Source organism: Martes martes (genome assembly GCF_963455335.1).
Source record: "Martes martes genome assembly, chromosome: 4".
In the NCBI taxonomy this organism is placed as follows: Eukaryota; Metazoa; Chordata; class Mammalia; order Carnivora; family Mustelidae; genus Martes; species Martes martes.
In genome coordinates this window covers 150,913,907-151,202,264 of record NC_137891.1, presented here as the reverse complement: position 1 = coordinate 151,202,264, position 288,358 = coordinate 150,913,907, and the positions used below count along the sequence as shown (strand labels likewise).

General features: G+C 39.7%; 4 protein-coding genes and 2 pseudogenes across 9 annotated transcripts in view; 1 reads left to right on the top strand and 5 right to left on the bottom strand.

The window, feature by feature from the left end:
* The window catches only part of RNF11 (ring finger protein 11), a 40,479-nt gene extending 1,664 nt beyond the window's left edge, over positions 1 to 38,815 (top strand). The window contains exons 2-3 of the mRNA XM_080801516.1: positions 35,450 to 35,619; positions 36,915 to 38,815. Coding sequence (XP_080657642.1) covers positions 35,450 to 35,619; positions 36,915 to 37,086 — 342 coding nt within the window. The 3' untranslated portion in view covers positions 37,087 to 38,815. The remainder of the gene's footprint in view (positions 1 to 35,449; positions 35,620 to 36,914) is intronic.
* A 2,145-nt stretch (positions 38,816 to 40,960) lies between these two features.
* On the bottom strand, positions 40,961 to 95,070 carry TTC39A (tetratricopeptide repeat domain 39A; the record flags this gene model as incomplete). Of its 3 annotated transcripts, none has more annotated exons than XM_080801513.1 (18): positions 40,961 to 46,590; positions 47,148 to 47,264; positions 48,363 to 48,477; positions 48,868 to 48,979; positions 50,890 to 51,010; positions 52,978 to 53,069; positions 57,724 to 57,885; positions 58,741 to 58,800; positions 58,891 to 58,958; positions 59,493 to 59,601; positions 61,495 to 61,560; positions 62,847 to 62,946; positions 64,905 to 64,969; positions 66,713 to 66,780; positions 68,056 to 68,132; positions 69,010 to 69,141; positions 75,913 to 76,017; positions 95,018 to 95,070. In XM_080801513.1, the coding sequence occupies 18 exons, from the start codon at positions 95,068 to 95,070 to the stop codon at positions 46,467 to 46,469; spliced, it is 1,746 nt and encodes a 581-aa protein (XP_080657639.1). In that variant the 3' UTR covers positions 40,961 to 46,466. The 3 variants fall into 3 exon arrangements, with proteins under 3 accessions (XP_080657639.1, XP_080657640.1, XP_080657641.1); XM_080801514.1 differs by lacking the exon at positions 95,018 to 95,070 and adding an exon at positions 76,304 to 76,347; XM_080801515.1 differs by lacking the exon at positions 95,018 to 95,070 and having other exon boundaries at positions 48,868 to 49,021; positions 75,913 to 75,992.
* Positions 95,071 to 103,442: 8,372 nt separating this feature from the next.
* Positions 103,443 to 103,999, bottom strand: LOC308341461 (10 kDa heat shock protein, mitochondrial-like; annotated as a pseudogene). The gene is made up of 2 exons: positions 103,954 to 103,999; positions 103,443 to 103,732 (listed from the first exon to the last, which is right to left on the bottom strand). The product of its transcript is annotated as a 10 kDa heat shock protein, mitochondrial-like (transcript).
* Positions 104,000 to 104,544: 545 nt separating this feature from the next.
* EPS15 (epidermal growth factor receptor pathway substrate 15) lies at positions 104,545 to 245,530 on the bottom strand. 2 transcript variants are annotated; one of them, XM_080801409.1, is made up of 25 exons: positions 245,341 to 245,530; positions 213,554 to 213,595; positions 209,321 to 209,410; positions 208,417 to 208,464; positions 205,181 to 205,276; positions 202,574 to 202,639; positions 200,645 to 200,770; positions 198,554 to 198,613; positions 189,007 to 189,207; positions 187,995 to 188,140; positions 186,023 to 186,179; positions 181,632 to 181,717; positions 163,555 to 163,627; positions 147,993 to 148,154; positions 147,368 to 147,565; positions 140,303 to 140,506; positions 138,399 to 138,515; positions 138,096 to 138,186; positions 135,075 to 135,110; positions 134,072 to 134,208; positions 129,017 to 129,086; positions 114,562 to 114,638; positions 113,056 to 113,218; positions 109,024 to 109,217; positions 104,545 to 107,022 (listed from the first exon to the last, which is right to left on the bottom strand). In XM_080801409.1, exons 1-25 carry the CDS (start codon positions 245,371 to 245,373, stop codon positions 106,876 to 106,878), a joined length of 2,820 nt encoding a protein of 939 aa, XP_080657535.1. In that variant the 5' UTR covers positions 245,374 to 245,530; the 3' UTR covers positions 104,545 to 106,875. The 2 variants fall into 2 exon arrangements, with proteins under 2 accessions (XP_080657535.1, XP_080657536.1); XM_080801410.1 differs by having other exon boundaries at positions 189,118 to 189,207; positions 245,341 to 245,516.
* LOC308340729 (calmodulin-alpha-like) lies at positions 176,804 to 177,185 on the bottom strand (the record flags this gene model as incomplete). Its single annotated transcript, XM_080800061.1, is given in 3 exon segments — positions 176,804 to 176,997; positions 177,000 to 177,024; positions 177,030 to 177,185. Coding segments are annotated over 3 exon segments (375 nt in total).
* A 31,004-nt stretch (positions 245,531 to 276,534) lies between the features above and the next one.
* The window catches only part of LOC308341705 (calreticulin-like), a 19,407-nt pseudogene continuing 7,583 nt past the window's right edge, over positions 276,535 to 288,358 (bottom strand). The window contains exons 5-8 of the transcript in view: positions 286,843 to 286,956; positions 285,869 to 286,012; positions 281,220 to 281,288; positions 276,535 to 276,783 (exon numbers count right to left, since the gene is read on the bottom strand). The product of the transcript in view is annotated as a calreticulin-like (transcript). The remainder of the gene's footprint in view (positions 276,784 to 281,219; positions 281,289 to 285,868; positions 286,013 to 286,842; positions 286,957 to 288,358) is intronic.

Below are 288,358 nucleotides of genomic sequence, written 5' to 3'. Positions count from 1 at the left end.
GTTATTCTTTTCTCATTTCTTTGTAAACCAGTGTCTCATCGCACCAGAAAAACCTGATCACATATGTTGGTTTTCTGAATAAAACCCTCAGGGTCCTTTCATACATACCAATAAAGTTCAGTCTTAATTGTGGCCTACAGAAGGCTCCATGATTTATCTTTCATATTCTGTATTCCAGGCCTACCAGATACACGAATGTGCTCATTTCTCTTTGCCTTTGCTCCAGCTGCTCCCTCTGCTAGGATCCCTTCCCCCAAGGTCGGCCAGGTGAACATCTAATCCTCTTTAAGGACCCGGCTTTCCTATCACCTCTCTCCCAAATCTCTATATTCTTCTCCCTCCCTATGTAAATCCATCATTCAGTTGTTTGTGCACCCCCCCCCCCAACTTCCATAAGCCGCGCACATAGAACACTTGGGTGTTATGTATGTTTCATCATTAAGGCATTTCCTTCTTCCTCCAGTGTAAGCTGCTTGCAGGGATGGACCTGTGTCACCTGTTATGCTGTCATGTTCCCAGTATCCAGCTCATAGTAAATACTTGGTAACTTCTAGGATAAATGAAGACTATAAGACCTTGAGAACAAGGACTGTGTCCTCAATGCTTCATGAAATTATTGGCACTGAAATGTTGAATGAATTAATGAATTTGAATTCAGTACCATGTGTTTTAAGTTTACACACCTGTTTCTTCCAAAAATTGTCACAGGGGAAGTCTTTTCATCTTTCTGAATCTTTGAAGCAAGCAAATTGTTTATATTTCACTCTTCATTTCCCTCAAATACTATAGGACAATATGCTTATTTCAGTTTCATGAGCAAATTTTTTTAGAGGTATGATTTTTATTTCAAAACCTCCTTCCATGCTCCCTAATCCCTTTCCAGGCAAATTGAATATTTTAACTGCCCTTTTTTCTGTTACCCTTATGATAATACAGTGTAAGGATAACTAGAATTTTTGGGAATTGTATTTGCTTTTTTCAGGAGGACTAGATGATAACGAGAATTTTTTTGGTATCATGAAGGAACATTTTTTTGAAACATGTTTATTTGTGACAGTGGGAGTTTTTGTGGTTGCTCTTTCCTGAAGTGGATGACCCAGATACTGATAAGCAAATTTGGTATCAATTGAAAGAAAATTTTAAAAATGGGAGCATTAAATGAAAAAGCTTCATCTCCTCCCAAAGGAAATAAGATTTATTGAAATGATTAATTTAAATGATCTGAGAAACACCAGTCCAGGGGAATAATTTATATTTTCAGTGGACAGAAGTTAGCATTTTTTTATTCAAAGAAGTATATAATTAAAAGGTCTATAGGAATAATAGCTTATTTCTTTAAAGAATAGTCTCAGTTGCGGTAGGATTTTTAAAAATTTCATAAAGGGAATAGCTGATTATAAAGGAACACACTTAGTATTTTTCTGTAGTGGGTAGTAAAAGACGTCCTTCGTTTTTGTGTTGCATGATGTACATATATGCCAAGAGCTCTATATAGTAAACTTCTAAGTTCTAGTTATTTCCTATTAGCAGGATCTGACAGATTTGTTTTAACTTATGCTTAAAAAGTGAAACGCTGAGGGGCACCTGGGTGGCTCAGTGGGTTAAAGCCTCTGCCCTCGGCTCAGGTCATGATCCGAGGGTCCTGGGATCAAGCCCCATATCGGGCTCTCTGCTCAACAGGGAGCCTGCATCCTCTTCTCTCTCTGCCTGCTTCTCTGCCTACTTGTGATCTCCGTCTGTTAAATAAATAAATAAAATCTTAAAAAAAAATAAAATAAAACGCTGAGCCATTATGGTTAAAGTTTATAGGAAGTACCTGTTTCTTTCCTGTGTTTCGTCAGTATCCTCCTAACTGGTCTCAGTGTGTTCACCCTTGCCTTCCTTATAGTCTGTTCTTAACCCAGCAGTCATTCTGGTAAAAGAGATCATGTCACTTAGCTCAGCCTTCTGTGGATCCTCATTTCATTCACAGTAAAAGCCAAATTCCTTAGTGTCCCATAAACCCTACGTAATATATATACCCCTACACATACCTTTCTTGACCCATCTCTTACTCCTCTTCCCCTGCTGGCAACCCTTTTAGCCTCTCTGGCCTACTTGTTCCTAGAATACTCCAGGACCTTTGCTCTGGTTGTTTTTATGCCTGGAGTAGTCTTCCCCAGGTATTACCATGGCTGACTCCCTTACCTCCTTCGAGTCTACTCAAATGACACCTTCATAAACCCTTTCTGAACACCCTATTTAAAATTACAACCTGCCCTAACACCCTGGAATTCTCCCTTACCCTGTACTATTTTTTCCCCATAGCATTTATCACTTTCTAACAGTCTTTGCTTATTATGTTTATTGCTTATTATCTGTCTTCTCCCACCAGGGCTCAGCTCCTTGAGGAAAGGAGTTTTTTTTAAATTGTTGAGCAGTACCTGGCACGCATTAGACACTCAGTTATTGGTTGAATGAATGGATTTCTTTTAAATGAATTAATATATTTGAGGCCAATGCAATTTAATGTTTTGTAAGAACTATGCATATTCCTAGTGCCTTCTTTCCTTTAGTATGGATCATTTTTAAGGAATCAATCCTAGAAATCAAATTTCAGTAACATTAATATAGGAATTGGTTTAAAATAATTACAAAATAATTTAGGTTTTTTTTAAACTGTGTGTGTATAGTCTATAACAAAATGTTTATTTTATGAGAAAGTATTTGAATCTTTGTCCTTAAAGAAATGAGAGAGAAGAGGTAGAGCTTTTTTTGAATTATAAGGTAAAAACAAAGAAATTGGGCACACCCTCTACTCTGTCCTTCCTGAATGTTTGAAAAGAATACAAAGGAAATCTGCCCATCAGGGGTAGTCTTAGAGGGAAGATAAACCATGAAAGAGGATGAAGGTCCATAAGAGGAAAGGCCAGTTGGTTGCCCAGTGCTGAAAGAAATGTGTGAACAGGTTGAAGGACCTGAGTGGGGTACTGACACTCTAAGTCCCACCCCTCCCATTTGTCATAGGCTATTTCAAGAATAGCACTTTGTTAAAAAGAGCTTAATAGTCATTGAACAGCAACAAAAGCCACTTTATAGTATTTCTGTGTACTGTATCTGTTTATATAAATACAAAGATTGGAATCTCAAGTTTTGTAGTAACTGTGTAGTTTGAGATTTACTGATCTCTTCCTCCTGTCCTATACTTTGTGATTAATTCATTTGGGATTTTAAAATCAAAAGAAGATAGTGGGACGCCTGGGTGGCTCAGTTGGTTAAAATCAAAAGAAGATAAATTAATACAGCAGTGAGTGCAGGTGCAGCTCTGGTTTTGGAGTCAGATGGATCTGAGTTCAAATTCTGGTTGTCACTTACATGAAAAATACAAAGAGTTTATCAGATTATGTTGTGTGTTCAGGAATTTCTTTCATGAATAACAAAACATTTTGGGTATTTCAAATTGTGACTGAATAAAGGTTCAAGGTTTCCTATAGAACCCATTAAAAGTAACCTTCCTTGAAGTCTAGAATGTAATAAAATACTTATTTTTAACTATTTAAAGCTGTAATAATAATAATTCCTTGTTTTTTTTTAATAATTATGAAAAATTCGAGTATATGAGGATTTTTTTATGTATTACATTTTCTCTACCTTTTTGGTGGAAATTACTTCAATCCTTATTTTGCATATCTCCATCTTATTAAATTATTTAACTTAAAATTCCCTTTGTGTGAAATTTTATCCCTCCCCTCTTAATGTTCTCTTTTCATAAAGGTGCAGATCAGGTCCAGCCTCTTTAATAAAGCCTCCCCTGGACATTTTTGTTATATTTTTGTTTGTAGTATTTATCTGGAAATCATATTGCATGATTAATTAGCTCTTAGTGCTTTAACAGTGATTATTTTTCCAGATTACAGTTTCTTTAAAAATGAGAATGATGTGGGGGCCCTTGGGTGGCTCAGTCACCTGAGCATCCAGCTCTTCATTTCTGCTCAGGTCATGATCTCAGAATTGTGAGAGTGAGCCCCACTACGGGCTATGTGCTTGGTAGGGAGTTTGCCTGAGAGTCCCTCCCTTTGCCCCTCCCCCCCACTCTTGTGTGTGCACTTCCTCATAAATAAATGAGTCTTTTTAAAAAATGAGAATAAGATTGCATGGAGCACTGGGTGTGGTGCAAAAACAATGAATACTGTTACGCTGAAAAGAAATAAAAAATTTTTTAAAAATGAGAATAATATCTTAAAAAGATATTTTAAAAATCTGTCAGTTGAATATAATGGCATCCTACACATACATTGTAGATCCTAGTGCCTAACTTAGAACTGTGCCTTCTCCCTCTTACACTGTTAGCACCATGATTGAGGTCCTTATTACTTCTCATGGTAACCTAATTGATGTCTCCTTTCTTCCCCATTCATTTCATTCCTCAGCGCTTGATAAATCTCTCCAGATCAGATCCCTTTCCTCTTAATCCTTACTACTGAAGGTCTCTATATTAGCAATCAGAATCATGATCTGGCTACTTACATACTTTTATAGCTTTTTGTAGTCTTGTATACAACTTATACTCTAGTCAAATTAAATATAGTTTGCTATATTCTATATATGCCTTCTGCTCCAGCCTCCGCCTTTGTTCTTCATTCACATTGCCCAGAATTCTTTTCCCATAATTGTTCCCAGTATAGGTTCAGAGTTTCAAGGTCCAGCTTCTATGCCATGACTCCATTTCTGATTTCCCCCAATTTGAATAACATAGTAATCTGAACTCCTTTAGCACTTTGTTTACCATTCTTAGGACACTTTACCCTTCCTGTTTGATTTTATTTATAACAATGTCATATCTCCTCTGCTAGGCTCCAACTATGATGATTCAGCTTTGCATTGCTAGAATTATGCTTTTCACATAGCAGGCACTCAAATAGAATAAATGTGAAAATCAGATAATTGCATTTTTCTGTAAGAGTGTGAAATTCTGTGGTTCTTCTTGCTTCTATATAAATTGTCCCAGAATCGTGGGGGTTTTTTTGTTTTGTTTTTTTGTTCTTTTTTGTTCTCTTCCTTCTCATTTATAAAGTACATGAGTTTTTTCATTTGAGTTTGGTTTGTGTTCTGTAGTTCAGCTTGCCTCGTTTTTTGTTTTTTCTTATTTGTCACCATTGTTGCAGGGCTTTTATTTATACCTGAAACCCACTCTGGATGTCCTTTAATTAAGGCTGATTCTGTGCCATTAAGAATGTATGTACCATTAAGAGTAGGACAGTTTGTGTGTCAGTGTTTAATTCTAGAGCTAATTATAGGGTAACTTAAGAAGATAGGGGTAATGAGTTACTTGGTGCATAAGATCTGAGAAATTGACTTCCTTAAAATATTTTTTAGCTAATACTTTCTAGAAATCTCCATATTTTATTGTAAAATTTTGGTCTATTAAAATCTTAATACAATACTTTGGGTAGAATGAAATTTTTTTTTTTAAGATCTTATCTGGCTTCTAAATAGAAAAACTGTCACAAAATGACTAGTATAGGTTCTCTCTGACATTTTTCTTCAGCTTGTGCCACTTTTTCTCTTTTGTCTTCTGTCTTTTCTGTGTCTTAGCCAAATTAAATTCTGTAAATGAGGAGGGGAATGAAAGATAATTGTAAATAAAAGTTACAGGTTATATTTGTCATCTTGCCTGGAGCCATTTTTGAATATAATTATCTTCTATGTATAACCTTCCTTCAAGCAAAGAGCTAGGGATGATGTCTTTCTGTCCTGTATTCAAATAGATTATTAAAAAATAGGCTGTAACAAGTAATTTATAGAAGTTGATTCCTTACCAGTAATAAATATTTATGATAATATTATGCTCAGAATTCAGAATTTTTGCAATTGTGATATAAATGAAGTGGTGGAGATACTAAGGACTTAAAGTGGAAATGTGAATGAAAGATATAAGGAAAAACTGGCTAATAGACAGCCAGACTCTGTGTTTTTGATGGCAAAAGAGATTGCTGCATGGAATTGAAAAGTAAAGTGATAAGGGAGAATTAAATATATTCGACTCTTGGATAATTTGCCTCACCTTTTGATTTTGATATTCAGTTTGGCTTTATGATATGTTGCTTTTGAAGTCTTAGAGTTCCTTATTTTAATGGATCAAGAATACTTTTTTTTAAGATTTTATTTATTTATTTGACAGACAGAGATCACAAGTAGGCAGAGAAGCAGGCAGAGAGAGGAGGAAGTAGGCTCCCTGCTGAGCAGAGAGCCAGATGCGGGGCTTGATCCCAGGACCCTGGGATCATGAACCTGAGCCAAAGGCAGAGGCTTTAACCCACTGAGCCACCCAGGTGCTCACCCCCCCCCTTTTTTTTTTTAAAGATTTTATTTATTTATTTGACAGAGAGCACAAGTAGGCAGAGAGCCAGGCAGAGAGAGAGAGAGGGAGAAGCAGGCTCCCTGCTGAGCAGAGAGCCTGATGCAGGCCTTGATCCCAGGACCCTGAGGACATGACCTGAGCCGAAGGCAGAGGCTTAACCCACTGAGCCACCCAGGTACCCAAGAATATTTTTGAGTTCAGTTGGATATGAATGCACATATACCGATCTTTTAATTATATAGCCAACCTGGAGTGTGCTCCCAGAGGCCAGTTGAGTAATTATCTTGTAACTTAATCCAGAGAGCATACAGTAAATTAACTAAGGTACATGAAAGTGTGGGAATGAAGAAGGCAATTCTCCAGATATATTTGTTACTTAATTTATTGAAAATTTTCTGAATTCTTATGAAACTGAATGGCTTTAAGAAGAGTGAAGCTTTTATAACTGACACAGTAACTTAAAATGACATGTAATTTTTTATGACTTTAATTATTATTTGTCGGGGGGGGAGCAGTTTATCATAAACTGAGTAAATAAGGCTTTAGGATAGAAACCAGGATCCTCCATAACCATTTTCTTCTATCAGTCAGCAAGTTTATACTAGGCACCAAGGGGAAAGGAAAACAAGTCCTTTACCCCTAACGAGCTACCATTTTAGTTAAGGGGATGAGATTAATGTATATGCATGAACTGTTTATTAGTTTGGTATGAAACGGTATATAATTAAGTATTAAATTGCTGTAGACTTTTGAAGTTGGGATCAATTTGTGACAGGGCAGTGAATCATAGATTTACTTTTTGGCTTCTGAAGACTAAGTGAAGTCGTACATGAACATCAGTATAAAAAAGGAATAAAAGCAAAAGAGCTGCCCTGATTAAACTATGAGTGGGGGAGCTTAGAGCCAAAATAGTAATCAGTAGGTGAACATGAATTTTGAGTTTTATAATCCTGTACATTGAAGTGTAGTAATATATGTGTGTGTGTAAATAAACCTTACTGATTATGTACAATGAGGAGTATATCTTTAACACTATAACTAGAAGTAGCTTAACTATATAGCCCAGTGAACTTTTCTATATTATAATTACCATCAAGATATAGCCTATTTCCAACCCCCAAAGTCTTCCTCATATGTCCTTCAACAGTCAGTACCCTGTCCCCAAAAATAACCACTGTTCTGACCTTATCACCATATTTGTTTTGCCTTGTTTTGAACTTCAATAGTTCAACATTTTGTGAAATTCATTTATATTTATGTAGCAGTAGTTTGTTTTTCATTGCTGTACAGTATTCAATTGTATAGATACACATTTTTTTTAAAGATTTTTGTTTATTTATTTGACAGACAGAAATCACAAGTAGGCAGAGAGAGAGGAAGGGAAGCAGGCTCCCCGCTGAGCAGAGAGCCCGGGGCTGGATCCCAGGACCCTGGGATTATGACCTGAGCTGAAGGCAGAGGCTTTAACCCACTGAGCCACCCAGGCACCCTGTATAGATACACATTTTAATATATTTTTTTTTCTAATTTTTCTGATGCAGTCTACTATTGATGTATGCTGGCTTCTTTTATCTTTTGGCTGTATAAATCTGCTTTGACCATTCTTTTTATGTACATATCATACACACTACTTATTTTGGGTACATGGTTTTTCCCACAACATTTTATTACAGAAATTCTCAAAAATAAAGAGAAATTGACATAATTTTTTGAACATCCATATTTCTGTGGCTTAGATTCTATACATTTTGCTGTATTTGGTTTAACACCTTATCAGTCCATCTTATTTGTTGATGTATTTCAAAATAAATTGACAGTTTTCCAAAGTGGTTCCATCAGCTTATACTCCTATCAGCTATGTAGTTCTATTTGCTCTGCATCCATACTAACACCTAGTATTTCTACATCTATACTAACACTTGGCATTACCAGTCTATTTTATGTTAGACATTTTGATAAATGTTTAGAAGTCTTTCATTATGGGTTTTTTTTTTTTAAGATTTTATTTGAGAGAGAGAGAGCACGAGTAGGGAGGAAGGGTAAAGGGAGAGGGAGAGGCAGGCTCCCTGCTAAGCAGGGAACCTGATGTGGAACCCGATCTCAGGACCCTGGGATCACAGCCTGAGCCTAAGGCAGACACTTTACCGACTGAGCCACCCAGGCGCCCTCATTGTGGTTTTAACTTGCATTTCCCTCATGGGAATGCATACCAATGTACATACTAGTGTATGGTCTTTTGTGACTGGCCTCTTTCACTTAACAATGTTTTCAGAATTCATCTGTGTTGTAGCATGTATTAGGACTTCATTCCTTTTTATTGTGAAATAGTCCAATAGTCTAATCTACCACATTTTGTTTAGCCATTGTTCAGTTAATGAACATTTGGGTTTCTGCTTTTTGGCTGTTAGAATGCTGCTATGAACATTTGCATACAAGTTTTTATGTGGATGTGTTTTCATTTCTCTTTGGTATACACCTACTAGTGGAATTGCCATGTCATGTAATTCCATGTTTAACCTTTTGAGGAACTACCAAACCATTTCCAAAGCACTTTCACCATTTTACACTCCCATCCCCAGTGCATAGGAGTTGCAATTTCTGTACATTGGTTGCCAAATCTTATTATCTTTTTTATTCTTAGTGGCTACAAAGTGGTATCTCATTGTGGTTTTGATTGCATTTACCTAAAGACTAATAATGTTGAGCATCTTTTCATGTGCTTGTTGGCCATTTGTGTATCTTCTCTGGAGAGGTATCTATTCAAATCCTTTACCTATTTTTAATTGAGCTGTCTTTATTATTGAGTTGCAAGAGTTCTTTATATATTCTAGTCCCATGTAAGGTTTGACTTGCAAGGTATGACTTTCTCCCCTTTTGTGTTTTTTGTTTGTTTTTTTACTTTTTCGGTGGTGTTATTTGAAGCACAGAAGTTATCTTATGAAGTCCAATTTATTCTTCTGTTGTTTTAAGTTTTTGATGTTGTGTCTAAAAAAAAGTTTTGCCTGACCCATAGTCACAAAGATTTACTCTTGTGTTTTATTTCTGGTTCTCACATTTTAGGTACAGATCCATTTTGAGTTAATTTTTTTTTAAAGATTTTATTTATTTATCTGACAGATCACAAGTAGACAGAGGCAGGCAGAGAGAGGGGGAAAGCAGGCTCCCTGCTGAGCAGAGAGCCCAATGCCATGTGGGGCTTGATCCCAGGACCCCAGAATCATGACCTGAGCCAAAGACAGAGGCTTAACCTACTGAGCCACCCAGGTGCCCCCATTTTGAGTTAATTTTTATGTAAGGCCCAAATTTATTTTTTTGCAAGTGACTATCCTATTGTTATAGCACCATTTGTTGAAAAGAGCATTCTTTCCCCATTGTCTTGGCATTCCTGCCTGAAATCATCATCCATTAATGCAAGGGTTTATTTCTGGACTCTTCAGTTATGTTCCATTGATTTTTATGTCTATCCTTAATGCTAGTACTACACTAATTCTGTAATAAGTTTTGAAATCAGAAGTGTGAATTTTCCAACTTTGTTCTTATTCAACATTGTTTTGACTATTCGTGGTCCCTTTTAATTCCATATGAATTTTAGAATCAGCTGTCATTTTCTGTAAATAAGCTAGCTGGGATTTTGATGTGACCACTTGAGCTTTTTTTTTGTTTTATTTTATTTTATTTTATTTACTTAACAGAGATCACAAGTAGGCAGAGAGGCAGGCAGAGAGAGAGAGGAAGGGAAGCAGGCTCCCTGCTGAGCAGAGAGCCCGATGCGGGGCTCGATCCCAGGACCCTGAGATCAAGACCTGAGCCAAAGGCAGAGGCTTTAACCCACTGAGCCACCCAGGCGCCCCTTTTTTTGTTTTTGTTTTTTTTAAATAAACTTACATTGAAACATCTTTATCTTCCAAAGTCCATAGTTTGTATTAGGGTTTGCTCTTTGTGTACACTCCGAGTTTGAATAAAGGTATAATGAGATAGATCCACCATTATAGCATCATTCAGAAAAGTTTCCCTGACCTAAAAATCCTCTGTGCTTTACCTGTTCATTCCTCCCTCCTCCTAACCCCCGGAAACTACTGGTCATTTTAATGTCATCATAGATTTGACTTTTCCAGAATGTCATATAATTGGAATCCTACAGCATGGGGCCTTTACAGATTGTCACCTTTCATTTAGTAATATGCAATTAAGGTTCCTCTGTGTCTACCCATGGTGTGATAGCTCATTTCTTTTTGGCACTGAATAGTATTCTGTGGTCTTGATATACCATAGTTTATCCTTTCACCCACTAAAGGATATCTTGGTTGCTTTCAAATTTGGGCACTTATGAATAAAGCTGCCCTGAACATCCACTTGTAGGTTTTTGGGTGGGCAGAAGTTTTCACCTCCTTTAGGTAAATACCGTGGAATGCAGTTGCTAGATCGGATGTGGTAAGAGTTTGTTTAGTTTTGTAGGAAACTGCCAAATTGTCTTAGAGTGACTGTGCCACATTATATTCCCACCAGTGATGAGTAAGATTTCTTGTTGCTCCACATTTGATATTGTCAGTGTTTTGGATTTTCCCATTCTAATAGGTGTATAGGGGTATGTTTTGTTGGTTTTAATTTGCAGTTCACAGTGCCTCTTGGTGTCATCCTCCTCCACTTTAGATGGGACAGGATGGCAAGAGGGAGATGAGGTTGCATATTTCCCTTCCTCCATGTAATAGGGTAAAGCATTTGGATTTGAGTATTTCCATTTGTTCATATAGGTTAGGCTCTGGTAAAACCTCTGCAGGTTGGCTCTGGCAAAAGTTTCTCCTGAGTGCAGGCCTCCTTTTCCATCATCCCCTGTTAGAAGCATGAGGGGATTTTTCTCCTGATGTTTACTGTGAAGACCTGGTAGAGCTCTTGAAGATAGAGGTGGTGCTAGATAGAGGTGAAGATAGAGGTGGTGGTAGAGCTCTTGAAGATAGAGGTAGTGGCACTCAGTCTTAACTTAGTCTTGTCCACATTGAGCCTCCAGCTGTCTGTCAGTTACAGTGCAGGTTTTCCCACCCCAGCACTGGTTCTGCTCATGGGTTTCTGCTCTGGTAAATTTTGATTTTCTGTATCCACTTGTCTGTTTCTCCCAATTTTGGGGTCAGCAGTTTGCCCTGTGACCTCACTTCTGTGACAGATAAAGAGTTGTTTATTTTTCAATTTGTTCAAATTTGTTGTTGTTGTTGTTGTTGTTAGAGTGATGTGGCAGTGGCAGTTTGTAAGCTCCTTACATGCCAGACCAGAAACTAGACATTCTTAATTTTCATAATCTATGAAAGTGAATATTATTCCATCTTCTAGATAAGAAACAGCCCTAGCAACAGAGCCAGTCACCAGTGAGATTTGAGCTTTAGACAGTAGAGGTATTTGTACAGCATGGCAGAGGAACAGTGGAAGAATGAAAATGTAATTAACACCAGATTTGGCTCAAAGGCAATTGGAACATGGGAGTCCATTTCTATTAAAGTTAACCTGTCTGGAGAATGGGATATTGGAATGAAGTGGCTTTAACAGTGATAGTTGAGGTAATGAGACTCCTTTATAATGAAGTGAGTCTTCTAAAAATATTTTGTAAATCCTATAAAGGTAGGTTTCATATAGCACAACAGTATTCTGCTAAATTGACAAAAATACCCCTGTGCTTAACATCTATTTTATCATTTGAGGATAAGCACCCCTGCCAACTCAGTGCAGTATTGAAGGTAGCAAAGTGTGTTTTGGTCTTTACATGTCTTTTCTATCAATTGGTGATTCCCCTTCTTGTCTAACCTTTCTCAACCAAATCATTGTAAGAAATGGCATATTCATTATCAATTGGCGTTAAGGTACTAGCTCCTGTCTATTAATTAAGGCTAATTGCAGTATAGTGTGGATGTATTTCATATAGTGTGGATGTATTTCATTTAATGTTACCTCCACTAGTCATTTGTATCCTGTTTTTTATTGTATTTTTTTATAAATCTTTTTTTTAAAGATTTTATTTATTATTTGACAGACAGCAAGAGAGGGACCACAAGCAGGGGCAGTGAGAGAGGGAGAAGCAGGCTTCCTGCTAAGCAGGGAGCCTGATGCCAGGCTCGATCCCAGGATCCTGAGATCATGACCTGAGCCAAAAGCAAACCATTAACAGCTGAGCCACCCAGGTGCCCCTGTTGTGGTATTTTTTAAACGTGGAAGTAATAGAAGTAGATTTGGAGCAAAGTGGCCTCTGATGCTGTAGGAACGAAGTAGTTTATTCAGGGTAATGGAAGAGCAGGTAGGTTCAGAAAACAGGTCTCTCAAAAGTAAAATAAGAGATGGGGTAGTAAAATCACACAGGGGAATGTAATGGATCCAATTGTAGGAAGTATAATTGCAGTTAGATTTGTGATATTTACTAGTTTAAACAGGGATTTATTTTGGATAAGTTGGGGGTAGAAAACCTTCTAAAATAAATACATTATACAGTTTTGGCATTTTCATCAACATATTTTTGTTCTAGTATACTTACCAAAGGTAGTAAAGTGTCTTAATGAGACTAATTCTCAACTGGGTCCTTTTTCAAACTTCACAACTCTCCCTTTTCATTGTCACTCCTTCCCCATAAATCACTGAAATACTGACTTCTGAGCAGACTTTCATCTCATTTTATTGATTCAAAATAATTAGAAAGATTAGTTTATTATACTCTGGAAATAATAGAGGAGTGTCTCCAGAGTCGAATTATGTAGAACATTTGTTACTGGGTGAAGCCTATTCTAATTTTAATTCTTGCACCTGTTTTTTATCATTTTTTCCCCTCATTTTCTTTTCCCACTGTCAGATTGTTCTTCATCTGCTATTAATGCATCTGCCCTTGCTGTGCCTCTCATTCTGCTTATTGAAAAACCGGATAATCAAGCTTGTCATAATATTTCCTAGCAGCTGCCAATAGAAAGATCCCAAATGCAGTACCTATGACTAAAACAGCATTTTTATTTGTGAATAAAGTGTTTTGGGATTTGGATACATGGTACCATTTTTAAAATTTATTTTTAAGATTTCCTTGGCTCAATTTGCTGAAATAAATCAGTGTTAGCATGAATTTCACATGCATATGAGAGTAGAAAAACTGAAACAAGGAAGAAATCTTAAATATTGAGGTACTTATCAGTGTTTCATTTTTCACATATGCCCCTCCCTCTCTCTTCTTTCCACCTGTCTTTCATTATCTAGAATTTTCTCTCCCTAGATTGTATTTCTTAAAATGCTTTTTATTTATCCCTTAAAACATGCTTTAATTAGCTATGCCTTTTTATAAGCTCTAAATTCTAAAGCTCATTGTAATCTTTAAACGATGAATACTTACCCTTAGGTTCCACAGAGCCCTATAAGGTCCTGGGTAGAACTGCATTTTAAGATAACTGATTTTCTTGGTAATCTTATGTACTTATTCAAAAACACTATCTGAGAAGTGGTCCATAACTTTCACCAGACTGTCAGAGTTTTCTGTGCCACAAAGATGGTTAAGAATCCCTGAGAGGCAGTCTCTAGTTGCAGGTCATGAGCTCGTATCACTGCTGCCAGAAACCACAAAGCCTTTGGGGTTTGAGCCACAGAGTTCTGATATGTGTGTGGTACAGGAATTCGGTTAAATTTTGTTGTTGCAACACTGTCAGGTAAATTGTCAGACCTCATTTATGAAATGAGTCCATTTTAAAATAGCTGAAATTCTGAAATCTATTGGAAATTAACTTGAAGTATAATATTTTAAGTCATGGATGAAAATTTTTAATATCACAAGGAAAATGGCAGCATCATAGTTTCAAAACAATTGCCAAGATTATGGGCTTTAAACATTTCTTGGCACCTCAATAAAAAGTACATTTTATATCGTGCTTCTGTTAATAAAAACAGAAACAAGGTTCATAGAACAGTGTTGACCCTTCGATATATTCTGTATACTTTATTTCATCTTCTAAAAAGTCCTTTGATCTCTACTCACAGTAGATTATGACTGTTTAGAAAACATTCCAAGATGTAAAGCCAAAAAGATAAGATTGTGAAATACATTAAAATATTTTGTATGTCTAGCATCTCAAACAAGATCTCTTAGGAATTCAAACATGGTCTGTCTGTAAAGCAGTATTTTAGAGAAGTGGGTACACATTTGCACCCTGGATGTAGTCATTAAGCTCCTTGGTGCTTGATCCTTTACATTTATTATCATTGTTAAGGATTTTGGACTTTATCCTAAAGCAGTAGAAACCTAGCCACTAAAGGATTTTAAATGGAGTTATGGGTCAGATGATTATGTAAATTAGATTTGTATTTGAAAGATCTCTGAAAACAAATAGGAAGAGGATAGTAGACAAAGAAGACTAGTTAGGAAGCCCCTGTATTAGCTGATAATTATTGGGTAGGGTGTTGGCAATAGAGATGAAGAGTTATGAATGAATAGTGTTGATAGTTAAGAAAAAGCAATTTAGTAATGGATTATATGGAAAGAATGTAGCCAGGATATTAGGATATAGGAAGAGCAAGAACAGGATGTATTGGGAGAAGACTGGTTATGAAGGGGTATAGGAATAGGGCAATAATGGAATGTGGAATTGAAGGTGATAAGTTTGTTTTAATGAGAAGGAATTGATCATATTTATAACCTGATGGGAAGGATCTAGTGAAAAAAGGTTGATAGGGAAAGCAGCAAAAACCTACAGTGTAAGTTTTCAGAGAAGGTGGAAGCACATAGAATCCACATAAAGATAGAAGAATTGGCCAACACAAAAGAAAACAATTATGTTTTTATGATTTAAATTTATAATTATAATTAAAATTATATTTTAATAATTAAATGATCCATTCATTTAGTCAAATTCTGTTAGAGTACAGATGAAACATCTTATTTCTGTTTTGTAGCTGCTCAGTTCCATATCCCATAGGCGGCTAATGTTTTTTGTGGATCCAAGAGATTTTATACACATGTAAGCAAATACAGGAAGGGCTCCTTCCTGACCTCCCTTTACACAGAAAGCCTACTACATACACAATTCTGCCCCTTGCTTTTTTCCATCCTTGTCAGTATATGAAAAGCTTTATTCTTCTTTAGGGCTGAATTAATTGTATGTAATGTATTTAACCAGTTCCCTATTTGGACATTTAGGTTGTTACTGTATTTTGATAGTACTTCTATTTTAACAAGATGGAAAGACTAACTGAAGGTAAGTACACACGTAGGCATGGGTGTAAGTTTGACTCTGGGACATCTAAGGGACCTGAGTGATTTGAGTGCAGAATGAGGTGGTCTATTTTGGGACCAGCAAATAGAAATGGAATATTTAGGGTTAAAGAGCTGATGTGTGGAGATTTATATTTGGTCAAATGAGCAGGAATTCATTTAGGGAAACGTGATCCAGTCATGGATGTGAGGAGTCACTGGACTAGAGTTGGAGACAACAGCCAGGAAAATTCCTGAAAGTACATGTTTTGTCAATTGAAAGTCACTTTCAGAAGTTAGCTTTAATAGAGAATTAGGACTACTGTGGGTAGCTTCAAATGGGAACTCTGCATTCACTGTTAAATGGATCTAGCCCATCTAGAGGGTAAGAACTGTTTTGGGTTCTTAAAACTAAAAGCCGTTACTGCCTAATTTGCAAAGCATTTCAGTTTTCTACTGTTTTTCAGTTCTGGACTTGTAATTTTAATCTAGAATAGAAACATTGATTAAGCCTAAGTTATTATTTGTTTGCAAAGTGACTGAAGACACCTTCAAAGTGGTTATAATTTTTTCAGCAACTTCAGGATATCTGTGATGTAACTCATACTGGTGGGTACCAAGTACAAGATAAAAACATGAAACGGTACAAAGTCATAGGTATGGTGCTAGAGGAGGATTGAAGTAGGAGAGGGAACTTGGTTAGTTGTTTCAGAGGGCTTCCTGAGTGTTCAGTTCTCAAATCAAGACTTCCCTTACTCCATTTTTTGAATTTTTCCCTCATATTACTTCAGATGGTTTTTCTCTTTCTATGGCAACCATCTTAAGTCCATGTGTTTCTTAACCCTTGCAGTGCCTGAAATCCAAATATTTAAGAACATTTGATGTCCCCTACTTTTGTAAATTTGAATGGATACGACAAGGTCACACAGAGCTCTTTTGTAACACCAGACTGAACCAAATTTTCCTCACTTATGGTACACAGCATATGTATGTACCTATCTCCAGTTAGTCTTTCTTGTTAAAATAGTGGTGCTATCAAAAGTACAAGTCATTGGGAAACCAGAGAGGGAGGTAAGCTGTAAGAGACTCTTAATCTCAGGAAATAAACAGAGTTGCTGGAGTGGAGGGGGGTGTGGGAGGGATGGGGTGGCTGGGTGATGGATGTTGGGGAGGGTATGTGCTGTGACTTGTGTAGGACTGAAGAATCACAGACCTATACCCTTGAAACAAATAACACATTATATGTTAATTTTAAAAAAGGAAAAAAATACAAGTCATTGGATTTCATTACATTCTAAACCAAGAGTGGTTTGTGAACTGAAAATATTTTGAAGTTTGTTAAACAATGCTTTTTCTTTTGTAGTTTTATACTTTAAGTGTAAAAAACAAAGTTAATTTCCACTGATTCGTATACCTTTGCATCCTAAGATGCATTGTTGAAACAAAATATTGTTTAGGTGATATTCATACCATACGTGCAAGGAACTCTCAAATATATATTTGACGGATTCACTACTTATATTTTAATAAAATGGGATTAATACATGCTACAGTGCAGATGAACCTTGAATACATTATTCTAAGTGAAAGAAGCCAGACCCAAAAAGGTCACATATTCTGTGATTCCATCTATGCTATATATAGAATAGTCAAGTCCATAGAAGCAGATGGTGGCCCTGTGGCAGGGGAGAAGGGGGAATGGGTGGTACTACCTAATGGGTATAGAGTTTTATTTGGGGGTGATTACAGTATTTTTGAAGTAGGTAAAGGTAGTGAATGCACAACAGTGTTAATGTACTAAAGGTTACAGAATTGTTCTCTTTAAATTAATGGTTAATTTTATGTTATGTGAGTTCACCTCCATTTTTAAAAAGTAGAATTAGACAACATTATACAAGTCATATTCTTAGCAGAATTAGCTATACCTTGTGAACTGTCTCTGTTTTGCTTTCACTTTCTTTTCAGCTTAAAAATTGGATTTAAAAAAAATTTTTTTTAAATTTATTTAATCCCTACACCCAATATGGGTCTTGAACTCATGACCTCAAGATAAAGAGTTGCATACTCCCCTGACTGAACCAGCCAAGCACCCCTGTATTTTTTTATTTACTTTTTAAAACATCATTTTATTTAAATTTAAATTCAGTTAATTAACATAACGTATTGGTTTCAGAGGTAGAGGTCAGTGATTCATCAGTCTTATATAAAACGAAGTGTTCATTACATGGCATGCCCTCCTTAATGTCTATCACCCAGTTACCGCATCCCCTCACCTCCCTCCCCTTCAGCAACCCTCAGTTTGTTCCCTGTGATTAAGAGTCTCTTATAGTTTGTGTCCCTCTCTAGTTTCGGCTTGATTTATTTTTCCTTCTCTTCCCCTTTGATCCTGTTTTGTTTCTTAAATTCCACATATGAGTGAGATCATAAGGTAATTGTCTTTCTCTGACTTCACTTAGCCTAGTACCCTCTAGTTCCATCCATGTTGCAAATGGCAAGATTTCACTTTGTGTGATGGCTGAGTAGTATTCCATTGTATATATATAAAACGCACCTTTTTTAAAAAAAATTTTAAGATTTTATTCATTTGAGAGAGAGCAAGATCATGAGCAGGGGAATGGGTAGAGGGAGAAGCAGACTCCTCCCCACTGAGCAGGGAGCCTGATGCAAGACTCAGTCCCAGGACCCCGGGATCATGACCTGAGCCAAAGGCAAACACTTAACCTACTCACCCACCCAGGCACCCATGTACCACATCTTTATCCACACTCATCTGTCGATAGATATCTGGGCTCTTTCCATAAGTTTGTCTGTTGTGGACATTGCTGCTATAAACATTGGGGTGCATGTGCTCCTTCAGATCACTACATTCGTATCTTCGTAAATACCCAGTAGTGCGATTGCAGGGTCATAGGTAGCTCTGTTTTCAACTTTTTGAGGAACCTCCACACTGTTTTCCAGAGTGGCTGCACCAGCGTGTATTCCCACCAACAGTGTAGGAGGGTTCCCCTTTCTCTGCATCCTCACCAATAACCGTCTTTTCCTGATTTGTTAATTTTAGCCATTCTGACTGGTGTCAGGTGGTATCTCATTGTGGTTTTGATTTGTATTTCCCTGATGCCAAGGGATGTTGAGCATTTTTTCATGTGTTGGCGATTTGGATGTCTTCTTTGGAAAAATGTCTGTTCATGTCTTCTGCTCATTTCTTAACTGGATTTGTTTTTTTGGATGTTGAGTTTGATAAGTTCTTTATAGATCCTAGATACTAAACCTTTATCTGATAAGATAGTTGCATATATCTTCTCCAGATCCATAGATTGTCTTTTGGTTTTGTTGACTTTCTTTCCTTTGCTGTGCAAAAGCTTTTTATCTTGATGGAATCCCAACAGCTCATTTTTGCCTTTGTTTCCCTTGTCTTTGGAGATGTGTCTAGCCAGGAGTTGCTGCAGCTACTACAGAGAGATTGTTGCCTGTGTTCTTTTCTAGGATTTTGATGGATTCCCGTCTCACATTTAGGTCTTTCATCCATTTTGAGTCTATTTTTGTGTATGTTGTAAGGAAACAGTCCAGTTTCATTCTTCCGCATGTGGCTGTTCAATTTTCCCAACATCATTTGTTGAAGAGACTGTTTTTTTTTCCCCATTGGACATTCTTTCCTGCTTTGTTGAAGATTAGTTGACCGTAGAGTTGAGGGTCCATTTCTGGGTTCTCTATTCTGTTCCATTGATCTATGTGTCTGTTTTTGTGCCAGTACCATACTGTCTTGATGACGACAGCTTTGTAATAGAGCTTGAAGTCTGGAATTGTGATGGCACCAGCTTTGGTTTTCTTTTTCAACATTCCTTTGGCTATTCAGGGTATTTTCTGGTTCCATACAAGTTTTAGGATTATTCCAGCTTTGTGAAAAAAGTTGATGGTATTTTGATAAGGATTGCATTGAATTTGTAGATTGCTCTAGGTGGTATAGACATTTTAACAATACTTGTTCTTCTAATCCATGAGCACGGAACGTTTTTCCATTTCTTTGGGTCTTCCTCAATTTCTTTCATGAGTATTCTATAGTTTTCTAAGTACAAATCCTTTGCCTCTTTGGTTAGGTTTATTCCTAGGTATGTTACGGTTTTGGGTACAGTTGTAAATGGTATCAACTCCTTAATGTCTTCTGTCTCATTGTTAGTGTATAGAAATGCAGTTGATTTCTGTGCATTGATTTTATATCCTGTCAGGCTTCCCTATAAATTGGATGTTTTAGTGATAACTTAAAATTAGCTATTTACTTAGTGATAACAAATTTATAAAGTTTTCTTTTTATAATTGCAAATTAAATATGATTACATAGAAATAAAAATTAACTCATATTTTCAGTACTCTAATGCAACCATAATTAACATTTCAATGTGTATATATGAGTTTTTCAAATGCAGATTTTTTAATGTATTCATAATAGCACTCTAATATTTTTGCATCCTTTTACTTTTTAATACCACTTTATAAGCATTTTCTCACGTTGCCGCAGTCTTTAGAGCTCTAGTTTTTGGTTTTTTCTGTTTGTTTTTTTTTTTTTTAAGATTTTATTTATTTGAGAGGAAGAGCACATGTGAATGGGGAGGTCCAGAGGGAGAAGTAGAGCAGGGAGCCCGATTCGCTACTTGATCCTGGGAGATCATGACCTGAGCGAAGGCAGTCGCTTAACCAGCTGAGCCACCCAGGTGCCCTAGAGCTCTAGTTTTTTAAAGCCATTACATATTAAGTTTATATTATTCACCTGTATATTTGGGTTATTGATTTTACAAGGTAAATTTCTTGATTCCTGGTAGTGGTAAAGGTAGAGGAAATGGTTGAATGTGTTTCTCATGTAGAAATTATGGGAAAGGAGTCAATTGTCAGTTCAGTTTGAAAATATCTTACAAATAGCTGGCCACCTCTGTTTACATCGCTGGATAACCTTGCTTAGAACAACTTCACATTTGGGTTCTAAGATTAATCTGTAATCTCCAGTAATTCTAACTTGTTTTATTTATATTCTACTGTTGAGATTAGGTTAGGAATCTTTTTTTTTTTTTTAGGAATCTTTTTTTTTTTTGAGGTGCATAATCAAGAGAACTTAAGTACCCTGTATTCCGTGTTCTGCTAATCTCCATTTCTCTTACTGGTTAAAACAGTTTCTTGATGATTTGATTGTGGAATTGAACTTGAGGAAGAATCCAAAAATTAAACCTGATTTTCCACTTTCAGACATTTAGGTGCTGATGCTGACACTTGGTATTTCATCTAGTCTCAGCATTGAGATCCACGGCATTCTCTGTATTTGTGTCTAAAGAGGATCATTATAAGACAGCTTTAATTTTTCTTTTTTCCTGTGTTAGGATATATTTCATGAAACACATATGAACAACTAGAAGGCAGGTGTTAGGGATATGGTATTGAATAATGCATTAGAAAGTAGGAACCACCTATGTAGAAGCTGTAGCAACTGATAGGACTAGAGGAGGTAGAAAATCTTTTTGGTCAGACTAATTTTAGGCATCCTTGAGACACCCTGATTCCTTCAGATAAGCAGTCTTGTAAGAGTCTTACTCCTTTCACCTGTACCCCAAAATATTTCACTAGGCTTCTAGGGAAAAAATCTCACATTAAAATGCAGGCCTTTTCAGAAAAATTTTGAAAAAATGGTGCTGGGACACCTGCATGTCCACGTAGAATGTAGATAGACCCCTTTCTCACATCATATATAAATATTAACTCAATTGTTCATGTACCTAAACATAAGAGCTAAATCTGCACAGCTTTTAGAAAATATTGGAGTAAGTCTTCATGACCTTGATTTAAGTAAAGCCTTCTTAGATGTGGTACCAAGAAGCAACAGTGACCCAAAAATAGGTAAGATGAACATCATCAGAATTTAAAACTTGTGCTTCAGAGGATACCATCAGGAAATTGAAAAGACAACCCATAGAATGCCAGAAAATATTTACAAATCTTTTATCTGATAAGGGACTAATGTCCAGGATCTATAAACATCTCAAAAACAAAACCCAATTTCAAAAAGGGTAAGGGATCTGAACAGACATTTCTCCTAAGAAGAAATAAAAATGACCAGTCAGCACATGAAAAGATGCTTACTATTATTTGCTGTCAGGGAAATACAAATCAAAACCACTAGGGTGGCTATAATAATAATTTTAAAAATGAACAAGATTTGGTAATGATGTGGGAGAATTGGAACTCATACTCTGCTGCTGGTAATGTAAAATGGTACAAGTACTTTTTGTTGTTGTTTTTAAGTTTTTTAATTTGAATTTCAGTATAAGTACAAGTACTTTGGAAAAGAATTTGGCAGTTCCTCAAAACATTGAACATAGTTGTCATGTGACCCACACTACTCCTAGGTGTATACCCAAAAAACCATGAAAATATATCCACATAAAAAGTTACACACAGGGGCACCTGGGTGGCTCAGTGGGTTGAGCCTCTGCCTTTGGCTCGGGTCGTGATCCTGGGGTCCTGGGATCGAGTCCCACGTCAGGCTCTCTGCTCCGCGGGGAGCCTGCTTCCCCCTCTCTCTCTGCCTGCCTCTCTGCCTGCTTGTGATCTCTGTCTGTCAAATAAATAAATAAAATCTTTAAAAAAAAAAAAGTTACACACAAATGCTCATAGCAGTGTATTCATAATAGCTAAAAAGTGGAAACAACCCAGATGCCAATAAATGACTAAACACATACAACTGGTGGTTGTATTACTCAACCATAAAAAGGGATGAAGTTCTGATACGTAGTACTACATGGGTAAATTTTGAAAACATACTATGTTTTAGGCCTCCAAAGACCACATTAATATGATTTCATTTATATGAAATGCCCAGAGTAGGCAAATCTGTATAGATAGAAAACAGATTAATGGTTGTCTAGGGCTGGGGAATTTGGGGAAAAATGATGAATGACTGCTGATAGATAGGGTTTCATTTGGCGATGATGAAAATGTTCCGAAACTGTGATAATGGTCACATAACTCTGTGAACATACTAAAACCACTGAATTGTATACTTTAAATGAGTTAATTCTGTCATGTGAATTATAGTTCAGTAAGTGTTACATTAAATGTAGACCTTTACCTTATAGTGGTACTGTACTTCCTCAATGCTGGGATGTGTACTTTTTAAAACTTTTTTATATTTTTTGGGGTGCCTCCCAGGTTTAATTAGAGGAGTGTGTTGCTCTTGATCTTGGGATTGTAGTTTAAGCCCCACGTTGGGTGTAGAGATTACTTAAACTTAAAAAAAAAAATAAAACTTTTCAATGCTTTTTGAAATCAGAATGTGTATTTTAATTGATGTGTACATTTAATGGACTGGTCTTCCATATAGCCTCAAACTTTGAATCCAAGAAATACACCTTTTAAAGAATCTTGCAACATTCTTAAAAGTGAAGTTTCACAATTTTTGGAGGAAATTAATTTTTATTGGTGATGTTAGCCTTAGTCCTTCAAAAAATAACCTTTAAAGAGAAGGGTGAGGGTATCTGTTAGAGAACTTAGTGTAGTAAATGCAATACCAGACTTCCTGAGCTCCAAAGCCAACTTTGGCTGCTACAGACTTATTCTTTTTGGAATTAATACTATTTTTTTAAGCTCTCATTTTTTAACTCCTTAAAGGCTATGCATATTCTGCCTCTGGTTGGTTTTGCAAAGAATTCTTGGGCCTATTACTCTTAGCTTTCAAATAGGCTTATATTTGCATCTGCCATTTAAGAAAAACAGTTACTGAAAACTATTCATTGAACTGATAAAATTCAAAGATGGAATGCTTACATGAGAAATTCTAGTATTTTTTTTGGTTGTAGCAAAGCAGTGGTTCCAACAATAACTCACACATTAAGTCAGAAGAATAGCTCTTGGCCCACAACTATGCTGGAGATCTGCCCTACTGGTAAAAAATTCTTTGTCAATAATTGGGTGCCATTTCCCCTCTGGAAACCAGTTTGCTTGATGAGAAGAAAAAGGTAGCCCTAATTTAGGAATGAAAATGGTGGTGGTGCTTAGGAGACTCTTATTTTAAACAAAAGTAACTTGGAGGAAAGATGCTGTCGTTTAATAACACACATGGATTAGAAGCAGAAAGCTGTCAAGGAACCAAGACAGCCACTCTTAGGGTTTATTTGTGGGCTCTACTAATGTCTGCTTCACTGAACATTTCTAATCTATCTTTAATACATATGCCTCCTCATAACCCCAGTTTTTACCTGCCTCTTATTTGCTGCTTGATGACCTTTCAGATCAGTTGATTGAGTTTTCCAATTCTAAGAGAATAAAGAATCTGATTGGTTCACCCTCTTTTCAGCAGTCAGGTCTAAGTCATCAAATGTTGGGTAGTCTGTGGCGCCTTCAGAATGTATGCCTGTCCCAGAAGTTGCCAAGTCATGGGCAGTTGAGAGATAGTATGGAGCTGTGGGTGAGGTAGCTATCTTCACATATTTACTATCTCTGGATTCCCCTACTATAAGGGATTTAGGTTTCAGAAGGATGGAGACCTTACCCAGTTACTGTATTCCTCTACCTAAACAGCATCGGAAGTATGGTTGGGTGTTCAAGAAATACTTAATTGATGCTTGGGCTCAGTGTGACCTTGATTTCAGTTCTCTTGATCTTTAGATGAATGAATAAGCTTATCTAATGACTTGCTAATGCAGAGTGCCTGTGGTGATAATGCCTTTCAACCCTCCCCCAATTAAGTTATTGTAAATAACCCTGTATAGTAAGTGCCCAGTGAGTATTTATGTAGTGAAAAGAAGTCAAACTTTTCATTAAAAAAAATAATAAGCAAACATGGTGCGCCTGGGTGGCTCAGTCAATTGAATGTCCAATTCTTGACTTTGGCTCAGGTCGTGATCTCAGGGTTGTGGGATTGAGTCCTGCTTCAGGCTCCGTGTTCAGCAGGGAGTCTACTTGAGATTTTTCTCCCTCTCTCAGATAAGGGGCACCTGGGTGGCTCAGTGGGTTAAATAAGCCTCTGACTTCAGCTCTGGTCATGATCTCAGGTCCTGGCATCAAGCCTCAAGTGGGGCTCTGTGCTCAGGGGGGAGTCTGCTTCTCCCTCTCTGTTACCCTCTCAAATATATAAAATTGTTTTTAAAAAATTGAATCTTTTTTAAAAAAATAAGCAAATGCCAAACCACCTCCATGGAAGCAGTGTTTTTCTTCCATGCAGATCACTCTAGTTTGTATACTTTCTCAACAAATATGACATATCATTTGTCATATCATAGATGGAATGCTGTCTCTTTTCCCCATATATGTATAATTGTTATCTTTTTTGATTCAGGAATTGCATTAATGCTAATCTTTGAGGATTATTTTTGTTTGGCTGGTTGGTTGTTTGGTTTGGGGGTTTTGGGGTCATGACTCACTGAATATCAGAGTTAGAATATGCATTGAGACTGTCCATTCCAAATCCTCCATTTTATGGTCTTAAATTTCAGTCTGGCAAATTCAGAGAAAACATTCCCAGTAGGAGACTGCAGCTGGGGAGGGGGTGGTGCCAGCAGCAGTTTGTGAGGCAGTAAGGAGAAAATCAGAAGAGCTGACTCTTACTTCCTACTGGAGGAAAGGATACAGCTTTTGGTGACAAGCTGCATTCTTTAGCAGTGACTTTATTTTTCCTTTACCACAAACCAGACTTGTACTATTTCCAGCCTCAGCACATTATTTAGGCACTTACCCACTGCATTGTTTTAGTTTCTGAAAATTGTATCGTATTCCCTAAATTGGGTCCAACTTTTAATGCACTGCCTTTCAAATAGACATGTTTACACTTTGATATGTTTGTCTTTCTTGGCTTCTACACTCCCTAAGGTTAGGGCCCATTATACTTTCACAGCATTCATCATTTTATAGATGCTTTATTATGTATTAGCAAACAACATTATATATTAACAAATAATTAACAGACATTATCTATTAACAAACAACTGCTTCAGAGTTTTCACATCAGAAGGTCAGACCTTGCTTTTTATGTGACTGACCCTGTCTTTTCTCTATGCTGTCTCAGTGTATTTTGTAATCCTTTGTTCCCTTTCTGTTCTACCCCCTCCCGTGATGCTCCATTTCTTTTCCTAACACACTTTAATTTTAATTCTTTTCCTTTATTATGAATGCTTTTTTTTTGCATGAAGATGTGAAGAATTAAAGCATTAAGGAGATAAATAATGTTTAAATTTATTTAATTATATTTGCTTCTCTTTTATGAATTTCCCCTATCTCAAAATTTAAATTTTGAGAAAGTACATGTGTCTCCTACAACATTGAGGAAATGGTAGTTAAGATTATAAGACATTAGGGACATCTGGGTGGTTCAGTGGGTTAAACCTCTGCCTTTGGCTCAGGTCATGATCTCAGGGTCCTGGGATCAAGCCCCACATCGGGCCCTCTGCTCATTGGGGAGCCTCCTTCCCCCTCTCTCTCTGCCTGCTGCTCTGCCTACTTGTGATCTCTCTCTGTCAAATAAATAAAATCTTTTTAAAAAGATTATAAGACATTAAAGTAAATGATGGAGATAAAGGGAAGGAGGGCAAGTCAGAGGAATCAGGAAGGATGGTGATGTCGTTATAGGAAGGCTGAAATAGTGAGTCCCTGTGTTAGTAGGTACTTCACATACATTTTTTTGGTTATTCCTTACAACACTCTTAAGACAGGTATTCATGTTTTTCTGAGGCGGTACTTTAGGCCTAGAGTTACTGAGTAACTTGCCTAGGGTTGCATACCTGTTACGTGCCAGAGCTGAGATTACATGAAATGTCCATGTTCTTTCCACTGTACTTCTCTGTCATTAACCTTTGGTAGGCATATAAATTCTGAGTTTGAGAAGGATTGTGGAAGTAAAAAAAGTAGTTTGGTTTTGAATGTATTGAAGTTCCTATGAGATAGGTAGGTAGAAATTTAAAAGAGGCAACAAACCAGGTATTGTCACTTGGAGAAGGAGTGTGGATTATAATTTACATTGAGTTTTCTTTTTGGTTTTGTTTAATCCAAATCATTAGCAATTTTTTTCGTAGCATGTTTACAAAATCCTGGTATGAATATATGACATGGATTATAGGAACATGAGTGCTTTGATATAAATCATTTGATTATCCAGTAATGTTTATCAAATCCCTATGATGTAGCAGATACTGTGAGTAAATATTATATATTGGTAAGCAAAACAGACACAGTCCCTGCCCTTATCAAGCTTATAGTCTAGTGATGAGGAAATATAATAATCAAATAATTATGCAGATAATCACACACCTTTTTAGCATAAGCACAAAATACCTCATGAATTATATCATAGACAGTGCGGGCAGCCAAGTGAACCACACTTGAAGGCCCCAGCATTTATGTTAATTAGCAGTTTAGTGATTTAGATGTTCATGAACCGATTCATAGTATTTTTCTAGTCAGTGTCCTTGTACATTGGAAATGATTAATTTGTAAACATTTTCAGTAAGTATTCAAAATCTTATTTAGAATTCACATTTGGGGGAGTGATGAAAGTAGATACTATTATTAATCATGTAGAATATACTTAGCAAGAAAGAAAAACTGTATAATCCCAATATTATGGCATGTACATTAACTTTATTAAGTATTTAACAATTGACTAGGCATTCCAGGAAATGTTAAGAAACAGGAATGAAAAAAAAAAACATTGGAGTAAATTAATGGGTGATTGTTTTTAGCTATTAGTAGGTAAGATTTTTAATTGACCTTTTATTCATGTGCTGGTTCAGTGAGAAGCAAAACGAATTCTTATTGTGGATCTTACAGTCTGGTGGGGAAGACAAACATGCAAATTATAACTAAATGTAAAATTATAACTATGACAGATGCTGTGAAGAAAAGTTACTTGATGTATAAAATCCCGTTAGAGAGGAGAATGGTTAGTTACGAAGGGTTCTGAGATGGTAGAAGTTTAACTGAGCTCTGAAGGAAGAAAAGGCATTATTTAAGCAGAGTGGTAATGGAGGAGAGTGTTTCATGCAGAGTACGGCAGGCACTGTGACTTCCTGTAGGAGAGATCCTTGCTCTCAAAAAGGAGTTGAAGGAAAACCATGGGGCTAGAAAGCAGCAAGTTGTTAGATGAGGAAGGAGGGCAGGTGGGTAACCAGACTATTCAGGGCTTTAGAAGTCTTATTAAAGACTTTGGCCTCCATCCTAAGAGCAGTGGGAAGCTATTGAATGAAGAAGGTCTTCTAGATATGTGTGAGGACGGCATAGAATAGAGTCAAATCTGTTTTGAAAGGACTGCTTTAACTTCTGGACAGAGAACAAATTGAGATTTTGCTGGCTAATATTTTACACCAGGGAGATATGAAAAGAAATAAACAGATTCTGTCAGTTTTTCAGTAGAAAATTTAACTCACGAGAATTTGGAAGACTAAGGGGGAGGGAGGTGTCAAGATGTCTTCCTTACAGAACTAGAAAGATGGTCCTGTCATTCAGTGAGATAGAGAAGCCTAAATGAGGGACCAGGTTCATTTTTGGACATGTTGAGTGTGAGGCACTTTGAGGGACATCTGAGTTGGAACTGTCAAGTAGAGCCTATAATTTAAAAAGGATATTTAGGGGTGCCTGGGTGGCTCAGTTGGTTAAGTGTCTGCCTTTTGCTCAGGTCATGATCTCTGGGTCCTGGGATTGAGCCTCATGTTGGGCTCTCTGCTCAGCAGGGAGCCTGCTTCCCCTTTCTGCCTGCCTGCCTCTCTGCCTATTTGTGATCTCTCTGTCAGGTAAATAAAATCTTTTTAAAAATTTTTAAAGAGATTTAGACTGGAATATAAACTTGTGAATCATTTATATTGAAGTGGTAATTTTCTTTGTCTCCATGGACATAGTTATTAAGTGAAGGATGTAGGACAGGAAGAGAAGCCAAGACAAAATCAGTCACATTAGTGATTCCAAATGCAGTCATATTCTGAGATACTGGGGATTAGGACTTCAACATAAGAATTTTAGGGGACACAGTTCAGCACAAAACAACATCTCTATCTTAAAAGTGTTTTTCTGTATGCTAAGTAATGTTCAAAATAATAGTTCCTTCAGGGATCTTTTAAAATTTACTTTGAGAAAAGGAATAAATCATAAGTACTGTGTAACCACCATTGTCAGAACATACCATTTTCACATAGGAGAATTTTTTTCCACAAAGAAGAATTTCTTCTTTTTTTTAAAAAAGATTTTATTTATTTATTTGACAGAGAGAGAGCCAGAGATCACAAGTAGGCAGAGAGGCAGGCAGAGAGAGATGGAGAAGCAGGCTCCCTGCTAAGCAGAGAACCTGATGCGGGGCTCGATCCCAGGACCCAGAGATCATGACCTGAGCTGAAGGCAGAGGCTTAACCAACAACTACCCAGGAACCCCACCACAAAGGAGAATTTCTAATGAACGTGGCCAAATAAACTGAAAACAAAGGAGTCAGTGTGGGAACTATGCATCACTCTGAACGTTACGTAGATTACTCTTCGATTTCATAGGAAGATTCACAGCACTTAGCATATAGTTGTAATCATAGCTCTGATTTACTATGGCAAAAGAATACAAATCAAAATCAGCAAAGGAAAAAGGAGCATGAGTCCATAGGAGCATGAGTCCATGGCACAAGTTTCCAAGAATCCTCTCATAGTGGAGTCATACAGATACACTTAATTTCCCCAGCATTGAGTTGTGCCAGTATGTGTCAAGGATTGTCTTACCAGGGAACCAGAAAATACTGAGTAGGCACCCATTGCCTAGGACATACTAAAATTCCAGACTCCCAGGAGGGAAGCAGGTGTTCAGCATAAATCATATTATTTACACAGTATTTAGGTAGTGAGCCATCAATTAGGAAATGGTGAGAACTGTCCCAGAATCCAAATCTCTTAAAAATTGGCTTTTTTTATATCCATGTCTTATCTTCCATTCACTGTCTTCCAGCTGACATTAGAAGTAAGATTCCAGGGACGCCTGGGTGGCTCAGTTGGTTAAGCGGCTGCCTTCGGCTCAGGTCACGATCCCAGAGTCCTGGGATCGAGTCCCACATCGGGCTCCTTGCTCCACAGGGAGCCTGCTTCTTCCTCTGCCACTCTGTCTGCCTGTGCTCGCTTGCCGTCTCTCTCTCTCTCTCTCTCTCTGACAAATAAATAAATAAAATCTTTAAAAAAAAAAAAAAAAGAAGTAAGATTCCATTTTGCTACCTAGAAAATACCGTTGCATCTCTAGTCTGTAAATAGTAACTCACACAACAAGCCATTTTAACAAGTATGATGGAAATTAAAGTAAGGTGTACGTGTTAAACAGAACAGTGAGGTCATATCCATCTTTAAAATATCAGCAATTCAGGGACACCTGGGTGGCTCAGTTGGTTAAGCTGCTGCCTTCGGCTCAGGTCATGATCCCGGGGTCCTGGGATCGAGTCCCGCATCGGGTTCCTTGCTTGGCAGGGAGACTGCTTCTCTCGCTGCCTCTGCCTGCCTCTCTGCCTGCTTGTGTGTTCTCTTTCTCTCTTTCTCTCTCTCTCTGGCAAATAAAATCTTAAAAAAAAATTTTTTTTAAATATCAGCAATTCTTAAGTCATTTCATTCCCTCTATAGCTTTCTGAAAAGGTATATAAATTGAAATTAGTATGTTGAATCATTTTAAATATCTCGGTAGTGCTTAGAGGGTTCCTTTGGTTTAACAAAAAATACCAAAGAAAATACATCCATGATATATATAATTAAAAGATAGGGGTTTTATTTTTTATATCTATTAATATGTTTCTTCATTAAGTAGAGCTTTCCTTTTCTATTCTTTCTTCTCTGTATACATATGAACCATAAGACCAAGGAAATATAGCCTCTTAAAGTCCAGTCTTAAAGTACATGCTTAGAGATTATTACCTCTAAAACAAATTCTCTGTTAGTAGTAGGTATGTTCAAGGATTTTGGAGACCCTTATTACCCATAGTCTTGTGCCAGTTTTTCCAGTGTGACTTCATATGTGTCATCTTGTGCCACACTAGTCAGGTGGACTGGGACTGAGAATCAGGAGGGTAGCCTCACCTGGAAGTTGTAACCCAAGGGTTGAAACACTCCAGCCTGGCAGGAGTCATAACAGAGGTCAAAGAATTTGTGTTCAGGGACAAGCCAGAGAGCCAGGGACAATAGCTGTTAGCTTAAAGTCTGCAAACCAGAGTCACTGGTGGTGGGGAGAAAACAAATGGTTAGAATAACTTGGAAATGTTGACATTTATAAAGCTCTTTGTTATCTTATGATTGTATCATCACCCTCTAAAGTGGTGCTATTATCTTTATTCAAAGATAGAGACTGCTAAAGATATTAACAGTGACCATAGTAAGTAACAGACTCTAGTCTTATAATTTAATTTTTTACGTTAAAAATCCCATATTCTTGGATAGCAGTGTTTTTAAAACCGTGTTCCATTGATTTCTGTGGTTCTGCAAACGTGCCCCAGGTAAGGGGGTGGAATAGGGATCCTCATCCTCATCCTTCCCACATTCCATTCCAGCCCCATTCCACTACTGTAGCTCAGTTTTAAATATTGTAATTATGAATAAGATTACTCTGAACAAGATAGTTCTGTTGCTCAAAAACCTGTTGGATTAGTAGGCCATGTTACCTCTTTAGACCAGGTAGTTTAAGAAAGTGATACCAGAGAACAGAAATCCCATAGTGAAAATGAGGAGAAACTGCCCTCTAGTAGCAGAATTTGACCTCTGAACCTTAGTAACCTTACTGAAGTAGCCCTCAGTAGTTTGAATCAAAGGACAGATGGGAAGTTATGATTAGACTTCGGAGTTTATTTTTCTGTCAGTTATAGCATCTGTTTTACAGGGGCAATTTAGGATGGATTTGATATTCTTTGAAATTCTTAAATTCTAGAAGTCACTGAAATTAAACCTTTATCACAGATGATAAACCTTTGTAGAACCATTTAAGAAATATGCTGTGTTTTGTGGTTTTCTTAAAATGTCATTTCAGTGTACTATTCTTCAAAGTAATATAAATGCACACAAGCCAAATCATTTAACTTGCAGAGTCTCCTTGTATCTGGCAACCAGGAATGCTATAGTAGAAATTACTGACTTAAAAGGGAGACCAAAATTCTGATTGTATATTGTCAGTAATTACATGACTGTAGGCAAGTTTAGGCCTATCAAATGAGAAAGTTGGTCTTAGATGAATTCTAAGATTCATTTTTGAACTTTTACCTACCCCTCTCTGCATAGTCCAGTCCATTTCTTAAATATTGGGATATTATTCCATAGTCATATAATAGAGCTGCAATAATAACTAACGTTTATTTAATGAATTTTTTTTTAAGATTTTTATTTGAGAAAGAGAGTATGATAAGGGATGGGCAAGCAGAGGAAGAGGGACAGGCGGACTCCCATGACCCTGAGATCATGACCTGAGCCAAAATCAAGAGTCGGACACTTAACTGACTGAGCCATCCAGGCACCTCTTAATGAGCTTTCTCATGTGTGTCTCGTACTGTACTAGGGACAACACTTGGACTTCCCAGTTTATTCTTACAGTGCTTCTAGTACTTTACACATGAAGAAACTGAGGTTCAGAGAGGTTAAAAAAAACATGGGGAGAGTCTTAATATTTATTTAGAGTAGGTTCAACATGGAGCTTGAATTTCTCACCCCAAGATCGAGAGCCACATGCTCTACCAACTGAGCAGCCATGTGCCATGTGTACAGGGTCTTATAGCTAGTTAGTTGCGGAGTTTTTTGACTTAACCATAAAACTTTTCTACATTGGGGGCACCTGGGTGGCTCAGTGGGCTAAGCCTCTGCCTTTGGCTCAAGTCATGGTCTCGGAGTCCTGGGATCGAGCCCCGCATTGGGCTTAGCAGGGAGCATGCTTCCCTCTCTGTCTCTGTCTGCCTCTCTGCCTGCTTGTGATCTCTCTCTCTCTCTCTGTCAAATAAATAAATAAAATCTTAAAAAAAAAAAAAAAAACTTTTCTACATTGAAAGTTTGCCTACTAGGTTTAAAAACCTTGAAGAGGTATATAAACCAAAGATACAGCAGTCATATATATGATCATTAATGACCAAAGGGTCATATAAGTTTTATATGCACTATAAAACCTGCTCAACAGTTATTTTTCTAGTGTATAAACTAGGGTTTTAATGTACAGGTTGCATGTAACAGATTCTGAATTTGAGCTACAAACTGAAAATTTTTGTAGGTACAAAACTATTTTAAAAGGAAGTATGCATTTTAAAAAATGTTTATAAAGCAAAAATTGCCTGTGCTCATAGTGCTACAGATACACAGGGCTGAAAGCTTTCAAGTCATAATAGAGAAATACAGTCAGTTTGGTACTTAACTTTCCTGGAAAAGCTAGAAGAATTTACAGTCTTTTTTTCATATGACTGCACAGGTTAACTGAAGTTTCACTGTAGTCTGTATAATATTCCTATTTCTCGTATAGGTACACAACACTTAAGTAATTAAGCTGAGGCTAGAGACTGTCAGTATTGGGTGGTAGGGAGGAGGATTGGGAAGGCTTCATTTCGAATCAACAACCTGCTGGACAAGGTATAATTTGGACCAGTGAACTTCAGAGTAAGGTAGGAGGGATAGCAAGAGCAAAGGCAGTAAGATGGAAAGGCGTGGAACTTAGAGGAAACAGCTTAGTTTCCTGCAACAATAGATAATAGCTCTTTGAATGCAATATTAGTAGTTGTAATACCTTATACTCATTTAACTTCCTGCCACTTCAAGGTTGACTATTCCTCATTTAAGCCTTATAGCAACCCTAATAGGTAGAATCTAATCTAGCTGGGTTAAACAGCTTAAATGAGGTTTCTCTGTTAAGTAGAGGTAAGCGACTTAAGCTAAGGTTATCTGGATCAAAGAGCCATACTTTTAATAATATGGTATCATCTTTCTGTGTAATATGCATTAAATGAATATTTAGATATAGCATATAGTTCTGATAAGCATTCACATGATGAGGTAGAAGTATGAAAGTACTTAAGTAACATAAATGATTTGATGTTGGAAATTCAGAACACATGAGACTTTTAACTACTGGCATTTATTTGCACCAGAGGATATACTCTTGATTATTTGATAAAGGATTTACTGGGTTTTGAGATCTTTAATTAAACATTTGTTCTAAATCTCAGAAAAGGAATATTTAAAGTCCTTTTTGGAGGGTATTTATTTAAATTCAGTTAATTAACATATAGTGTGTTATTAGTTTCAGAGGTAGAGTTCAGTGATTCATCAGTCTTTTTTTTTTTTTGATTCATCAGTCTTATATAATACAAGGGCTCATTACATCTCATGCCCTCCTTAATGTCCGTCTAGTTACTCCATTCTCTTACCCTCTCCCCACCAGCAGCCCTCAGTTTGTTTCTGATGATTGAGTCTCTTTCCGATGATTAAGAGGATCTGTCTCCCTCTCCGATTTTGTCTTGTTTTTTCCCCTCCCTTCCCCTATGATCCTGTTTTATTTCAGAATTTATTATGTTCAATTAACCAACATATAGCACATCATTAGTTTTTGACGTAGTGTTCAGCAATTCAGTAGTTGCATATAACACCCAGAGCTCATCACTCTGTTTTCTTTAAATCCACATGAGCGAGATCATATGATAATTGTCTTTCTCTGATTTTCTTATTTCACTTAGCATAGTATCCTCTAGTTCCATCCACATCGTTGCAAATGGCAAGATTTCATTTTTTTGATAGCTGAGTAGTATTCCATTGTATATATATATACAATGGAATATATAGAGAGAAATACTTAAAGTCTAATGCTGTTCTGCCTTTGATAAACTCTACTGTCAAAAAAGGAGTATTTATAAATAAGACTGGTTTAAAGGGACATAGTGGTATGTTAGGAGACTCTGGAAAAGTCTCATTTTCCTTGAATTAAATATTCAGTATCTGAGCCTAACTTATATGTATCTGAGACTTCCCCTAAAATTTCTCTTTGGAAAGGATATTTATATTTGAGCCCTTATAAAGTTTCTCATTATGGGTGCTCTCAGTTATTTTCCATACAAAAGCCATTAATTCGAAGCAGCTTCAGTTGATGTTCTGGATTATTATGGAGGTTATTTACATCGCCTAAAAATTTACATTTTCCATTTGGGAGGAAGGGTGGCCTCATTTGGCTCACTTGTCATATCCATATATGTATCCAAAAGCTTAAAAGGAATTTTACAAAAAGGTTATTGTGATAATATCCAGCCTTTCCAAATAAATTTAAGGTTGTCTATATGGGGGAAAATGTTTACAAATAGGAGTCTATAATGACCACTTTTAACATAAATAATGGTATACAGGGACTACAGAGCTCTGTTGAATACAGCATACAGCCTACAAAAAATATTGAATACAGTCCATTTTATTTATGTATTGTTCCTGATAGACCGATAGATAAATTACTGTATTTGTGTATCAGGAACAGTATATTGGGGATGTGTGGCTTTCATGTGGAAATACTTCACACAGCATTCCATGTGAGTTTTTCAGTGAACATTGTGTTTTTATCCTTTTTTTAAAGATTTTAGTTACTTGAGAGAGAGCAAGCATGAGTGGGGGGGCAGAGGGAAAGGAAGAAGTAATCTCCCCACTGAGCAGGGAACCTGATGTGGAGCTTGATCTCAGGATCCTAGGATCATGACCTGAGCTGTAGACAGATCCTTAACCAACCGAGCCACCCAGGACCCCTGTTTTTATCCTTTATATCTTGGTTAGGTATGCTAAAGTTAAGGCAGAGTAAAACAATCTCACAGTACTGCACACTAGCCCAACCAACCTCTCCGAGGTCCCCTCTCACCCACTAAGCCAAAAAAAGAAGAAACAAGGAAAACGTTACCCCCAGAAAACAGATGTTTAAAAAATAATTATTTTCTCTGTTTTTTAAAATTTAGGAACAAGTTCCAGTTCCGGTCTATCATCCAACACCTAGCCAGACTCGCCTAGCAACTCAGCTGACTGAAGAGGAACAAATTAGGATAGCTCAAAGAATAGGCCTTATACAACATCTGCCTAAAGGAGTTTATGACCCTGGAAGGGATGGATCAGAAAAAAAGATCCGGGAGTAAGTTTTAATAAATTTATACATGTTTCAAAGGTCTATCTCCAGAGATTTGCTTTTGAAAATATTCTGCATATTAGAAGTTGGATATTTAATATAATCAGTTTATGCAAAAGAATTTTGGGATACAACAATTAAGAATTTTCAATAAAAAATAGCTAAGAAATGGTGTGATTTTCTGACCATTTTGTATATTGTTTGTGTCCATTTGGATGACAGTTGGTGTCAGTTAAAAATGATTCACCTGCATGAGTGTGCTGGTGGCCTTAGGAAAGCAATTTGGCAACATGTCAAGGACCTTCTGAGGTCTGTACCCTTTGAGACAGAGATCTATCCTACAATGTGTATCTCACTCCAACTCCTGGAGCTTTATACACAAGATATTCACCATGGTTTTATTTAGAGTAGAACTATAGTTAAGTAGATTGTGGCATAGGAGTACTCTGGTAGATTATGCAGCTATTAAAATTAAGGCGTTTTAGTGATGAGGAAAATCTTATATCTATTTTTAATTTGAGGAATAATTTAATTAAGACAGGTGAGTTGGATATGAATTTTTACTTCTGGGAAGTTTTTGTCCTAAGTGCTCATTGTCTGAAAATTCCTAATGAGGACATTCTCCTTTTAGGTTGAGAATGGTCTTGCCAACAAAGACATAATCTAATTTACTATGTTGATGCTTGGCTATTTGAGCCATAGCACCATTTAGTGCTAGTACGTAAGATAATAACTTGTCCTGAATACTGACTTCTGAAATACTATGTCATTGGGTTGCTTCTTAAATTAAATTCCGTGAACTTGAAACTAGGGTTAATAAAGAGATCTTTAGCTACAGCAGCCCAGTAAGTAGACTGAAATTAGCGGTGGTTTTTACATATAGTTATTAAAATGAAAACTATCTTACTCCTGGGCTTACACCAAAAACTGAGTTCACATGAAGTTAATCTGATGGCTTCCCACCTGAAGCATCACATTCTTCTTCAGGTGTCTTCTATAATATGTCGCTGTTTTGTAAGCACAGTTCTAGGAATGGATTTGATCCCCAGGTGGTTGGTCCATTTCTCTTTGCTCCGTTGGTAGCTGTCAAACTTGTGCAGATTTCCAGGGGATCAAAATAAGAGACTGTTGGATTAATGCTCATTAGAAAACAATCAGTTTGCATGCTTTGGTAGGATGACAGGCAAGCCATTTTCATCTGTTCAGATGAACACAGTCTTTGTAATGGGATTTTAAAGAGTATTCTAGATAGATCACTTCTCTAAAAATATTTTCTGATTTCTCTCCCTCACCCCCAACAGGTGTGTTATCTGTATGATGGACTTTGTTTATGGGGACCCGATTCGATTTCTGCCGTGCATGCACATCTATCACCTGGACTGTATAGATGACTGGTTGATGAGATCCTTCACGTGCCCCTCTTGCATGGAGCCGGTTGATGCAGCACTGCTTTCGTCCTACGAGACTAATTGAGCCAGGGTCTCTGGTCTGACTTCAAGTGAACCATCATATTTGGTGGTTTTGATCTTTTGTCACTGAGCCCAAAGAGCCAGGGATTAGGAATTAAGATCATGCACAAAAGTTTCCTAAAAATTCCTGAATGGCTGCAGATGTTGGGGAAAAAAATACGTGATATTTTAGAAATTTAGGGGGAAAAGTAGGATGGTATTTTTATGTAAAGCCTTGACCCAGTGTTTAAAAATATAATTGTATTTAGATCTTGTTATGCTCCAGTACATAGGAATTGTGTAAAGTGTTACAGCAGCTGTATATGTTTAAATTGTGTGTGTTGAAGATTAGGAAAAAGATAGTGGTTGTTTTTCCTAAATGAAATAACTCTCTTTTTCCCCCCACCCAAATTCTTTTCTGAAGTTGCTGGCATTTGGGTCAAGGTTTTATTAAAAGCTACATTTTATAACACTGGCACAAAAAAAGTAGTTTTAAGCTTGTTTGCACAGTTCTTTTTTTCCATTGGAAATGGAATTCATTGCCTTAGGTCTTTTTAAATAGTGTATTATCGTTGGGGCTGGCTCTATGCTTGAAAACCAGTTTATTTATAACCTGTTGTAAGTGCTATATCTGTTTGCAGTTAGGAAATGCAGAATTCAAAGTGATCTCCTAGCTTGTAAGCAAACTGAGATGCACTATCCCTTTTCTATAAAAACTGAGTTAATGTCAAGAAACCAACTCTAGTAAAGTGGGGTTTAATATTACCCTTTCCTATGTGTTTTATCTAATTATTTTGATTGTTAATATGGTAATTAAAAGTCAAGGTAAATTTTAAATATTAAGATTTCTGATTTATTGAGCTTGAATTATGCCACCATGCTTATGTAAAATGAAAGTGGCACCATGGTGAAACTGAGAAAAGTTGCTCAGTTGTAATAGTTTTGATTTATTCTTGTGACCTCCTTCCCTTACTGTCTTGAACCATAGCAAAAGGATACTGCATCTCTTATTGTAGTGCTGAGGTTATTGAAGTTATATAAAACACATCTCAGTTTCTGTTTCTTGGAAAGGAAAGTCCTGCTGGCTGACTGACAAGTCTAAGCAGGGAGAATTAAGATAAATGTATTTCATGTTTTGCACACAAATGCAGAATTTGTATAACCATATGACTTCATAGTTGTGATCTCGAAGAGGGAATTTCTCCTTTTTCTTGCAGTTAATGTAAGAGCACTCTAAATCTCTAAGCTTCTGAAGTGTTAGAGGTAGAGATGGTCTAGTAAAGATGTAGTTTGTAATGTTTTATTCATTTAGCATGTGTTTATTTTTCCTTATGTACTCAAAGGTGACTTATTTGTTCAGCTCAGTGATATTACAGCTAAGAATCATTCATTAGCAAAAGGAGAAGCAATCTCAATCTAACAAATCAGAAATGTTTCTTATTTTATATTGAGTTGAATATTTGACTCTAACACTTTTCTACATACAAAACGGAGTATCTTGAGGGTTCTTCATAATTGCATTTTAGAGGAATTAAGTATGCCATAAATACTTCTTAAAGATTTGACATTAGAATGTAGTATCCATATGTTGGTTAATTTTCTTATGAGCCCCATGACGGAAAGACTTAAAGATGAATTTGAGAAAACTGAAAATTAGATTATCAGGTTCTGTTAAATTGTTACATGTATCTTGCTTAAGTTTTTGTTCATTAATTTATATCCACCCAATTACATAAAGCAAATTTGGAGGAAAACCTGAAGTTGTGCAATATTTTCAGTGATAATTTTTTTAATCCTTATGTTTTCTACTTATACATGATGTCTGTGTCATCAAGTATTATAATCAGACTTTCCTTTTTTCTGGATTGTTAAAATTGGTAAGTGAACTTTTAAAAAAAATCATCTTATGTTGCTGTTAGTCTTTATTGCAAGCTTTTTTTGCAGAAGTTTGGCAGTAATATTGAAGGAACTAGTATTGAGCTGAAAAAAAATTTTAAGGTACTTTGTATTCTTTAATTTTGATTTCCATACACCATGTTAAGAACTATCAATTTTGGCTTTTACTAAGTTAAATAAAGTTATAATACAGTTATAAAGGGCTACAGTTAGAGTTGATTACATAAGAATATTCCCCAAATTATCTAATCCTTTCTTGAAAATGGTGTGTAAATTTTAAACAATGTATAAATTTAATCTCTAGTTCTGTAAACTTTTTGGGAAGATTTTTTTATGGCGTGGTATTTAATACCATCTAATCATAAATTTAGAAGCTTGATAGCTTCAAATTTTCTGAAGCTAAATTATAGGTGCAACTTTTAGATTTGGGCAAGATGTGTTCAAGGTTGGCTGTAGGATTTGAAATACATGAAAAGGCTGACCAGGAAATAGTAAAAGAATCTTTCAAGTGTAAACCCAACAAGTTGAAATACTTTGGTTCACAAAAACCTTTTCCATTCTCTGAGTGTTCTTTATAGGGAATTTCTTTTTTTTTTTTTTTTTTTTTTTTTTTTAAAGATTTTTATTCATGTATTTGACACAGAGAGAGATCACAAGTAGGCAGTGAGGCAGGCAGAGAGAGAGGAAGGGAAGCAGGCCCCCGGCTGAGCAGAGAGCCCGATGTGGGGCTCGATCCCAGGACCCTGAGATCATGACCTGAGCTGAAGGCAGAGGCTTTAACCCACTGAGCCACCCAGGCGCCCCTATAGGGAATTTCTTAAACCAGGAGAACATTCCCCCTACTACTGGTGTCCCCTGTGTAATATAAGCCAGTATGATTTTATAGAATACAGTGAGCATTGTGTTAACATTCTTTTCATACAAAGCTTCATCATAAGGAAGCATGCATTTTAAAAAAGGCGTGACCGTAGTCAAAAGCAGACCTGCCTATACTTCTTGAGACTAAAATGGTAAACAATAAAGAAGGTGAATTTCTTCGACAGGATTCCAAAATGTAGGCAGTTGGGTGGTTACCCCTGCTTAAAGGCATTGCCTAGCAGTTTCTAAGAGCCAACTGATTATACTTGCAGCCACTGTAGTAACCTCAACTAATTTTGTAAGACTTGAATTTTGAAATTAGTGGACATCAGAGAAGTTGGATTGGTTAGTATCTCAAGTACTTTTAAATTTACTTACTGAATGTAAAAATCATCTACTCTTCCTGGATGGGAGAAAGTCAGAAAAGATAGTTTAAAATCCCTCCTTCTGTACCCTCTTTTTTTTTTTTTTAAGATTTTATTTATTTGACAGAGCGATCACAAGTAGGCAGAGAGGCAGGCAGAGAGGGGGAAGCAGGCTCCCCGCTGAGCAGATCGCCCAATGCGGGGCTCGATCCCAGGACCCTGAGATCATGACCCAAGCCAAAGGCAGAGGTTTAGCCCACTGAGCCACCCAGGTGCCCCCTTCTGTACCCTCTTTACAGCTCCCCTGCCCTAATCTTACACTCAACTACACTTCCCCTAAGACACAGGCTGTTCAGAATGTCTCCATCATGGGAAGTATGCCATCCTGAGCTGTTCTTCTTGACTGTGTTATATTAACCCTTTGGGGACTTAGTTGAATTCCTTTTGATTTCTTCCCTCTTAGTCTCAGTTCCTAAATATTTGGCCACTGAGATCTCATTTCCATAAACTTCATGCCTTTTCTAATCATGAAGGCTGTGTTCCTGCTCCCTTCAGAAATGAATCCATAAGTACTAAGCTAGCCTGCCTGTTTAAAGACTGGATTTACCCATTCATGTATTTAAATACATTTTTCCCTTAAAGATGTACACAAAACCTAGGTGCTTATTAATAAATGCTTATTAAATAAAGTATAGAGTAAAAATGTCCAACTATTAAATTTTCATTGTTGCATTGAATGTAATTACTGATTGACCTACTACTATTAAATGAGAATTTCCTGAGAGCCATTAAAAATGGTCTCTGAAAAATTTTTTTTCTCAGTTCTGTAGGTGAAAACATGTATTTGGCCTATGGTTAGGCAGTGGTTTAATGCTCACAATTCAGATTTATGGCTTTCATGTGGTAATTCAAGTAAAATATAAGGATTTAATGGAGTAACTGGAAATGTTTGAATAATATAAACATCTTAAAATAGTACTTTTTCTGAGTGGTTTGAAAGATATAGCAAGTTAATTTTAGGTACTGAAGGAACATTAAGTGGGGTATTTATTTAGCTCTCTATATTAAGAATTATTTTTACTAGAGAAAAAGAACCTCTTTTTTAAGCTCCTAGGAGTTACATTACAACACATTAAGTTTTATATTAAAATGACATACAGATGTTAATAAATTGTGTGAGGCACATGTATTTTGGCAGTATTAACTTAAATATACTTTGTAATTTGTTTTCTGAGAGCCTGTGGGTCTAAAAACATCCCACAAAAAATGATTAGCCCACTTAATTCTACCCAATCCTTCTATAAATCATATAGTGGTAGTTTAAAAAAATAACTGCATGACTGAGTGCTCGCTGATTATTCAGAGGTTGATTGTCCAGATACAAATATCCAGACTTCGCTTTTCCATTTTACCTTTTGCTATTTCCTTACTCTTTAGCTTGGAAACAGAAAATCCACAAGTCCCTCTTCAACCCATTTCCTGATCCATAAAATTTTTGTTAGGGGCTTCAGCAAAACTGTACAAAAAGGATTTGGATTTATCTGCATGTTTTAATTATCCACATTGTTCTTGTTTGCTTTATCACTCAGCAACAGGCATTAGCTCAGGACAACAGCTGGATCCATCTGATTTATGTTGCTGACAGACTAAAACCATTTACTGTTTTCATGAAGTTTTCAAGGCAACTTTAGGAGAGATACTAACTGTCCTTCACATTTTTTTTCCTTGAGAAAAGTTACTGTCCACTGGAAGATTTAGTCATCTTTGGATGCCTCCTTAGAAAGTTTGCTTTTCTCTGCCTATGAATGAAGCAGCATTATCAATAAGGTATAGACTTTAAGCATCTAAAACCGATTGGGATCAAAGGAGGAGTAGCACCTGTATGGTTCGGACCCCTTCTATAACATCAGTGTTTGTAGGCTCCAGATTTCTTGTCCGTGAGAAAAAGAAGTTGAGAAAGGTAACGGAGGGTTTGCCTCAAGAGTCTGGTCCTATCGGTGAACTCTGAATGCTTGTAAGATTTGTTGGCTTTGCAAAAATAATGAGCCCAGCTTTTCTCAGGGAGGCCTCATAATAGTTCACCTTGTCATTTAGGATCCAGAACCAAGTCTTAAACATTGTGTGAATTGACAAGACTGGATTATGCTATCAAAGACATTGAGATTCGCCTCCAGCACTGGTCCATTCTAGAGGTATGGAAATAGGCTACATTCTGCCAATTCCAGAACCATGCCACACAGATAGAATGCTCCATGTGTTCAAAGCAAAGGATTTCTGGTGTTTGAGCTATTAGCCAGTACCTTTTCCATCCTTAATAGTGGCCCAGAGGTCAATATAAGTCAGATTCAACATTAAACTGATAATTTTACAGTTTGAAAAGTAGTTCAGCAAAGCATGGGGTTTAGAATTCAGCTGCCTGGCTTAAAAACTTTCTGCTGCATATCTTTGTGATCTTAGGCAAGTTATTTAACCTGTCTCAGTTTTCTCATCTGTAATAGTCCCTACTTCATGTAGTTATAAGAATTACATACATGTAAAGTGCTTAGACTAGCAAGAGGTAAATAGTGAGCACTTAGTATTAGCTGTTTTCCCACCCAAAGCATATAGTATCTGGTGTTCTGAATGATTTGCTAATGATGTGAGGAAAAATAAAACCCAGTCCATTTATATGTGAGGTGTTAGCTGTGATGTATCTGATTAAACTCTAATGTCAGCTTTTAGAAGTCCAGAGCAATCTTCAGTAGTTGTCTTCCCAAAGGAAGGGCTCTGTTATATTTTGTCACTTTACAGTTGGCTTTATATACTAGAAGCAATTCATACATACCTCATTTAGAAATGGATTTTTCAAGCCCCAAAATGAGGTTCCTTGTTTGCGGACTTAATCTGTTGGGCCATGATGAACTTTGCACTAGATTTCAAAAGAGCTCATGCTAACCAAAGCAAAAAAAAAAAAAAAAGTCATTTTCCAACCTTAGAAAGCTGCATCTGAGGATCTGTGTGTGAGAAGTTCCCATTTTTCTTGGTTTTCAGAATCTAAGCACCTCTCATTTATTAGTGAATTCGTTTGATGGTGCTAAAGACGTAAGGAAACAGTTGTTGAAAGGCTCACTGTTAGGCTTTAAATTTGAAGCAAAGGAAAAGACGGCCTAGTCCTCGTCATCTTAGAAGAAATAAACTTGGGAGTAGCTCCAGAGAAAAGACCCTCTGGGTTTCTTTTTCTCCATGATTCAAGCACTCAGCAGGCTGGGGCTTTCTGAAAACCTCCTGGTGCTGTTCTTCAGTTGCTGGAACTCTTCCACCTGGGCCTCAGCCAAGTCTTATGTTGGCATTGGCCTTTGAGGGTCTTGGCTTTGGTGTCAGGTTATGACTTTTTGCTGTGAATGACGAAAGCTGTCTTGGAAACACTCCCATTCTGACTTGAGAGATAAGGAGTAGGGAATCCTGCCAACACATGGGAGAGCTGATAGGGACCAGCACACTGCCGGCAGCCACCCTGTGAGTGTAAGGGCCTGTGACTAGTGAGAGGCAGAGGTAGACCTTCCTTTGTTGAGGTCCTGTTTAGATCATGTTACACAGTTGCTGCTTCCTAATGGTGGAGTTCCTCTGTGTAATGGGGTTTTAGACTTTCCCCAAATGAAGATTATTTGCTCTCCAAGTGTGCTGGGCTACTATAGAGGCCTTTGATTGAGAAAGCCTATAATTTCTGGTTGAGTTGCTTAGGTATATAAGGCTTTGGCAAAATGTAGGGAGGTGTCTATCTCTTGTCTTACTTTGGATATGAAAATCCAAAAATATAGTTGACCAGAGTCAGAATCAGAACCATTGACAGCAGGAAAGAACCTTAATCTAATGCAAATTACTAATTTTTTGAGTGGGTCCATAACTTTCCCAAGGTTACTGTGAAAATTAGTAATAAAGCAGGGGCTAGAAATTCAGGTCTCCTCACTTCTAGGCCAGAATTCTCCACCTGATTGTTGCCTCTCCAGGGCATATGTGCTGGAAAGCTCTGTACTATTAAGAGAATTAACAACCAGAAATGGCTAAAAGAAGATAGAACAAGAAGCCCAGGACAGAATTTTCACCTTCAAAGCTTCCAAACAAGGATATGATGTTAGACACCTGACATTTTCACCCAATTTCACAAACATGTTTTTAATAGACTATCTCAAGAGGCAAGTGGGATAAAGGAGACAAAACCCACTGATTGCTCTTACCACCCAGACTGTAGCCGTGACAGAAGACAGAGGTAAGGTGACATCGGCTAATTAATGAAGCCCAGCAGGAAAACAGTAATAACATTGACAAGGAAACCATCCTGGCATAAATTTTTTAAAAATAAAAGTGCCTAAAATGAATGTTTAAAGAAAAGTTTTTTGCTAACTGCAATTTTGTAAGCTGTGCTTGGTATATCCTGTGTGCTGTTTTTTTGTTTGTTTGTTTTTTAAATACAGCAGTAGGTATTAGCCTTCTAATATGTGAAGGAACCACAGAAGGCCACCCTTATTCAGCAGCCTGGTTCTAGTCATTCCTCTCACCCTGCCCTGCCCAACAACCTAGAAAGAGGCTGGTCTCCCAGAATCCAGGCTTTGGAGAGCAAGCTTACAGAGGGCTTGCTGTCGGTAAAGAGCATTCTTGGGTGTAGTCTAATAAAATGAGAAAAATTTTTAATAGCATTTATGCCCTAAGTGCAAAAGAGGATCTTGATTGAGGGTTTCCTGCTTTGTTTTCCTAATGAGAATTTGCTTTACTTAAAACCTGTGACTTCACAGACAGCTAGTTGAAAATGTTAATAGATTAATCTACCCAGCCCCTGGCAAATTCAGAAGTTTGCTAAAAATCCAGCAATGCTGGAAGATTGGAAAAGTTGTTTGTGGTTCTTTCCTTACAGAAATTGCATTCATGTATTTGAGGAGTCACATTTCACAGATGCATATTTACTATGTACATGATTTTTTTCCTCCAGGGAAATAGTATGCTGTCATTAGGTTGTGAATGGTAAGCGTGGTGTCTGGCCACTGAACTTGAGTTTTCACTGTAACAGTCCCACAGTTTGGAAATTCAGATGCTTTTAGGGACGGAAGGGTAATATAAGTGTTTAGAGTAGCCTCTACCCAGCTCCAACTGATTGTTGCCTTATTGTCTTATAGGGATGAGCCCAGTGTTGCCAGATTAGATTTTCTTCTTAAATAAGAGTCCAGAAACCAGATTTATTTGTGAAATCTACCCATTTTTAAATGTTAGCTTATTTTAAGAACATTTAAGGCATCATGTTGTCTAAATAAAACATACCTGGGCCATATGGCTTCTGATCAGACTTTCTGCCTTGCCCAAGAATTCAAGCAACACATTTTACTGAAATAGATGTTGCATGATCTCTTAAGTATATGTTTTATTACTTAAATATCTCCTTTCTCTTAAATGAAAAATCTAAAACATACACAGGCCAGGAATAACCATTCTAAGAAAAATGCTGTCAGTAAATAAAACGTACCTCATAGTGAAGTACAAAAGATTCTTGTTTCGTAAATTATTCCTAGTTTCAGTGTGGCATACAGTGAGGATATGGACTGGTGTCTGAGAACCTTCCCCCACAAACTTGGCTTTGGCACAGAAAGGACCACACAGCCCCCCTTCTGTGAGGCCTCAGCAACTCCCATTCCTTACTGGTAAAGATTGACTTTTTTCTCTTTTTCCTACAGAAGAACTCACGTGTCTTTTTAGTGAAGTAATTTCCATTCAATTTTGTTTTAAATTGGATAGTGACTAAGGGAGTGGAAATGAAGGGTAAGAAGTAAGGTAGTGGGCGTCAGTGTGCAACCTCTACACCCAACCCTCAGAAGCCCTGATGGCCCTTCTGGCCCTGGAAGCAGAGACATTGCTGAATTTTGAAAAGTATCATAAATAGGTTTACCTCCAGATCAGTGTGGGTTAAAACAAAGATTTACAGGTGGTGGTGTCTGTTTTTTTAGCCAACTGTGATCCCATTAATATATTTCTAAGGAAAATGTAAACTGTTCATACATTCTCTTAAACATCACAGTGAAAAACAAGTACCCGTATGTGTAATAGGACAGGCAGAGGGTTCTACCTGCTCTGTCCTTGGTAAAGGCCCTTGGCCACACTGGTGAAAATGCCGGCTTCCCTTCTGCATGGATACCTATGTCATGCCATCCCTGGAGCACCGGTGGACCCCAAAGGTAGGGCAGGGGGAGGGGATCTTTTTGAAATGTTTCCAGGAGCTCTGTCCAGCTGTCTCTGTCTTCCAGCCTGGGAGTGCTGCATAAAACTACAAGGACACTGATGAGACCATGGATCTGTTGCCATTTTCTAGAGAAGACTTGGCTTGGAGTATGGCTGCCTGGATTCTAAAATGTGTCCTTGACTCCATGGAGTAATTCTTGTAGTTTTGCCTGGAAAAGACCAGAGAATCAGGCATAAAAAGCTGCTCTAAGGAGTGCTTTTCCTTCAGTCTGAACTCTAAGAAACTACCAGGCCAAGGAAGATTTTCAGATGCTTAAAACTCTGTCCAAAGAAAGAGTTGGGCCTTGTCCAGTAGAGAGAAACAGAAAGGATGTGTAGCCCCTCACCTTGGTACTGTACCCCGTGGAATGAATCTTATTCCTGTTGAGTCACCAAGCTTTCGGGAATGATTTTAAATAAATAAATAAATCCATGGGGCTAGAAGGCAGGAGACCCAGGTCTTCCTACCAGGCCAGTAGTTAGCTTGTGGTATGACCCTGGGTAATTCACTCCCTGTTTCTGGGATTCTAGTCCTTACTGGCAAATTGAAGAAGCCTCCCTATGCCAGGGGAGAATTGGGTTCCCAGGGACACAGGCCCAGCCTCTGGATTGCCCTATGTCCTTACCAGCACGCTCCCTCCCCGCTGCCTGTGTTCCTTCCCCCCAGCCAAGGTGATCTTCTGAGCTCAGGGGGAACAAAGGACGGGCCACGCTAACCACGCCTTACTTGGCAGTTTCCAAGAGTTTGACAGCCTCTTCGTTTCTGTCTTGCTCCATAAACAGTAGGGCCAGCTCCAGCAGGGCGTTTGGGATCAAGTAGTGGTCATATTTAATCTTCTTTTCACTATGGGACAGAGAAGGACATGGCTTACAGGCTCTGCCCTTGATATATTCTTCAGAGTCTTCCCAAGCCTTCCCTTGAGTGGGAGGATCTAATCCTTGCCTTCACATGGGGTTTCCAGATAATGAATCCTAGTTGGCGAAGGCTCCCACTACATAGCCATAGAAAGGCTTCTGATCCACAGGAGAGCCTTCCAGTCCTCTGCACCTAGGGCCCCAGTTCCCTGACAATTTATGGTTCATCCCATGTCCTTACCCCATGCCCACCTCTGTCCCCAACCCCATTTGTCCAGGTTAAATGTTTTACTAAATTAGGAAGTCTACTGTCCCTAGACTGGCCCTTCTGACCTACCCTCCATGCTGCCCCAGAGATACTCTTTTAAAACCTAAATCTGCCCTGCTCAATATCCTTCCTGATCTTTTCCGTCTACAAGATAAAGTTCAGCCTTGTAAGCAAAACATCCAGGCCCTTTTCAGTCTAACCCTCCTTATTTCATCTGTAACCTTTCCCTCTATAACTTCATCCAGGGAGGGAAAGACCTAATCACTGTAACCCCAACCTTAGGTCTTTTTCCTGTGTCTAGCCATTTGCACATGCTCTACCTACTCCACTTAAAACTCCTGCTTTCCTTTCTCTGCCTGATAAACTTCCCAGTTAAAATGGCAACCCTGGAAAGCCTTTCTCGGTATCCTGCATTATGTTCAAGTCCTTCCTCAGAGTACCTGCTGTCCTCCCTACTTTTCCTGTAACACAGCCCTGATCATACCAGATTGTGTTGCCTATAGCTGTCTGTAACAGTTGTGCTCCTCAAGGGTGGAACTGAATTACAAACTCGAGGAGGCACCATTCACCTGAAACTTCAGTGTGGATGGACTCCTACAGTTGGCAATCTAATGGCCCCAGGGAATGAGGTCTGAATGATCCGTGCCCAGCAAGGATCCTGGCACAGAATAGACACTGGTACAAGTGTAGTGAATGCGGGCAGGCTAGGGTCAAGCTATGGAGTGCATGTGAGAAAGGAGAGAACCTGCCAATTCCGCCCAGGAGACATGGGTCCAGCAGAAGGCCACCTGGAGTGAGAGCAGCTGCAGAGGCACTTACTTGGAAGAGATGCTCCTGAAATTCTCCTCAGCTTCCTGGACACGGCCCAGGTATTTCAGACAGAGGCCTTTCAGCAGCTTCACCAAGCACTCATCATCCACTGAGTACTCATTCTCTAAGAATAAGGGAAGAAGACAGGCTTATTTCTGTAACAGTTACTCATGGAGTCCCTACTCTGCTGGACCCTGGGGATAGAGAGGTAACTCACACACGGTCACTGTCTTCAGGAAGCTCACATCTGGGAAGGAAAGACAGATACCGAGACAGTGACAATGTAGTGAGATCAGGATTGACTTGAAGGGAGAGCCCAGAGGAGACTTTGACCCGAACTGGGGACAAGGGACAGCTTGGAGAAGCTGCCACTGAAGCTCAGTCTTAGAAAGCCAAAGGACGGTTAACCGTGGTAGAGAAGGAAGGAAGGACATTTTTAGTAGCAGGAACCTTTAACTAATAAAGACCTATGATCTGACTCAGCCTGGCAGGTTCAAGGGCCGGGATTAGTCACCTGGACCCTTTTCCAGCATCTCTTCAGCCTTGGTGATAATCCCAAGTATCCCGTCTGTGAGTTCCGGCTGCTTCCCAATCACAGCGTAGCCATTCCAAATGTACATCATTTCCTGAAGGCAGGGGAGCAAGTCAGTCCAAAGGTTTTCTCCCCAGTGGGGCCTCAGTTTCCCCAGGTGTAAAGTGGGCAGCTCAGATCCAGAGGATCACTAAAGGCCCTTCTATCTCTAATCTTTTATGACAAATTTCAGCCCAGCCTATGAAGTTATGGGCTCGAAGGGGGTCATGGCAGGGAGCTGCACATAGTTTTTAACTACTCCTCTGCTCAAGGCCTCCTTGGGTGGTTATCATGCTCTCTCCCAACCTCTCTGTGTCCAAACTCTTCCCCCAAACTTTGAGGACCAGGCTGTGATCCACAGGACTTTCTCCAGAAAGTCCTCCTCCCTGCCAGTCTGACAGGACCTCCCATATTGGAAGAGCTATATTTATTTAAGCACTTCAGGATTACCAGTAGCTCTTAAGACTGTCACCCTGTTTCTCTTCCCCCAAGGCACTGGGCTTGAGTTACCATCATGAAAACTATGCAACACAAACTGATTGCTTTCTTTGTTTCAACTGCCAGGAATCTCAGAATACTAAATTAAATGTTCATTTATAGTCATTCCATTAGCATTTCCTAAACTATGAAACCAGGCAATAGATGTGAAGGTGATTTGCATACAAAAAGTTCTAAAAAGATGTTATTGTTTTGGTTCTTGTTACTTTGTTATAGGGAGGGAATTTAAGATTAGAACCAGTATTCCTCAAATGGTGTATATGGTCCCAAGTTAGAAAATGTTCCTTCAAAAAAAAGAAGTCTGTGGCCAAATAAGTTAGGGGGAAAATCATCTTCAAGCTTATTCTTGGAAACTTACCTATATGTATTATTATATAAAGGCTCCAAAATGTCCACAGTGTATAAACCTTGTTTAGGCCAGTCTTTCCCAAATATATTTAATCACAGAAACTATTTTAGGCATAAATAGCATTTTGTAGATTATTATAGTTTGGGAAATATGATTTTGATTCATAAAATATTTAACACAGTTAATCAGCTAGTTCCCATTACTGCTATATGAAATGGACAATTATCATTCCTGATGTTCCATTAAGGGAAGAGGAACCCTATCCAAGGGCAAGCACATTGTTAGTGAATAGTGGAGCCAGGACCAGAAAAAAGCAGTTCCCTTTCCACTTTTCTGGCTACCTTAGTATCTGAATATCAAAGACTCTTAATAAGCTGGAAACTTCTCAGGTTGATGCCTGTCAAAATCATGCGTGGAATTAGCATAACAGTGGTTCAGAATCTGGGATCTAGAACCATTTTAGGTTTAAATTCTAACTCTTCAACTCACTAGCTGTGTGACCTAGATAAGTTATTTTATCTTTCTACTTATATCTTACCTATGTATTAGAAATTTTATCTTTCTACTTATCTCTTAGGCCTTTCCCCTTCTGTAAAATGGGGATACCACCAGCATCTGATACTCAGGGTTGTAAGGATCAAATGAGGCGATGGGTGTAAAGAACAGTCGGCACCCAGTAACATTGTCAGCTATTGTTTACTACAGAGTTGACTATAACATGGTCCCAGGCCTGAGACTTGGTCCAGTGAGGGGGACAGTGTAAACAATTACAATCCTGTGATAAAACTGAAACAGACGGGTGGGAGCACAAACAGCTGAGTGATGCCCTAGCCTGGGCACAGGGGTGTGGGCCTACTCTTTCACCCTACTCTTTCACCCTACTCTTCATCTGAAGCCTGCTTACCTGTCTCCCTGCCCCTTCCAGACCAGTACTGCCTCAAGCCTATTTGGATGCTTCCCTCACAGTCCCAGGTAAACTGCGAAATCCTTTCCAGGCCCTGAGGCACAAAGGTCTTTCTCCCCCAACCACTTCCCCTGGCCTTAGCAGTATCTCTGGCTTTCAGCTAATCCCCACAAGCCCAAACAAGTACTGGGACAGTGTAGACCCTCCTACCCACCAGAGCAGGGATTGGCAACGAGATGGGTTTGGGAGAGAGGTAGCGTCTGGACTTCCGGATAGCAAACTTCTCTGTAGGTAGAGATTTCCCAGCAATCTTGAGCTTTAGGCCAGGCACTGCTCTGTGAAAGAGATGAGGGGAAGAAAAAGCTAGAGAGGACTGAAATTTCCAGCCTGCCCAGCCTCTGCTTGGTTCCTCTCTGGGCCTCAGTTTCCCCAGTTTATATGAGGGACTGTGTTGGACTCACAGCCCGTGGCTGTGGCCTTCTATCACAGGGCCTGCCCACAAACCTGACCACTTCCTGAGGCTAGGTAAGAGGGCTCCGCACCAGCTGGCAGAGGTGAGAATGTCAGCAAACGCCCCAGGCCTGCTTTGCTAGTTGTCTTGCTTCCACTCTCGGGCCTCATTTCCAGAAGGCCCAGCAGAAGTCTGACCCCAGTTTCACAGGGGAGATTAACACCCAGAGAAGGGAAAGACCTGCCCACAACCACACAGCTCAAACCTTTAATGAACTTGCCACGTGAGTTGTGGCCTCCTTAGCTGTTTCCAAGGGCAGAATAACATGTGTGTATCTAGGCAAGCCTCCACATCTGGGGCCTCACCCATCCAGCTCCATTCCCACCTTCCCAATTTCTGCCACAGTTGTTGGGTGTGGCTGACCCTCAGCCTGAGCCATCCAGCTGGATCAAGTTGTGCACTCCCTGCTGAACACCTCCCCTGCTTATTCACTGTGGAACCTCTCTGGGCCCCAGTTTTCTTATTTCTGAATTTGAGATAGTGATATGAAGGGGAGCAGAATTTCTCACCCCAAAATATGGCTCTTTGGCATAAGGATTATTTTAGGCTGACTAAGAAACAGCAGATACAGGAAAAGCTCTGAAAACCTAGTAGCAGCTGCCCTTTCATAAGAGACAATTATATTTATAAGCGAGATTTTCCATTTATAAGGGCTTCTCTTCTACCAGGAAGAGGATAATGACAAGCCCTAGAAACTCTTAAAGGAGAAAGCGGACTTAAATCTGCAGGACTACGGTATCCTCCTTTACTGTGCTTTGCCTGAAAACCTCCCAACATCTGCTGTTATCTTTAGCTGGGGATGGTGTTGAAGATGATGGCTTGGGCCATTTCAGTAACTCTTTTCCTGGGTCTCTCCCATGTAAACAGGAGATACATGTTATTAAACTCTGGTTTATTTTTCTCCTGTTAATCTTTTATTCTTAGGAGTAGGGGGAGTATCTCAGCTAGTTTCTAACCAAGAACCTAAAAATATGGAGGGAAAATGATCCTTCCTCCCCCACGGACACTTACCTTCCCAGACTTTCTGGAAGAGCTATGAGATGGAGAAGTGGAGGCACTTGGTAAATATAAACACCCTACCATTGTGACAGCAGTTAGCAGGAAGCTCAGGTTACCACCACTCCCAGGTCTCCAAGTTGGGGTCAGCCCTCACCCATGACTGGAAGAAGGCCTGAGCCTCCATCCTCAGCCTGCTGAGGCTGAGCCTTGTTCTAGACCCTTTGCAGAAGGCAAACAGCAGCAGAGATAACAAGAAAAACAGCTGCAATTTAGTGGTTCCAAGCCCCACACCAGGCTCTTCAACATAGTTTCTATTTGATTCACAAAACAACCCTGCAAAGCAGAAGTGGTTATTCTCATTTTATAGCTGCTGAAATTGTTCACAGTGCTATAGCTAAGAAACAGCAGAGGCTGGATCTGATCCTGTTTGATTCCCACATTTTGGTCCTCTACTGAGCTTGAATATAGCAGGCTAACTCAGCAGAAGGGGCCTCTCTGAACCTCAGTGTCCACATCTATCCTACTGACCAGAAGAAGGAGGCTCAGTGGAAAGGATGTTGACAAAACCACTTTCTTGGGGGGGGGGGCGGTTCTGAACAGATTCAAAGGGCTGGAACAAGCAGCAGCAGGAGGTGGTGGTGGTGCAAGGGAAGGAGGCACATGGGGTGATCCTGGGGGAGCATCAGGGAGCTCAGAGCCAGGGGAGGGGAGTTAAGAAGCCCGCCACCTCCCTCCCTGGTGCCCACAGCTCAGGGTGGCTGTGGGCAGATGTGGCTGAGACCTAGGACCCACCTAAACAACTCCACTTCATCATCCCCGAATGGCTTGTAATCCTCCTTTCCAAACATGCTGAGGTAGGCGGCCTTCATGTAGATGTAGGTAGCCTGTGCAAGGCAGAGCAAGAGTGAGAGGTAAGTAGCCGCCCTCCATAGACCTCCATTGCCAAGCCCCAGGGGAGAAACTAAGGGTGAGGAAGCTGAAGCGCCTTGAGGACTTGAGCTGGGAGCAAAGTCCAGGAGACGCCCACATCAAAGCCGCTTCCCTCCCTTCCCTGATGCCGCGGAGGGAAGCACTCCAGCAACGGTGGGTGTGCGGGACAGTGCTGAGGCGAGGATGGACACACAGAGGGCAGTAAGGGCTTCTGAGAAGTAATTCCTTCAGACTGGACCCTTGAGAGCCAATGGGAAGATTCACAGAGACCTGAGAAAGAACTTTCCAGACAAGGCAAACAGCCTTAGCAAAGTCAGGGAGGGACCGAGATGTGTGGTAAGAAGGCGACTAATAGGTAGCATAAAGTATGGAGTGCATAGACAGGTGGGAGGCCAGAAGAGTGAGTCAGGGTCCCTGTGTATAACTGCCTGCCTGTGTGTCAGGCACTGTACATACCTCACCTCAACTGATCCCAAAGACAATGCCAGAAAGGAATCTGTACCTGGCCTCTGCTTCCTGGGACTGCAGAGTTTGGGGGCAGAGCTGGAAGCGTCCCCAGGTTTGTGCGCTTCCAGGGCCTTGCCCAGTGGATCCACAGCCAGCCCTGACAGGGAAGGTGCAGCTGTGCAGAGACCCCCATGTCCACCCCAAAGGTACATCCCTGAAATCTGCTCCCCTTCCCCAGGAGTCCAACACTCGAGAAACCTGGCTCTATCCTGCCCCCCAGTGGCCAAGCCTTGAACCTCAGCTCCTGCCACCGGGGGCTGTGGAAAAGTACCTGCCTGTGGCTCCCAAAAAAGTACAGGGGGTGGAGAAGGAAAGACAGCAAAACGTGGTGGATTCTCAGGAAAAGGCAGAAAGCAGCCTCCACCTGGGGCCCCTCTCAGGCTGAAGCTCAGGGTTACTCCCAGTTCCACTCTGCCCTCCACACTTCGATCTGCCCTTCACAAAATGAGGAAGCAGGGGTGGTGAGAATATCCCCACTCTTTAACCTCCTGGTGTCATCCTTACCTTCTCCCTCTACCTGGCACTGAGTCAGCAAGTCAGCATGATCTTACCACCTCTATAGCTCTGGAATCCCAGTGGCCTCGCCCTCATTCTCTGCACCAGCATCCACCCCATATTGCCCTCACTCCAGGACATCAGGGATGTCTTTCTCCTGCCCTTGCCCATATGGTCTCCTAACCCATCTCCTTGCTCTCATCCCTGTGCCATTTCCACACTACTGTCAGTCTGTTTTTGATTTAATTATTTTATTTAACAGAGAGCATGAGTGGGGAAGGGGCAGAGGGAGGACAAGCAGACTCCATACTGAGAGTGGAGCCTGACATGTGGCTCAATCCCATGACCCTGAGATGGTTACCTGAGCTAAAATCAAGAGTCAGATGTTTGACCAAAAGAGCCACCCAGGTGCCCCACTCTGATCTTTTTTAAGTCAGGTCATATCAGTTCCTCTTTGAAATCTTGATATCCCATCATGCTTAGGATAAAATCCAGACTCCCTGTAATGGACTGTAAGCCCCTACACCCTGTTTCCTCCCCGTTTCCTCTCCAACTTCATGTTGTTCCCCCTCACTCTAGCTACACTGGTCTCTGGGATGTTCCCTGAATACAGGAGATGCACTCAGCTTCCCCCTCCTCAACCCTTGTATCTCCAGTGTCCTTTGCCTGGAACACTCGTCACTAAGAAATCCATATGGCTTGCTCCCAGACTTCATTCTGGTATCTTCTCGGACAGGCCTTGCCTGATTTTTCTTTACTGCATATACCAGCCTGACATTATATTATACTGTTCACCTATTTGTGTGTTTCTTATCCCTCTTCCCACTAAAATATGGAAGGGTCTTTGTGTACTGCTGGATGTCCTCAGGACCTGGCACATGGGGTGCCCAACAACTGCAGGAGGGACTTCTTAGAACACAGATCTGAGCCACAAACATGAGGCGCTCTCCCACTGTCAGGCTGAAGCCCAAACACCCCCTCAAGGCACTCTGTGAACTGCTTTTCTGATTCCTCTTCTGCCATTTCTCCCCCATTAGTCCTTAAACTCCCAGGCCTTCACCTGTGCTGTCCCTTTGCCTGGGATGCCATTGTCCCTCCTCATCAGGCTCATCTGTGGGCCTCCTGTAAGAGCCTTCTGGTATCCCTCAGCCACCCCCAAACAACTTACCCTTATTGAGTCACCAGAAGTTAGGATGGATGCAGTGACCTAGAGTTCTGAGACCCACAGACATTCAAGTTATAAGGGATGCTATGGGGCCACACGGACGGAAAACAGCCACCTCCCTGGGTGGGAGTCCTGTCTCCCCAGGCTTGTCTGATTGCCCAATGATTTCACACATTTATTTTGCTGGATAACTCTACCAGGCTCTGTGTAGACAGAGAGTCCTTTGTCCTCAAGAAGCTTACAGAGTGACTTAGGGGGAAGGACCCTCCACAGTACCCCTGCTACCTACAAAGCCCTTCACCAGTGACACAGAACACAGCACCCTGAGCCTCTGTCCTTGCTGCTCTCCTCACTTGGAGTATCCTTCCACTTCCTCCACTCTGCCACCCTAAATCCTCCTCTGTCTTCCTGGCTGGGCTGCTGAGGGCTGCCTCTGAGCTCCCCTTAGATTCCCCCACTATGATGCTCAGCACAGCACTGTCCCCACTATGTGTGTGGCCATCTCAAGCAGCAAGCACTGGAAGAAATGCAAAGGCTTCACATGGATGACTTGGCACAGTCCAGGCAAAGAGGGATGCTGAGCAGAGGGGATGATCCATATGGCAGTGGCCATACCCTAAATCCCTAGAGCTGGAAGTTGGTGGATTCTGGTGGCCAAGTGCTACAATTAGGAATGAATGAAGCCCCAGAATTCGAGGTGCTACAACCCCCACTTTCAGAGGAAGCACTTCTGAGGAAAGCACTACAGAGAGAGGGGGGCTGACCACCTCAAAGTCAGTGAGCTGGCAATGGAGCTGACTCACAGCCAGACTTCCTGACACCTGGGAGGCCAGGCCCTCCCTCAGCTCCTCCCAGCAGCTGTGAGGCCACCCCAGGCCTCTTCTTCCCTGCGTATGTAAACCCAGCTGCCTGTCTCCCTCCACAGGAACACTTCTAGGTCACTTTAGTTCAACAAGGTTCCCTGAGGTTGTGTTCCTGTTAGTGGTGGGAGGTGATACAGAATGAATGCCAGGCCCACAGGGACTGGGTCTGAGGGAGCACCTTCAACAGCAAGGTGGTCTCAGGGCAAGAGGGACCTCCTCGGTGGGACTTAGGGAACAAGGGAAAAGCAAAGGCCTTTGAGTCACAGAACTGTCTTCAAATCCAGTGTCTGTCACCGGCAGCTGTGTGGGCCAGGGAAGTCACATACCTTCTCTTGGCCTCCATGTCCCTGCGCACCCAGTGGAGGTAACTCCTACCTCATCGGGTGTGCTGTAGAGAAACAGCAAGTGCTGGGCACACAGCCAAGAGTTCAGTGAAAGCCTGCCCCCTCCTCCAGCCCCGCCTGCCCCAAACCCAAAGAATTTCCTTTCAGCTTTGTCTTGGCAGAGGGACTGAAAAGGTAGGGGAGGGATGAGAAATCGGGATCTCAGGTCATTGAGACACATGGTCTGTATATTTGCCAATACCAAATTGGATGCTCTCTGATGATCTCTGTGATTCTAAGAGTCTTAGTTCAGCATTCTCTGCTATCGTTACTATGATGATAATGGCTAATACTTGTTTTACCACTTACCATAATGTCATAAGTTTTCACTCACTGTGGGCACCTGCTGTGCCTTATTTTGCCTTTATAGCATCTCTTTAATGCCTCCTCCCACTAACCAACACTTTTTCTGGGGACATTACCTTATTTTTTTCTGGAGAACCACCCCTCTCCTATTCTTGATCCATGAGGAGTCTTCCCACTCCTGTTTCCAAGCACTGACTTGTGATCTATGCCAGACCAGTGCCTCGACTGTGGGACTTTGGTTGAAACCAAACGAAAGATGTGAGTTAGGGTCAGGCAGTCCATAGCCACCCTGTCACAAGGAGAAAACCCTCCTGCACAGCAAACATGTCAAAGGGCAGAATACAGCCACAGATGGAAAAATGTCAAGCCCAGGTGAATTCCTGGATCCAGCCCTACCTGAACTCATTTATGCCTAGAATTTTCAGTTCTATGAACCAAAGAGCCTTTGTGTTTTCAACCTGCATAGTCCACATATAGTGGCCACTAACCCCAATTGACTTTTTAAGTTTAAATTTGAATTAAAATTAAATAAAATTGAAAGCACCCAGTTTGCACTAACACACTGCAGGTGCTCAATGTGCCTATGTAGCTGGGGGCCACCTCTACCATAACAGAATGTTCTCTTAGACAGCGCTCACCTAGACAGTTGAGCCATGCTTCTGTCCCTTGTGACTAAACAATCTTGACTGACAGTGTAGTTCTAAACTTTATCTGCTCCTTATGGTCTTTAGTTCCTACCAACCCTCAGTCCTCTTAGAACTTATGGTTCTGTTTAAATTCCAGCTGAGACAGGCTTTCAGTCAAGGATTTGGCCCTGGGTCTGGGGGCCTCATGGTCAGATGGGGTTGGCCTGGTCCCCCAAGAGCCCCAGCACCTGGTGTCAGCCCACCTTGGACCAGGAGTTCTCCTTGCTGAGCAGGTCGGCATAGAAGTAGGCCATCTTCCACTGGCCCTTGTAGGTGAAACACCACATCAGTTCCCAGTAGCACATGTGGTGGAACTGCTTCCAGTGCTGCTGGGCCTCACAGCACTCCTCGAACCGCTGGATGGCCTGTGGGCACCTGCTGGTCAGCCTCGTGGTCCCACCACCCTGCCCCATTCCATAGCAAGCCCAGCCTCCTCCAGTGCACAGTGGTCCAGCCCTGTGCCAGGCTCAGGGAGGGAGGGCAGGCAGCAGTGCTGGGGAGACAGGAGTTCTGGGCTCCAGGCCTGGTTCTACTGACTAAGTCTTATAGGACGAGCTTGGGCCCAGTTACTGCCCCTCCCTGGGACTCTAGTCTTTCTGCACAAAATGAAAGGATGGGATGGAGCTGTAATGGAAGGACAGGAGGCAGTGGAAAGTATTAATATGAAAGCGATACATTGTCTGTGCCTCAGAGGAAACTCCAAAGTTTCCAGAAGCTCTCACGAAAGGACCTGGACCCAGGGCATCTGTCTTGCTGCTTGAGGAATCACAGCCAAGGCCAGATGGAGACCCCAGAAATCTACATTGTACAGTCCTTCCTGGGGATTCAGCCAGATCCATGTCCTTCCCCCCTCGATGGCTCCCTCCCATCTACGGAGACCCCCCCAGCCAGGTCATCAAGGTGCCCACCTCACACCCTGGCACTGCTGCCCCACTCACAGTGCCTGTCACCATGCCCTGAATAAGCGGGGCTTCCCACCCCGGCTCGCCAAAGGACCTCTGGATGCAGGAATGCTGCAGTCCTGCGTCTCCCCGTCAGGTCTTCCTCACCAGGAATGCCACCTCCTCCCTCATCTTCCCAGGCTGTCCCATTTCAAATTGCTTCTCCCACCCCTGATCTCTTGTTGGTTCTCTCTTGGAGCCCTCCTCCCAGAGTCTACCCACTGGTCTGGGAGACCACAAGGGGTCACCAGCACTGGCTCAGTCCCCTCCCTTACTCACTGTGTCAACATTGCCTTTTATGGCTTCAATCCGCCCCGCGAAGAACAGGAAGATGGCACCCTGCAATGACACGCACACAGATCTGTGTAGGCACGCAGGGCACACATGGGCAGGGGGTGGTGTCAGCGGGCGGGGCAGGGGGGTGCCCACCTTAGGGTATCGCTTCAGGTAGGGCTTCAAGAGCTTCTCTGCTTCCTCGATGTTGACATTCCCGGTACCTGAAGGAGGCGAGGGGACAGTACATATCACCATCACCAGCTCTTGGAATCCCCCCAGCAATCTACCAGAGGCTTCTTGGGGCCTCCTCTTCCCTCTCTGTGAAATGGGGGTAATTCTTCTACCTCCCGGGTGATGTGAGGATTAAATAAGATGGTGCTGATATCGCCCCGGCACACCAGCCAGGCTCAATAACCAAGAGCCCATGCCTGCCTCAGTGATACCCACAACCCCCAGGGCCTGCCTACAGAGTCCTCACACCCTCTACAGGGTGGGCATGACCACCTCATTTCACAGATGAGAAAACTGAGGCTGGAACCTGGTCACACTGTGAGGAAGTGAACGGTTGGCAGGCCAGGCCACAACACTGCTTACGCAGCTCTGTTGGTTCTGGCTTTAGAGAACCACCCCCAGTCTTAGGGCCCGGAGCAGGGTCTGCAGCTCCTTGCCCTCTAGTCCCCTGCCCTGAGAGCCAACCACACCCTAGATGCCCCCTTCTGGCTGTCTCTCCCCCACCCCCACGAGGGCACTCCTACCGAGCACAAAGGTGAGGAAGGTGTGGTAGCAGAGCAGCAGCATGACACAGAGCACAGCGCGGAAGCTGTGCCCTGATGCGCCCTCCTCCAGCTGCAGCAGCCCGTAGTCCTAGGGGAGAGAGAGTGGTGGGCTAAGGCCAGACCCAGGCTGTGGGCGGGGCCGGGAAGTCACCAGACAGCTGGGAGGGCTGTGCTGCTGGAGCAGGGAAAGAGAGGGCTCAACTCTGCATCTGGATCCCTGCTGGCCAGGTCAGCCGCACTCAGGCAGGACCACTCCAAGCCAGGCTCCCCTCTCGGTACCCTGGCCACCTTTCTGGGGGCAGGGGACATTGCCGCCAAGGCCAGGGCAGAGGCTTGGGTCCAGGTGTCCCGCACTTCCTCCATAGCTCCTTCCTCATTCCTGCCTTTATTTACCTGCCTTTATTTACCTTACCTGCTGGCCCCCAGGGGGAGCAATGAGGCCCTGAGCAGCCCCGGGTCTGGTCAGAGAAGCCAGACTGCACTTCAGGCAGATAATCCTAACCATACACTCAGAGCACAGACGGGACCACGAGGAATGCGGTCTGGGAAGGCTTCCCGGAGAAAAAGGCTCTAGAGCTTGGCTGGGGAGGAGAGGCCAGACTCCCCTAGTGTCCCTGTCTGCAGTCTGCCCCCATCTATTCTTCAGGGTATTCTCGTTCTTTCTATTATACAAATCTGACCTACCTCACCCCTGGCCTCAAACCTGCCACAGCTTCCTTGCCTTCAGGATAAAGATGAAGCCAGAGCTGGTGTCTGAGGGCTCTCCCACTTTGGCCTCACCACCCTCTCCTCCTACCCAGGCAAGCCACACTGTCCCACATCTTGGCCTTTCTCATGCTCCTCCCTCCTGTCATCATCCTGAAATCCTTCTCAGGACTCAAGGGCCCTCTTAAGAAAACAAAACTGAAAGGGACCTTTGGAGCCTCTAACCAGTGTTCCCCCGGACCTGGTCCATGGACAGGTCTCCAGACAGACATGAGGCTCAGAATCCCAAGATCCCAACTGATCTCAGTTCTCTGTTCTCTGTCTGTCCTGATGGTGTCCAGGAGAAAGGCCCAGTCCTGTGCTGGTGTGTGTTCAACACCACTGTCACTCTAAACACCTCTTACCGTAGGAAAACAGCCTTGGTAAATCGTACACCCTGCTTTCGCAAGACCGCTTGGTGCTCGTAGGATTTATGGTTATGATTATGTTCTTATCGTGCCAAATAACATGCGTTTTCTATGTAGTAGTGTTTCCTTTAGATAAACCTAAGTTAAAAATATGAGCCATTTGGGGGGAAAATAATACATAAATAATAATATAGAGGTCTGTAGACCTGGCAAAAATCAGGAAAGGCCAGAGGAAGTTCAAGTTTGAGAAACACTGATCAGTCTAAAACAAAAAAGCCCCTTGTTTTACCCAAAAAAGGCACAGAGGAGGAGATGAGGCTGGACTGATCCAGGGCTCCTGACTCTCAGGCCACTGTTCCTTCTACCATGATGGGCCTTCTCCACCAGAGAGCTTTCCCTGATTTGCTACCTAGTACTCAGATTCCTGCCTTTAGGAAAGTCTCTGGGTGCTTGAGTCCTCTGGTTTCTGTCCTCAAGGCCTAATGCACAGTAGTGCTTCTCTTAGGTGACTCCCAGACAAAAAAAAAAATGGTTCCAAGGGAAAGAATTTGCTCAAGGTCTTCCAAAGGAAGGAGAACCAGGTTGCTGACACCTGTAAGGCTCAGAGAACATGATTCCAGGCCACTGCACAAAGCTGCCCTTCACACCATCCTTACCCTACAGCCTCTTCACCCTGTGTGGGACTGGGCAGGGATCACTGGCCCCATTTGATTGGAGAGCAGACTGAGGCTCAGAGAGACCTGGGCCTTGTGCAGGGCCACACACTGAGGGGGGCTGTGCCAGGACGGGCACGCAGGGCCTACGGCCCCACAGCCCCACCCTGTCCAGCTGAGGCAGTCAAGAGTCCCAGAAGGCAGGTGGTTGGTTACCTTGTTTCCTGAAAATCCCACAAACTCCAGAAGCCGCAGGATCCTGGTAGGAAGCATAGACAGCGTCTGCAGGAACAGAGGTAGGTGGTCATGAGGAGGGGTGGGAGCTGTCCCTCCTACTTCCCAAACCCCCAGAGTCCTACAGGAAATCCTGAAGGAGCAGGACCTCTCTCCAGAATGTCCACAAGGAGGCCTGAGGTTTCTCAGAAAGCCAACTTCCCCGGAGAGAAAAGCACCTCAGTGCGACAACTAGGAGCAAACTGTCTAACTCCCAATCTCACCGTGCCCACTGGGTCACCCTGGACCAGCTACACAGCCTTTCTATGCCTCAGTTTCCTCATCTGGGAACCATAATAGCCCCTTCCTCCTAGGGGTACTGTGAAGGATCAGACAGCAGCTGGTGATGTCACACTGAACCCCTGCTCTGCACCAGGGGCTCTGGCTTTGCATCTGATCCTCAACAGTCCTGCCAAGAAAGATCACTGCCCCATCTGACAGATGGAAAAACAGAGGCAGGGATAAGTGACAGGACAGGTCTAAGGCCCCACAGCTCATCAGAGGGCGAGCCAGTTCTCAAACCCAGGACAGCCTGGCTATAACCTGCTAAAGCATCTGATGAACTCTGCAGTTTGAACTTCTCAGCACTAAGGCCAGGATCCCTGTTCCCACTTTACATACAAGGAAACTGGAACCCAGAGTGGGGCAGGGACTCCTGCCGCAAGGCCTGCTCTTGGAACAGCCTTGCCTAGAGGGGAGAGAGTCATACCCTGCCACACACGTACTTTTCGACAGGTCTCTGGACACCCAGCGCCAAGAGTATAAATTGTTGATGAGCAGCTCCTCCTCCCAAGAATAGGCTTCAGAGCCTCCCCGCCTAGCTTAGCTCACACTGTTCCTTCTGCCTTGAATGCCCTTCCCGCCTACAGATCCTTCAAGACCCAACCCAAATATTCCCCACTCCATGAAACCTTCCCTAACCTCTCCCAGGAAGGGGTCTCGGCTTTCTGTTCCTGTGGGTTGCCCACTGCTTCCAGGCCTTTCTCCCTCCCTGCTACTGGTCAATATTTAACCACCAGGTCTCCAGAGTAGAAAAAGGCCCTGATTTATTGTGTTTGTCTTTTCCTGGTCCTATAAACACCACCACCATGGTGCATTTCAAGCTTTCAACTTGACCTGGAGAGAAATGCATGGAGAGACTTCCGAAGCCAGCGCCAGCACCCACTCCCACCCCACGCCGGCTCTGAGCATCCGAGGCTGGCAACAGGTCTGCCTTACTGCTAGGTCCCCAGGCCGACATGCAGCCCAGCACCGTAGGCCAGCAGAAAGCAGGTGTACGGGCACTCCCAACTCACCAGGTTGAAGGCTCCCACACCGAGCTTCACACCTCCTTCAAAGTGTCTGTGGTTTTCTCCCTTGCAGTATTGTGAGGACTGCACAAGGCTGTCCAACTCCCTGTGGAGAGGCAAAGTCTTGTTCAGCCACATAGTGGGGGCAAGGTCCCCATTCCAGATGGGACTAAGGTTGTCCCCCACACCCAGCTGTTCCCAGAACTCGCTGGTGGTAGATTGGTAAGAGTTCTGGCAATGCAGAGAGCTGACATTCGAGGAATTTCTAACCCCATCTCCATAATAAGATACTCCTTGCCCCTGAATGTCAGCCTTGTCAGCCTTATCAGCCCTAGCACACCCGCCTTGTCCAAAGTTTGCACATGCTCTGCATTCTCTCTAGAACAGTTTCTCTACTCTGACACTACTGACATTTTAGGCTGGATAAATTCTTCATTCGGGGGGAGGCGGGGGGCTGTCTGTATTATCCCAGGATGTTTACTGGTATCCCTGGCCGCCTCCCACTAGATGCCAGAAGCAACCTCCCCCAAGGCTGTCACAACCAAAATGTCTCCAAATATTGCCAAATGTCCCAGTGAAGAGCCACTGGGCTAACTCCAACACCCCCTCCTTCAAGAAGTCTACCTGGAGCCTCTTGTTTGAAATCCAGCCCTCTTCGTCCTGGTCATCAGTCACACAGAATTCAGATCCCAGCCCGCCTTGGGCAGGTCAAAGGGTTTAAAGATGCGCCGGCCTCCTTCCCAGGCCATGAGCATCTTGAGGGCTTTCAGTCGGCAAACACTGACTGTGGCCTCTCTGTGCCAGGCACTGGAGGACAGCTAGAAGCAAAGCCACCAAGCTCCTGCCCTCACAACTCTCCTGTTCTGGGGGACAGACCCCCACCAAGTCACTGTGAGGATGAGGAGGGCCTCAAAGGAGAGGACTCCTGGGGCCTGACCTAGTCTGGGCTTCAGGGAAGGTCTCCCTGAGAAGCTGACATTTGAGCTGAAACCTAGGGATGGGGAGGGTTATCCTGGCACAGAAAGAGTGCTCCTAGCAGACAGACAGCATGTTCAAAAGCCCCCAGAGTAGGAATGAGCTTGGGAAGGCCCAAATGTCTGAGGCAGAGTGTGATGGAAGACACTGCTCGGAGGGCAGGAGGAGCTCGCAGGAATGACCCAGCAATGACCTGGGACTTTATTTCAAGAGCAAGAGGGAGTTGGTAGAGGGTGACCTGACAGGATCTGTGCTTTGGAAACATCACTCTGGCAGCTAGGGAGGAAACTAGAGGGGGCAGAGCCCACTTCCAGCACAGACCCACAAGGTAATGAGGTGCCCAGATACTACATGGTGTCTTACATCCCAGCAGTACCTTGAAATCAAACTCACATTATCTCTGCAGGGAAACAGTCACGTTAGATGGGGAAAATAAGATGATACATAGTCTCAAGTCAATTCAAGTCAACTTTTAATGGAAAATGAGTTTTAATGCCAAACTTGAGGGGAGAAACTGGGCTTTTGAAGCTTTTTTGATTTTAGAATTGTAGGTAAGGACTGTGGTGCCATATCAAGTAGAAGTGTTTGGACTGAGTCTTATTTCTTTTATCCATTAAACTAGGCCTATGGCTGGCCCAGAGCTGAGAAGGCATGGAAATGATCTGGCCCTCAGGAGGGTGAGAGTGTGTACTGGAGGGTCCATAGCAGGCTTCATGCGAAAGCGGCATTTGGATTGAGTCTTAACAGATAGGTAAGGGTTCTGTTGCTGTTCTCAAAGAGACAGTCCCTGTGCCTGCCCCCGAGCCTCTACCACACCAAGCTGTTTGTCCAGAATCTGTCTGATTTTCCCATGCTCATGGTCAGGCATAGACTCAGGGGAACCAAATGAACAGATATAACCGAAAACCAGGGGGATAATATTCTGGAAAACTGAGGTCCTGAGGGTACAGAAATCTGCCTGAGGTCACATGGCATTCTAGGCTTCCTGCCACTACCGCCTTCCTGCTCTCTACCTCCCACAAAGAGGCCTGAGGGGCACAGGGTCGCAGATGCTGTGGACCCAGTCACCCCCAGACCAGCCCCACTCACTTGTAGGTCTGGTAGCTGTTTCGAACTTTGATGCCGCCCTTGATGAAGCTCACCATGTTCTCATCCTGCAGGAGGGAGAGATGCTAAGAGCCAGGCCTGGGTGGGGAGCCACAGGCTTGAGAAGGATCATACAGGGCTCTGGGCCCAGCCTGCCCCACCTCGGGCCCAGCCCTAAAAGGAGTCCTGGAGGGATGGGGTCAAGCGTTGAGGTCAGGCCTCCTGAACCCCCGGGACCTGAGATAAGGATTTCCTTGCCAAACAAGCCCTCCAGAATGTCCAGGGCTCACCCACAGCCTCACAGTTACACATGCTAAGTGCCTGGAGAAGGGCCTGGAGGAGGGACTCCCAGTGGTTAACAGTGCCTCCTCTAGGTGGATGAACTGTGGGAAAGCGAGAGGGAAGCTCATATGGGGGGGGGGGGGATTTTTCTGTTTTTTTACAACAAGCAGCTATTTACCACATCTGTAATTTAAAGCACCACTACCTACAGCCCACCTGTAGTTCCATTCCTGGGGGTATGCCCAAGAGAAATGGAAGAACATGGGCTGCAGAAGTCACCTTCCAGAACATTCACGGCACCAGTGTTTATAGCCGCCAGTAACTACAAACAACCCAAATGGCCTTCAGCAGGAGAATGGATAAACAGACTGCTATATCCATAGAAGGGAATATTATACAACCACATATGGTTGAGTAGTAAAGAAAGCAAGTCCCACACAGCCTGAGGGCTTAAGAAGCTTGAAGCCAACTAAAACACAACAATATGCTGCTAAGACATGAATAGGAAGCTGAGAAAACTATTTTTTAAAAAATAAGGTGGGGGATGATCAACAAAACTCTAGGCAGTGATTTCCCCATGAAGGGAGGCAGGGGACAGGGTGGGGAGAAGCCCAGAGGGCCAGGGGACTCGCTAGCTGTGTTCTGTCCTCTGGTTGGGTGGGGGAAACCATGGGCATTTATTTATTATGTGTAATAGAATACACAAATAAATAGAAGTCCACTCACAATGCAATTATTAACAGTAATCCTAATGAGAACTTAGGATTAATCTAATTCTAATTACCTGAGGTACAAAAAGAACAAAAGCTAACAAAAATAAATAGCATCCTAATTATAAAATCCATATATTTATATCCCATACCCCAATACCCACATTCACATGATGATTATATGTTCTAACCCAGGCTTTCTGGTGAGATCATTAGGTGACGGCACTCCTAATCACCACTGTGTGGTGAGGACCACAGGCTCTGAGTCCAGCCCTGAATTCAAACCCCAGCTCTGGCTGTTGCTAGTCAGGTGACCCTGTGAAAGTGGTTCCTCCCCTCTAACCCTCCCCTTTGCAGGCCGGTGAGGTGAAGATTTATTAATATAAGTACATTTACACAACCACCACCATGCATCCGGTGAAAGGTATATAAAACCACATAGTAAAATGGACACACAAAGCCTGGTATATCGTAGAATCAAGTTTGATCCATTCAAACTTGCTTGTTGAATGAATTAACTGTAAAGCAGGCTTTGTGGGAATGCCTGTCACCCCACAGGGCCCTTAGGAAGAAAACAGCAGTCCTGAGGTGGGAACACATCCTAGTAATGGGTGGGAACACGTGTGCTCAGTGTGGAGGGGTAAAGCCCATCACCGCTGCCCATGAGCCTGGCCAGGGCTGGCAGGGCTGGGGTGACCAAGCCTCAGTCCTCTCCTAAACCACAAGGAGGCTGGCTGTGGCTGCTGTTGCCACTTCCGGCTTGGAGATGGTGACTGATCTGAAATCCCCAGGCCGTTTGTACAAGGAGAGGGTTCCTACCTGCAGGAAGGTCAGCGCTGCTCTCTGCAGCAGGCACTCTGCATAGCAGACCTCAGCATGGATTTCCTCTGCAAGGAGAAAACCAAAGCCCTGAGGCCTCCTGGGACTGTGGGCAGGCAGCATGGGCCAAATCCTCCCCACCCTACTTCCCAGAAGGCAAAGGGAGCCTAAGTCAGGCCCTCCACCTCCACCCATGGAAATTGTGGGGGGCGGGTCCGGCTCCTCCAGAGCTTTTACCAATGTCCAGAATTAGCTCACACTCTCCCTACCTTCCACCTGGTTCCCCAGCCTACCACCCAGGGTGTCAGTGCAGGGCCCTTAGCTTCCTTCTCTTGTTCTCCAAGCACCACTGCAGGTGCTATGCGCCAGCCCCCTGTGGGGCCAGGCAGGACAAAGTGCTGGGATGAATGGATAAACCAAGAAGATCCTGATCCATGGAAGCCCACAGGCTGTAGGAGGAGGGAAAGAGAAGCCCAGGGAGACAGGGGAGACTTCCAGAAGAAAGGACATTCTAATCAGGCCCTCTGAGTTGAAAAGGAATGGAAGCATGAGGCAGGAAGAGCTTTCAAGGCAGAGGCCTGGGAGAAGCAAAAAACTCTAATGTTTGGGGACAGCCAAGCACAGAAGGTTGAAATGGGGTGAGTACGGAGAGACTTAGGAGACAGATAAAGATGAGAGGCAGCAGTCTGGTTGCAAAGGGCATGGACGCTGGTGGAGTACTGCAGATTTGGCCTATGGGCATCAGGGAGCTCTGGAAGGCATGAAGAAGGGAATGGCATTGTCATATTCATTGTTTTGGGCTGGAAACTTCAAGGACTCTTGACGGTGGTAAAGGCCATTTGCTCCCGCACGGAAGAGCCCCCCACTGCTCACCGCTGGCCGCTACTACCGCCAGGTCTGCCACAGGGGTCACGGCACACAGGCCCTGGCGGCCCAGACCATCCTTTCCACTGCTTTCAGCTGTCTCATCTCAGTGGGCCAGCCTCCAAAACCACACTCCCCTCTGGGGCATCACTGTGATCACTAGGCCAGTAAACCTAAGTGCACACACAATTCTAAGCCCACTCTGGCCTGAAGGGCAAAAGCGCATGGACCTTGTGACAGCGTTTTCTTTCCCCAACTTCTGGGTCCTCAGCAGGTAATGCCATCAGGTAAGTGAGTCCCCTCCCCTCCTCACCTGAGAGCAACTTCTCCAAAGGCTCCAGGTCTGACCCATGGGTGTCCCAGCACCAAAGCCAGGGCCTGGCCCCTTCGGTGAAACTGGGAGGTTAAGTGCCCCTTCCCACCCCTCCCTGGGCCTGGAACAGGGTGAGCGTGGGTGAGAGGACACTCAGATGCCACACCTTCTGTGAACTGGTCCATCGTGGGGCGATGCACCAGGTTGCTAAAGGAGTCTGTTACAGAGGACTTCTTCCGGTGCCTGAAGAGGAAAGAGGGGCCTCAAGTCATTCAGTGAGGGTGAGCAAGGGGCCAGCGTGGGCTCAGATGCATCCGCCACCATTCCCATGGGACTCCATACACACTGAACCGAGTCCAGGCTTTCTCACACACTTTCTCACACACTTTCTTCTGCTGTTACCCTTCCCCTCCTTCCTCAGCCCCAGCCAGTTCCTCATCACCCCTTAGGACCAAGCTCCAGCATCGCCTCTTTCAGGAAACCTTTCCTACTCCTCTGGCAAGACCCCCACAGCCCCTGGAGTTTCCCTGCATCAGGCTAGGAGGTCACTGTTGGCACCTTCTCCCAGACCAGCCAGCTCCCCCAAGGGGCCACGTCTGATGCTTTTCGGGGTGGCCTGTGCCCAGCACAGCAGCTGGCCAGGGGCAAGCATGAGTGTGTGCCCAGTGAAAGACGATACTACCTGCACACGAACACTGAGGGTCCATTCAGTCATTCATTCATTCAAGCAGTTTCTGTGTAATGAACACCCATCATGCACCAGGTCCTGTGACCAGTGACTTCATTCGGTCCCCACAAAGGCCCTATCTTTATACCTATTTTTACATATAAAGAAAGTTGAATCCAGATAGACTTGCCCAAGATCAAAGAGCTATTACCTGACAGAGCCAGAATTTGTCTCCATGAAATCAGGCCTGGCCCCCAGAAGCTGCTTAGAGACTGGCTCAGACAACAGGGATTCTGAGGCAGAACTGAGGGGACAGCTCCTAGCACTTGGGGACACATCTTCTTAGCCAGAAGGAGCATCATTAATAGTGGCATTTGAGGCATTGGGATAGGCCAAGGTAACAAAAGTACTGCCCTCACAACACCTCATCCCTGCCCGCCCCACGGCCCTGACCTCTGACACAGCGTCTGTGCCTCCTTCATCATGTTGCCAGCCAGCACGATGTCCTGAGGGTCAAAAGTCATCATGGCCTGCATCTCCAGGATGGTGGCATATGTCAGCGAGTGGTACATGCTCTCCTTGGTTCTGCCAGAGAGAAGGGACATGAGAGCACCAACTCCCAGAACTCCAGAGGTAGCCAGCCTGTGTTGGTCACCACCACTACCTCCTGACCAGGCACGGTGGGGAAACAGGGATCCGAGGACGAAAGAGACTCTCCCAAGGTCTGACCCTTCCATCCCTCTCAAAAGGCCTCAGACACCACTTCCTCTCCTTCTTGCTGAATGGCATCAAGTGACTTTCCAACTCTGAGCCTTAGTTTCTCATCTGTTCTACAGGGATAGCAGCAGCAAGGCTGTGGTGAGGACCCAAGAAGGGCTTTAGCAGCAGGGTGGCCTGAGGGTGTGCTCCCAGTGCCCAGGGCCTGCATCTCACCTTCAGCCGCACCTCCCAGAGCACAGCCCAAATCCCTTCTCTCCTCAAGCTCTCCTTCCCTGCCCTGCCCTCGTTCCTTGTTCCCTGGGCCCCACAGGCCGCACCCCCTCCTGCCTCTCCCTATCCCATCATCTGACCACACCACTGACTGCCTAACTCGTCCCATGGCTTTCAAGTCCCATGGGGTAATGCTCCGGCCCAAGGCTCCACACAGTACAGGTCCTGCCCACCTTTCCAACCCAGCCCTCTTGTCACTTCTGCCCCAAAGCCTGGTCAACAATCCAGACTGTTCCCCTTGCCACACTGAGACACACGTGCTCTCAAGAAATTCCTACCCTTTCCCTCCTCTTGGCCTTATGTGCGTGCTGTTCCCGCAACCTGAAATGCCCTTTCCTCGCCCCCACACCCCAACTCATCTGTCAAGGCCCTCAACTGCCTCCAGGGCCAGTGGGCATTGGGTCTCCCTCCTCAGGGAGCATGTATCTATAATGAGGCATAGATCATACTGAGTTTATATCAGCAGAGGCTCAGCTCTCCCCTCAGACTGAACTGCGGGTGCCTCAAGGACAGAGCTTGTATGGAAGGCATCTCTGTCCTCAGCACCAGTGCGACAGGGCCTAGTGAACCGGCCTTGGGAAGCCTTTTGCTCCTGCCATCCTGCTTCTCCACAGCCCAGACCTCTCAACTGAAAAGTATATGGTAGAAGATGAGGGGTGGGGAGTGGCACTTAGTCTAACAAATAGAAAGAGAACCAGGCAAGGAGGGACAAGAAAAATGCAGGCCCCCGTCTGCACTTGGGGAAGTCACAATATGTCTGGGTCTTGATTTATACTTCTGGAAAATGGGGCAAGAACACTGGCCTGCCCAGGTTCCTATGGGACTGGCTGGGGATTACTCCTGCTTGTTGCACAGTAGGTGCCACAGCAATTTTCTCTCCCTTCACTACACCCCCTCGTTAATTATTTATAAAACTCCTCAGTACAGGGCCTATGCTGGGAACTTCAGGGGAAAGAGATGACTAAGGTTTATAGACTGTTTTATTGTAAAATCATGCGACTTTATCTATTTTCATGACTTTCTCATTCATAAAGCTCTGTAAAATTAAAACCCTCTGTAAATTAAGTGCTTTTTAACTTCTGGGTGACCGACCCCCTCCCAGGTGATATTATCCTGGGGAGTCAAAGGTTTTTAAAGGAAACCAAAGGCTGGTCCACCCCTTACCAGTCCTGGCAGCTGTCAGAATGCCTCCCAGATCTTTGGTAGAAATGCTAACCTGAAGGCAGTGGCTTGTGGAAAGGAGGCCACAGCCTGAAGTGGGGATAGAACTCAGGCTACAGAGTCCCTGAAATACAGGTTGAATCTTGGTTTTGCCAGTGACCAGCTGTGTCATCCTGGTGAATCTTAAACCTATCTGAGCCTCAAGTTTCTCCTCTGTAAAATGGATACAATAAGGGCCACATCACTGATACTCAATAAATGTGAGTTTTTCTGTATCTGCTGGGGTCAAGGTCACTGCCCTGGACAGAAACTCTCTCCTTCAGGAGATGTTTCCCTGGCCTTACTCAGATCCACTCCCACCCCCCAGATAATCCCTTCCTATTCCAGGCCTCCCCAGTTCTCAAGCCCCTCCCCAACTTCTCCCCACCCCACCTCAGTCTGGTGCTGGGTCCAGGAGGGACAGCCCCACCTGGGGAGCTGGCGGACAAAGTGGAATTTCTCGTTTGAGGCCTGATGTCAAAACATGCAACTGCGGCTGGGAATCTTGGCTCCTCCCCAGCCCACCCCTGAAAGCCCCTCAGCTGCGCCCTGGACTGAGATTTGTGGTACAGGCATACATGCGGGATTCTGCAGGTTTCGTTCCAGACCACTGCAATAAAGCCAATACTGCAGTGAAGCAAGTGAAATGAATTTTTGGTTTCCCTGTGCACACAGAAGTTTAATTAAGCTTGCAATAGCATTATGTCCAGAGTGTGTAACAGCATGATGTCTAAAAAAAATATACCTTAATCAAAAAATACTTTATTGCTATAAAACGCCAACCAGCCTCTGACATTTCAGTGAGCTGTAATATTTTTGCTAGTGAAGGATCTTGCCTTCTGACTGATGAGGGTGGTGGTTGTAGAAGGATGGGTTAGCTGTGGCAATTTCTTTCTTTTTCTTTTTTTTTTTCAAAGATTATTTATTGATTTGTCCGAGAAAGAGAGAGAGAGCGAGCACAAGCAGGGAGAGCAGAAGGCAGAGGGAGAAGCAGCTCCCTGCTGAGCAAGGAGCCCAATGCAGGATTCGATCCTAGGACCCCGGGATCATGACCTGAGCTGAAGGCAGTGGCTTAACTGACTGAGCCACCCAGGCATCCCGGTTCACTGAATTTTTTAAGCCCACTGTTGAGACCCACTGATCAGAAAAAAAGATTCCTTTCAATTACTACTGGTCACTGACAGTGCCCCTGGTCACCCACGAGCTCTCCTGGAGATGGGCAATGAGGTGAATGTTGTTTTCATGCCTGCTAACACCACGTTCATTCTGTGCCCCACGATTCAACAAGTCATTTCAACTTTGAAGTCATATCACTTAAGAAATCTATTTCATAAGGCTATAGCTGCCACAGAGAGTGATTCCTCTGATGGAAAGTAAATTGAAAAACCCTAGAAAGTATTCACCAAACTAGATGCCAATAAGAACTTTGTGATTCATGGGAAGAGGTCAAAGTATCAACATGAGCAGGAGTTCGGAAAAAAACTGATTCCAGCCCTCATGGATGACTTGGAGGGATTCAAGACTTCAGGAGAGGAAAGGCTTGCAGATGGGGTGGAAGGAGCAAGAGAACTGGAAGTGGAGCCTGAAGGTGGGACTGCGTGGCTGTCCTCTCAGGATAAAACTTGAGAGGGTGAGGAGTTGCATCTAATGGATGAGCAAAGAAGGTGGTTCCTTTTCTTTTTTTAAAGACTTTATTTATTTATTAGAGAGAGAGAGCACACGAGAGGAAGAGCATGAGAGAGAGAGAGAGAGAGCGCACAAGCAGGGAGAGCAGCAGGCAGAGGGAGAGGGAGAAGCAGACTTTCGGCTGAGCAGGGAGCCCGATGCGGGATTTGATTCCAGGACCCTGGAGATCATGACCTGAGCCACCCAGTGCCCCAAAGAAGATGGTTTCTTGAGATGGAATCCACTCCTCGTGAAGATGTTGAAATGACAACAAAGGATTAGCAATATTACATAAACTTAGTTGATAAAGCAGCAACGGCATGTGAGAAGATTGACTCCAGGGGTGCATGGGTGGCTCAGTCGATTAAGCTGCTGCCTTCGGCTCAGGTCATGATCCTGGGGTCCTGGGATCGAGTCCCACATTGGGCTCCTTGCTCAGTGGGGAGCCTGCTTCTCCCTTTGCCTTCTGCTCTCCCTGCTTGTGCATGCGCTCTCTGTCTGACAAATAAATAAAACCTTAAAAAAATATTCAGTAAACCACATTGTAAACTGACATGCTTTGTTGTTCAACTTAAAGAGCACAGGAAGAATAGATTTAGCGTAATTCTTAAGAGCCCCAGAATTTTCAGGATGCTGAAGAAGCACAGGCTTCACCTTGAAGTCAACAGCTGCATTAGCTCCTAACATGAGTCAGCCCGCCCTTTGAGGCCTTGAGGCCAGGCATTGACTTCTCTGCAGCTGTGGACGTCTCACACGGCATCTTCTCCCGACAGAAGGCTGCTCCGTCTACACTGAACATCTGTTGTTTAATGTATCCACCTTTACAAATGTTCCTAGCTGGAGCTTCCGGATCACCTGCTGCGGCGTCTACACCGGCGCTGGCTGCTTCACCTTGTCCTTCTACGTTATGGAGGCGGCTTCTTTCCCTAAACCTCACGAACCCACCTCTGCTGCTTCCAACTTCCCTTCTGCAGCTTCGTCACCTCCCTCAGCCTTCAAAGAATGCAGGAGAGCTCGGGCCTCACTCGGGGTCGGGCTTTGGCTGACGAGGATGTGGTGGCCGGTTTGCTCTTCTATCCAGGCCGCTCACACACTCTCCACGTCGGCAGTAAGGCTGTTCCACCTTCTTATCCTCCGTGTGTCCCCCGGAGCAGCGCTCTCAGTTTCCTGCAGGAACTCGTCCTTCGCTTTTGCAACTTGGCTGTTTGGTGCAAGAGGCCTCGCTTTCAGTCTATCTTGGCTTTCGACATCCTTCCTCACTAAGCTTAGTCGTCTCTAGCTTTTGATTTAAAGGGAGAGATGAGCAGTTCTTCTTCTCACCTCAACGCTCAGGGGCCACAGTAGGGTTATTAATTGGCCTAATTTCAATATTGTTGTCTCTCAGGGAATAGGGAGGCCCAAGGAGAAAGCAGGGGGGGGGGGGCGGCTGGTCAGTGGACCAGTCAGAACGCACACAACATTTATCGATTAAGTTCATTGTCTTATATGGTGGTGGCCCAAAACAATTACGATAGTCACACCAAAGGTCAGTGATCACAGATCACCATAATAAATACAATAATAATGGGAAAGTTTGAAATATTGCAAGGATTACCAGAATGTGACACAGACACAAAGTGAGTAAATGCTGTTGGAAAAACGGTGCCAAAAGACTTGCTTGATGCAGAGTTGCCGCAAACCTTACATTTGTAACAAATGCAGTATCTGTGAAGTGCAATGTGGTATTCCCAAACCTCAGACACCCCAAGTTTAGTTTACAATCCATAAGTTCTTGTTGGCATATAGAATCCTGACCCCTGAGAGTAAGAGGCCCCTCACCTCTGAGGGAAATCCAGCTCCAGGAGATGATGTCCACTGGGGTCCCAACTTCTAGGTCCAGGCCAGCTGTCAAATTGGGGAGCCAGCAGAAGAGCAGGATGTTGGGACCTGGGATTCCTTGGCCATGAGGAGGTCAGCTAAGCCTAGTGGCCTCCAGTCCTTCCCTCCTCTACCCACAGCAAAGTAAAATGAACTGGAAGCTACTCAAAGAAGTGACAAACACAGAAAACAAACGCCCAGGCATTTGGGGTGATGAGGGGTGGAACTTGATGAGCCCATTACTTCCTGAGGACAAAGTATGGGGAACAATTAAATGAGACACTGCATGTACAATGCAGAACAATGAATGAAACTGGACCCCAACATCTTTTGACGCTTCAGTGGCTATAAATGGGGAGGGGAGGCCATTTTTTTTAGCAAGAATTATTTCTCCTAGACCAGTGGTTCTTAATAAAGATGGGGAGATATTTTTCCTCCCCCCAACCCAACCCCCAGTATCTGGCAATTTCTTGAAACATTTTTTGCTTGTCAAAATGGGGATGTGGGTGGGGAATGTGTTAACATCTACTGTTTGTGGAGAGAACTCTCTTAAACTGAAAAAGAAAGGAAAACTTCTTTTCTGGAATGGAGCAGGGGCTTAGATAAGGGGCAGCTTCACTGCCTTAGGTATGACATTAAAAGGTAGCCTCATGGAAAGACTGGTCTCTCCCTAGTGCCTCTTTTCATTCAGAGCAAGCATTTCCTCTTTGGGGCCTGAATTGTCTGGCCCGAGTTGTGGAACTTCTGGTAGAGTGTCCTCTTGAGATGAAGGAGGGTAAGGCAGCCCTTCAACACAAGAGGGCTGTGGGGAGAGGATGAGGAAGGTGTGAGGGGAGGTGGCAGGGAGGAACCTGCATAGGGACAGGTAACGACCAGAAGGGAAGTGGAGCTGGGGAGTCTTCGAAAAATATTGGGAGGGAGGAGTGCCTGGGTGGCTCAGGTCATGATCCCAAGGTCCTGGGATTGAGTCCCGTGGGGGAGCCTGCTTCTCCCTCTGCCTGTTGCTCCCCCTGCTTGTGCACTCACATGCACTTACTCTCTCTGACAAATAAATAAAATCTTAAAAAAAAAAACTGAAAAGAGTGATAAAAGAAGAGTAGTATAACCATATTGTTTAGAAAGAAGGCAGTAAACACTGGAAGAAATGGATAAATGATTAACCAACATTATTACCCTGAAGGGCTTGAGTAAAGGCAACTCAAATCTTTAGTGCTGTGGGGAAAAATGAGGAAAAGCAGCTGTTTTTAGAGCTGACAGGGGAGAAACCCCGAGTGGATTCAGTGGATCCCACCCCGAGTGGGAACAAGAAACCAAAGTGGAAGAGGCCACAAGAACCTAAAAGGAAGGAAGTCACAATGACCTTGAGGAAGGCCTGGCTGCTCAGGGTTATAGAATGGGGAGCCTGAGCCCCTACTTTTATGGGTCTCTTGGAGGGTCATAGTGACCCAGAAGGCTGAAGGCAGTCAGTTACACGGGGTTCCTCTTATATAAGACCTCTGGTTCTCCATGACCAGACACCGCCCCACCCTCCTCCCTCCACTATATGTGGGCTCTAAAGTGTGCTCATGCACATGCACAGATACAAACGCACACACACACACACACACCCCGGACCCCCACCCACAACCTAGGCGTAAGCCTCACCTGGGCTTGAGGTAGCTGAGTGCTTCTGAGAACTGGTTAGTGAGGAAGAGGTCCAGGGCGATCATGCACTGGTCCAGGGCCTCATGGAGGCTGCTCACAGAAGTCCTGCTGGGAGAGACAGCAAGTGACCAGAAGACCTCAAACCCCCTCCAGGCTGGAACCAAGTCCCACAGGGCCCATGCGACCTCCCTGTGGGCCTTGGGTGCCTGTCACAAGCTCTTCCAGGCTGCCCACTCTGTACTGGGACACAAAGACAATTTGGACCCACTTCTAAGTGTTCCCAAAGGTGGGAGGACAGCAGAATGAGGGCGTCATCTGAGATCTGGTTGAGGGAGTTGGGGAGGAACAGAGGATGGAGGGCAAGGAAGCCTGAGGAACAAATTTATCTTACCCCTCACAAGGGTAAAGGGAGTCTTTATGGCCCTTCTGACCCATCGGGATTTTCTGCTCCCACAGTGGGGCACAGCCCACCCACTAAATCCCGCTTCAGTCCTTTTTCTCCTCCTCCTTCTTCAGGACTTCTCCTGCCCACCTTGGGCCTGCACTCTAGAACCCCAGAAACACTGTCACAATGGGCTGTAGTGTACAGCAGACTGTACGGCCTGTGCAGGGCCCTTTATCCTCAAGGATCACCTTCCCAATGGCATTTCAGTGGACCCTACCATCTTCTAGTCCTTACCCTTCTCTATAGCTTTTATCACTCACATACACACACACACACTCTTTTATTTGTATGTATGTATGTATGTATGTACGTATGTATGTATGTATGTATTTTTACTTATGTTGTGCTTATTATCTTATTTCCTCCACTAAAAGTAAGCTTCCTGAGGGCAGGGATCCTTGTTTTGTTCACTGCTATATCCCCAGCATCCAGTATCTGGTACAAAGTGGGCTTTTGATAAGTATCCGTTAAGTGAATGAAAAAAAAAAAAAAAAAGAACGAGGAGTCTCAGATTAAGAAAACAAATCCTTGGCCTTTCTGGGTCTCGGCTTCCCCATCCGAAAAATGAGAAACTAAAGTAGGATATCCCAAAAATCCTCTCTCAAGGATGGTCTCGAGGATGTCTCTTCTCAAGGAGTTTCTTTTGAGAAAAGGTTCCAAAAGACGCCTTCATGACCTGACTGAAGGGAGATCCTTTCCCCCAAAAGCTAGTTGAGAGAGAGTCCCTTTCCACCAGGTAAATGTCTACACATACCTTGGGGCCCAGCTTTAATGTCTCTTCCTCCATGCAGATGCAGAAGCAGATCATCCCGGCAAATCAAAACACGAGTCTTGTTCAAAACTGAACTCTTGTTCACTTTCCCAAAGCTGTTCTCCCCCAGTGTTTGCCATCTTAATAAATGACACCCCTCTACCCAGTTTCTCAAGCCAGAAATCTGATAGTCAGCCCTGATACATCCCTTTCCCGGGCTGCTCTGCTAGCCCCTCCCTGAGCTCTATTAGTTCTGCCTCCCAAACATCACTTAACCCACCCCCTTCTGAGCCCAGTTTGCTCCAGTGCGCCGACCTCCACCCAGGTCTGATGGAAGACCAGCCTTTCCACCCTCACCCCTCCTACCCCTTCTCTCTTCTTCTCTGTTGGACCATTTGCTCAGTATTTCAAGTCTCTTAATGCTCTTCTTTGCCATCTCTTTGACTCTGTGAAATTCTGAGCAATTTTTTCAGAACTTCCATTTCACTAATTCTCTTGAGGTGTGTCTGATCTGCTACTTTTCCTGAGTTTTTAATTTCAATGATTATCTTTCACATTTCCAAAAATTCCACTTGCTTCCTCTTCAGATACGTTTGGTTGTTTGGGCCAGTATTTAGTTCCCTGCTTATTGTTTCAAGTCCATCTTTGATTTCTTTACATGTTTATAAAATAGTTCTATTCTAGACCTCATAATTCCAGCATCTTAGATGCTCAGGGAAACAAATTCCGTTGTTTCTTGATTTGGGTGTCTATTGTTCACAGTGACTTGTTTCCTTGTGTGTTCTGTAATTTTACCAGGAGCTCCTATTTAGCTGATCCCAAAGGGATCTTAGGAGAAGAACCTATTCCTCCAGAGAGGATTTTCACTTACTTTGGCCAAATTCCCTGGGGTGCTACCATCCAATGATACTTAAGTTACTTTTTTGGGTATTTCCAGGACCACAAAGGGAGTACGTCTTCAAACCCACAATTTGTGTGAGGGCAGATTCGTATTTATAATTTTCTCCACCAGACCTGTCATCCCCCTTTTTGGGGAAGGGTGGCTATTTCTTTCCAGCCAGCAACTCTATTTGCTGAGCAGGTAGCCCTTTGAAGGTCCCAGATGGTGGTGGTGGTAGGGGGACTAGGTTTCAACTTCTCACACAGTCACTGGGTAGGCCTAAGTCCTTACTTATCATCCCTTGAGTGGTCGTTAAAACTCAAGGTTCTGGATTTCTGGAATTTGTCAATACTTTCATCTCATTTATCGGCTTGATTTCAGCTTCCTTTTTATTCTTGGCTTGAGAGGATTTCTCTTACTTCTGTGGGAGTTCAGGAATGTATTTTAAAGGATGTTTGGAATAACCCATACAGCCTCTTGGTAGTTTTTATAAAGGAGAATGCTGGGAGCATTATTCCCTTTAACCCATCCTTCTCACAACAGCCAAAGTTATCTGTTTAAAACCCAAATCTGACCATGTCACTTCTGAACTTGAAATCTTCACTGGCTTCCTATTACTCTTAGGATAAAGACCAAGTTTCTTTCTATGGCCAAAAAGGCCCCACAGAAGCAGCCCCTGTCCCTCTCTTCATGAGACAGGCAGTGTCTTCCTTTGTGCCCAGGGCTTAGCCTAGTGACTGGCGTTCAGTCTGCCCATTCTGTTGGATGAATGGGTAAGGAGGCAGTGAGCACCTACCTCTCTGGGCCTTCTCTCCTTGCACCCTCACAAAGCCCATGAGGTAGAATTATTATCCCCACTACAGATGAGGCACAAAGGAGAGGTGACCAGGCCAAGATCACATGGCCAAGCATGGGTTCTAACCAAGTTTCTGCCTGAGCCAGTGCCCATCCACCAGCTCAGCCCTCAGAAGTCAAGTTCATCATCCTGGCTTATGACCATCTCCAAACAACTCCAGAGCCAAGAGCCTACCTCCCATTTCTGCATAAACCCTACCACCACCACCATCTCTGCCTCCCATCAAGAAAGACGTTCTGCCTGCTTGTTCTATGTGGAGAGAAAGACAGATGGACAAATAGCACAGAGGTGCATTCCCTCCCTTGACTGCCCCAGTACCTCTTCTGCTCAAGTGCTGTGACGTGGGCCTGAGGTGACGTCTCCAGACCGGCGCTGCTTTCAGGTGGCTCTGGGGCTGATTTCCTCCTTCATTTCCTCCTACAAACACTCACTAATCTCTGGTTCTGACCCAAACCTGGCCCTGTCCTTGAAGAGTTCACAGTCTACAGAAATGACAGATGCTGGCACAGGCAATGACAACCAGACCCATCAGGGCTGCAATCATGGGGATCAATGAAGGCTAAGGAGGCCCAGAAGTGGAGATGGGGCACTTGAGAAAGCTTTCTGGAAAAGATGGCACTGAACTAAGGACAAGATGGAGAAAGAAGTCCAAGAAGAGGAAAAAGGCTGAGCAAGGAGCTAGAGTCATGATACCATAGTGACAAAGAGGCACAAGCCGTAGGGGCGAGGTGGCAAGAAAGGCTCTGGAAGGCCTGCTAAGTGGAGAGGTGAGGCGCGGGTGTCCTGCTGGCTGGGGACATTGGCCCCATTTGACTTAATGATGGCATTAATAACCATCCCTTCATCACCATGAGACTATCACTTCAAGTTCTAAACCGATGACTGCCTTATTTCATTCAATCTTCCCACCAGCCCAGAGGCAGGCAATGCTTATCTGCAACTAACAGATAAGGAAATAAAGATAATACAGAAAGGAACCTAGTGAGAAGGCAGAAAAGTTTCCACAAAAAAGCAAGTTTGCCAAACCTTTCTCCTCCCCTGGCTGTGACTGCAGTCTCCACTTCTCTGCAGGCTGTCTTGTGCCTTCAAGGCCCTTCTGCTCCAAGCCACCTTGACAGCTCAGGTTAATACATTATTGAGCTCCTGAGGGGTTGATGGTGGCCTTTCCACTGTTCCTTGAAGAACCCGAGGCCCCGGGGTGCCGCTGAGCTGGATGGAGCGTGGGGCAGGGCTGGTGACCAATGCCAGGAGCTTTGGCATCATAGGGGAGGGAGGCTTGAAGCTGGAGTGAGAAGGGAGCTGGAGGGGGTGAGGGGGTGTCAGGCAGACTGGAGTCATTCCACTCTCCCTTTCCCTCCCCCTTCCCTGCTTCAGTCTTTCTGGAAGGCACCTGATGCAGAGAGCTGGATAAAGCAGGGGGACCTCTCCGTTCCCACTGGGGCAGTCAAGGAAGCAGTGCAAAGAGGTCACTCAGGGAGCAGACTGGAGCCAGAGCTGGCTTTTCCCCCCTGCTCTTCAGGAAGAACTCTGTCTGGGGTGTGGGGAGGGGATCTGTCCATGGGGACCTATCCCAAAGTGACCTCTCTAAATTGCACATATGATTGTGACTCTCCTTCCAGAGAAGCCCCCCTTAGCTGTGAATAAAGTGAGTATGATGTGGCTTGGACTGATGTGACATGCCTTGGGCAATGTGACCTTAAGAGTTTTGAAAGCAGATAACCCTGGTCCCAAACTGCAGCTCAGCAACCACTTGTTAGAGACACTTGGGAAGGTTCTTTAGCCTCTATGAGCCTCAGTGTCCTCGTCAGTGAAATGAGAATGGCAGTTCCTACCTCCTTGGTTGTTGAGAAGAATGACTGAGACGATGCAAAGCACAGTAAGAAGTACTCAGGAAATGTTAGCCAGTGTCACTTTTTTTCCTACAAGAATGTGTTTCCATTCTCTACGAGTATGTGTTTCCATCATGTCTGGAGCAACACTGCTTTTATAAGAAAATTAAATAACTTTAAAACATTGAGTGTACATACTCTATGACCCAGCAATTCCACTCCTGTGGGGCATCTGAGAAGAAAACTCACATATGCACAAAGGACAACCTTATGAGAATATCTACTATTCAAATCGCAAGACTCTGGGAACCACTTCAATGTCCATCAAGAAGGCCAATAAATAAATGGGGGACCCTACATCAGGTGGTACATCGTACATCAGGGAAAATGGGGACCAAAGCTGCAAGGATTAAGAAGGCTACCTCTCAGAAACCTGAAGCTCAGTGAGAAAAAGCAAGTTGTGGAATGACTCATACTGGGTGACTCCATTTATGTAAAATTTTTAAAGCCAGAACAAGCTACATTTTCTTAGACTTATACACACTCAGCGAAAGAATAAAAACATAGAATGGCAAAACCAATGATACTGTAATAGTGTTGTAGGATAACAGATGGTAGCTACATGTGGGGAGCACAGCATAATATAGAGAAGTTGAATCACTATGCTATACACCTGAAACTAATGTAACATTGTGTGTCAACTATACTCAAATAAAATTTAAAAACTAAAAATGCAAATGCCAAAATCAAAATTCGGGATGGCAATTATCTCTGGAGAAGGAAGTGGGGAGGGTCCACAGAGGCTTCAAAAGTCTCTGCTATAATTTATTTCTTAACAAGAAGAATATGAAATAAGTGGGCACAATGTTAACATCTGAAAAAGCTGGGTGGCAAGGGCATGGGGTTCATTTTATTACCTGCTACATTTTTCTGAAGGCTTAAAATATTTCATAATTTTTTAAGTGGTGGAGATTTAAAGTTTGGTTTGTTTACCACTGATCCACAAATACTGGGCTGGGCCCAAAGCAGGCCTTGGGAGTGTTTGCTGAGTGACTGAGTACCTATTGTGAAGGCGGAACTGCTTTGCCTCTGCTCTGCTCAGACCCCACCAGGGTGGCACTGACCAGGGACAGGAGAAGATGGACCCGTGTGCCCTTAAAGAAGAGGGGGACCTGGAGGGCATGCAGTGGGGCGGGTATGGTTCAGTATGAGGACGTGTGAGGAAGATCCACCAGTGCTGGAAGACTGAGCTTGCTACCCTAGAGGTCCATGGAGGGGCCAGAGGAGCCAGCAGAGGAGCCTGGACTCAGGCAGATATATGAGTGTGCAAGGAAGAGGGATGGATGTGGCTTCTAGCTTGGGAGTCCAGGATTCTCTGATAGGTGCCCTGCTCCATGCCTGCCTTCTCTCCTGGAAGCTTCTTTCCTAGGCACACTAGGGTGGTGCTTAGTCAGGGCTGGGCAGAAGGGACCTAACAGGCTAGAGATTTACGGACTTCAGCTCAGAGCAGGAAGGGAGCAGCCATGCCTGGCCTCCCTGTATTTTCCAAAGGAGGGACCAGAAGTCCAGGGAGGATAAAGGATATGGCCCAAATCATATAACAAACGTGGTCAGGGAAAAACTCACCAGGCAACCGTCCCCCAGGCCGGAGTGTCCCTCAGTGACCCAACTTCTAAGCTTTTACCCAGGATGCACACACAGGTGCTATGGAGGCCTCCAGCTGAGGCTGGCACCCGCCCCCGTCACCTCCCTGTTCACATGTTAGCCCTGAGGCCCTTGGCAAATATTGTCCCTGGTGGTGAGGCTCCAGGTAGGGCAGGCACACCTCCCAGCTCACCTGAGCCAGATCTCCACCCAGCAGCTTCCCAGCATGGCCCTCAGGAGTAGCCCCCTACTCACCTGCGCCCAGGAAAGGGCCAGCTGCTCCAGGTCTCCCAGGTGCTAGCAGCTATCACTGCTACAGGGGCAGTGTAGGGATTTTACAGGGTTCCTCAGTGGGGTGGGGAAGAGCAGGAGAGCCATATTGGAAGTGACAACACCCACCTTTACTACCCCAGTTCCTGCTGCGCCCAATGGGCACAGCTGATTCATATCTTAGCCTTTAACTCCTTCAGACATCCCCGAAGATGGGGCAGTATGGCATGCAGGTGGGGGCTCCAGCATCAGCGAGGGCTGAGTTCAAATCCCAGGCCCACCGCTCACCTCCTGGATAACGGAAGGCAAGTCACTTAAGAGCTATGCCTCAGTTTCCTCAACTGTAAACGGTGGTGAAAAGAATAGAGCCCACCACAGGTGTAAACGCCACGAGGAGAGGAAGGCTGCTCTGACGTGGCCGTTACTACAGCTCCATGAGAAAGTTGGGACCCAGAAGGGAGTGACAGCCCCAGGATCCCCGGCACCTCTACTTCCCTCGCGCTGGCGTCCACAACCCCCTCCCGGCTCACCGGCGGCGGCGGCTCCCGGAGGCCGGGCGGAGCGCCGGGCGGGGCGTGGGGGGCGGCTGGGAGCCGCAGTGCGGGCCGCCAGCCGGAGGCGCGGGGGAGACCGGGCCCCGCGCCCGCCCCCACCCCCCCCCCACCCGGGCCCAGGGCCGCTCCAGCCGCGCACTTACCCCGCGGCCAGGGAGTCCGCGGCGCCCGCCGAGCTCATCGCGGAGAGGGGCGGGCAGCGTGCCCCCGCAGGACGCCAGCCGCGGCCCAGGTGCTGCCGCCGGAACCCCGAGCCGGGCGCTGTGCGGCCGAGCCGCAGACGCGGCGGCCGGGGAGGGGCGCGCCGGGGGCGGGGAAGGCGGCGGGGCCGGGCCGGGCCTCGGTCTGCTTGCCCGCGCAGTGGGGCCGCGGCCGCCGCCCGTCTGCGGCGGACTGGAGGAGGCTGGGGCTGGGCGGGGGGCGGCCGCGGGATGCGCCCCCACCCTCAGCTCTCAGACGTGAGAGGCCCTGGCGCCCACGGTCCGCCGGGCCCATGCCGAGTGTCCTCGCTGCGCAGCCCCCAGGGGTCGGAGCTCGCTCCTTCCTCACACAGCCCCACGTATCTGTGGCCAGAAAGTTCTCTTAGACCTGAGGTCCATCTCCCAGTCATCTCTCCCCTCCCCCACCGAGATCCCGCCTCGCAGCGGCCCCCACCTGAGCCCTTCGTCATCCTACTGCATTGGCTGGGGGCATTCATGCTGAGAAAGACACAGCCTCCAGAGTCAGGCTTGGGTTTTAATACTCCCCTTTGCCCACTGCCGCACTGTGCGTGCAGCACACGAGAAAGCGGAAAATAACGTGGTTTAGCACCCGCTGCTAGCCCGGGGTTCACAACGGCCTTCTCAAATCATCCCCAGAGCTGCCATTTTACAGAGATGAGGCACAGAGTTTATGTGACTTGCTCAAGTTAACTCACCTTATAAATGGCAAGTCCTGATTGGAACTGGCCCTCCTGACTTCAGGGTGGACATTCTTGTCTCTCTTCCCCCCTTGGTCCCATTCTCTCTGAGTCCCCAACCCCTATACGGAGTCATCCCTAACACTCCTCAAATGCTCACTGTGTGCATAGCCCTAAGGTACATGTCTAGGGCCAGGGCTGAAGCCCACCTGGTGTTCTGGCACAAAGAGTCACTGGTCCGTGAGGAGTTAACCAGCCACCACTTCCAGGCCCCAGATGCTCTTAATCATGACTCATCAGAGCACGTGGCTGCCATTAGAACTGTCCCTTTACAAAGGCAGAGGATAGAAGGAGGAGGGACTCCAGCGCCCCTGGAGCAACCCTTAGCTCCAGGATGTCAGAAGAGGAAGCAGGAGGAGCCTGGTAGAGGCAGGCCTCTTAGGAAGAGGGCTGCAGACTGGGTCCTGGGAGAGCCAGGTAGACTGAGCCTGGTGGCAGAGGGGAGAGGTTTAGAAGATTCCTGTTTAAATCCAGACAGGCTGTCTGGAAAGGTAGTGAGTTCTTATCCTGTCCATATGTGAACAGAGGCTAGATGTTCACTGGCAAGGATCATCCTATGTCTGGGATTCTCAGACATAAGCACAGAAAAGGTAATTAACTACAAGGAGTGGGCTATGATGAGATCTACTGTCATCTCGAGGACTCCAGATAAGAAAGAATGCAATATAGGGGCACCTGGGTGGTTCAGTGGTTTAAAGCCTCTGCCTTCAGCTCAGGTCATGATCTCAGGGTCCTGGGATCAAGCCCCGCATCGGGCTCTCTGCTCAGCGGGGAGCCTGCTTCCCCCTCTCTCTCTCTGCCTACTTGTGATCTCTGTCTGTCAAATAAATAAATAAATAAATCTTTAAAAAAAAAAAAAAAAGAAAGAAAGAATGCAATATAGACTGGAGGGGTGGGGAGAGGGCTTCCTGAAGAAGGTGGGCACAGAGTTGAGCCTCGAAGTTTATATTGTTTATACACAATAAAGTTGTGGAAAGGGTATACCAGATGGGAGAACAGCATGGGTGAAAGCAGCATGGGGTGGGCAGAGGCACACACATGTCAGCTGGTGTTTGTGAGGCTGGTGAGAAGACCAGCAATGTGTATGAAGAGGAGCCTCGGTAATGAGGCTGGGACACCCTATTGCAACCCCTGCCCATCTCTGGGCATTTGTACTAGCCCATCCCTCTGCCTGGGACACACCTTCCTCCCTTATCACTTATTATTCATTCGTTTAATCAGGGTTCAATCCAGAAGCTTACAATTGGAAGCCTTTTTTTTTTAAAGAATACAAATCTACCAATAGAAAACTGCCAGAGTCCTCCCAGAGCCTTGGAAAAGGCCAGGTGAGTGAGAGCTTCTGAAGCTTTATGCTATGTTAGATACAGGTAAATCTTCATTGCATTTGACCAACATGTATTAAGAGCCTGATATATGCCCAAACTCCTACTCGCCCTGCAGGTTTCAGTTCAGGCAGCACCTCTTCCAGAAAGCCCTCCCTCCCTGGCTGGGTTAGGGGCTTCCTGTGCACACACTGCCCTAACCCCCTCTGACCTCCCCTCATCACCGTGGCTGACACCGTCTGGGGGTGATGGGAGTGGAGTGAGGTGTGTATGTGATTGTCTCTGCTATCAGACTGGGAGCTTCTGGAGGATCGGGTCTGGTCAGAGATCTCTGTTTCTGATGAATCACCAAATACCAACACTTGGCCTAGCACTTTACCATTTCCCTCTGAGGTAATGATTATGATGACTGATGTCCTCCAAAGGCTTACTACATGCGACACAGGTTAAGTGTAGAACATAGACTATCTCACTTAATGCTCGCTTTTAACCCCCTCTCTGAGCCTCAGTTTCCTCATCAGTAAGATGGAAATACTGCCTGCTTCAAAGGGTGATTGTGAGGATTAAGAATTCCTGTATCTAAAATGCCCCTGTAGTTCCTGGCAGGTGACACAGTGCTGAGCGGTGTTCTGGTGGTGGTGGCAGCAAGGCAGAGGCTAGCATTCTCCCGTTGTAGATGAAACTGAAGCTCAACACCATAAGCAGCCAAACTGCCTTTGGAGCTGGAGTGGTCCCCACACGGCAGTGGCAATGATGCTGGAGTCACTCACCTGATGAGTCAGAGCCCCAGAGTGGTCCACCCTACAGGAGGGCTCCACCCAGGCAGCTCCCAGCCCCCAGGAGCTCCGGCTCAGCCCCAACCCTGGGGAGCCTGGGAGTCACCATTATTTCTGCCTCCCAACCCCGGTGACTCTGCTCACGTCACCTGCCCATTTCCACCTCAGGCTGATAGCCAAGCTTCGGGAACTTGGATAGTATGCTGAGTCCTGGGTTCCTTCCTCCCCTGCTGGGGGAGTTTCCTGGTGCTTTGTGCCTGGAAGTTGCCAAGCCTGCTTCCTCTCTCATTTTCTCCCCTACCTGCAAGAACAAACCACTGGGCTCACCACACCTGATGGCCCTGAGAACCTCCATGGACTGCTTTTACCTGTACCATCTCTCAGCTTAAGAAGGCCCTCAGTAAGCATCTGTTTAGTGAAACCTCCTCAGGACGCTCCAAAAAGCTCCACAGAGGCTTTATCTCTCATCCCACAGTGGCTTTGACCAAGTGTGACTTGGACTCAGGTCTTGACTCCTTATCCTATGGGAAAAGTGTGTGGAAAAGGGGGTGGGTCACGGAAATGGGAGTGTGAGCATGTGAAAAGCGATACCATTGCTGTAGAAACAGCTTAAGTTGTGAAGCCTCCTCTGCCTCGACCTCTCTGACCCTGTCTACCCATTTGTAAGTCTGGGATAACAGTGCCCACCTCTCAGGGATGCTGTAAGGCTTTACTGGGCATTACTGAGGTGATGCCTCAGCCCCTTTCCTCTTCTCCCTCTTCCCTCTTCTCAGTCCCTTCCTCCAGGCCTTTCCCTGACATGAAGCAGCCCCCAACTAGCTCTCTCCTCCAGCCCAGAACTAGCTGGTTGGACTCCAGAGACCCTCCCCATCCTGCCCCCCTGCCCCTAACCCAGCGGGGCTGGTGACTATACAGCAGGTTTTCTTAAATCGAGTGAGCCCCACCCAGCAGATTGCCGGCTTGGGCGGGTTAATAATTCACAGTCAACAGGCCCATCAACAAAGGGCCCTTAAACAGGGCTGTGACAATCACAGTTCTAAAATATTCCTTGGCAGGGGCTCCTAAGGAAGACCTAGGCCTATGTGTTGGGCCAGCCTCCTCCCTCCTCATGAACTCTGACCCCCACTAGCTGTGTAACATTGGACAAGTTACTGCCCCACTCTGGCCCCTAGTTAGGTTCCTTTTCTCCCCATATAGAGGGGAGAGAAGGGTGGGCCTGGAGCCCAAGGCCCTTCCTTGCTCTGATGTTCTTGGTTCTGGGGTCTGAGCTCTTCTACCAAAGTCTGGTCTCCCAGAGTGGCTGAAAGTGGATCTGAGGAAGGAACCCCCGTCAGGCACAAAGGACCAGGAACATTTTTGATTGAAAAAAAGAGGCAGAACTCTAATGAGATGTTTCAGGCACTGAGTGGCAACTTGTCAGGGGTTAGAATTTGGGCTGCAGAGCCAGGAAGATCTGGCTGGACTCCTGGCCCCACCACATCCTAGCTGTGCATTCCCAAGCAAATCACTCTATGAGCTTGAGGCAGGGCAGGGAGTGGTTTAGAGAGCAGGTTGGCACCCCAGCTCTGACACCCTGGATCGGTGACTTCAACTCTGAGATGGGGATGATGATGGCACTGAGCTCATCAGGCTGTTGCAAGGATTAAATGAGGTTTATTTTAACATACATAAAGCACTTGGAACAGGGCCTTACCATTAATTTTTGAGCTTTAGTTTCCTCACCTATAATGAAGGGATAACAGGATTGTTGTGAACGTTAAACATGATCATTAAATGAGCAAATGGACCCCAAAGAGCTCTAGAACTGTGCAAGGCTGTCCAGAGAGGAGGGGTGTCCAGAGAAGATGTGCATGCAGACCTGGCCAGGGCCGCAAAGACATCCACTGGACACCTACCATGTACATTTATGGCAAATGTGCTACCTCCCACACTGCCACAGGGAGCAGAAAGCAGTGCCTTCTTTCAGAAAGGCAACTGGAATTTTGGACTGAAAACCTTAGAAAGGTGACCTAATAACACCCAGGCAACAAATGTATCTGAAGAAATAGTCACAGACATAAAGATTTCTTATACAAAGATGTTCAACACAGTGTTTTCTATAATAAGGACACAGCTGATAATAACCTAAATGCCCATGAATGAAGAATTATTTCAATGAGTTATAGTGAATTTATAGGGTCAAATATTCTGCAGATATTTAAATTATATTTATAGAGAATTTCTTTGCCCAGACTACAACATTATTTCCCAAGTAGTTTCTCTGCTCCAGCCCCTGTCTCCTTATTGTCTTCATACAGAACCAGACCCATTTGATCTGATCATGTCACTCGTCTGTTCAAAACCCCACATTGGCTCCACATATTGTTCAGTACAAAACTAAAGTCTCCACATGGCCTTGAGGCCCTGAATGACATGCACCTCCATCTCTCTCTCTCTCTGACATCATCTCCTTTTCTCTCTCTCTTGCATATTCAGCTACTCTGGCCTCCTTGCTTTTTTCCAAATATGTCAGGCACACTCCCACCTCAGGGCCTTTGCACTTGCTATTCATTCTTCCTGGAATGCTCTTCCTGCAGATAATCACATGATTACCCCTCCACCAAAAGGCTTCAAATCTCAGCTCAAATGTCACCTTCTCCGTGAGGACTTCCCTGACCATTCTGTTTAAAATGGAGCTTTTGCCTTCATCCTCCCTATTCTTTCATCCCGCAATATTTTTTACACAGCATGTGTTATTTTACCTCCTGAATATTTTGCTTATTCACTTATTTTCTGTCTCTACCTATTAAATTCTACACTCCACAGGAGAGGGATTTTTTTTTTTTTCAGTTTTGATCTCCAATATATTTGCAGTGCCCCGAGCAGTGCCTGGCACCCAGTAGGCGCTCAGTAATTGTTGCATGAATGAGTTTTCTGGAAGGTGGGAAAATATTTAAAAAGCAGAATACAAAAGTAGTACTAGAGAGAAAACCCCAGTGTGTATGCATTTGAGAAAGCACAGGGAGGCTCCATCTCCTCATCTATCAGAATCGGAGACAACAAGACCTCCCGGTCAGAGTTGAGGTGGTTGGAAGGTGATGATGCGTGTCACACGAGGGCTTGGCCAAGGGCAGATCTCGCTGTTATGGGGTCACTGAGGCAGCAGGGTGGCAGGGGGTAGGAATGTTGTAGAGGCTGGGGCCTAGTTCAGAAGGTCCAGGGGAGAGAAGCCAGGGCTGAAGGGAGCGGTGGCAAGCGAAGGAGATGGGGGATGAGTTGAGTGCAGTGCTGTGCACTGAGCCTGTGGAGAGGTCATCTCTCTCTGACTGGCCTGTCCTGTGCTCAGGGACGGCACTTGGGTGTGCCCTTCAGTCACACAGGTGTAGACGAAGTACCCACCCACTTTCTTGGAAGGACAGCAAAGTTACCTTCAATCTGAGACTTAGGTGCTCTGTCTGGGAGAGGGTGTTTCTTAGCTGGGGATGAATTCTTGCAGGGGGAAGGTCTTCCCAGGGCCAACTCTGTGAGGGAGGGAGAGGGACACCTGAGGCTGTGGTGGGAACAAGCAGGAACAAACTTCATTCCATAGGGAAAAAAGGGACTCAAAGAGTATGTAGCATCTGGCTCAGGGTTACTGGATAGGGCATCTGATGTCCCACTCACTGTCACAAGTCCTAATATAATTGTCCTCCTGGGGTACATGGGATGAATCCAGCCACTAAGTAGGAAGAATTTTACCTAAATACAATAGATTTCTGAACTGCAGTTTCCATCTGAAGCAGGAAGGAAGGAAAAATATGGGAAAACACCCACGGGGCCCTCCCAGATGTGGAAGTTTTGCAGTCAGCCTCTTTCCAGGATGGCTGAGGGGCTTGGCAAGGGGCCATAGAATCCTACAAATCTTCTGTTACTCATTCCCCGCTTCCTAAGGTGTTTTAAAACATTACAGACTGGTTTTAGGTCAAGCTAGCGAGGAATTAGGAGAAAGGTTTGTCCCAGCCTTGGGATGGGGTGATAAAGTGACAAGCTTCAGGGACATTGTCCTATAAGCCCCCGACCCCCAGGCCAGTGTGGCAGTGGTAGTGAGGCTGAGAATGGGGCTGGGGCCAATAGTCACAATTGCAGGAGAGTGCACAAGGGACTGGTTCCCAGCTCCCAGGGTGTCAACAACAACTGTTGGACTCTCAGAGGGAGGCGCAGGGGTACTCCAAGCAAATCCTATTTTGGGGACTTCATGAAGCTATGATTTTACTTTAAGGTCTGCTTATTGGCCACAGTTACCTTACAATATCACGCCCCACCCCCGCAACTTGATTTTAGGCGTACTGCTTCTTTCCTCCTCTCCAGCCCCACTGGCTGAATGGTAAGTGCCTCTCATTTGACTCCACCTCTCAGGGCACAGTGACTGGTTGAAGGAAGGGTCAGCTGGAATTTTTCCCTGAACTTTTTCAAATGAGACTGGAGATGGAGAAACCCCTTCCTCTTCTGGCCTGGGGGTACTAATGACAATAATCAGTAACACTCCTTGGTTACACTGACTATGTGTTAGGCACTGCTCTCAGTGCTTGCCACAAACTGATTCACATAATCCTCACAACAACCCTGTGAGGCAAGTCCTAACATCACCCTCATTTTACAGATGAGGAGAGTGAAATTTGGAAAAGTTAAATAACCTGTCCAAAGTCATACTGCCAGAAAGTCCCAGAGTCAGGATCCCAAAATCAGCCTGTGTGGCTCCAGGATACTTTTCACTGCTTTGTCTTACTGTCCCAGGACTTGAGCTTGGAAGCCGCTGGCAGCCCTGCCTCACACAGGATGGAGAAGTAGGTGAGCATTAGGAGAGAATGGAGCCGACCGCAGAGAGAAACTGAATTGAGCAGCAGAAATATTCAGGGGAAGGACAAGCAACTCAAATCGCAGATTTGAAGATAAATCAGGAACTTGCACGCTGGCAGAGCTAACACAGCAGCCTACATCACCTATTTCCAACTGACCTCAAGACAGGACCAAAAACGTCCCAAGTCGGAATCCCTCCATAACTAAAAAAAAGGGACGAAGGTTACCTGAGGGTTTCCCATGGCATCCTTCCAAGAGATCAAGGATTTGGGGGCTGCAGTGTGCCTCCCACACCAGAACCCTCTCATACCCCATGCAGCTGCTCTGGACAGCAGAACGGAGATCAGAACCCTGGGATCATAAACCTTAATATCGTAGAACATGGTAATTTAAACCCTGAGTCTCATAATTCACCAATGCCTTAATTCACAGAATCTGAGAATCACAGAGGTGACCACTCAGCACTGGCCTCCAGTCCAGATCCTGTCCCAAGGAAGGAACCCCAAAGCCACTCCAGGATTCTAGTCACCAGATTTGAAACCACCTACCTAGAGGCATCTGAGAGTTCCTGGAGCTCAGGCTCAAACCGAGGGCAGGAAACTGGGCAACTGACAGCAGCCCTAGGACCTGAGCCTCTTTGGCTGGGCCCCTCCGTTCTCAGAGAGCTCCCTGCCGCCACCCCCCGCCCTGCCCCCGCAGCTCTGCCCCTTAGTTACTCTCCCAAAAGCCATCTGCCCATCTACACTTCCTCTTTGCTCCTGGTGCTGCCTTCTACAGGAGGAGCAGCCATGAGTGGGGGCGACGGGTATGGCTTGGAAGGGGCCTTGTTTATAGCACGAGTAGGTGGCATTCCCCATTGTAAGATGTGTGGGCACCAGTTCTTTTTTTTTTTTTAAAGATTTTATTTATTTATTTGACAGACAGAGATCACAAGTAGACAGAGAGGCAGGCAGAGAGAAAGGAGAAAGCAGGGTCTCCACGGAGCAGAGAGCCCAATGCGGGGCTCGATCCCAGGACCCCGGGATCATGACCTGAGCCGAAGGCAGAGGCTTTAACCCACTGAGCCACCCAGGCGCCCCGTGTGGGCACCATTTCTATCTCATAACCTTCCTGGCTATCCATGCTGTTGCCAGGAATCCCACCCTTGATTCCCTAACCTTTCAGAATTCCTTCTGTTCAATGGGAATACCTTAGTTACCTCATACCACTGCCAAGAAGAAAGTGAACTGACATTTACTGAACACCAAATATGCCCCAGTGGCTGTCTGTGAGGTCCTTTCCAGTGGGACTTCACTAGGGCTTCCCACCACTCAGTGAGTAGCTTATTTTATAGCTGAGTAAACTTGAGTTCACACAGACCAAGTAATTGAATTTAGGCCACAGAGCCAGTATGTAAGTGGCAGAACAGGGGCCGGGCAAGCTCTTCACCTTTGGGCCAGGCTGTGGGAGACCAGGCAGTGTGGTGGGTGAGGGGTGAAGGTAAAGTCACAGGTCCTGAGCTGGGAGAAAGGAGATCTGGGTTTGTGCCTCAGATATGAGACTTTGTGGGCGCAACTGGGGGTATTTGTGTCCAGCAAGTTCCACCTGAAGTATAAAGGCAATGTGTTCAGGCCCTCCCATATTCTCCCTCAAACAGGCCCACGGAGGATACAGAGGCCTCTACTTGGCTAGAGTCTCCTTTCTCCCCCTCCTCTTCACTGTCTCTCACTTCTCTTCCCTCACTGGTGATTCTGGGTCTCATCTCTCAGCCTCTCTATTCACCATTTAGCAGTTCTTTCTTCTTAACTTCTCTAATCCGTACCCCCCACCCTCCTTCATTCTCCTCATCCACACCCCAGCATCCCTCCTGGATCATCATGCCAGTCTCCCCTCTGGTCTCCCTACCTCCCTCCACACTGTGACATCATTAACATACACACATTTGAAACTCAGAAGAAGGTTCATGGTGCCTACAGGACAGAACACAACCAGGTTCTCATAGGCAGGGAAGACCTCAGGCAAGAAATTCTTCTGGACATAGCCATTCTTCTCTATCCCAACTAGGGGATCTCACCTTCCTCGGAATTATTCCTTCATGTCTTCATCAAAACTGAAGCCCTGCCCCCTCTGAACATGTAGTGGGGAGACAGAAAAAGGTAACCCAGAAACAGTGTCGAAATGGTTTGTCCCTCTGCAAAATCCTTTCTTCCTGAGGTAGCAGGGTCATCTTTAAATATGTAAATCCGCTCCCTGACGCCCTCTAGTGGCTTTCCAACACCAGTGAAATCCAAACTCAATGCCCTGTTCTGGGTAGCCTGCTTTCTGGATCCCATCAGACACTGGATTCACCTCAAAGACCCCTTTCTGCTCCTCAGACACAAACCACACTGTGACTTCTGAGGATGCTCTAGGAATGGTCTATTTTATTGTCCATCACACGGCCCTCTTTAAGGCTTTACACAGCATTGTTTATTTGCCTATTTGTGTGGCTTTTTTTTTCCTCTCGAACACGGTCTCCTGAGAGCAGGGAGTTGTGCCTCTGAAGTAATACCATATCCGCAGCACCTAGTACAGTGCCTGGAGCATGTAATATGCTCAACAATGTTTGTTAAAAGACTGAATGAGAATCACGAGAAAGAAGCAAAGATGCTGAAAGCCCCTGAGTCTGACTCAAGGGTGGGGTCAGAAGGGCTCTCGAAAAGAGGTCACCTCAAGTTGAGTCTTAACTGATGTGAATGTCAGAAGCAGAAGATGGCATTCCAGGCAAAGGCAACGCTGAGCTGCCTGGCACAGTTGGGGAGTTACAGGAAACGGGCCAAGGCGGGTCACAACCTCTCTCCTCAAGAACCTTGAACTTTAACCTTTACATGATAGAGAACTATGGAAGTTTTAAAACAGAAGAATGACATGGTTTGGCTCGTGCTTTAGAAAAAATCCGTCTGAAGGATGCACAGAGAGGAGAAGACTGAAGGAACTGGGAAAGTTAGGGGCTATTGCAATAGTCCAAAGGAGAATGAACAGCTTTGAGAGACACCAGAGAGAAAATCAGCAGGACTCAGAGACTGGGGTGGAGGTAAGGGAGGGAGGCGAAAGGGATGACTCCCAGATTCTGGGCTTGAGCAACAGGGTGGATGACAATGCCATTCACTGAGATGGGAACACAGGGAGAGGAACAGGTTTAGGGGTGAAGATGTGAAGTGTGATTTGGGGCTTGCAGAATTTGAGGTGCTCACAGGAAAGTCAGATGGAAGTGCCGGGAGGGCAGTTGGATTGCTCTTCTCTAGGGAGTAAGGAGGGTAAACTTTAAGTTATGTAAAGGAAAGGAATTGGGAGTCTAAGCTCAGAAGAGAGGTCAGGATTGTTCCCTCTCCTCTTTCTCAAGGGAACACATCTGGAGACACCAACTCATCCAGGATGTGGGGAGAGCTGGGGAGGTGGAGGCAACACACAGGAGACAATGACATCCCTGATGGGTTGAGCTTGGAGGAGCTGTGGGGCTCCCGCCCTGGACCAGCACTGATACCCAAGATTTCCCCCACAGTGCTGCCCCCAGATGTGGACAACCGTGTTGGGGCGCGGATGGTGTGCTTGCTCTCACCTGTCCCGGCACAGAGGGCGCGGAGGACCAGGTGCGTGTGAGCAGCACCCCAGAGGGCTGACTCTGCAGCTCAAACCTGACTCCCAGCCCGCCCAAGGGCCAGCTCACCTGCGTACCCTCGCAGAGAGCGCGCAGATGACGGCACCGGAAGCGGGGCTCCGGTGAGACCGCGGAGGGGTGGGGTCCGCATCCCTCGTCCCCAGGCCCAGCCCCGCCGGGGGCCGGAACACGTGAGCAGCGGGGCACGTGGGGGTGCGAGAAGCGCCGGGCTGACCCCGCCCCGGCCCTCCGGCCGTTACCCCGCGCCCAGCAGCCCGCGCACTGCGGTCGCCCGCTGTACTCCTATAGCTGTCCCTCCCGTCGGCCGCCGGCAGCCGCCCCTCCGTCCCGTGCGCGCCTCCAGTCGAGGCCCCGTTCCCGCCCCGTACCTGCGGTCGCTCTTCCCGGAGGCCGCCCCCTTCCAGGCGGTCAGAAACGCCATGGACGCGGGCCGGACTCGGACGGGGGCGCGGGCGGCCCCTCGTGGCGGCGTGGGCTGTAGCGGCGGCTCCCGCGGCAGCACCTGGACCGGCGGGCGGGTGGGCGGGACGGGACCGGCGGCTCCTCCCCGCCGCGGCCGGGCACCTCCCTGCCTGCCCGGGACGTCGGTGTCCCCGGAGCGGGCCCGGGGTCCCAGGGCAAGCCCATTCCCCTCCAGAGCCGTCGAGACCCATCATTAGTCACAAGGAGAAGCTGAGGCCCAGGACGTCCAGGGATTTGTCCCAAGACCACACAGAAGGCCGGTGGCAGCACCGGAACCTATTCCAGGCTCTCCAGTCCCAGTGTAAAGCCGGTCCTCTGAATCGAGGGGCTACTGTGTCACGAACGCCTTTCTCTTCTGCTTAAGTACAGAACACTGCCTTACCAGGGCCGCACATGGATGGAGTCAGGTGCTTGGGACTGCAGAAGAGGTTGGGGGGCAGGCAGAGGAACAGGGAGGTAAGGAAAGAGCTGTCTGGCTTGAGAGTAGAGGTTGCTGACCGGCAAGGCACTGGGACAGGAGGCGTCCATGGCAGGCTCAACTAAGGACTAAGGAGCGCCTTGAGAAGGATCAATCCAGGTCCAGTGTGAAGGATGGATTCAGGGGTCCCTGGAGATTTTTCTCAATGAGAGGGGCACGGTGAAAACGGGCGGGACAGGATGGCTAAGGGACCATTTCTGTCTCCTTTTGGGCTGGGTCTGTATTGTAGGCACTTGTGCAACACAAATCCTGTGTCGACTATGTGGTGACTGATTCTGACAAGTCTGAGCCATTCTCTAATGTGCCAAGCCCTAACCCAGGTGTTTGACACAAATTCTCATTTAATTTCATTCCATTAAGTATTCACTCCCATTTTACAGTTGATGAAACTGGAGCTCCAAGGGAAAAACTGACTCTCTGAGACTAAGCTGTGAAGCTAAGTCTCAGACCCAAGTCTGTCTGCCCCATCTGGCGCTTCCCCCCCCCAATCCCGCCTGAGGTCTGCAGGTGGGCTGGGCATGGAGTGGCAGGCCTGGAAAAGCAGGGGACAGAAGCCTCAAGGATTATCTGGGTATTTTCTCTCAATTTTCCTTGGTAGGGAGCAGAGAAAATACGACCTTTCCCCCTTTCTCTGAGAGCTCATGTCATGGTCTTGGCAGATCAACAAGGCCCGAGAATGTTGCCTATCTGACCACAATGCTAGAGCCTCCAGATCTGGAAATTCCAGTTACATGCACCTAGGGGCCCAAATCCCTCAGCCCACAGAGCTTTATCCAGCTTGGCAGCATTGAGCATTGCAGATAGCCAACTTCCTCCTGGGCTCACAGGTATGAATACCACAGGGCCTCAGAAGCTTGGCCTGCTGTAGGCCCAGAGCCCAGTCAAATCCCATTTGGAATTAAAGCCCCACCCAGCCTCTGAGCCCACAGCTAATACTATTTCCTCCAGGAAGCCCTCCTGTATCTCCCCAGTGGTGGAATCTCTCCTTTTTGTGTCTTTTTCACAGCATTTAACACTCCATACTTTCTAAACCTAAATTATCAATGACCAGTTTCATCTTCAGATTTCTATCTGAAAATACAGAGAATGTCTCACATTTTTGTCTTCCATGGAGCCTGGCACCCTGCTACACTAGTAGGTGCTCAGAGCAGAGTAAATGAACAAGGAACACATATTTATATAATTTCCACTTTGTGGCAGGCACTTTACTTACTTATCTTTACATACACTATTTCTAACCGGGACAACAACTCTTGTGAGATTATTTGAGTCTGAAGTTAAGAAATGTTCCTAAGATCAAGTCAGGAGCTGGGATTCAATCCTAGGTTTCTTAAACTTCAAGGCTTGTTTCCTGTTCTTCATCTTCACCTTTTCCTTCGTCATCTTCATTGTCATCACCATGTTTGTCTAGAGCTGTTAGGCATTATTCTAAACTTTTCAGATATACCAGCTCATTTCGTCCTCAGAACAATCTTACTAGGTATTTCCTTTTAAAATTCCAATTTTTATAGTTGAGAAAATAAGGCAGAGGATTAAGTAATTTGCTCAAAATCACAGAGGCCAATTAAGTGGCACAGTAAAGACTTAACCCAAGCAGTCATCCTCAAATTTCTATCTTAACCCCAGCCCCAGTCCGCCTGCCAGACAAGCTCTTAGAATGCACATGGCATTTATGAATCACTTTCCCAAAGCTTATCTTATTTTGAATCTCATAACAACCCCAAGCTAGAGCGGGTTTTATTCCTTCCCTTGCTCTGGAGCCAGACCGCCTGAGTTAGAGTCTGGGCTTCACCATTTGATAGCTGCACGTGACTTCAGGCAAGTCATTTAACCTCTCTCGGCTTCAATGTTCTTATCTGAAATGGGAATTATGTAAAATGCAGAAAAGAGAAGCACCCAGCACAAGGATTGTTGTGAGGGCTACATGAGTGAATTCAAACAAAACACTATAGTGCTAAACGTGTGTGTGTGTGAAGTGCACCTCATACTATGTGAGTTTTACTCAGAATCAATGAGGAATGAAGTGTTCCACGGCAATAAACTTTTAAGATGACGGACATTTATTCTCTTTAACCATGCTTACACACTTTCCTAAAATGTAGTATTACCTTTTCTGTCTTCTTAAACACAGACACGACAGCCCTGACATAGTGTGTATCTGCCATGTCACAGAAATGAAGACTTTATATCTGTCGCCATTAATCCTCACAACAACCCTATGAAGTTACTGATATCTGAGAGATTAAGAGACGTACCCACAGTCAGAGAGCAGGTGGGAAGGCCAGAATTTAGATGCAACTTCATAAGACTCTGAGGTCTAGGTTCTTTCTACAAGGCTAGGAACCTTCTCAGGAAGCTGAGATGAATCAGGGTTTTCTTTGAGAACATCAGTTCTTGCTTAGGGTCTAGGTTTACAGTGTTTGATCACTGTTACCATGTAGGCCCAAAGGGCTGCCTTTAAGACCAGGCATACAAGAGGTGCCTGGGTGGTTCAGTCATTAAGTTCTGCCTTCGGCTCAGGTCATGATCCCAGGGTCTTGGGATCAAGCCCTGCATCAGGCTCCCTGCTCAGGGGGAAGACTGCTTCTCCCTCTCCCGTTCCCTCTCTCACTGTCCTGTTCCCTCTCTCACTGTCAAATAAATAAATAAAAATCTTTTAAAAAACAAAACAAAACAAAAAACCAGGCATGCAAGAGGCAGGCTAGTAGTGGAAGAGCCGATCTCAGAGCCGAGGCACCTGGGCTGGAACCTGGCTTGGTCTCTACTAGGTGCAGGTTGGGGGGGTGAGGGTGTCTTTCTCTATATAAACTTAAGTTTTCTTTCTGTTAAAAGTGTTGTGAGGATTAGGGACGCCTGGGTGGTTCAGTTGGTTAAACAGCTGCCTTCGGCTCAGGTCATGGTCCCAGCATCCTGGGATTGAGTCCCACATCGGCCTCCTTGCTCAGCGGGGAGCCTGCTTCTCCCTCAGCCTCTGCCTGCCACTCTGCCCGTGCTCCGCGCTCGCTCTCTCTCTCTCTGACAAATAAATAAAATCTTAAAAAAATATTTTTAAAAAAGTGTTGTGAGGATTAAATAGGAGAATGTATATTAAAAGCCTTAGTGCCAGGCTCAGAGAAGCTCCTCAGTAAGTATCAGTTACTTTTCCTTATCCCTTTTCCTGAAAATAATTCAGTCCTCTCAATTTGGGATTCCAGAGGAAACAGGAGAGGCTGAACCTAAGCCCTTAGGTCTTGGGCAGCTGAACACATTCTATATATACTTCGGGGTGGGGAAGAAAAATAGGTGGGGTCTTTCTGCAAAGACACTCCTTCCCCTCCATAAGATTATATTATTAACCTGGATACATAATGTTAGGACCTACCTACATTTCTTATTTGAAAAGAGATGTTGAAAAAATCAGTTGCTTTCAAACATTTTATCTCATGACCCAGTACATACATCTTCAGTAACAAATTCTATTTCATGATTTTTTAAATGCTGACCTTTAACATGCTGAAATATTTACAAATGAAGTATAAGGTAAGATTTGAGAGGAAAGTGGGCAAGAATATGGATAAACTCAGATTGGATATGAAATGGCAATTACTGAAGGTGATTATTGGGATATGGGAGTTCATCCTGCTACTACTATGTTCATTCTACATTCTACTACTCTGCATTTTTTCCATGCTGCTTGATTCACTAAACTGATTTCCCAACCCCACTAATGTAATGTATTACCTGTTTGAAAAACACCAAGTTAGAAAGAATAAAATTACGCATATTTCAAAAGGCTTCCCTTACTCTATAATCAAATTGGAGGTACCTTTATTTCCTTCAAGTAGCATTTTCTCAAGACTTAAGGCAGGGGAAAACCCAGGTTACATGTTCAAGCCATTACTGATTAAGTACCAATCAGAAATTAAGGTTATGGGGGTGCCTGGGTGGCTCAGTGGATTAAGCCGCTGCCTTCGGCTCAGGTCATGATCTCAGGGTCCTGGGATCGAGCCCCGCATCGGGCTCTCTGCTCGGCAGGGAGCCTGCCTTCCCCCTCTCTCTCTGCCTGCCTCTCTGCCTACTTGTGATCTCTGTCTGTCAAATAAATAAATAAAATCTTTAAAAAAAAAAAAAAAAAGAAATTAAGGTTATGAAGGAAAAGCCTTTTAAGGGTTTAGGATTTTAACCTGAGTGTGATGGCAGGCAGTCAGTGTCTGTTTTATTGTAGGAGTGATGGGGCAGATTTTGATTCTAGATGAATCTGACTGCGACATGGAGGATGGTTTGGAAGCAGAGAAAAAAACAGAGACTGGTGACAAGGAGATTAGGAGGCTTTGGCAAAGTCTATAAGACAGATGATGAAGACCTGAACTGGGGCAGTGGCACTGGAGATGGAGAGGATAGATTTGAGAGAGATTTAAAAGGCAGAATTGTTAGGGCAAGTCAGGGAGTAGGCTTGGCATATATACACTCAATAAACAGTATGACCAATGAAAGGGTGGAATCGAAGTGGGGAGGTGGGGGCTGAGATACTTCACTAAGAACTCAAACTGGGCAAGTCAGCCTCAGGAGGAGTTAAACTATAGAGTTCACAATGGATGAAACCAAAGATATGCAAAATCACCCCAGAGAGACACTAGCTACAGCTACCCAACCAGCCAAACCAGACTGCAACCAGATTAAACGTATCTGAAAACGTGTCATCAGAGGGCCAGGCAGCCCTGGCTGCAGAGGAAGAGGAGCGTCAGAGGCAGGAAGCATCCAGACACCACTGGCAAGGGAGGAGTCTTGTTCAACCAATTGTAGGTGCTCTAAGTCCTGTGGCAACTTTTGCTGGATACTTACGTTCTGGTCTCCAAATCTGTCCATTGTAATGGAAGCCCTCTCTCTGTTTTACTGATGAAAGTCAGTTTTCTAAACTTGAAGGGCAGACCTGGGCCAGGCTGAATTCACCAAGTAATAAATGCTGCTCACATGAGGCCTCCTGGAAGACTTTTGCCAGCCTTTCCCAGTGAACAGAGCCCTGACATTAAACGCTGTGACCTTGTAAGAGCTATGTTTTAAAAAAAATTTTTGAGTCACCGGGGTGCCTGAATGACTCAGTCGTTAAGCGGTAAGCGTCTGCCTTCAGCTCAGGTCATGATCCCAGGGTCCTGGGATGGAGTTCTCCATCAGGCTCCCTGCTCTGAGGGAAGCCTGCTTCTCCCTCCCCCACTCCCCCTGCTGTGTTCCCTGTCTCACTCTGTCAAATAAATAAAATCTTTAAAAAAATTTTTTTTAAGTCACCATCTATGTTTTTTTACTAATGCTAGAAGTAGCATACTGTGTTCTGGGGGCACCTCTTCTGGGAAGCCCTCCCCAATCCTCTGGGCTAGAAATATTCTCTCCTTCCTCTGGGTATCCCAGCATTCCTATCTTAATCCTCAGTATGCAATGTGTGGAATTAGTTGAGAGTAGATGTATATCCCTCCTACTATATGACCACTGATGGCAAGGCCTTCATAAGAATCTTCTCCGTCCCTAGCCTGGCACAGTACCTAGAACACAATACTCCTTAGCAAAGGGTGAATGGAATGACAATGATTTTCTCACTATACATTTCCAACACGCAGACTTATGGGGAGGCACCCTATAGATCTATGCATCAAGTATCTTAAAGTAAGTTTTTTCAGTACAGAAGAGTGATTGAGCATGGATTCTGGAGTCCAACTCCTGAGTACTGAATCCTACCTTTGGTACTTTTTAGTTCTGGATCTTGGGCAAGTTATTTAACCTTTCGCCTCTCATCTTTAAACTGGAAATAACAAACAACAAAATGGAAATAACAGCACCTAACTTAAAGGATTGTTATGGGGGTACCTGGGTGGCTCAGTCAGTTAAATGGCTGCTTTCGGCTCAGGTCATGATCCCAGGGTCCTAAGACTGAACCCCGCATTGGGCTCCCTGCTCCGTGGGGAGCCTGTTTCCCCCCCTCCCTGCTTCTCTGCCTACTTGTGTTCTGTCAAATAAATAAAATCTTAAAAAAAAAAAAGACCGTTATGGAGAATAAAATGAATCATTTTATGTAAGTATTTCACATAGTACTGGCACAGTGTCATTAGCTTCCAATTATTATTTTTAAAAAACTCTATCCACAAGAAAGATTGGAAGTGCTTTACATTGTGAGACAGAATCCAGAGGTCAAGCATAGAATGACAAGGTGCGACAGCATGGCAAACTAAGGGAGTAGATTTAATAAAACTTGCAAAATGGAGACTTGGAAGTTAGCCTCCACTCTAGTGGTTCTCCAGTTAGGTTCCCCTGGGCCAGCAACTTTAGCATCATCTGGGAACTTGTTAGAATTTCAAATTCTTGGGTCCCACTCTAGACCTATTAAAATGAGAAACTCTGGGGATGGGGTCACAATCTGTATTTTAACAAACCCTCCAGGTGATCCTGATGCTCTCTGAAGTTTGTGAACCATGCCTTTCCGCTGAACATCTACTCCTAATCAGATTAGACTTGAAGACATGCTAATTCTTCTAAATTGGTCCCCATCTCTCAGGCCTCAGCCACAGCCACATTTTTAGCTCCTTACCATCTCACCTGAATGACTCTAGTACCCTTCACCTGCTCTTCTTCCTTGCCTGGTTTCCCCTAAAGCAATTCTCCGTATCACATTAAGATCTTTCTTATAACACAAATACTTCACTCTTTTGCCCGCAGACCTAAACTCCAGTCACAGTGAATTACTTCAATACTTGCTGTTGGCTAGTACACTATACTGTGTCCTACCCCTTTGTCTTTTATACATAGCCATGGCCTCTGCCCAGACGGCCCTGTCCCTTCATCTGTGCTGCAACCTCTTCAAAAACTACTCTTTGCCTACTTTTTAATGTATTTTCCAGAGCTTTGCTAGCACTGATATATTTTTCATTTTTGCGACCTTTGTGATCTAAAATTTTGTATTTCTTTAATAAATGTGATATTGGCCATCTCCCCATGTACTTATCACTTAATGGTAACACTAATAACAATGGTTGAATGCTTTCATGTGTTAGAAACAATTCTAAATCCTTTTAAGGATTACATAGGAGAAAGAATTAGAAAATGTTTTGTAAGATGCCATGTGCTACACAGTAGGCCTATTTCATTAATCAAGAGCAGAGATCACATGGATTATTCTATTTATATTTCTCCTATGGCTTCACACCTTTAACAGAAATAGCAAGTAGTGGTTAAAACTCTGGAGTCAGCTCCCTAAATTCAAAAGTGGCTGGCTCTGCCACTTACTACTTGCATAATTATGGCTTAGGGTACCTCTTCTGTAAAATGGAGACAATGATGATTATCGTTATTACACACACACACACACGTTACTGCTGTTGTGAGGATTAAATGAACTAATGTATGTAAAGAAGTAAGGATCCTGCCTGGTTCTTACCATGTTATTTGTTGTTATTATTTACCATATCCTATTCCTAGCATTTCCTAGGAGCAAACTTTTTCACACAAAATGAGACAATGCATGGTAAACTGGAAAGAGTATCATGTTTTAGAATCAGAGAGAACAGAGTTCAATTCCTGGTGCATCTACTTATTAGCCATGATCTGAAGCACATTATTTTAGTTTTTTTGAGCCTCAGCTTACCCATTTCAAAATAGAGCTATTCAGCACTGTTGTAAAGATTAAACAGAAAAACAACATGAAGTACTTAGTTTAGTGCTTCACACATAACATGTATCCAATAACCAATAGCTTTTCTCTTTTTTTTTTGTAAATATCATTAGTTTATTATAAAAGAGAAATGGAAATTATTTACAAGGTGAAAGATTTCAGAACCTCAGTGGAATGGGCAGCTTCCTTCACATGAAAATCATTTCAATAATGACTTATTTCAGTCTACATACTTTCCAATGCCACCATCTCTAATTAAGAGATAATTCCCTGTCACCTAGAATTGCTCTGGTGCCTCCACATTCTGGGAGAACTTTATCCCCAACTTTCACATTAACTGGTTGAATCTCTCCACCTTTCCTTTAAAGCCTGATCCAGCGGGCTTTAATGCTACTACTGCCTGATCCAATGCTACTACTGTTGCTTGCAATAGTTTTCCTTGAGATTTTTCTGGAAGCATGATGTCTCCTCTTTTGGTTACAGTTTAAGGCACACTCCTTTCAATTAAAACTTGGTCACAGAAGGAAAGATAGGGCAGCTGGGTGGCTCAGTGGGTTAAGCCTCTGCCTTCGGCTCAGGTAGTGATCTCAGAGTCCTGGGATTGAGCTTCGCATCCGGCTCTCTGCATAGCAGGGAGCCTGCTTCCTCCTCTCTGCCTGCCTCTCTGCCTACTTGTGATCTCTCTGTCGAATAAATAAATAAAATCCTTAAAAAAAAAAAAACAAAAAAACCTTGGTCACAGAAGGAAAGAAACTTTCTAAATGCCTGTCCTGCCATACTCTGCTCTTACGTGGCTGCCACAAGGAAACCAATGGCTATTTTCACTACTAATAGTAACGTGGCAGACTTTGCTTAATTAAAATATGTAATATTAAAAAGCTGCCAAAGTCAAATCCTTCAGAATGATCCTATGAGTTAAGTATTATTATATTCACTAGATGACAAAAATGAGGCTAAGGGAGGTTAAATAAGTTTCTCAAAGTTATCTTTCTCAAAAATGGTGGACTAAGGATTCTATCCCAGGACTGTAAAGAATTTTTTATACTAGGGTGCCCTCCCAGGATCCATGTCATAAATCCCCACTCAACAAATATATACAAACCATCTGTTTCAGGCACTGTCTCTATGCATATACATCTTCCATGTTTCTTTCACAGAAACAGGACATGGTAACTAAAAGTAATGGTTAACATTTATTGAGTATTCTACACCAGGCACTGCCTCAAGCTGTTTACCCATATTAATCTGTGCTGACAGTGTACCTACCTCTTCTTGGACACAGCATGGACACAACAGAGAACTGCAAAACTCCATTTCAAATAGAATGTATGGATAGTATGCTTTATTATTACTTAAAGTTTATTGTTCTCGTAATTACAGGCTATAATTTAGAAGTTTGAAACAGAAAATTCTATAAAGAGAGCCCAACAAAACTTGAACAAGTATGTAGAAGGTGATTAAAACTTTGTGAGTAGTACCACTGAGCTCTCAGGAATACTTGTCTGATTGTCTGTCCTTTGAAAGCATAGGCTCTGCAGCCAGAGTCAACAAAGTAAAATGTAATCACAAAGGACTCTAAAACACTCATCCTACACAAGTGAGCATGGAGAGAGAGATTTATATAATATATACATACTTTAATATTATATTGGTTCACTGAGTATACATATTTTAACAAAAGATAAGAATCTGTGTAATCCAGTTAAACATACATAAGATTAGGGTACACTTATTACATTGAAGGTGGGTGTTTATAAGTTACAGATATTTAATATTTTCCAGAGTGGTTTTTTAATTAAAAAAAATATTTTAAAAGCATTTCAAACATTTGTTCATTTTCCCAGTGCAAAAGAAGTCTATTCAAGTCAACTTACCTTTATCCTGAAGTTTAAGGGGAAGGGAAAAAAAAAAACCAAAATGACTACTTATCACAGCTCCCAACACTACCTTCTCAATCAACTTTTAGCAGTCTATCCATAGGCCATTGGATTAGTTTATAAAAATTAAAGCCTTATGATTATGATTCAGCCCTTGCTTCATATGTATGACTTTTATGCTGAAATGTTTCAATTTATAAAAGTAGAAAAAAGTTAGCTATGCAAGAACATGGTGTTAAGTTTGCTTTAAACTGCAGCAGTCCAACTGTGTGTGCAGAGAGAAAAAAAAAGCACCATTTCAAGATTAAATGAATTGGATATTTTGGAATTTATTCATAGGCTAGGCAGTAAGTTACTCTGATTAACGCAGATCAATACCACCTTGACTTGGTGACCACAAAGACTTTTAATTAGTTTGTAGGTGCATTTTTCTTTATCTTGGTATCCAATACATTACCTAAGTCAGTAACTGATGTTAAAAGAAAACTAAGGTTACTCCACAGTTTATAGCCTACATCACAGTCTATTTCAAATTCAGCTTGCCTGCTAGCTCAGTTTCACAGGAGATAGGCTTTTAACACATGAAGAACTTTAACAATTTGATAGGTCTCTTCTCTCTCAATTAGAAAACAACAACAACGACGACAAGATTTTCTTGCTAGCCCACCAATTTTCTAGGCAAAAACCAGGAAGAGAATAAACTATTTTAAGCCACAAAGATGGACAAAAAGCAATTAATATGATTTAATACATGTCACTTTTCCCATTCGTATTCAGTGAATGTTTTTACATTTCAAGTAAGTAAGCCTTCATTAAAGAAAACAAAAATATATATATACAAAAGCTTAAAGTACCTTCCAGTTCTCACATGCTAAAATTTCTTCTGCAGAGTACAAAAATAAACCTACCATGAAATAAAGGGGACAGTGTCATAGCAATGGCAGAACGGCTGCCATGTTAGATTTTTGCTTACCTTACACTGCTAGGTATATGTTAAGTGTTACATATTCTCCACTGTCTAGCACTCAAAATTATGGACAGCTATCTGTTCATCTAAAATTCTTTAAATCCACAGAAATTTTTTTAAAAATATATTTCACACATGAGGCTTTAACATTTTTATTTAGGAAAAGATTGAGTCTGAAGCTATAATGGTTCAAACTTAAAGCATCCCTTCTTCAACAGTGGAGTCAATTTATGCAAAGCATTTTTTTCTTATCTATAAAAAAACTGAACAGTATTTTAACTATAAGGAAATACAAACATATGCTTTAAACTAGCCAATTCGCACTATCATAAAAGAAATAGGACGTTCTTTCCCTTCCCCTCCCTCGACCATTCAAATCAAAGAATACTGCAAACTTTAAGAAACCCACCGGCTATCATCAGATTAACTACAGAACACAGGTAGCACATGGATGAACTATTTCTCTATATTCCAGAAGGCAGAAGCTTGGGTACTCTAGCTTTACAAGTAAAAGTAGCATAGGCAGGCAAAAGCTCACAGTAAATGCACATCAGAACAGGAGCCTAGGTGAAGTTGTCTGACTGGGTTACTGCTTTTCTAGGGGTCAGGGTTGGGGGGAGGGCAGGAAGACAAATCTGAAATGGAGTAAGAAACAAACCAAAAAAACAAAAACAAACTTTTGTCACATTTACAGGAATCTCAAACCTTTTGTATTCCCATGCTCATAGGTAGTTTTGATACACACTGTAAAGAGCTTCAGTATTTAGGAAGAAGAATATTATATGGTTGACAGAGGACAGGAGAATTCTTCATGCTTCTGATATCTCTGATTTGCTGAGTGCAATAGCCAGTTCTAAATCTTCCTGCTCTTGCTGATTTAGTCGGGCAAGCCTCTGCTCTTCCTCTCTCTCACTTTCCCTCTTGGCCCATTCAATCATATCTTCTTCAGAGGGATACTGTTATTTAAAAGACAGATAAACAAATAAGTAGGTTAATGAGTAAAACAAAACAAAAAGAAGGAAAACAGTCATTACAAAGAACATTCACTACTTGTTTCACCTATAGGACTTTGGGAATAGCCTTATTTGTCACATGTTAATTTTTTTCCCCCTGAAAACACATTTAGTTTTACCAGTTATTAAATGTGGTCTAATTTGAAAAATTATTGAGTCTACTGATAGAATGTTTATAAAACTAAACATTAAACCACTTTTAAAAAGTAGAAATACTTAAGGTGAATCAGGGTATTTACAAATGGGAGGGCTAGCCTTTTAATCTAATGCAAAACATTTATTACTTCAACTTCAGGAGCATCCTCACATGATCAATCATTTCAACTTAATCCCACCGGTGATTTCCTACCTTATCCTTGCTCTCAGGTACAGAAAAAATTATGTTGCAAAGAATATGCTGATTTTCCTAAACATAAAACAAGTAGTACTGGGTATAATAAACAAGATGTGGATCAAATTATTTTTTAATGCATTGTAAAGGTTTCTACAGGCACTGAGAACTTTTTGACTTGATCTAAATAAAACCATTCACTTAACGCTAATAAAAACTTAAACCTTAACATTAGGTCAGGGAAATATTTTTGTCTATGTAAAACAGCAACATTGAGAGATACTAAATAAAAAAATTTTACTTGAAGTCCTGTCATATCGAGAAATACCACAATGGGATGAAATTTTAAAAACTGTCAAGCTTTTTGAAAATGGTAGTTTTTCCCCTAGTGAATTAGAGGGACTTTAAAACTTACAATACTTAACAAAACTTTCATAAGGAAGGCAGGCAGGCAGGCATTTTTATTATGAGTTGCTTTATGTTATACCATGCTGAAATTCTGAAGTATGAAATAAGCAAAATGCCTCTGCTACAGTTCAAGACTTATGCCAATAAGATTTTGACTTGCTAAAATCATATTTAAGATATTAAGTGCCATAGCCAGAAGGTTATTTTATATTAAGAGGAATATAATCACCCAAAGGAAGCAATTTTGGATTCTTGCTTGAAATAACTCAAACTCTACCTAACAAAAGTTAAGTCAGTATAATTCTGATACTCCATTTTCCCACATTCAAAATATTGATTCCTATTCTGCTTTGTCATATTCGTAAGAATGGAACTTAGAGTACAGACTCAAAAGCTAGAAAAAAAAATTAAAGAAATAAACAAATAACTTCATTTTTTATCTAAATAATGATGGAATATATATCGCTGCATTATGTCGCTCCAGAGTGACGTCCATAGTTGGTTGCCCCATTTCTGTGCTCTTTTGGCCCAATCTATGCGTCATCACAGCATCTTTCCATTGTTTTTACCGGTGTGCCTATTTTAGTCAGCTCTGGGAGAATGCAGAGTAAATATGGAAGGCTAGTGAATTAGAACTGTCCAAACAATTAAAGACTGTTTAGCTCTTGACAACTGTATTTACTTCATAAAATCGACATTTACATTTTTAACATGCTACTATATGAAAACCAGAATTTCGCTTTCTAGTCAAAGAATCCCTGGCTTTATCTCCTCATATAATAGTTGCTGACAGGTCTCCAGAAACCATCAAAACTATACACAAACACACATACATAATTACAAATACACAAGCTCATTATTGCCATTATTCCTCCAGTGGGCAGATAGCAAATGACTCTCTAATTGGACCATCATCCAAAACAATTTGCAAATTTTATTTATATTGTTTACCAAGACTAAGAGAAGGGTTTGCAAAAACAACTGGTATATACCACAAGGACTAAGACTACTAAAATTATTTGTGCAATGGAACAACGTTAGAACCATCAAAACAGAATCAAACAGGAATTTTGTTTGGGGGAGGAATATAGATCATTTTTAGTATGTTGGTAAATTTAGTTGAAATGATGCAAATAATCACTGAAAACTCTTTAAACTGTAAATGGAAAGATATTTCCCCCAAACAGCCCATTCACAGTACTTACAGCACTGAAGTTAGCAAAATTGCTTGGGTCAGCCTCTTTATTGGTAGTGGTAGTGGTAGTAGTAGTAGAAGTGAATGAATCACAAAACATATCAGGATCTTTTTCTCTGGGGCTATCATTGTCTGGGAAAGGCTGAAATGGATCATTCAGTTTAAAAGGATCAGAAGAATCCAATTTGTTGATGGGTCTTTTCCCTGGATCAAAATCATTACAATTAACTCAACCAGCAAATACGGCAAACAAACACACAAGAAGATGAACACAGAGAGAGCATTAAAGAACTGGGGGTAGAGGAATGGAGGTAAGTGCCTAAAATATACATTCTTAGTATGGTCTTAAACGACAACACCCAGTCTGTCCTCAAATTTTTCACACACAACCTCTCAAATACATTCCAGCTCTATATAAATGGGGGGAAAAGGGATGGGAATGGGCCAGGAATCATCTTTTTGCCCAGACTGTAAACCTTGTCTTCCCCAAAGCAGTGTGTTCCCAAAGAGAGGGAGAGGAAAGGATCAAACAGGATGAGGATGACAAAAAATAAGGACAAAAATGGCCTCTGCTGTTTTAACCTCAGCCTGATACAGCTGTCCACTAGTGGCAGTAAGGGCAAATGACCTTTGAAAAATGACCATATTCTTCTGATTTTTTTTCTCTAGATCTGTATATAATACCTGGGAACACGATTAAGAATTACCTTGGAAAGTGTCACCTACTTTTTGCCATCTACAATATTTCAAATTGAAGAATAAAGAGAATGTTCTGAGGTCTGGGGCCTAAATCTTTGTGGTTGTGGATAAAGATAAACTCATCTTTGAACAAACAACAGTGTATCGTTGCTGAACTCACCACCATTTTCAAACAAGTTCTCCAAATTTAAAGTCTTAACTTAGTACTTCTCAAGAGGAAATGATTAATATAGATGTTAATATATTTTCAAATATGCATTTTTCCTAAAATGTGTTAAACTGGTAATAGCAATCGTTAACAGTCTTTTCCATGAGTGTAGCAGCTTATAAAAGATGTTCATATCTCAGGGCACCTGGGTGGCTCAGTCCATTAAGCAGCTGCCTTTGACTCAGGTCATGATCCCAGGGTCCTGGGACTGAGCCCCACATCAGGCTCCCTGCTCAGCGGGGAGCCTGCTTCTCCCTCTCCCTCTGTCTACTGCTCTGCCTACTTGTGCTCTCTGTCAAATAAATATATAAAATCTTTAAAAAAAAAAGTTCGTATCTCATATCTCATTGGATTTTTCCAACATTCCTGGGTAGGTAGGCAAAATTAAGAGTTACTGCCACCATCTAACAGCTCAGATAGCTGAGGCCCAGACATATGAAATTACACACTCAAAATCACAGAGCTAAGTCTGAGGACAGCCAGAATTAGCACCCACATCTTTAAGCTCCCAGTCCAGTGCTTTCTCCAACAAATCATCCTTTTTTCTTTAATACTTCTATAGTTATATATACTCACTTTGATGAATATCCTTAGATTTAGTCAATGCACCAGTATATTATTATACTTAGGATTATAAAATAACTTTGCTATTGTCATCACACAGGTATAGAACTCAAATGAGCAAACTGACTCATTTTTTAAAAAATTTAATGCCAGTATAATTAACATACAGTGTTATATTAGTTCCAGATGTATGATATAGTGATTCAACAATTCTGTACATTACTCAGTGCTCAACATGTAAGTGTAACTCTTAATACCTTTCATCTATTTCACCCATCCCCCACTCACCTCCCTTCTGGTAGCCACCAGTTTATTTTCTATAGTTAAAGGTCTGGTTTTTGGTTTGGTTTGTCTCTTTCTTTCTTTATCCATTTGTTTTGTTTCTTAATTTCCACATGAGTGGAATCATATAGTATTCATCTTTCTCTGACTTATTTCACTTAGCATTATACTCTCTAGATCCAACCACGTTATTGTAAATGGGAAGATCTCACTCTTTTTTAAGGCCAAGTAATATTCCATTCTGTGCACACACACCCCATTCATCTTTCCCCATTCATCAACTGATGGACACTTACCTGGGTTGCTTTCACAATTTGGCTGTTGTAAATAATGCTGCTATAAACATCGGATACATGTACCCATTTGAATTAATGTTTTTGTATTCTTTGGGTAAATACCCAGTAGTGAGATTGCTGGATCCTAGGACAGTTCAATTTTTAAACTTCTGAGGAAACTCCATACTGTTTTCCAGACTGGCCACACCAGTGTGGCCAATGAGTCTGCATTCTCACCACCAGTGTATGAGGGTTCCTTTTTCCCTATAACCTCATCAACACTTGTTTTTTCTTGTGTTTTTAATTTCAGCCATTCTGACAGGTGTGAGGTATTATTTCATTGTAGTTTTGATTTGCATTTCCCTGGGAAGTAACATTGAGTACCTTTTCATGTGTCTGTTCTTCATTTGTATGCTTTTTTTTCCTCCAATTTATTTCTTTTCAATGTTCCAGCATTCACTGTTTATGCACCATACCCAGTGCTCCATGCAGTATGTGTCCTCCACAGTACCTACTGCCAGGCTCACCCCTCCCTTCCAAAACCCTCAGTTTGTTTCTCAGAGTCCACAGTCTCTCATGGTTTGTCTCTCCCTCCGCTCTCCCCCAACTCACTTCTCCACTCCATCTCCCAGTGTCCTCCATGTTTTTCCTTATGCTCCACAAGTAAGTGAAACCATATGATAATTAACTCTCTCTGTTTAACTTTAACTTATTTCATTCAGCATGTATGTTTTTTTGAGAAAAGTCCATTCATGTCTTCTGCCCATTTTTTAGTTGTATTGATTGTTGGCTCATTTGTTTTTTAATATATTCTGACAACCTTAGCCTCCAGCAATATATGATATAGGCTACTTTTCCTTAAAAGATAGAAGTCACTTAATTTGTTTACCAGATTTTTCAAAAGATAATTGAGTATTAACAATTGTATACTTTATGTAAAAAAAGAGAAAAATTATTTGCCCAAGAAATACCACAGGGATGTTATTATGAAAAGCAAGCATAGAAGTCCGTAACTACTGTGGCTAAAAATTTACCAGGAATGACAGATTATTATTAAAATAACCATGTACCAGATGTATCTTCTCACATAACAGCCTAGCAGCACTATCCCTACTCAGGGAATTGCCTTGTTAGCCACTTCTCATGAACCTTAATACCTTAAAAGCAAAACACTAAAAACATTAAGAATTTGTTCCTAGACCAGGAGCACCTGGGTGGCTCAGTGGGTTAAGCCTACGCCTTCAGCTCAGGTCATGATCTCAGGGTCCTGAGATCGAGCCCCACATCGGGCTCTCTGCTAAGCAGGGAGCCTGCTTCCCCTTCTCTCTCTGCCTGCCTCTCTGCCTACTTGTGATCTCTCTCTCTCTCTCTCTCTCTGTGTCAAATAAATAAATAAATAAATAATCTTTAGGAAGAAAAAAAATAGAATTTGTTCCTAGACCAAAAAAAAAAAAAAAGACTTTTATAAAATAAAGGAGTCTCTTATTAAGTGAAGTAAAATATTATTTCCCTCAAGAAAAATACTTTCTTTTACATTGCTATGTTACTGAATTCTGGATACCAAAAAGGCCACATATTTTCACATTAAAGGATTTAAGGAAGACGTCACCTTAGTCAGGAAAAGAATGGGACTTCAAATTAATCTTTTCTTACAGAAATTAACTTAATTAAAGCAACAAAATGAAGGAAACTGTGTGTAAATGGTAATCAATGAGTTTCCAGAAAGCAAGCCATTTCACTGATACTGTCCTCTTTCCATTTACTGCCTCTCCAAAATGATTTAAAAAGAAATGAGCTCTTGCCAGAAAAGTGGTTCATGTTACACATGCTGGTCTTTTAGACACATGTCTATTATTCTGTACTGTCAGAACAGATGACCATAGCAGGCTTCTGCCATGTTTTTTGGCTTGTTTTGTTTAAAGCCCTTTATTTAAGTCTGTAAGGCTCACACCAGTATTTTTCAGAAAGAGAAAAAGCATCTCAGTTGATTTAGGAAAGATACCAACTCTCATACCAGGTGGTGGTGGGCAGGGTCTTGTTGGAGTTCCAATCTTTGGGGGCAGTGCTGGGGGTACATCTTCACTTCTGACCGATGTGTCCTCAAGCACATTTTTTTTAATGACCACATTGTTGACAGAGCTCGATGTGGCTGAACTAAAAGGATCTTCGTTGTTGACCTTTGTTTGAAAAGAAATGTGTATACATAGTTATACAAATTATACATACCGAAGTATGTATGGTTGTGTAACATTTAGAACAATGATCTTCAGTATTATGCAGCTTTATTTATTTCAATTCTGAGAGCACTGACATGTTAACCTTTGTATTTGGGGCCAAAAGGAAGAAATTTTTTTAAAAACTATTCCATATGAGTAGTGATTATAACATCACTACTTATTAAAAGCAACAGATTATACCAAAACAAGTCAACTCTGGATTAAAAGTTTTTCAAGCTTTAGGCAATACAAAACCACCTGAGGTCCATTTTAAAGGGACTATATGTTTTTCTTCAAATGAGTATCTGATCCATATGATAATCAAAGAAAAAAAATACTGATTCCACACTTCTCAATTCACTTAAATATGGGAAAGATTTAATACTAATGACAAAGAAAATGGCATCTTGAAAATATTGAAGACAACGTGAAAGAAAGTCAATTTTTAAAAGCAAATTAATCCCATGGAATAACAAGTCTTAACGTGGGTCTGAAGACTCTGCCTTTCTAATAATGAAAGATTCACTTTTCTATAATGAATCAGAAATCATGATTTTAGATCTTAGGCCAGTGTTTCTCTACAACACTAGTTACTTTGTGGGCTGGACATAATTCTGTGTTGTGGGGAGCTGGATACTGTGTTGTAGGATGTTTAACAGCACTCCCGGTCTCTATCTACTAGATGTGAATAGACCCCCTTCCCAGTTGTGACAACCAAAAATGTCTTTAGACAATGCCAAATAATGGAGGGCAAAGGTGGAGGGGGAAATAACATCCAGCTGAGAACAGATGACATAGACAATTTCACATATACTCTAATTTTACTCTTTTGGTCTAAATCAATCCTACAGCTACACTGGAAAATAGACAGCGGTCATATAGAGCTTGACTACGCGTATTAATAGTCTTAACACTAACCCTAACAGCCTCAGAACATAAAATGAAGTAATCAATGCAGAGAAGATGGAATGAATGCCCAAATTTTACATCTACTGACCCAGATAGTCAACAGAGGATAAATTAGTTCAACTGGAAGAAATATGTTTAAAAAGGCAGAAGACTCTTAAAATGAAGTTGTTGAGCTAACCTGTCAGTAGAAAATTATAATTACCTGTACCATCACTATAGTCTTTATGTACAGAAATATATCTACTTTAATTACATCTTTTCTATCATTTCTATCTGAAATCAACAATGACATCAAGTTGAGAAGTCTGTGAAAGGGTTATATAATTGGAAGGAAGGGTTGCTCCATTGGTGGAAACACAGAATATTTCATCTTCCCACTAATCACTGCAGGTTACCTTTGACAATGTGCTGAAGTCAGCGAATCCATCTTCAAATGATTCACTTCCAAAAACAGAAGCAAAGGGATCTGTGGCTAAAATGAATAAAGAAAATCCATGCAACATAGGACAGAAATACATCAAAATTTCATGTCCTTTTTTGGTTGGTAACATTCAGACAGATGAAAAAGATCTAATCCTAAATATCAGTCCCTGAATTTATAACTTAAATCCATGAAGACCCATGAACAAATTGATACTTAGCCACCCCACGACACACATACACAATACGTTCTTTTACGTTCTTTTGTATAAATCAAATGATGAATTATTTCAGATAAAAATGAGAAAATTAACTCTAGGTTTAAGGCTTTGGAATATATGTCAAATAATATTGTTCCCCTGCACTGAAACTATTACTAATAAAGTCATCAGGAAGTAAGAAAAGGTAGATTCCATTAACTCCACATTTCACACTTATCCATCAGGGTGCATTTTAAATTCCACTTCATCCACAAAGCCTGGGAAAACCTCTAATTCCCACAGCAAGAAATGATTTCTTTCTTCTTTGTGGCAGTAACTGCATTCTAGTTTGTACTATGGTTATCTGTGATTGATATATCACCACCATTAGATTGTGAAGTCCTTAAAAACACTGAGTAAGGCTTATCCAAGAACAACAGTCAAAAACATTTCTTGAATATCAGATCTGAGAAAATAAGAAAATACAGTTCCCACACCCAAAATTTCAGACTCTAATGAGAGACATGTTAAAAAACAATAATAAAACAATGTTAAATGTGCTATTAGAAAGGTATGAAAATTCTGTAGTAGGACTCACTAACTGGGAGATCAGAAAAAGTATCAGAAAAAGTATCAAAGAAACTATTCCATTTGAGCTAGGTCTTTTAAGTAAGGAACAGATCCAGGTGGGGAAGATAGAAAGATATTCCAGGCAGAAGGAACAGTAGTTGCAAAAGTAATTCTTTAACCTGCTCTGGACAAGAGAGGCTATCTCTTCTATCACGCTGCACTTACCAAATGGATTAACATTTTTGGCTGGAATGAACGGATCTATTTTGAGATAGGTTTCACCTATTCAGGCATAAAGGCTACCAATAAACAAAGAATGTTTAGAGGAACTGTTACTTGATATAGGAAAATAGAAGGGAAAGGGAAAGAGAACTGCAAGAGATAGGGTCAGAAAGAACAAAGAGGAACTGAAAAATTTCCCTTGTTCTTCAAATCTTCATCTTTACATTAAACCAGTTTTAAAACAAAAGTGTGCCCATAGCCCCATTTAAATATGTAAAGTGTGCCTTTTCCTCTAAAAATCAGTATACCATGGACATAAACTGAAGAGGGGCAAGAAGGTATATATTAGTTTTGCTTGCTCTGTCACCAAGACAGTCATGAGGTGGAGGAAGCAGGTAAAGAGGCTGCGAAGAAACATAATGAAAATTAGTCCTTTAGAAGTAGACCAACAACTCTGAGCCTGAAGAGGATGTTGAAAAGTCCAGAGTTACAGGAAATTCTACAGCTTTAGCCATAAAAGATGCTTTTTTATAACTACATATCTAAGTCCCACAGCCTAGTCATGGGTGTTGTTTCAGGCTTTCCCTCCTTCCTCCTGCTCTGTGCTGAGGCCCAGCCAGGGTGCAGATGCTCTCCTGACTGGTAGAAAGGTGCTGAGGAAGAGGAGTTTGCTCCTTTCACAGGAGGGAACTAAAAATTCTGCTTCATGCTTTTTCTCTGCCACCGCTCTCACATTAAGTCGTAACACTCATGGCAACAGTGTTGAGTTAGGTCAAGTTTGACTGAAATGCTGTGAAGTATACACTATGAAAGACATTAATGAAATACATGACATTTATATACAAAGAATATGCTACTTGTACTTTTACAGGAGTTTTTCTACACTTTCTTCATCAGAATAAATGACTTATTCAGCACCAGTACAAACACTGGGAAATGTGTCCTGAATAAATGACAAAGCACTTTTGCGCAAATTGGGGAATTAAGACTTTGGCAACAACCTCCTCAGATACTGACCATACTGATTAAAAGTAGAGGCCTGTCCAGAGACTGGAAGGACTCACTGAGTATGAACTTTTCCAGACCATGTGCTAAGGATTTCCAGAAATATTCGGAGAGGAATCAGTAGATGGCTTTCTTCCTTTTGATCACAAGGGACTATGCACCATCAGAATAAGGTTTTAAAGCAAATGTGATCTCACTGGCACCCTCTCCTCCCCAAGAATAAAGGCAATGAAGACTTCAGAAAATTAGATAAAAGCATAATTTAAAAAATCATCTGTAATTTCACTGTCAGAAATAACCCTAACCAATTTTTTAGCATGCCTCTTTAACAGCTTTTTTCCTGGTATTTTTTTCCTTTAAAGCCACATTTTAGGCATATTACTTTTTATCCCCTTACCCTGATTTAATTCATAGCCTTCATCAGTACTTGACATATTACATATTTGTTTACTGCTTATCTTTCCCATATAAACCTATAAAGACAAGAACTTTGCTTTGTTCACTACTGTATCTTCAAAGGCCTAAAAAATGGTCTGGTAAATAGGATATGCTCATATTCTTTGAAAATACTGAGAGAAAAGTGGGACATAAGCTGTCTGCTTATTAAGGATCTTCCAAACAGATATCATAATACTTCTTGGTATAACCAGATGACCTACAAGGTATAAGGGAAACCAGTTTTAAGGCTCACAGATAATAACCAAGAACAAGTATCTAACCAGAAAATCCTGGGAAAAGGAAGAAAGGTTTTTTCTCCATGACCTATTCATAAGCCATCAGATAATCAAGTTCAAACTCATAGAAAACCTTTAAAAGATACTCAGGAATAATCTGAGGCACTGGTCATTAATAAAGAATCCATTTTCTCAAGCTGGTCTCCAAATCATTCACTCACTCACCCACTGACCCACTCATCCACTCACATTTACTAAACATCAAGGCTAGGTACTAGGGATTTACAGGAGAGTAAGACACAACACCTACCTTCAAGGAATTTATAGCTTACCTCAGTGATACATATGTATACAACTGCTATACAGTAAGTATTAAAGTTCGAAGAGAGTAAAGGAAAAGCAACAGCTAGGTTTACATGAAAGAGGCCAAGACGACTTTCCAAAAAGGGTTTTACTTTCTTGTGGACAGAAAGGAGGTGAGAGAAGAGAGAGAAATATACACACTATACACAAATAAACAAATACACACCTGGTCATGCACACACATTTTTCCAGGCAAAAAGTAAGTGGCCTTGAAGAGACAATCATGGCCTATGGTTAGTGGAAATAGAGAAAATTAGAGAAGAAACATGAAAGAAGGCAGAGGCTAAGAATAATAAAACATATGAAGATCTGCATGCTTAGCCAGAGTCACCGCCTGTAAAAATGAAGACCTGCTTGGCATTTTACTACCTCTAGAGTCAAAGATGCTCTGGGGAGACCACAAGTTCCCCTCTGAATCCTCAGGATGTTGTAAAGCTTTAATTAAGAGTTGCAAAGATTCTGCACTTACTCAGTTAGAAGTTAGGAAAGTTAGTAATATAATCCAAGCAAAAAATCTTCCAGCACCAGAACTAATCTCATCTATAATGAAGTAGAAAAATAACTTTTACAAGACAAAATAAAGTATATGTAGAAACTGCGTAACTCGCATTTGCTTTCTTTGGTTTTTTTTTGTTTTGTTTTGTTTTTTTTTAGTCTGCAACGTGTCTACTCACAAAGAATAAAAATGCTTAAAATACCCTACTGTGAGTCAAAATATTAAAAATATCTGATGTCCTTCTCTCTACCATAATCACTAAATTTCAGAAGCAGGAGCGATTTATCATTTTTTCTTTTTAATTATTTTTATTAACATATAATGTATTATTTACCCCAGGGTTACAGGTCTATGAATCATCAGGCTTACACATTTCACAGCACTCACCATAGCACACACCCTCCCCAATGTCTATAACCCAGCCACCCTATCCCTAACCCCCCAACCCCCAGCAACCCTCAGTTTGTTTTGTGAGATTAAGAGTCTCTTATGGTTTGTCTCCCTCTCGATCCCATCTTGGTTTTTTTTCCTTCCCTACCCGCCACAGCCCCCTGCCCTGCCTCTCAAATTCCTTTTATCAGAGAGATCATACAGTAACTTTCTCTGATCAATTTACTTCGCTCAGCATAACACCCTCTAGCTCTATCCATGTCGTTGCAAATGGCAAGATTTAATTTCTTTTGATGGCTGCATAGTATTCCATAGTTTGGCTATTATGGACACTGCTGCTATAAACATTTGGGTGCACGTGCCCCTTCAGATCACATTTGTATCTTTGGGGTAAATACCCAGTGGTGCAATTGCTGGGTCGTAAGGTAGCTCTATTCTCAACTTTTCCAAAAAGGAAAACTATTTTCCTTTTTGAGGAACCTCCATACTGTCTTCCAGAGTGGCTGCACCAGCTTGCATTCCTACTAACAGTGCTGGAGGGTTCCCCTTTCTCCACATCCTCGCCAACATCTGTCATTTCCGGACTTGTTAATTTTAGCCATTCTGGTTGGTATGAGGTGGTATCTCAATGTGGTTTTAATTTGTATTTCCTGATGCCCAGTGATGTGGAGCACTTTTTCATGTGTCTGGTTGGCCATGTGGATGTGTTCTTTGCAGAAATGTCTGTTCTTGTCTTCTGCCCATTTCTTGATTGGATTATTTGTTCTCTGGGTGTTGAGTTTGATAAGTTTTTTATAGATTTTGGATACTAGTCCTTATCTGATACATCATTTGCGAATTATCTTCTGCCATTCTGTCGGCTGTCTTTTAATTTTGTTGACTCTTTCCTTTGTGTGCAAAAGCTTTTGATCTTGATGAAGTCCTAATAGTTCATTTTTGCCCTTGCTTCCCTTGCCTTTGACAATGTTTCTAGGAAGAAGTTACTGCAGCTGAGGTCGGAAGAGGTTGCTGCTTGGGTTCTCCTCAAGGATTTTGATGGATTCCTGTCTCACATTGAGGTCTTCCATCCATTTTGAGTATTTCTGTGTGTGGTATATGGAAATGGTCCAATTTCATTTTTCTGCATGTGGCTGACCAATTTTCCCAGCACCATTTATTGAAGAGACTGTCTTTTTTCCATTAGACGTTCTTTCCTGCTTTGTCGAAGATTAGTTGACCATAGAGTTTAGGGTCTTTCTGGGCTCTCTATTCTGTTCCATTGATCTGTGTGTCTGTTTTTGTGCTGTACCATACTGCCTTGATGATTACAGCTTTGTAATAGAGCTTGAAGTCTGGAATTGTGATGCCACCAACTTTCGCTTTCTTTTTTGACATTCCTCTGGCTATTCGGGGTCTTTTCTGGTTCTATGTAAATTTTAGGATTATTTGTTCCATTTCTTTGAGAAAAATTGATGGTATATTGATAGGGATTGCATTAAATGTGTAGATTGCTTTAGGTAGCATTTTCACAATATTTGTTCTTCCAATCCATGAGCAAGGAATATTTTTCCATTTCTTTGTGTCTTCCTCAGTTTCTTTCATGAGTACTTTATAGTTTTCAGAGTACAGATTTTTTTGCCTCTTTGGTTAGGTTTATTCCTAGGTATCTTATGGTTTGGGGTGCAACTGTAAATGGCATTGACTCCTTAATTTCTCTTTCTTCTGTCTTGCTGTTAACATTTAAGAACAAAAATTTACCCTTAGGTTTTTAGTTTATTTTGAAAGCTTGTATTTCTCCTGTGGGATTAATCTTCTTCTTTTTTTTTTTTTTTCCCCTGGATAAACACTATTTCTTGGGGAAAAAGAAGAGGGATACAGGAGTATGAGTAAAGAGGGCAAAAGTCCTGGTTGTGACCTTGGGGGGGGTAATGGCACCTCTCTGAGTCTCAGTTGTTTCCAGATGTTGGGATTTTATTTTTAGTAAACTAAGTAACTACATTAAAAACCAACACACATAGGGAAAATAACAACATACAGAGAATTGCTTAACTTAAAAAGAACTGAAACAAGATTCCATCTTTCATTTCAGAAACAAAGGATTTAAAAACGGAAAAGAAGAGAAAATCACCTTATACTGGAAAGAATCCTTTCCAGGAAAAGAGTTGGCAACAATGATCATTTTCATTCTCATTCTCATTCTCTCTTATATCCCTACTTGACTTGGAACTACTAAAGAGTATATTACAAGTAACATTAGTCAAGATTTAGAAACCATTAAACTAAAAAATAGTAGTAATAATAGTAACAGCAGCTACCATTTAACTGTGATAGGTACCACAATAAATACTTTAACACACATAATCTCATTTAATATATCCAACAAACCCATGAAGTATAATTATTAACCTCATTTTATTGTTTAGGAAATAGAAACTAAGAAAACCTAAGGAATTAGCAACTTTATCTAAGTTTAGGCTTTTGGCTTCAAGCACCCATGTCCTAATGATGACAACCTCTCTCCAGACTGTTTATGCTTCCATTCAATTAAAAATCTTATGATAATGTAGTAGATTTGAGACAAATCATTTATTCATTTCTTCAGCATTTAACTGTTGAGACTCTGCTATGTCCCAGAAGCTCTGGGGTAGAAAAGTAGGGATACAGCTTAGGATGACCCAAAAATCTCTGCTTGGGCAACTAAGTAGATGGCAACGCTATTAACAGGGATGGGTTGTTCAGAAGATGTTTAGTACTGTTTTCTATTTCATAAGGTGGACAACTTTACTTTCAGACATATACCTGTGACACATTAAGTAAAAGACCATTAAAATATATACATATAAATACAATATAGATAATATATTAAACATTACATTAACTAATATAAATAATATATAACTAAAAATTTATGCATACATATGTGTGGAACACAGGGATAGTGACTTAGATTTATGGTTAGTAACATGATCAAATGTTAAGACAGACAATTCTGGCAGTCATGTACATCACAGTTTGGCAGGTAAAGAGAATGAAGGCAATTTAATATCACAGTCCAGATAAAACGAAATGAGGGTCCAAACAAAACTGAGTATAAGGAGGAACAATCAGGGTCTATTTGGGGGTAAAACAACATGACTCAGCTATTTACTGGAGGTAAGGAATGGCAGAGAAGTCCAAGACAACTGGCTAATAGTATCAATAATACAGAAAGTAGATATACTAATACTTTAAAGGACAGACTAATTGGAAAAGATGATTATTTCAATTTTAAGCACCAGTGAGCTAAGAGGAAATATCCAGCAGATAACTTGAAGGTACTGGAGGTTCAGGAGAGAGTTCAACACTGGAAGACTAAACCTAGAAGTCATTAGGAAACAGGTTGTAGGTGAAGGCACAGAACTGGACACCACCACAATAAAAAGTGTGTACTGTGAGAAGAGCAGAAGGCTCCTCTTCTGTTTGTTATGTAGGCTAATTATAACTAAAAAGATAGCCTCCATTCTTCAGTTTTTCTCCAGGACATTAAGATTATTCTCTTGCTCCTGTTTTGAATAAAAGGAGATATCTGTCCCAGATACCTCCTGGGAGCAAGCTGTCCTGAGGAATCAGAAACCAGGGCAACAGGAAAAATCTTCTAGTTCATAATAGATCAAAAGTTCTCAAGGTATGGTCCAGGGACCCTGGAGGTCCCCATGACCTCTTTTGACCTTTTGAAAAGTCAAAACTATTTTCCAAATATTAAGATGTTATTTATATTTCTTAACATGCTGGTATTTGCAACAATGTAGATAAAACTGCTAGTGTCTTATAGTGAATCAAGGCAGTAGCACCAAACTGGTTGGTAAACAGTGTATTTTTCACCACCACAAACTTGCAGGGGGAAAAAAGGCCAGTTGTGCTTTAAAATGTCTGTCCTTGATGAATCAATAAAAATTATTAGTTTTAATAAATCATAACCCTTAGGTACACATTTTTTAAAAAGTTTTATTAATTTATTTTAGAGAGAGAGAACACAAATGGGAAGGGCAGGAGAGAGAATCTCAAGCAGATTGCCCTAAGTGTGGAGCCCAACTCAGGGCTCAATTTCATGACCCTGAGGATCACGATCTGAGCCAGAACCAACAGTTGGATGCTTAACCGACTGAGCCACCCAGGTGCCTCTAGGTATACATCTTTTTAAAATTTTGAGTAACAAAATGGGAAATAACATACAAACCACTTCTGCTGAGTAGTAAAGTATGATAGTTATCTGGAGGAAAAGCACTTGCATAATGGTGTGCGAAACAAGTGGAACTAGCTGCTTTTTTCACGGATGCCCTTTTTACTTGAAAGAAATATCAGATTAAACAATGGTTATTCAGATTTGGGTATTTGGCAACATTTCCTCCAAAACAGTCAAGTTGTTACTTTAAAGAAAACAACTGACAGTATTTGTTGCAGGTGATAAAAATTCAAGCTTTCAAGTAAAAACTGGAATCTTGGAAAGCTGTATCTGCCCCATAATCCTAACATTATACCAACACTTAAAGACTCTGGTAAGATGGATGGTGATATTAATAAATATAATTTTTAAAATATTTATAATGAAATGCGTCAACATTTGGAAGATACACCTAACTCAGTGAACCAATACTTCCCAAATGATCAATGCAAATTACAAAGTAAGACATAGGTAAAAAATTCATTCATAGTCCAAGAAAAACCAATGGATTTTAATGAAAGAGAGCATGAAAAGGTCACTGATACGGTTTCATGTACCACATTGTAAGTAACTTTAAAGAAACTAATATATGTTGAAAAATGGTATAGTATCAAAGAAGAATATCCACAATTACCTAAAAAGGTTATTGAAATATCTCTCCTTTTTCCAACTACATCTGTGTGAGAGCAGATCTTTTTCATTTCACATACTTCAAGCAAAACAATACAGTGCAGCAGCAGTAGATATGAGAAGCTATCTTCTATTAAGGCACATATTTAAAGAGCTTAGCAAAAATGCATGAACAATGCTGCACTTGTCACTATTTTTTTTTTTTTGGTCTGGAGTTATTTTTCTTAAAGAAATATGTTATTTATGTTAATATATAATGGGTTTATTATCTTATTATGCTTTTTTTTTTTAAGATTTTATTTCTTTATTTGACAGAGAGAGAGAGACAGTGAGAAAGGAAACACAAGCAGGGAAAGCAGGAGAGAGAGAAGCAGGCTTCCCACAGAGCAGGGAGCTAGATGTGGGGCTCGATCCCAGGTCGCTGCGATCATGACCTGAGCCAAAGGCAGACGCTTAAACACTGAGCCACCCAGGTGCCCCTTATCACTGCTTTTACATGAATTAAAAATTTTTTAGTTTCTCAGTTTCAATTTCTAATATGGTAAATACTGATAGATATAATCCATATAAACAAAAGCTCTTTGAGGGTCTTCATTCATTTTTAAAAATGTAAAGGGGTCCTCAGGCCAAAAGGCTACTATACTTGATGATTTCCAAAGTTACTGCTCGTGATTGTTTCAAATAACTCACTTCTTTTCTAATTATTTTTGTTGTTGTTGAAATAAGAGCAGAGTAAGGCTGAAATCTGGAATTATCTCTGCCAACCCCCATGAGTCTTTCATGGATTTTCTATAAGTTTCTTACTAAAATGCTTTATGTTTTTAACATTTTTCAACTGATTATATTCCCTATGCTCTCAGTACCCTTTATGAAATTCTGCGTTCCCAAGAATTTCTTTTTCTTTTTTTTCACTTACATAGTAGGTAAGTAAAGAGGCAGGATAACACAGAGGAAAATCAATGGGCATGGATTGAGATGCAAATAAGTGTCTCTGGAGCTTAGCTTTTCCTTTCATATATTAGGAAATCAGGCTTGATGATAGTTTTCAAATCTTAAATGAAATTCTAATATATGAAACAAGTAAGTGGGACTTCAAAAATTAACACTAAAATCATTTTAAGATTTATTTATTTGAGAGAGAGAGCACTTGGGAGAGGGGCAGAGGGAGAGAGAGAATCCTCAAGCAGACTCCCTACTGAACGTGAAACCCAACAAAGGGTTTGATCCCAAGACCCTGAGAGCATGCCCTGAGCTGAAACCAAGAGCCAGCTGCCCAACTGAGCCTCCTAGGCACCCCAACTCTAAAATCATTCTATGTTCAAATTTATATCATTTACTTACCACAATGACAGTGAAAACAAAGCAATTTTGATTAACACAAATGTTTAAAGTCAGGAGTTAAGCTTATTCTGCAGCTGGTTTTAATTGCTCTATTTGAAAAACAATGCACCCAAAGAAGTAGTTATATGCATTTCTAACCCACTGTTTTTTAACACACTGAGCCACCCAGGCACCCCCAGTTACATGCATTTCTAAACAAGAGGCTTGCAATCTGAGTAGTTTAAAATAATTTTTATCCAGAGGTCTGCACAAAAACCACTTAACCTGATAGTACTTTAAAGCACCAATGCACTATCATATGTTAACATGGTTTGTAACATTTATGAATGCATACATTTAATTAAATTGTTGCAGTTTTTAAAAATTCAAAGACACTTAAAAAACATGAAACAATAATTTGCCAACTCTCTGAAGACCTTTCTGGAAGCTAGTTTTGTGAAAAATAATATGAAAACTCTGGCCATTAGCATGTGTAAGATTCTTTCCACCTCTAACAAAGGCAGCAATCTTAAGTCTGACAGAAAAAAAATCTGTGGCATCACCTTACTACCATTTTTACATTATCAGGATTGGATGAGAAGATAAGGCAAAGGCACCATTAACAGAGTGACTAACAGAATGAGTTCTGAAAAAAGACATGGATTGGACACTGAGCATGGCAACAATTACTACAGCCTTGGGCAAACTGCTTGACCTAAGTCTCATTTTCCTCATCCTTAAAATGAGAACGAATAGTACCTGTCTCTACAACCACTGTAAAGATTAAATGAGGAAAATGCAAAAATGAAGTTTGGATGACTTTATGTGTGTGGCTTTAAAAAAAAATGAAAAAGAATGTTCAGATCTCTGGTATTTCTGAATCTGTGGAAGGTCTGTATAACTCGGCCTCAGACACAACTAATATGTAGACCATCCAACTAAAAAGAGTTTTGGGGGAGTGCCTGGGTGTCCCAGTTGGTTGAGTGACTGACTCTTGGTTTCGGCTCAGGTCATGATCTCAGGGTCATGAGATTGAGACCCACATTGGGCTCCACTCAGCAGGGAGTCTGCCTGAACATTTTCTCCCTCTGGCCCTCCCCCAACTTGTGCATGTACATTTCTCTCCTTCAAGTAAATAAATCTTCTTTAAGAGAGTTTTTGGTTCTAAGATTCTTATTCAAATCAAGACATTAGCTAAATGGCAGACTAGGAAGATACAGATTCTCATTTGTATGTAAGGATTGTTCAACATATGAAAATCAGTCAAAATAATACATTCCATTAATAGAATAAAGGAAAAAACCCACATGATCCTCTTAATTGAAGCAGAAAAAGTGTCTGACAAAATTCAACAATCTTTGATGATAAAAACACTCAGCAAACCAGAAAAAGAAGAAACTACTTCAACATAATCAAGGCCATAGATGAAAAGCCAACAGTGAACATCCTGTTCAATGGTGAGAGACTGAAATTTTTTCTCTAAAATCAGTAACAAGACAATGACACCCACTTTCACTACTCCAATTTATCACAGAAGTTCTACCCAGTGCAACTAGGCAAGGAAAAAAAAAAAAAGCATCCAAATTGAAAGAAGTAAAATTATCTCTGTTGCATACAACATGATCTCACATGTAGAAAACCATAAAATACCACAAAAAAACCTGTTTAGAATAAACAGCAAAGTAGCAGGATACAAAATCAATGCACAAAAATCAGTAGCATGTCTATATATAACAATGAACAATCTGAAAAGGAAATTAAGGTAACAATTTCACTGAAAATAGCATGAAAAAGAATAAAATACTCAAGAATTAACTTAACCAAGGAAGGCATGTAAGCTGACAACTATAAAACATTCTGAAAGAAATGAAAGAAGATACAATTAAATGGAAAGACAACCCACTTCATGGATTGGAAAATGTTAAGACGTTAATACTAACCAAAGCAATCTACAGATTCAAAGCAATCCCTATCAAAATCCCAATGACATTTTTTTGCAGAAATAGAAAATTCACACTAAAATTCAAATGGAATATCAAGGGAATCCGAATAGCCAAAACAAACTTGAAAAAGAATAACAAAGTTACAGGTATCAAACTTACTGATTTCAAAACTTATTACAAAGTTACAGTAATCAAACAGTATGGTACTGGCACAAAGCCAGATATTTACACCAGTGGAATAGAAGAGAGAGTCCAGAAATAAACCCTTGTGTATATAGTCAAATGATTTTCTACAAGGATGCCAAGACCATTGAATGGGGAAAGGTCAAGTCCTTTCAACAAATGGTCTGGGAAAACTGAAAATACACTCTTAAAAGAATGAAGTTGGACTCTTACTTTACCTTACAACAAATATAAAAATTAACTCAAAATGCATCAAAGAACTAAAGCTATAAAACTTTTAGAAGAAAACACAGGGAAAACCCTCATGACATTGGACTTAGCTATACTTTCTTGCAATGACACTAAACGCATAAGCAAAAAAAGAAAAAGTAGATAAACTGGATTTGTGATGGTTGCACAACAAAAGCTACCTTCTGCTTTGAAACCAGTCATGACTTACCCTAAATGGAGGTGATCTCCCTTTCCTTTAAATTTGTGCAGCTTTAATGAACTTCCATGGCACTTAGCATTCCAGTCAAGAGTTAATTACAGTTGACCCTCAACAACGTGGGTATGGAGTGTGTGGAGTCATTTATATGCACATTTTTCTCAATAAATGAAGCACCGTACTGTCAATGTATTTTCCTTATGATTTTCTCAATACTGTTTTCTTTAGCTTACTTTATTGTAAGAATACATATAACATACAAAATATATGTTAACTGACTGTTTACATTATCAGTAAGGCTGTCAGTCAACATCAGGGTATTAGTAAAGGTTTTGGGGAATCAACGGTTATACACAGATAAGCAACAGCATGTTGGGGGAGGGACAGCATCCCTAACCCCCATATTGTTCAAGGGTCACCTGTATAAATATTTTAACTTTTCATTTTATTTTCTTAGCTTATCCTTTCTAATCATACAATATCCCTAGCTATATATTAATTCATCAGCTCAATAATGAGAGCTTAAAAAAAGCACATGTATTTTAAAACTATATTAATTTAACCACTGTTACTACAATAAGCCTTTTAGAAATCTTATTTGCTGTTAATTCTAAGTTTTGGGTTAAATCAATACCCAGCACTACGTTAAATCTGATTTTCTACATACCTGCTTTTTATACTCAATTCCTTTTGTTACTCATATTGGAAGTTAAATTTCAACCTGAAAACAACTCATACTGCTAAATCTCATCTTGTTTTAATTTGTACAATACCAGAAATTTAAACTGTGAGGGCATTTCTACAAATCTTTCTCTATGCTCATAATCCTCAACTTACCATATCAGCAAAATTGTGTACTGAATAACTCACCCTATTTACATCTGGAAAAATAAGGAATCCTGTTATCAGCATGATACCTGAGGTATTCACATGTTTGAGTCTGCTTCCCTCTGATTCCCTGCTCTCCCACACAATAGTTGGTCTGTTTTATTTTTAAATGAATAGTGAGAAAGTTGCAGAAGCTTTCAGACTGTCAGACTTTGGTTTGAATTTCAGCTTCAACTGGTTCAAATCTAGTAAATTGTATAATCTTGCTCAAGTTACTTAAAAGGATAAATGGAAAATTAACTGCCATAAATAAAGTCTGAAGACTGGATGCTAAAGTAACATTTCCATTTTCTCTGTGTTATTAAAAGATCTCACCCACTATTTGTAAAGCTATTATTACCTACTGGAAGCAATCTATAAGTTTAGGCCAAGATCTATAAGAATCATTGCTGACTGTCAAAATGCCAAACACTGCCTTTTAACAAGGAAAAAAAAAAATTTATTGGCTTTACTGGCTAGAGTACATATTCTAGTAAGATTTTTTTTTTTTTAAATGAAGTATAGCTGAGACACAATGTTACATCCGTTTCAGGTGTACAACATAGTGAAGTGACAAGTTTATACATAAGCTTCCCATGAGCATAGCTACCATCTGTCCCCATACAATACAAATTTATAAGACCACTGACTGTATTTCCCATACTGTACCTTTCATTTCCATGATTTATTCATTCCATAACTGGAAACCTGTCTCCTACTCCCCTCTCATAAGATCTTTAACATGAATAATAAATGAGATAAATAAATGATAAGAAAAGTAGAGAGTGATATGCCAACAACTGCCATCATTACTGGTAGATTACAACTTGCTGTAACTACGCAATAATTTTACAGCCTTAATTAAGTAAGCAGGACAATTATATTTGGGAACCAGAAAAAGAAGCTTAAAGAAAAGGGTAACATTTACTATTCAAATAAACTGATCAATTATTTCCTTACCTGAATCACTTGCTGCAACAACAACTGTTCCACCAGGAGCAAAAGGATCGTTGTGCTTCAATGTTTCTACCTAAACAAATTGCACAAAATCATGACTAAGAGAGGCGATATTTCATAGCTGAAACCTCATGGCCACACCAAAGAAAATATTCTTTACAAAATCTAAATTAAGAAATACAAGGCATTGGGGCACCTGGGTGGCTCAGTGGGTTGGGCCTCTGCCTTCGGCTCAGGTCATGATCTCAGGGTCTTGGGATAGAGCCCCGCATCGGGCTCTCTGCTCAGCAGGGAGCCTGCTTCCCCCTGCCCCTGCCAATTCTCTGCCTGCTGCTCTGCCTACTTGTGACCTCTCTGTCAAATAAATACATAAAATCTTTAAAAAAAAAAAAAAAGGAAAGAAATACAAGGCATTAGGAATTAATGATTCCCCTAATGACTTGCAATCTTATTAAACTAAATGACACATACCATTTTCTAATCTTTTATTGGGTAATATAATAGCCATTCAATATGGTATATGAAACACATATAGTTTAACAAGTAACTATCAAATGAACTCCTTTGTTACCACCTTTCAAGAAACTGCCAACACCTGGTAAGTCTTCATGTGCCCCTCTCCAAAAACAATCCCATCCCTCTTCTGTAGAGGTGATTACTACCCTGACTTTGGTGGCATTCATCTCTTTTCTTCATTATTTTGCTACTAGTACAGATACACACTGTTTTAACTTTTTGTATTGAGGTAATTTTAGATTTCTAGAACAGTTGTAAAGATAATACATAGAGTTCTCATATATCCTTCACCCAGGTTCCTCTAATGTTAGTACCTCATATAATCACAGTACATCTATTAAAACTAAGGAATTAACACTGGTACAAAACTATAAACTATAGGCATTATTTGGAATTCACCAGTTTTCAATTAAGGTCCTTCTTCTATTCCAGGATGACATGCTGTATTTAGGATGCATACTATTCTAACTCTTAAATATCCTAGTACTTAATATCAGAAAATGCTAGATTGACTTTCCAGTTATAGCATTCTGCCCATCAGAGGAACATACACAGGTACTCCAGAGGAAGATGGGGGTGGGAGCATGGGGAGAAGTGGAGGGGAGGAAAAGAGGGAAGAAAGGAGGGAGAGAGGGAGGCAGGGAGCTCTGCTAAAAAGATCCTGCTACTTTCAATAATAAACCACATTAAGAATCTGGACCAAGTGGCAAGGGTGAGTGGCTAGAGTGAGGACTTTACCAGAAGCCAAAGAGTTCCACTACAGAACTGTTTTCCTAACTTATTTTGGTTTTTAATCATAGTCAAACAAATTATATACCTAGGAAGAAAAGTGAATTTTCTCTTTCCGGCATCCGGCCCTCTTAAGAGACCAATGAAAGCCTTAGCAGACAGTTACATGAAAGGGGCATAAAAAGGGTTTGGGAACATGAATCTCCTCTGACTCATGGCTATCAATGTCATCTGTATTACAGGCTCTATTTCTAATCATTAAGAAATTCGTTATTAGAATTGAACATCAAATGGTATCACAGTGCTCAATTGATATTCCAAACAAAACAGACAGGACTTATAGTACATTCTCTTTAAAAAAGAGAACCCAGGGATGCCTGGGTGGCTCAGTCGGTTAAATATCTGCCTTCAGCTCAGGTCATGATCCCAGGGTTGTGGGATCAAGTCCCACATCGGGTTCCCTGCTCAGCGGGGAGTCTGCTTCTCCCTCTGCTCCTCACCCAGACCCCCAGCTTGTGCTCTTTCTAGCTCTCTGTCTGAAATAAATAAATATATAAAATCTTTAAAAAAAAAAGACTACTATCAGAAAATAATTAATACTAATGACGTTTTTAGAACTGAAGATGACAGTTATTTTAACTGATGCCAATGATATTATAAAACTAGCATAATCGTTTATATTCTGATCATATCTGCTGAATGAATAAAGAGCAATCAAAGAAAAACATTATGGTGGTCTGTATAGCCAGGTAACTTTGCATGGTTCCTAATGTAATAGTCAAAATACCAGTGTGAGAGATAACCCCTGACATAAGTCACCAATTATTATTGCTTCTTCTCTTGACTTTCAGGGGAAAAACCACCTAACAGGTCTGATTTTTAACAAAAGCTTATAGATTTTAATCACCATCACAGAGAGAAAGACAAAAAGCAGGCCTACATAAGTGTCAGGTTTAATTTCTATTCCTTCCTCATAATACACTGTGCCACCACCTAAAAGATCATTGAGACAGCAGGGGGGAACAGGATGGACTGCTTAGCCTTTGAAAGAATGAGGCCATTAGACTCTATGTCATCTTCAGTTTGATAATTAGGCAATTTAATAGACAAAAGTAATTTTCGTTAACTATAATTCAGGTAGTGTTTTATAGAATTAAGGTTCCAAAATCCTCCTACAAGGTCACCAAATTTATTACTGAAATTCTCTCTCTTCCATATCAGCCATCTACTCCCCACTCTGACTGTATGACTTAGTACCCACACAAGGCTATCATACACTAGCTAGTAAAGTAAGAAATAGCAGTTGTTTTGTTTCACTTTGGTTTTTTAAATTATGTCCCTCTGAAAGCAGAGACTAGCCTTGAGGGAACAGGAAAGACTTTAGGGGAGAGATTCAGATCTAGAAACATAATCAGAGGCCTGTTTGAAAAGAAGGAAGATCACAATACATATGGGCTCTGTAGCTGGGAAGAATTAAGTTTAAATGGACTATAGGACTTAGATTTTGGTCAGATAAACGAAGGTTTGAATTCAGTTCTACCACTTACTATCATTTAACCTCTAAGTCTCATTTATTTTATCTTTAAAATGAGAATGGTAACAAGAGTTTCACAGAAATAGTGTAAAGATGAGATGGGTAACACATGAACAGAGCTTAGCACCATGCCTGGTACATGGAAGAGAGGAGATAAGCAAAGCTATTGTTATATTGCCAATTTGGTTTTTTGTTTGGTTTTTAATGGAGAAATCCAGAGCAGTCAACAAGGGCAATACAGCTTTCACAAACTGGAGAGGAAAGAGAAGTAAATAGGACAAATGGTGGAGAATTTTCATCAGGCAAGAGGAACAGCAGAAATTTGTTTTACTTTTAAATTAGGAAGAGCTGCTTTGGTTTTCTTGCTCTTTAAAGATAAAAGTGGAGAATGAGAGACTAGAATAAGGTAAGAGGAAAAAAATTCAGGTTGCAGACAATTTTAGAAGCGTTTGGCAAATGGGTCCACACTGCAAACTAAGTGTAGGAAAACAGAGTATCCAGTAGCCTGTGGAAACCACAAATATTCAGTTACGGAGGCACTTGCTCACTTTTACACCAATGGAAAATACCAGCTGTTGGCCAAATAGCTCTTTACTGAGTACAGTAGGAAAGCAATTAAAGAATATCAGAATTTATTAACTTTAAAAGAATCAATTACTCTTTTAAGGGAGTATTCTTTTTTTTTTTTTTAAAGATTCTATTTATTTATTTGACAGAAAGAGACATCACAAGTAGGTGGAGAGGCAGGCAGAGAGAGAGAGGAGGAAGCAGGCTCCTCGATGAGCAGAGAGCCCGATGCAGGACTCGATCCTAGGACCCGGGGATCATGACCTGAGCCGAAGGCAGAGGCTTTAACCCACTGAGCCACCCAGGCGCCCCATCTTTTAAGGGAGTATTCTTAATCTAAGAGAATTAAAAGACAAAATTTTTGCTTCAAATGCCCATCAATCAATTGTTCTTGTCTGGGTGAAACATCCTGCTTAACAAAATAATCCTCTAAAAGATAATTATCTAATCTATGATCTCTCTGATATGAGGAATTTGAAAGGCAGGGCAGGGGGGCAGGGAGGGAAAAAATGAAACAAGATGGGGCTGGGGAGGCAGACAAACCATAAGAGACTCTTAATCTCAGGAAACAAACTGAAGGTTCCTGGGGGCTTGGGAGAGGAGGAATAGGGTGGCTGGGTTATGGACACTGGGGAGAGTATGTGCTACAGTGAGCGCTGTGAGTTGTGTAAGACTGATGATTCACCAGACCTGTACCCCTGGGGCAAATAATACATTATATGTTAATTTTTTTTAAAAGCCTCTAAATAAAAAATAAAAACAAACAAATTCTAAAACCATTCATAATTATTGAAATTGGGTAATGGATACATGGAGGTTTCTTCCCTTTTTTTTTTTTTTTAAAGATTTTATTTATTTTTTAGAGAGAAAGAGAGCCGAAGCAGGGGCAGCAGCAGGCAGAGGAGCCAGAACAGGCAGAGGGAGAAGCAGGCTCCCCACTGAGCAAGGAGTCCCATGCGGGACTCAATACCAAGACCCTGGGATCATGACCTGAGCTGAAGGCAGTTGCTTAACCAACTGAGCCACCCAGACGTCCCTACATGGAGGTTTCTTGAAATATCTCATTATATTACTCTATTTTGGGTATGTTTAAATATCCATAATATATTTTCTTTTAAGCCTCCAGACGATAAAGCACTTAGCTGTATGACCTTGGTTACTTCCGAGTCCCAGTGTTCTTATTGTTAAAACAGGGCTAACCAATACCTACTTTGCAAGATTGTGAAGATCACAAAAGAGGGTCTGACATTTAGTAGGAATTTGTATTTCTCTACAAGATTAACATGTATGTGTTATAAAACATATATAAAATGTGTCTATAAGTGATTTTATCTTTCTAAAACATCAATGCTATTTTTAGGTTGATTTTCATTATTTCAATAATGCATAGCACACATTTCTGAAAAGCTTTAAAGACTGGTTAATGGATTTCGAACCATTTATTTTATATATGTCAATGGGATAATATTTGATCCTTATTAAGGATGGACTTGATTTTTAGATGAAATTAAGTTATTCCAGCTAATTACAGGGGCAGATAAAGCTGTGAAATGCCAGTCTGAACCAAAAACTGGATGGAGTGGATGAGACTGACATTTTTACATAGCCCATCAAAAGTAATCTAAAAGAGGATCCTTTCATTACTGTATATTTCAAGAAACTCACCTAGGACGACTGTTATCCGTTTAACAGTTTTTAACCCTCCCACTTACCGAAGTATTACTGCTATTGCTGGCTGCACTGAAAGGGTCAGTACTTGAAGTGGCAAAAGGGTCAGCAGAAGACTGCTTGAAGAAACAGTCAGATGCAAATGGATCTGAACCTTTGAAAGGATCACCTCCAAATGGATCTAAGAAAATACAGCACATATATGAAAGACTGAAAACTACGACACTAAATTTCCTATCACCTGAAGGTGTAATAACTGCCTTAATTAAAACACATTTTGAACTTCTGCAGAATCTAAATTAGATACTTGGCATTATGATTATTGACCATAAAAAAACAGACAGTTGTACCTAAAACAGCTTTAATTAATATTCTTTTTCCTACTTGCTCATCATTTACCCAAAGCAAATCAATAATTCTAATACTTATTACACAAAGATTACTTGTATGCTAGGTTGAAATAATTCCTTTAAACTAGTGATTCTAATTTTAGGGGAGGAGAAATCACAAATTCCTTTGTGATTTTGTTAAAAGATAGTCTCTCCCCTAATAAACTTATTTGGAACAGGTTTGAGAAGCATAACAAATGGTACACAAGACCTGGGAAAGAGTATCTTATCAAGCTTGAGATTTAGTAATTCTTTAAGATGTTTCCTTCCCCCCATTCATATGCTATAATCTTAGGAAAACAAAATGTTCTAAACACTGAAGTAGTATAGATCACTATACTCGTCTACTCCTTGGCTAACAAGGAGAAATCAGTCTAAGTATTATTAAAAGTATCAAAATATAAACACTAATGTAATTTTTTAAAAAAATAAAGCTAATGGTTAATTAAGCAAATTGACAAGAATCTACCAATTTCTCTCTGAAAATGCCAGGCACATACAACCTTTAGTGGGGCCTTTTATCAGTTTAAAAACTGAATAAAAAGAAGTCTACTTCCTGTAACTACCTTATTTTGATCCTTCATTTCTAAATATAACACAAGTTTATAATTAAGCAGAATGAAATTACAGCTAAGTTGGACCTCAATGATATACATACCAATTTTTCCAAAAGGATCATCCTTGAAAGGATCACCTGTGACAAAATAAATAAGCAGAAATCACAATAACAATATTTACTGTTGGGACATCACTACTTAAAGGTAACTTTAAACAGAAGCAAAGTTTCTAAAAGCAAAGTCTATTTGGTTAGCTCTACCTCAAAGTAGATAAAACACTAAATGCCATGCATTTTTAGGAAACATTTAAAATAATAAAGAGTAAAGGCAGAACATCAACATACCTCATAAACGAAGCAATTTTTTTCTAATGACTCCTATTTTTTTTTTAAAGATTTAATTTATTTATGTGAGAAAGAGAGTGCGCACACGAGCAGGGAGAGGGGCAGAGAGAGAAGCAGACTCTCCACCAAGCAGGGAGCCTGATGTGGGGCTCAATCCCAGGACTCTGGGATCATGACCTGAGTCGAAGGCAGATGCTTAACTGGCTGAGCCCAGGAATCCCAGAAGAAGCAAATTTCAACTGGCGCCAACTATACTTACCCCTTGATCACCAGCTGAGGTTACAAATAGAAGGGAAAAGACAGGCACAACAGCAATAATTTTACTAACAGAATTCTCTGCTCCTGATAGAATTCTGAATGGGTATTACCATCACTATTCCAGAAACAAAGACACTGAGCCTTTTTGAAGCAAAAAATAATTCTAGAACTAAAGAGTTCAGAAATAAACCCTTATATTTATGGTCATTTGATTTTTGACAAGAGTGCCAAGAAAGTTCTATAGGTCAAACATAATCTTTTCAACAAATGGTGCTGGGACAACTGGATATCCACATACAAAAGAATAAAGCTAGACCCCCATCTCATACCATAATCCAAAATTAACCAAAAATAGATCAAAGATCTAAATGTAATAGCTAAAACTATAAAACTCTTAGAAGAAAACCTAAGAGTAAATCTTCATGACTTTGGATCTCAGACATGGTATGAAAAGCACAAGTAATGAAAGAAAATATAGAGAAATTGGACTTCATCAAAATTAAGACAACGCAAAATACAAGAAAATATTTGTAAATCACATACTTGATTAGGGACTTGTATTCAGAATATATGAAGAACCTTTATAAGTCAACAAAAAGATGAACAATAAAAAATGGTCAAGTTCTTTGAATGAACATTTCTCCAAAGAAGTTATACAAATGCCCAATAAGGACATAGAAAGATGCTCCACAAAAGGTATTTGCAAAGGACATACCCAGTAAGGGGTTAGTATCCAAAATATATAAAGAACTTATAAAACTCAACACCCAAAAAACAAATAATCCAATTAAAAGGTGGGCAGGGAGTGCTCGCTTCGGCAGCACATATACTAAAATTGGAACGATACAGAGAAGATTAGCATGGCCCCTGCGCAAGGATGACACGTAAAAGGTGGGCAGGGATTCCTGAGTGGCTCAATCAGTTAAGCATCTGACTTTGGCTTATGTCATGATTTCAGGGTCCTGGGATCGAGCCCCGCATAGGGCTCTCTGCTCAGCAGGGAACCTGTTTCCTCCTCTCTCTCTCTCTGCCTGTCTCTCTGCCTACTTGTGATCTCTGTCTGTCCAATAAATAACTAAAAAAAAAATAAAAAAAATAAAATCTTTAAAAAAAAAAGTGGGCAAGACATGAATAGACATTTTTCCAAAGAAGATATAGAGATGGCCAAAAGACATGTAAAAAGATGTTCAACATCACTCATCATCATGGAAATGCACATCAAAACTACAATGAGATAATGCTTCACACCTGTCAGAACGGCTAAAATTAACAACACAAGAAACAACAGGTGTTGACAAGGATGCAGAGAAAGAAGAACCCTCTTGCACTGCTGGTGGGAAAGCAAACTGGTACAGCTACTCTGGAAAACAGTACGGAGGTTCCTCAAAAAGTTAAAAATAGAACTACCCTATATCAAGCAACTGCACTACTAGGTATTTACCCAAAGAATACAAAAATACTAATGTGAAGGGATACATGCTCCTCAATGCTTACAGCAGCATTATCTACAATAGCCAAATTACGGAAACGGACCAAATATTCATCAACTGATGAATGGATACAGAAGAGGCAGTATATGTATGCATATATACAGATATGAAATACATATATACATGAAATCTTCTTATTTCCAACAACATGGATGGAACTAGAGAGTATTACGCTAAGCGAAATAAGTCAGAGAAAGACAAATACCATATGATTACACTCATATGTGGAATTTAAGAAACAAAACAAATGATCCTGGGGGAAAAAGAGAAAGAGGCAACAAACCAAGAAACAGACTCAACTACAGAGAAGAAACTGGTGGTTATCGGAGGGGAGGTGGGGTGGGGGGAGTGTTAAATGGGTGATGGACATTAAGGAGGGCACGTCTTGTGACAAGCACCAGGTGTTGTATGTAAGTGATGAATCACTAAATTCTACTCCTGAAACAAACATTATACTGTATGTTAACTGACTGGAATGTAAATAAAAACTTAGAGAAAAAAAAATAAAACTGTTATAAACTGACATATCAGTTTCACAAACTGATTTGGAATAAACAAAATGCAAAAAGAGTTTTGACACCAGTGGTATTTAACACAGTTTACACTGACATCAGGTATTTCAATTTACTAAACTCCTATTTCTTCAAAAAGACTATAGGCACCTTAAGGGCAGGGGTCTAGGTTCTAACTGCTATAGATTCCACTGTTTTAAAAGCCTGGTGTTGGCACTCTGGTAAAAAATTGCTGGTTGACTTAAGAGTACCTAGTCTCCTCTCCTAGTTCATAATACCTTTCTTTTGGTCCTTATTCTGAAGAAGAAACATGCTCTTAATCAGGGGCTCCGTCCCAGGAGTTTGTTGCCTGATGTGGACAAATACCAGCAAATATAAGCATATCACATCTCTACACCCCTCTACATTTGCTGTAACAAGTAGGATCTTAAAACTGAGCCCTAATTCCTATATAGTTACATGAAAAAGACTTTTTTTTTTTTTTGGTAAATCCATAATATAAAAATAAGAGTACTTACTGCCAACAAAAGGATCAGACTGGAAAAAATCCAAGTTTGTATCTGCAACAGGATCTGTCAGTGAACTTGATTCTTCATTAAATGGATCTCCCTAAAAATAATTTTAAATTAAAAAGTATTATTTTAGAAACCAGATTTAAGATGTAACATTTTAAAATAAAATAACATGCTTTGAAAAAATAACAAATATTTCTGTAGTCATAAAGTTCACTTAATACCTTTTTCTTTCCTTAGCCTACAACAGTGTAAAACTCATCTAGGAAAACCTATAACAAGAACATTTACATATAAAATTATTTTTACCTCTTTTGAATGTCTGTCACTATTAAATTCAGGACAAACTTTCTCATGAACAGCTGTAGTTGCCACTTCATTATCATCAGTCACACCAGAAGGCAGTATTTCAGGACTACTTCTTGCCTACAAAATATTAATGTTACATGGACTAACGATGTATTTTCTACTTGGCAGAGGAAACTGACAAAGGGTAACAAAAAATTGCTAAAAATACAGAAGACAAGCAGAATGTATTCATTAAATGAGTTCTTCTCTTAAAATCTTTCTTAGGAAAACGGTATCATTAAGCATCAAAGCCACTCAGGCCAGAAAACGTAAACCACTTAACCACTTCCCTCATGTCATTTCCCAGCTAGTCTCCAAGTCTTGCTGAGTTCACCTCCTACCTCCTTCTCAAATCCATTCCTTTCTTTCCTCATTGTCACTATCATCCATTTATAGTACCATCCTTCTGCTCCAGAGTAACCTTCTAACTGCCTTCTTGCCTCCAATATGTGCCCTTCCAACTGATCCTTCTTGTAGTAGCTAAAGGAATAGATCTAAAATATGAATCTGATCGGGGCTCTTCTGGTTAAAGGTCCTTCAATGGCTTCCCCTTTCTTTCTGGATTTAGACCAGTAGGTAATAGGGCTTAAGAAGTGGCAGGGGAAATCTTCATTTCATACCACACTATATCCTTGAAGGATAGCTTTTTGTATTTAAAAGAACAGTGTATAATGTATCCAAGACTGCAACACCTAAATACAAATCAAGTTTGTTAATTTTATGTCTTTAGTATCTCTCACACTTGTATTCTTCTCATCATCCCTCCTATTACTGCTTCAGTTTAGGCTAAAACAATCTCACACAGATCATTCCAGTAGTCTCTTAACATATCTCCGTGCACCCAGTCCTACTCTCAAATCCATTTTTTATATTTTTCTAAAAGGTAAATGCAATTATGTCACAACTTGCTTAAAATTCTTCAATGGCTACTCACCACAGTAAGATAAATCCCCCAATGCTTCAAAATGAATCCAAATTTCTTACTCTCTGTCCCTTTCTGACCCAAAAGTAGTCATTTTTATCCAGGGGGCACCTCAAAATCACCCACAGAATTTTTTGTAAAAATACAGGTACATGGCACCATCCCAGAAACTCTAGCTCAGCAAGTTTGTAATGGGGTGCAGACATCTATATTTTACGTAAGACGTAATGCAGGGAGCCACTGTAAGAGAGCGTCATTTCCTACTAATACTCCCCCCACCATCACAAGATATCCTTTGAGAACTTCTTATGACCCTGTGCAGCATGTTTCTCCCATCTCATACCTATGCAAATGCTGTTTTCTCTGCCAGGAATGTACCACCTTCTTCTTTGCTTAACACTTCTTATTCTGAAGCTCACCTATAAAGCTTTCTCTATACAATCTTGAGCCCCCTCCAAGTTGTCCTCCCTGACTATCACAGCCCTTCACAGTGTTACACTGCTAGACTGTATGCTGCTTAAAGGCAGGGTTACAGTCTTTTGTCTCTGTAGCTCTCACATATAACAGCAGCACTGCTGTGTGCTCTCTAAGTAACTAGTAAATAAATGTCCTCAACATTATGAAATAAAGAATTACTTTCAGCATTGGGTGAGAATATTTAAAAAAAAATGTTTTAAAAAGTTACTATCTATAGAGCTACTGTTTTGAAAACATGCTTCATAATAAATGGATTGGTTAAAATCACATTTTTACACTAGTTAAAAGTGTCAGAACTATTGGATCAGAGTACCTACTCTCTCCCTCTGGGGAAAAAAAATCAACTGTCCTCAGATGAGGCAAGGTTCCATATTTACATTAAGTATGATGTCAACAAAAACTCTGAGCCGAATTAATTTTTTTCTTCTGAAATTGGTTATGAAGGTTATAGAACAGTTAGACTCACTGGAGACTCCTGGTGTATGGGCTCTGACTCCAAGATGCCTTGGCTGTCAGCATGCTCATTAAGGTTAGCTGTTTCACTGCTGCTGGTGCTGAGGCTGCAATAATCTGTAGCACCATTTATAAGAATGCTGTGTGGGCTACTGCACCAATTTAATTGATTATTATGGTTTTCCAGCTCTTTCATTTCCATCAGCTTCATTTGCATCTGTCAACACAAAGTAGAAAGACAAACAGAATTTATTACTAGAACACAAAACATAAAAATAGCAACATCCTTGGATTCAAAGATAAGTTTGCTTCCATTAAGGAGAATCCTCTGGGAATGCAGCACGATTTAGAGAGATTTCAGTAATCCATCCCAGTAAGTTTTCTTGACATTACAGTATACATGGATTTGCTTTTGCACATCTTTTTAAAGCTCCAAGAATTGTGATTCAAATATTTACATCTTGGTATCCTTTAGGGATAACTGGAAAAAGGGTCAGAGTATTGGGGAAAAGATGGCAAAGTAACAGAACAAGAGGAGATTTTGTGATGAAGCTCTGGAGGAAAAAAAAAAAAAAAGGAAGTCTGGGGAGAGAACACAAGGATTTAGAGCCATCCATACTTCTATTGGGAAGGAGAAGAGTGAAGACTAAGGTAAAAGGAGCTACTGTCCTATGCTCCATCCAGCATTATTTATTAATGGGCTAGAGCCCTAGGAGTGGTCTCTAAAAGCTGTTCTAAACAGTTAAATAAAGGACAAAGTATTTTGGATCCCAGTATCCAAGTGACTTTATATTCCTGGAACAACAGAGGGAAAGAGAGGCAGAATTGAATAAACTGTAATATATATTAAAAGAAAAATATTGGGCCCAGAGGCAGGGAAAAAATGATGCTTATTGATACTAACATCTGTAATAAAGAAAAATTAATAAATATCTCAAAGAAACTGAAGAGAGGGCAAAATCAAAATATGTTTCCTAGTGAAAAAGAGTAATGAATGGAATTTTACTGAACAGTTTCCATTTTTCGTAAAATATATTTTTTTCATTACACTGGAATTCCCTTTATTTATTAGCATGCTGTGTTTTCTGGACATTTCATAAATCAAGGCTCAGTTCCCCTAATCTTATTTTCTGCATAAGGTTTTTAACTTGCTCATTTTAGAATCTGTAATTCACCACCGATCTTTTCAGGGCCATAACCTGGGAAAAGAACACTATATTCAACTGGGAAAACAGATGTCAGTCAATCTCTGTCACTTTCTAGTCAAGTGATCTTAGTTTTTTGTTTTTTTTTTTTAAAGAATTTATTTGTCAGAGAGAGAGAGAGCGCGCGCGCGCGAGCACAGGCAGACAGAGTGGCAGGCAGAGGCAGACGGAGAAGCAGGCTCCCTGCAGAGCAAGGAGCCCAATGTGGGACTCGATCGCAGGACCCTGGGATCATGACCTGAGCTGAAGGCAGCCGCTTAACCAACTGAGCCACCCAGGCGTCCCTCAAGTGATCTTAGTTAAAGTAACCTCTTCAAGCCTTTATTTCTTAATGCATAAAGAGCTTTCTCCACAGATGATTAAATGAGGCAAACATATATCTGAAAGAACTCTGTAAAATGTAAAGGTTTGTATAAATAATGGACAATGTCTATAAAAGTGCCTAGCGCACTGCATTTCTCACTATTGTACCAATTAAGTTTCCCTGTTTCTTTTCTACTAATTCACTCCGTTTTTAAAAAGCTGAAGACCTTGAGTTCTTTGAGGGTAGGAACCACAACTTTTGCTATCAACTTGGTACTGCCAACATCTACCACAATGATGTATATACTATAGTGCTTAATTTATGTTTACTGAGTGGACATAGTATTGTGCTTATAAATTTAAACCATGGATATTAGTAAGCATTTGTATCTATCACACTGCACTGTATTTAGAATTTAAACAATCCACAATACTACATATCTGTAATACACAGCATGTGCCTTGTATATTCCTAGTGATATTAAGTTGTGGCTTATAAAACATTTTTTTTTACATTATTCTATGGAAAGAAATAGATTTTACATCCTAACCCAGTAAATACATGTATTTATTTGGCTAGGTCTCTCTGTGTGTATATACACACATAAACACATATGTGCAATATAGACACATTCATCCATATGTATAATTCATATGCACATACATATGTATATACAGTTGTGAAAAAGTTTCATGAAGTAATATGTATCCCTATTCCATGTAATGCACCATCATATTTCCTATTCTGTCTTATTTCATTCTTATTTTTCGTATACAAAGTATGTCTTTATTTTTTCTAAACAAAAAACAACTTGTACAGGTATACATATGAATGCACAGGCACACACAGAGAGGTGCAACCATGTACAGACAGAATTCTAAAAAGATACCATGCTGCAAATACTGTTTTTCTCCAGGAAGTAGAACTGTCAGACTTTTTACTTTCTATTTTAAAAATATACATAGTGTAGTACTCCATTACTACCAACAGTTAACTCAATTTTTTTATATATGAAAAACTTGCAATGTATATTAGGAAAACAAATGTGCATGTATGAAACACTTTTACACTTTTACACTTTTACACTTTTACACACTTTTTTTTTTTTTAAAAAAAACTCAATTTTTTTATATATGAAAAACTTGCAATGTATATTAGGAAAACAAATGTGCATGTATGAAACATGTATGGAGAAAATAATTTTATGTTTTATGGATAAGGCAGTGTTTCTCACTGAGTTAGGCACAATCACTGACTATATTGGCCAGGGAGATGTTTTCTGTGGGGACCAGAAGCAGAGCTCCCCTCTTGTCCATCTGCTTCAGGGCTGCGCAGTGTCTCCTATTTTCCCAGTCATGGCCCTTCTTACTTTTTTCTTGTCCCTGACTGAACCTATGAAGCTCACAAAATGATCTTAACACCGAGGGCCACATGCATTTGAAGAACAGTAAGATGATGTTTACTCACTTCTAGTTACCAGTATGTCAAGCTGGGTCAGCTCATGGAGTCCCAAATAACTAACATTTTGGTAGTCAGCAGCACCAAAGACTCAAAAGCTCTGAACAATCCAGAACACTCCTGTCTTAATTCATTTTTTTTTAAAGATTTTATTTATTTATTTGACAAGTAGGCAGAGAGGCAGGCAGAGAGAGAGGAGGAAGCAGGCTCCCCGCTGAGCAGAGAGCCCGATGCGGGGCTCAATGCCAGGACCCTGGGATCATGACCTGAGCCGAAGGCAGAGGTTCAACCCACTGAGCCACCCAGGCACCCCTCTTAATTTGTTTTTAAAAAAATTTTTATCATGACCATTAAAATAATTTCAATATCCACTAAACCCTGACAGTCTAAAATTTAAAACCTTAACACTAAAATAATAACCATTATGTAGATGAAGCAGTATGTGGAAATACTTGCTTATCAAAGAGTACTATTCAAGACAACTTATTTCTTACAGTTACTTCTGAGACAATAGAATCTTGAACAAAACTGGATCTTCCTGTGCCTGGCCCTCTCACACACCTGTCACTTAGCCTGTCTTCTTCCTTAGTCTCTGCATAAGCTTGGAGGATATAGAAAAAAGAAATTACGAAACTGACACAAGTTCTTCACAAACTGTGCAAGAGAAATGCAATAAATTATCACAATGCCAGAAACATTTGGATAAAAACAGTATATACAGGGCGCCTGGGTGGCTCAGTGGGTTAAAGCCTCTGCCTTCGGCTCAGGTCACGATCCCAGGGTCCTGGAATCGAGCCCCACATTGGGCTCTCTGCTCAGCAGGGAGCCTCCTTCCCCCTCTCTCTCTGCCTGCTTCTCTGCCTACTTGTGATCTCTGTCTGTCAAATAAATAAATAAAATCTTACCAAAAAAACCCCACAAAACAGTATATACTGTGTTAGTAAGATACACAGAATTAAAGCCGAAGGTTTTTTACTTTTTCTTACCATAAATATAAGGTAAGAAGTATAAATGAAAATTTGGCAAGTCAGAAATTTGTCCTAAGTTATTCCTTTTTCCAGAAAAGCTGTACTTTAGCTTTAAAGAGCAATTAAAGTTTCAGGGTAATTTACAGTTTGGATTTTCATCTTTTAATAGGCCCACAGGAAAATACTGCCCTCTGTGGGAAAGACACACAAGTCACTAAGTCAAATGTAAGAAATCAGTATGTTTATTCTTTTTTTGTGTGTCTGTGGCTGATTTATTTACTTATTTATTTACTTTCCTAAATAAATTCTACACCCAACGTGGGGCTTGAACTTACAACCCCAAGATCAAGAGTAAATGTGTTACTGACTGAGCCAGCCAGGTCCCCCTGGTATGTTTGTTCTTAAGGTTTGAGATCAGATGCAAGAATATAAAATAATTCCTTCCACAGATAGCAAATATTATCTGGCACACTTGGCAGTATAGTTTGCTGAGATTATTTTCCTTGCTCAGAAACACTTTTATTTTCTAATGATAATTTTATAATATCCAGAATCTTTTCTACTTTTCTCATTTATGTTCCTTCCTTTGAAAGAAATTCCCTTTCAAAAAACTTAAAGAAAATGAAGAGACAAGCCAGATACTGGGAGAAATTATTTGCAAATCAAATATCTGATAAGGAACTTATATCCAGGAGATATTTTTTAAAAACTTTTGTAATTTAATAATAATTAGACAATACTTTTTTTTAAAATGGGAAAAAGATTTACACAGACATTTTATCCAAGAGGATATACAAATAGATAATAAGCACATGAAAAGATATTCAATATTACTAGTTGTTAGAAAAATAGAAATTAGAAACTATGAGATACCACTTCACACCCACTAGAATGACTAAAATTAGTTAGGTGGACAATAAAGTATTGGTAAGATTGTGAAGAAACTGGAACCCTCATATACTGCCAATGGGAATGTGAAATGGTATAGCGACTTTGGACAACAGTTTGGCAATTTAAAGTTAAAAAAAAAATTTAAACATAACTTCACAACATAATCAACTATTCCATACTCCCCTCAAATGAAAACACATGTCCACACAAAGAATTATATGCAAATTTTCATAGCAGCATTATTCATAATAGCCAACAAGTAGAAAGATTCCAAATGCCCATTAATCAGTGAGCGAATAAACAAAATACTTTATAAGTATACAACGAAATACAGTGTTGATATATGCTACAAAACAGGTGAACCTCAAAAACATTATGCTTGTGAAGGAAATCTCAAGAAAAAGACTACGAAGTGTCTGATTTCATCTACATGAAGTGCTCAGAAAAGGCAAACATACAGAAGGAGAAAGCAGACCAGTAGTTACCTAGGGGCAGAAGCTGGGACTCACTACAAATGGGTGCAAGGAGTGTTTTAGGAGTGACAGAAATGTTCTAAAAGTGGATTGTGATGTCTGAACAACTCTAAGTTTACTGAAAATCGCTGAATTGCATCCTTAAAACCTATAAATCTTATGGTATATAAATTATTTATTAAAAAATTTTTAAGTAAACTCAAAGAAGAAAATTATTTTAAAGAATATTCATTCATGGGCGCCTGGGTGGCTCAGTGGGTTAATAAGCCTCTGCCTTCAGCTCAGGTCATGATCTCAGGGTCCTGGGATGGAGCCCTGTATCGGGCTCTCTGCTCAGCAGGGAGTCTGCTCTCCCCCCACCCCGCCTGCCTGCCTCTCTACCTACTTGTGATCTTTCTCTCTCTGTCAAATAAATAAATAAAATCTTAAAAAAAAATATTCATTCAGCTGGTAGCATTCCCACTAAGACAGCCTTCTTTTGGGTTACCTGTTTATTGAGTACCTACACTGGGATAAGAACTGTGCTAAATGATAAGAGAGAAAAAAATGTTCCTAGTTCAAAAAGCTCAGTCTGCTGAGGGAGACAGACACTATAAACAAATATGCAGGGGAAAATGTTACTATTGCCATAATAGAAGTAGAGTCCAATATAGAAAGGGTTCAGAAAATGCTGTAAAGCAGTAAGAAGTTAAGCCATGTCTTACAAGATGAGTGAGTAGGTATTCACCTGTGAGATAAGAGAGGGGAAGAAAGGGGGCACCTGGGTGGCTCGGTGGGTTAAAGCCTCTGCCTTCGGCTCAGGTCATAATCCCAGGGTCCTGGGATCGAGCCTCGCATCAGGCTCTCTGCTCAGCAGGGAGCCTGCTTCCCTCTCTGTCTCTGCCTGCCTCTCTGCCTACTTGTGACCTCTGTCAAATAAATCTTAAAAAAAAAAAAGAGAGGGGAAGAAAGCCTAACAAGGGGTAGGATTTTGTTACACATAATAATTAACTGAGAACATGGGACTACATGTTAGAAGATCTGGATTCTAGGCTGTGGCTCTTTCAAAGGCGATGTTAACCACAGGTAAATAAGTTGCCTAACCTTCCTTGGCTTCAGTTTGTTCAAATTCGAAATGAAAGGAATGAGCTACACCATCTCTCTCCTCCTAACCATCTTACTATCATTCTATAAAATATTATTCTCCATTTAGGTTAGCCTAGAAATGACAAAGCAAAAGATCTATACTGTGGACCCACATAACAAAGCATTTTTATCTATATAAAGAACAATTTCCTAATTAAAATAATAAAGGTCTCCAAATAAGCTAAGGTTTGGGGGGGGTGTTTACATAAAAATAAACACTTGGAGAGCATTTATGTACCAAACAATGCTTAACTGTCTCACAGTATTTAATCCTTTACATTTATTTTATTTAATCCTTACAGCAGACGTAAAAGGTAGAGGGACTGTTAATTCTCCAATTTTTTTTTTAATTCTCCAATTTTAAAGATGAGGAATCTGATACTAAGATGATTCAGGCAGTAAGTGGCAGAGCCAGAACTTGAACCTAAACCATACATCTACAAAACCCATACCCTTAGCCATACTCCAGTGATAATAACCAGATGTACAAGATGTATGACAATTTTAACTTACGACAGGCAACAAGAAACCTACTTGTATAAAAAAAGTAACAGACTAGGCAGAGGGAAAAGAACACAAATTGAGAAAGTATTATTTACTAAGAGGATACGGTAGAGCCCCATTTGAGCATGTCTCATTGCCACAAAGACTTACTGAACTGATTTCCTGTTGTGAATCTTGCAGGTGCTGCTGAAGAGGTCCTAGCTGAGCCTTCCCTGACTCCACACTCTCCTCCAATTCTGCTGTTTCTTGCTGTAGGCGACTAAGCTCTTCCCTAGCTTTGGCCAGCTCTTCCTCGTAAGTAGAGATCTGTGATTCTTGACTAGTTAATTCAGCTTTCAGGGATGAGATCTGTAACATGGGAGTAAATGACAAGAAAGGGGGATTTAAAAAAAAAAAAAAAGAGTTGTCATTAAAATGCTCCATAATGCAAATATGTTTATTTGTTCAGTTTACTATTTCAGTAGGGTTTGGGGTTTTTTTGAAGTATGTATTTTTGGTAGAAAAGGGCAATCAGGAAATAAATAGAGGGACTTGAAAGTATAGGTACCACACTTTCAGCTAAAATTTGGAAAATAATCGGAGTGCCTGGGTGGCTCAGTCAGTTAAAATCTGGAAAAGCAGTACAGTAAGTGCCCTCTTTCCCCAAAAAAGGACCTATAGTTTCTGGATGAACAGTGCTCCAACTCCTTTATGTGCCCCCAACTGTTGACTAGATTGCTACCTAACGACAAAAGCAGCAACAACAAGCAAAGAATGTTTCCACCCTAGACTTTACCAGCTGGGCCTCCTCAGCGCATTTCTTTCTAACTTCCTTCAGTTGCTCCTCCAGCTGGGATTTCTGCTCATCCAGTCCATCAAGGAGTTCCTGTACGTGCTGTTTCTGGGCCTGTAGTTTTTGTAGATTAGTATTCTCCCTTTGAACTTCATCTTGCAGATCCTGAAATACAAGAAAACTAACATTTATTATCTTTGGAGAGTGGGGAAGGTTATCAATTTTTAAAACCCCATCTTAAGAGAATACAAAGTCTTATTAAATATATTGTGTTGGTAGATTGGAGGAATCCCAGCTTTAAATACTATCTTTACTTCAGGATTTCCTCCCTAGACTCCAGATTTTAAAATCCAATTTGCTTACTCAAACCTATCTTTGGATGTCTGATGAGCTTCTCGAACATGTCAAAAACAGAACTCCTGGTATTTCCCCCCCAAATCTGCTTTATCCTCATTCTTCTCCCTCTTAATTTCTACAGCCAAAAAATCTAGCATGTTGACTCTTCTCTTTCTCTCGCATCTCATCTCCAATCTGTCAGCAAATTTTATTGCTTCTTCCTTCAAAACATATTCAAAATCTGACCACTTTTTTCCTCAACCTTGGTCCAAGTCACTGTTCTCTCTCGGATTTCTGCCTTCTAACTGGTTTCTCTGCTTCCACCCAGGCTACCTACAGTTTATTTTCAGCCCAGCAGCCACTGAAAAAAAATCCTCTGTCAGATGAGTCACTTCTCTATACAAAATTCGGCACTGATTCCCCATTTCCCTTACTGTAAATACCAAAGCCCTCACAATGGCCCTGCAACTCCCAACTTCATTTCCTACTGCACTCTCCCTTGCTCAGTCACTCTGGCCTCACTGCTGCTCCTCAAACATGCCAGACAGGCTCCTTTCTCAGGATCTTCCATTGATTATCCCTTCTTCCTAGAAAAAGGTCTTTTCCCCAGGTATCCATATGGCTCAAACCCTCATCTCTTCCAAGTCTTTGCTCAACTATAACCTTCTCACAGTGAGGCCTTCCTCACCAGCACCATTACCAACACCTCCCTCCCCTAAGTCTCCTTCATATATAGCAGTAGTTTTATTCATTTTCTAGAACAGCTTTATTGAGATAAACATACTATACAACTCACCCATTTAAAGTGTACAATTCAATGGCTTTTAGTACCTTCAGAGAGTTTCGGAACCATCACAATTTATTTTTAGAACATTTTCAATCACCCCAAAAAGAAACCCTATACCCACTAGCAAGTCACTCTCTATTTCCCTCCCAATCACCCCAGGCAACCATCAATCTACTTTCTATCTTGATAAGCTTTGTCTATTCTGGATAGTTATTATAAATTAAATCATACAACATCTGGTTTTCTATGACTGACCTCTTTGTGACTTAGCATATTTTCAAGGCTCATCTGTACTGGTATAAAATAATTATTTTAAACAGCTTTATTTTATTTTCTTATTGTTTCTTTTTTTTTTTCCAGTGTTCCAAAATTCATTGTTTATGCACCACACCCAGTGCTCCATGCAATACATGCCCTCTATAATACCTACCACCAGGCTCACCCAACCCACCCCCCCAAAACCCTCAGTTTGTTTCTCAGAGTCCACAGTCTCTCATGGTTTGTCTCCCCCTCCAATTTCCCCCAACTCGCTTCTCCTCTCCATATCCCAATGTCCTCCATGTTATTCCTTATGCTCCACAAGTAAGTGAAACCATATGATAACTGACTTTCTCTGCTTGACTAATTTCACTCAGCATAATCTCTTCCAGTATCATCCATGTTGATATAAAAGTTGGGTATTCATCCTTTCTGATGGAGGCCTAATAATGGACCATATCTTCTTTATCCATTTGTCCATTGAAGGGCATCCTGGTTCTTTCCACAGTTTGGCAACTGTGGCCATTGCTGCTATCAACACTGGGATACAAACGGCCCTTCTTTTCACATCTGTATCTTTGGGGTAAATACCCAGTAGTGCAATTGTAGGGTCATAGGGTAGTTCTATTTTTAATTTCTTAAGGAATCTCCACACTGTTTTCCCAAGTGGCTGCACCAACTTGCATTCCCAACAACAGTGTAAGAGGGTTCCCTTCTCTACAGCCTCTCCACTTGTTGTTTCCTGTCTTGTTAATCTTTGCCATTCTAACTGGTGTAAGGTGGTATCTCAATGTGATTTTGATTTGAATCTCCCTGATGGCTAATGATGATGAACATCTTTTCTCATTTGTGTTTCTCATTTGTCTGTCTGTTAGTTATTTGTATGTCTTCTTTGGAGAAGTGTCTGTTCGTGTCTTCTGCCCCTTTTTTGACGTGATTATCTGTTTTGTGTGTGTTGAGTTTGAAGAGTTCTTTATAGATCTTGGATATCAGCCCTTTGTCTGTAGTGTCATTTGCGAATATCTTCTCCCATTCCGTGGGCTGCCTCTTTGTTTTGTTGACTGTTTCCTTTGCTGTGCAGAAGCTTTTGATCTTGATGAAGTCCCAAAAGTTCATTTTCGCTTTTGTTTCCTTTGCCTTTGGAGACGTATCTTTAAAGAAGTTGCCATGGCCGATGTCGAAGAGGTTACTGCCTATGTTCTCCTCTAGGATTTTGATAGATTCCTGCCTCAGATTGAAGTCTTTTATCCACTTTGAGTTTATCTTTGTGTATGGTGTAAGAGAATGTTCAAGTTTCATTCTTCTATACATAGCTGTCCAATTTTCCCGGCACCATTTATTGAAGAGACTGTCTTTTTTCCACTGTATATTTTTCCTGCTTTGTCAAAGATTATTTGACCATAGAGTTGAGGGTCCATATCTGGGCTCTTTGCTCTGTTCCACTGGTCTATGTGTGTATTTTTGTGCCAGTACCATGCTGCCTTAGTGATCACAGTTTGTAGCAAAGCTTAAAATCAGGCAATGTGATGCGCCCAGTTTTTTCTTTTTCAACATTTCCTTAACAATTTGAGGTCTCTTCTGGTTCCATACAAATTTTAGGACTGTTTGCTTTAGCTCTTTGAAAAATGTCGGTGGAATTTTGAATCGGGATGGCATTGAAAGTATAGATAGCTCTAGGCAGTACAAACATTTTAACAATGTTTATTCATCCAATCCATGAGCATGGAATGCTCTTCAATCTTTTTGTGTCTTCTTCAATTTCTTTCATGACTAAAATTTGATTTACGTATCATAAAATTTGCCCATTTTAAGTATACAATTAAGTAAGTTTTAGCAAATATACAATTGTACAACCATCATCACAACCCAGTTTACACCACTTCCATTATCTGAAAAGTTCCCTCATACTCCTTTGCAGTCAATCCTCACTCCTATTTGAAGCCCCAGGCAACCAACGATCTGCTGTCACTACAGTTTTTGCCTTCTGTAGAAATTTCATATAAACGGAATCATACCATACATAATCTATTGTATCCAACTTTGTAAACCTAGTCTCAGTTGTTGCATGTATAGGCAGTTTGTTCCTTTTTTTTTGCTGAGCAGTATTCATTGTATGGATACATATTTGATGGACATTTAGATTGCGCCCAGGTTTTGGCTATTATGAATAACAGAGCATATAATTTAAATAAATTATATTGCTCATGGTCTACTTCCTTCCACTACAACATAAGCTCCACTAGTTGGGAGGTATTTGTGAGTTTTGTTTACTGCTATCTTCCCAGTTCCCAGTATACAAGAGGTACTCCATAAATATTTGTGAATGATGAGTGTGACATCATAAAGATGTCAATTTTTTCCCAATTAATCTATACATTCCAATGAAAATCCTAATAAGGTTTTGCAAGAAGTCTGACAAGCTGGTTCTAAAACACATTTGGAAGAAAAAAGAAAAAGAAACAGCACAGTAAAATGTAAAAGGACTTAACCGACCAGGTATTATGAACTATAGGAAAACTAAAATAATTAAGACAGTTTGGTATTGATACAAGGATAGAAAAATAGATTGAGGGAGAAGAAAAGAGAATTTAGACAGAGATCTAGTATATGCCGAAATAATGATGTGAAAACATGACATTAAAATTGACTGGAAAGAGGAACCTTTTGTAGTTCATAAGCATGATGATTGGGTGTTCACGCCATTGTGTGACATATAGCTCCCCTCAAACTTTGTTACAGCCTCAGCACATTACCCATCTGACACGAACTTGGAAAAAAAAATTGACTGGAAGGAAAAAGAATTAAATATTCAGTATATATGCTGGGCATGCCCATACGGTAAAGAATAAAATAAAAAGAAGACTGTAAATCACATTAAAGAGAAAAATAAATTCCAGGTATATTACAGACCTAACTGTGAATATCAAAACTTTAAAATGTATGGAAGATAAAATTTTAAAAAAAATGTATGGAAGAAAATAGAGATCTCAGTGTAGGAAGGAATTTCCTAAAGATTAATCATTTTTAAAATGCTATATTTATTTATGTACTATACTTTATGTTTAATGACAAAAGCTACAGAAACTAAAAAGTTACACTGGGAAATCTCTGTACCCTCTGCTTAATTTTACTATGAACCTAAAACTGCTCTAAAGAAAAAAGTCTGTTTAAAAAAAAATACAAGAGACCTTGGCAAATAGATGAAAGCAGCCACTGCCATTATCATTACCACATGAAACAGAGCAGCCAAGATGGCCTGATTTATATGTCCTCTAACATTTGGGGTTCCTCGCCTGGACCAAAGAAAATAATTTGAGTGGCTATTTTCCCAATTCTCTGAAGAATGGTACAATACTAGTACCACTGCAGATACACAGGAGAGAGATTAATTGTTTATAAAAAGGTTTCCAAAAGGAATTAGGACTTAATTCTCTCCAGGAACCACAAGTGAGGAAGAAGAGATTGATAACTAACACATGTTTTGGGCAGGAGGTGGGCAGAGATCTCAAAAAAGATGAAATAAAATTGTGAACACAAATTTCTAAAAATAATGGTATCTTTTTAATAACATACTATTCAAAGACCCCATCAATCACTCATCAGAACAAGAATCTAAGAACAACAAAAGAAAAACTTAGAAGACAGTCTCTGAATGACTGCATGACTACACAAAACAAGGACTTCTACCATAGCTCTTATAATGTGCTAGGTATTGTTCCAGACTCTACATATATTAATTCATTTATAATCCATATGACAGATCTATGAAGTAGGTACTATCGTTATTCACATTTTATGGATGAGAAAACTGAGGCACAGATGGACAAGTATTTATCCAAAGTTACAGTTAGCAGGTAATGGATTCAAACTAGGTTCTAGATATTCCAGAGTATGAGTCCTTAATCACTAAGCTATACAGTGTCTATAGACCAAATGTCTCACAAGTATGCCACTATTTTTCAAATATATGTATATGCTTCTGTGATTAAATAAAACATTGAACAATGCTTTTAATAACCGATTTTTACTTGTATTTTCTCAACCAACTGATTGATCTAAAAATGCAATTACTATCATGCTGCTTTCTTTAAAAAGTTCCCTTCAAAAGGCCCACACAACGGATGATCATGAAAGTCTTTTGTGTGGACATTCCATGAGTCTATGTGATTACAGATTCATAATGGTAAGCTCCATTGGTACTTTATCATTAGTCTGCCGGCAAGCCTAAATTTTTTCATGCCTAAATTATTAACCTTGCCGATACTGTTAGCCGATCCACACTCAAAATTAAGATACAGTTTTAGATATGCACCTAGCATTGGTTCTCAATAGTTTTCACTATCCCTTCCTTGATTCATATTTTGTTTTTCTTTGTTTCTTCCTGTTCCAAATGTCCAACTTTCTTTTAAAAAGTAACTCATTGTAAAGGAGAGTTCTTTAGTCCCTCTGCAAAATATATAATGGCTTCCTCTTCCCTGTAGGATAAAGTAAAACTGCCTACAAGATACATCAGACCCTTCAATACTGGGCCCCATGTTATCCTTCCTCTTCTATTACCCTCTTTTCCTTACATTCACCTATACCCCAGCCTCAATAAACCATCTTCTTTCTCTAAGAGACAATATACTTCAATGTCCCAGTGCCTTTCTTAAGCCATTTCCTCTGCCTTGAGTGTTCTTCCATACCATCATTACCTGGAAATACAACCCATTCTTCAAAGCCAAACTTAATCTCTGACTCACCTTGAGCCTTCTTTACTGTATTCTGATCGCAGTTTGTCCTTAACCTCTATTATCACACTTACTACACTGTATTATAGTTACCTCTAAACACTAAACTGAAGGACAGAGCCAATGTCTCATCTTTCTTTGAGACATTCTAGTACAATGCATAGCACATTCCAGAGGATTAATTAAACAATGATGTGTAACTACCACAAAGTTTCTAGTACCTGGTAGAAACTCTTGGAATATGTGCCTGAGGTTGATAGAAAGAGAGGATTTCATGTTCTTTTACTGTTCTGTGAAAACCTTCACTCTGCACTTAAACTATAAGTCAATATTAATAGTAACATCAAAATGACCTATGATAAATGCTTTTTGTTAAATTAAAATAATACCTAAATTTCTATACTGGTTCAATATTTTCATCGTCTATAGACCAAGATTGATCTGACATTTAAAATTTCCATTATATGGAAATAATTTTTACTGCTTTAGACAAATTACTGTGGCATACACCTTTCTTGTGTTTTAAGCTTATATATTTGTATGTCTTTTACATAACACTATGTACTATTCTTATTCTTCAGGAAAGTGGAATAACAGCTTCACTTTAACACAGTAACTGGGAAAATTACAGTGGTTTGAAAATTTCTTATAGGTAAATTATTAATTTTTTTTAAATGCCAACTACAGCTCAAGTAATTTTATTAATTTTGGAATATAATCTATCATAAAAACCTTACTTTGGTCATAAAGTTATTGCACAATTTATATATAATGATATGCTAGCCTAAAAAGCATTTTTTAAGAATCCTGTGGAAAAATTTTTTTTCTTTCCCTTTAATTAAAAATGTTCAGGGGTGGGTAAAGGAAAAAATATCTGTTATTTAGTCTCATCCTCAAATACTCTAGACTGATTTCCCACCGTCTCCCAGCCCTCCCCCCACCAAAATATCTTGGACTTCATCTCTAATACTATTTAGTCTTTATAAATAGATGCAATTTTGATGCCTCTACTTCTATTGTAAATCTTTTTTTTTTTTAAAGAATTTTATTTATGTATTTATTTGACAGAGAGGCAGACAGGCAGGCAGAGAGACAGAGGAGGAAGCAGGCTCCCTGCTGAGCAGAGAGCCCGATGCGGGGCTCGATTCCAGGACCCTGGCATCACGACCCAAGCCAAAGGCAGAGGCTTTAACCCACTGAGCCACCCAGGTGCCCCGTAAATCTGCTTTTTTAAAAAAAGATTTTATTTATTTATTTGACAGTGAGAGAGAGAGAGCACAAGTAGGGGGAGCAGGCAGAGGAAGAAACAGGCTCCCCACTGACCAGGGAGCCCCATATGGGGCTTAATCCCAGGACCCCGGGATTGTGACCTGAGCCAAAGGCAGATGCTTAAGGACTGAGCCACCCAGACACTCCTACAAATCTAATTAAAAATAAAATTTACCTTAAATGGGTCACATAACATAAGAAAATGTCTAGGGGGAGGGCGCTAATTAGTTAGGGGGACTCAGTCAGTTAAGCAGCCAACTCTTAAGTTTCAGCTCAGGTGTGATGTCAGACTGAGTCCCTAGTCAGGCTCTGCATTGAGTGCAGAGTCTGCTTGAGACTCTTTCTCTCTCTCACTCTGCCCCTCACTTCCCCCCTGCTCTTTTCTCTGTCTAAAATAAAGAAATAAAATCTTTAAAAAAAGGAAAAGAAAGAAAGAAAAGAAAATGTCTAGGACCTAATGCTAATTTTTTAAAGCATGTACAGTATAATCACAAATAAATATAAAGCCATTTATGTATATTCATAAAAATATAACAAAATGTTAACAATGGCTCTTTGTAGAATGTGAAGTTGTAGGGTGTTTTAAATACTTTTCTATATTTTACAAGATTACTATGGACCCATATTACTTTTATAGCCTGAAAATGTCAAGTTTGGAGTTTTTAAAATATCACATACCTCTGGCGGTTTCATACCAGTATAAAAATATTCAGATGTTTCAAATGTGACCGAATTTTTATGTAAGAACTACCAATAGTAGGAATAAGGCTGGTTTCCTTTAATAAATAGAACCATTTTTCAAAACTAGTCTTTTACTGAGCCACTTTAAATACACTCTTTGAAGATAAGTTTGTGCAGAAGGAATGGGAATAAACAAGCCAATATAGTATTTACTCATTCTTGACCTTTCTTTTCCACAGAGTAAACAAATTCACTCAAATTTTCCAGGCTCACTTCTTAGCTCAGTAAAAATCCACATAGTAGTAACTATAGGCGTCAAGGGAAAGGTTACTGCAGAGGGAGAGGGACAACCAGGTTCCACGCTTAGTGCGGAGTCCAACTTGGGGCTTGATCTCGCAACCCTGATATCATGACCTCAGCCAAAATCAAGAGTCAGATGCTTAACTGAGTGAGCCACTCAGGGGCCCCATCTTCATGTCTATTTCTAAATATAATAAAAGATCGTCTCTTGGAGCATCTGGGTGGCTCAGTCAGTTAAGTGTCTGTCTACAGCTCAGGTCATGATCCTGGAGTCCCAGGACTGAGCCCCACATCGGGCTCCCTCCTCAGCGGGGAGTCTGTTTCTCTCACTGCCCTTCACCCTGCTCGTGCTCTCTCACCTTACTCTTGCTGTCTGGTTTTCACTCTTTCAAGTAATGAAATAAAATCTTAAAAAAAATCATCTCTTAAAAAGCGTAACACTAATCCATACATAAAAGGGCCTACTCTTTCAGGAAGCAAACTTAAAGTTATTAAATTGCACAAAATCAAAATGAACAGATGCAAACATACATACTACAAGAATCAGAATCAAATTTCACTGCAAAATTACTTGTAATGCTACCACCACTGAAATGCAATTTCCCTATCAATATCAGTATTCCCATATTCTTGGCTATTTTGTTTTTGGTATAGCTTGCTTATCCTGAGACTAAGTGAAGGCAACAAATGCACATCTCCCTCTTGGCCCACCTCCCCAAGCCCACCCCCCCCCAAACCCCGCCCTTGATTAGGGTAGTCGCAGGCTCTCCTAGCAAACAGTATCTTCCACTAACTAGGATAATTGTCTCTTAACTTTAAGGTAGTCCTTTGAGAAAATCCTCTTCTGATTCATTGCACGACTTCAGCACTATCAAATGCCATCCTATCAAGTACGTGACTGAAGACATTTGCAGAAGCCTTCCTGGTTATGCTCTACTTTGCATGGTCATGCTCTACTTGCCTATCTGTGCCACCAACAGAAGAAAAGGAGGATAATGGCAATTAAGAGACTTGAAAGAATGCAGTGAAAAAACTACAGTAATAGAGTGCCAAGGTCTGTTTTAGAAAAATACCAAAGCAGCCACATCCAAGGTTCCTCATCAAAGAAGGGATCTTTGAGCTAGTATCTTGGCTTTATTTAAAAAGAACTTTCGGGACGCCTGGGTGGCTCAGTTGGTTAAGCGGCTGCCTTCGGCTCAGGTCATGATCCCAGCGTCCTGGGATTGAGTCCCACATCGGGCTCCTTGCTCCGCGGGGAGCCTGCTTCTCCCTCTGCCTCTGCCTACCACTCTGTCGACCTGTGCTCGCTCTCTCTCTTTCTCTCTAACAAATAAATAAATTTAAAAAAAAAAAAAAAGAACTTTCAAGGAAAACGTCCTGTTTTCTAGAAATCACACAAGTTAATGAAAATGATAAACTCATCCCCATCCTTCCAAATCCCATGAAGTGTGACAAAGGTAGTAAAAAACAGAATTTAAACAAATACATAAAAACTCTTAGCTACAGTAAAAGAGTAAAATTTATTTTAGCAATCCAAGTGAGTTATACAACTGAAGAGGTAACTTAAGTATTAAACCTATTAAGCATTAGCAACATGAATACATTTGCCTCTGTTTCACATAAAATACAGAGTAAAAAATAAAGATACCAGTAACTTATGAATACTCACTTAAAAACCTCAAAGCATATATAAAGACATATACTTATACTAGTATATCTATACCTGAAGAATTATTAATGAGAACAGGGGAAATTTTAAATATTTCAGTAATCTTATAAAAATGTTATTTAACTGATTTTTTAAATTCTACAGACTAATCCAAAACTAGAAATAATCAGGTACATTCATTATGTTGGTCTAATTCTCAAAACGGAAGTTATAGGAGTATTCTTATTTATTTTTTTTTTAAGATTGTATTTATTTATTTGAGAGACAGAGAGAGATCACAAGCAGTGGGGAGTGGCAGAAGGAGAAACAGACTCCCCTGCTGACCCGGGAGCTGACTGTGGGACTCGATCCCAGAGTTCTGCGATCATGACCCTAGCTAAAGGCAGACGCTCAACCAACTGAGCTACCCAGGCACCCCTACAGGAACATTCTTAATATTAAAAAAGTATCAACTACAGAGCAAGATGTTTAGGTCAAAGAACAGAAAGGAAGTCTATTAAACTAGGTGGGTGTTAGAAATCCTCACCAACAGCCTGCCTTTATTTCCCAATCATATGCTTCCCAGCATGTTCTAAGAGCATTATCGCTAGGAAAAGAATGTTGAGCTCATGTATCTAATTTTACTTCTACCCAAAATAAGTCATCCCTCTTCATCTAAGGGAAAAAAAAAACCCAAGTGATTAAAATGAACCAAAAAGGGACAATTACTATGATTACTGAACCTTTACTGATAAAGTACAAATAAGTGGGGGCCTCTTTTGCAGGAGAGTAGCATGAACAAGTATGAACTTTATGGAAAAGTCTGACTTTATGAACCTACCATGCTCCCAATCCTTTTTGTGTAGGGTTTCTGGGTGTGTCTTGGCTATTTTTAATTTCATGCACAAAACTGAAGTTCATTCATTTCTATTGTGAACAGCTTCCTTAAATTTATCTCCATCTAATAATATATTATCAAATATAGTGAAAGAAATTTTCCACAGTACAATTTCTTACCTTAAGGAGTTTACAACAGAGGATGGAAGATACTAGAGTCACACACACCACATAGCACAAGAAGATAACCTACTGGACATACCATCTAGGTAAATACACACTCTTCTGGGAGTTCCAACATAGGAAAGACTAATATAGACTAAGAGACAGAGAAGGAAAACTTTTATTTAGAGAAGTGGTGGGATTTGAGCTGGACTTTAAGGCATGGGCAGAATTCACATAAGCAAGGAGATATGGAACATTCTAGATCACAACAGATCTAGAGGGTAGGAATAAGAAAGAGAATGTGTAGGGCACACAGATTAGAGGCAGACAATTAAAAAAATAAGTAATATAAGAGGAGGATCTGTATCTCATCTTTTTTTCCTACCTCCAATATATCCATGAGATATGACATCCTCCCATCATTAACAGCAGCAGTGGGCAGCAGTAAAGATTTTCACAGCTCAGAGTCATGATACTAAAATTGGTTTAGGAAGAAGGGCAAGAAGAGGATGGGCAAGAAGAGACTTGTGATCTGATTTCTAAATTTCAGATGTTAGGTAAAAGGGTGGCAATAATGAGAAAGAAAACACTTACAAAAATAGGAGAGTCCAAAACTGAAGCTAATTTTTTTCAACAAAATGAGACTCATTTTAGACACATTGACTTTGAAAATGATAAACATCGAAAAAAAAAAAAAAAAGAAAGAAAGAAAAGAAAATGATAAACACCAAAATGTCTAACTGGAAATGTGAGATTAGAGAGCAGAGGGCTTGATAAATATTTAGGAGTCACCAGCATATGGTGCCAGTGGTATGAAAAAGGAAGGGAACAACAAGGTAGAGGTATGTATCAGTCCCTGGCAAAGGCAAAAAAAGCAAAGGGCCAGACAGGCAGGAGACTATCTGGACTCTCTGACAGAACACAATTCAAGAAAGCAGGAACCAATGCAGAAAAGACCAATGGATCTGGCCTTAAGATTATTATTGGTTCTGGAAAGAAAAATTAAAGCACAGTTGTATGGGTAAACAGCAAACTAAAGAGGATTACCTGAAAGGACAGGAAGAGGAAAAAATGGCCACATAAAGAAAAAAGAAAAGAAAAGTGAAAAACAGGTTGGTAGCTAACATGGCAATAGTAACAGAAAAAAAAAAAAAAACCCACCAAAAACCAAAAAGGTTATTTTCAAACTGGTGAGTCCTGTGTGCAGACAGCTCTAAGTGAAGAAAGAAGTCAGAGAAGGAAGAGCTTGATGATGAAGGGAGGATAGATAGTAAGTAGATAATAGTAGGGTATAGAATTCTATTACTAACCAGAAAATTTACTAAACTTTTACATGGTACCAATCACTCTGTGAGGCACTGTAACTGCATTATCTCATTTTATTCCTACAGCAACTCTAAGTATTTGGTATTTTTATTATTCCATATTACAGAATAGAAAGCTACTGTGTAGAGTGTTAAATTACTTACTTAGGGTTACAAACCTAGGAAGAGTCAGAACCAGAATCTGAATTCAAGTTTGTCAGATACCATGTTGTTCCTACAAACTTCTATGCAACACTGAAGAAAAATACACAGGAGAGTGAATTCCTAATTCCTTAACTACTCAGAAGAAAACTTTAATAAAATTGTTTATAGGCAGTTTAAAGTAGGAAAGAATGTGGGTCTTCCTTCTCCCCTTAACAAACAAACAGAAGTCCAAACCATGTACCTTTGAGACAGAATGGCCTTTTATAGCTTTTTCCCCTTGGATCACTTTGGGCCTAGTTTCTCCACAGAACTTGATGAACTAGCAGTATTCCTCATATGCATTCACAGTGATCATTTCAGGAAAAAAGTTGAAGTTAACCACTGGTTTGTTTTTCAAGAAAAAAAATCTTGAACTGAAATCGCTCAAGACTGTAGTTCACAGGAATACAGATAAGAAACAAAAATTTAGAAATTAATTATGTAGCAGATTTCCTAATTTATCTGTCTTAGGACTAAAGACTACAGAGATACAAAACAAAAAAGAACTAGTCTTTTGGCACTTTGGTTGCATCTAAAATTTGGTTTCTGTGCTTGAGATATGAGCTCATATAATTACTATCTATGACTCTATTAAGGCGGAGAAAAGCAAGAACACTCAAAAAGCCAAGTTTGCATTAGGCAGACACTCACTAATAGGTCAAAACTACCTTACTTTTCTCCTGTCTTCACTTAGGCATTTCTCATTTAGAAAGTGGGGTCAGAAAGCACTGAAGTTCTTTGATTCTGCTATTAATTAATAACTCCAGTAAACTGCCTTTTGCCATAGAAATTAGAAAATAGGGGCGCCTGGGTGGCTCCAGCGGGTTAAAGCCTCTGCCTTTGGCTCAGGTCATGATCTCAGGGTCCTGGGATTGAGCCCCGTGTCAGGCTCTCTGCTCAGCAGGGAGCCTGCTTCCCCTCTCTCTCTCTGCCTACTTGTGATCTCTGTCAAATGAATAAATAAAATCTTAAAAAAAAAAAAGAAAGAAAATAGAGCACTAGGACTTAGAGTTACTTACAGATATTAATTATCCATGTTATTCCTTAGTCTGTGTCTCATTACCACTGAGTAAATCAGAGTTAATCAATAAGTAATGAAATCTACTTATTACCACTTCTGATAAGTTGTCTTGTGCTTCAGAAAATTGAAAATAATCACGAAAATTAAAAGTTTTAATTACATATAGATGTCATTTATCCATGTCATTCTTAGTCTAATGTCTCTTTACCACGTATAATACAGAGATACCTGTATTGGAGTGGAATGAATAATGAATCTACTAATACAAAACTTTAATCCAAAGTTCTCTTTTCAACGAACTTATGTTCAAACATTACAACTTGGTCTGTACTAAGCATGCTCCAAGATACCTTTTATTTACAGCACCCAATGAAGAAAATTAGACTCCCTCTGCTAATTATACATTCTGAATACAGCAAAGCTTAAGATTTAACATACACCTTACCACTAAGTGAAAAGGGACAAAAAAAAATCATGAAGAAATTTTGACAAGTAACAAAACTTCTAAAATTATAAGAAATCAAATATTCAAGGACAGCCCATTTAGCCTGAAAGAAACAATATAAATTTCAGTATTGTTCCAAACCAGCCTTGTAAATTCAGTCTCAAAAGATGCAGTAGGGAAAAACCAAGGTAGATGTACACAAATAGCAAAATACCGTCCATCGGAAAAACCTTCGCACTTCGAAACCCTATCTGGCTAAATTTAGAAGCTGTCCCATGTTACATCAGTAACTATATTTCTTCAGATTGAGGGAATTTTTATAGATTATTTTATCTCCCATTCTTAAGCTATTTTCAGTAGTAACTGCTTAAAGTCTGTGTCTCTTTTCATTTCCTAAGAAGCTCAAAAACTGCATGAAAATAATGTAATGGAGGTAACCACCCCCCATCTCACTACCACAAAGGGAAATATGTTAGTGATGATCTCTTGACTTTTCTATCATCTTTAGGAAAATTCCAGTATATACAGTGAAGGTAGCAATCTAATAAAATAACCAACTTGTAACAAGAAGTCTCTTTGGCTTCTTCCTCAATCTCTCAGTAAATCATTCTCTGCACCCAGGCATAATACATCTCATAGACAATCTCTGCTGCATGTCCTACCTCAAAACAAAACAATGGATCTACCAATTTAGAGCTTCCATTCATTTAAAACTATCAGCACAAGCACAGAAATCCAACATATAAGTAACATGTTTTAAAAGGCCCATCCATATGCTTTTACTGGCAACTTATAACAGTGCTTCTACATCCAACCTTCTGTATGTGCTGGTATAACATTCAGGAAACAGTGCCCAAATAACATGGTCACATGCACTGTTTATTGCCCTAAATGCAACACTGCTCAATTTTCTATTTTTTTTTTAATGTTTGAAATACCCCTTTTTGTATCATTTCTCAATCAAAAACTAAGGTTTTATTATCTTTTCTATTTGTAAAATGAAGGTACTTAATGCAGCACTTAGTGAAAATGAATTAAATCTCATTATGCTAAAGTTTAAGCTATCCTGGCTACTAAGCAACTTACAAAATGCTATTTTAAATTATTTCATATCATTTCCCACCCTACCAGTGTTATGAGAAACAGCTCTTTAAAAATACTAGGTCTCCTAGCTAACAAAATTTCACATTCATAAAAAGCAATTTGTGTTTTGATAATGATGGTGATGATGATGATCTCACTCATTTAATTTTATCGGTATAATAATATTTACATCACAAGTCATTCAAACTTACCTTTAATGATACGATATATAGGTTAATATTATCTTAAAAATACTTTCAAAACTAGAAATTTAGGCTAAAAAATACTGCTTTCTCATTGCAGTATAATCTGTGCAGGCCAGAATTCAGAGAAAAACTATCATTCTGCAAAAGGCAAATATTTATATCACATAAATAACAGATATTTTCTTGACCTACTCTTCAATACCACAACCATCACACAGTAAATGACCCTATACATTTAAAATGAATCCTTCTAAATCAGAAACAGAATACTGAATTTTATAGTTCACTTACCTGAACCTCGCTTGTCCTCTGTTTGATAGTATCTTCTTTCTCCTTAAGGTCCTGTTCCACATTATTCTTTTCCCTAGAAGACCAGCAAACAATGCAAGAATATTTGAGAACATCAGCTACAGCCGGTATGGTTATCCATCCTCCTAAACCTGAATCGCTTTTTAAATACATAGTGAAACATTCAATTTTTAAGTGAAGGGCAGAGTTTTCCACCCTCTTTTAATTATTTATGGAATAGAAATCAATATAAGCTCTGTTTGTAAAAAAAAAAAAAAAAATGCTTTCTCACTAAAATGTGGTGAAAAGAGAATAGATTAAAAAAGGAAGAGGAGAAAAATAATCAATGAAATACTCAGGTTTCACTGATCTCACTGTTGCTATGGAAATGATGTCCAATGAAAACTGCTAGTGAAAAAAAGGAGGGGTTGCATCAGCTCTGTACGCTTAACCCTTAAGTACCACTGTCAAACCAAATGAAAATGGCTAATAGAAATAGTCAACAATATTAAGGAAAAGGACATTTTCTGAAGTGTTAATTTCCCCTTAAATCACTGGTGTGTATCAATTTTAGAATGAAACAACACGGAAGAAATGGGTAAGACTGTCAATAGACAATCCATTTGCTCCATCAAATACTGCTCTGCTCAAAAAAGCTATTTTAGGACCACTTGTCAATTCCAGTTGATCAAATACGTAAAACAAGGTATACTAAGTAAAAACAGAATCACATTTAGCATTTATCTCATTCTATACTCTTCAGAACAAACATACTAGGATCCACTTGTAGTCTGAGATATATTATCTAAATTCTTACATGCTTCCATCAGAGCTACATTCCTAATGAATGAGTCCTAAGCAACCTTAGATTCAGAATTACAATATAAAGCTATTTCTTTTGGTGTAATAAATTTAACTTCTTATACTGAAATCACACACACACACACACACACTGACTTGCTCCCTTCATTTTTTTCTTTTTTTACAAAACAAGAGAAAAATCCATAGAATTCTGCAGCAATACATTTTTGGGTGGGGGTAAAGGTAAAAGAAGACAACATGAAGAAGGGGGATGGCATTCAAGAAGTCATCCAAACTAGTTCTGTAGAGTTTCTCCTTAGAGCTTCAAGACTATTATTTCAATTTCATCCCAGACATCATCCAAACATAAACTCAGGCTCCATTAAGCTGTAGCATAAAGGAAAGTGGGGGAAATTACACCAGAGAAGATACTTAGGGGGCAACTTAATGCTATATTTACATTTCTCCCCGTTTTGAGGTGATATTTTAAATGTAGACAAAAATCAACTGTTTTGGATATGCAGGCACAACATTCTTAAGATTTGTAAGGAAGAAAAAAGCCCAAGAATAAAACCTATTTGTATACTGTTACTTTTAAACACTTGAGATGGCCAAGGAGCTCACTAACCATTTCTCAGATGGGTCGCAATGTGGGTCGTGATGTTGCTGAGATTTTAAATAGTCCCTTACCATGTGAATCACTGTTGCAGCCCATTCCTCCCATACCTCAATCTACTTATTATGCAAAGGTCATCCCCACTCCCAACCCTTATAAAATTAGGTAAAATCAAAAAATAGAAATCACAGGAAGAAAAATCTAAATATACCACACAAATTCAGCAACCTCAATCTTGAAGGAAAATAGAAATTTTTCCTTCCCTCCTTATGTGAGCATAAGAATGTTTTCATTCCTGCTGTAGCATGTCAGAGATAAGTCACATGAAAAACTAGCCCCCTTCCCCCAACCCCAAATTCTCAGAGGCATTCCACACAGGGCAAGTATCAATTATGCACCCTCATTCTGAAGGTAGCTAATAACAAAAATAGAAAGTATCACACAGTATCACAGATCAGCACCACAAACACTAATATGCGTGTTTGTATTCAATCCTTTCTGCTTCTCTGTTAACTGCTGTTACTGACAGTGTCTGCTCAAAGATCAAGTGTGCAGGCAGGAAAACAGGGCTACAAGAAAGCAGTGAGCTGACAACACAGCCAAGACAGAAGAATAAGAGAGCTTTAAAAAAAAAAAAAAAAAAATGAAGCTAGCCGGGTGAAAAAGAAAACAGATTACAAAGGACTGTCAGCTCTAACCAACAAATACAGTCTCTGTTTGGGTAAAATGAAGGAAGCTTAAAAGGTAGAGATTCCTCTTCATAATTTTGGGTGTGGGAGTAAGGGGAGCAGTAGTGATCTCTCCAAACATACCCGAAGACCATTTCCAACTAAACAAAAATATGGGATTGTTAGGCATTAATTCTCACAGCACTGAGATCAATTAAATTTAACTTCTGATCCACTTTTATCTAGTGAAATTCTGATCTCCTAACAATTCTTTTATTATCAAAACCAAGTAGTGTATGATATATTACTAAAGAGAAGATGTAAAAAAAAAATCATCAGTTCTATTACCTTCTATTAAAACCATCACAACTGAAAATCTGTCCTATAAATGAGACTAAAAATCAAATTATTTTCTCATTAACTTAGATTATAATTTCAGGGATGTTGTTCTGTGATATTCCTTTGACTCTTCTTTTTTTTTTTATTTAAATACAATTAGCCCATAGTACATCATTAGTTTCAGATGTAGAGTCCATAGACTTTTTTTTTTTTTTAATTTTTTTTTTATTTGACAGAGAGAGGGATCACAAGTAGGCAGAGAGGCAGGCAGAGAGAGTGGGGGAAGCAGACTCCCCGCTGAGCAGAGAGCCCGATGTGGGGCTCGATCCCAGGACCCTGAGATCATGACCTGCGCCGAAGGCAGAGGCTTTAACCCACTGAGCCACCCAGGCGCCCCTAGAGTCCATAGACTCTTAACCTCTGTAGCTATCCTTCTCATTTCCAGCAAGTAAGAATACCTAAATACATTTAGATACATGAAGATGCTTAGGTGCAAGAGAATGGGATGTGGGTCATATTTCTTACATCCTCCTTTCATTCAAATAACATATATTTTTCTGTGCATAACTATACAAAGCTTTCTGTTTAGCATTAATAATTCAAAAACTTAATCTTTTCAAGATTCTGTGCCACATTAAAAAATATTTATATGCAGTTTCCCAAGGAGCCCACCAATACATGTGGTAAGAAAGATTCAAGATATATTTCAAAAATAGGTGTGTGAGCATTTTGCCCAAAGCACTACTCATCCTGGATGACAGGAAAAGCTCTTGTGTTTTTAGCTTAGTAACTTCCAGAAGGAAAAAGAAATGATCCTACATACCACAGATTATCTCTGTGACCCTATTCACTCCCAAGATGCTGGCACATCCTAAAAAATCCACAAATACCAAAGCTTTACATAAAGAAAGGCTGGGGATAAGGCTCCCTAGTTTCCAAAAACTGTTGGTTCTGATTTGGTGGAACCTAATATGCAAACCAGCAAGAAAACCAAAGCCCAAGCTAGGCTTTCAGAAGCCTAAAGTTGACAACTGCATAAACTTACTATGAATTAGTCAAAGCTATTCACAAGGACAGTGGGAACCCACGTCCATGCAGTTCACTTTCATTTCCCCAGGCTCTGTTTATGGGGAGAAGGGAGTGAGCCATCTGTCTTAATTTTGATATAATACCACATTGTCAGAGAAACAGATTTAAGTCACCTTCAAAGCCCTTCCCAGAAATATAGTTTTAGGGCTTTTTCCTGAAAATAAATATCCATTATTTTCCAACCAGAGAGCAATAAAAAGAGAAACAAGTTAGAAACTAAAAACCAGGGGCGCCTGGGTGACTCAGTTGGTTAAGCCACTGCCTTCAGCTCAGGTCATGATCCTGGAGTCCCGGGATCGAGTCCCGCACTGGGCTCCCTGCTCAACCGGAAGTCTGCTTCTCCCACTGACCTCTCTCCTCTCACGCTTTCTCTCTCTCTCTTTCACAAATAAATAAATAAAATCTTTAATAAAAAAAAAAAAAAACTAAAAACCAATTAGTTAGAAACTCATGAAGGGTGACGCTTGGGTGGCCAAGTCAGTTAAGCGTTTGCCTTCGGCTCAGGTCATGATCCCAGCGTCCTGGGATCAAGTCCCACATTGGGCTCCTTGCTTGGCAGGGAGCCTGCTTCTCCCTCTGCCTCTGCCTGCCACTCTGCCTGCCTGTGCGTGCTCTCTCCCTCTCTCTGACAAATAAATAAATAAATAAAATCTTTAAAATAAAAAATGTAGTTTAACTGCCAATAATCTCTTATCAAGCAAACACAGAAAAGCAAGCTATTCTCATTATTCTTGTTACTATTCTGGTCACTACAGTAGTCTTTAGTAAAGTATGTAGGTCGTACAAAGAACAAGAAAATGGGACTAAAAACTGGAGACTCAGATTCTCATCTGGCTCTGCCATGAAACAGTTTTGGGTTTTGTTTTTTTTTACTCTGATTATCACATAACTTTCAGAGCCTCGGTCTTAATTTTCATTATGCAGATACTAATATCTCTACTATCTTAAGATTTGCAAGGTAAAATGTAGAAGATGTCATGTAATTAGAAAAAAAGCAGGCTTTGAACCTATGTTGTGCCTGCTTTTTACTGATAACATTAACATTACTTAGAATTCTAAATAACACTGATGGAGGAATTTTTAAATGTGTTAAAAGGAATTATGGGCTGCAATAAAATTTAGGAAACATAGACAAATGCACAGAATATATAACGTAATCAGAAATGTAATCAGAAATTTCTGCCCCAAAATCTTGCTTAATATTCAAATAACTACTCTCTACCTTTAGAAACTCATTATATGGTTTTCAAAGCCTAAGATTTGGTGTAAAATAGCCCAGAATTCAAAAACAGGTTCCATCACAGGGCATCTTACTTAAATCACTGTAATAACAGTTATTTGTTCGGGCTGACCCTCCCTTGTCCTAGGACCCAGAAATCCTGTTGGGAGACTGCTCTGCTCTTTCTCCCTTACCTATCACCTTTCCGCCTGAATAGTTCAAGTAGAAGATGCCATCTTTTTACAGATTCAACTTCTCTGAGCAATGACTTGCCAGGGACTGGCTCCTGACCAAAGCTTAACCATTCTCATTACACCAACTCACCACCACAGAGATTAATTCAAGAACAGGCCCAAGACTAAAGACAAGGCAGGATCTTTATCTAGGATGCCTTTATTTGGAACTAATAGAAAACTATTATTACCACTATACTATCTACTACTACTATCATTACAATAATATACTATTAATAATAATTATAATAACAATATTATTATGGAAACTAGCATTTATTAAACATTTACTACATAACAGGTGTTAAATGATAAGCACTTTACATGGATTATCTCATTCATTCTTAGGAAGAAATATTCCCATGAAACGATGGAGATGGCATGGGATATTTGTTGTCCCCACCTAATGAATAATAAAATTTCCACATAAAAACCTGAAGTTAAGGCAAGCAGACAGATACTCCTGGTAGGGCTTAGGCTCTGGCTCCTTTTCCCCCTTATGATGGTTAATTCTATGCATTAACTTGGCTATGCCATGGTACCCAGGTATTTGGTTAAGGTTAAACAAGTATTTGGATGTTGCTGTAGAGATTTTTTTTTTAAAGATATATTTATTTAGAATTGGGGGAAGGAGAGAGGGAGAGAATTTTCAAACAGAGTCCCCACTGAGTCCAGGAGCGTGGAGCCAGACAGAGGGCTTGATCCCATAATCCATGAGATCATGACCTGAACCAAAAAAACAAGAGTCAGACACTCAACCGAGTCACCCAGGCTATTGTAAAGATTATTTTTTAGATGAAATTAACATTTAAATCAGTAGACTTTGAGTAAAATAAATTACTCATCATAGTATGAATGGGCTTCACCCAATTAATTAGTTTAAGGCCTTCACAGAGTAAACAAAAACAAAAACAAAAGCAAACTGAGGTTCCCCAAGGAAGAGAGAATTCTATCTCCAAACTGTCTTTGGACTTGAGCTGCAACATCAATTCTTCCCTGAGTCTGCAACCTACTGGCCTTTCCTACACATTTCAGACTTGCCAGCTCCCACAACTGTGTGAGCCAATTCCTTAAAATAAATTGAATATAGTATCTACTTTACATATCATATGTGGGAACTGCTGCAAGGAGTGAAAAAGAAAATACACAACAAAACTCAATAATACATCCCTATGCAACTTTAAGACCTATCTACAGATTCAACAAATACTGAATATTACTATATACCTGTTACTGTTCTACCCTTTAGGGCTACAAAAAAACAATGAGACAGGTATCTCCCATTAAGAAACTCAGAATTTAATGTATTTGAAGGGTCTGGCAGAAAAATGTAAAAAGATAATTATGATACAGTATACTGGGTGTCAGAATGGGCAAGCACAGGTGCTATGAGAACATAGTAGATGGGTACTTGACTCTCCCTGGAGAGGGTAAGAAAAGGCTTACTTGGTATCAGAGGAGGCAGGATCATTAACCACAAAATAAGCTGTAAAGATAGTAAATGGTATGTTTACCAACAGAAATTATTCCAACCTGGGCATGCTTTGAGACTTCAGCTAAGTTTTGAAGGGAATAATGAATGTTGGACAGAAAAATGGCGTTTCAAAATGAGGGAAAGCTTGTACAAGAAAGCACATAAGATGTCAGCAAAATGGCAGACTAAGAGGCAGGCTAAGAAGAAACCTTCCCAAATTCGATAAAATGCACCAATCTACAATCCAAGAAGCTCAACAAATTCCAAACAGGAAAACCCAGAGACCCACACTGAGACACATTAGAATGAAACTGCTGAAAGACAGAATCTTGAAAACAGTAAGACTAGTCACATACAAAGGATCTTCAATAAGATTATCAGTGGATTTCGCAGCAGAAACCTTGATGACCAGAAGACAGTGGGATGATATATACGAAGTGCTTAAAAAAAAAAAAAAAAATCTGGCAAAACTGTCCTTTCAAAATGACAGAGAAGTTAAGATATCCCCAGATAAACAATGGCTGAGTGACTTCCTCACCATTAGACCTGTGCTATAGGAAATGCTTAAGAGAATCCTTCAGGTAGAAATGAAAGGATGCTACTAGGCAGTAACTCAAAGCCATATCAAAATATAAAGATCTTCAGTGAGGGTATATACATGGACAAGAACAAAAACCAGTATTATTGTAATTTTGGTTTACAACTTCCCCTTTAAATTTTCTATAGGATTTAAAAGACAAATGTGTAAAAAATAATTATGTTAGTAGATACATAACGTATAAAGATATGACTTATGACATCAATAACATAAAATGGAGGGGACAGAACTTAGAGGAGTAGAATTTTATATGTGATTAAAGTTAAGTTGATATCAAGTCCAATTAAATCATTCAGTTGGGAAGATGAAAAAATTCTGGAGATGAATAGTGGTAATAGTTGTACAAGAATATGAATGTACTTGATGACACTGAATTAAATGATTAAAAACGGCTAAAATAGTAAATGTGCTATGTATATTTTATCATAATAAAAAAATAATGAAAAAGAAGAAAGTACAGGGGCGCCTGGGTGGCTCAGTGGGTTAAGCCTCTGCCTTCGGCTCAGGTCATGATCCCAGGGTCCTGGGATCGAGCCCCACATCGGGCTCTCTGCTCAGCAGGGAGCCTGCTTCCTCCTCTCTCTCTCTCTGTCTGCCTCTCAGCCTACTTGTAATCTCTGTCAAATAAATAAATAAAAATCTTAAAAAAAAAAAAAAGAATAAAGTACAGAGGTGAGAAAATTCTAGATAGACTAATTTATTTAAGATGGAGGGTTCATGTGTGGTGAATATAGCTGGAATGGAAGATCAAAGTCAGATAATAAGAGAAAGTCAGTACTAGGTAAAGACAGTCTTTTAATATACAGGAAAGGTGATTCCCTAAAGGTTTCTGAGCTGTGCTTTTCTGAACTCCAAATGGCATTATTTAGCAACTTATCTCTTCTTTTTCTGCTGACTTTTGTTCTGTAGAAGAAGAGAGGAAGTAGAGGCTCTTACTCTCTTACTTGCTCAGAAAGCTGATGACAATTGCTAGAAAGGCAATAGAACACTCTGACTCTGCTTATCTTGAGAACTGTCAGAAGTCTTGAGCTGGAGCAGGATAACAACTATAGAGAGTTGAGGAGAAAAGTCTTGACTTATACTTCAAACCAGCCTTTTGGTTTGAAACTTAGACAGCTTTTCACTTTAAGAATTCACAGCGATTTGATAAAAACTTGAATTAAAGTTTGAGAGTAAAGACATTGATTTGTACCTTTAAGTATTTAATTTCTCTAAAAGTTACCTTAAATATATAATCTCTATATGGCTGTATACTATATTCCATTCTTTCAACAGTTACTGAATATCTGCTAAATGCCAAACAAGACTGACGTAGGGCCCCTACTGATAGTTTGCTGGGGAAACAAACGTAGCCATTAATTATGAAACAGTAAGACAAATGCTGTAACAGTTTAAATGCATGTGGTTCTCTGAGAATAACTAAATTTCTTAATTCTGCAAAGCTGTTTTAATGAGTTTTATTTTTTAAAAATAACTCAGAGAGTATGTTCATGGGCATAAATTACTAAAAAGAAACCCTAGCTGAGATCAGGGAAAACGCAAACTTTGGGGTGTTGCTCACACAACTGCTGCCCTGTCAGTGGCAGAATCCAAAATGTGATGGTTTGTTTTTAAAAGGAGAAATAAAAAGCTTATTCAGTAAACCGAACTAATTAATTTATTCTACTTATCTGACAGGACAAAAGGAGATGAAAAAAATAAATGTAAAACAAGGCCTTAATTTTCCTAATTATAAAACAGGGATAATAAAGTTGATAAGGAAGACTAATTTATATTACATCTAGAAAGACTTCAGCACAATGCCCAGCGCACAATAAGTGCTTACTAAATGTCAGCTATTATTACCACCATTCTACTATTTACCAGTATAAAAGTACAATACTTACTGGCTTTTTAAAAGTTGCAATCAAGCATCCACAATGATGGTAGTTAGGACTTAAATAAGTGGATAGAAACCGATTCCTAAATTCCTCCAGGAGCTGAAATTTCTTGGTAGATATTTTTGTTTCCCAAAGACAGAATTCAACACATCTTAAAAATTATTGCTCTCTTAAACAAGATAAGAGCCCTTTAATAAGCTACCAGTACCACAAAATAATGGAAGCAAATGTAATTTTTACAAAATGTAAATGACTGAGACCAGAGCAATCCAAGACCGGAATATAAATGACTGAGATCAGAATATAAATGACTGAGACCAGAGAAATATAATGCAAGTCACATACATAATTTTAAGTGATCAAATTGCCATGTATTAAAAAGTAAAAAGAAACAAGTGAAATTTATCATAGTATGTTTACTTAACCCAGTATAGCCAAAACATTTACATTCATTTTTGAAATCCAGTATATTTTATACTAACAGCACATCTTAGGATTAGCCATATTTTAAGTGCTCAATAGCCAGATGTGGCTAGTGGCTAATGTTTCACACAGCACAGACTTAAACTTCAGCACGGAGGGTTTCAAATAAGTAAGTCTCCCTAAACAAAGGTTTTAAATGCTGAGCCATGCACTCTGTGTGAAAACTAATGAGACTGACTCCTTATTACCAACAAAAGCGCACTACAACCTAGAGCTTCAATTATTCCATCAGTAACACCACTATTGAGGTAGTCCCGACTGAGATCTAATAGTACCACAGATCTTCACAGGGCCAAAAACAGGCCAGGTTGGGGTCATATAAGCAAAAGAGCTCCAGATTCAATAAGCAATGCTCTCTTCAGAGCTAATGGTTTCTAATGGTATGAGAACTGAACTAAACCAAAAACATAAATTTTTTAGAAGTTCAAACTGTATGCTAACGCTGTCTTAAATAGGTTTTTCAAAAATCAGTTTCTATATATGACTGAGATAGAGATATATTTAGGAACACAAATTCTGGCTACCTGGCTACATAGTTCCAGTATCTCTTTAACCAGGGAAAGAGAGTGTTCGTTCAGCTACTGCAACCAGGGTTTGCTGAGCACCTATTCAGTAAATGCTATACTCTAAGTGCTGAGCTGGTTGTTGGAGATGATGATGACGATGACAACGATGACAATGACTATGAACGTGTACTGAGAATCCGTCATGTTCCAAAAAGGTATTAAGCATTTCGCATCGTATTAGTCGTATTTCCATTTCACAGATAAATTACTGAGGACTAGATAGTTAAGTCACTTGGCTAAGTCATGTCAGGAGCCAAACTGGACAATCTGGTTGGAAAGCCATGCTCTGAAATATTATATTGCCTCATTAGAAATAAGAAACAGTCTGTGCTATCACACATAGATCAGAATTTACTAGAGGAAGAAATATAATCCAGTATTGTAACCATTCTGAGAGAAGGAAATTGAGCTGAGACAGATACCAAGGAAAGCTTCTTAGAAAAGACCTGTCTATTCTTCATCTGAAAAATTGGGATAAAACTACTTATCCTTAAGTGATGTTGCAAGAATTAAATAAGAGAAATAATATAAAGCAGGCACAGCACAATATCTAATAACTATTATTGTAATTATCTACCCTGTTTACTGGCCCAAGACCAGGATAACAAACTGGCCTGACAGGATATAGCTTTTACTTCCTGAGATTCTTGCTAAAAGGACAGAGACAGGAAGGAAGTAGAAGCTGACAGAAGACAAATAAATATTAACTCCTGCCTCAGCACAATTCACCACCACTATGCTATCTTAGTGAATGAAGCAAGTTCTGACTTTTCACTGTCAAGAACTTCTCTATTTGAGACAGTTTACTTTCAGAGCAATGGTTCTTAAAAATGGACCCACAGATAGTTTTTAAGGGTCTGGGAACTCCTGAAAAAATTACAAAATGGTGTACACGGATATGCATATTCTTTTGGAGGTGGGAGGGGCCCAAAAGCCTTCTTCAGATTCTCAGAGTAAAACCCTGACACAAAAATAGGCTATCAAAATATGAAAAATCAGCAACTATACTTAATGTCCCTGGGAGGATTAAAAATCCTTTTGTCTCTAAAATCCTCTTCTATAGACTTGAAAATAAGCTATTATTCAGAAGATCTTTTGTCTTTTTATCCTTTAATACATGGCTTCTGGTCTGCCATAAACTTGACAGGAATTGAGTCTGTGAAATATTCTAATATTATAACATACTTCGATTCATTCATTCAACCAACTAACCTATACTGAGATTCAGTCAGTCAGGTACTACGTGCATTAACTTCTAGACCTATCCAAGTGAATAAGACATAGCCCCTGCCCTAAAGGATTTCAAATTAAAATGAAGAACACAATAAAAAAATGGTGAGTACTATTACAAAGGAATAAAGTTTCTAGAAGTAAAAAGGAAAAAGCAATTAGCAACCAAGATTTTAGTGAAGGTTTGAAAAACCAGATGATATTTAAGTTGGGTCTTAAAGCATATGTAAAGTTTATAAGGTAAAAGGTATGCTCAGACAAAGGGGAACAACAGGATGAGAAGCAGAGAAGAATAAAAATGTGTGGCATGTTGATGGAGAGGTCCACCTACCACATGGCTTGAGAAAAGGGATAAAATCAACACTGGGAGTGCCAAAGGAAACACATGGTGTCTTCTCTCAAGGAGCCTGATGGTGCCCTAGAAGAAAGGATTCTACTTTACTGTAGGAGGTGGCTAAGACAAAAGAATGGTCAGGAAGCCAAAGGAAAACCATGGAAGAAGAGCCTTTGTGTCATACTCAGAAAAGTAAGGTGGATCCAGATGGGGATAGGACGTCACTAAGGGATCTGAGTTGTATTTTATACACCAGTTGGAGGTACAAGGGAAGGAAGGAGAGACTCAAAGCACAGAGTCAATTAGGAGGTTCTAACGGTAATCCAGAGAAGAGATAAAGGGTTAGTAGAACCAATAGCACAGACAGGACAGATTTCAGCAAAACTGAAAGTTATTTTCTCATCCATTATATAAGCTAAGCATTAGGGACAGAACAGTGAACAAACAAATAGTCATTATGCTTAAGAAGCACATCAGTTAGTGAGAGATCCAAATAAAAGAGATGATTATAATAAAGTATTATAAATGCTATGATTACTATAAATAGTAAAACTATGTAAGATTTGATAACTATGAGGGTTAGGAGGTAAACAAGTCAGAGAAGGTTCCCCCTTCCAGAGGAAGTGATGTCTAAGATGAGATTTGAAAGATCAGAAGGAGGTGATCACGCAAAGGAGATGGAAAGGTAGGAATGTTTTCAAGAAACATTTCAAAGATAGAAGAATAAACAGATAAGAGGAAGAAAAATCTCAGATTTCAAGCCTGAGTGACTAGATGAATGGTGACATCACTGAGAAAGGCAAATAAATGAGACAAGGAGAGTGGTCAGGGGAAGACTGGGAAGTCATGTCTACTGGACATTCTCTAGAAGGCAAATGAAAAATACAGGTCTTAGGCTCAGGTAGGAGATCCAGTATTTGAAAATATTATGATATCCCAACTATATTTTAAGTTAATGGTCTTACTATTGGACAAAAAGACTAGCATTTGCAAATTGGAAAGGATAGCAAAGTGTAATTTCCTGAATAGCAATGCTGATGGTTGTGCTAAAGTCCACGGCCACAGGCTACTCTCTGCTGGCTCCACGTCATGGTTCAGAAAGCTTTAAAAACACAGAGTCCAAAGAGGCTCCCTTGGTAAAGGCTTCTTTTTAAAAATCTGTGTGAGTGGTGACAGCCCAACACCCATTTCACTCTAGTGCAATGAGGATGATGCTAACTAATACATGGAGCATGCCATCTGGATATGTGGCGTCATTATGGGTTGGAGCACATACAAGTACGAGAGGGGCTTCGTCTAGACAGTTTATCCTTCACCTATTTTTCTGTACAGCACCCTGAGGTAACAAACTGAACTAGAAACCATTTGAATAAGGTTTTAAATTTGTTTTTTTCATTTTTCAGTTTTAATGCAAATGCCTGAATGTACTCAATTGTCAAGCTGTGCATGAAAAACTGGCCAGCCCAGTGAATTCATCATTAGCAAATGGAACTACAAGTAGTCCACTAAGTACATCCTGATCACTAAGGGAGTACAAGTATTTATATTATAAAACTGATACATAGCTTGTTCCTTAAGAGACAGGGCCACCAGGCAATACATGTAAATTTTGTGTATATGGACAGAACACATTTTTGACATTCAGTTTTGCTATCTAGAAACAATGAGTAAATGAACTTGGGGTTCATTGGGGTGGGGGAGGGCAAGAGGTAAATAAAAGATTCAATCTGATTCTTCTGGTGGGGGGAAAGGAGTTAAAAGCAGGTCATTCTGCAGTATTATCTGTACAAGTCCTTCATAGTTGACTTGTCCATCTCCATAAATATCCACTTCTCTTATCATTTCCTCTACATTTTCTTCATCTGTTAGTTTTTCTAAGTTTCTCATGACATGACATAGCTCTGCCACACTGATTAACCACTGCCATCCTTATCAAAGATCTGTCATAATGCCTCACCAATTCCTTCTTCACTGTAACTTTCATTTTTCTAGCCATCACAGTCAAAAACTCTGGGAAGTCAATGGTGCCATTACCATAAGCCTCAACCTTGTTGAACATATCCTGCAATCTGGCTTCTGTTGGGTTCTGACCCACTGACGTCATGACAGTTCCAAGTTTCTTTGTTGTGATGGTACTATCACCATTGTTTCAAATAGAGAGAAAGCTTCCCTAAACTCAGCAATCTGTTCTTCGGTCAGCTGATGAGCTATGGTGCGAACGAAGGGAGATGGAGCAAAGGGAGTGAGGGTGGCTGCACCAGCACAGGGGCTGGAACAGCAGATGGGGGTGCCACTGCTGCGGTTTGGTGTGCGCTCAGTGGACTGCCAATAACAAACAGCACTGAGCCCACGAGGCTCCCAGCACCACTGCCCTGGTATTACAACTATTGCTTTTCCTTCTTTAGGTTAAAAATATCATGCTAATTTAACCTGACTGACATAATTAAATTCCTATACAGAAAATGTTGAAGGAATTATATTAAAAATGTAAAGAAAAAAATGACAAAAAGACATCCTGCCTCAAGCTCTCAATGTCTTAAATATTTTCGATTAGAAAACAACTTCATGAACCAGAGATGGAAACGTCCCATTTTCTGGCTAGTAACAAAGAACATTCTTTACCCAACTAACTCTTTAGGTTATATATATTGTTTTTCTTATCTCTTTTGATTTTCTATGGTCAAAACAAAATATTATTCTAAGAAACATACTCTTTTCTCATTATGCTCTTCTATTTCAAAATGCTTACTAGTATGCATTATAACGATCACAGAGAGGGGAAAAATAAATTGGTAAAGCACTATATTCATTATATAGTCATTATGATTCCGTATTATGTATTATTTATTTGCAGGTTTGGTCACTGGACTGAAATTATAAATCTTCATCTAAAAACCAGCAAATAAGAAGGGGCTAATCTTGGGATGCCTGGGTGGCTCAGTCAGTTAAGCAGTCTTCAGTTCAGGTCATGATTCTGGGGTCCTTGGATAGTCTTGCATCAGCTCCTTGCTCAGCCTGCTTCTCCCTCTGCCTGCTGCTCCCCCTGCTTGTTCTCTCCCTCTCTCTGGCAGATAAGTAAATAAAATCTTTTAAAAAGGGTGGGGGGGCTAATCTTTTGTCAAATAGCAATTTAGTAAAAACCACAAGCACAATCTGCTTAAATTCTTTCTTCCTATTTTATAGTTATACTTACCACATCCTGATATATTAATAAACAATTCAAAAGCTAAAGAGTAATACTATGGTACAGAAAAAATTGTTACTCACAATCACAAAAACCAAGATTTATAATGTAGTATCTTGAAGAGTTGGTGGTATAGTGACCTAACACAACCACTGACAAAAGTGAATTTTAACAACATAATTTTAGCATGGGTTGATGAATCTCATTATGACATGAGTGGAGTTGACAGATGATAGATGTTTGCCTACACTATAGATCTCATCTAAAAGAAAAGCCTAGGGAAAATATTTTCACAAATGCCAAATCATGTATAAGTGTTTTACACATTTATACTATGGGACTACAACCTAAAAACAAGGTTGTGGAACTCTATGATTTTCTTAATAAGATAGTCGCAAAATGTTAGATATGTTTTTATGTTTTAGTTGCAATTCACTATAAAGCACTGTCACTAGTATAGCTTAACATTATGGTTATTAAAAGTTAGTGAAAGTTCAATTTACCAAAATGTAACTAATATTAGAAATGTCTGCACTGGCAAGAACGCTTTATGTATGATGCTCTACTTCCTATTAAAGCTCACTACAGAAACATTTCATATGTCAACAACTGTTGGAAGCCAAGCAAGTCCTAGAATATTGGGGCATATCTACAAGAGACACAGAAGACAGGTATTTTCAAATCTAGCTGTTATTCGTATAACACACATAAGGCAAGCAAAAATGTTAATGGACCATATAGAGACCATATGAAAAGTCTACACACCATTATAGACTCAATAATGAAATGTTTGCTTCTTTTATTCTGAACCAAAATAAAAAATTGCTTTTTTTTTAAAATTTTATTTATTTATATGACAGAGAGAGACACAGTGTGAGAAGGAACGCAGGCAGCCGGAGAGGGAGAGGGAAAAGCAGGGTTCCCTCTGAGCAGGAACCCCAATGCGGGGCTTGATCCCAGGATCCTGGGATCATGACCTGAGCTGAAGGCAGATGCTTAACCATCTGAGCCACTCAGGTGCCCCCAAAATTACTGTCTTAATGAGAGGCAAATATGTAATAGAAGGAATGCAAAACCATAACTTAACACAACTGGATTTGGGGTGCCACCCAGCACTACTGCTGGCGTGATCTGTGACTGAATTATTTTCATGAGTAAGGAAAAAATTGGACTATATAATCCCCAAGGGTTTTGTTTCCGTTTTTGTTTTTTACTTTGTGTGATTTCAAGTGTAGAGGCTTTATATAAATAGACAAAGTCCAATTTTTGCACAGGAAATAAGAATATCACAGAACTTAGAAGGCAGATAAACTCAAGACTAAATTTTAAAAAATTAAAAACAGGGCACTTGGGTGACTCAGTGGTTTAAGCCTCTGCCTTCGGCTCGGGCCATGATCTCAGGGTCCTGGGATCAAACCCGACATCGGGCTTTCTTCTCAGCAGGGAGCCTGCTTCTCCCTCTCTCTGCCTACATGTGATCTCTCTCTCTATCAAATAAATAAATAAAATCTTTTAAATAAAAAAAGAGGGGCACCTGGGTGGCTCAGTGGGTTAAGGCCTCTGCCTTCAGCTCAGGTCATGGTCCCCGGGTCCTGGGATCAAGCCCCGCATTGGGCTCTGTGCTCAGTGGGGAGCCTGCTTCTTCCTCTCTCTCTGCCTGCCTCTCTGCCTACTTGTGATCTCTGTCTGTCAAATAAATAAATAACATCTTTTAAAAAAAATATATTAACAATTAAAAACAAAAAATAACAAAAAAGAAAACACAAACAAAAAACTACACAATGACACTGTGCCCAGACTTATGTTTATAGAATGTCAAGTCATATTGTTCCAAGAGATAGATGACACTAAGGCTAATCACCGAAATTACTATGGATTTAAAGCTATGCTGCCTTCAGTAGCATTTACCTCCCCAGAATTCATGCCTCCTTCTGGAAGAATTTTCATGTCAGGATACCCACTCCTCTATGTGGTCCTGGTAACAAACTATCCTTCCACCACTCCATAACAGTTCATGGCAAATCAATAAACTACACATCCCTGTCCCCTGACTATTTCAGAGACAGGCATGGCCCTAAGCGAGTACAATAATATGGAATCTTTGGGATTTTGCAGGAACTGCCAGAAAAGAGGTACTCCACTAGATCTAAAATTAAAAATACACGAGGCTAAGTGTGCCACAGCCCTTTTGACAATATAATGAGAAATTCCATCCGAGAATGAACAATACAGTGGAAGTGGAGACAAGAAATAGAGCAAGAAAACAGATTATATCATTTAAGCCCCAGTATGAAGCTATTACTTAAGCCATCTCTACCTACCTCTAAGAGGTCTTAATTTCACAACTCAACAAATTCACTCTCACTTAAATTAGCTTGGGTTGAATTCTTTGTTGCAACTGAAAAATCATAACAACTAAGTTTCCCTACAGCAATTTCAGTGAGGAAAGATCATTTCCTATTTCTTGCTATATAGCCCAGATAAATCATTGTACAACCCCCCCCTTATGTCTCAATACCATCAATAAAATAAAGTATCAGCCATTACCTGCTTCAAAGTGTTATGAAGGTTAAAAACATAAAAGGTTTGTGTAAATACAAAATGATGCTTAAATCCAACACTGTGTAGATGGAAAAATGGTCTCATTTTTAAAAAAATAGTTTCAGGAGGTCATTTTTACAGTATTACCATACAGTTTCTAGGGAACAAGGGAATTAAGGAAATATCAATAGAGCCTGTTGTACTTAGATTCAAATCCAATTGTACTTAAGTCTGTTCTACATAGTGCCTATGTATAAGAGAGATGATTCAATTTCAAATCAAGTGTCCTGAGACAGGTTTGTATGACTGGGCAAAATAACCTCTCTAAGCACCTAAACTCCTTACCTATAAACTAGGAACAATAAAATCTAACTCTATGGTTTCTGTGAGAAGCAAATGAGATAACAGTTATGAAACCTCTTTGCACAGTATATGCATTTAACGTTCCTTCCATAAAATGTATTAAATAATATTTTTCTAATATGCTATTCAAATATCTAAAGCTGGAGGAAAACTATACTACATTCATTCTAAGATACACACTTTTCTCGGCCTAAAGTCAGACAGTATTTATAGCTGATGCCACTATTTATTTGCCAGTGATTTTTAGTTTAGTGGTACATAAGAAAATAGTGCATCTTGCAATTAAAGGGTTGCCTTAGATTTGATGAATTAGGGTACACTGGGAAAAAAAAGAAACAGGATTCAAGGACTCCCAATTCAAGAACCACAGTATTTAAATAAAGTAGCATTTACCAAGATACATATTAAAAACAGAAATGTGTGTGTGTGTTTACATAGTCAGCTTAATTTTACTTTACATACCTCTGTAGATCAACTATTTCATTGTTAAGGGTATCTAGCTCCTTAATAGCAGAGAAATCTGCAACAGGACTTGATCCTATAATGTTCTAAAAACAAAAAGTTCACAATTATAACATTATTACTATAAAACTATATATGGTAAAGCATTAAAAATGTTCAAAAGCACTACATGGATACAGATTATTATACATTTTATAGTATTACTAATACTTAAAATTCATTTAAGAAAATTCTATCTAGTGTAATTTTATACACACACACAGTTATAAACGGAGACATTTTCCCTTAAATTCTCCAAAAGCTGTTGCTCTATAATAGGTACCACCACTTGAGATCCCAAAGTCCTTGTCACTTTATCCTAGCACCTGTTTAAAACCTTGAGGTAAAGCAGATACCAGATGTATAAACTAATTCCTCCATTAAAGAATAAATTTCTTGGGGAGATGGATAGTGACTTATTTGTACTTGTGTCATCTGACACAGAGTAAGTAAACAAATTTTTGTTAACTCTCAGAATCATAATGGTAGCTGATTTTATTCAATTCAAAATTTACTTTTGTTAAACGATTTTGGTGCCTACTCTATTTAAAGTAGAACCAACTGCTCAGCATGTTCCATAGTAAATTTTAACATATATATGAAGCTGTCTTCATATATAACATCCTTTACATATGGTTTTCTTTCAATAATGAAAGTGTCAAAATTGGTCTCTAAATGGTACCTGTAGTTAGAAAATCTAGCTGGGTTTTTTCTGGTCTCTGTCATTTTACTAACTGCATGATCTTCACTATAAAATAGGGAAATAATCTCTGCCCTGCCCACTTTAAAAATTAAATGAAATAAATAATGTATATGTCACTCTAAAACTTAGTAACACTTTACAAATGTAAGGTATTACTATAATTAACCTACTCTACAGAATATGCCCTTAAGATGGATGACCTCCCAGTAAGTTGCTTCCACCCTGGCTCACAGATTGTGAACCATTTTTGATTCGTTATATATGTGGCTGAAGTCAGGACAAGAAGATAACTGCTCCTTCAAACACCTGACCAACCCCCAGTGCTATAACCAGACTGACAAAAAAACAGAATAACCACCATTAGGAAATTTTAAAATTGAGACCTAAACATGTAAAACTAAAATATGTTGAGGACTTTATTACCAGAACATAAAACTTAGAATTAATACATATTTTATCATGGACTTAATGTATGTCATCAACTTGGACAATAGAAGAAACATTAAAAGTTCACAATATCCCATCTCTTCACATGTACATGATGATTTACAATTTACTAAGAACTTTCAAATCCATTAATCAATTCTCAAACTAATCTGAAAACTGAGTTTTAAGTATGGCCAATATATTTTTTTTTTAAGATTTTATTTATTTACTTGACAGACAAGGATCACAAGTAGGCAGAGAGGCAGGCAGAGAGAGAGGAAGGGAAGCAGGCTCCCCGCTGAGCAGAGAGCCCAATGCGGGGCTCGATCCCAGGACCCTGGGATCATGACCTGAGCCGAAGGCAGAGGCTTTAACCCACTGAGCCACCCAGGCACCCCAGTATGGCCGATATTATTAGTAACCCCATTTTAGAGCTAAGTAACTAGATTTAAAGCACCTGCCTAAAGATGAATCCAGCTAATAGGAGACATTGATTAGGAGACCTCTGATTAAATTAAAATCTATTTCAAATTATGCACCTTGGCACTTGGATATCAAGATCATTTAGGGTAAATGAAACCATCACCCTAAAAGCCAACTTGATAGACAGGTATGTCAATAAAATCTGGCAAATAACGCCCTCCATATTTCTTTAGGCACACTGCATTATTAGTCCTCAGATGTTTTGTCTACCAATACCAAAATTCATCTGTTAGGATTCAATTAATGCTAGTCTCTATTTTATTATTAACTACAAATTTTTATCAAATGTACCTCTTACTGTTTTACTGTGTTTCACTAATACCCAGACCCTTATCATCTTAAATTAAATTAGAAATTTTAAAGTGGATTTCTGAATGTGACAGGTATTCACTAGGATTTTAAGTCTGTCTAAACTTGATATATGAGCTAACCCTGGTCAGACAGTTTGACAGTTGAACAAAATGAAAAATCAGGACTTCGTCTCACTTTTTTTAGAGTAACTGCTACTGAGAAATTAGCTATGAAAGGTCCAAGTATACCAAGAAATTCATGACTTCCACACCTCTTCTGCCACTCCAGCTCAAAAAAGTGACTCACAGCTGACAGTCTTTCACTATTAAAAATATCATCAGATAAGAAGAGTAAGACAAGTAAGTTTAACCTCAAACAAGTTAGGTGATACCACAGATGACTCCAGAAGGCAGATTAGTGTACTGTATTTGGTATAGCTTGTATCACTCCTCAATTGCTAACACAGAAATTAAACTCCCATTCTAAAGTAATAAAATGGCATGCAATCAAGAAATATGGAAAAAGTTTAGCTAACAGTATATAAAGTATAAGAAGGGCATATGGAGAAAAATGTAGCATGTCCCCTTTTTTTCAAAATATTTTGTCTCACCCTGTTTTGTGCATTACACAAAAATTCCACTTTGCCACTTAAGAAGCCTCTAATTGTAAAATTATAAACCAAAAACCGTAATGCTAAAAAAGGCATAAAGTAAAGCTCTAACCTTGAGAGAGTAGAGTTAAGAAACTGACAGTACAAGAAAGGCGAAAAGCAGAGTGCTGCAGAATGGAAAAAATAGTCCAAACTAGAAAAAACACAGAAAGGAAAGCAATATTCAAAAAAAGATTAGTCAAAGCTGCAAAAAAATGCAGTTCTAAAAAATCAGATTATAAAGAGAAAAGAGATTATTCGAAAGACAAAACAAATGCAAACTTTAAATACTTAAGGTTAAAAAGTTGGGTTAATAGATAAGACAATAATGATAAAATCCCATTTTAATGTATAATATTGATACCTGACATAATTAGCCAAAAGTGTCTATGCTCTAGTGAATGGACTTCAGACAAATCTATTAAAAACTCTGTAGAGCAGATGCAACCTGGGGTGTCTACTAATGTCATCTGCTTCAGAAAGCTCTGTCACATCTGTAGTTTCGCGCTGGTGGGAGATTTAGTGGGTATAAAATGAAGGTGACAAGGTGAAAAAACAGTCTGCATAGGTGAAAAAACAGGATGAAACAACTCAGATATAGTTATAGCAGAGAGCACACATACAAATCTGTAACTTTTATCTTTCTGGGTGGCATCACTTTTAGCCTTTTCCACAACTTAGGGAACCTATATCCTATGTCACCAGAAATCTCAAAAATTTCAGAAAATGCTCTCCCTTTCCCTAAAACTCACAAAAGAGATAATCAAATACTTATTTTATTTAAAACTAAGGATTAAAAACTCCTAGAAGTAATTTCTATACCTGGTGGCTATAAATTTCCATTTAGTTGACTTATTAAAAAAAAATCAATTTCGACTTTTATTAGGTTAAAATGGGATTTTTTTTAACCTATGTGACAAAATTACTGCAAAACCAAACAATTCTACTGACATTTTAAAGACAGCTCTCCTTATACCACACATCTAACAATTTTTATTATATCTAACTCTGAAAAATCACCACAGCAGTAATTACTTTATAGGTCGTAAAATATTTAAAAATACAAAGTATGTATTTTTAAAGGCAATAATAGCCTCTAGAAAATGTTAAGTCCTTTTGAAGCTCTATTAAGGTCAAGATATTGTAAATATACTACGCTAGAAAGGATGTCTAGAGGAAGAGAGAAAAATCAAGGCATAGCATGGCTAAAACAAGGTAGTTTTGAAAACTCCCACTGCTGGCCAAAAACCAAAAGTTGCTAAAACCTGCTTCTGGCTGTTCAGATATGAAATTTGGCCCCATGCTCAGGAAAAGGTCATCTACGTGGCTAAAACCACACAGACTTCTCAACATGATATTTTTCTTGTTTACATATAAAATTGACACCAATCATAATCTCCTAGATTTTGTTTTCAATTTTGTATTATTTTGGGTGAATCATCAAATGAAACACAATAATTTAATTCTTACAGATTTCATTTAAATTTTATACCTTATTCATAAAAATTCACAAATCCAAGACAGGGGAAGAGTGGGGAGAAAGACCACATTTTTCCAATTTTTAGATTGGAAAATATGTTTGCCATATGTGTAATGAATGCTGGGGTAAACGAGCTGCAGCCTAACACTGTCATACAAGGCGTCTGAACATATTTATAGACACAAACTAAACCACAAACAGTATACTGCTCTACTGATAGCCAGATACATTTTCTCCACTGTTTCATTCAAATCAAGTCTGTCATCTAACACAGCACTTGTTTCCTTTTGTTAATACATTCCAGTTTTCTGCTGTCTTACCTTTTGTAAATTGGCCCTGTCTGATGGCGGAACCATCTCAGGAGTAAGAATGTGAGGAGGATCAATGCCTTTTATTAACTTTTGATTGATCAAGTGAAAAGCCAAGGCAAACTGATCTTTTGAAAGCTTCCCACAGTCCTTTGTGTCACATAATGTCCTGTACAAATAAACAAAACAAACAATATAAATGCTACAACTGCTATTCTAAAAATCCAGGGAAAAAGTAATAGGACTAGGTTGCTTTTTAAAAATGACCAGTTGAGTTAAAAAAGAAACTCATACTTCAGTGTGTGACCTGCCCAAAACTTAAACTCAAATGTTAGAAAAGAGAGATCAGCTAAAATGGTTTTTAAAAAAGAGAAAGAGAATGTTCACCTTGGTGCTGAGCAGAGGTCTCTTATCTGGGTTTGCTTTGTGCTTTCTTACCAATTTCCAGAACTATTACAGAGTAAGAGTTGTGATGGGCCAAAGAATCCAAACATTCTCAACATTAAAAGATGTTAAAAATGAAACCTAAGTTTCAACAAATTTGAGTCATTAGTGGCGTTAGAATGATTCTAAAACAAGCAAAAATTTCCACGTTGGCTTGCTTCCTGAAACTCTTGGGAGTAGGCGGATATAAGGATCACCAAGTCAAAGCAGAAACAACAGCTGCAAATGGAGATCACATGTGAAGAGAAGGCAGCAATGTGGAAAGCTTTACAAAATCACTTGAAGAGAAACAGCAAATGTTTTATCCTGTTTTCTTTTCTGTCCTTCCTTCCTCCCTCCCTCTCTCTCTTTCTTTTCAAAGCTCAGCTTTCTGAAGTCCTGATCTGTTTCATTCACTGAAACTCAATGTGGCCTGATGAACAGACTATGGATAAGGTGTCAAAGAAATCCTGAATTCCAGCTTCTCTACCTGTTTCTTCTTGTGACCTTGAACAAAGTTTTTTAACCTCTTCAAGCCTTAGTTTCTTTATCTATAAAGTAGAGATAACACACATTCTGCAAGGTTACAGTGAGAATTAAAGGTAAAGTACAGGGTCACCTGGGTGGCTCAGTCGTTAAGCATCTGCCTTTGGCTCGGGTCATGATCCCAGTGTCCTGGGATCAAGCCCCACTTTGGGCTCCCTGCTTGGCAGGAAGCCTGCTTCTTCCTCTCCCACTCCCTGTGCTTGTGTTCCCTCTCTTGCTGTGTCTCTCTCTGTCAAACAAATAAAATCTTCAAAAAAAAAAAAAAAGGTAAAGCACATAAAGTCTGGGCATAATGCCAATTCCATGACAACTGCCATTTATTGAGCACACTGTCTGGCCTAGGCATTTGAAAGTGGCAGTTATTATTAGTTACAGATATTTAATCTTTCCCAGTCTTGAGTTCTTGTTCCTCTTAAGGCAGACCTACTGTCCTTCTTTGTTCTTTTCTAAGTTTCTCTTTGCAGCTATGTGGTTCCACATCTGATGTTTGCTGCCTCTTGAAAACCTCAACATAATCTCTGGTGTAGTCAGGTGGATTGACAACAGGCACACTATAATTTTCATATGTATGGTCTTATTTAACATGACATGCACTAGACACTCAAGTTCATCTTTTTTAAGGACCAAGTGTGTACTCCCTACATAAAGGTATAAAAGTATACATATGCCCTACAGAATTATAAGAGCACGCCTTGAAGATACTCTTCTGTACATTGTCTAAATTTCAGATTTTTGGATTCTCCCTTAAAAATTTAAGTTTAATTAACTGATATAAACAAATGCTGCATTTTGACATTTTAATAATCATTAACTGACACTGTCGACTTATAAAACAGGTAATACATTCTCAAGCTTTTATCCATTATCCAGAAGAAATTCTCATATTTAAATTTTCTCTACAAAGAATTCTGAAAGGTAACTATCCAATTTACAAATGCCTAAAAATAAAAATGCGCAAAACTAGAGTTTTATAAAACCATATTTGTTTTCTAAATTAATTTAAATAAAATCTTACCAAATATGGGCCAGTAAGGTAGAAGGTAAACCTGTCTTCAGGAAGATTTCACGGACTTCCAATCCAGATACAAAGCCATCCATATCTTTATCAGTTTTCAAGAAGATCTCATCGTATTTAGCCTTTTCTGCAGGGGATACAACCCACTACAGGAAAGAAATAAAAAGAGTAATAAGAACAAGTAAATATATAGCTATATAAGGTGTTTCTGTCAAAATGAAACAGACTTTGAAATGTCATTCTTGCAACCCATGATAGTATCTGTCAAAATTCTGAGCAATTCCATCCCACTAACTATAGCAATAGTGTACCATTCCATCACACCCTAATCAAAATGCTGTGGTGAAGAGAAAATTACGGAAGAAAAATACAGGTCAGTTGGGATATACTTATAGATGCCCATTTCACTTTTTTCCTTTTAAGTAATGAATAAATTCAAGCATAGTTAACTCTTGACTTATGAATGACCACATTAAGATGAGTAACTGGGAGAGTCTGTATAAACAAAATATTCAGATAATTCTCAATCCCTATTTTTTAGAGTTTCATTCAGCATTCATAGCTGTAGCTGAATTAGCTGATTTGCATATCCTGTCATTATTTTCCTTTACGCAGCCTGACAAGCACCAGGCTGGAGGGGAAAAAAGGCTCAGGACAATCCAAAATTGGATGATTTGATCCCAAAGAATCAAGAGTTAACCAGGGATTAAGAAAACAAAAACATCTATTAACTATGCCTGGGCAAGCATGCCAGATTAGCACGGAATATCTTCTGTCTCCAACTCTAAGTCCAGGCAGATCAAAGCAAAGCCAATAAAACATCCATGTGACCTAAGTAAGGCCAAATGCAGGAGGATTATGTCTTCACCAGGACATCATATTATGCAAATTCAACCAGAGGGTGCTCTAAATTTTTGATCCCTTTGATTGCTACTTCTGTCTTCATCAAGCAATCAACTGTTAAATGCCATGCACTTAAAAAAAAAGTCCTTTAACACTGATAGATCTATACCTGTCTTAACGGTGCTTTGGTAGGTAAAATGCCTACAGGCGGTAAGGAGTGGTAAGGTTTCTCGGCTGATGCTGACGAGGGGATCAACCGCACAGAGCCTGATATACTGACCGTTTTTCTCTTAGAAGGTGGCACCAAGGCAGGAGGCAAGGACATTGGCACAGGTTCTTTCTCCAATGCGCAGTATACCAAAAACATGGCCTTCAAGAGAAATGAACCAGGGTCATATATATTAAAATCATTTAACAACATCCACCCACTGAGTTGATTATTGTTCAACAACAAAGCAGCTACAAACTGTCTCAAATTTTTTTTTTTTTTTAAGAAATTAGGCTGGGAAAGAAAGAAAGGAGGAAAAGAACAAAGGAGAAAAGAAAATAAATCAAAGCCAAGCAACTTTTAGGAAGATATCCAAAGTAGCAAAAACTCAGACACATACCCTTCAACTAAAAGTCTTGCAATGTCAAAAGCAAACAACCTGGGGAAAAGATATCTGCAAAGAAAGAGTTAATCTTCCTAAAAACGGTCCCTAGAAATTAACAGAAGAAAACAGTAAAATCCAATAGGAAAATGGGTAAAGAGTAAAAACAGATATTTTACAGGAAAGTAAAAATTACAGATGGTCTACTCTTTAAGATACAAAAATATGCTCACTTTCACAAAACTTCAAATTAAAACTATATTAAAATACATTTTGCACTTACTGGCAAATATCTGAAGTTTCATAATGTACATTGTTAACTAGACTAGGCAAACAGGCACCTTCAGACATTGCTAGTGGGAGCTCAAACTGATACCAAGCCTATGACGGACAAATTGGCAACAACTACCAAACTTATTTACTTCTCATTTGGCTTAGCAATCCCCCATCTGGGAATCTATCCTCAGACTTACCTGCCTACATAAGAACACTGTGGGAAAAAGATTGTTAATCACAGAATTCTTTGTAGCAGCACCCAAGTGCTCAACAACAAAAGACTGGTTTAAAAACATTATGATACAGCTATACAATAAAATACTATGAAACAAAAAGAAAACCAACACACAAAAAACCATTAAAAACATTATCTTAACTGTGGTACCTTCACAAATAATATACAATTATCAAAACTCATCAAATTATATACTTAAATTGAATGCAATTCACTGTATGTAAAGTAGTTCTTCAATAAAGCTAACCTGGGAGGGGAAAAAAAAAGAAACATAGAGCTCTCTATGTGAAGCTATCCAAGCACAGTATTAGTGTGTCTAACAGGGTGTATAGTGTGTTATATCTTGCAGTAAGGGAGTAATGATTATTCATATGTGCTTATATTTGCATTTTAGAAGTCTAGAAGAATGAACAAGAAACTAAGAAAAGTGGTTGGTTATAGAGAGGATATAAATGGAGCACTAAGGGGAAGGATGGAACTGAGTTTTTTCCACTGAATATCTTCTTATACTGTACTGATTTCCCACCCATGAGAATGTATTACCTATTAAAAATTATTTTTAAATATTAAATACATAAAGCATTGGCACAAAGTGGAACAACCTACATACAGAATGTCAAGGCACCTTCAAGACTTTCAAAAGATAGTTTCCACGGCAATCTTCAAGCATATGAAATTGCTCAAAACAACCTGGAACCTACAAAAAGATTCCAAGAGCAACTGGGAGGAAGCTTAAGTACTTCTTAATTATTCTTCTTTCACTGAAAATAACATTTTTCCCCAAAAAAGTTTGCTTACAATTCTAAGTTAAGTTTTATGGGACTTTCAAATCAGTGTTTACTGAAGACCTAATACAACAACACTGATCCCTGATTTCTGTGATTACAAATATCATTTTTAAAAATTTTTTTTAATAAACATATAATGTATTATTAGCCCCAGGAGTACAGGTCTGTGAATCGCCCTCAGAAATATCATTTTATATATGAAGAAACTGAAGCTCAGAAATGCCAAGTAACTTGCCTGATATTCTTTAAAGAAGTGATAGTATAGGATTCAGACAAAGATCTAGCTACAAAGCTCTGGTTTTTCTCAGATTTATCAGCTTCATTAGGAGTACACATGGAATTTTATAATACCATGTTCTCTACAAGGGATAAAACTAACCTTTCACCCAGTGGGTCCCAAATTGTAGCAGGTATCAGAATTACCTGAACAACTTTATAAAGCACAGATTTCTAGGCTCCACTCCCAGAATTCTAGAATCACTAAGTCTGGGCTGGGCCCAATATTTTAAATTTCTAAGAAGTCTCCAGGGATGCTGATGCTCTTTGTCCTGGGACCATATTTAACTGTTTGGCCCAAACCAAGAATTCTCCTCTTCCCACTCACTAGTCAACTTTAAGAATTCAATTTAGTTTTAGAAACACACAAACTTTATTATCTTCAAAAGCTTGAAACTCCAGAGTGAAAACCATCTGGCTAGCACATACTTTCAACCAAATTCATGATATAGGCAATATTATTAAATTGGCACTGAACTAAAAGAAATGACTAACATGCACATTAAAGGTCAGCATTCCTCTCCCTACAGATGGGAGTCATTTCCTGGAAAAGGAGACACTAGAAGCAAAAAAGTCATGTCAGCTATCTGCTGCCAACAGGCAACACATTTTTTGGAAATTAAAAAAAAAATTATCATTAATTTCATGTTGCACTGAAAATAGTTTCCCTGATGAAAGTGAAGCCAAAAAATTTTCTAGCAAATAAAATAGAAGAAAGTGAACAGTATACTGCTGGGTGATTTTTTTTTTTTTATTATATTGTACTTTAGCCTAGTCAAAGCCTGCCGTTGAAACAAATATACCAACTAAATCAAATGATGCACCATATTCAAAGAAAGAAAGAGAGAGAGAAAGAAAAAAAGAAAGAGAGAAAGGGAAAGGAAAGGAATGAAATCTGGCAAAATCAAGCCTAAGCTTTCTCAGTGATAGCAGGGAAGAGGGGATTTAGTTTTACTATTGCAGTCAATTACCAGTAGCTTCTTTATTTTCTTTTTATTCTCTGTGCTTTTAGAGAGTATATCTCAAATTTTAGTGGCTATCAGAATATCTAAGAGGGCTTCTTTGACCCTACCCCAGAAATTCTGATTTAGCTGGGCTAGGCTAAGGCCTGAGAATCTACATTTCTAAGTTCTCTGGTAGTGCTGATGTTGCTAATAGAAGACCATACTTTGAGAACCAGTATTTTAGGAGTTACCTTAAGAGTTTTATTTGTTCCTTCATCTACTTGAACTGCCAGTTTTAATTTCTCAAAATAGCATTCTGGGATGAAAATAACAGGTATTTCTTATGTATTCCAAGTAATACAAGTTTTTTTCATTAATTTAATTCAACAAAATATTTGCTGAGAAATCTCTAGCCACCAGGCAGTGTGCTAGGCACCAGAAATACAAAACTAGAAAGACCTTTTATGTTTACCACCTGGTAGAACCAGCAACCATGTAACAAGTTGACTTCAGTACAATGTGAACATGTTAATACAAATACAGTTAATAAATCTCAAAGTGCCAAAAACTTTCCACATGAGGACCCAACAAATGCTACTGACAAAAATTCAGACCACTTACTTGACAGAAAAATTTAAGGCCTATTAAGAATGTAAAACCCAGTACAAAGATATGAAGACAGAATACAAAGTAAAAAAGGCATGAGTCTGCCTCTCCAGAGAACAGAATAGGAAAAGAGGAAACAGTAACTTCATAGTGAAGAAATCTGGCAAACGGCATCTTTATACCAAGTGACAAAGATTAACATCACCATTAATGGCATGTGGACATTATGTATCACCTGATAAATGTGATGAAAAAGTCATATCACACCTGTGGTATTCTTTCCAAAAACCCATACCCCTAGTCTATCCATGAGAAAAACATCTGACAAACCTAGACTGGCAGACATTCTACAGGATATCTAGCTAGTGCGCCTTGATAATGCCTAAGTCACAGAAGCAAGACAGAAAAATTTCATATACTAAAGGAGACACCAGGGAAATGCAAATCAAAAGCATAACAAGGTATCGCCTTACATATGTCAGACTAGCCAGAATCAGAAAGGCAAGAAATAACAAGTGTTGGCAAGGATGTGGAGAAAAAGGAATCCTTATGCACTGTTGGTGGGAATATAAATTGGAGCAGCCACTGTGGAAAACAGTATTGAGTTTCCTCAAAAAATTAAAACCAGAAATACCCTATGATCCAGTAACTCCACTACTGGTATTTACCCAAAGAAAACAAAACTCTTAAGTCAAAAAGATGTATGCACCCCCATGTTTATTGCAGCATTATTTGCAACAGCAAAGAGATGGAAGCATCCCAAGTACCCACCAACAGATGAATGGTTAGAGAGATGTGGTACACACACACACACACACACACACACACACACACACACACACACACACACAGGAATATTACTCAGCCATAAAAAAGAGTATGAGATCTTCCCATCTGCAACAATATGGATGGCCCCAGAGAATATGATGCTAAGTGAAATAAGTCAGATAAAGAGAAATACCATGATTTCACTCACGTGTGGAATCTAAGAAATAAACGAACAAAGAAACAAAGAGACAAAGAGACAAACAAGAAAACAGACTCTTAAATACAGAGAACAAACTGGCAGTTACCAGGAGGGACGTGGTGGGGAGGGATGGGTGAAATAGATAAAAGAGATTAAATAGTACAAACTTCCAGTTGTAAAATAAGTCGCAGAGATGAAAATCACAGCATAAGGAATATAATCAATAAGAGTGTAATAACATTGTCTGGTAACAGTAACTGTACTCATTGTGATTATTGTGGTTACTAAGCAATGTATAGGATGGTTGAATCATTATGCTGGACACCTAAAACTAATACAACACTGTGTGTTAATCATATTATTTCAATTTTAAAAAAAGTTACAGACCCTGAAAAGTTAAAAAAAAAAAAATGGTATGGACTATGTTGTTCATGAAATAAAAAGATGGGAAAGATTTATCACATAAAGTCTACCAAAACAATGCGAGTGAGACTACTGATACTGACAAAACCACAAGGAAAATCCTGGAACCAAAAGAACTAAATTAACTGAGTAAAATTTAGAATTTAAGTTAAAAAAAAAAGGTTCTAAAATCTTCTGGGGTTAGGAGGTAAAGAAGAAAGAAGTGAAAATAATCTAAAGGACTTGTTTTACTGGAGTGAAGGTTAACTTATTTTCAGCTACTAGAGAAATAAGTATGATTTAGTACAGAGATAGGTGTTATTAACCATTAATGGAATAGATATAACAGAATTTCCACTTTAATAAGAACAGAAAATTCAATGAATCACTACTTGATAACCAGCAACAACAGAAACAAAAAAAAAAGAGAGAAAACAATAATGTTAACTAAACAAGGTAGAGGGAATAAAAATCAGTATCTGTATCATTATCTTAAAAGACAAAACTGTCAAATGAGGTAAAAAACTGAAACACAGCAACATGCTGTTCTCAAGAGATACATTATAAATATAAGAAATATCAGGTAATCCAGATAAAAAGAGAACAGAGGCAGCAGAAATATCACAGGAGGGGTGCCTGAGTGACTCAGCTGATTAAGCATCCAACTCTTGATTTTGGCCTAAGTCATGATATCTTTTTTTTTTTAAGATTTTATTTATTTATTTGACAGACAGAGATCACAAGCGGGCAGAGTGGCATGCAGAGAGAGAGGAAGGGAAGCAGGCTCCCTGCTGAGCAGAGAGCCTGATGTGGGGCTCAATCCCAGGACCCTGGGATCAAGTCATGATATCTTGGTCGTGGGATCAAGCCATCCCCCCACCTCGGGTTCCACGCTCAGCAGAGAGTTTGCTTGAGATTCTTTCTCCTTTCCCTCCCTCTCTGCCACTGCCCCCCAACTTGTACACACTTTCTTTCTTTCAAATAAATAAATATTTAAAAAAAATTATCACATGAGCTGGAATCCAAAATTAAAGGCACTAAGCATAATAAAGCTGGGAAGAATTTCTAAGGAATGCACACAGAAAGAAATCAAATGTGCAAAATGGTTAAAATTAGTAAATCTAGGAGAAGGCATATGGATGTTCACTATTTTTTTTAAGTAGTAACTTCTTATAAATGCGTCATTCATTCTTAAATTACTCTTTCAATAAACGTTTACTTTTATTCTAAAAAAGAGTAACGTAAAAGCCTTCAGGGCATATAAGATAAACTGTAGTTTATCTTGTAGTTTAAGATAAACTTACCTTAGCACATACTACCATTAATCAAATGAGGATAATACTATCCTCCATCTTTTTTAACTGTGCTTATACAAATGCTTCTTTAAATTTTTAATTGTCCTTATAGAAAAAAGAAATCCCTCTACAAATCTTACCAATGCAAAATTTTACACCAGTATTCTTTTTTTTTTTTTTAAAGATTTTATTTACTTATTTACTTATTTGACAGAGAGAGAAAGCACAAGTAGGCATAGGGGCAGGTAGAGAGAGGGGGAAGCAGGCTTCCTGCTAAGCAGAGCCTGATGCCTGGCTCGATCCCAGGACCCTGAGATCATGCCTGAGCCGAAGGCAGAAGCTTAACCCACTGAGCCACCCAGGAGCCCCAGATTTTATGCCAGTATTCTTAACACAAAAGCTATTTATAAAAAGTTAACATACAGAGTTTGACAGTCGTTCAAAGTACATCATCAGCCAAATCTCAATGTATCACTTTCTCTCACAAAAACACCACACAAACATTGAATCAACCTCAAATATGTAGCTGGGAAAAATTCTGTCACCACTGTGAGGGGGTATATCCCCTATCACTTCCCAACTATCACCCAAATTAAAATAAAAATACTAGGGACTTAGGACCATCAACTCAAGTCACTTTTAGTTTCCACTTCTGTATTTTTTCCCCCAAATGTAATAATACTTATTCTTCCTATTTTAGTTGGCTCTTAGGCTATAAATAGAATAAAACTTATGAAAGACAAAAAAAGAAAAATAAGGCAAAACAGAAACATACTCAATAAAATTGATATGATGAGTTTATAGAGGTCTAATTATCTCCCAAACAGAAATGTAGACACATCAAGGGAACATATGTAAAAACAGGTCACGAACTGGGCAACCAAAAAAACCTCAAGAAATTTTTAAACAGAGATTTTAAAGACCACATTCTCTGGGCATAATCTAATCAAGCTAAAAGTATATACAAATGTAACAGGGCACCTGGGTGGCTCGGTGGGTTAAAGCCTCTGCCTTCGGCTCAGGTCACGGTCCCAGGGTCCTGGGATCAAGCCCCGCATCGGGCTCTCTGCTCATCGGGGAGCCTGCTTCCCCCTTTCTCTCTGCCTGCCTCTCTGCCTACTAGTGATCTCTGTCAAACAAATAAATAAAATCTTTTTAAAAAAAAGGGGGGGGGCGGGGAAGGGCACCTGGGTGGCTCAGTAGGTTGAGGCCTCTGCCTTCAGCTCGGGTCATGGTCCCGGGGTCCTGGGATCGAGCCCCGAGTCAGGCTCTCTGCTTGGTGGGGAGCCTGCTTCCCCCCTCTCTCTCTGCCTGCCTCTCTGCCTACTAGTGATCTCTGTCAAACAAATAAATAAAATCTTTTTAAAAAAAAGGGGGGGGGCGGGGAAGGGCACCTGGGTGGCTCAGTAGGTTGAGGCCTCTGCCTTCAGCTCGGGTCATGGTCCCGGGGTCCTGGGATCGAGCCCCGAGTCAGGCTCTCTGCTTGGTGGGGAGCCTGCTTCCCCCCTCTCTCTCTGCCTGCCTCTCTCCCTGCTTGTGATCTCTGCTTGTCAAATAAATAAATAAAATCTTTAAAAAAAAAAAAAGGTATATACAAATGTAACTAAAAACCAAACAAACTTAATTACTTCGAAATTAGGAAACATATTCCTAAACAGGTGATTAAAAAAAAAACCTCAAAATTATCTAAAAAGTAGGGGCACCTGGGTGGTTCAGTCATTAAGCAACTGCCTTTGGCTCAACTCATGATTCCAGGGTCGAAGGAGAAATCCCCTGCTCCGCAGGAAGCCTGCGTCTCCCTCTCTAGCTCCCCCTGCGTGTGTTCCCTCTCTCTCGCTGTGTCTCTCTCTGTCAAATAAATAAATAAAATCTTTAAAAGAAAATTAAAAGTAGCAAAAAGGAGAATACTTTATATCAATATCTATGGAATCCAACTAAACCTGTACTCAAGAGAAAATACATGCTTTAAATTTTTTCAATATTAAAGATAATAAGAAAGGGACTCAGTACTCATTTTCAAAAGTTTTTTTTTTAAGGCAAACCAAAAGAAACTAGGAAAAAAGAATTAAGATAAAAGCTGAAAAGAATGAAAAAGTCAAAACATAAGAGAAAGGATAAATACATCCAAAAGACGGCTCTTTTAAAAGATTTATAAACTAGGGCGCCTGGGTGGCTCAGCTGGTCGAGCGACTGCCTTCGGCTCAGGTCATGATCCCGGACTTCCAGGATCGAGTCCCGCATCAGGCTCCCAGCTCTTTGGGGAGTCTGCTTCTCCCTCTGATCTTCTCCTCTCTCATGCTCTCTCTCACTCATTCTCTCTCAAATAAATAAATAATATTTATAAATAAATAAATAAATAAACATAAAAAAAAGATTTATAAACTATATAAAATTCAATTAAACAAAAGATGAGAGGGGGCAAAAATACATAAGATTTGGAATGAGAAAGTAACACAACTACAACCCCAGAGGATCTTAAAAGAATAATGCAAATCTATCATGAGTTTATAAAGTCAAAGAAATAGATAATTTCTCAGCAAAATAAAGACAGAAAATCTGAAGACTAGTTTCCACGTAAGAGATTAAAAGGGGGATTACAGATTTACTATTCATAAGCTCACAACAAAATTGTATCTACTCTTTAAGGAAGAGATGAATACAACTCTATTTGGAATTAACCCCATTTCCAAAGATGACATGTCTTCAGATAAGATGTCAAAACTTCCTCTGACTCTATACATTAAGTGAAACTACAGTGTTATCCATGTTTTCCTTTAATAAAACAAATGTGAAAATCTGGGGGTATATTTGAAGTAAAATTATTCCATAGCAGAAGGAGGTACTGAGATGCAATGCCTGGTTAAGATGGGATACAAAGGATCAATACCACTCAGCGAACCCTATGTACCTTAAAGTCAAATAATATAAAGATGGTAAGAACATACATTCTCTATTATTCATTTGTTTAAAAATATGTATTGAGGGGCGCCTGGGTGGCTCAGTGGGTTAAGCCGCTGCCTTCGGCTCGGGTCATGATCTCGGGGTCCTGGGATCGAGTCCCACATCGGGCTCTCTGCTCAGCAGGGAGCCTGCTTCCCTCTCTCTCTCTCTGCCTGCCTCTCTGTCTACTGTGATCTCTCTCTGTCAAATAAATAAATAAAATCTTTAAAAAAAAAAAAAAATATGTATTGACTACCTGTACACTTTTAATAAAAATACTCCTACCAACAATCTTAAGGAAATATAGTTTTCTTCTGGGGATAAACTAAATAAGGAAATTCGCACTGGAGAAAACCATTAAGAGGTTTAAGATTTTTAAGACCATTAAGCTACTTACAACTGCAAACTCATCTCTGTCAAGCATTCCATCATGATCAATGTCACTCAACTCCCAAACCTTAAAAACAAAAGAATTGACAAAGATTAATGCTCTTTCATTTCATGTGGTACCTGTAAACACCAAATACTTAAATCGGGGGGAAAATTTCATCTAAACATTAAAATATCTATTTCTCAGAGAAATCTCACTTTTGCTGAACATTTTATTAAATCATTATTACATTCTATATTAACATTATTGGAAAAAGTCATAATTTTTAAAACAAATATTTTTAAATAAAAATTCCTTACAAAAATTTAAAGAAAGTATTTGTTTCTCTCAAATAAGAAAACAATTATGTACATAGCACTTTAAACAGCTACAATGCTTTTTCACAAACATCATCTCAGTTAATTCATGCAACAACTCCATGTGGTACTATCAACCAGCTTTTAGACATGAGGAATATGATTCAGTTAGGATCACGCAACCATTATTAGGTTATAGAATCAGTATTCAACATAAAGATTTCCAACTAAGTCTATTATTGTTTTCCATACAGAATCTCTAATCAATCAAAAGATATATCTAGTGAATATTAATTATGAACCAGCTAATGTCCAGGGCTTACAAGGGAAAAATAAATCTAAAAGGACCTAGTAGATTTGGTTTAAATACAGAGTAGATTGCATACCTTAGACCAGCTATAAAACTATGTTATATCCTTGAAAATAAGATATTTAAGTCATTCAACAAAATTTTACTTGGGACAGAAAGAGAAAGTAAGAGACTGGAATGGAGATAAACAAGTGTCTGGTCATTAAGTGTCTTGAAGGAATTTGGACTTTACCCTAAATGCATCAGGAAGCTACTAAGAGGGTTAGTTTCAAGTAAAAAAAATAACAGGATTATATTTATAGTTTAGAAATCTCATACGATCACATAGCGGAGAAATGATTAATGAGAAACAATACTGGAAAATGGCTTTTAAATTAATATTTACTGAGCACCTAACCTATACAACACTGATCCAGTAGTACTACTACTGATGATGTGGTGGTAAAGTCATTATCACCATCAGCATCACAGCAGCTAGCATCAAAGAATATGCACCAAGCACTGTGCTGAATATACACATTATCACATTTAATCCTTACAACTCTATAAAGTGGCAATCGTGCTCATTTGAAATATTAAAAAATTGATACATGGTTTTCTGATGATTCACCCAAGGTCACATATCTAAGAAATGGTGCAGACAGGATTTGACCCCATGTATTCTGACCAAGCAAGGGATTAAAGAAATCGCTGGAGGGTTAATGAGAGTAGATGAGGTTTGAAGTACAAAGAGGCCTAGAGAGAAATCAGTATGGAAATAGTCCAAGAGTAGGGAAAGCCCAGCTGAAGTTGGTGATCATCAAATTATGATGATACCAATTTTATTAGACTCTCAGCAGTCCATATTCAACCACACAGAAGGCACATAATTAGCTTAACACAAAGCTGGATTATCACCAGGTCAGGAGAAAGGTTAGAACACATGGCAAAGGGAGCCAAAGATATCAACATCAAACTGTGAATTAAGTTGGTTGAGGAAAAGAATTAATTTGAAAAACAGAGAAAGTAAAGGACTCAGACTTAAAGGTCCAGTGAAGTCAAAGAATTAGTCTTCCAAGTACTTATGAAAGAGATCTAGAAAAATGGGAAGTTCTATTTAGAGAGTAGAACAAATGATTTCAGAGATGAAACTATTCCTTATGGCAAAGCCCCACGACACAGCTATGAAGTAGGTAGCAGATACAAAATACTGGTGGTCCCTAGAAATTAAATCAAGGAATTGGGAAATCAGAGCATACAGCACAAAGAAAAAAGGACCTACTCAAAGGGCTTATATATGTAACTAATTTCAAGCACTTATACTTTAGAGGGAATGTCAAATAAAATTAATCGGCAATAATTTTATATATTAAATCAGAACACAAAAAACTCTATAATAATATAATTTCAAAATAAGGCCTAAGTATTTTTTAACAATAAGCTATAAATGCTCCTGGTAGATACAAAAGTAAGATACATAAAGATTACATTTAGAATTTAATAATATCTTACTCTTCCAAGGATATCCACAGGTAACTTAGAGTTGAGCAACACTGGTTTAACTTTATCACCAGAGAGAAATCCATTCACCGGGCTTAAACTATCAAAAATTGCATCATATTTGGCCTTATCTTCAGACTATAATATAAAAAAGATCACAAGTTAAATAGTGGTGATATGCATTTAACTGAAGTTATAAAAATCAAATCCTCAAAGAACAGGCAACATATCCTTAAAATTATTTAAAAAATAATTTTTGCAGGTGCCTGGGTGGCTCAGTCATTAGGTCTGCCTTCAGCTCAGGTCATGATCCCAGGGTCCTGGGATTAAGCCCCACATTGGGCTCCCTGCTCAGCAAGAGGCCCGCTTCTCCCTCTCCCATTCCCCCTGCTTCTGTTCCTTCTCTCTCTCTCTCTCTCTCTCTAATAAATAAAATCTTTAAAAAAATTGCTTTCATCAAAAAATATTATTATAAATAATAATTTAAAAGTTACACAAGAGTCCAGTATCCCTTCCATTCCTTTCGTAGCTCGAACACTATGTCTGCTTTTCTACTGTGAGCTTCATGGAAAGATTTTAGTGATAGGAAGGGCTCTGAGAGGAGCATCTAGTCCAACCCTCTCACTTAAATCCATAGCAAGGAAATTACTTTTGTGAGAACACACAAGCTATTTAGTGACATTCTATGACTTTCTCAACATGGTATCAGTTACATTTCAAACTCAGATTTTAAAAAGAAAATAACCACCATAGGAATAAACATCAAGTTTCCCCCATTTTTCCTAAAGCAAGATTTCCTTATCAATAACAGGACATTCCCTAAAATCCTGGGAAGTTACATGTATAACAAAAAACTACTGTTCAGGGGTGCCTGGGTGGCTCAGTGGGTTAAGCCTCTACCTTCAGCTCAAGACATGATCTCAGGGTCCTGGGATCGAGCCCCACATCCGGCTCTGCTCAACAGGGAGCCTGCTTCTCCCCCTCTCTCTGCCTGCCTCTCTGCCTACTTGTGATCTCTGTCAAATAAATGAATAAAATCTTAAAAAAAAAAAAAACAAAAAACCAAACTACTGTTCATGGAGCACCTGGGTGGCTCCATCTGTTGAGAGTCCAACTCTTGATTTCTGCTCAGGTCATGATCTCAGGGTTGTGAGATCAAGCCCCATATTGAGCCTCAGGTTGGGCTCCATACTCGGTGGGGAGCCTCAGGTTGGGCTCCATACTCGGGGGGGAGGGTGGTCTGCTTGAGATTCTCTCCCTCTGTCCCTCCCCCTGCTTGTATGTGTGCTCTTTCTCTCTCCCTCTAAAATAAATAAAATCTTGAAAAAAACAAAAACAAAAACAAAAACTATTGTTTGTGATTTGTCCAAAGCCAGATCCCTATACTTTTCAGAATTAGTTAAGAACACACAAGCATACATAAACATAAAAACCAAATGACTTTCTGACAAAACTGTACATATTTATTAAAGATCATCTGAACTGCTATATTCTAATATTATTTAAAAATTACAATTAAAAAAATCTGGTAAGATAGTTATAACTAGTGTGATGTCTCCAAATAGATACAATGCAAAATACCCATTTCAGAAAAAGATTTCATATAGAATTGTTAGTTTTAGACCCATAAAGAGAATTATCTAGTTAACCACAATTTTTGAACAGGAAATAAAACCAGTGAGGCAAACTACCTATTCATGAAATAGGATTATGACATAACCATTTTTAGTTTATACTATAACAGAAATTAGATTAAGCTATACTAATTGTCACAAAATGATTGACAAAGATCTCTCAAAAGATTTCTCATATCAGTATTTCCCTGCAGTAAAAATGAAAGTCTCATGCAGATTACAACAGATTTTGGAAATAGGGGACAAGGATTATGTGGGTAGGAAGCAAAGCAGTGATAAGGAAAAAGTAGTTAAAAAGTTTACTCACTTTTACAGCCCATGGGAGTTCAGCTACAGAAGATCCACTCATTAGCAAAGGACTACTGGTATCATGCTAAAAAGGAAAACAGAGCACATGAAGAGCTGAAAACCTCACATCAATAAACAACAAAGAAAAAGTGGTTTTTGGATTTAAATACATTCATACAAAATTTGGAACTCAAACCACACAGGACACTATTCTACACTGACTCTATTAGACTTTTATCTAAATAGAAATGAAACAAAAAGTTATCTGAGTTAGCTGCATAAATGATATTAGAGAACTAACTGAAATATTTAAGTGTTATAGAAGAAATCTTATTACAACTGATATCAAGATAAAGATACAATGTAACAAAAATATTTGTGGCCCTGTTAACTGATGACTTTTTCCCAACACTATTTAAGGAAAGCAAACTGGGACAAGAACCCAACTTAAGATTTCTTAAGTTACAAGTACATGAACGTATTAACAGCATGCCCAAGTTGTTATATTTATCTGCTTGTAGAAACAGATGGATATATTTGAAACATTTTTATAATAACATAGTTAGGCAACAAATCCCTAAAATTAACCCTCTGATTCCATGCCTAAACTTACAAACGCAGAAATTTTCAAAACTGAAGTTAAATTCATAATACTCAGACCAAATACTTTTAAAAATATTGAATTTAGAAACAAGTAAGAGCCACAGCACCTGGGTGGCTCAGTCTAAGTGTCTGCCTTCAGCTTAGGTCATGATCTCAGGGTCCTGGGATCAAGCCCTGTGTCAGGCTCTCTTCTCAGCAGGGAATATGCTTCTCCCGCTCCCTCTCCCCTCTCTCTCTAACTCTCCCTCCAAATCGCGCTCTCTCTCGCTCTCTAAATAAATAAATAAAATCTAAAACAACAAAAAAAGTAAGAGCCGTGAAACTTCTGAAAAGGGGGACAGGGTAGGGAGGACTAACTCTAACAGATGTAAAAACAAATTATCAAATATGATAATTAAAACAATATGAGATGAACATATGGATAAACAGATCAAAAAGAACAGAAAAATCCAAAAAGAAATCAAAATACATGACTGAGGTGGCATTTCAAATCAGTAAGGAAAAGACTGGTTATTGAATAAACTGTATAAGGTCTATAAAGTAGCCATCTTGAAGAAACATAAATTTGAATCCATATTCCTACTTGATATCAAGACTAACATAAATGTGGGACACCTGGGTGGCTCAGTCGGTTAAGCATCTGCCTTGTGGTCAGGTCATGATCCCAGGGTCCTGGGATAGAGTCCCACATCCAGCTCCTTGCTCAGCGGGGAGCCTGCTTCTCCCTCTGCCTATTGTTCCCTCTGCTTATGCTCCCTCTCTGACAAACAAACAAAGAAAATGTTAAAAAAAAAAAAAAAAAAAAAGACTAACATAAATGTGTAAAAAGAAATGATTAAAAAAAATTAAATCCTAGTAACTCATTTACATAAAGAACAATGACCTCCTTATGGGGGGAAAAAAAAAAACAAAAAAAAACACCACAATGTCAAAAGACAAATGACAAACTGGGGGGAAAAAATCTGTGTGTGTGGCGGGGGGGTGGATGTGGGTGTTAGAGTGTAGCCTCTAGAATTTAATTTAAAAAAAAGACTAATAACCTAAGAAAAATAACAAAAGCTTTAAACAGACATTTCACATAAAGGTAATATAAATGGCTCATAAGCATGAGAAAAACTACTCAAATTCACTCTATAAAACAAAACGGGCAAATTAAAACTACACTTAATGTTCCATTTATCACCTCTCAAATTGACAAGGTTCAAAAAGTTTAACAGTATGTTAGCAAAAGTGCACTCAACCAACTGATGGCGGAACTGTGGATGAGTACAACCACTGTAGAAGGCAAATTGATATTATATATGAAAATTGCACAAATGAACAAACTTTTGAAACAGCAATTCTACTTCTGAAAATATGCACATATATTTCTGCACATGCAAAATGACACATATCCAAAGTTATTATTCATTGCAGCATTTTTTTAATTTTAATAATAAAATATTAGGAATAAGCTAAAAACCTATCAATAGGAAGTTAAATAAGTTATGGTAGAGGGGAGTGTGGGGGTGATAGGTTAAACAGGTGATGGGGATTAAGGAGGGCACTTACTGTAATGAACACCTGTATAGTATGGTATGGAAGTGAGAATCACTATACTGTACACCTGAAATATTACATTGTATGTTAATTAACTGGAATTTAAATTAAAACTTTAAAAATTTTATATAAATAGAAGGAAATACTACATAACTATAAAAAAGAATAAAGATGCTTTTATGTAAAGATCTCTAAAACATATTACTAAAAGGGTATAGAATTGTATTTATTAATTATATACTACTAGCAATTTAAAATGAGGAAGTGGGTATTTATATTTCTTTATATACACATATACTAAGTCTGGAAGGATATATAAGAAACTAATAATAGCAGTAGCCATTAAGAAAGAAAATCAGGTAGCTGGGTGATAGGGGTTAGGGGAATTTCTTTTAATATGGCAATTCTATTTTTTTTTAATTTTTAAATCATGTAATATCATTTTTTTAATTAAATAAAATTTAAATTTAAGATCATTTCTTACAAATCTTGGTGGAGGGACGGCCAGGTTCAAGCTACTCAGTGAAACCTCCAATCCATTCTGGGCACATGCCACAAGACGCAAAGCAACAAAGAATTCCTGAGAAAGAGAAGCATGAAGTTAAGTGCATTACCTATCCATCCATCCATCCACACACTTATAATATGAAAATATAAAACAATTCATAATTACTCCAAGATCTTTATGTAGCAACAAATATAACAGCACATTTGCCTGAAAACATTTGCTTTAAAATTAAGAAAAAAATCTATGTACAAAGATGTTCCTAACATTATAAACAGCAGAAAGTATTAATAAATGGGAAAATACTTAAATGAACTGTGATACAATCAGATAGTAGAAATTATATGGAATTAACACATGCTTCAAAAATATTTAATTATCATTTAAGTGAGGAAAAAGAGTCTGGAAAAAAGCCTAGAAGAAAATAACAACTGAATGTTATCAAAAGTCATCTCTGAATTTAAGATGATAAATTTTGAAACTGGGCCAATCACTGATGTGACTCAACCACTGCTATTCCAGGAAAGCTACAGAGAATACAGAGCTACTGTGCAGCGTCTAAAACAATTACATAACTTCCGACTTCAAAATACGTGTAAATCTCTCCCAAAGGTCCTTGGATTTTTGGCATTTGAAGCCTTTAAATAAATGCAGAGATACTGAAGCAACTGGTTTTCAGCTGAGTTAAAGTCAGGTATGGGAAAAGATGTAACAAATGCTTTTACTCCAGTTATAATCACTTACAACTTAGTATAGTTGTTGATGCAATCAACCCTTCACTTTGCTCAAACCACCTATACCCTTCTTACCCAATTCCTAACCTATTCTTAGAACCTTGCAGGTCTGTCTGCTTTCTACAATACCTTGCCTTCGCTCACAAAATCTTGCAAAGATTGTATTTCAAGATCTCCCCTTCCCGTTTCATTCACATATATCCAAAGTTATTGTACAATCTTATATTATACAAAGCTTTTATACAATCTGACTTCAACTCCCACCATTAGCCAGAGAAACCACTGTCTATGTCACAAATAACCTCTCAGCTACCAAATACAATAGCCTCAAAACAAAAAACAAAACAAAAGACCCTGCCTCATCCTGCTTATTCTTTTGGCAGTCTGAACATGATAACTCCCAGAAACTCTCCTCCATCAAAATAGCTTCGTAAAACTCTCCTACTTTTCCTCTGACCCTTCAAGTCTCTTCTCTTGCAGTCAATGCCTCCTCCAACCTCCAAATGCTGGTATTCTAGGGTGTCTAGGTGGCTCAGTCGGTTACCCTGCCTCAGGCTCCCTGTTCAGCAGGGAATCCGCTTCTCCCTCTACCCCTCCCCCTTCATTTGCATGCTCACTTGCTCACGCGTGCTCTCTCTCTCAAATAATTAAAATCTTTAAAATAAATAAATAAATAAATGCCGGTATTCTAAGTACTCCAGCATCAACCTTCTCTCCTTTCTCATTCTATGAGAGATTCAATTACTCTTAAGTAATCAGGTCCACCCCCATAGTAGGGATGTGTTCTGAAGTGAAATAGTCCTCCTGCGTTAAATTCTAGTTCTGCTACTTAAAGTTGTGAGGCCACAGGCAAGTTAAATAAAATTTTCCTGCAAAATTTTTCTAATACCTACCCTGCCATGTATTATGAGGAACAAAACAAAAACCATACTATAGAAAGAAAACACCTACTGTCATTTTTGGCACACAGAAACTCAAAAAACATTGGTTTCTTTCCTTTCTTTTTCATGTTAATTCAAAAATCTTTTGCTCCAATGCAAACATCAAAGTTTAACTGCAGACCCACAAATCCAGCCACCTGGATTTAACAAAGACAGCTCAAACTCAACATCCAAAGTCCAGGAATATCAGTGAAGAATTTATTATACTACAAACTCATGAAGACAGGGACTACATCTATCACGTTCACCTCTGCATTTCCAAAGCCTGATTCAAAATAGGTACTCAGGGTGCCTGGGTGGCTCAGTTGATTGAGCAACTGCCTTCAGCTCGGGACACAATCCTGGAACTCCGGGATCGAGTCCCGCATGGGGCTCCCAGCTCCATGGGGAGTCTGCTTCTCTCTCTGACCTCGCCTCTCATGCTCTCTCTCACTGTCTCTCTCTCTCTCTCTCTCAAATAAATAAATAAATAAATAAACAAACAAAACAGGTACTCAACAAATATTTGCTGACTGAATGCACACTACCTTGGCTGCTCATATTAAGTTAGTTTTCCTATGTCTCCAATGGACCAACTGGCCCTCCTGCCCAGGGGTTCCAATCTACAAGCTAACCCTAGAATCTTAATTTAAATTTAATTAATCTTAATTAAATTTAATCTTAATCCTAATTAAAAGACTGGATATTCTGACCCTCTCATCTAAATTTCCCATCCCTTTTCTAAGTATGCTGCTGCTTCAGCCATCCTATATGGGGGAATTAACTTTGAGTAGCAGTGCTCAGCCAATGTATCAGCATGCAGCAAGCTTTGAATTCAATCCTGTGGACCTCTGAAATTCATCCCAACAAGCTGAATGAACTTCAAAGTACACTGATGGTGTTCAATACCCATAATTGTTTCATGTATTTCTAGTCTAGGGTATACTTATGGCATATAAACCATTTTTTGATTTATATGCCAAGTAAAACCTAGACCATAACACTCACAAGTAAGTATACTGTACAGGTAAGAAACTGAGTATGTTGAAAAAGGTAATGGTATTAGAAAGTAGAGCCTTTGAGGAGTGCTTAAGACACCAGAGTGGGGCCTTCATGAATGGGATTAGTGCTTTAAGGGTCCAGAAAGATCCCTCGCCCCTTCAGCCTTTTAAGGATACAACAAGAAGTTTGCGACCAAGAACACAGTCCTCACCCAAACATATGGCAGCCTGATCTTGTATTTTCAGCCTCCAGAACTGTGAGCAATAAATTTCTGCTATTTATAAGCCATCCAGTCTGTGTTATCCTGTCAGAGAACCCCCAACAGACTAAGACATTCTAGGAGAACAATGTCACCAAATGATCACTAACTAACCTTTGGGAATCAGTTACTTTAATGTCTACTGAATTGGAAATATTTTCCAATATATTGTTGTAACACTTGCCCTTGAAAACCCTAATGTTGGTAAAAAACCAATTCCTAGTTTAAAATTAGAAAAAAAATCCTGGTTTTTATTCTGAAGCACTCAAAAAATTTCTCATATGTATCTCTGAATCTTACTTGTTTGTTCAGGATTCCTTTGCCATTTGTGTCAGCTAAATCCCAAATCTGAAATTCAGGGAAAAAAAAGTCAATGTATATTTTAAACAAAAATCGTCTTAAAGATAATAAATTAAATCCCTGTAATATACAATTTCATTCTCTTTGGTCCTCAGATTTAAGAATCATAGAATTAAAAGTGGGAAGAAACCTTAGTTATTTAGTGCAACCCTACACAAAGATACTAAGACCCAGTGAGATACTTACTCAAGAACATTTAAGGCATCAAGGAAAGAAGTGAAACCCAGGTTCTAACTTCTAAGTCCAATGCCTTTTTCATTAAGACAGGTTCTAACTCCAAATCTAATGCTCTTTCTACCAGAACCTACTACCTTGATTTTAGATCCATATTAAGATGATCTTCTTATAGTTTATGTTTATTTGTGAATAAATTATAAATTTATAATAAATAGTATTAATATCATGTATAAGGAGTCAACAGGAGAGGGACTTCCCACTTCTTGGTATCCTTTTCTAAGCCTCTTATCCCCAACTCTATTCACCACAAATTAAACACAGTTAGAGACAGTTGTAATAGAGGAAGCAGAGATAGAGCCAACTCTTGAGTGGGTGGCAAGGTTCCCAGGCTGCACTGTTTCTCCCCACAATACCCAAATGTACTATTACTTCCTCATTTTATCTCACTAAAAAGTAATTCATTTTCTAAAAATCTGAAAAACACCTTACTTTTCAAAAGGGTAAATCACAGCACCACAAATTCCCTCCATTGCATTACTATAACTGCTTCAATGATTCAATTCTTACTTCTAAGTTTCCTGATGGTATCCTTCTAAATTTGCATCCAATTTATTTATACCACTACATAAATATTCATTATAATCTAGTTGAAATGAACAAACACTACCTTTCCAAGAATCAGGTCTGGAAGCCCTGATCTTTTCAGAAAAACAGCAGCATCAGAAGCCAATACCCTTCCAGTATTGCCTGTATCAACCTGAAAAGATACAAACTGTGAGTTGACAAAAACCACAAAGACAAAATTATCACCATTTTACCTGCCTTCCTCCCTGTGACTTGGGAACTGGCTTTTTCAAAAAGGGAACAGGAATCTTTTGACTGACAAAAGCCAAGAAATATATGGAGAACCACATGAGTAGAATACCATCTCAACAGCACTGGTCATTTACAGTTTTTTTTTTTTTATCCACCCATTATACAAATGGGAAAACTGAAAGCTTAGAGGAAGTATAGCAAAATTAGTGGAGTCACAATATTAACATTTATCTTCTGATTCCAAGTCTTCTATAGGTGCCATTTAATAAACTTGGAGCACCTGAGGGGCTCAGACAGTTAAGCGTCTGCCCTCGACTCAGGTCCTGGAATCAAGGGCCCCACATTGGACTCTGCTCAGTAGGGCATCTGCTTCGCCCTCTTCCTCTGTCCCTCCTCCTGCTCATGCTCTCTCTCTCAAATAAATTTAAAAATAAATAAATAAATAAATTCTAATGAACTTAATAGTAATAGAAGGAAAAGGGCATAATTTCCTGGAAAGGTCTTCTGACAGATGAGAATAGCTGTATATGTTATCTGTTTTTTTTTCAAACATCTTTAAATCATTAACTTCTGCTTTTATACTTATTCTTAGCCACTGCAACAATTAAAAAAAAAAAACAAAAACAAAATCAAAGCAGTATCAGATTGAAAACCAGCAGTGATTCCATAATAAACTTAAGGAAACGTTTTTAAAATTCTTAAGTTCCTAAAGCGCGTTAACAAAAACACATCATTTTAATTTATAGGGATTTTCCTTTAAAACAGAAAACAGCTCAAAAAATGACTGTCACTTCCATAAAGATTTCCTAAAGTAAAATTGTTTGTAAAAATGAAAAGTAAATTTTAAAAAGTCATGGGAAAAGTAACATGATTCAAGGATATTTGTGAGCTAGCTGTTTTTCCAGTTTAGTTAAAAGACTGAGTTTGTTGTAAACATTCACAAAGCATTCCAGACAAGCCAATCCCAGCGAAGACAGAGAAGAGAAGTCCTTTCTTTTGAGTGCTGGAACACGGGATAAATCTGGCACTCAGAAAAAAAAAAAAAAATGCCCAATCCAATTTGGAGTAACCAGGAAGTACAAAAAGGGTAGAGAAACCTGCCTCTAAAAATCTCCAGAACACGGGATGCCTGGGTGGCTCAGTGGTTTAAGCCTCTGCCTTCCGCTCGATCATGATCCCAGGGTCCTGGGATTGAGCCCCACATCCGGCTCTCTGCTCAGCAGGGAGCCTGCTTCCCCACCCCCCTCATCCTCCCACCCCACCTCTCTGCCTACTTGTGATCTCTGTCAAATAAATAAATAACATCTTTAAGAAAAAAAAAACTCCAGAACTCCTTCTTCTTTGTCTACCCCCCGACTAGGAGATTCGCGGGTGGGGGACATCTATCCCTAGCATGACCTAAACAGAGGGACCATCAAGGGAAACACTGATCAAACTCTCATGAAATATTTATGTATCATATTCCAATTTTACTATCTTCCATTCTTTTGGCTACTATAATAAATTTAAACAGCCATTTAGTCTCTGTCATGTACAGGAGTTTCTGTTGTACTCTGACACTTGCCCAAAGGCTCTGCCGTAAGCTACAGGTTAGAATCTGTGTCTTCATCAAAGACAAAAAAAGACAGTTTCAAACCCTCGTGGAAAGAACAATTCCACATAACCTGAATTATTAACACTTCAAAACACAGACTTTTGGATAAAGGCTTTTGAGCTGACATCACCTTAGACAACTCTCAGACTGTACTGGTGAACTAAGTCAAAATAATCCAGAACTATGGAGTCTAGAAGTAGTTTTATTTCATGAAAGCAGACTCTTGACCCAAGATTCAGGGGAAGAAGAATTAATTACACAGGACTGAATACACTGTTGAGGAATATTTAATTATGGTTACTAACTTGGAATACTATTGGTATTATTTTTAATATTCTGTTTTCTAATGGATATGTAAAAAAGCTCTTTTTATCTCCTTATGTTATCTTTAGCCCTCAATTTAGTAGGTTCTGCTTTTGTAAACTGAATGAAATAGCTTTCGATGGGATCTGATTTTCACTGACCCTTCAGACCTCAAAAACAAATCTTTCAATGGAATGTCCTTATTTTTATGGCAATTTAGTTATTAACAGGTTAAATAATTTTTTCTCCTTTTTATCAGGATATAGTTGTGTAAATAAACTGCACAAAATAAAGCCTATTTGAGAACAGTTATCTTTTATTCAGAAAGAAAAAGCTGCTATTAAAGAAAAAGGACTGACTTATGCAGAGACAATGTCTAGAAAACCCTCTCAAGAAAACTGGCCTGCAACCTGGTCTATAGAGTCCCAGTCTCAGCGACAGTAAAGCAAGGTCACTTAGCAGGCTAGGAACCTTAGCAGATATGGGAATCCTCAAGATGAGATAAATACATTCAAATTCGTATGTACTGCAGATGAAAAATGGGAGAAAGAATTTCTAAGGTTTGAGTCCGAGTCTCAAGATAGAGAAAAAAATACCAAAGGCTTTAAAAAGTACAAGATTCTTTAGAAATTTCAGGGAGAAATTAATTCTCCAGGCTCTGAAGTTGTTATATAGTGAGTGTATGTCTGTAGATTTGCAAGTCGTACCCAAGGAGACTTATAATGGTTCATTAATAAACTTGCTGTAATTATGTAAATAGCCAGGTCAAATTATAGCCTTTTCTGTGATCATGATCACAGATAAGGAGACTGTTAGGAAAAATGATCCAGTATTTGGAAATGGGCAAATGAGACTGTCTACACCCTCAACAGATTTGATGTATGAACCCCTCATTGACTTTCTATTCACTAGGCTCTTTTACACTAGGAGGAATAGAAGTTAAATTATAGAAAACTGACAGCAATGCAATGATTCCTGTCCATACCAATAAATGAACTTGGCCTACTGGAGAAAATAAATCTCTACAACTCGGGGCACCTGGGTGGCTCAGTGGGTTAAGCCTCTGCCTTCGGTTCAGGTCATGATCCCAGAGTCCTGGGATCGAGCCCCACATCGGGCTCTCTGCTCAGCCGGGAGCCTGCTTCCTCCTCTCTCTCTGCCTGTCTCTCTGCCTACTTGTGATCTCTGTCTGTCAAATGAATAAATAAAATCTTTTGAAAAATAAATAAATAAATAAATAAATCTCTACAACTCATATTCTCATTTTTACATCTTACTGTTCTTCCAGTAATTAGCTGAAGTAAATAAAATCCTTGACACATGTTCATTTCATATTTGTATGAAAATCATAGTTTTAACTTTGTAAAAATTAAACTTAAAACATCTTCTTTTAATAAGATTTTATTTATTTATTTAAGACAGCGAGGATGCGTGCAAGAAAAGGAGTGCAAGGTGGGGAAGGGAAATGGGGGAAGGAGAGGAACAAGCAGACTCCACTTTGAGTACAGAGCCCCAGGAGGTGGGGTGGGGGGAGAGCTTGATCTCACAATCCTGAGATCATGACCTGAGCCAAAATCAAGAGTCAACTGATTAACCAACTGAGGCCCTAGGCGCCCCTAAACTTTAATAAGTCTTAAAAACAACAGAAAAGTCATTCTTATTTGGCCTAAAATGAATTTGGATATTTATATCTAGATTAATATATCTAATGTTATATGGATTTTATAACATATCTAATGGTATACATTATATGGATAGACATTTAAGATAATTAAATGTTTGGGCTTAATTGTCTCTTTCCTTCATTTTTCTGATAGCTTGTCAAAAAGAATTAAGCAGGGACTCCTGGGTGGCTCATTTGGTTAAGCAACTGCCTTCGGCTCAGGTCATGATCCCCGGATCCTGGGATCGAGTCCCACATCAGGCTTCTTGCTCAGTAGGGAGCCTGCTTCTACCTCTGCTTGCCATTCTCCCTGCTAAGGCTCTCTCCCTCTCTCCCTCTGACAAATAAATAAATAAAATCTTAAAAAAAAAAAAAAAAGCAGTCAAAGTAGGAGGCTAAAGCACAAGAAATTGAAAACAAGACACATTAAATGTGTTCAGATGGGTAGTAATCTGCAAATACACCATCAAGAGTTGAAAGTATTTTTATAGTCATTCAGGACAACAAAGATACAAAAATCTTACCTGTCTGTAGTATTTTTCATATACAGGATTCCCACTTGATAACTAAAATAAATAAATAATTAGAAATTAAATGCTATACAATAATCTGTATTGGTGTATTTACATTCTTTCAACAGATACTGGAAAAACAAAGATGAGTAAGAGTAAAATATACTTGATTTTGAAAAACAAAGATGAGTAAGAATAAAATATACTTGGCTTAGTTTCTTTTCAGGGAGAAGGGAAAGTGAAAAAAGGCAGCTATATGGATTATTAAGAATCAAGTAGACAAAATAAAACAAGAATTTTAAAATTATTTTTGATATCAAAACTTCTTTTCCTCATCCGAAATTTTACCAAGAAACCCAACAAATAACAAATTAGGGGTGAAATGTTTTGGTTAAAAAAGGCCCAAAGCTTTCAGCATGCATCTTCTACACAAGTATCCAAGGTCCCTACAATTCAAAAACATTTCAATAAAATAATCTAGTGAATACATAAACTGACATACAAAAATATGGTATTTATATGATCAGACCTTAAACACTTGTAGACAAGGAGTGCCATTTAATTCGTACCATGGTTCAGAGTTCCCTCGTCAGCTAATAAACAGATTTACTCTCTCATCTGAAAGGCAGCTTAGGAGTTTCAACGTCTGAAGGCTCAGGTTCACCAGACCACAAATATTTAAGAGTGTTCTGGAACCAGGAAGAGAGTCCAAGAAGGCTCCACAGAAGTGACACCAGTGCAGGAATTTGAAATATGGCAGAGAAGGGGAGAGCGTGATTCTATATGGAGGTAAGAGTATGCACAGAGCATGCAATCAACAGAAATCTCAGTTACATTTGAAAGAATAGTAAGTCATTCTGAATGGTGACAGGAATTAGAGATAAGATTTTGAAGTTTCGTAGAAGACAACATAAGAAGGGATTCATATACCTTGGAAAAAGTAAAGAAAATGAGAATGGACAAAGGGGACAGATTCAATACTTATTAATATAGTATTAGGTCTAGGTGATTACTTGTGAACAAGGAAAATAAGATGGAAGGTAGGAGGCTACTTAGGAAATAGTTTTAATGGGCCCAGTAGAGGGGACCTGAACACCCGCAACGGCAGAAAAGAAGGATATGATCTGAATAAATATTTTTAAGATAGATCTGACAGGACTCATTAAGTAGATGAGGGGGCAAGAGAGGCTTAGATTGAAATACAAAGATAAACAGGAAAAAAACCTTCAAGCATCAAGGTGGGGCCTATAGCCTTAATGGGTATAAAACTGGATTGAGGAATCAACATTCAGGACACCTGGATGGCTCAGTCCATTAAGCACCCACCTTTGGCCCAGGTCATGATCTCAGGGTCCCATCACTGAGCCCTGAACTGGGCTCCTTGTTCAGCGGCAGGTCTGCTGCTTTGCCCCCTCCTTGTGCCCTCCACCGCCCACCCCCCAGCTCATATTCTCTCTTTCTCTCTCAAATAAATTAAAAAATCTTTTTTAAAAAGATTTCATTTATTTATTTGACAGAGAGAGAGACAACAAGCAGGGGGAGTGGCAGGCAGAGGGAAGGGAGAAGAGGGCTCCTGCTGAGCAAGAAGAAGGGCTCGATCCCAGGACCCTGGCATGACCTGGGCTGAAGGCAGCTGCTTAACCAACTGAGCCACCCATGCACCCCTAAATAAATAAATTTTTTTTTAAAAAATCAACATTCATTGAATACCAACTTTAAGAACACATATGCTAATAATACTCAAGAGCCACATAGTATCATTCCAATTCGCAAGAAACCTAGTATAAACCACAGTATCCTTGTGAGCCACATAGTATCATTCCAATTTGCAAATGAGGAAACCTAATGTGAAGGTTAATTTTATGTGTCAATTTGGCTAGGCTAACCCAGTTGTTGGTCAAACACCCATCTAGATGTTACTCTAAAGGTAATTTTTCAATTAGCAATAATCGCGCCTCGGATAAACCTCATTGGCTACGATACTGCCGATACTGCCACTGCGCAAAGCTCTAAAGGTAATTTTTAAACGTCATTAACATTTGTATCAGTAGAATGAGTAAAATAATGTGGGTGGGTCTCATCCAATCAGTTGAAGGGCTTAAGAGAAAAGCCTGAAGTACCCTGAGGAAGAAGGAATTTTGCCTCCAGAGAGCCTTTAGATTCAGAAGCAACATCAACTCTTCCCTGGGTCCCCAGCCTAGCCTGCTGGCCTACTCTACAGATTTAGGACTTGCCATCTCCCACAATCACATAAGCCAATTCCTTAAAATCAGTCAATCAGCGTATTTGAATATGTGTCTATCCTGTTGGTCCTGTTTCTCTGGAAAACCCTAACACACCTAACCTCACAGAGGTTACTTACCCAAGCTGTTAAATGGCAAAGCCCAGAGTTAAATGCAGGTTTATCCCACTCCAAGTTCCATGCTCTTTTACAATACCATGCTGCTTTCCATATGCCCTGGTTTGCTCAGGAGAGTCTTACCTCATAATCTGTTGTCCCAGCATACCATTCAGCTTACCATTTGTCTCAGATTTCGCATTTTCTCAAATGAACTATTATTATTAGTCACTATATTAAAATAAACCACAATGGATTTAGTATACCTCTACTGTATATATCTGACTTTTGGCCAAGGTATCAACTAGTAGTGTAAGTGCTTTATCCACTTGAACAAGGGATGAAATTTGAAAGAGGACTAGTGATAATTCCATCTTTCTTTTCCTGATTCTTCACAGATACAGTATCACACCTTTTCAACAAGAGCATGCAGAGACTCACTGAAAAGTATCCTCAGACACAAGCAACTTTAGACAGCTAACTCCTTATAACCTTGTGAGGGAGTGGAAAAGGTATTTGACACTGGTACTGCAATGAAATGAAATTACAGAAAGCCTACAATTTGCAGCATCTGAATTTAGTGGAACATGTAAAATAATCATAATTAGGGACAACAGTCATGATAAGATTTGTCTATATAAAAATATTTGTAAAAAAGAGTAGCTTAATAGAGGCAAAAATAAAAAACCCTGTAAAAATACTGGGGCTGACAAATTTATAATTTTCAGTAACAAAAAAAATAAGAATTAAGACTATTCTCCACTTAGCAAATTTTTTCCTGAGATAACCAGATACATCACAACAAACAGAGTTTATTACCAATTAAAAATATTACTGGTTAGGGGTGCCTGGGTGGCTCAGTGGGTTAAAGCCTCTGCCTTCAGCTCGGGTCATGATCCCAGGGTCCTGGGATCAAGCCCCGCATCAGGCTCTCCACTCCATGGAGAGCTTGCTTTCTCCTCTCTCTCTGCCTGCCTCTCTGCCTACTTGTGATCTCTGTCTGTCAAATAAATAAATAAATAAATAAAAATCTTAAAAAAAAAATTACTGGTTACAGAAAATAAACTGTAAAGGTTAACAACTACAAACCCTAATATGTAACTCTGAAAACTACAATTTCATGAAAAAATTTAAACTAGTTAAACTATACTGAAAAATAACTACACTGTTCAGTAAAGTATCAGCGATACCATATCAGAGACAGGTGTGGCTAAGAAACTGATATGAAAAATGATACCAAAAATAATTATTCTGGATGCGTTTTTAATATTGTGATGATCAATATAAAGATTTAACTTTGGGGCATCTGGGTGGCTCAGTTGGTTAAGCAACTGCCTTCAGCTCAGGTCATGATCCCAGGGTCCTGGTATCAAGTCCCACATCAGGCTCTCTGCTCAGCAAGGAGCCTGGTTCTGCCTCTCCCTCAGCCTGCTGCTCCCCTTGCTTGTGCATGCGCTCACTCTCTCTTTCTCTCTCTGTCAAATAAATAAATAAAATCCTTTAAAAAAAGACTTAATTTTATTATAATACAAATGTTTTATTTAGTAAATTTCATTTTTGAAAATCGTGTTTGACTAGAACTACTATACTGATCTACCAATGTAATCATTTTGATGCCCAGAAAAATATATTTCAAAAAACCTCCAGAATTTTAAATATTTGTAACTGTCCCTTTCATTCTCAAAAATGTCTGGGTTGAGTGAAAAATTACATACCCATCCAACTTTCAGATAAGAGTGAAGATACTTTGCTAGAGGAAGCAAATACCATCAATAATGAAGAGGTAATTTTTAAAGATAATTCAGCTGAATTTTTAGGACCCGGTGGGAAGGGGGGGGCGGTCAGGGAGGAAATCTCATACACAGGAATGAAATTCTGAGCTCCAAACTGTACTTTATTAATCATCACAATACAGACTCATTGGTTACTACATAAACACATTTGAGAAGGCATTAGCTAAGTGTCCTAAAGTACACCCTGTGCTGATTAGTATACTAATATGATACAGCTAAGTGAGAATGGAAAAAGCCATCCAAATTGCCAATTCACTCATCAAGGAAAAAAAGTGTTTTCAGCTTGTCTCAGTAAAAATATTCTTTCCTGAAATATGATCATTTTAGATCAAAAAGAAATCACAGATACACAACACTAACAATGAATGCAGAGAGAAAAAAATTTGAAAGGCATAGCTAAAATGGTAATAGTGGTTATCTCTGAATAATGGGATTATAAATTGGGACGCCTGGGTGGCTCAGTTGGTTAGGTGGCTGCCTTCGGCTCCGGTCATTATCCCGGTATCCTGGGATCGAGTCCCACATTGGGCTCCTTGCTCAACGGGGAGCCTGCTTCTCCCTCTGCCTCTGCCTGCCACTCTGTCTACCTGTGCTCGCTTGTGCTCTCTCTCTGACAAATAAATAAATAAAATCTTTAAAAATAAATAAATAAGAAATTTTTTAAGAATGGGATTATAAATTACTTTTACATTCTTCATTATACTACTCTATTCTCTGAAAAATTTTTATAAAAAGCATTTCCTATTTTTTTAAAAGATTTTATTTATTCATTTGAGAGATTTTATTTATTCATTTTATTCATTATTCATTCATTTATTTATTCATATTCATGCACAAGCATGGGGAGCAGCAGAGGGAGAGGGAGAAGCAGGCTCCCCGCTGAGCAGGGAGCCCCACACAGGGCTTGATCCCAGGACCTGGAAATCATGACCTGAGCCGAAGCCAAGTGCTTAACCATCTGAGCCACCCAGGTGCCCCAAGCATTTCCTATTTTTATAATTAAAATAAAACAATAAAGCTATTTTCAATTTGAGGAAAAACACAAAAATCCCCAAATTTGAAATCAGTATTCAAAATCACCTACGGATTTTTAGCATCTAAATTATTTCTAAAGGAAAACTTTTAAAGTTGTCAAAATAAAAATCTGACCTTTTAAAATTCTAACAAATATAATAAATTCTTATTAGCTGCCATAAAGTAAAATACTCATAAGCAGTAAAGCAGTAAGAGTTCCTTCTAAAGAGTCAGTAGCTATTTATTACTACTCTGAAAAAATGTTAAGTGTTTATAAATAATAAATATTAGAAAGCAAACAGTTTTGTAAAAAAAAAAAAAAAAAAAAAAACAAAAACCCTCAAGTTTTGGTATCAAATGGGCCTAGATTCAAAGTCCATTTCACTGCTTCTTAGATGATCTTGAAGAACTTATTGACCTCTTCAAAAAGCCTATCTCCTGGTTAAGCACCAGACTTCAGCTCAGGTCGTATCTCAGGTTCCTGGAATCAAGCCCCACATCAGGCCACATGGAGCTCACTGCTCAGCAAGGAATCTGCTTGCCCCTCTGTCCCTCCTCCTGCTCCTGGATGCACGCACTCTCTCTCTCTCTCTAATAAATAAAAAATAAAATAAAAAGCCTGTCTCCTTATTTTGAAGCGCCAGTAATATCTATTTCTCGTAAGTCTTGTATGAATAAATTAATTGAAATAAACAGATGGCTACTTGTTTCCTAACACCCTTTCTTCTCTTCTTTCAGAACAATACCCCTAAGCTTTACCTGGATATGTGGACACCTAGCTAAAGCTCCATTTCCCAGCCTCTCTTACAATCCCAGTTCTCCTCAATGGAATAAAAAAGGAAATAATGTGTCCAACTCCAGGTTCATGCACCTACAGGGAAGGAAAATGCTTTCTACCTCCTAGCCCTCCCAGTTTGCCAGAATGCAGAATGCAGATATGGTAGCAGAACATGGAGCAGCTGTCCAGACTGAGAGATGGAAAACACGGTTGAGAATAAAAGAATGACAAGTGAAAAAGGGCCTATGTCCTGGACGCTATCATGAAGATGCCATAGCAGCCCCATACCACTAACCCTATCTGCACAGTTACTTAAGAGAGAGAAATTCTCTCTTGTTTAAGCCACTGTGATTTTGGCTTGAACCAATATCCTAATTAATGCAACAAAGAAAAAAAAAAAGGAGCTGTTATTTTTACTACAAAAAAAATCATTTAAAGTGTAATAAACTTCAGTGAGAAAAAAGTTATTACAAAAGTATTGCATACTATACCATCCTAAGGCAGGCTGCTTTATAATTCTCAATCATTCATTCTCCTCTTATCAAAGTATTAATATCTCTGCCTGTTGCCATGTGACTTGTGCCTCTCTGTGGCAAAAGTGCCTCTCTGTGGCAAGTACAACTCTACTGTTGGCTTAGCCATGTGACTTATACTGCCCAGTGAAATAGGAGAAACTTCCAGTTCCAAGTAGAAGTTTTAAGAGCTATTGTGTGTTTCCCAACTCTTGCTTGCTATTGTGTGTTTCCCAACTCTTGCTCCTTTCTCTCTACCAAGAGAACAATTCTAAAATGAAAAAGAATCATAGGGTAGAACCATAGGTGATTACTAGGGACCCTACAATGTGAGCAATAATTAAACTTTTGTTATTGTAAGCCACTGATGGGGATTTAGGTTATTTCTTATTCCAACATAATCTAGCAAAACATATAGGTAACCTAATAACAAAGAATACCAGGTAATAAAAAGGGGGTGGGGGAGAAAGTTCTGGTTATTAGTGAAATTCATAGGTTAGTAAATAGATGTCAAGAATTGCTTCATATGGAATTTTTAGATTCATTTTTGGGGGTTTTGTGGAGGGTAGACACTATATCATAGGACTTCAAGAGACTATGATTCTATAATGCACAAAAGGAACGAAAACTTTAGTGTTAGGCTTATTGTAAATGGTTATAGTACAATGTGGGGGGAAAGGGTAAAAATAAAGAAATAACCTCTAAAACATGACGCTTATCTTTTTTCTGTTAACCACAAGGTCATACAATAAAGAATAACCAGTGAATAATATATGATAAAGAATAACCGGTATATAAACTAACAAAATGAAGAGGGGAGTTGGTATGAATACAAAGGAGTAACATGAAAAATCTTTGTGATGGAATTTTACCTTAACTGTTTTTATGAATCCTGATAAAATCACTTATGTATAGAACTACATACACACACACACACACACACACACACAAATATCTATAAAACCGATGACACTGAATAAGGCCTGTAAATTCTGCTAATGTTGATTTCCCAGTTTTGCTATTGTACTATAGTTACATGAGGTATTACAATTAGGGACAACCAGGTAAAGAGTATATGCCACCTCTCTATGGTACCTTTTGCAACTTCCCATGAAAAGGTGGTGTTGAAGACCATTACAAAGTAGAGAGGTAGAAATTCAGACAGGAAGAACACTGGGTGTAAAGGCAAGCAGGTACAGAAGTCTAGGTAATGAAAAGGAGACAACGGAATAGATTTTATTTTTCCCAAATAAACCACCCAAAACCTTGTTTTGCTCTCCTAAAATTTTAAGAAAATGAGTAATAAATTCAGTACTAGCAGACATTAAAAAAATAAGAGTGTTACAAAAAAATAAGTGTCATAATGCACAAAATTTTCCAGGTATTGCCATACAAGTATTTTTGACATATTAACACACAAAAATTCAGCTACTTAGAATACAGCCTTCTAATACTCCATTTTCAAGAGAACCGAGGAACCAGAGGGGGAACTACCCCTGACATACTTTCAACTACTCCATCACAACCACAACCACCAACTCCTTTAATAAAGGAACAGCAGTTCCAAAGGCCAGAATAATTAATGAATACAACCAGAAAAGCCTATGCATTTATACACATACATTTATTCAGTGTGACTGGCTTGCAAAACCTCTACGGTCTTGTGATGTTTAAAACAGATTTGTGTATTTCACAATACAAAGGAAAAAAGGATAAAAACGAATAGTAAATGGAAGAATAAAAAAAAAAAAAAAAAAAAAAGGAGCAATCCAAACTGACAAAGGGAACGTCTTGGCAACCTAAAGACATCTGAAGAGTCAAAAGAATGTCAATAATAAAGAAACTTCAGAAAGGAAAACAACCCTGAAGCTGAGTAGAGGACAGAGAAAAGCTAGTCATGTGAGCAGTCCTCACCTTTAAAGCTGACAAGAAGGAGCTCAAGTAAACATAAGCAGCCAGCTGGGCAGTTCACTTAAAGAATGCACAGTATTAACCCTCAGTTCTAGGAGTCAAAACTCATTTAATAATAAATATATACTAGAAGTCTTCTAGAAACAGAGCAATAGGTTTAAGTATCTGGGTTTACAAAAATCATATAGGGCTCCTGCCCCCAAAACAGCTTATATTCTACTTAAAGTTGCAATGTTCCATTCTGCAAACATGCTAATAGCTCATGTTTGTCCCATAACATAGCATTATAAATTGGTAACATAGCAGGCAAAAACCCCAGAATATTCCAAGAACAGTATTGTAAAGAAAATTTTCAAAATCTAGATCTAAGAATATATTTGCTTTGGAGATGATCAGAAATGAAAGGTAAAAGTACTTTAACAGACAAAAGGATTTCAAAAGATGACATAGTCGTATCCTACTGAAAACCAGTGGGCATAAACAGACCATATCATTAACTCACACCAATAATGAACCAGCTTTTGTTAAATCCAGTTCAACCTGGTCAAAAATCAAAGTGGCGGAGTGACAAAGAATGAATACAAAGAGTAGCTTTGGTCTCTCATCAGAAGACAGTAAGCCCTATACATGCCAGTCTAGACAGCCCCAGATAAAGAAAAATCACTGGGAAAACCATTATCTTTAAGCATGAATAATACATGAATTTATAAAAATTCAAATAAGAAAGAAATGAAACAAAATAACTATCTCCTGCATTGTATAGCACTTTACCTTTTACAGAGGACATTAACAACCTCACCTCTCAGGTCCTTTTTCTGAACTAACCCAGATGATCACATCAATTCTCATTATTCAATATCACACTTATACTGATGACTATCAAACTGATACCCAAACTTTTAATCATCTATATCTCCACTTGGATATTTCCCAAACATCTGACAGACGTATTTTTCTTCTTTCAAGGTATCCTTTGCCTCTATAAGACCTCTTATCCACGGACCCTCTCATTTTGACTTTGAACCACCAGACCCTCTTTTACTATACTTTCCTTCTCATTCAGTTTAGATACAATGATGCACCATTTCCATAATATTCTTGCCAATAACCTGAATTCTCTTACTCCTCTTGTCTTTTGGTCACACCAAAAGAGCAAAATCCCAAACCTGGATGAACCCAACTACCCTCTTTTCTTTGAGGCTGCAACTGAGAAAGTCACTCAACAGGACAGACTGGTATTACTATAAATTCATGATTACTACACTGGTTTGCTAGAGCTGCCATAAAAAAGTACCACAAACCAAGGGGCTTAGAATAACATAAATGTACTGACAATCTGGAGGCCAGAAGTCCAAAATCAAGGTGTTGGCAGGGACAAGCTCCCTCTCAAGGCACTAGGGAAGGATATATTCCAGCCCTCTCTCCTTCTGGTAGTTTCTTGGCTTATGGCAACATAACTCCAATCTTCACATGGCATTCTCCTTGTATGTCTGTGTCCAAATTTCTGCTTTTGATGAAGACATCCGTTGTACCGGGTTAGTGGCCCACCTTATTCCAGCATGACCTTATCTCAACAATTACATCCATAATGACTCTATTTCAAAGCAAAGTCACATTCTGGGACTTCAACATATGAAACTGAATGGGAGAGAGACAATTCAACCCATAACAACCAGTAACCTCAATTCCTTCTGGCAAACCTACTCTTCAACCCATTCTCCATAGCAAGTATTTCAGGAAGAAATGTGAACCTTGGTTGGTCCAATCAGACAAAATCTCTTTTCCATGATACTAGTAGTTATACAGTGTATAAGTCTGAAGTTTTACAATCATCTTAGTGCTACAATGGGAAGCCTGCCTGAGACCGGAGCCATGATATGAAGAAAAAAACCGAGGAGTAATATCATTCAGACCCTAACACATCTGAAGCCAGCTCTACTCCCAGACCTACCAACTACATAAACACAATCCCTTTCCACTCAAGAACTGGCATTTCCTATCATTTACATAAAATGTTTCTGATCTAGTGATAAAACAGACTATAAAATGAATTTTATATACTTCTTGACTGTATATAGTTAAGAACAATACGGTTCAAAGACCAAAGCAACAGAAATCTCTGCTTTTTCCATTCTTTTCGTCTAGAGACCTAACATTTTAAAAAAATAGCCACACAACTTCACTTTGTCTTGCATACAATTTGAAATAAATACCATTTCTTAAATGAACTTCTTAAAAGTGAACTAAGAAAACATGCGTGTTTGCATGTTTATTAGTGGTTTGTTCATTTCTAAAATAGCAAAGAACTTGGTAAAAAGAATGTTCATTATTACGATGACTTACAAAATGGGAGTGAGGGTAAACCCTCACAGCCTACCACTGACACCCAGGTGGGTAGGAAGATTAATAACCCAGAACTAATAGATCTGATTAGTAAAAGTTGGCCTATAGTAATCAAAGGCAAACAAACATGCTGCAATTTAATAGAGACATACGAAGAGTAGCTCATTTAGTAGCTTCGCACAAATGAAACAAAAAAAAAATTTCACAATTAATGGGGTACCAAAGACCCAAAAGAATCAGCAATGAAATGTTGCTTTTTAAAAAGTCAAGGGGCGGGGCGCCTGGGTGGCTCAGTGGGTTAAAGCCTCTGCCTTCGGCTCAGGTCATGATCCCAGGGTCCTGGGATCGAGCCCCGCATCGGACTCTCTGCTCAGCAGGGAGCCTGCTTCCTCCTCTCTCTCTCTGCCTACTTGTAATCTCTGTCTGTCAAATAAATAAATAAAAAATCTTTAAAAGTAAATAAATAAATAAAAAGGCCATCATTTAAAAAAAAAAAAAAGTCAAGGGGCTTCTCACTGGTTGGCTCAGTAAGAAGAGACTGAGACCCTTGATTTCAGGGCCATGAGTTCGAGCTCCACGTTGGGCATGGAGCCTACTTAAAAAAATAAATACATAAATAAAAACTAAAAAGGTTAGTTAAATCATAAAGTAAAAATTTAAATACATGACATTTTAAAATCAAACCTACACATACAGAGGATATTACAGCTTAGTAAGTAACATATATTAAATTCTTATTGAGTATTTCCTATACACCAAGTACTAGTCTTAAGCACTTCACACACTAAGCCTATTTAACCTGACAAAGTATCTTCTATCAAATCCATTACCGATGAGGAAAATGACACATAAATAAACTGAGTGACTCAGAATCATATACCTATTTAAGTACTGGAACCAGTATTCAAACCCATGAAGTCTGATTGTAAGACTTCTTGCTCTTAATCATTCGTTTGCCTCTATTATCAATGCTGTTACTTTCACCATTATCTTACCAGTCTTTATCATCAATGTTGTTATTTTCATCATTATCTTACTAGCATCTTTCATATGCACTGTATCATTTAACCTCCCTAACACTCAGAGAGGTATTATCACATGTTCCAATTCAAGATACCTTTAGTTGTAAGGGCCACTTATTTAACACAACTTCATATGAAAATAAAGAGGTAATTTAGGGGCGCCTGGGTGGCTCGGTGGGTTAAGCCTCTGCCTTCAGCTCGGGTCATGATCTCAGGGTCCTGGGATTGAGCCCCACATTGGGCTCTCTGCTCAACGGGGAGCCTGCTTCCCCCTTTCTCTCTGCCTGCCTCTCCGCCTACTTGTGTTCCCTCTCTCTCTGTCAAATAAATAAATAATCTTTTTTTAAAAAAGAGATAATTGGGGTGCCTGGGTGGCTCAGTGGGTTAAAGCCTCTGCCTTCGGCTCGGGTCACGATCCCGGGGTCCTGGGATCGAGCCCCGCGTCGGGCTCTCTGCTCAGCGGGGAGCCTGCTTCCTTCTCTCTCTCTGCCTACCTCTCTACTTGTGATCTCTGTCTGTCAAATAAATAAATAAAATCTTTAAAAAAAAAAAAAAAAAAAAAAAAAAAAGAAGTTTCTTTAAAAAAAAAAAAAATAAAAAATAAAAAAATAAAAAAATAAAAAAGAGATAATTTAAAAGAACTTTTTTATTATTAATCCCAAATTATATACATCTGTCAGCTTTTATTTCTCTACTATCAAAATCAAACATTAAGTCAAAGCAATGTTTCCTAGTTTTCATTGTACAAGCGTTCTGCCCCCTTGGTTAAATTTATTTCAAAGTATTGACTCTTTTTGATGCTACTACAAATGAAATTGCTTTCTTTTTTTTTTCTTGAAGATTTATTTGAGAGAGATAGAGCACACACATGGGCACACACGCCAGCAGAGACAAGGGGCAGAAGGAGAGGGAAAGAATCTCAAGCAGCCTCCCTGCTGAGCTCGGAGCCTGACTCAGGGCTCAACCTCAGGACCCATGAGATCACGACCCAAGATGAAATCAAGAATTGGCCTCTCAACGACTGAGCCACCCAGGTACCCCCAAAATTGCGCTTTTTTAAAAAAGATTTTAATTTCCTTTGCAAACTGTCCACTGCTAGTAAAAACTGCATAAAAATGCAACCTTTTTTGTGTGTGTTGATTCTGTATTCTGCAATTTGCCAAATTTGTTAATTAGCTCTACCATTGTTTTTATGGAACCTTTAGGGTTTTCTATATATAAAAAATCATGTCAAACAGTATCAAGAATCCCCCCAAAATTAAAAATAGAACAACAATATGATCCATCAATCCCACTTCTTAGTGTTTATCCAAAAGAACAGAAATAGATCCTCAAAGATATGCACTCCCAAGTTCACTGCAGCATTATTCACAATGGCCAAGAAGTAGAGAGAAAGTAACTGTGTATCAACAAATGGGTAAAGAAAATGTGGTACACATAGGATTTCATTCGTATGTGGAACGTAAGGAACAAAACAAACAAGGAAATTAAAAAAAGAAAAAAGAGAGAGAGAGAGAGACAGACAAACAAACCAAGAAACACTCTTTAACTATAGAAAACAAACTCGTGATTATCAGAGAAGAGATGGATGGGGGAATGGGTAAAATAAGTGAAAAGGATTAAGAGTACAATTATTATGAGCACTGAGAAAGTACAGAATTGTTGAATCACTATATTGTACACCCGAAACTAATATGACACTGTATGTTAATAAAACTGAAATTAAAATAAAACCTTAATAAAGAAAAATGTAGTACATATATATAACAGAATATTGTTCAGTCATAAAAAAGAAGGAAATCCTGTATATGCTATAACATGAATGAAACATGAAGAAATTCTAAGGGAAATTAAGTCAGTCACAGAATAACAAATATTGCATGACTCCACTTATATAAGGTATTTAAAGTAGTGAAACTCATAGAAGAAAGAAGTAGAATGGAAGTTGTCAGGGACTGGGGGAAGAGGAAAATGGGAAGTTGCTGTTCAATGTGAATAAAGTTTCACTAATATAACATGAAAAGGTTCCAGAGATCTACTGTACAACATTGTGCTTACAGTTTACAATACTGCACTATTAATTTAAAATTTTAAAATTTTGGTAGATCTTGTGTTATGTGTTATTTACCAGAATAATTTTTTTTAAAAAGCATGCCATCGACAGAGATGATTTTATTTTTTCCAATTGGATGCCTTTTTTTTTTTTTTGGCCTAATTGCTCTACCTAGAATTTCCAGTACTACGTTGAATAGAAATGGTAAAAGAGGGCATGTTCATCTTGCTTCTCAAGAAAAAAGCTTTCAGTCTTTCAACACTTAGTATGATGCTAGCTGTGCAGTTTTATACATGGCTTTTCTCATGTTGAGGAAGTTCCCTTCCACTGTTAGTTTATCAAGTATTTTCATCATGAAAGGGTACTGAATTTTGTCAAATGTTTTTCCTGTATTAACTGAGATGATTATGTGGGTTTTTTCCCCTTTGTTCTATTAATGTGGTATATATTACATCGATTGATTTTCATACGATGAACCATTCTTGCAACTGTTTCACTGTCTTTTCCTGGGAATAAAACCCCAACCCAGGAAATAAAAAGCATCCGCTTTCAGCAAAATGACTAGGTCTTTGACTGGAAACTGTCAACTTACCTATACTATGATGTGCAAAGATCTGTTACTTTTCAATCCCTGGTTTAGTAAAATACTAGCAGGGTGTTACCGTCAGCCACACACATTCCACCAACTTGTCATTTGGCCTACTTAGCACACTCCTCTCTTAAAATGCAAGCGTTGCTCTGGGGGTTGTCTACTGATCACTCATGCAGCCTCTGCAGAGAATTACCTACACCAAAAACCATAATTGCTTAACCTCTATCTGGAAAGTACTAGGAATAAGAATTTCTACTGGAATTGGAGGAAGGGATAATTTGGGCACATGGGTACAGAGATAAGATTCATTCAGTCTCAATTTCAAGTGTTCTATGTAATTATGGGACCTTTCATTTCCATTTCTAGTTGAGAAAATACAGTAACTCTGGCTGGAGCACTTACACGAACAGTTGACTAGATAAGGTATTGCTGAGGGAAAACAGCTAGGACGTTAAAGATAACAAAAATGATCTATTTTGCTTAAAACTCCTAATTCAGGGTCTATTGGTCTACTATATAAATATGCTTTATACTATACAGTCTATGTGATTCAGTAGAAAACTCAATGATTAACATTACTAACATAGGTCATTTCCCATTTACACAACTGCTGATCTATTATGAGTCATTATACTAGGCACTCCTGAAAATGAACAAACCGGACAACTTCTTTGTCCTCCTGTCATTTACCCTTAGGAGAAAAAAAGGAGAAAAAGAAAGAAATTATAACACACTGGCTAAATACAAAAATGTATTTAATGCACTAAGCTAACTGCCACACAAAGTATTCAAATAAACTATCCTTGTGTTATTACCAGGCAGAAACAAAGTACAGAGAGAAACATACTGGGGAAATACAAAGTCAAAAATTCATGCATTTAGACATTTGTTGTACATCTATATGCCTAGATACTGGGAATACTAAGGTAAGAAACCATAGTTCCTGACATTGAAAACTCAAGTCTAGAGGGGAAAACAGTAAAAATCCACTGTGGTAAGTGCAACTAGAGAGAGCAAACACAGTTGTTATGGAATCAGAGTTACCTAAGGGAAACAGAAGAGGAAAAGTCAATAAAAGTCATGTCTGAATTATTTTATAACAAACAGAAAAACCTGAGGAAGTCAGTTACAAGTGACACCTAAATTAGATCTTAGAGGAACCAGTCACACAACTGTAAAGAGCACTCCTATCTCAAGACCCCTGCACTTTCTATTTCATCTACCTGGAACATGTCCATACATACTCATATGGTGGGGAGCCTGGGAGGCTCAGTCTGTTAAGCAGCTGCCTTCTGCTCAGGTCATGATCTCAGTGTCCTAGGATCCAGGCCCACATCAGGCTCCCTGATCAGCAAGGAGTCTGCTTCTCCCTCTCCCTCTGCCTTCCCCACCACCAGTGCTCGCTCTTTCTTGCCCCCTCTCTTCCTCTCTCCCTCTCTCTCTCTCAAATAAATCTTTTTTTAAAAAAATATTTTCTTTATTTATTTGAGAGAGAGTGAGAGAGAACACGAGAAAGGAGAAGCAGACTCTCCATGGAGCTGGGAGCCTGACATGGGCCTCGATCCAAGGACTCCGGGATCATAACCTGAGCCGAAGGCAGTCGCTTAACCAACTGGGCCACCCAGGCACCCCTCAAATAAATAAAAATCTTAAAAAAAAAAAAAAAAAAGATATTCACATGGCTCACTTATTTCATTCAGCTCTCTGATCAAATACAACTTTCTCAGAGGGGCCTTTCTAACCTCCCTATCCAAACTAGCTCCTGATAGCACCCTCTTCTCTCACCTCACTCTTACTGTTTTTCCTAGCTCTTATCACAACTAGACATATTTATTATCTATTTGTTTGTGTTGGTCTCCCTCACCAGTAATATTAACCCATGGGGCCAACAACAATCTGTCTTGCTTACTGTGTATGTCACAGTGCAGACACCAGTGCTTCACAAGTATGAGGTACACAGTACCTGTCAAATGAGTAAAGCAAAGAAAAGGAAGAAAAATTCAGGCACAGCAAGAAAAATGTAAACAAATTAATGAAAAATGGGCCATGACTCAATCCTTTTGACCAATAATAATTGTAATAAGCAAATATTTTTATTTATTAAGGACTTACTTATGGGCCAAGCACTATTCTCAGCACTTCACTTGTATTATCTCATCTAATCTTCACAATCTATAAAGTGGACACTCTTATTCACATTTTACATACGAAGAATCTGAAACACAAGGAGATTAAACAACTTGCCCAAATTCACATAGCTAGTAAATGGCAGAATGAGAATTTCAAGCCATGCAGTACAATGCCAGAGCTCACTCTTAACCCCCTGCCCAAAAGCATAGAAAACAGACAAACTCCTGGGTTGGTCTACATGAGAAAGAAAGAAACAGAGACAGAGAGAGAGAGAGAGAAAGGGAGGAAGGAAAAAAGGAAAAATACCTACTATAAATAGTCTTTGTGAATACTACATGCTTCATATACTTAAAACCCTGCATGTTACTCATTTGTAACATTCGTAGTTTTTTTTTTTTTTCAAAATATGAACTACATTTATCATGCAAAACGTTAAGTAAACCAACCCCCCCCCCAAGTTTCTGATTCTGATTCAAAGTAGGACTGAGGAAGGTCTAAGAATTTGCATTTCTAAAAAGTTCTCAGGTGATGCTGATATACAGGTTCATTCTCAAGAACCCCTGAGCTATATAACCAAAATGTGAATTAAACCCCTTTCAAATAATACTAGGTTTCTTGAACAATCAATTGTTGAACTAGGCACCTGCCAGGTACTATAATGTGCACACTTTCCCCCAAAGATCAGGGACAAAACAAGAATGTCCACTCTCAACACTTCTCTTCAACATTGTCTTGGACGTCTTAGCCAGGGAAATTAGACTAGAACAGTATTTAAAAGGCATCTAGATTGGAAAGGAAGAATTAAAACCCTCTTTGTTCATAGATGACATGATCTTATACAGTGCATAAAAATTCCTAAGGAATCCACTAAAAAACTATTAGAATAAATGAGCTCAGTAACGTTGTAGGATACAAGGTCAATATACAAAAATTAACAGAATTTTTACACACTTGGAATGAACAATATGAAAATGAAATTAAGAAGTAAATTCCATTCAAATAATTAAGGAATAAAAAAAGAATAAAATACTCAAGAATAAATTTAACAAAGTACAAAACTTACACTCTAAAAACTACAAGACAATATTGAACAAATTAAAGATATACTTAATGGAAAAAAAAAAATCACATGTCCATGGATTGAAGTCTTAACATTAAGATAACTATATTCCCCAAACTAATTTAGACTCAATGCAATCTCTATGAGAATTCCAAATGACTTCTTTATAGATGACAAGCCAATTCTAAAATTCACATGGGATTACAAGGAACCCAGAGTTGCGAAAAACAATTCTGAAAAGAAAAACAAAGTTAGAGGACTAACACTTTCCAATTTCAAAACTTACTACAAAGCAACCATAATCAAGACAGTGCTTTACTATACAAGGATAAACATATAGATCAACACAAGAGAATTAAGAGTCCAGAAATAATCTCACGCATCTATGGTCAAATGAATTTTTTTTTTAGAGAGACAGTAGGTACACGTGGGTGCACAGGAGGAGGAGGTGGGAAAAGGAGAGAGAGGGAGAATTTTAAGCAGGCTTCATCTCCAGGTGAAGCCCAAGGCTGGTCTGGGGCTTGGATCACAGGACACTGAGATCATGACCTAAGCCAAAATCAACACTTAGATGCTTAACCGACTGAGCCACCCAGGCGCCCCTGGTCAAATGATTTTTAACAAGATGATTCAGTGTGGAGGGGCGCCTGGGTGGTTCAGTGGGTTTAAGGCCTCTGCCTTCGGCTCAGGTCATGATCTCAGGGTCCTGGGATCCAGCCCCGCAACGGGCTCTCTGCTCAGCAGGGAGCCTGCTTCCTCCTCTCTCTCTGCCTGCCTCTCTGCCTACTTGTGATCTCTCTGTCAAATAAATAAATAAAATCTTTAAAAAAAAAAAAAAACAAACCAAGATGATTCAGTGTGGAAAGAACAGTCTTTTTGATAAAGATGCTGTGAGAACTAGAGATCTATATAAGAGAATGAAATTGGGCCATCACCTCACACCATACGTGAAAACTAACCCAAAATTAATCAAAGACCTAAAGGTAAAAGCTAAAATTATAAAACTATTAGAGGAAAACATAGGGGGGTGCCTGGGTGGCTCAATGGGTTAAAGCCTCTGCCTTCGGCTCAGGTCATGATCCCAGGGTCCTGGGATCCAGCCCAGCATCAGGAGCCTGCCTCCCTCTCTCTCTCTCTGCCTGCCTCTGCCTACTTGTGATCTCTGTCAAATAAATAAATAAAATCTTTAAAAAAAAAAAAAAAAGAAGAAGAAAACATGAGGGATCAATCTTCATGAGAGGGTATTTGCCAAAAAAAAACTCTTTGATTAAAACCAAAAGCACAAGTAACAAACGAGAAAAAAAATAGATAAATTGGACTTCACCAAAATTTGAAGTTTTATGTATCAAAGACACCATCAAGAGAGTGGAAAGACAATCCAGAGAATGGGAAAAAACATTTGCAAATCATGTATCTCACAAGTGACATACATCTACATATATAACAAATTCTTAAAACTCAATAATCAAAAGACAAATAACCCAACTGAAGAATGGGAAAGAACATGAATGAACATTACTCTGAAGAAGATATACAAATGGCTAAAATGAGCACATGAAAAGATGCTAGAAAACACTTGTCATCAGGGAAATACATATCAAAAGCATGTGATACTACTTCACAGCCACTAGAATGGGGGCCATAGCCAGAACTGAAAAGTCGGATAGTAATTACTAGAGAAGATGTGAAGTCCTCATCCTCATACACAGCTAGTGGGAATGCAAAATGGTGCAGCCACTTTGGAAAATTGTCTGCCAGTTCCTCAAACAATTAAACATAAAGCTACTATTTGACCTGATAAATATCCAGCAGAAATAAAAGCATATAGCCACACAAAAACTTGCACATGAATGTTCATAGCAGATTATTTATCATAGCCAAAAGGAAGAAACATCCCCAATGTCCACTGATGGAAAAACAGATAAAGAGAATGTGGTATAACCATACTATGAAGTATTATTTAGCCAAAAAAGGAATGAAGTACTGGTACTTAATACAACTCAGATAAACTTAAGAAACGTTATGTTAAGTGAGAGAAACTAGTCACAAGGGTCCACATGGTACATGATTCCATTCACACAAAGTCCAGAGTAGGAAAATCTAATTGAGACAGAAAATAAGATTAATGGTTATTTAGGCTGGGAAAAGCATGGAAGAGGATGGTACCTAAAGGGTATGAGGTTTCTTTTTGAGGCAATTAAATGCTCCAAAACTGGCTATGGTGATGGTTGCACACATCTATAAAGACTAAAAATCACTGAACTGTACATTTTAAGTCAGTAAATTGTATGATACACAGATTATGTCACTAAGTTTGTTTAAAAAAAGAAATATGGCAGGAAGCTCAAAGCTTATTGACAACTAAATAATTTTTAAACATTTTATAAATTCAGTACCTCTACTACTTTACTGATTTTTAATAGTGCTTGATAGCTCATATTTCTAAATGCAAATATATGTCAAAAATACCATTAATTTTCACATATGAAATATTTTAAACTAGTAATAGAAATAAATTCAGTAAATTTACAACTTCAGAGTATTCTCTTCCATCTAGCCTCATGACATAAAACTATAATTACTGCCTAAAAATAAATTTTTAAATATTTTTAATATTTATTAAACATGTGTAAGTCATGACAATCATACACTCATTTTAAAAAACAGAGTGTTTTGGGAAGTTTTCCGTATTAGAGTTTTGTGTGTGTATATGTGAGTGAGGTTATAGGAATATAAGACTTGTCCACCTTAACCTTAGCCTACGAACACTGATACTGGTAAGACCGCTGTATTGAAATAAGGAAGAAAATAGCCATAAAAAGCTGTGAGCATACAAAGAAAAAACCCATCAAGGACTGGTAAAATTTCTGTACTAAAATAAGGAAGAAAATAGTCATAAAAAGCCATGAGCGTACAGAGAAAAAAAAACCCATCGAGCACAGAGACAAAGCAGGACTTTTCAAACAGTCTGGGTCAAAGTATAGTCAATAGAGTTAAGTTTTTAACTGTTCTAAAGTACCAGATGGTCCAGAATCCACCCCACGGTCTTATAAGGCCCCATATGAAAGTGCACCAGAATAAAAACAAAACAAAACATAAAACATGGAACAGAATGTAGAGACCAAGACTAAGTATGAAAGCAACCCAGTCTGTAACGAAGAATGAAAACTATATGCAAACTGAAATAATCCCATCTTTTTCAAGCTACAACTTTTAATGCCAATTTCCCATGGTAAATGAACTTTATAAACTATAAATGTAGTCTGAAGCCAAATTAAATATATTCAACTTAATTCCTTCACAACAGCATTTTTGCGATTATTGTTCCTATCTGAATACTGCTGTGGTCTACTTTGCCATTCAAGATCTTATAAACTAAACAAAAATCACATAAAACTTTCTGGGGTGCCTGGGTGGCTCAATCAGTTAAGTGGCTGCCTTCAGCTCAGGTCATGATGGTCCTGGGATTGAGCCCCATGTTGGGCTCTTTGCCAGTGGGGAGTCGGCTGCTCCCTCTCCTTCTGCCTGTTGCTCCCCCTGCTTGTGCTCTCTGCCTCTGTCAAATAAATAAATAAAATCTTTTTTAAAATTTTAAAAAATAAAATAAAATTTTTCTGAGTATCCCTGGGATAGAAAACTTGATATTCTTAATTTTTTACATACTATTTAGAGTAGGTCAAAGATTCTTTGAAAGCTATCCTAGAAACCCCTCCCTAATGTCCTATGCTCCAGATTAAAAATTCTTGCTTTAATACAAAGGAAAAAAAGCAGAGAATGAATCATAAGAAAATGGCATATCCCCCAATGTGGACCCTATGCACCAAAATACATTCTGACTTGAATCAAATGTTTCTATTGCTTCATGCTATCCTTTCAAGTACAATTTAAAATGTTATCTATGGTACCAATCAACTCAAAAACTAAACTACCACAAAATGTTCCATCATAATCACAGAATACTCCACAGCACCCTAGTGCCTTACTTCCATCACCCCTTCTCAAGGCATCATCATCATCATCCCAGAAAGTCAGTGTTCATCTCCCTAAAAGACTGAAAGGTACTTCATTGCATGTATGAGTCCAGGTCTTTCTCTCCTTATATGTCTAAGGCCTAACACAGTGATGACAACACAGGAGGCATTCAGTAAATGGTTTCTGAAATAAAAGAGATCAACCAGCAATAACAGCAGCATCTTTAATCCACAGAAGTTTCACATTTTTCGTATATGCCTAATGATATATCTGTGTTATACCTACAGAATACAAGATAAAATAAAGTTACCAGTAATCCTTGGTATCCATGATCTGTGACAATTCTAAGTATAAGAGTTCACAAAAATTAATGGCCCTATAAATAAGTAAAATCCACCAACTATAAATATTTGGCTACTGCAGGCAGTTATTGTTATTGCTGTTATTATTATTATTAGCTGCTACCATTTAAACTGATCTTGGACATTTGTACCCATTATCTCACATAATCTTCACAACAAATCTTGCAAGTAAAGTGTATCCCCCATTCTATAGGCTTAAAAAAAAAAAGAGAGAAACAGAAGCTAAGAAACTTATTACACAAACAAAGGATTTAATCTAAGACGTTCTTATTGCAAAGCCCAAGATCTCCCATTATTTTACCCTAGCTCTCCACAATGTTCCTATCTGGTGTGTCAGAAATCCTTAGACCTAGTGATTTTCGGTTTTATTTAATAAAACAGTTTGTTTCTTAAGGAATTTTTTTCTGATACATGGTATTATCGTTAGCATTAAAATACTGAAGGAACTCCAAGTCCAAACTATGATATCCAAGAGAGTATTAGCTTGAAAATACTGATATGATGTACACAAACCAAGACAGGCTTAGGTTTTCATGAGTAATAAATTCCTAGGTTGCAAAATGTAACACTACCTTCTATCAAGTCTACAAAAACTCTCCACTGTCTGGTATAATAATTACTTTCTAGAGATTTGGTCCTTGCAATGATAAGGTGATTTTCACATAAAAAGATGCTGCAGCCTAGAACATACGTTCAGTTAACCAAGTGTTATTACCATAATTAGATCTGTCAGAGCTATTATTCTGCCCTCAAAAACACATTCATTCAGGGCGCCTGGGTGGCTCAGTGGGTTAAAGCCTCTGCCTTCGGCTCAGGTCATGATCCCAGGACCACATCGGGCTCTCTGCTCAGCAGGCAGCCTGCTTCCCTTCCTCTCTCTCCGCCTGCCTCTCTGCCTACTTGTGATCTCTGTCAAATAAATAAAATCTCAAAAAAAAAAAAAAAAAAAAACACATTCATTCAGTTTATATGCATTGTTTACACTACCTGGCTCACAATTCTGGCTTTACTACTTAGGAGCAGCTTGACCTTGAACAAATTACTTCACCTCTGAGCTTAAATTTCTTCCTTTTTTTGTGAAACAAAGATAATAAGGATGATCCAGTTATCAGGTTAGAAGGATTACTCAAAAGTTCATCAGGTTGTAAAAATCATTAAAAACAGTGCCTGACAGACAGGTAAGAGCTCACTAAGTATTAATTATTGTTATTATTATCCCAATATTGATCTCTTCTCTCTCCCTCCCTCTCTTACACACATAAGCACACACACATACACATACCTCACTCTCAATAATTTGTTCCTTTTATATAACAATGGAGGAATATAATATCATGTGAATGTTCATTTTCATAGTTGTCTTACTTACTGTCAAAGACTATTTACAGGAAACAGTATAGCAAATGTGTTTAAGAACAGATGTACCCGGGTTCAAATCTCAAAAATCTACTGCTTATAACACAACCCTAAGTAAGTAATATAGAAGATTAATCGCTACTTTATAAACACTATGAAGATTAAGTGAAATAATATATGTAAATCACCTAAAAGTATCTATTGCTTATTAGGAGTTTATGAAACATCAGTCCTCTTCTTTCTTAATAATGGTATAAGAATGTTTTCCTTTCCGTATCTTTGTATTAATACTTAGCCCACTAGATAGAATTGTTCCACAACTAAAGACCACACTAAGAAAGGCAGAGAAGTTACATATAAAATTAAATTCACAATTTCCAGTTTCTTACCATTTAACTATCTTAAGTTCAAAATCTATGCACGAGTAGCCATTCATGCCACATGGCAGGTTTAGGGATAAAAATATGAAGATCAACTATTCTCTCCCTATCCCAAGAAAGCACATACTTCTTTATCTCCTATATGCCTTACTGGATCACTGAGTTTAAAAAGTATATATAAACAAGTGATGCTCAACTAGGGGCAATTTTGTCCCCCAGGAAACATCTGGCAATATCTGGAGATATTTCTGACTGTCCCAAATGGGAAGAGTGCTACTAGCATCTCACGAGTAAGGAACCTGCAAAACATCCCACATGCACAGGACAGCCCCCCTACACCAAAGAGCTACCTGGCCCAAAATTCAATTGTGGCAAAGTTGAAAACCATGACCTAAAAAATTCAAAAAATATTAATATAGAAGCTCTCCCCCAAAAAAGTATGGTCTTGTCCCATTGTTCTTAGCCAAATTTTTATTTATTTTTTTTTAATTTTTTTTTTTAAAGATTTTACCTATTTATTTGACAGACAGAGATCACAAGTAGGCAGAGAGGCAGGCAGATAGAGAGGGAGGAAACAGGCTCCCCGCTGAGCAGAGAGCCCGACGCGGGGCTCAATCCCAGGACCCTGGGATCATGACCTGAGCCGAAGGCAGAGGCTTTAACCCACTGAGCCACCCAGGCGCCCCCAAATTTTTATTTTTATTTTTATTGAGACATAACAAGATACAAGCAGCTTGATTATTTCAGATGAGACTCCTGGTACCATTAAATTCCCATTACAAAATCCCCAATCTAAAGGGGGGAAAGTAAGGCTTACTTTTCTTTGTATATATGGTACTATATAAAAACAAGTTTTTAAAAGAGCGCCAACCTTTTTTAATTACACTTTCAATTCATGAAAGCATTATTTGTATCACAAAGTTAAGTTTCTCATATCTCACTTCTACCTTACTTTTGCACAAAATATTTAAAAATGCACTTATGTGATAGAAAATACAGTGCATAAGGCCAACTTTTAACATGACATTTTTCTTTATCAAATTGACAATGAACAAAAGTTTGCTAATACACTGTACTAATGAAGCTATGGAGGAGGAAAAGCACACTCAAACTGTTGCTGGTACAACCTTCCCACATGTAAATTAGCAGTTTTGGCCCAACAATGACAGCTACCAAAAACTAAAGTACATACTCACACCTGTACACAAAGGTATGTAAAAGAATATTCACTGCAGGTATGCCTGAGTGGCTCAGTGAGTTAAAGCCTCTGCCTTCGGCTCAGATCATGATCCCAGGGTTCTGGAATCAAACTCCGTGCATCAGGCTCTCTGCTCAGCAGGGAGCCTACTCCCTCCCCCCCACCTCTGCATACTTGAGATCTCTGTCTGTCAAATAAATAAAATCTTTTTTTTTTTCACCCTAGGATTTTTATTTATTGGGTGGGAGGAGCAGAGGGAGAAGACAGAAATTTGAGCATACTCTGCGCTGAGAGTGTATTAAGTACAAAAGGCACAAACTACAAAGGGAGGGAGACTGATATGTTTGAGTACATGAATTGTTTAAAACTTACATATAACATAAACACCATAATCAAAGTGGAAAGACGAGTCAAAGTAGAAGATAATTTTAACACATAACCAACAAAGACATAATAAATACAATCTTTAAAAAAAAAAAGAATATTCACTGCAACACTGTTAGTCGTTAACAACTGGAAGCAACATAAATGGCCATCATTAGGTAGCTAGTTAAATAAATTACAGTACATTCATATAAGGAAAGATCCCAAAGTTTTAAAAATAATGAAGGAGATCTATATGTACTGGTAGAGAACAATCTCCTAAATTAAGCTAAAAATAAATAAATAAATAAGAAGAAGCCATGAAACAATATGCAGGCTACTCAAAAGAAAAATCATGCATATTTACATATACATCACAGATTATTGCTGGAAATACACACAACAAAACAAAGTGGCAAGAATGACTGTCTCTAGGAAGGAGATTCAGAACCTAGAGCAGGAAGGAGGCTTTCCCTGGTACTGCTTGAATTTTTTTAAACATGGGTTTATGCTTTTATTTACTGACTGTAAAACTTAAGCTGCAAATTCTGAGCCTCAGTATTCTCCAATTTGAAATGATAGCAATAGCCTAGCTTGTTAGTTAATGTGAAAATCAAATGAAAGAATATAACGCTTTGTAAATCATAAAGCAGCATACAAATTTATAAAATTAGTCCTTTGACAATTCTCCAAACCAATTATAACAATAGTTATTATCATTCTTCTGACCAATTTCTCTAAATACAAAGATGGGAATGTTTAAGATGAAATGCAAGTGTAAATGCAATATTAGCTGATTTTCACATTATATATAGTCATCCATTTTAACAGTAAATATTCCCAAAAAAGTTGTCATACAGAAATGCTAAATCAGCAGATTGCAAAAGAAATACAAGTCCACCATCGAAAAGAAGGTAAATAAAACTATAACTATGCTATTATAAAATCTTGGTGCTTTTTTTTCTTTCAGTCTTTTTTTCTGTGCATGCTTAACTGGGTTAGATCATTCTTCTAAATAAAATGTCTCCACTTTGATGTAATACAGCATTCAAATTACAATATTCTTCCTCTTATTACAAGCTCCTAATAAACACAATTTTTTTAAAATATTTTATTTATTTGACAGACAGAGATCACAAATAGGCAGGGAGGCAGGCAGAGAGAGAGGAGGAAGCAGGCTCCCTGCTAAGCAGAGAGCCTGATGTGGGGCTCGATCCCAAGACCCTGGGATCATGACCTGAACTGGAGGCAGAGGCTTTAACCCACTGAGCCACCCAGGCGCCCCTAAACACAATTTTTAATGAAGGCATAATATTTTATCTTGTTGATGAGAGTTTAAACACTTCAACATGAAATTCCAGTGTATGGCTTTACCTAATGAACTCTGCCTGGATTAACTTTCCATTTATTTCTACCAATTCTCCAAGTAACCAGATATTTCTCTTTCTCTTTCTCTTTCATTCTCTCTCTCACTCAACCCATTTTCCTGCTTCTGGTTTCCAGAGTTCCAATATTATTAAGTGCAAAATTCATGAAACAAAGAAATGTATAAGTGTGTTTAATTCCTTGAAGAGCAAGTAAGACACCTTAGATTGAGTCCTTAAATCAGACTATTAGTGAGAGAGGAGATTAGAACTATGATTTGTTACCAAAGAAAGATGCTCAACCTTTTTCTACTACATTTTAGCCCATTATCACTGTCTGCAAATAGAGTGAAAACAAAAGAATACACTCTTACGTTACTCCTGGGAGACTCTGTACTGAACAAACCCAACTGTTCCTAATTAATTTTAACTATGACAACTCCTCCAAATGCTGAACATTCCAAGCCATTTTTGAGAACGGTTGGATATCACTCAAAGACGTATGGATTTCCTGAGTATATGTACTGTAACTGCAGGCACAAGAGAAAAATATCATTATTGTGCCCTTCCCATAGTAAGCACTCAAATATTATGTCATGTTAAATAAAAACGCTCTTTCTGCTTCTGAGAACATGTAATTTTTATATTGTGTCCTGATATTTACTGTCATAATTACTAAACCAGATCACTAAGATGACACATTCATTAACACATCATGTATTTTTTCTTTAATGAAACTGAAAATAAACACCACAAACTGTAAATTATAAGATTTTTTTCCTCCAATTGCCAAAGTTTCTGTAATACAGTTATATCACTCTTTCAATTTTAAAAAAAGCATTAAAAGGGAAAGTATTTTTTTAAAGATTTTATTTATTTATTGGACAGAAAGAGATCATAAGTAAGCAGAGAGGCAGGCAGAGAGAAAGGAGGAAGCAGGCTCCCCGCTGAGCAGAGAGCCCGACGCGGGGCTCGATCCCAGGACCCTGGGATCATGACCTGAGCCGAAGGCAGAGGCTTCTACCCACTGAGCCACCCAGGCGCCCCAAAAGGAAAAGTATTCTTCCAGCACTTCCGGTTTAGACCATATACTAAGATTTTTTTCAATTAAATCCCATTCTAAGGGCTTTTTTATTATTAAAAAAGAATCCCTGCTAAATTAAACAAGAAAACCTCAGCATAAAGCTGAACTGCCAGATGATCATTTAAAATACTCATATCATGTCGTATTTCAATAAAATAAAACTTTTACCATCACCAAGAACACCACTTGTATACCCACAATTGTTATCATCAACCTATCATAAAAGACACTGGAGATTCAGAGGCAAAAGACATGGCTTCCATCCTCAAGTTTACTATCTAATTAGGACAATAGGGCATTTACTGAAAAAGAACATCAAAAATACAAGGGAGCACTGGACATGCCAAGCATCTAGTACACAGAGAAATAGCTTTTGAAATCCTACATACCTTGGTTCAAATCTTAAATTACTTACTAGCTCATGTAAATTCCCTAGTTCGTAAAATGGAGTGTTAACTCAAATGAAGTAAAATTCCTTGCATACTGGAACACCCTTGTATGTACAGTAAACTACATATACATATAGTAAATACATATATACATACAGTAAGAAAAGCTGATAGCAGTAGTATTATCAAGAATACAGGCTTGTGGGGCACCTGGGTGGCTCAGTGGGTTAAGCCTCTGCCTTAGGCTTGGGTCATGATCCCAGGGTCCTGGGATTGAGCCCCACATCGGGCTCTCTGCTTGGCAGGGAGCCTGCTTCCTCCCCCCGCCCCCACCCCTGCTCTCTGCCTATGTGATCTCTGTCAAATAAATAAATAAAATCTTAAAAAAAAAAAAAAAAGAATACAGGCTTGAAGAGGAAATGGGGAACTGGAAAAGCTAAAAGAGAGAAAGTATTAATAGCTTTCTTGTAATCTGTCACTACAAGCAAAAATCACAGTATCTTTCTGATTCAAGTTTTACTTCTCATCGATTAGAAGAAAAGAGAATGTCTACTGAAGACAACTGAAATTAGAAAACACTATGGCTAGGGGCACCTGGGTGGCTCAGTTGGTTAAGCATCCAAATGTTGATCTCAGCTTGGGTCTCCATCTCAGGGTGGTTGAGTTCAAGCCCCATACTGGGCTCCACGCTTGGCAGGGAGCCTACTTAACATTTTCAAAAGTGAAAGAAAGAAAGAAAGAAAGAAAGAAAACAAACACTAAGGCTACCCAGCACAAAGTACCTCTGGGAAAGTCCCACTAAAGCTACGAATCATAGCATATGATCTATAAAAAAGAAGGTCAGCTGAAAAGGGGCTTAGATCAGCTAATTCAAACTCCCCTACTACAATGTAAGTTCCATGTTTTGTATGCAAGAACTGTTATTTATTTTGTTCCTTAGTATATCCTCAGTACCTAGCACGTAATTCCTGGCACACAGTAAATGTTCAACAAATATTTGTTGAATGAGTATTAAAATTAAGAAAACTGAGGCCTTGGAGATCTAACTCATTCCACAGAGTTAGCTCTTGGAACTAAAGTTCATTACTGTAGTATTCTATCCTCTCTAGAAGCTACAATATGATAATTTAAATAATTTATTTTGGTGGCTGGGAGCTGGTGGGTTGGTTGTTAGGCAGGGAAAGAGGAAGGAAAGAGTAAATTAAAATATTTTTCACATTTTCCCCCCAAACTGTCAGTTTTGCTTAACTGATAAAGGTAAAAAAAATTATAAACAAGACAATCCCAGCAGAGTGCCTAGCACACAATATGTACTTAATCAATATTTGTTGAATGGAAGAACCTACTCCAAAACCATTATTATCTCGTGACCAGAGGCAGAAACCACTTTCAGCAACTGTTTAATCTTTTAACTGTCACAGAGCCATTTAAAATTTTCAGTCATTCATAAGACAGTTTTTAATCACCTTCTTCCAGATGGGCACTGAGGAAGAGAGATGAATTAAAAGATGTCCCTGCCCTGGAGGATTTCTCACTTGAGTATGCCTAAGTGTGTATATCTGGGGGTGGATGGTAGGGCGTGACACAAGCAGATCAATAATGAATGTGAAACCAGGCTGCATTGTTACCTTAGTTTATTTGCTTCAAGCAGTTAAAAAATTTAAAAAACACAAATTAGAAAGGCTTTAAAATAACAACGAGGCACATTAGGGTATATTAACACTTAGAAAGGTTCTTTTTCCTGTCCCTTAACATAGATCTTACTGCCTCTTAATGTCTTAAAATCAAAATATTCTAAATTGACTTAATCTGAATTATCAATATAAATGAACCACCAATGTATGTTCTCAAATATGTTCTCTCATATGTGAGACACTTAAGGATAATACTCCCGATGCACTATTTACTCTGTGTACATGTTAGTATTTAAATACATAACCACAAGAACATATTTAAATTATTTAACTGTCTGTAAAACTGACAGAGCCTAAAGAAAATCTCCAGAGATGAATGACAGTAAACAGAAACTAAAAACATTACCCAGGGAGAGAATAAAGTATGCAAACAACTAAGAAACAAATCTATAGACTTCAAGAGAACAAAAACTTCAAGAGGGGAAAACTGCCTGAATTGGCCAACACAACCAGAGAGCAAGAGCTGCCAACAGGATCTTGTATAATGCAAGTCACTAGCTAGACTCATAAAAAGCGAACACCCAAAAGTCAATGTTGCCACTCCTCAAATTTAAATCTCTGGAGGACCCTTCCAAAGAGAGTCACCACTAAAACCAAAACACCACATTCCAAGGATTCTTCCCTGTTATCTGCTTGTCAAAATAGGATAAGCAACATCAAGAAAACCTGGGAAAGACAGACTTCACTTAGAAACAGAATTCCTACAAACTAAAGTTGGTTATTTTACCTGAGGCACATGTTTATGTGACTCCAGGTTCCTGGGGAGAACATTCCTCACTCAGTTTCTGTATTCCAGAACGCTAGGTGAAATATCCCAAAGCCTTTTGCTACAACACAAAAAACTCAATGGCCCAAATGTATAAGCACTAACAAATCCAGGCCAAGGAGACTACAAGGTGGCAGGGAGATACAAGGCAGGAAGGAAGGCTGTGGTAGGCCCTATGGGGAAGTATGTGGTCACCAGCTTTGGAGAGAACCTGAGAAGTTTATGGCTGGGGTGAGTTTTCATCAAAGGAGAAGGAAGGGACTGACAGGTGCAAGTCCTCATCATCCCGAACATCATGAGAAGATTACAACTGGCTTTCTTTACAGAGAGGGAAGGAGGAGGCTCCCAGAATGAACGAGCTGAAGCACAAGGTTTTCTGGGAAGCCCAAGGACTGGACTCTGCAGGAAACAGAAAGGCAAGAGAAAAGACCCTGAGAACAGGTTCCCCCATAATAAGTGATCGCTACAGTCTTTCCAGCGCCAAGACTGAAGCAACCATCACACCTGTTGAAGTATGTTTCCCTGTTACCCGTGTGCGCAGCGATTAAGAGAAAGCTCCCCCCCCCATAAGAGTGGAAGCAAAGAGAGACGGAACTGGGGGGGGGGGGTCCAACCCAGAAGGAAACCTGATGGGGGGAAGAGGCTGAATTCAGGAAGAGGCAGCAGGGTGAAGTACTTGGGAGAGTATAAGACTTATTTGGAAGAGAGGCTAATTATTGGAAATTGCTGGGGAAGGGAGGGCTTTCGCTGGACTCCAGAGGGAAGAGGCCCGTTTTGAGAAGAAAGGCTATCTTAAAGGAGGCCTTGGGCGTCTGGGTCGGGAAGGTGACTTTTAACTACGAAAAGCGCGCTGCATAGCCCAGACAGCCAGCCTCATGCGGGGCGAGGGCTGACCTGGGGTTGAGGCTGATCCTCGGGAGCTCAACAGGAGCTCACCTGGAGTACTTCTGGCCTGGAAGGAGGAAACTTCCTTGCTGGGTGAAAGCTGCGAGGAGTGAGAGGGGCCAGACGACAGCTGAACAGGGCAGGGGCCACGGTCCGCTCAGCAGTGGGACCAAGGGGCCGCGGGACACAGCGCGGGGGGGGGGGGGAGTGGGGCGGGGTCACGACTGCTGCGACGGAGCTGCGGGCTCGGGATGGCGCCCTCCCTCAGTCACACAGTCTCACACTCACACACACACACACATACACACGCTCTAGCTCTCACCGAAGGCCACCCCGCCCGCGGCGAGAGAAACTGCCCCGGTCGGTAAACCACAGGACGGTGGGGGAGGGGGCCGGGCTGGGACACCGGCCGACTGAGCCGGACGGGCAGCCGGCGTTACCTGTGTCAGGGAGAGCTGGGCCGCCGCAGCCATGGTGTTTCCATCATGCACGGGAGGGGAAGGAAGGACGGGCTGACTGGGGCTCGGGGCGGGGAGGAGGCGGAGGGAGCGGTCAGAGGCGAGGCCCGGGCAGGCGGGCGGGCGTCTCCCCTAACTTCGACAACTTCCCTCCTCTCGCCCGCCCCGCCCCGCCCCTCCTGGCCCCGCCCGCCCGGCGCCAGCGAGGCGGTACCCAAATCCTGGCACCGGATTTCGCGCTACCGGACAGGGTCCTACCCCCAGGGCCGCCTGAGAAAAACCGGCACGGACATAGCAGTAAGGCGGACGGGCTGCGTAGGGGTAGGAGACTACAGACTGCCGTAAACTTTAAGCAGGTCGCCTACCTGCTCTAACCTTCTGCTTCTGAAAAATGGGGGAAACTCTACCCAAAGTCCAGGTGAAAACTAAATGAGATGATAGAAATAACAGTACTTTATTAAAATATGCTAGATTCTGTGCTAGACATTTTATTTTTCAATTGTATGAATGGAAGGAACTAAGACACAAGTAAGTTGTATAAATAAAGAAACCAAAACACAAATAAGTATTTTATGTAAGGTCATACAGCTGATTAAGAGAGCCAGGTTGGAATCCAGGTCTCACTCCAAAACCTGTCATTTAACCATCTGCTATTAGGGCATGATATTGAAAAAAGAAGACTTTTAAGTCATTCCTTCCAAGAGTCGAAATCCAAGCGGGAGGGATGATGAATAATATCCTTGCCTGCTTGCTGCCTGCCACACTTACATTGTTTTATAAAAGAGCACGGGGACCTGTGCAGGTGCCCACAGCCTCCTAACTCCTACCATAGTCCTCTTGGCAAACTTCTAGTTTCTGAAGACACACTCAAGTATTTTCCACTTTGCAAAGTATCTCCTGACCTCCCCAAGTCAGAGTTACACACTCTTCTTTTGACATTTCTTCTCTACTTTACGAAGTCATTATCAGTCTAATGACTCTTTACACCTGTCTACCCCACTACACTGAGAGTTCTCAACAATAAGCACTGTTTCTGATGTATTTCTATATCCTCACACCCTAGCATGCAACAGGTACTCAATAAAAAGCCTCATTACTGCTTGTGTTAAATATAACGCATCCTACACTATCTCATACTGCCATCTTCAGTTGGAATAAACAAGTTACTGGAAATCCTGATCTTTAAAAACTTGGCTTATATGCCAACTACTTTAAGAAACCTTCTAGGAACTCCCGCCCCACCTTTTAGTTGTTCTGATATGATTCTTATTATACTCGTCTTGTTTTTAAGAGTTAATTAAGGGCTTTTCTCTACCCCACCACACTGTAAAATCCTTGAGGACAGGGGACTGACTCATTACTATATCCCACTCACCATTTAGCCTACCACAGAGTAGGCCTCAATAAATGTTTTTGCCCAGAATTGGTCTTCCTTTCTCGGTCATGGTGGCTTCCCACACCAACAAACCACAGCTCTATCAGGCCCATGACCTTGTCACCATTATGGCAGCCCTCGTTTAATATACCAGGAAGGCCAGCTGATGGAGTAAACCTCACCTAACTTTTTAGACCTTTGCCAAAATGGGCAAACCATCCCAGAAGGGCCCCCAGAAACTCCTGACTCTGCTCAGACCCCTTTTTACAAAGTCTAGCCACAAAGAGCAGCCATGCAGGTCTGGTGAACAACCACTTACTCAACAGTCTCCTTGGGTCTCTTTTGGCTGTTATTCTTACTAACTCAAGGGAGAACGGGGAATACTGTTTTAAATTACTCTACCATGGTGCATTCATCAACTATAACCACAACTGATGTTTCTATTTGACTTTTCTATTTTATATTATCACATTTCAGCTTCACAACTCTGAAAAGTATAAACCCACTTTATAGATGCAGTAAATGAAGATTATGAGGAAAAAAATATTATAGGGGTTAATTGATTTGCCCAGTTTATACAGCTAATAACTGAAGCAGTAGAGCAGTGTGGAATAAATAGGGCTTGGACACCAGAAATATCCAGGTTACAATTCTGGCTCTACCATTTACCAGCTGTACAACCTTAGGCTTGTTGTGACGATGAATGACATAACATATATGAAAATACCTAAAGATGGAGGTAGTTGTAGAGGTAGATACAAGTTAAGAAATCTGAAAGCCATCCCATAAATTACTATGGGAACTACAAATTCACTTGCTATTCAAAGAGATTCCTCTAAACAATATGAAGTAAAGAAGATATTACTCTTGGGTGAATAGAGTGGAAGTTTTCCAGAAAGGCTAGGTATGCCCCTAATAATGAGAATATTGGAATCATTTAGTGTGTGGCCTCGGACAAATCATTTAACCCGTTTGAGACTCAGCTTCTCATATATAAAATGAGCAGATCAGAGGCAAATGGGTGGCACAGTCAGATAAGAGTCCCACTCTTGGTTTTAGCCCAGGTCATGATCTCAGGGTCATGAGACCAAGCCCTGCATTGGGCTCTATACTCAGCACAGAGTCTGCTTAAGACTTTCTCTCCCTCTACCCCTCCTGCTCATGCTCACGCTCTCTCTCTCTCAAATAAATAAATAAATAGATCTTTAAAAATATGAGCAGATCAGTATGAAAATATGGAGGAAACATAAGGAATTATTATTGTTATAATCATTGTGTGATTTATAGTAAATCAAAAACAATACATTGTATTTTTTCAGAATTGCTATTTACAATTTATAAATGTTTTCACATACAGAATCTAGCACAACTCCTAGAGTCAAATAGGTACCTGATAAAGGTTTGTTGAAGTGAATTAAATGCATAATGTTGGGGCACCTGGGTGGCTCAGTGGGTTAAGCCTCTGTCTTCGGCTCAGGTCATGGTCTTAGGGTCCTGGGATTGAGCCCCGCGTCGGGCTCTCTGCTCAGCGGGGAGCCTGCTTCCCCCTTTCTCTCTTGCCTGCCTCTCTGCCTATTTGTGATCTCTCTCTCTCTCTGTGTCAAATAAGCAAAATAAATAAAATCTTTTTAAAAATGCATAATGTTATGGATAGTTATTATTTGCATCCTTATTTTATCCCCATTTCACAGATAAGAAAACCAAGGAACAGATATTTTGTAAGTAACTTGTTTCAGTAAAACCACTTAAAGTAGTTTTGGGACTTGGTTCAAATAACAATAGTGATAATCAGAGCCCACAGCAAGAAAAGACAAGCTAAAAATTCTTACATGGATGTTGTCCCAGACCCCTTTCCAGACCACCAATAATTTGTACTAGCTTCCTTTCCACTCATTGGTTCTGGTTTAAATTTAAAACAACATGTAATGGGTGATAGGAGTGACGGTCCAAACTCCTAAAAAGGCCTAGAACTTCTGGGACTGGATTTCTTTTTAAATGACAGTTTGCAAATGCCTGTCCCAGATCTCATCGAAGCACTGGGTCATATCCCAAATCTATTTTAGGAGAGTAAAATGTAGCTAATGGAAGATATGTTGTGATCTAATTCATTATAATAAGAACGAGCTTCATGGAGCTGACAAAAAGGACTTGCCTGTTTTTTCTAGGACAACTTAATGGCTCTAGGTCTCTAAGCTTCATATACCTCATGTGTACATTGGAGATAATAATACCTACTTTACGGGAATGATATAAGGACTACAAATCATGTGTAAGTGTCCTATCAAAGTCTTGACTGGAATAGATGCCTAATTAGTGGTAGCTATAAGAATACCATTCTTCAAGATCACCATTTAATTCTACCCCCCCAGACAACTGTCCAATTACTAAGAGAGCTTTGCAGATATGTTGGCCATAAGAAAGGAGTGCCTTGAACATCTGACTCATGTATCCCTGTTATAGGAAAGATAGATGTTCCCTAGGTAATAAAGTTGTGTCTGATGACTTAAATGTGGGTACTGACAACCAACAAATGCTGCTTTCATGTACATTATTGCATGTAATCCTCACAACAGCCCTGTGGGAATTATTAATTTTATTTTACAGAGGAGGAATTTGTCCAAATTCATAGTGAGAAAGCTAGAAATCATACATAAGTTTTCTGATTCATGCCCTTTTACTAGCAATATGTGTCCTGTAGACATTGATCACCTCCAAGAAGACTTGATAAAATGGTGCTTTTGAACATGGAAAACTGAAGATGAGGCTCTGGATTTATAATAGCCCTAACCCCAAGATGATCCTGAAGAGGAGAACTTAGATCCCAAACAACTTTGTCATCAGCCTATCTTTCCATCTTTCTTTCTATCCTACTCTCACCCCCACTCTTTCTCCCCAACCAACCCTTCTGGGACACCACAGCTACTTTTATTTCTTTATATTCCAACTTGAGAGGTGACTGTTATAACAGCTTTTCAAGAACACTGCGTATCTGTGATGTCAGCATTCAGAAATACAGGATGCTTGATTCAAACTATGGGGAAAAAAAACTGAGGCGCTCTCTGAATACACAAAGAACCAGTTTATTTGCATGAGACTTGAGAAAGGCCTTCCATATAAATGGTGCTAAGCTACAGAAAAAAAAAAATTAAACTACAATTGTAATGATAATCTGGAGCTCATGCTTCCAAGCTGTTCATTGCATAAAGATAGCCCATTATTGTTCATGTTTGCCCAGGGCAGAAAGAATATGTGAAGCTGCACAATAATAACAATTGTGCTATACAAATAACTGTCCCTGTGCCAGGAACTGAAAAGAACAAGCAGTAAGAGATTTTTAAATGCCACATACAGCCAGGGTGTGATAGGACATTTCAAAACTGTCTTCATCGCTAATTTTTCAGGGCAATGGGATGTCCCGGGAAGAGTCTGAATTTAGAACTGGGAAGCCCCAGTCTGGTCCAGTCTCAGCTCTGCTACTTCTTAAGTTTGTGACCTTGGACAAGTCAGTGAACTATACCAAGCCATTGTTTACTGTAATCTGAAGGTAATGATAGCACTTACTTGATTGGGCTAATAGGATGCTTAAGTGAAGTTTCATGTGAAAGCAGTTAGCATGACACCTAGCGCACAGTGGACACTAAATACACATTAGCTCCTTTTTCTTCTTTTTTTTTTTTTTTAAATTTTATGTATTTATTTGACAGAGAAATCACAAGTAGGCAGAGAGGCAGGCAGAGAGAGAGGGGGAAGCAGACTCCCTGCCGAGCAGAGAGCCCGATGTGGGACTCGATCCCAGGACCCTGAGATCATGACCTGAGCCGAAGGCAGAGGCTTAACCCACTGAGCCACCCAGGGGCCCCAGCTCCTTTTTCTTCTTACTAGAGAATATTTAGGGCTTAAGAAACCGGAAACAAAAATAGAAATCATTTTTAAAGATCATCAGTAGTTTTCCAAAAACTGCCTTAATGGTTTTTAAACAAAATTCATTCATCCATTAGTGATATTTATCAAGAACTAGAGAGTAAGGAAGAGTATTACATTTATGTTCCTAAAGTTCCATTGGCTTCCAGTGAGCAAGCAAACACAGTTCTATACTTGTCCTATTTCCTTCCTTTTTTTTCCTGTCTTTTCTCTTCTCTTCTCTTCTTTTCTTTTCTTCTCTTCTCTTATGAAGGTTCCAGAAAACTATAAGACACCAAAATAACACCATGGGAAAGAAAATATTTGCACTCAAGACCTCAGGTCCTTTCATCTGCAGATTTCAAAGCATTGTCTCCATCACTAATTACTAGCCCTGCTTAACATGTGGGAATGCTGAGACACCATCAAATTAAGAAGCTTGCCCTAAATCACAAGGCAAGTCAGCGGATGGGCTACAGACAGAACAAAGCTGTCCTGTTTGCCAGCCTTGGGCTCTAAAATAGGACACATGAGAATCAACAGAGACTTCAAGTAATGCAGAGAAAAGTTTGGGGAATTCTGATTTTGTACCTTTGAATCATTGCAGTGACAAAAGCATGGGCTTTAGAGTCAACTTTGACTTCAAATCTCAACTAAGTTCCTTATCAACTGTATAACTTCAGTCAAATCATAAGTTAAGACTTAGTTTTCTTCTCTAAAATGGGGATATTATTCTTCCTTCTAAGGGTTTAGTGAAAGTTAAATGATGCAACTTTTGTGAAAATACCTAGCGCTAGTGTCATGCACTTAGCAGGTTCATGTAGCTAGAGAAAACTAAGACACTCCACATAATATATAATGACAAACAACTCTTTCAAAGATTTTCTAGGCCATAATAACAGTTATGTCTCAGTTTAAAATGATGACTGAATATCGAACATCTTATAACACTAATAGAGCCTGCCTTGTTCAGTCCATTGCTTTTCTTCATTTATTCTGTGCTTTCTTTCATAGCCCAAGTCCAACCTATAAGCAAGTTTTGTTGGCTCAACCTCCTATATATATCTGAAATTCCAATTCTTTTTTCAAAATATATTCTTTTTTTTTTTTAAGATTTTATTTATTTATTTGACAGACAGAGAGCACAGGTAGGCAGAGAGGCAGGCAGAGAGAGAGGAGGAAGCAGGGTCCCTGCTGAGCAGAGAGCCCGATGTGGGGCTTGATCCCAGGACCCTGGGATCATGACCTGAGCCGAAGACAGAGGTTTTAACCCACTGAGCCACCCAGGCGCCCCTCAAAATATATTCTTGATCTGACCATTTCTCACTGTCTTCACTGCCACTACCACTTCTCTCCTGGACCATTGCTGAAATTCCTTCACTAATCTCCCCAGTTTCATGTTTGCACCTACAACTATCAATTCTCTATCATAAAGAGTGATCTTTTAAAACTAAAAAACCAAAAAAACAGATTTTGTGATTTCCCTATTTAAAACTCTCTGGGACTTCTCAAACTCCTGACCAACACCTCCAATGGGGCCAGGTCTTTCCAGGAAAATATGAGTCAACAAAGCACAGAAGAGCAAGTATGTTCTGAGCATGCTGAAATGTTTTGTGGAATGGAGCATAGTGGGATGGGAGAGGAAGGAATTAGCAGAGAAAGTTGGAGGAGATATTAGGACATACTCAGAAGGAATCATGGCTGGGCCAGAAGAGGCTTAGGGAAATGTGTCTGTCTGGAGATTCTCAGACGAGCAAAATCTCTACTGGACACAAAAGGGACCATTATTGTTTTGTACTGATGACATTTTAAAATCTAATCACCTTAATTTTTTTTAAAGGTTTTATTTATTTATTTGACAGACAGAGACCACAGGTAGGCAGAGGCAGGCAGAGAGAGAGTGGGTGAAGCAGGCTCCCCGCTGAGCAGAGAGCCGGATGTGGGGCTCGATTCCAGGACGCTGGGATCATGACCTGAGCCGAAGGCAGAGGCTTAAACCACTGAGCCACCCAGGCGCCCCATAATCACCTTAATTTTTTTAAAAGGACAATCTGGAATCTATTTTACCACTTTATTTTTTTTTTTAATATTTTATTTATTTATTTATTTGACAGAGAGAAAGATCACAAGTAGGCAGAGAGGTGGGGGCGGGGGGGGGGGCAGGGAAGCAGGCTCCCTACTGAGCAGAAAGCCTGATCCCAGGGCTTGATCCCAGGACCCTGAGACCATGACCTGAGCTGAAGGCAGAGGCTTAACCCTCTGAGCCACCCAGGCACCCCTATTTTATCCCTTTAAAAGAAAGTCAGAAACCCTGAGATCAGGACAGTGATTAAGAGGATAGGGTGTAGAATCAGACAAATTTGAGATTGGATTGAAGTCCTCCATTTATAAGTTATAACACCGTGGGCAATTTATTAAAAGTCTTTGAGCCTCAGTTTTATGCGAACTACATCAGCGTGCTAAACAAAATTAAATGGACAATGCTTATAAAGCACATTACACACTGCCTGGCACATGGAAATAAGTACTTAACAAATGGGGACTATCACTTTATGGTTAAGACAATGATAATTAAGGATTTAGTTATCTCTATAATTGCCCCATTTTCTTTAGCTTTCCTAAGAAATACTGTCAGTGTCTCACCTGCAACAGAGATCTCAAATAAATCTGTCAAAGTCTGAAAGTCTGAAGAGACTGTACCAATTCATAGCAACATTTGGCACTGAAAGATTTTTTTAAAAGGTACTTATTTTTACTGGAGGCACTATCCATTCTATCCTACAGTCCAGAAAATCAAAGTATTTAAAAAGGGGAGTAGCATCATGTTTGCATTTAACTGATAGGAATGTAACTATATACCCTCAGTGCTCAGTGTTTTAAGAAAGGGTTTTTGTTGTTTCTTTCAATATTATCTCTATATGCAAGCCAAGGATTTCAGCTGATACTCAACCAAAGAGGCAAGGATTTAATTTAAGCCTGAAGAAAATAATTGGCTGGGTTGAACTTATGCAGATATAATGTGTCTGTATATTATATTGAATAAGTTCTAGAATTTTTCAGGGATAACTCTGACGATATACAATTTTGACTTACTAAATGTCAAGCTTAACCTCAAGTAAGACACACCTACTCTTTTTGTAAAATTATACATTTTAAGTAGGTAAGATGGAGGAAGTAAATGGTTAAAAGTATGGATTTATTGTCAAAAAGGCTTGGGTTCAAATTCTGCCCCTGGGAACCTGGACAAGTTACTTAACTATTCTTCCCCTCATGGATGAAATGGGAATGATACTCCCTACCTCATTACATGTTTTGGATAGTTTTGTTACATCAAAATTCAGTGGGGCCTAGAAAATCATCAACTTTGAAGAACTGAATTCAAGAAAACCAATAGTTTTTGAAAGGCCATAAATCTGAAATTCTATATAAAACAAATTATCCCTATAATTAAATGTCAACCCAGAGGGCACTGTGAAAAAATTTTTTTTCTTTTTTTTACTATTTAACAGGGAAGGTTCTGATTGGAACTTCAAGGGACAATTATCTCAAGCCCATAAGAGAACACTGAACAACTTCCTATAAACTCCTAGCCTCGTGGGCTCATTTTCAGACCACTGATTAGAACTACCAATGAGGTTTACTGAAGGATGGAATTTACAAAAAGCAAATAAATGGCTTCTTCCCATTTATTGATTTATTCAACACATCAAGTTTTTATTACATACTATGTCCCAAGCACTCTGCAAGGCAGAGGAGTTACAAAAGTAAGACATAGTGTCCACCCTCAAAGAGCACATAGCAAAGGGAGGCGGACAGACAAGCAAAATGGCAATTATAAATGCAATATAATAAAGTTAAAAGAATAAGATCCCAATGAGGTGGAAATACACACTGTGCTGTGGGACTAGGGAGAGGAGGTTTCTTAGTAGAAGCTGTATATAAACTGATATCTAGAGCATGAGTAGAAATTGCCCTGGTGAAGCAAGAGTTGGATGGAGAAGGGAGTGTATCAGGCAGAGGGAATAATGTGCACAGAGGCCCAGAAGCAAGAAAGAGAAAAAAGCTGGGAAAGGTATTGTGATTCAGTTGGGCTGGATTTTGTTAAGGATGCAAAGCCAAGGTGGGATGCAAACTGGCATCGCAGGCAAATGAGAAGTGAAATCTTTATTCTAAGGGCAATGTGGAGTCACTGAATGATTCTAAGGCTGGGAAATAAAAATCCAAAATTGTGTTTTAGAAGGTCACTTTTGGTGCACCTGGATGGCATAGTCAGTTAAGCATCTACTTTCAGCTCGGGCCATAATCCCAGGGTCCCCACTCAGCAGGTAGTTTGTTTCTTCCTCTCCTGCTCCCCCTGCTTGTATTCTCTCTCTCTCTCTCTTTCTGACAAATAAACAAATAAATAAACCTTAAAAGAAATAAGGTCACTCTCTTCAACATTGTCCTGGAGATTCTAGTCATGGCAATTATGCAAGAAAAAGAAATAAAAGGCAACCAAATAGGACAGGAAGAAATAAACTATCTTTATTTACAAGTGAGATGATCTTGTAGGTTTGGGAAATCCTAAAGAAACAACAAAAATTATTAGAATAAACAAGTTCGGTAAGATTGAAAGATTTAAGATCAGTATCAGTTGCATCTTTATATACTGGTAATGAATAATCTAAAAACTAATTAAGATGGCAATTTTATTTGCAATAACATCAAAAAAAAGAGTACTTAAGAAAAAATTTAAAAGAATTTCTCTTCAACAAATAAATAATAAAATCTTTGAAAAAATAAAAAATAAATAAAAGACAATGTTTAAGACTTGTAACTGAAAACTCTGAAACATCATTGAAAAAAATTTAAGATCTAAATAAGGGGTGCCTAGGTGGCTCAGTCAGTTAAGCATCTGCCTTTGGCTCAGATCATGATCCCAGGATGATCCCAGAGTCCTGGGATTAAGCCCCATTTGGGAATCCCTGCTCAGCGGGGAGCCCACTTCTACCTCTCCCTCTGCCCCTCCTCCTGCTTATGCTCTCTTTCTCTCTCACTCTCTCTCTGCTCTTTCTCGCTCAAATAAATAAATTAAAAAAAAAAAAAAAAGACCTAAGTAAATGGAAAGGCTTTTCATGTTCATGGATTAGAAGACCCAATGTTGTTGAGATGGCAATACTTCCCAAATTGATCTACAGATTCAGTGCAATTCCTATTAGAATCTCAGCTAACTTCTTTGTCGAAATTCACAAGCTCATTCTAAAATTAATTTGGAATTGCAAAAGACTCAGAATAACCAATCTTGAAAATAAAGAACAAAGTTGAAAGATTCATACTTCTTGATTCAAACTTACCACCAAGGTAGAGTGGTACTGGCAGAAGGAAAAACATTTAATCAATGGAATGGAATTGAGGCCTGCAAAAATAAGCCCAAACATTTATGGTCAGTTGGTTTTCTTCTCTTTTTTTTTTTTTAAGTAGTCTCTACACCCAACATGGGGCTCAAACTCATGACTCTGAAATCAAGAGTCTTATGCTCTACCAACAGAGCCAGCCAGGTGCCCCTTGATTTTCAACAAGAGTGCCAAGACAATTCAATGGGGAAAAGAATAGTCTTTTCAACAAGTTGTACTGGATATCCACATGCAAAAGAATGAAGTGTGGCCCCTACCTCATTCCATATACAAAAACCAACTCAAAATAGGTCATTCATATAAGTATAAGTCCAGGGGTGCCTGGGTGGCTCAGCGGGTTCAGCCTCTGCCTTTGGCTCAGGTCATGATCTCAGGGTCCTGGAATCGAGCCCCACATCGGGCTCTCTGTTCAGCAGGGAGCCTGCTTCCCCCTCTCTCTCTGCCTGCCTCTCTACCTACTTGTGATCTCTCTCTCTCTGTCAAATAAATAAATAAAATCTTTAAAAAAAAGTGTAAGTCCATAAAGCTCTTGGAAAAAAGTAAGTTTCCTAACTCTCAAACTCTTAAGAGGAAAATGTGTATGTAAATTTTTATGACTTTGAATTAGGTCATGCTTTCTTAGCTATAACACCAAAAGCATGAGCAACAAAAGAAAAAATAGATCAGGGGTGCCTGGGTGGCTCAGTGGGTTGAAGCCTCTGCCTTCCGCTCAGGTCATGATCCCAGGGTCCTGGAATCGAGCCCCGCATCGGGCTCTCTGCTCGGCGGTGAGCCTGCTTCTTCCTCTCTCTCTGACTGCTTGTGATCTCTGTCTGTCAAATAAATAAATAAAATCTTAAAAAAAAAAAAAAGTAGATCAATTGAACATCAGAAGTAAAAACTTTTGTGCTTCAAGGGGCACCATCAAGAAAGTGAAGATAATTCAAGGAACGGTAAGGTATATTTGTACATCATATATTGAGTAAATGACTTGTTCAGAATATATTAAAAAACCTTACAGCTCAACAATAAGAAGACAAATAACCCAATTTTTAAAATGGCTAAATTATTTGAATAGACATTTCTCCAAAGAATATATACAAGTGGCCAAAAAGTGCACAACATATGCTTGTTAACAGCTCAACATCATTAACCGTTAGGGAAATGCATATCAAAACCACAGTGAAATAGCACTTCACACCCTCTAAAATAGTTATAATTTTTTAAATGGACAATAACAACTGCATATCTACATGCAAAAAAGTGTTGTTGAAATTGTTACAGTAATCCAGAATTGGCAAGGATGTGAAGAAATTAGACCCCTCACACTTTGTTGGTGGAAATATAAAACGATACAACCACTTTGGAAAACAATCTGGCAGTTCTTCAAAAAGTTAAACATAGAATTATCATATTCCCCAACAATTCTACTCCTAGGTTTATAACCAAAAGAATCAAAAACATATATTTGCATTAAAAACTTGCATATGAATGTTCATAGTAACATTATCTATAGTAACCAAAAGTGTAAAAACAAATGTCCATCCTTGGTGAATAGATAAATACATGTGGTATATCTATACAATGAAATATTATTTGGCAATAAAAAGGAATGAAGTACCGGGGCGCCTGGGTGACTCAGTGGGTTAAGCACCAGTCTTTGGCTCAGGTCATGATCTCAAGGTTCTGGGATTGAGCCCTGCATCAGGCTCCCTACTCAGTAGGGAGTATGTGTTTCCCCTTCCCTCTGCTCCTTCCCCCTACTTGTGTGCTGTCTCTCTCCCTTCTCTCTCAAATAAGTAAATAAAGTCTTTAAAAAAAATTTTTAAAAAGGAATGAAGTGCTGATCCATGCTACAACATGGGTAAACCTTGAAAACGTTATGCTAAGCGAAAGAAGCCAGATGTCAAAGGCTTTTATGCCTCATATTATATTATTCCATTTATATGAAATCTCCAGAATAGGCAAATCCATGGGGATGGAAATTAGGTTAGCAGTCATCAGAAGTGGAGGGAAAGGGGGATGGAAGTGAATGCTAATGGACGTAGGGTTTCTTCTTGGAGTGATGAAAATGTTCTGCAAGTAGATAATGATGATGGTTATGCAATTCTGTGAATATACTAAAAACCACTTAAATGTACATTTTAAAACAAAAAAATAGATGTCACTCTGGCTCTGTGTATAAGATGGAGCAACAGGATCAGGGATGCTTTAAAGAAATACAGATAAGAATTGTTGGGGCCAAAACTATAGCACAGTAGTGATATAATTAAGAGGATTGATTCTAGAGATATGGAGGAGGCAGAATACCATAGTGCTTAAAGTTGTGGGCTTTAAAGAAAAAGACATCTTGCCTCCAACCTCAGCTCTGCTACTTGCTAGTCATGTGATTTGAGTTAAGTTCCTAAGCCTCAGCTCCCTCATTTGTAAAACAGAAGTGATAAAAAATAGAATCTAGCTCATAAAGTTATCATGAGGATTCATGATTCAAATTCAAAAATAATTGTTAAGTAATTGTTAAATAATTGTTAAGTAATTGTTAAATAATTGTTCAGTACCTACTATATGCTAAGCTTTGTTCTAGGTACTAAGGATATAGCAGTGAACAAAACAGACAAAACTCTGCCTTCATGTATGTTATATAAATCATTTATAAAAGTATAAATATAATATATATAAAATCACAAGTTGACAAGGAGAAAAATATATCAGGAGAGAAAGAAAGATAGATCAAAGAGTATTAGAAGGGGGTGGGGGTTGAGATTGCAAGGGTGGTCAAAAAATTTCTCATGGATAAGGAAACATTAAAGAAAAGATTTAAAGTAAGAGACTGATGAAGAGTATGTCTAGAGTGGGGAGCAGTCAAGGCAAAAGGAACAGCAGTGCAAGGCAGGGGTGTGCCTAGTGGGTTTGAGAAACATCAAGGATGCCAATATGGCTGGAGCAGAGTAAAGGTAAGGGTGAATGATTAAGAAAGGAAGTCAGAGGGGCACCTGGGTGGCTCAGTGGGTTAAAGCCTCTGCCTTCGGCTCGGGTCATGATCCCGGAGTTCTGGGATCGAGCCCCGCATAGGGCTCTCTGCTCTGCGGGGAGCCTGCTTCCCCCTCTTTCTCTGCCTGCCTCTCTGCCTACTTGTGATCTCTGTCAAATAAATAAATAAAATCTTAAAAAAAAAAAAAAAAAGGATGTTATAGTACTCTATACTCTATCAAGTGAGGTCTGGCCTTTGCAAAGACTTTGCCTTTTACCCTGAATGAGATGGAAAGTTACTGGAGTTTTGCGTAGAGGAAGAACATGGTAGGCTTAGGTTTAAAAAAATTATTTGGGGGGTGCCTGGGTGGCTCAGTGGGTTAAAGCCTCTGCCTTCAGCTCAGGTCATGATCCCAGAGTCCTGGGATTGAGCCCCGCATCGGGCTCCCTGCTTGGAGGGGAGCCTGCTTCCCCCTCTCTCTCTGCCTGCCTCTCTGCCTACTTGTGATCTCTGTCTGTCAAATAAATAAATAAAAAGATATCCCAAGCCAAGAACTTTGATTAAAAAAAAATTATTTGGACTACTGTGAGAAAAATAGGTCATGAATAACAAAAGCAGAAAGCAGTAAAATAAATATGATATCATTGAAACAATCCAGATATTATGATGGCTTTGGTCAGACAGCATGATGAGGAGGATAGGGGTTTAGGTGAAGAAGTGGTAAGAAGTGGTCAGATCAGCAAATATTTTGAAGGAAGGGTCCAATAATTTTGCTAAAGGTTGAATTGTAAGGGATGAGGGGAAGAAAAGAGTCAAGGATGGTGCCAGGTTTTTGCCTGAGCAACTGGAGTGATTGAGTGAGATAGGGAAGACCGTGGAAGAAACCAATTTAGGAAGAACATCAAGAATTTTGTCTTGCACTAATTTGAGATACTTTTTAAACATCCAAGTTGAAACATCAAGAATGCAATTGGAATAAGAGTCTGGAGTTCGGGGGGAAATCTGAGTTGGATATATAAATTTGGGTGTTAATATCATATGGGGGCATTTAAAGCCATGAGACTGGGTGAGACCATCTGTACAATGAGTGTCTGTAGATCCAAGAAGTCCAACTACGGCCACTCCAAAGTTAGAGATCAAGGAAATGAAGTGAAACTAGCAAATGAGAGGGAACTGAGTGGGAGCAACCAACAGTGAATTTAGACTAAAACCAGAAGAGTATGGTATCTGTCCTGGAGCCAGGTAAAGACAAGTGTTTCAGGAAGAAATGAGGAAGGAAGGCGGGAGTTAGCAAAAGTATCATATCTGATCATAAAGCCAGTTGGATGAGAACTGAGACTACCTGCAGATTTATCAACATGGAGGTCTTTGGTGACCTTTGTAAAAAAAACAGTTTCAGTTAGGAAAGGGGATAAAACCTAATTCAAGTGGTCTCTAGAGAGAATGAAAAGATAGGACTTGAAATCAAGGATCATAGATAATTCTGTAGAGATACTGGCTGAAATGAAGAGCAGAGAGAGAGATAGTGTGATAGCTAGAAGGGAATATGGAGTCAAAAGAGGTTTCTTCTTTTAAGAAATCTTTTTAAAAATCTTTTTTAAGGGACACCTGGGTGTCTCAGTCAGTTAAGCAGCTGCCTTTGGCTCAGGTCATGATCCCAGGGTCCTGGGATCCAGTCCCACATTGGGCTCCTTAATCGGCAGGGAGCCTGCTTCTCTCTCCACCTCTGCCTGCCACTCTGCCTACATGTGCGCACTCTCTCTCTCTCTCTCGCTCGCTCTCTGACAAATAAATAAATAAAATCTTGAAAAATATATATAAAAAAATCTTTTTTAAGATTTATTTTAAGATAAATCTATTTTTAGATTTATTGATTTGAGAGAGAGAGAGTATATGAGCGTGGGGTCGGGGAGTGGGGCAAAGGAAGGGAAAGAATCTCAAGGAGACTCTCTAGAGCCCACTGAGCACAGAGGCCACTGAAGGGCTCCATCTCACAACCCAGAGATCATGACCTGAACCAAAATCAGGAGTTGGATGCTTAACTGACTGAGATACCCAGGCACTCCACCACAGCACTTTTTAAAGCTGATGGGATGATCCTTTGGAAAGGGAAATACTGATGATATAGACAAGAGAGAGAATTGCTGGAGCATAGGGACAAGGATTGGTCCACTGAGAGGACTGAAGTATACAGGCATGGATGATGCAGGTGGGTGGGTTATCTGCTGAGAGAGGGGAAAAAAAGAAGGTGCTGGAGGTTTCAAGAAAAAATATGAAGTAATCATCTGGGGAAAGTGTATGGGCTTTTAAAATAAAGATTACCAGATAACACTAAAGGCTGCTTGAGGTTAGTAGTAATGAATTTAAAGAGTCCAATTGACAGTATTGTGGGTTTTTCTTCAACCACGTTCCAAAAGGTAGACTAGGTGGAGAGTTAGATTGCCCAGGGTAGGGGTTTTGTGAGGCAGAATAACAAAGCAAGAAGAGTAAAAGAGAAGAAGAAATATCAAGGGAATGAATTTAACGTGGGACCTTGGAATTTAAGTGGGTAAGAAGAGGATTGAGGACATAAGATAGGTAAGGAATGGTGAAGAGGTGTTAGGATCATTGGCCCAGTGACTATTAGAGAAATATAGGAATTGGGGTTTTGGAAGGAATGAGCTGGAAATATTGAAGTGATAGGAAGATAAGAAAGATTATTAGTAGATTACTAATAAATGGAAACAATCCTTAAAAAGAATAGCAGTATTAAGAGCCAGTTCATGCCCTCAAAGTGTTCATTATGTAGTACAAAAGATAAGGCAGAAATGAATGCTCAAGATAAGTATATGCAATGCCTGTAAGAACCAAAAGGAATCTTCAAGTAAATGTGAGGGTCAAATCAAGGAAAGCTTCCAAAGAAGGTGGCATTTGAGATGAACCTCAAAATGGTGCAAGGGCAGAGCACAGCTTGGTATATTACAACACTTAAACCATTGCAGCAAGTGTTCAGAAAATACTGGTTGGAGCAGGACATGAGAATAGAGAGTGGGCCAGGGCCAGGGAGATCTTTGAAATGCCAGGTTAATGCGTGAACATTTTTCTTTAGGTAACAGTGAGGTTAGGGGCCCTTCTGCATAATTGAGCCAACTTAATAGCATGATAAGAAGTCATATTGGTTTCTGTATTTTAATCAGCCTAAACTTGCTTTCTTCTCCATTATGTACTTATGTCATATTTAGAATTTTGTGTTTCACTAGTTTTTCTGATTTTCTTTGTAAGATCATCTCCAGTCTACTGCACCGATACTGTCAATTTCTGTCCAAACAATATACTGCCACATGCCCATTCACTTTTTTCCTAACATCATCTTCCAACTTCCACTTCATTCCTCAGTTTTGGTAGGAAAGTCTAACATGTTACTCCTTAGAGCCCTGCCAGAAAGGGGTGGGAAATAGTTGGCTGTGATCAAAACTAATTTGTCCAGAGCATTAAGACCAGTTGAAGTGGACAAGAGTTGAGGGTGAAGGGTCATATCCTCCCAGGATAGAGAAAGACACAAGGGGCACAGTCTCACAGCGGAGGTCACAGTTTTTTTCGGGAACTCAGTATCAGTGCCAATGATGAGGTCGGTCCCTTTGCAGACTATATTTGTGATGTCATTTGAAAGTATCAGAAACTGTGTCTTAATAGACTGACCAGGTAAGTGTTGAAACCATTACATTCTCTACCACATTACTGTGGCTTTGGCCAAGTCCCTTCCCTCCTCTGGACCCAAGGTTCTGTCTATAAAGTGAGAGGGCTAGATTCATCCTTCTCTAGGGCTGCTTCTAGCTCTGACACACTCTAATTTTTCTGTTAACCTTTTATTATGTATTAAACTCAGAACATGTGCCAGGCATTTTTCCAAGCATGAGACCCTCTTTCTCACCCCTTCTCCCCTCACCACAAACCTCTGTTATGAATTCTGTTGGGCTTTTCTTATTTAAACCTTTGAAAAAAGTGGTATGTTAGGAGGTTTATTTCACACAACACATTTGAGAGAAAATCACGTATAGGACCTTGTTTTGTTCCAGCAGCTGAAACAGTAAAACCACCAGAGTGACATGTAACATCATTTTGTACTGCCCTCAAGTGGTGACCCAAATGTCTTCCTGGTTGCAGTTTAAGTAAGGAAAAAAATACTTTCCGAGGAGCCTGAGATGACTGTATTTGATGGAATTTCTTATCTTATAAAGGATGTGCTGAGGCTCACCTTTGTTCTCATCAGCGTACAAATCTGTTCTAGTTTCTCCTGTCTTTTTTTAAAAAATATTTATTTGACAGACAGAGATCACAAGCAGGCAGGGGCGGGGGGGGGGGAAGCAGGGGGAAGCAGGCTCCCCGTTGAGCAGAGAGCCCCATGCAGAGCTCGATGCGGAGCTCGATTCCAGGACCCTGAGATCATGACCTGAGCAGAAGGCAGAGGCTTAAACCAGTGAGCCACCCAGGCGCCCCCTAGTTTCTCCTGTCTTTAAGGAGCTATTTTATAACCTTGACTCCCTCTCTAATCCTATTTCTCTGCTCCCCTTCACAGACAAATTTCTCAAAAGAGTTATCTGCATTCTGTTTCTATTTCCTCATCTCCAATTTATTTTTAAGCTTTTAACTTCAAAATAATTTCAAACTTTCAGAAGAGTTGCAAGAATATTACATATAATTCCTATATGCTCTTTACCCCAATGCATCAGAACCTTATGTTTTGCCACAATCTCTTTATCTGTGTGTGTACCTACATGTATGAATGCACACATACATACAATTTTTCCCCTAAACCATTTAATTTGTAGTATTTACCTCTAATATCCTAAATACTTGAGTGGGTATTTGCTAAGAGCAAGAACATTCTCTAATATACCTGCATTCCTCCCCCCACTCTCAGTATGATGATCAAATTTAGGATCAGTAACATTGATATAATTTAGTCCATACTCAAAGATCACTTATTGGCCTGATACTGTCCTATTTAGTAGTTTTCTCTCTGATCCAGTGCCTGATCCCTAATCATGCATTGCATTTCATTGTCATGACCCTTTAGTCTCCTTTGATCTGGAAGAGTTCCCCAGTCTTTCATTGTTATTCATGATAATTACATTTTTGAAATGTACAGTCTAGTGTTTGTAGAATTCCCCTCTACTTGGTTTTGTTCCATGTTTTCTTATAATTCAATTTTTCTTCTCTCTTACTCTTTTTTTTTTTTTTGAATGAGCAGGCATACTACCTATGGGATAGTATGTCCTCAGTGCATAAGATGAGGAAAAACATGGTGTCACTTGGTTCCATTATTGATGGTGTTCACTTTGATCAGTTTGCTAAGGTGGCATCTGCCAGGTTTTTTCACTATAAAGTTATCATTTTTTCCTATGTAAATAATTAAGTGATCTTTGGAAAGATATTTTGAGACTATAAATATCTTGTTCCTTCTCAACCTTGTGCTCAAAGTTTTCAACATTCACTGATCATTGATAATCTTTACTACTTCTATGTCTTCAAATGCTGATTATGCTAATGACTTCTAAATTCATATCTTCATCCCAGACCCCTCTTCTGGGCTCCAAACTTACAACCAGCTGCCTGATTGATATCTCCTTGGATCTCACTGACATTCTAAGTTTAGCATATCGAAAATAGAACTCCTAATCAATGTCTGAATTAATTACTCTAATGGTTGCAAAATGGTGATTTTATAACTCCATTATTCTACCTCCATTTTTCCAGTTGGCATGCTGTAAGCAATATCTTTCCCTTTTCTCTTATTTAATTATGTAATTATTATCATTAGTATAGACTCATAGATTCTTATTTTATTTAATAGGCTATAATCTATTACTGTCATTATTCTTTTAAATGTTCAACCTGTCCCAGATTTATCCTGTGAAAGTCCCTTCATACTGGTTCCTTTTGACACACATCCATCTTTTTTTTTTTAAGTACTTTTCTTGCTTTCTGGTATAATATGATGTTCTAGGTTCATCTTGTACTTTTCCTGTCTAGCCTTGGAAATCATCCATCTCCTCAAAGAGCTCCCCTTTTAGTGGACAATGGTAGTTAGAAACCAAGATCTGGACACCAGATATGCTCATTGTTACTGGGATGTAATTGCTTTTAGGCCCTTTAGGCAAACAGAGCCACAAGGAAAAATGGCAATTTAATATAGTTCAGCTATTTTTAATCATGTATTCGTTACTAGTATATTCTAATTCCAATTCAGCATCACAGGGTTCTTTCTCCTATTCCTTATTTGCATCTCCCTTTTCCCACAGTGAGAAAGAACTTTGACTCCCAATAGTATCACTGTCTTTTTTCATTTGCTCAGTATTATGATACACAGAATAGTTTCAGAATTGCTACATCCATGTCACTTTAAAAAATCTATTAAATCCGGTTCAAGATTTGTTTGTAGTTTTGTTTTGTTTTTAGATTAAGGGTGTATATACAAAATACTGTGTTCAAAAGTTATTTGGATTAGTTTTTATTTTCCTTCAGAATATTTATATTACTTATTTATATGCAGTTAGGTTTATTTTTTTCTATTTATACTCAGTTTTAGGATCCCTTTCATCCTTGTAGATTTAATTTTCTTTTTGAATATGTAAAAGTTAACATTGTCCAAAAGTGAAATCCATATGAAAACATGGAATGGTTCACAAATTTGTGTGTCACCTATAGGTAGGAGTCATGCCGATTTTCTATGTATTGTTTTAGTTTTAGTGTATGTGCTGTTAAAGTAAGAACACCTCCAATTCATTTTCAGCCTATTTGATGCTTACTTAGCACCTACACACATGCACACACACACACTACACTGAAATTGTTCTTGTCAAGGTCGTCAGTGACTGTTTTTTCTATCCTTATCATATTTGACGTTTGCACTCTCAGCTGACCGCTCCAATTTTCTTGAAACAGTCGACTCTGTTGGTTTTGATTCCATGCTTTTCTGGTTTTATTCTCTCTTCACAAGTCTCTCTTCATTATTCTTGTTTGTCCACCACCATAAAATGTGTTGCTCCTTGGGACTCTTCTTGGCTCCCTTTACTTCTCTCTGTATCTTCTCTTCCTAGATGATCTCAACTACTTCTGGGTCTTCAAATGCTGATACCTGCAAAGGAGTCTTTGAATGCTGATTATGCTAATGACTTCTAAATTCATATCTTCATCCCAGACCTCTCTTCTGGGCTCCAAACTTGCAACCAACTGCCTGATTGATATCTCCTTGGATCTCGCTTGACATCTTAAGTTTAACAGGTCTAAAATAGAACTCCAAATTTCTCTGCCGAACCTGTTTCCTCCAAGCTCCTTCTCAGTAGATGTCACCTCCCTCCACCTGGTTGTTCTAGCTAGGAACCTAGGAGTCAGTCTTGATCCCTCTATTTTCCTCAACCACAATGTCCAATCCACCTGCAAAGTATGAGTATTTTACCTCTAAAAATATGTCAAATTAGTCCATTTCTCTCTGTCTCCACCACTACCACTTTACTGATCACCTCTTGCCTAGGCTATTCATCAACCTCATAACTGGCTTCCCTCTTATCCCTCACACATTCATTCTCTATACAGTAGCTACCATGACCTTTTTGTAAACAAAATAATAATACAAGCTTACATTTATTGGGTGTGTATTATGTGCCAGGAACTGTTGTAAGCACTTTGTACATATTTAATCTTCATAATGATCCTATGAGGTGAGACCCAATTCTACCTTTAATTTTATAGAAAAGGAAACTGGGGCACAGAGAGATTAAGTAATGTGCCCAAGGCCACACAGCTGGTAAACGGAGAATGTAGGTTTGAACCTGGAGTGACTCTTTAGCCTTCAAGCTTATCTACACATTCTATTGGATGGTGTTACTCAGCCTCAGATACTTTCAATGGCTTCTCACTGGGGCTCACTGGAACTAAATTCACTGGAACTAAACTCCCAACTCCATACACAGGCCTGCTGGGTTCTGGGACATGCCTCCTGCTTACCCCTCCAAACTCATCTCGTGTTGTTCCCTTTCCTTCACTTTCCTTCAGCAACCTGGCTTGTTTTGTTTTGTTTTCTGTTTCTTAGCTTCCTTGAACATGATAAGCCCTTTCTTGCCAGTCAACATTACTTATCCTCCACCTCAAATATTTTTCTCCCTGGCTCCCTCTCATTCTTTATGTCTCACCCTAATGATCTGTTCGGTGAGAGCTTCCCTTATGGTGCTATTTCTTAAGTGGCTCCCTTCCTGGTATGTTCTATCTCAGCTTCATATTTGTTTTCTTTTTAGTCCTTAAAACAATTTCTTTTTTTTTTTTTAAAGATTTTATTTATTTATTTGTCAGAGAGAGAGAGAGAGAGAGTGAGAGCGAGCACAGGCAGAGATGAGAGAGAAGCAGGCTCCCTGCCGAGCAAGGAGCCCGATATGGGACTCGATCCCAGGACGCTAGGATCATGACCTGAGCTGAAGGCAGCCGCTTAACCAACTGAGCCACCCAGGCGTCCCCTTAAAACAATTTCTAATTACTGGTTTATTTACTTATTTTGTCTCTCTTCCCCACTAAAATCTGCAGTGAAGGCAGTGAAGTACAGTGTCTTAGTCATTTTTGTGTATTCAGAGCCTAACAGTGCCTTGTTCATAGAAGGAACCCTAGAAGCATTTGTTGAATAAACATATATTATCATTTTCTACTTCATAGCTTCTGCTTACTCATAATTTCTGCTTCCTCATCACTTTGATTTGTCACAACCTAGATGCCTTCTCCTCTCACACGGACCCCTACTCAATTTTATGGCCTCTTTGCAACCCTTTAGTCATAGTTTTATTGTTAATTGCTTCAATCACCTCTTATTTCCCAACTCAAATTCCTGAGAGAGAAATATTGATTTGTCCAACTCATTTTTTAGGAGGCAGACTACACTTGTAGGTCATTGACAAGCTGATGGGTTGCTTCTCTTTGGGTCAGATTCCCAGTCCTCATCCAAAAAGTCATGGGGGGCAGGGTTTGGGGAAGGGGGAGATGTACTGCAGAGTGCTGCTTTTCCTCAGACTGAGGATTTAGCAGGCACGATGACTGGTGTTTGAGCACAAGCGGCAGCCACAGCAGCAGTGGTGGCAAATAGTTAATCAGGCCTCACTTAAGGGTCAGGTTCCCCAATAGTTGTTCCCTAGGAGGCGGACACCAGGTTATCTTGAGTTCTGTTTACTCTCCCTCTGAGAATAATAAACACAAATTGAGAGCCCTTATATTTACACAGCATTTCTAAGACTAAAAAGAGTATTTATACCCACGTGCATTTGTAAGTCCAGCAACCCCATTGGGCAAAGAATATTGCCTCTATTTCACAAATATGGAAACTGAGGGTCAATTTCCTTGCCCAAAGTCAGATACATGCTAAATAAGAGCCAGCACCAAATCCAGGTCTCTAGACTCCCATGCCTGGGCTCCTTTCACTGTATCTCACTGCCTCATTTGAATGTCTCTTCAAACGTTCTAAAGAAGCTTGATATTGATTGAAGTTTTCTCTAAAATAGCACTATGGGTGAGCTCCATGGGCTCTGGGTTCCCAATACACTTATCAGGTACCTAAGGATTTACAGAGCACCTACCACGTGCCAGGCACTCTTCTTTACAAATACTATCTCAGTTCAACCTCACAATACTTACATGAGGTAGATATTCTAATCCCTACTGAAGAGACTGAGATTTAAGAGATTAGGTCACTGTTTCAAATTTAAGACCTAGTATATGGCACTGCTGGGATCCTAATTTAGATCTTTCTGACTCCAATCCCATATTCCTTACATTACACTAGACTGTCTCCCTTCTCCTTCTCAACTATGTCACCTTGGTCAAGTTACTTAATTTATGTGAACTTCTATTTCCTTGTCGGTAAAACAGGGATTAGTACCTGATTCATGGGATTATTATAGGTTTATGAGCAATCATATAGTGGAAGAGCCTAGTCCAGTAAACATAGCAGGTATACACTTTCAGTCTAGTGTGAATCTAAACCTTCACATGTGAAAAAAATTAGAATTATCAACTTCAGTTGCATAACAAACAGGATCTCTTGTGAGACTCTATTCCGCTGGCCCAAATTCTGAAGACATAGAGCCTTGAGGGAAACAACAGTTGTTCTCTAAGAAAAAAGAGCAATTCAGTGTACTTCAGAGATGAGAAAGAACCTGCACTCAACCTAGCCATAATGTAGCAGAATGGAAATTAATAAGTACTCAGTAAAGAGATTTGAGTATGTGTCTCACAAGCTTAAGATTTTCTCTAAGACCAGGGCATTTTACATATAATCATAACTAATCCTAACACAACTTTAAGAGGTAGGTCTTCTTGTGACCTCCATTTCTCAGATTCAGAGAGTTTAACTGATCTGCCTAAGGCCACACATCTAATTTGAGGTAGAGAAAGAACCAGCGCCCAGTTTGGCACCATTGCACCAAACTTTCAGGTGTTTACTAGCAGGTTAATCTGCTCTGAAACTTTCATCTTTGGATGGAAACGTACTCCCCAGTCAAACACCATCCTGACGTCTTGCTCATTCATTGTTCTCTGGAAAGAAAAAATCACTTCTACAGGCATTGGCACACTTTAGGAAGAGTGCTGGCTAGAATGGCACTTTCCCATATAGCAATACAGATAAATGCCAACAATAAATACAGATATACAATGTCAATAAATACAAATACATACAGATAAACAAAAGATACCATGTGAGAAATGCAAGAGCAAAAATCACAACTAATCTGTGTGTAGCACTTTATGATTTACAAGAGATACGATTCATATCTATTACCCAATTTGCTCCTCATATCACTCCTTTGAGATATGTATTATCACTCTTCACAGATGAAGAAAATGAGGCTTGAAGAAGTTGATTTAGTATGAAGAAGTGAATATATATTGTTCTGCAGACTCCCAGGCTCCTTTCTTCCTTTTGTAATGGTACCCTGTGTTTCCTTTAGATCAAGTACCCCCTGTCTCAGCAACAGTGATTGGATCACCATGAGCACATGACACATCAGATCTCTGAGTGTCAAGCTTGGAACTTCTATTCAGGCTTTTGTTCAAGCTATTAAGATGGAGGGACTCTTAAATCCATGGGTATGAGTCTGAAGTCAGTGGCTACTACCATAAGTAATATAATATTATATATAAAATTTAAACCTGTAGAAGAAAATTCAGCCTTGCCAATGGAAAGTAGAAATGGAAATAAAAAATAAAAAGGAATGCATTGTGAGTGGATGGTAGGACTAAATCTTAGTATATATGGATTACATTAAATGCAAATAAGTTAATCTCACCAATTGAATTTTTATAAAAATTATATCCAATAATAAATTAGCTATAAGAGACACACTTAAAACATAAAAGGACAGAAAGATTAAAAATAAAAAAGGTGAAAAGAGATACATGAGGAAAATATGAACTGAGTTGTGATCTTAATTCTGTCAAAAAGAAATTTTAGTCTCAGAAGATAAGAAGTGATAAAAAGTAATTATATATTTATAAAAGAAACAACAGGCAAACACATAGATGCCCTTAATTATATAGTCTTAAGACAGAACTGCTGAGAGGAATAGATAGATGCATAATTGTAACTGAAGAGTTTAGTATCTCCCTCTCCGAAACTGATACATCAAGGCTTGAATCCTATAATTACCATATTTAAAAAAAATAATTACCATATTTTAACAATTCTACACCTCATACAAGACTGGACTCTGGGAGAATTAAAGACATAATGAATGCGAAAAAATTATTTTAAAAAATAGAAGACTATTATATTTTGTGATCAAGGAAAAGGGAAAGGCAAAACTTCAAAGTCCCGGAGTATAACACAATAATATTGATGAATAATAAGGATTCCATTTAACACAACACACTGTAACTAGATGAAAGACGAAGTAACTAGATGAGAGAATGGGAGAAGAGATTTGAAATACTTAGCATGCAAAACTCTTGCAAGTAAATAAGAACAACAACCTCTAGAGAAAAATAAGCAAAAGACGTGTGGGGATGCTGGAACCCTTACACATGGTGGCAGGAATATGGACTACAATAGCCATTGTGGAAAGCAATCTGGTATAAATTATGAGAATTACAAACTCACATACTCTATGATCCCACAGTTCCTCTCCTGGGATATATGTCAAAGAAATTCTTATGCAGACACGCAAAGGATTAAAATATTGGGGCACCTGAGTGGCTCAGTGGGTTAAGCCTCTGCCTTCAGCTCAGGTCATGATCTCAGGGTCCTGGGATCAAGTCCCACATCGGGCTCTCTGCTCAGCAGGGAGCCTGCTTCCTCCTCTCTCTCTGCCTGTCTTTTTGCCTACTTGTGATCTCTGTCTGTCAAATAAATAAGTAAATAAAATCCTTAAAAAAATAAAATATTAATCAGTGTTATTTATGATGGCAACGACTTAAAGGCAACATGTTTAGTGTTCTATCACTGGAGAATAGATGACTAAAATGTAAATTTCATATCATGAGGTATTACACAGCAATCAGAAGCAGTGGGTTAGATGTATACACAGCAACATGAATGCATTTGAAAAACAGTGTTCAGTAAAAAATCTGAAGAAACAAAATGAGATTTAAACACCGTACCATTTGCATAAATTAAAATACATCCATACCAAACAAAATTCACATTTTGTAAGAACATATACAAACGAAAAGTTATACACCAGATAGAACTTAGTTACCTGTGTGGGGGAAGGGAGGGGACTAAAAGGGAAAAAAATAAATAACAAAACTTGAAAGTATAACACCAACCTAAGATGATAAAATGCCATGTACCGAGGAGTGTGGTTAACTAAACCCTCTACACCTAAACTCAAACCATCCAATCAACAAATGAACATAATACTGGGAGGAAAGACAATCGGTATTGTATAGTTGTTGTCTCTGGATTTGGGGATAATGAGAAATTTTTATATTCTTCTTAATATGCTTATAGACTCCAAATTTTTACATTGAACACCTGTTACTTTCTAAAATAAAATCTATAGGGGCGCCTGGGTGTCAGTGGGTTAAGCCTCTGCCTTCGGCTCAGGTCACGATCTCAGGGTCCTGGGATAGAGCCCCGCGTTGGGCTCTCTGCTCAGCAGGGAGCCTGCTTCCCCCTCTCTTTCTCTTCCTGCCTGCCTCTCTGCCTGCTTGTGATCTCTGTCAAATAAATAAATAAAATCTTAAAAAAAAATCTATAATCAGAATTAAAAAAAAAAATTCAGGTATCTGGGTGGCTCAGTTAATTGAGCATCCCACTCTTGGTTTCAGCTCAGGTCATGACCTTGGGGTTGTGAGATAGAGCCCTGCACCAAGCTCCATGCTCAGTGGGGAGTCTGATTGAGATTCTCTCCCTCTTCCTCTCCCTCTGTCCCTCCCCCTACTCATGTGCTCATGCTCTCTCTCTCAAATAAGTGATAAATCTTAAACAACAGCAACACAACAAAACCTCACCAGGAGGATTATGTTTCAGTGGCAGAATGGTGGTGTTCAAAAAAGACCTGGAAGGAAATACAAAAAATTTCAAAGTCTGTGCCATCAGGGTGGAACTATGCATGTATTTTCCCTCATTAAATTACCTTACTTTCTGAAATAATGTTTGTACAATCTATCAAAATAAAGACAAGGGACGCCTGGGTGGCTCAGTTGGTTAAGCAGCTGCCTTCGGCTCAGGTCATGATCCCAGCATCCTGGGATCGAGTCCCACATCGGGCTCCTTGCTCGGCAGGGAGCCTGCTTCTCCCTCTGCCTGCCACTCTGTCTGCTTGTGCTCACTCTCGCTCCTCCCTCTCTCTCTCTCTCTGACAAATAAATAAATAAATCTTTAAAAAAAAAAATAAAGACAAAAGAAATTTAACAAATGTAAAAGCAGCACCTTTTTTTAAATGATTTTTTTATTTTTTAAAGGAAGCTCTATGCTCAAAGTGGGGCTTGAACTCACAACCTCAAGATCAAGAGTTGTATGCCCCAAAGCATCAGCCTTAATTTTTCTTAAGATTTATTTATTTATTTGAGAGAGAATGAGCTGGGGGGGGGGTGGGAGTTGGCAGAGGGAGAAGGAGAGAGACTCTCCACAGAGCACAGAGCCTGCCACATGGCTCAGTCTCATGGTTCTGAGATCAAGACCTGAGGCAAAATCAAGAGTCAGATGTTCAACCAACTGAGCTACCCAAGAACCCCTAATTTTTTTTTAAGATTTATTTTTTTAGGGTGCCTGGGTGGCTCAGTTGGTTGAGCAACTGCCTTCAGCTCAGGTCATGATTCTGGAGTCTTCCAATCGTTATCAGGTGCTCAGAAGGGGGGTCTGCTTCTCCCTCTGCCACTCCCCCTGCTCATGCTCTCTCTCTCAAATAAATAAATAAAATATTTTTTAAAAGAGAGATTTATTTATTTACTTTACAGAGAGAGAGAAAGAGAGGGAGTGGGGGGAGGCAGAGGCAGAGGAAGAGAGAGAATCTTAAGCAGACTCCCCACTGAGCATGGAGCCAGGTGTGGGGCTCGACCCACAAACCCAAGATCATGACCTGAGCCAAAATCAAGAGTCAAATGCCCAACCAACTGAGTCACAAAGGCACCTTTTATTTAAAAAGATTTTTTAAGATTCCCAAAGCAGCAGCTTTAAAAAATATTCAAATAGATCCATATTGTTTACTTTTCCCCTCAAATTTTGCATGAAAATCAGTATCTTTATCTGGTGATATTTGAAAATACATAACAATTAGTAGAGCATATGCCTAACAAGTTAGGGCAGACTTTGGTAGTAAACAATGCTCACATCAAACTGGAATGCCTAAAATTTAGATTACCCACTGGCCAGCCCTCCAGCCCCAACACAATGTTCAGACTCAGGCACCAAAAGCTTTGCTCTTTTTCAAAATGGGAAGATGCTAATGTTATATAAATAGGTATAAAAATGAAGGGTGCCAAAATATGCCACCCCAAAAATGCCACTTTAGCATAATGATTATTTTTAGTGAAAACCACTTGAAAAACAGCAGATACAATAGGGACACTCTGATCTCCTCCTTTCTTCCTGAGAACAGGAGATAAAACTCCCACGTGAGAGCTGCCTTCCATCTACCAGGAGAAAAGAAACATTCTTATCATCAAGGACAGAAAGTTGAAACTAAGAGAATTCCACACAGACCTTGTTAAAATAATTCTTATCTTTCTATAGCCTCCCTGTACGCTTTTGTTATTTTTCCACAATTGCCTCTTGTTTGTTCAACCTATTTTAAAAGCATTTAAGTTTTGCCCCTTCTTTGGGCCTTCATTTCCTTATGAGGGGTCCTGTGTCACATAAAATTTATATGAAGTAAATTTCTATGCTTTTCTCCTGTTCATCTGTGTTATGTCAATGAAATGTTCAGACCCAGCCAAAGACCCCAGAAGGGTAGAGGTAAAGTTTTGCCTCCTCTGCAAAGCCCAGGTTTCCCAACCCAGAATATTCCAAAGATTATAAGGCTCAGAAACTACAGTAAGGGGCACCTGGGTGGCTCAGTGGGTTAAAGCCTCTGCCTTCGGCTCAGGTCATGATCCCGGGGTCCTAGGATCGAGCCCCACATCAGGCTCTCTGCTCCACGGGGACCCTGCTTTCTGCTCTCTCTCTACCTGCCTCTCTGCCTACTTGTGATCTCTGTCTGTCAAATAAACAAATAAAATCTTTTTTTTTTTTTTAAAGAAAAAAAAAAAAGAAACTATAGTAGGCAGCAACCTACAGGAAAACAGGAGGAGGAATATTTGCTATTCCCTCCTGACTCATCACCCAACTCCTGTTGTCTGGGTGCCCTGCTCACTCACTCTGAAATTGGGTCCACAGACACACTCTTACATGTTCTTCAAGATCTGGCTCAAAAGCCACTTCCTTCATGAAATCTTCCCTGAAAACACCAGCCAGAGCTTTGTTCAATCTTTCAGCTAGTATTTATCGAGCACCTACTATGTTCTGTACCGGTATTTGCAGCCCCGTGCTATCACATGACAGCTGTGCTTGGGCCTGACTCCCCGGCTGGACTGGAATTAGTCCTTGATCTACTTCTTGTAAAAACAAAGGCAGGAAGGAGTCAGCACTTAATCCTCACAGCTGAGTTTGCGGTAGGTCCTGTTATTAACCCCGTCTCACAAATGTGAAAAATGAGGCGAAGGAAAGTTAGATCACTTGCCCAAGAAAATACAGCTGATAAGTAAATAGAGCCAGGAATCCACCACGCGGCCTCCAGCAGCTGACAATCACATTAGTTGTGTTTCTTAATATGAAAAAGCTGTCACGCTTCACTCAATTGTCTGTATGCTTGGGTTTTAGAGAAATTTTTAAAAGAGGAGAAATATTTTTTGCTTATTTATCTTTTTTTTTTAAGATTTTATTTATTTATATGACAGAGAGACACAACAAGGGAGGGAACACAATCAGGAGAAGTGAGTGAGGGAGAAGCAGGCTTCCGGCTGACCAGGGAGCCTGATGGAGGGCTCGATCCCAGGGCCCCAGGATCGTGCTCTGAGCCGAAGGCAGATGCTTAACAACTGAGCCACCCAGGTGCCCCTGCTTATTTATCTTAAAATGGTATTTCCTCTCTGTGGGATGATGCCTATGATCTATATTCAATATAAGGGATATTCACTCACTCATTCAACAGCCTAGTGCAAGACAAGGAACAAGAAAGCTTTGGAACCAGACAAACTTGAGTTCAGATACTGGCCCTGTCCCTTACCCTTAGCAAACGACTTGCCTGTTCTAAGCAGTTTCTACTTAAATAAAATTAAGATAACTGTATCCTCTACAACTGCTGCCATGAGGGTTAAATGAGCACATCACAGGAACTCCTCAAATTTATGGGAAAGTGCTTTGCAATCTGCGAAGAGCATGTGCCTATGACAGTGACGTTGTGAGCAGGTGGTAAGAAAAGATAAGACCATCAACCCTGCAAACAAGTAACAATTACTTAAAAATTAGGGCACAAAACAACAGAGAAGCAAAAGGACTTTCACAAAGTACCTTCTTTATGTTAAGAGGAAGTCTGGTTTTGTTTTTAAGTGTTTGATAACATCTGTAAGAAGAAAACCTCATCACCCACAAGTACAACCATCAGAACTACTCAGCAAGTACTAAGTAATACAGATATTTACATGAAATAAAATTCCCTAGATGTACTGAGATAAACTGAAAGTGAGGATCAAGTTTATATAGCTTATTTACCAACAATTTCCTACACAATGCAATAATGATAGTAGGAATTGTGACTATTTGTTGACTCAATAGTTATATCAGGCGGTGTACATACATGGTTCATCTAACCCATGCGACAACCTCATGAAACAGGAATTATCACTCCCTCTCCCTTGACAAGGAAATAGAAGCCCCAGGAGGTGATGAGATTTTTCCCAAGTTCATACAAACTAAAGGAGATAGAGTAGAAATACAAATCCAAATTTGTTCAAAAAGAGAAGATAAATTTGCTCCCCAGATTCTGCCAACCTCATCAACATTTCTCCTTCCTAGCAACATCCCTTGCCTCTGAGTGTAAGGTCTTTTTTTTTTTTTTACCCAGTTACAGTTCATCCTTCTGGTCAACACAGACTTCTTCATTTTTTACCCAGAAAGGCTCTTTTGGCATCATCTTCCTTCCGCTGCCTGTCATTTCCTGGTTCCTCAGCATAATCCTCTTCACTTCCCTCTTCTTTGACTCCCCAGATGTCATCTTCTCATTCCTCCTCCTTTTCTTTTTTCTTCTTGGCTTTTCCTGCCTGTTTTCTTTTCCCATTTCTTCATATAGCTCCTTCCATTGCTTCTCTTTGTCCTGTTTAGAATGTAGAATTTCAAAATAATTTACAGACAGTATAAATAAAGTTAACCCACTTTAGAAATGTCTGGTGTCTTCCCACACTCTTAAAGATTTCTGGGATGGTGTTTGTTTACAAATTTTCAGTATGTGTGTGATGGAGAGAACTGTGTGTGTGTGTAATCTGTTCATAAATAAAATTGGTTCAGATTCAACAATCATGTACCGAATGCCTACAGCATTGCTAAGCATAGTGCTAGACAGTCTACACATGTTATCTCTATTCCTCATAACAATCTGTGAGGTAAATGTTACTAGTCCCACTTCCTAGATAAAGGATCTGAGGTTTGGACTGATTAAATGAGGCTTGCCCAAGCTGTATGGCTGGTGAGCGGTAGAACTAGAATTAGAAACCCAGGTTTTCTGGATCTGAGGCTGGTCCTATTTCTGCCATATTCAGTAACACAATCTTTATGGAGCTCTTTGAATTTGTTTTTGACTTGTGATCAGTACAAACGTGCATAAGGTCAGAAATGGGACTCCTTCTATGTTCACTAATATGTTCATCTAAGTCCCAGAATTTGACCCCTAGAGCCAACTTCATAGATTTTTCTACCCAAAGAGTCATTAAAGGAGGCATACAGTCTAAATTCCTGTATGGTTTTAATCTCCATCTAAAGTACCTAAGCCAACTGGTCTTTTACCCAGTTTGGGGGGACAAAGCTAGACTGAGAACCTGCACGCCCAGTAAGCTGGGTCCTTCTAGAATCTTTCTGGGAGCAAATACTTGACATCTTTTCTGTTTCCCACATTTATTAGAGGAAAAACTTTCTCTTTCAACCAGGCCTTCATTTTCTTATGTCTGGAAAGCACTGGATAAAACTAAGATCTCTATTTCTCCACTTCCCTCTCACTGCTCTACTCACTCATAGGCTTCCACCCTCCTTTCTTTACCAAAACTGCTCTTGCCAAAGGTAACCAGAAACTGCCAACTCCACCGACTCCTCAGCTCCACCTGGACCTACGACAATCCATTGAGCCTATTTTTCGTTAGAACTCAACCAGCTCATGTCCTCCCTTTTCTACTTTATTTTCTACTTTCTTGCTCCTTCCTCCAAGTCTTTTAGGTGTTATTTACTCAGTGAAGGCTCTCATGATGACCCCTATTATAAAAGAGCAAAAACCTCATGATCATAGCCTTCTATTGCTTTATTATTCTCCGTAGCTTATTTCACACATTTGTCTTAACTTATCTGTATATTTCCTGTTGGTCTGCCCTAACTGAGTGTAAGCCCCATGAGGACAGACACTTCTGTTTCATTTCACTTATAGATCTTCAGGACTTACAATAGTGCTTTGAACAAGCATTCAATAAATATTTGTTGAGTGAATGTATGATTTAATAATAATGGGTACCATACATTGAGCACTTACTGTATACCAGGAATTTATTAGAGAGTTGTTATCATCATTCCCAAATTAAAGATCAGAAAACTGAAGATCAGAAAGGTTAAATAACTTGCCCAAGGTCACACAGCTAGTAAGTGATGGAGCCTGGATTTGAATATCAGCATTATAGCTCTAAAAATCATGCTCTAACTTGTATTGAAACTGGAATTCACTATAGATCATGTAACTGTGGCAATCATTCTTTAAAAGATATATATTTAGCAATATCATTTTTCATCTTTGGTAATGTTTCATGTCAGACAGTGGCTTTTCTGAAAGCGTATAAATAGACACTGTAAATTTGGCTGAGTTAGAGTTAGTTTCCTTTTATTTTTCAATGAGGAATTTTTTTCTTTAAAAGAAATAAGAATAAAATCCATGCTCTTAACTAATATGTAATACTGCCTCAACAAAACAATATTAGATAACCCCAAACTAAAAACAAAACAAAACCAGACTAAAAAAGTATAAAAAGGCTTAATAGATTTTTAAAAAAATTTTTATAAACATATAATGTATTTTTATCCCCAGGGGTACAGGTCTGTGAATCGCCAGGTTTACACACTTCGCAGCACTCACCATAGCACATACCCTCCTCAATGTTCATAACTCCACCCCCCTCTCCCAACCTCCCTCCCCCAGCAACCCTCAGTTTGTTTTGTGAGATTAAGAGTCACTTATGGTTTGTCTCCCTCCCGATCCCATCTTGTTTCATTTATTCTTTTCCTACCCCTCAAACCCCCCATGTTGCATCTCCACTTCCTCATATCAGGGAGATCATATGATAGTTGTCTTTCTCCGATTGACTTATTTCACTAAGCATGATACCCTCTAGTTCCATCCACGTCGTCGCAAATGGCAAGATTTCATTTCTTTTGATGGCTGCATAGTATTCCATTGTATATATATATACCACATCTTCTTTATCCATTCATCTATTGATGGACATCTAGGTTCTATCCATAGTTTGGCTATTGCAGACATTGCTGCTATAAACATTTGGGTGCACGTGCCCCTTTGGATCACTACGTTTGTATTTTTAGGGTAAATACCCAGTAGTGCAATTGCGGGGTCGTAGGGTAGTTCTATTTTCAACTTTTTGAGGAACCTCCATGCTGTTTTCCAGAGTGGTTGCACCAGCTTGCATTCCCACCAACAGTGTAGGAGGGTTCCCCTTTCTCTGCATCCTCGCCAGCATCTGTCATTTCCTGACTTGTTAATTTTAGCCATTATGACTGGTGTGAGGTGGTATCTCATTGTGGTTTTGATTTGTATTTCCCTGATGCCAAGTGATGTGGAGCACTTTTCCATGTGTCTGTTGGCCATCTGGATGTCTTCTTTGCAGAAATGTCTGTTCATGTCCTCTGCCCATTTCTTGATTGGATTATTTGTTCTTTGGGTGTTGAGTTTGATAAGTTCTTTATAGATTTTGGATACCAGCCCTTTATCTGATATGTCGTTTGCTAATATCTTCTCCCATTCTGTCAGTTGTCTTTTGGTTTTGTTAACTGTTTCCTTTGCTGTGCAAAAGCTTTTGATCTTGATGAAATCCCAATAGTTCATTTTTGCCCTTGCTTCCCTTGCCTTTGGCGATGTTCCTAGGAAGAAGTTGCTGCGGCTGAGGTCGAAGAATTTGCTGCTTGTGTTCTCCTCAAGGATTTTGATGGATTCCTTTCTCACGTTGAGGTCCTTCATCCATTTTGAGCCTATTTTCATGTTTGGTGTAAGGAAATGGTCCAATTTCATTTTTCTGCTTGTGGCTGTCCAATTTTCCCAACACCATTTGTTGAAGAGACTGTCTTTTTTCCATTGGATATTCTTTCCTCCTTTGTCGAAGATTAGTTGACCATAGATTTGAGGGTCTATTTCTGGGCTCTCTATTCTGTTCCATTGATCTGTGTGTCTGTTTTTGTGCCAGTACCATACTGTCTTGATGATGACAGCTTTGTAATAGAGCTTGAAGTCCGGAATTGTGATGCCACCAACTTTGGCTTTCTTTTTCAATATTCCTTTGGCTATTCGAGGTCTTTTCTGGTTCCATATAAATTTTAGGATTATTTGTTCCATTTCTTTGGAAAAAATGGGTGGGGTTTAATAGATTTTTATTTTTCTATGACGACTACTTCAATGCTTCTTTGGAAATATTAAGTACAAAAGTTCTCTCAAAAAGATTTTTTTGGGGGCGCCTGGGTGGCTCAGTGGGTTAAGCCGCTGCCTTCAGCTCAGGTCATGATCTCAGGGTCCTGGGATCGAGTCCCACATCGGGCTCTCTGCTCAGCGGGGAGCCTGCTTCCCTCTCTCCCTTTCTCTCTGCCTGCCTCTCTATCTACTCTGATCTCTCTCTGTCAAATAAATAAATAAAATCTTTAAAAAAAAAAAAAAAAGATTTTTTTGCGTGTTTGTGCTTTGCTGGTATTCTAGGCATGAGCTTAATCTGCCTGCTGGGTAACCAGACCTGCCACTGACCACAGACCTGCTTGAATGGGCCTTTCTGCAGAACCAGGCAGTCATGAAGCCATTGTCCCAAATATTAGTCCACCTATAAAACTGTTCTAGGAGAGCAGGAAAGCTGGCGAACAGCACTAACACCTTTTGTCTTTCTCCAAGCCATGCATCAGAAGTGTGCTCAGTAGCCGACTTCTAGATTACCACACTGTGAGCAGGGAACATGACACAGAAGGAGTGTGACTTCTAAGTCAACAAGCTTAAAGCTGTGTGTGACCTTGGGCGGTTAATATATACCCTCTGAATCTCAGTTCCTAGATCTGAAAAATGGGAATAACACTTGCCTTGTTAAGGATTTTGAGGGCTAAGTAGGATAACTTTTGGAAAGTGCTCAAGTACAAAGCTGTGGGTGTCTGATGAATGTTAGTTCTTTCCTTCCCCCTCCTCTCAGGAACATGCGACCAGCAAATGAGATAATGACTATTAAGCTGCTTTTGGAAATGCAAAGAATACTGCACAACTGAGGAGTCAGACATCTGGAATTCAGGGTGGAGGAGTACCTTACTTTTCTTATTTGAGGTCTTATTTCCAATCTCCTCAGCAAACTCTAAAATGCTACCTGATTTTACCTGTTGAAATGAAAACAGTGGGATTAGAATGAAGTTGAAGGGCTTAAAAATTCACTTGGAGGCCTTGCTAAGTGCAAATTCAAAGGCCATGGGCCCAGAGATTTTAATCAGTAATTGAGGCAGAATGGGGGGAATACAAAGGTAATTAATAATACAGAGGGTCCAGAATGTTGTACCACCTTAGCTGATCCACTCTAGAAGGAAGTTACCATCTCGCAAGATTTGTGTTCCTCAAAGACTGTGTTCCTCAAACCTCTGACCACGATGATGAAGAAATGTTCATCACTCTGCTAGGCTCCAAATTGCTGCCCAGTGACTCTTGTCCCAGCTCAGATTGATGGCACCTAACTTTCATGCCACTTAGAGATGCCCTTTCAAATATTTTCTCAATATAGTCAGAAAAATTAAGAGAACATAAGAAAAAGTTATGATGAAAAGTGTGAGCAGAATTTAAACTCTCTCCTATATTTCTTTATTTTCTGAAGACAATATATTTAGTATTTACAATTGAAGGAAAAGATAAACTAAGTCAATGGCATAATATAAGTCTAGTGTTTGTTGATTTAATGATAAAGGAACAGAATACAGTGACCACGAGTCATGGAGTCAGACAGACCAGCTCAACCACATACTAGCTGTGTGACTTTGGGCAAATTACTTAACTCCCCTGAGCCTCTTCCCTCATAAGTAAAATATTGAGAATAACTCCTTTGCAGTGTTATCATAAGAATTAGAAATAATGTATGTAAAGCGCAGTGTCTTGCAGGTAATAGTCACTCAATAAATGGCAATAATTATCATAACCTTTCAATATCTGGATCTGTTTCAGAAGGAGCAGAAAGAGGGTCATTCTGTATTTCTTCATTTTAGGAGTATGTTGGTTAATTGTGTGGGAGCAGTTGTGTGACCAAAAGAAAGTTTGCAACATGAGTTATCATGTGTTCCTCCTCCAAAGTTTGAAAAAAGTTTTGTTTTGATGAGAAGACTTTTATTTGGTTTATATCATCCCACCACCCTGCCTCCAACAGAATAAATGACAAAACAAAAGCTGCTTTGAATAGAGATTATTTTGCTCTGAGCCACTTCTTCGTTGTTTTTAATAATTCCTTGTACAACGTTAAGAGATTTTTTTACCTTTGGGATTTTTTTTTCTCTTTTGAGTTATCAGCAGTCTTGGTTAGAGAACAACTCATTTATTGGCTCTTCCAATGTCCTTACTCCCACGAAAAATGTTCCTAATCTTCCCTGTTCTCTTCAGTGCTCTTTTATTCCCATCTTCCTAACACTAAATTCATGGTGCTTTCCATTGTGGTTTAGCCATACTCATTGCATGATTTTATATCATTATTCCTTCAAAGATCATAAGGGGTCCCAAAAATAAGAGGAAGAATTTTTTTTAAGATTTTATTTATTTATTTATGTGGGAGAGAGCAAGATCACAAGGGGTTGGGTAGAGGGAGAAGCAGACTCCCCGCTGAGCAGGGAGCCCAATGCAGGCTCAATCCCAGGGCCCTGGGATCATGACCTGAGCCAAAGACAGACGCTTAACGGACTGAACCACTCAAGCGCCCAAGGGAAAGAATTTTCTTTCTTTGTGGCCATTTCCTTCCAGCCTCTGTCCTGATGAAACAATGCAACCACTTTTGCTTAAACAACAACAACAACAAAACCAAGGGGATTATGTATGGAGGCGTCAGAACAGAGGGGAAAGGGTCAGGGACTAGGCAGGAAAGTTGACCAGCTTTCTAGGCTAGGTCCCATCAGGAGGACAACTGGGCTCACAGAGGCTGGAAAGCCCTGTTGAGACACGACGAGGGAAGGAATTCCCATCTATCTCCATGCTGAGAGTCCCTAGGCTTTTCCAGTAAGGTGCAGGGACCCAGTGGTAAATCGGATGTGTCCAGTTAGTTAAGTGTGTCATGTGAAGTAAGACCGGGAGTATCAGACCCAATTAGAACCTAGAAGGAAAGGAGGCCTGCAAGGATAATGTGAGCATGATACAGAACTGTGTCACAAGAAAAACAATTTAGAGATAATGCTGGAGTTTTAGAAATGCAGTCTCTCAGGCTTTGTCCCAGACATGCTGGATTAGAATCTACATTTTAATAAGATCCTCCGGTGATTCGTATGCACATTAAAGTGTGAGAAGCATTCCTTCAGTGAGAATTTAAATTCTCAAATAGAAGCTTTGCCTGTTGGAGAGGTTGATACAACTCAAAACAATTAGTGTCAAATCATTTAAAAATTCTGTACAAAATTTTTAACAAAGATATAGTTTTAAATGTATACCTTCATGTTTTCAGTGAAAAAAATAAAAACCACAATGCATTTATTTATTTATTCTTTTTTTTAAAAAAGATTTTTTATTTATTCATTTGACAGAGAGAGAGATCACAAATAGGCAGAGAGGCAGGCAGAGAGAGAGGCGGAAGCAGGCTCCCTGCTGAACAGAGAGCCCGACGAGGGGCTTGATCCCAGGACCCTGAGACCATGACCGGAGCCGAAGGCAGAGGCTTTAACCCACTGAGCCACCCTGGTGCCCCAAAACCACAATGCATTTAAAGGAAAGAATCAGATTAGGCATATTTTTTTTTCAGATTAGGCATATTAACATGACCACATATTTATACAAGATATAGAAAATTCCTATTATTTATTAAAAAGAGACAACTGAGAAAAAGAGATAACAATGGGAATTTGTGCAAACTGTATTCACCTTCTTCAGATAGGAAAGGAAGGAAGGACATGTGTTCCTTTCTTCCTTCTCTCCTTTCTTCCTTCCTCCCTTCCTACCTTCCCTCCCTCCCTCCATCTTTCTCTCCTGAACCCCTGTTATGCATGTGGTAATTTATATCATCATCTCTTTGCCCTCCTATGCTGGTCTCACTGAGCCAGGAAACCAAGAAACTGGAAATAAAGTGGAAAATAAGTAAACCAAAGAAAGCTTCATATAAGGGGCGTCTGTCCAAGAGTCCTTTGGCAGCCCTGAACTGCAGACAGATTTCCCTGGCCATGGAACCTTCCAGGATACAAAGAGAAATGGCTGCAGTTTCTAGAGGCTCGATTGTATAGTGGGCATAGTCAATAAAGGCTGGCAGACCTTTGTTTGATTCCCATCTCTCCCAGGTACTAGCTAGGTGCTCTTGGGTGCCTCGCTTGACATTTCTGAGTCTCAATTCTGCCAGATGTAAAAATGGGATAATAAGAGACAATAGTACTTATTTTACAGAGTTAGGAGAATTAAAGGAGGTAACACAGGTAAAGCATAGATCCCAGGCCTGTGTTGAACAAAAGTGAATTCCCTTCCTCTCCAAGGGAATTCTAAGACTATGTAGATTGCAGAGTTTTTGCTTCTATTTTTTGTATAAATTATAGTCTTTCAGAGGCCTCTTGGGCTAAGGCTTTCATTCTAGGGCCTGCACTTGAGGTGCTCTCTTTTCTCCTGAGTTGGGAAAGAATCCTCCCCATCTTCAATAACAGGTCTCAGGGGAGAGAGAACAACTCTCTCAAGGCCTGAGTATCTGAGTCCCCCTCTTTCTCTTCCAGCCAGAGTCAGGAAAGATGACTAGAAGAGAGAGAAATGCTAGGTCAAGAACTGCCATCATGGGTCCCTTGGACGTCTTAGTCAATTGAGCATCTGACTTGTGATTTTTGGCTCAGGTCATGATCCCAGAGGCATGAGATGGAGACCTCCTTCAGGCTCCACACTCAGCAGGAAATCTGTTTGAGATTCTCACTCTTCCTCTGTCCCTCCCCCTACTCTCTCTCCCGCATGCACACTCTCTCTCTCTTTCTCTCTCAGATAAATAAATCTTTAAAAAAATTTTTTTAAAGAATTACCATCATGGCTGGGCCAATCACATCTGACATCTGTCTGGGGGTTTTATTTTTATTTATTTATTTAAAGATTTATTTATTTATTTTAGAGAGAGAGAGAGAGAGAGAGAGCAGCAGGAAGGGCAGAGGGAGAGAGAAAATCCTGAAGCAGACTCCCCACTGAATGGGGAGTCTGAGCTGGGCTCCATCCCAGGACCCAGAGATCATGACCTAAGCCAAAAGCAAGAGTCAGCTGCCTAACCAACTGAGCCACCCAGGAGCCCCTGGGGATTTTAATATTTCAAAATTTTACCACATTACTGATGATTCCCTTTGCCCAAAATCACCCCCAAGAATCATGCAGGACCAGCAGGGCAATATAAAGTACTAGAAGCCTGAATCTGGCCTCAGAAAGACCTACACTCAAATCTCAGATTTTCTGCTCACCAAATGTGTCTTTGGGCAAATTATTTATCTTTTCCAAACCTCAGTTATCACATTTAGAAATAGGAGGTTTCATAGTGAGAATCAAGTAGTATTTGCAACGTCTCTGATATGGTACTTGGTACATGGTAGGGACTCAGTACACTTTAGCTGTTGTGGTTATCAGGACAAATATAATTAGTCCCATTTTAAAGATGAGCAGTTTAAGGCTTAGAAAGATCAAGACTCATTCAAGTCTTGCGATTTCTAGCCTGCAGTTCCACTTTATGAAAACTTTAGAGGGACTGTTGATCAGTGGCTCTAAGCCCAGACAACTTAACCTGCCAAAGGTCCAGGCCAAGAACACTGATGTTCTAATAGTGACAAATGGTGGGGTCAGGCCTACATTTAGGTTTGTCTATTTCTGGATGAATCCACTCCCCTTGGTAACTGGGATTATCAATGATCTGAGGTTTCCATTGTCCCTAAACAAAGAACCAAAGAGTGAACACGGCATTAGTATTTTCCCTTTCTTCTCATATAATCTGAAAGACCAAATAATTTATAAAGACAGTTGTATATTAGAGCAGAATTCCTGTAGCTTCTTTCTCTTTTTTTGAGCTAATGCATGAGGCTCTTCCCGATTTTCCTTTTTACCTAGAGGGAGCTGAACAAGGTGACAGAAACCCATTCTGAGCCTGGTCCCTTCTCTGCGCCTAAGTTTGTTTATGAAGTTAAGAAAATGTAGCTTCACAGGGAACACCATTTAAGGACTTTGGCACTTGGGACCGTTCTCTTCCTGAACAGTAACACAGGAAACTATAGCCAAATAAAATCATGCTTGTGTCAGTTTTATCTCTGGACCATTTGGTAGCTGATTCCTTTAGTTTCTTCTCACGTGTGATAGGAGGTCAGGAGTTAGCCCTTAAAAAGAAGTTTCCCATCCCCACCCCCAACACCTTTGGCTCATTCATGTCCTACTTTTTCCTTTCAGAATCACTGCTGAGATTTCCAGTTCCTGACCCCAGACCCATTTCCTGTTTGACCATGTTCCTTTGGCTGCTTTCCACCACTCTGGACAAACCCCTTGTCTAGGGCTGGCTGGATCTCCCCCTCCCAGCATTGACCTTTACCAGAACACCCCCGCCCAGGTAGGCACAGCCCTGAGATTAGGACCCAAATGAGGCAATAGTCTTATGGGCAGTGGGTGGTAGTGAGAGGGAGACCACAGGATCTCGGAGTTTTCTACAAATTAAACTTCATATCTCTTCTGTCTTATTTCTCATACCCATTGCAAGGAGAGGCCCCCCCTCACCTTATACTTCAGGTTTGGCATCAGAGGTCCTTCCCACTCCCCATCCATTGCCTCATTCCAGTCGTCTGGCTTCTTGATGTTTCTGTCTAGGAAGTATTCGAAGTCCTCCCAGTCCTAAAACAAAATGTTCTTCCTTAAGGACAGGTGAGTGGGCTGGGATGAAACTGGGATCCATATAGTCAGGCTAGACCTAGCTCCTTAACCCTGTCAACCTCCTGTCCTTACCACTCTGAGAGCCCAACTCAAGATTCTATAAGCAAACCCAATACAGGAGAGAAAAAGCCTTTAAGCAACTCTAACTCCTCCTCAAGTTCAAAATCACTTTGACCTTGAATTCTTTAAGCTCAAATAATATGGGAATTTCCCTTGTGTGTGACCCTCTCCCTCCCTCAATCATGTGCCTTTATTGTCAGAACAAGTCTTCTAGCCTGTATCCCTCTTCCTGAAGACCTCTCTTGGTCATCTGCTTTGTACCCAAGATGCTCCCAGACCTGTAACAGTCCCTTGTACTCTAGGCCCCTTCTATTTACCAAGACAAACCCCCAAGTCACAAACACCCTACCCTGACTTTCATATATCTTCTGCTGTGGAGCCACCAGTTTTGCTCTATCTACCTAGCAGTTCACCTTGGTGCTAACCATTTGCCAAGACTGACTGAAAGCTTCAATGCCAAGCCTACCAGACTCAAAGTTATTCCCTAGCATTGCAACTAAGAAAGTTTTCTAGTTCCTGAGCTGTCTCAGCAGCCTTTTGATTCCTGACATGTACCAGTCAGCATCCCATCAAGGAGGCTCTAGTCTAGATAGATCCCCGCCTGTCTAACTACTTTCCATCTTCTCTAGTTCTGCTCAGCAGGGAGCACAGAGGCCTGTAACCTCTCTCCTCTCCCCTAAGCCTTGAGCCAACCCTGACTACATCAGCTGCACGGTCCTCAACAGGAGTGAAGGTCTGTGGTTAATCCTGCTGCTCTGAGCCTGCCTGCTGGGCCTGGAAGAAACCTAGACCCTGTTTTTCTTGTGGTGCTAAAGGCACAGACACAGCCTGATCATCTGTCTTAATTATCTGGCTACACTTCCCTCCCATGGAACTGGAGGCCTTTGCTAAATCACCCTACACATGGCTGGGGCACTGCCCACCTCCCTACAGGCCTCTTCTTAGGGACTTCTTAGGGATTCCAGCTGCTGGGTCCTATGTTGCTCTTTGTTTAACCCCAAACATCTCCTCTGCATGAGGATGATTCTGCTCTGACCTGTGGAACAGCAACAAAATAAGTGAGGCCCTCCAGCACCTGGCTCCAACAGACTTTCCAACCTCATCTCCTACCAGTCTCCACCTCAAACTTGAAGCTCCCCAAATACTAAACTGCTGTTTCAGTTCTTTACACAACCATGTTGCTTTCCACCTAATTCTTGTGCCTTTGCTCCTGCTGTTCTCTGGAATGTCTTCCCTCCAACCCAATTTCCTACTTCGCTTGCTCTAATGAATTCGGCATTTGAAATTCAGTACATTATTAACA

Bases quoted from the DNA above. Each gene is read 5' to 3' on its own strand.
- EPS15 (XM_080801409.1), bottom strand. From the start codon at position 245,373: ATGGCTGCGGCGGCCCAGCTCTCCCTGACACAG. The intron at 147,566-147,992 runs GTAAAGTCTAGG...CCCATGTTACAG, and splicing joins GCGCTGAGGAGGCCCAGCTG to ATCTCATCCCTGAAAGCTGA. The intron at 107,023-109,023 runs GTAAGTACTGTG...TTTAAATAACAG, and splicing joins ATTTTGCTAACTTCAGTGCT to TATCCCTCTGAAGAAGATAT.